Source organism: Lingula anatina, chromosome 9 (genome assembly GCF_051362555.1).
Source record: "Lingula anatina isolate TDL-2025a chromosome 9, LinAna3.0, whole genome shotgun sequence".
NCBI classification, from domain to species: domain Eukaryota; kingdom Metazoa; phylum Brachiopoda; class Lingulata; order Lingulida; family Lingulidae; genus Lingula; species Lingula anatina.
The window spans coordinates 10,451,431-10,705,225 of NC_141775.1; the positions used below are offsets into that span (position 1 = coordinate 10,451,431).

A 253,795-nucleotide genomic window follows, 5' to 3' on the forward strand; every position below is an offset into this window, starting at 1 on the left:
TGTTAATAAAACAAATTAAGAAAACGATTTCCAACAGTTTCACAGAAATTTTACTGCAAACCGATGTTTATCATCCCTAAATAGCAACGAAAGAGGGTTACTGACATAAAAAAGAGTTTTCATGAAACTCGGATACATGGCAACCCAGCATTTACCCATTATCGCATTATGGTAAATTATAAACCCGTTGAAGCCCAGGTGTGCCTTGGTAATTAACGAAAAATGTGAAAATTTCGAAAATTGAAGTTTTGCTGTACAAATGGGAATTGTATGGATTGAATGGTTTCTTGGTGCGGTTTGCTACATCAATACTGATTTTTCAATTATAATTTTGATACCGATCCCTTTAATGCAAATGTCAAGTTCATCTCTTCAATTGATCCAAATTTGAAAGGTAATAATGTATCAAAATGCATTTTCAGGTTAACTTGTTTCATTCCGTTTACCGTTTAATTCCATTTACCAAACATTGTGCATTTTCATCTCATTTAAAGATTTCGAAATTTTATAATTTTACAAAGTGTATAGTGCTAGTATTCCCGTTGGCAGTGGTAGTTAACGAATTATTTATCAAGACTTGTTTAGCAACGCTAGGCTAGTTAGCGCATGGGATGTACCAGTAGCAGCTAAACGCGAAAACACCTGTTCATGGCAAAGTCGTTAATTGGAGCTTAACATTAATGCTTACCAAATTTTATGTGACAATCTCTTCACTTTCAATGAGGACGGTCAGAAAACGCTAGACCACCTGTCAAGTTACGTTTTTATCAAATCCCCATATTCTAGTATTTCTTGAAAGGGTATACCGGATTGTGATTGGTCTGCTTTTAACATTAGACCAAAATGTTAAAATCTGAACTCTTTGATACTTGCTAAAATGCATAAAGCTGTATTTTATTTCCACTTCACAAACATCTATCAACACGCTCTTACTCCTTTTTTTCAAGTATTTCACTTTTTTGCCAAGTTTAATCTAACAAAAATGCGTGCAAAAATTACAAACAAAATATCAAGCAATGCAATAGTATGCCTTAACGCTGAAAATTTTAGTGCGTCCATTTACCACTCCTATATACTTTTGTTTGTTTGTTTTCTGACGAAAAACCGTAAAGAGACACAACCATAATTCAAATTCTAAAAGCTGATAAAGAAATAAACAAATCTTAGAAATTCCATGGAAAATTGTAAACAAAAAAAAAAAAAAAAAAAAAAAAAAAAAAAAAAAAAGAAAGAAAGAAAGAAAGAAAAAATATTCATCTGGGGTCGGTATGATGTACTAAAATTAACCTTATAACGTTGAAACCATAACTTGAACGGCAAGTTCAGATATTTTTCATGACTAAACAATGTCAAGGTCTAATATCAAATGAATTTGTACCACCGCACTTTTCTTAAGTTAAAATTTCAGATAAAAAGAGGTTAGAAATGCGTGTTTATTTTCTTAAACGGTTGTTGAAGCGGTTTTTGGCTTATGAGATCGGCAGGAACCCCTTAAGCAGGAGACCCTTAAGCATCGCAGAACTGCTCCAGGATGGACAAGTTACAGTTGGACTTTATGCAGCATTCCTCAACCAACCCATAGCGACGCAGCCGGCCTAGGTCCTCGGTGGATATTACGTGGTCTTTGTGAACGGCGTGTCGCTTCACTGCCAGAAGGGGCGTAGCCGTTTTCTTTAGCTGGAACAGTTTGGCTAGAAAAGAGAGAGATTAATTAATGTGAGTGCGCTTGAAGGTTTAGGCTGGTCATCGCAAAGGCAAAAAAAAAAAAAAATTAAAGAAATCGTTTAGAAAATCTAAATTGATTTATCGAGTCAACTGAATACTTATTGTCATCATCTCATCTTATTGTTGATATTGTAAGTCATATGTTCAAGTACATTTAAAATGGAAATTAATAAGTGAACTCGTAGAAAAGAAAAAAAAAAGGTTTGGAAAAAGAAAATAAAACAAATCTTTAGCTATGAGGATCATTATTTCAGCTGGCCGGGGTGTTTTGAATTTTTCACAATGTCACTTTTCGTGCATCGCATCTGCTTGATCTCATTCTTCAAAATATCCTAGTGAAAAGGCTATCACTCTTTTTTTATTCATCTGGACATGCTCTGTAAACGACAAGTTTATGGGCAACTCACTCCTTTCCTTTCGAATTTCTTTCTTTCGAAAAGTATTTCAATCAAGCTACTAGATGACATAAAGTCAGGGAGGTATCACATAAAATGAGCGAAAAAGCACCTCAACATCCTCAAAATAATTCTAATATCATTTGTCCTAAAAGAATTCACCATCTACAAGCATAAATATGGCAAAAAGAGCTAATGTTGCAATTCCAACGTATATTAACCTGACCAAGTGCAAACACAAAGCTATTGTCGAAGAATATTTGTACGAGAAACAGCCGAAATCAGGTTGGCGTAAAGGCTAACATTTCTGAAATTACCTACTATATTAAAATGAAGTTTATGAAGTCAACAAGATGACGAGAACGGTATTACAACTCCATCTGCACTTAAATCTCATACTGACGAAACATCAAAGACTCAATTGATCTACGTGGATCCACCCAAGTCTGCAGGGACTCTCGCTAAGTGCAATCAGCTTAACTGAAAGACACACTCCTGTTGTTTCCGAAATACTCGTATAATCACCAGCTTTTCTGTATTGTATGCTTAACGCCAGGGGGATATATAGAAAGAGATCTACTAATAAACGCCGAAGGATGGCGGATGACTTTTCAAGGAATAGTCAATTCTAGGAAGTTTTATTAATTTTCAGGACATTTAGTGACACTTTATGAAAGTTCATTTTGCATATATCCGAAGAAAATACATTGATGTGGCATTGGCAGGGATGGGGAGAAAATGCAAAATTCAAGAATCGGTTGGTATGGGAGGGGTTTCTTTAAACTTTGTCTTTGTTTATCTTTCTATTCGTACTACCATATCTGAACCCAGAAAACATCAAGGTTATCTGTCATTAAAGTTACATAAGAAGTAAATTTAATGCTCAATACTGTTGTGAGTGCAGTGACATAGTCTTTCAAATGAGATTTAGAAGACACGATCGAGGGTTATGGCACAGCAAGAAAGCAGAAAATATCTGTTTAAATGTCATCTTTCGGGAAATTCGAAACTATATGGGAGCATTTGGTCGAGTTTGGTGACAATGATTTGACGTGTCAATTTGCTTCAAATGCATCTTTGAATAAAATGTACAGAAGCGCGTACACGTAACATCTAGAAGTTCAGTTATTTTGCCGTGACTTTCATCTCATTTGCATAGGCCTACGTGATGAAGTCGCAAGAGAAGGTACTTAAAACATGCAGTCACCAAGCAAAGTTGCTAAAGAATCTACACAAAATTAACTTTGCTTCATTATTGTTACGTAAGAAACAATTAAGCCAATTGGACTTCTTAGAAAAATCAACGACGATAACAAGCGTTAATAACCACTATTCGCCTACAGGATGCAACGGTCTTGGAACTTCTGTTTCCCTTGTCCAAATATATTCTATCCAAGCCCGTTTTCCGGATTTCTGTCGTTCTGCTGATTTGCTCGCTTGTGTGAGACGCAGGGAAAACAGAATTTTACTTGGAATCAACGCGGTAATAATTAGAATATTGCTAAACGTAAGCTTGGTTGCGCAATTTCCTTAATTTTGCTGATTTGTATTTGGAATTAACGCATGATATATAGGTTAAGGGAATAAAGCTCTCTCAGACTGATTCAGAAAATGTCTGAATTTTTTTGACTTGGCTTACCCGGCTTAACCGAAAAGCCGAATAAGTAAAATCGATTTGGCGATACTGGTATTAGAGTACATATGACAGGTTGGTCAACGGAAAAATGTAGCTGAAATATCAGCTTAGATTGGCAAAAAGTAATATATGATTTGCACTTGCAACTCGGCTAAAAGACCGACAATAAAAACGAGATGGGCTGTGCCTTCAATTCCTTGCGTAACAAAATTACTTCGGCTAAGTTTTCTTTCTCATCGAGAGGTATACTTCAGCGATACGGCTTGTACCGGTATACTTGGAGAGACGAAAAACGCAATAGTCTAGGTATACGATAAAGAGAGCCTTTGCGCTCGTTTTAATCAACTAAAATGAAGAAAGGGCAGCCGTGGAGAACTTGAAAGTGGGAGTGAAATAGTTTCAAGCGGAATAACATGTTAAGACCTTTAAAAACATACCGGTGAAGGCTACGCCGCTATAGTAGGCCTATACCGTTAATTGTGGAAAGGGACTTAGCCGACATAATTGTGGCCTGGAACACATAACAGTCATCGCTAAGATCGATTTTTTTAAATCAAACTGATCCGGACACTGTTGGAGTGTTTCAAATGTCTCATGACCAGACCATCGTATTCGTATTTTTTTACGTACGCTTATGAAAAAAATATATATATAGTGCTTTGATGGGAAATGCTCTTTTTAAATTAAGCAAATATTGTTCGGATTTTTTTTAACGAGAATTGATGATATTAGCACAGAAAAAAGGTTTGGGGTTTGGTTTTGTGTGAGAAAAAAAAAGACTGTCGAAGCACAACCGTGCGGAAACTGCCATGACATAAATGTCTTATTAAAATTAAATTTCAGCATTGCTTTAATCGACTTTGAGTTAAATATTATAATACTCACACTTTCGTTTGAATAAAAATGAAGGACCTCACGGGCAGGTAGAGGCCGTCTTCTGGGTCTTCCGGAAAACAGTCATGATCAGATTTTCAAGTTTACATTGACGGGTATCTAATTTTTCTGTGGGAAGACGGTCAAAATGGAAGAAAAAGATCAACAAAGATGATTTGGAAGACTGTCAGAAATTATCTCTGGATCCGCCCCTGGATATACAAAACAACGTACTCACCCATGGGTCTAGTGGGACGGTCAAAATTCACTCCTCGGCCATGACAAACCAGGTCCAAAGTATCAGCCAAAAGCTTGCCACAGAGTTTCTCGGTTTTGGCTCCTCTTGGAACTAAAGCCAAACATGCCGCGAGCAGAGATGCTATAGCGAATCTGATGGCCATTCTAGAAAAAATACAAGCATAAATATATTCGAAAATTCGAATAACAGAATCTTCAAAATAGCTTCTTCGAGAAGAATGTATTGAAATTCCGAGTGTCCACGAATTTATCATTTTTGTTGACACAGAGAGAGAGAGAGAGAGAGAGAGAGAGAGAGAGAGAGAGAAAGTTAACAACATAATCACCTGCAGTGTCAAAGAAGTTGCAACTACTGAGCTGATACTGTGTACTTGAGGTGTTTCGATTTCGTTCTTAGATCCACGTACGGCTGTGAAGTGAAGCTATTGTACTGTTGTTCCTTTTATATCGTTCGGGAACGCCTACGAAGACTGATTGCACGTTGAGTAGGCAAGTCCAAGTCTAAATTCGCTTTGAGGAGGTAGGTGAGTTCTGGAATTTCTTGTCTTTTTTTTGAAAGACTAGCGCTTCATCCACATAGCTACGTGCTTCTAATTAAATAAGTACACAGGTTGGCTTTGCCACTGTATCTGTTGCACTCATAAAAATATTATGCAGGTGATGAGCTACTCAATAGCACGATTTTATTGAACATCAAATCTAATATCTGAAGGTCTCCCAATAGAAGCTATGTTGACTATCGTGTATATATAGGCTCATATGTTTTAAATGGTTAATTCATATGCTCGTGTCATCCCCTAAACATTTGCCAAACGCATTGCTATGGAATTTTTTGTAAAATATTTAAGACCAGACAAAATGAGAAAATTGACAAGCGGGTATTTTCAGTAGTTAATAAACAGTGTGACAATGTGAATTAAAGCAGGGTCGATAGACTGCTTTGGTTTCTCGATACATGATGTCTAATCAGCACAACAGCTAAATTCTAGGGTCGTTTGTAAATTCTTCTACTCTCCAAACCAATAACCAATGCATTTTTTCGATTTAGAAAAAAAAATACAGCGAAGGAGCTCTGATTTCCTCAAAATAAGGGTCGGTCGCATTCGGTAACCATTTTATCAGTTTTGTCTGGCCTAAAAGAAAAAAAATACTAATTTTCTCTTTGCGTTTACGTAGAGCAGATGTGAAGTAAGATGAAAGCATGTGAGATCTTAATAGGCCTTAATTATAAAAGCACATGTACCATACATGTGCATTAGCAAATTGCATAATCTGATTCATTCAATTGTTATACTAACAAATGACAATTGAGCGGGGTAATTTGTCATTGTAAGACCCCCCCCCCCTCCCCCCCCAAGACATAATTTGATTCATTCAATAAAGATTGAGCGGGGTAATTTGTCATCATGAGCTCTCCCCCCCCCTCTTTTCCCCCTCTTCCTTCAACAAAAATCTGGATCCGTAAAAGCTGGCGTGATGTAAGCGAAAGCGAACAACTCTCTATCGTCATAAGTTCGTATGTACGTAAGAAAATCTTTATGTTCAGAAGTAAGCATACCATTTCTGGGGTTTCCAAGGTGCAGTATTAGGGCGCATTCCCATAGATTTTAGATCGATCTATCCCCGTGGGGAGTCGCACTAGATTACTGTTAAATAACCCGGCTTAAATGTCCGTCCCGCCTACTACAAGCTGTAAAGGGGTAATTAACTTTCGTGCTCGCTCGGTTGACAGCTATATAGCGTGAACCCCCAGGGAGTTAGGTCGATCTAGTTGGATCGATCTAATCTCTGGGAATGGGGTCTTAGTTTATACTAGCGCACATACACTGTAGAGCGAATCATTTATTCCAAGCGTTTTAAACAGAATTGACACAGGTTAAATCCTATTCATCATTCAAATCATTGTAACAGATTTAAATCTCTCTTTCTCTTTCTCTCTCACTGTCTCTCTTTCTCCCTCTTGCTATCCGGATACTTACAGATTACCTGTTCCTGGTTCTCTCTCTCTCTCTCTCCTCTCTCTCTCTCTCTCTCTCTCTCTCTCTCACTCTCTCTCTCTCTCTCTCAGTCGTCCCTCTCTCTTTCTCCCTCTCTGAAAATATTAGATTCCCTATTTATAATGACCAATAAAGGTCACAGAAATATTTCTTTAAGTATAGAACAAAAAATAACTGCATATTTTACCTCAAGACGACATTTAAAAGTGTAAAAACATCAGCAATCATTGTGGTGTGACAGGAAACGAATGGCCTAGGTACAGTTCAAGAGTCCATTATGTCCCATATGATTAGTAAAGGTCACTAGTGGTGTTAGTCGGAAGTATCGGGACTAGTATATATTTGACGAATGTAAGATCGCATTCACAACGAGTTGAGCCAGGCTTTACAAATCCTGGGGACTAAATATGGCGGTCGTACATGAAAGAAAAACCGCCTTATCTTTTAATAGTCTCTCCACCTCTCACACGCCTCCCCACACCTCGTCCCTGCGGGGGGGGGGGGGGGGGGGGGTAGTCATTAAATCTCGGCTCCATTGGGACGACACATGGGGAGGCGTGTGAGAGGCGGAGAGGCTATTAAAAGATTAGGCGGTTTTTCTTTCATGTACGTCCGCCATATTTAGTCCCCAGGATTTGTAAAGCCTGGCTCAACTCGTTGTGAATGCGATCTAAGACTGTGTGACCATACCTAGATCGATCTTACAGTATCGATCCATCTCCAAGGGGTTTCTCGATAAACTGCTTTCAGCTTAAGCGGCTAATTAATTTTCCCCTAGCCTATTTCTGTAGGCATGACAGACATCTAAGCCGCTTAAGATGATTGCAATTTAGCGGGAATCCCCTTGGAGGTAGATCGATCCACAGTTAGTACGATAGGGCCTGGGAATGGTCCCTAAAGTGAGATAAATGGATATGGATATGGATAGATGGGAAAAACGGACTACCGGTATGGTTCTTTGTGGATTACCTTTCTGTTTCACTTCTACATGCATTGCACATTTGGAATTAAGGGTGCTTTCCCAGAGATTTAGATCGATCTAAAGATTAATTTTTAGATCGACCTAACTCCCTGGGGGTTCACGCTAAATTGCAGTCAGCCGAGCGGGCACCATAGTTAATTACCCCCTTACAGCTTTTAGTAGGCGGGACAGACGCTTAAGCCGGCCAAGCTGACAGTAATCTAGTGGGACTCCCCACAGGGATAGATCGATCTAAAAATCTATGGAAATGGGGTGTAAGGCTTCATTCACATGCAATGTCTATTTTCTAAATTCTATTTTCTATTCGCGGTATGTCTTATGATCACGGTCTGTGCCCTGAATATCCCGCGGCGTAATTACTGGCAGCGCGAGCCAGTTACTATAAGTTACTATAAGTAACTGGCTCGCGCTGCCAGTAGTTACGCGGCGGGATATTCAGGGCACAGACCGTGATCATAAGATAGCGCGCATAGAAAATAGATTTTTAGAAAATAAACATTCCATGTGAACGAAGCCTAACAGTCTGTATCTTTATTTTATGTTATTAACGCTTATGCATATATTCTTATCACAATCGTGTTTAATTTCAACCTATGGGTTGAAATAAAAAATGTATTTACTTCGTTATAAGCATTTGCAAAGTAGTAAAAGAGCAACACGTCAATTTAGAGATACAGATTTTCTTCTCTGAAATCAAAGATTTTCACGTTGTAATGAGAACAGTAAAGTTAGGATAGAGAGTAATGGGCGTCATAAATGTTAATTAAAAAGTTTCGTGGAAATGTCAACACCCTTTTTCTGAATCACCATTACAAAACACTCCCTTCGACTTGCGTCATCCGGTAAAAAGACCCAATCACGCATTTTCTTTTTCGCCCAGTAGGTGTACAGTGTACCCTGTGCAAAACCGTTGAAATTTTAAACCCGTTTCCGAGTTCTCCGTTTCCTAATTCAGGATTGCCAATACCTGAGGTTTCGTAATAGATGCCAAAATGACCCCATATGACATATAGCTATGTGGCCATAGATTGTTCAGATTATAAAAGAATAATACGGTAATTTGATTTGATATTTTATTTTATTTATTTATTCATTTATTTATTTATTTATTTTCTTATTTTTTTGTAATCTAGAATATATACTTGATTTCAATTTTAATAAATTACTTGAAAGCTAATTGTGAAATTCATAACAACGTTTTTATTATTATTATTATTATTTTTATTATTATTATTATTATTATTATTATTATTATTATGTAAGAAGCGCGAGGAAATTTCCATTTCTGGCAACTGGCAATACTGACAGGTATGACTTAATTAATTGTATTACGATTGATTTAACTTGGGTCAAGTAAACCAAAATTTTGGCGAAAGCACACAGACGAACTTTAAGGGGAAAAATATTTTGAGAAGTAGGTCCATGAAATTTTGCTGTCTGTTTCTGACTGCCAAAATCGGATTACCCTCAGTGCATTGCCTACTTTGTTCCATAAATGTGGTTCACGTAGACCTTATTTCTACATGGGCTTTAGTCGGTTTACATTCCACTGAAAATAAACTGACAGTCTTTATTTATGTGCAGGCTGGGATAACACACCCAGAATTTCAGTAAAAATGAGAGTCACTATGGAGGGGGTTTAATCTTGCATTACTTTATAATATGTCATACTTAGCAAATAAGCCTAGCTTGTACGTGTTTCTTCAGTGACTCGATCCATTTTTTTTTTTTTTTTTTTTTTTTTTTTTTGCGCAGTATATGTGTTTCAGTGTTCTCTGCAGATTGAATGACGCAGCCAGCACCACTGCTTTACGTGTAATTAATTAACACTCTTTACTTTAATTTTATATTATTAACGTTTATCCTTATATATATTTACAACACTGTGTGGCTTTATAACAATGATTTATAACTTTGGTGGTCATTAGTGTTTTTCTTATTATAACTATTGTTATCATCAATATTCACGTTGTTGTTGCTGTTGTTGTTGTAAAAGCAAAACAAATTGATTTAGAAGCCCGTGCTTTTTCTCTCAATATAATACTTTTAGATAAGAAAAACCAAAATGGGCTTCTCACGCAAAGTTTGAGTTACGCTATATCGGTGTTTATTCCTGTCCTTTTCCGTCTCTAACTTTGCAGCTGGTAGGGGTCATTAAAGGTCATGACCTCTATTGTTCAGCGCCATTGTCCGAGACTGTCTCTTGACACTAAAACTCGAACATTTACGAGAAAAAAATCAATGTTTATTGACTGTGACATTTCTTCAGTCCCTTGTGCTTCAACATTCACGTTCGTATTCACACCAAGCTGTTACCTCTGAGTAACCCTATATCTTAGTCCTAGAGCATGTGTGAAAAACGTATACACAACGTGAGTTCGGCGCGCCGCATTATCTAACACTGTTACTGTTGTGCAACGCAGACCTTATCTCAACACAATACAGCAATAGGTAGTCGGACTGCTTGCACCATTTGCTGAGGGAGAGGACAAAGATTTTTTTTTTTTTTTTTTTTGCTTACTTAGAACTTTGTTTTACTTTTGCCAGGCATTATTAATAGGATAGGCCTAGTATAAAAGCATAATTTATAGGCCTATTTAGTTCGGTCATCATGATGCACAGCTTAAATTCAATATAATTTGAGAATCAATATTAAGGCCTACAACAACAAAATGCAAGATCTGACTGTGTCTAACTACAAAAAGCAATATATTAGACTTCGCTAGTGCATTAAGGCTACTAAACATAAACAGAAAAAAAAACACATGAATAATCTTAAAGTGCATCTATAAAACTGTGTTTAAAACCACTAAAGAGCTATAAACAATATTATTGGAATAACATTGTTTTCTATATCAAACTGTAACTCTTGGAATAGCTCATCGTCCATAATATATTTTGGTTACTCACAAGTGTAGCCTACGTTATAATATTGCACCGTTTGTATTGCCTGTACCGTGTTGTAATGACATCTTTTTATATTTAGGTATTATAACTTTTATATAGGGATCAAAACGCAATCCGCGATTCCATTGTTCGCGTCAGCTTTAAGTAAAGTCGCTCAAAGAAAACCCCAAGGACACATAATGACCAGTTTAATGGTTTATTTGTTGACGCTCTCTAGCTAGCTGGTTCATCATCTACGTGAAGTCTCCAACTTCTAAACCATCTCCCATGGCTCTGTCGAGTGGCCTCCTTCAAGTCCCTCTCAATCTGAACCTCCGGTATTAATTCTGAATGTCTGATATACGTAATTCTTATCAGTGTCGCAATATTTGGGGGTACATAGGGCCTACTGATTTTCATCATTCAAATTGCACACCTCCACTTACGTTAAATAATTACAGGTAAGACCATAAAACGAGTCGAGTGCACGAGCAAGCGACTCCAGTCAAATTAATTAACATGTCTGGGAACTATATTTGTGAACTCTACAGTGTATTAGCTTAAAAGTCAGTTTTTTCACATTTTTTTTTCTAAATTTACTTATTATCGTGAATTTGATAGTGTCCATCTAATACCCATAATACGAGTGAAATAAATCGACAAGCCACCAATTCAAACAGCATTCAAATTAAGCGCACGTATATCATTACGTACTACAAAAATCTGTAAATATCCATTCTCCTCCGTCTCTCCCCTAAAACAGACTGATCACTCGGTCCACTAAGGGGTCAGCTTGGTCCAGTCCATGTTTCCGCTGACAAAACAAAGCTAACGTTCATATTTCACCAAATGCTACTGTCATACCATTCGCATGATGCACATAAGCATATGTATTTTTCTTTTTTTTTCTTGTTCTGTTTATCTCGTCTTAACAAGGACTGACATATTAAAATAACTCGAGCATAACCGGTAATATATTTTCGCGCCATATACGTAGCACCCCTATTTGTTTTCAGCTCAGTCCAAGTGGACTCCGCCGATTTAATAGCCATTTTGTCCCAGTTCCATCAAGGCATCAACTCCCGGTTACACCGCAACCAACATAAGTGCTTTGTCAAGCCGTCATAGGGAACCGGTGCACACATTCCGCTTTTTATCTATTATTTTAAACCTTCAAAGCACAAGGTAAGTTGATTTTGCTAATGGCGACTTAAGACTGGTGACGCTTCGTTCATAACGACCCGACCTGGGAAAACGAGATTATATTTTACTTGTTTGCACCAAGTCAGCTGTGTGATCTAGCTGCTGCGTTACAAGCGTCTGTGCCACGTGGAAACAGTTTGCAAAGGGAACGCATCCTTTAATTTCATCTAACTTAAAACTAAACATATGATTTTTTCTGAAAAGTTTTCTTTTAAGGCGACACGTTGCTGCCGTGACTGAAATTCATCAAGTATTTGGGTCATTTGTCGGTCTCGTGCAAGTGACCAGTAAGATCCAACATGGCGTCCTTCTGTACCTTGCTAATCCGACAAACAAATATTCAGTAACAGCTGTGGCTATTTTATTATTGAACCATATACTGTTGCACATTTGTTAATGGTGCTTGTTTTTACACTATGCACAGGAAGAGCTATTTTTATTAAAGCTTTACCGCGGGTGGCTTCACCCTTGGTCAGCGCGGCCATATTGGATTACTCAATAGTTGACCTAATTTTCCACAGACGCAGCAGGCAGATCAGCTGTTTCCCAGTCTTTTCGCATGGCTGGTCTTTCTCTAAAGCGCAGACTAAATCTTTCGATTTTACATTATTAGTGATAAAGTGCCACTACAGTGAGGTAATCTATATCTCGTTATAAGCTATGAGCGTCACAGAGTTTAGTAACGTGTAGCTTTCAGCTGCCTCTAATAACGGAGAGGGCAACTGTTTCTTACAGGATGGAAGGCCAATTTCTTGTTTGCGGTCTTCACAACTAAATTAAGGGTTCATTCCGATTGAAACTATCGGTGTACTAAAATCGATCCAACTCCGCACTGGAACAAGAGGAGGCTTCTTAGTGTGTTAAACTGATTACTTTCAGCGAGTTTCCTCGGAGTTTTATCGGGGATGAGCCCAAAATATAAAAGTCTGAGAGGTGACAGGTCACCTTGCATTCATTTCTGAACGGGGTGAATTAATTAATTATTGTTATGATATCATCCCTTGTCATTAATTTGAAGCTTTCAAAAATGCCTCTGAGGTCTAATTAAATTCTCCTTTGACATAGTTTCATGTCAAATCATTGTCTTATGGGGCATGTTGCTTCTTTAAAGGTTAATTGTAAATTTTAAATTTTGAAATTACATAGCTCAGACTTGGCCAGCCACCTACGAAAGCAAGAATTGTCTCAATGCTCCAAAACATATATCTAGTGAATTATAGAAGTGGTGAGAGGATAAGCTTTCTTTATTGCTGAATGCATTACATGTGGCTTCTCTGCGTGTTGTTATGAAACCGTCTTGTGAACGATAATGGACAAGTGAATTTCTGTAAGTCTCCATTTGATTTTGTTTTGTCTGTTATTTTGATGTTCAGTGATACTTGGAACCCCCCAATTAGGCTGAATCCGCGGATCTGCAGCACTCCCACTTTCCTGCTGTTTATGAGAATTGTTAATTGAAAAAATAAATGGTCGTTGACAGTGTTTTACCCCTTTGAATGACATTTCTCTGAAATGCAGCAGTCCCACTTTCCTGCTGTTTATGAGAATTTGTAATTGAAAAATGAACGATCATTGACAGTGTTTTACCCCTTTGTATAACTTTTCTCGGAAATGTCGGTCTTCGTCAACCATCGACGTCATTTTGACCCAAATCATGTCGTGTTTAGCACCGTTTTCATGCCTAATTCTCCAGCTGTGGGCGAAATAAGTGAGATTTCAGACACCAGGTGTGAGACGGGTTGTTTTTCCCCAAAATACTACACGGAAATAATGTGTGTCTGTAGACAAAAGTTGACCCTTTCACGTAACGAGAGTGCGAGGGGCCATTGGACGGGTGAGCGTAGCTGTCTGGATGACGTAACTCGTTATCATCTCCGATTCTCTGTACGGAACCGTTAGCGGGGTCAAAAGGTCAAAGCCTATCTAAGGTCAAGGTTATAGCGTAAGCATGGAGCCTTGTTTTCACTGCTTGTGTGGTGCAAGATGATCGTTCGAATAGAACCATGGTTGAAAGTTTTCAGAATTATGACTGAGATCAGAATTTACAGTCTATTTTTGATCGTTGTTTATGGTCTAAGTGCGATAAGAAATTGTTTATTACGTTTTGGGGATTTTCAGTTAAAACAACTTGCACCCAGGTTGAGTTGTAATACAAACAAAAAATAAAAACGTCGATCGAACTGTGGGCAATATTGAACCTGGATAATTGAAGAAGAACTTAAAAATATGAACGAAAAAAAGTTAGCCACTATAAACGGGAGGATATGAGTGATAAATTAATGTCTTCCAAGCTTCTTATTTTCATTTATGTCAAACAAGAGATAAAAAAGAGCATCAATCTTCAGCATACAATTTTAGCGTTTATTTTTGATTGATCCCCAGAAATAACACGGCATTAAATAATTTAATTGTGTTTTCCCTTTAATTGGCCGTAACCTCACTGGGTCATCACAGATAAAACTTGTTTCTACTCCTCTGAATAACTCACAACCGAACCTTTTGTTTTACCTTATTCATGTCGGGAACATTTAAAAGTTAAATTTATATTATTTTCATTTCTGTGACGGCGGGATATTTGCGACACGAGGTGCTAACTGTAGCTATGTGCGAGAGACCATACCCAAGCATATAAAATATTATAAAGTGCCAGAGCCGGGGTATATTCGAACCATTGTTATGTGTATTCAATGTAGATTTGATTTCTTTTTGTTTAGTTCGGGGTTGAACTAGCCATGCGCTGAAAGCATGGAGGTTGATCCGACCTGACTGAACTTAGCGACCTACTTTCGAATCAGGTCAGGTGAACTTCACACAATTATAATACTAGCGCTTTTAAAGTCAGCAAGATGGGAAGAGTGTCACAGTTTGAAATAAAGTCACATTCAAGTATTCTTCTGTATCACACTTCCTATAGCATTATGTATAAGATGCTTGTAGATTTGGTTTATAATTATGACGACAGGGAAGATTTATCTCAAATATTGATAAATTTGATTGTAAATAAACGGCGTTGTTCAAGAAAAATATTTTTAGTTTAAGGCAATAGGTTCTATTCCCAGTCCAAGTGTTGTAGTATAAATTACTGTTTCTCAAGTTATAACTTATAACCTAAATCTAAATCTTTTTTAAAAAATAAATTTGTTAAGTATGGTGACATGTAGGCTCTTGAATGAGGTCGGGTGGTTTATGTTCTCATACATATTTATATTCACATGTCACGTTAAAAATAAAAAATAACGAGTCTATCAAAATATGTTGACTTTTGAATAAAAATTTAAGTCTATAGTTATGCGTTTACTCTGCAGTGTAGGCCTATGTAAGAAAACGAAAGACAGTCCCCGATAACATACATCTTGAATACAAAGTGTATGTGGTGATGGTTGTCTTCAGGGTTTTCCTCACCAAACAAAAAATGAATTATAAGATGTAACATGCTCTGTACTGTAGAGGCGAAATGTGTGATGAATTTATTCCGTGCCAAAATTGTCGTAGGACAGTAGAGAATTGTGTCAAGAAATAGCCAGAATGAGATACATATCTGTGAATATCTTGTGAATAAAATTATCAGTCTGTGATTCTGGTAAATCCGCAGGCGGCATATTATATAAGCCCCACTTTTAATAATTATGTGCTAAGTCATTGTAGCTAAATTTATTTATTTTCATCTATCGGTTCCCAACCTACGTTCATTAGGGTGACTCCCGTTTTCGCCCACACCCACACATAATTATAAAACCTAGCAAATAATTTTCTTCCAAAAGTTTTGGCCATAAAGCGGGAACACCTCAGACCCGCGCTAGAGATACTGAAATGCCAGGCCTATTATTTGAAGCATTACTTGTAACACTGTGTAAGAACGTCACGCATACTGGGATTATAATGCCCTTTAAAATATGAACGTTTGTGGTGATGGAATCATTTGGGTTTCTGTTTTTCTCTTTCGATAAAGATGGGCAGTTCGTTGACATCCATCTATCTCTAAATGGCCTTGTGTACCGCATTTCTGTCTATTTTGTATGTCGCTTATTGTTCTCAAAAGACGTGCGTGACAAGATGAGTAGTGAAAATTATGAATTTTATCACGAAATCATTTAATGAATTCTGTTTTATATAATATGGCGCACTCCTTGGGATAGACCGGTGTAACAGGAATGGAAGTCCTAGGAATAGAAGTCCGGGCTCCCATGTGATTAGTACAGGTTAGGGTTAGTTGGAGTATTGGGGTTAGTATATGGGATGAATGTCACCTGTACAAAGTAATAGGAAGCGGACTACGGTTCCAAGTGGACTTCCATTCCTGTTACATCGGAACATTCTTTAATTCCACCTTACTACTCCCTTTTTATGCAGTCCCTTATAAATGTGAGCCAAATGACCTCACACATTTTTCTTTACGTACCTGAGACCCTAGAAATTATTTTACTTAACATAGTAATAGACTGCCATGTCGTTTATACATGTCTTCTGAGCCAGTATAAAAGTGCATATTATTATGGGTGGTTTATTACCGTCCTTGGTTTATATCTCTTGGGAACTGAAACTATGAATATTCAGAACGAAGGTTTCTACGTGTGTTAGAACAAACTATAAAGTTAGGACCCTTTACCAGGGCCACAGATTGATTTTTTGACGAGATATTCACAGACGTCTCAGGCATGTTCATGGCACATTTCTTCGGGGAAAATTGCACCTGAAGAATCTGCGACCCTAGTAAACGGTATTAACTTTGTCTGCTGCCGGCTGTGCACGCTGACGTTAAGCTATTACGGGTCACCTAGTAGGCCTCAAATGCCCATGGAAACTTGTTTATGTAGGTCAAGTTTGTCGGCTTTGCACTACATTACTCACGGTGAATGGGCTTTCTGACCACGGCCAGTGAACAGAGGCACAGTATCACCGATGGATCCATATTTTTTCTAAGGGTGGTTGGGTGTGCAAGGATAGAAATAAGTCTTGCTAAGATCGGTAAAATGCACGAGAGTATATGAGAAATATAACTGTAATATATAGAAATAGGGGTGGGGAAAGAGCTTGTCTTTGTATCATTTCGTACGTGAACACTTTTTTGGGGGGTGAGGGCGAGAAAGGATCCGATGCTGAACGGCTGTCTGCTGTTCACCCCCCCTCCCGAAATTCTGCTTTTTAATATGACAGTTGCTTTTTGCATATTTCGTGGCCATTTATATTCATACTATAAGCTCAGACCAAAGTAAACCGACGACAATAACACACCAGTCGGTAATGTGACACAGTTCCCAAGTTTTAACAAGATTTAACAAGCAGCAGGTGTTAAAGGACAATGTTCATGTAAAAATCCATTTCTCGAATTTTGAAGATACAGCACTCAATCTATACACTACAGGTATGTTTTAATCGATCCCCGCCCTTTAAAAATTATAAAAACAATCTGTTAGTAGAAAAAAAAGCGTTTTAGTAAACCTCACCTCAATATGCAAAAATGAAGCAACAGATCTGGGTCACGTGGTACTGTGACGACAATCACGATAAAGGTCTATGAGACTCAACTGAGCTGCATGGTGCATAAAGACGGAGAAGTTAAGGAAAGTTGTGTTGAACGGAGTTGAGGAATTTTCGTTATGCCTCGGTGTGTTGCCTTGGGATTCACCAAAATTGCGGCTCTCGTTGACAATCTTTCTTTGTCTGTGACGGTCTTCCGTGACTTACTTACTAACTTCGGTGACAATAGTTGCGATGCTCTAGATCATGGTCACCTCAGGTGGTTTAGATCATATCAAGAGCTGGTAGTCTTTCAGATTAACTGTCATCAGTTGGCAAACTTACTGATTGCTGATGCATTTTAAATGCATTGTAGTTGACCAAAAGCTCGTTTACAACAAACCTGTTTATTATGCACCGCTGCAATTCCCAAGCCAGGTAATAACAGGTGTGAAACTCGTCTTGGTGGGCTTTCATATTTTTCAATATATCTCATTTATTTCATGGGGTTATTTTATTGGTATTTGTAAATGACGTTAAATATCAATACTTAAACAATTAAGTTCAAACACGGTCGCGAACATTAATAAAAGAAATTGCTCTCAGGGTATCTTGAAGCTTCCGTGGAAGAAAACGTGTTGAGGAAAAACAGGAAAAAGAGCGTTATATTAAAGAAAAAATGGGAACTGCTATAATAAAATGGTTCGTTATCCTAATTCGTTTATGCTTTGAGGATTTGTTTCTGAAGATAATTTCATCTGAAATATTAAATAATTTAAAAGATTGATTATTTTATAACTTGAAACGCAAATTCTGCGTCAGTACGCAATTTTTTTTTTTGCAAATTTGTAAGCTTATACCACCGTGCTATAAAGATCTACTCAAGAAAAAAATTTGCTTGGGTAAAATTGAGTACGGAATGAACTGGAGACACTTGGCTTGTCATCAAGTTTACACGAAAATATGTCAGGTAACTTTATACTGTCTTTGAAAGAGTAAAGATTGAAAGATAATTTTAGACAAACTTTGACGGGGGAAATACCTACAAAGAGTAATGGGCTATTTCGCCAACATCTTGTTGAAAATTTAACACTGCAATTCTATTCAAATAAGCTAAGGAACAAATTGCCAAATTAATACTCTCATCACATAACAGGGGGGTAACCAGACCTGCAAAAATTGTACGCACATATTTAAAAAGATTACAAGCACATACAGCAAAATGTAGACTTACGCAAACATGAAGGACAGCGTAATCACAGCAAATGTACCTCATATAGTAGCTTAATTTCCATTAATAATAAAATCATCATTTAAGTCAAAAATATTCTTGCGATTTAATAACTATTTTAATTTACCCAGAACGGTATATTTATTTTAAAGGCGGTTAACTGAAATATAGTTTTATGATTTGTTTGTGAAAATTGCCCATGTCACCCTGTTAGTTTGGAGGTCTAAGCTGGATCAAGTCCGTGTTAAAATTCCTATGAAGTTGTGCAGGAAAAATTCTTCCTTTCTTTCTCTAGCTCCTCGATAAACCTGGTGTTCAGATTTTATCTAGTACCCCTAGGTCTACGGGAGCTGCGCTTTGTAACTAACGCACAGGTAGATTTTTACCTGAGATAACTGGAGTAAAGCTTAGATAGAGAGTGCGTTCGGTACAAGCAAGACAAATTGAATGCCATTTAACCCTCTAATTAAGAGGTAAAGGAAGTTCCAGTTAGATGGATGATTAAGATAGGACTTGTAAAGGTAACGGGCATTGTTTACCTCAGTTTAATAAAAGTATGCAAGATGGAGTGTCAGCGGTTTAATAAAATAAATTGAATTTCACAAATAACATGGACCTCATATGCAATAATCAACATTTCCCTTAACTCATTCAAATGCAGTGTTTTATACAACTTGGGATAACCATAATGAAATGCTTGTTAAAGAAATGACTAGACGGGAAATGGTTTTACACAGCTTCACGAGGATTTAGACGCCTCGGGTAAGAGATTTGAATGAGTATAAACTTTTATCAGAAGCCAGAGAAGTCATCTTACAGGTAGACAATGCAGCTCAGTTTGACAGCTAAGCACGCTCTGTTCTCCAGTGGCTCGATTGTCGTCATTGGACCACGTGACCACGTAGCTCATTAACTCCCAGGCCGAGCAAATAGGACGTTTTTTAAAGCCAGAAATTTACAAAATGAGCTTTTAATTTGTGTATTTGGATAAAGATATCGTTAGTTGGGCATGTTTTCTGAAGAATATGTTCCGTTCAGGCCATTCTGACGGCATGAAGCAAACCCTTTAAGAATGCCTTCACTTTGCACTCGCTAAGATCAGACGCTATAGATATATATACGCCAGACGCCCCACGTCCGACATTTCACATTTTACAAAATATCATTTGATTTGTGAATGAATAATTTATGGAATTAAAACCAGATGTGTAGGAAATGTTGATATATATTTTTGAATAGATTTTAAAAAATATGTTTCATCTGTCATTTTCCAGAATTAAAGATGTTGAGGGCGGTGTCTCGGGTTGTCCCACAGATGGTGAGGTCTGCGGCTGCAAACGCACCCAACATGGGTGAGTTAAAGGACTTCATAGAAAGACTTCATAGAAAGGCAGCGAGTTTTTCCAGTTCGGAAAAAATGTGTAAACAATATATTTTATCAATATGTGGCTATAAGTCGTAGGACTGGATCGTAATGAGACAATGTCACTGAAATAAGGATATTTTGATAAAAACTCCTCTAATTTTTCATATTGTTAATTTCAGTGGTCCGCCCTGCTGCTATTTCGCTTGTACGCACAATGATGGAGGGAGTCGCCAAGGGCAAAAAATTAAACCAGTTTCAAAAGTCGAAATTGAAACGAAAGTTTGATTTGTATGGTGAGTTGCGATTTATTTGTTTATTTATTTCATGGAGGCAAATTACGGCTGTAGATAGGTTGAGTTAATGATATTGATGAACTAAACGGGAACTTAAAGGGAGCTTTGGATCAAAAAGTAAAATTCGGTAATTCTCTTGGATTTTGAACAATTATTTATTAAGCTCTTCAAATCGTTCAAATCTTTTGAATACTAACTGAAAAATTGATATTTTGTGATTTCCCGAGACACATTTTCATTTGCCTATTGAGATCCGGTAAATGTTTGCCTGCATTTTCACCATTATGAAAAAAATGCAAATATCGGAGTGGTATGTTTTATATAATCCTCCTCCAGATAAGACTGTAGATAAGGTGCAGTCTTTATATATTACATCATTATAGCATGCGCAAAGATGTCACTTGCCGTTGGGCAGCTATGTGCGTGTTATTTTCTAAGAAAAGATGTGATTATTAAACAAACGACCACGTAACTTTGCAGTCACGAAAACATCGTGTCTGACCGTTGGAAAGTAATGAGCCACGTAGTGTGACGTTCGTATGAGCTGCTGTTACTGGAAGAGTATAGTTATTAATATAGAGAAAGTTAAAATACCTATGTGCTGTCGGCATTGTTGGCTTCGTGCTGGTACAAATGCACCGTGTGTCAGAAGTACGTGACGGCTGCTACATTGATGTGATATATGGGAATGCGTTTGCGAAAATGAGCTGCACCGCTACCGCATTGCTGCTTCTAACGAAATCTATGTACACTGTCACCTGTTGATTTGTTGTCTGTTGTTTATTTATTTTGAACAGCACCAGTGGGAACAGCATTCTTAAAAGAAGCAGTTAATTTTTCAAAACTTTTGATTCAAAATTGCTTCGTATTACTAAAAGAAAATTTCAGAGGAATTTATCTTTGTTGTTCGAATATATTGAGTAATTATCTATTGTTTCAGATATTGATGATGATGGATTCGTGGAACGTGAAGATTATGACAATTATATTGCAGTAAGTTTTTTTATTACTTCATCACTTTTAATTGATCATTAAGAAAAATAGGCGTACAATTAAAAAATGGTTAATTTCGTGGTATCAGTAAGAAATTACATATAAATGAAAATGGGCATTTCTTTGTTGTTGTTCAGAACGAAACAAGTTCCCGCTTAAACGGCATATAACGGAGACTATTTTTAGATTACCGTCACAACATGGGTGACATGTTTCAGGATATTGCCTGGTTTCAAATTTTTTTTCTTGGTTTTGATCGTTTTTCTTTTTCATATGGTCTAAATGCGATGGAAAATTGCACGCTTTTCAGGATTTTTAGTTTCTGCAACTTTTGCCTATGATTCCAAATTCTGTTGATTCTGTTGATGGCCTTGTGGTTAGAGTGTCCGCCTCCGGAGCGGGAGGTCGTGGGTTCAAAACCCGTCCGGGGACATACCAGTCCTTTATAAACGGTACCTGCTGTCTCCCTGCTTGGCACTCAGCACTAAGGGGTTGAAGCAGGGGCCTGGTCAGGCAGTGCAGAAATGATATATTAGCTATGAGCGCCTAATATGGCAGCCGAGCTGTATGCTCCCCAGGGAGGTGAGACCGTCTACGGAGTGCACCAGTGTAAAAATGACCAGGCTTCCTTGACTTGAATATTCATATATAATTGTATAACTTCAACCTCCGTGTTGCGATTCTCCAATAAAGATTATTATTATTATTATTATTATTATTATTTATATGCACAAGATATGATGAAGTTGGTTAACGAGATTTATTTTTATTTTTGGCTTTTAAATTTATGATGATGTGTATATGTGTGTGTGTGTGTTTTGAACTAGATTATGACTAATTTGCAAGCTTACAAGTTTTCTCCTTTTCACACCAATTTTTTTGTTCATTTGGAAAATTGATTTCTTGGAAATTAGGGTCGATCTCGCTCGTTAACCAGCTTATCACCTTTATTTAACCTCTCCGATAGGTTTGTTGTGTAACTGATAATCACGCGCATAGTAACGCGTGCGTCACATCTTTTGGATTTAAGGTCCTGTTCAGAACCAATATGATCCGCGGACTTACTTATTTCCTGATCAAATATGGCAGGCCCACTTGAAAGTTTTCCGCGTAACCCCGGCATGGATTTCCCGCGTGGATTACGGGACTAGCTTTCAAGTGGGTCGGTCATATTTGATCCGCGGATCAGTTAGTCCACACATTAATTTGATTCTGAATATACCTTTACATCGCTTCCAAAAGAGTAAAGATACATGAAGCATTTATTTCTTTGTGGAATTTAAGGATGAGGTTATTGGCATAAGGCTTTTGTTAAGTAAAAAAAGGTTACCGGTGACCTTTGCATTCTAACACGTTACATTGTGTTAAGGAGGAAATGAACAAAATATGAGTCTCATTAAATAGGGAATAATTGATATGGAAGCACCGAACAGATATCTTAGAAAATGTCGCGTGGGTTTTTTCCATTGCATGATGCATGACATTTCTGAAAGGGACCAGGAGATATCTGGCTATCAGGGTATACTATTGATTAAGATACTGTGCTATAAATATAGTGTCATTTTATGTTTCATCAGATATGGTAAGTCGTGTTATGGATAACTATTGGACGACTTATATGATTAAAATATTCAAAGCCACAATTTTTCAAAACGAATGGCACTTTTATTGAGTAAGTGGAGACCACCAACATTTCAATGGTAATTTGAAAAAAATTTATATGTTGATAAAAATAAATGCATGGGGTGAATTTTCCGTCGCGTGTCGAAAAAATAAAATGTGAATATATAAATAACCGATTAACTATAATATGTCTACGTGCCAGACAATTTCACTTAGAAAAATAAACTTTCTTTTTGTTCAGAAAATCAAGGAAGCATACGACTTGAAAGACGGGGACCCCCTATTGCGTGCCTTCGAGATGGAATTCGATGCACACTGGCAAAAAATGCTGAAGTTTATGGACGAAAACAAAGACGGACAACTTTCCATAGATGAATGGCTTGACTATTATCCAAGGTAAGAGAGAGCATTGGTGTGGTCAGATGCTTAACTAATTGGAATTTTTTAAAAATATGAATTATTAAACTGTTGTTCTTATTAAATTATTATTATTATGTGTGTGTGTGCGAGAGAGAGAGAGAGGGTAATGCTCTTTTAGTTCGAATTTGGCTTAAGTATCGTGGTGATTTTACATCGTTTTGCCAGGTTCCAAACCTGTCACTGCTTTAGTTCACAATGTGGATTTGTCTACAATTATCCAGTACCGCAGTAGTAATACAGAAACATCGCCTGTCTTTCTGTTCATGTTATGTTGTAAACAAAATTCGCTTTGTATGTTTAGATCAGGGTTTGTTTTTTCTGGTTCTTTTACACGACAGTATTGGAATTTTTTATCAAGATTTTACTGTGACAGATAAAACGTTCAACGTATGCCGACTAAGTCTTTAAATGTAGCATCATTTGATGCTTATTTTTTACCAGAAGCTTTTGATAGGGAAAATAAAGTTTTTTCCCCATGCATATTACTATATTTCGTTACAAGAATGCTTATCGTGATCACGAAACTGAGACTTGTCTGTGTGTGCACTGTCAGTGATATTTGTAGATCTCAAACTTATTGGTATAAAATAGACAAAAACATGTTGATAGAATTGTCAAATGAACTTGTCCAACATTCAGCGTTACTTATTATTCCAATTTCAGCATCACGTCAACTTCGAAGGCCAAGACCCCTGAAAATCTGCCCACTTTCCTCCTTACGTTAGCAGACGCTTTTTTCGCGCTGATGGACACTAAAAGTAAGCCCAGACGCATGGATGGAGGGATCTTCACTTTCGTTTTTCACTTTCATTTTGTTTGATTTCAGTTCAGACCTTTGGTTACGCATGCGCAGTATGATGATAGTTATCTTGTCCTTTACAGGGTTTTTCTGGTTGCTCATTTATGTTTTGTTCTAAAATTTGGTGTGGGTGCTTTTTGCCAAAGCGTGGTGGATGCTTCGTGAACTTTGGTGACGCATATTGCATACACTATGTATCATTCTTCTATGAAAAAGGCACTCAAAAGAGACGCAATTTCTTTGTAGAAGAGCAAAAACCTTTCATGTAATGTAACATTGACAGGAAACGGAAATTACCATTACCATTACTATCAGGGAGAGGAATTGTTCCGAGGATCCGAGTGCCAAACCGGAAACTTGCATTCATCACACACCGCTGTAACAATCAATTTCGCACTTCGCTCTGCTAAAAGCGCCCTACACAACTTAAAAATTACCTTTGGTTACTGGTACTAACCTTGCCATGTTGCACTAATACATTTTCTTTTAGTTTGCACCTAGCCTTGTTATAAGAGCGTGCAGGCGATGCAATTCACCAGGTTGCTTCGTTATAAGCCGCTTTTTGTTTCCACTTAACACCTTCGTCTTCTGTACTTTCTCTCTAGCATAACTAGTACAACGAAAGGAAAGTCTTTCGACAATCTTCCGACATTCTTACAAAGTCTTGCGGATGCCAAGTTTATACTTATGGACAAGAACAGTAAGCAGTTTGCGCTATTATAATTCTGCACGGGGTTTTACGCTATGTTGAGATTAAGACCCCGTTCCCATACTTAGATCGATCTAGCAAACCCATATCCGAGGGGTTTCTCGCTAAATTGCGGAGGTGGGTCGATCCTGCTAGATCGATCTAAATAAGGGAATAGGGTCTAAGATAATTCTAGACTGGGCATCGGTCTCAGGTGTTATGAATACCTGTCAATAACCGACGTTGCATGAGGTGTCAAAACCTGGTGGAATGTAGTGACAACTATGACCGATTTTCAGTTCGAATTGTTAAATCTGGCGTTGCTTCTTGGGTGCGTTAACATCGTCTGTTGTGGCAGGGTTGTGATAGGGTTTTCAAACAAAGATTTCTCAGAGCGCATTCGGAACAACGGACTAAAAGATCCGCAGATCAAATATAGCGACCCCATACAAAGCTTTAGAGATTCGACACTGAACAGATTACCCGCGGGAATTATGTAACAAGCACTCGAGTGGGTCGGGCAAATATGATCCGTGGATCTGTTAGACCGCTGTTCTGAAAGCGCTCTTAATGACTGAACAGCATCAATTTGTAATGTGTACTAGGTGTGCCATCACTTTTTGTACGAGATGATTTAAAATATTCTTGTAGAAACTGTATATGTCACTGATACATGAAATTTTAGTCTGTTTTGGTCTATCCTCACCAACTTCTGCCGTAGAAAGGTGGTATTAATGCTAACACCCGGTTACTTCATTTCTCTAGCTGTCTTATTTTCATTGGAAAGAAGATTAACGTCTTTCCCCAGTTACAACAAATTGTATTAATTCCCGTTTTTAACAAATTTGCTAATATTTGACGGGAGAAGAGCCGATTTAAACAACCATTTAACGCTTTTTGAAACTTGTATACTATCATTAACTTACAAGTAGTATTATCATATGAATAATATTTAGTAGTTTCTGGTGTGACCAAATACAGATGTATGTATGTGCTTTTCAAAAATTGTACATCATTCGACAACTTCTTCAATGTTATTTCAGAGGACGGGTTCATTGATGCCGAAGAGTACAGTGAATTTTGGACCAAATTTGACAAACGCGCTCCTGTAGATCTCGCCACAGCAAAAGAGCACTTGGCACATTTAACCAAGGTAATGAAGGTCTTTTATTGTGCGATCATGATGAGGAAAATGTCGTCCCATTCTTAACGTTATACTAAACATGTTTGTGCGACAACCACTGTTACTTATACAAGGAATCGCGGATGAATAATCTTGAAAATTACGTATTGAAAAATCGTTGCATTGCAGATGCTGTGTCGAGATGAAAGCTGCTACGGTATTTAAAGATACGTGTTTAGTTTAAAATGTTGAATTTTGAACGTTAAAACATCAATAGGCCTATTAGTTGTAAATTGAATCGTTGGTGTTTTTTCCAGAATGGAAAGTATGGTATGGACCTTGCTCACTTCCGGGAAGTTTACGCCGACTACACGTGGTCAAAGGATCCCGATTCTTTCGGTCGTTATGCATATGGACCTTTAGACATTGCAGATAATAGTGGAAGCGACAGCGATAGCGATTAACCTTTTGAGACACATCAAAAGGAAATAAACTTGTTGGAGAGGAAACACGTACATGTACTACAAAATTGGTGGATTATTCAACGGAAATTGAAACATTACATAACTACGCCTTCCAAAGGACTTTTGTGATTTTACTTCGATTGCAACTTTTTCATTTAAAGATAGGGATCAGAGAATGTCTCGTTTTATCTCGCCCTTTCGAGAACATGATGCAAAACCATATATTTAAAGTAGATGCACGTTGCGCATGTCAACGCAACCTAATTTTCCTACCTCCGCTCGAGCCGCACACAAAGAACTTGTATTAAAGCACATGTCGCCTATGGTACAGGGACATATCACGAATCATTGATTTTTCTTGCGGATGTGATTAAAAAAGAAACTGTAAATAGTTTGCGTGCAAGAAAAAAAACTTGTTTTTAAAGGTTTTTATTCTGACATTGAATATGGTACGTAGGTACCTTTCGCCGTTTTCATCGGGTAGACTGATTCAGCAAGATGTACCTCATCTAATGGATGTTTATATTTCGCTGGTAACGTTTCAGAACTTGGAATACCGGTGTTAAACCAATACAGTATACCTCAATTTTACTGTTACACGTACACATAAAATAAATTCTGTTCTGAACTTTAGGAAACGAAAAATGGGAGGCGGTTACCAAGGACGTGTCTTTGAGTGAAAATCCCCCCAAACATACTAAGTAATATTTACCGTTTGTCTGAATGTCTATGCACATGGTGGAATAAAATTTCATTTACTTTTTAACTTGCGTTGCTTTTTTGCCTCCAAAGAGTAGGTGGAATCTAAAATTCAATCTTTGTTATAATATGATGGATGTGGCGGTCGATGGCAGACTGGTAACCGAAGGTCGCACAGATCATATATGTTGCAAACTTAGACGGTAAAAGCGTGTTTTAATTCTTAACATATTGTAACGTGGCAGAGAGTCCCCCCTGGTAGAGAGTCCGCTTCCCATTAATTTGCACAGGTAAGCCTCGCTCTAGATCCCGACCCACTTTAGGTCAGGCTAACCCTAACCATGGTAACTAAGTGGAGTACGATCTTCCTGTTACAGGGACCTTCGGTTTCGTTACACCTGTCTTCGGTGCATCAACGACAACCCCCAGGCTACCGAAAAACCTATGTGGTATCCACCCGGTTGCCAATAGGTCCCTTATTGATATGCAAATAATTGTGCGGTTTTCCCTTTGTCCCTTAGCATCAGGCGTTTACCACTTACAAAACAACGTAATTAAATCGTGACAGGTCGTGCGCATACTTTTAACAATATCATCCTTGTGGTGAGGATACCAAGCACTGGAAGGATGTTAAATTGTATTTCCTGAAACTACTTTTTATTAATGGTTCTTGGACCTTTTTGTACCTATTATTTGTAAGTAATTTTAATGGCTGAAATATGAGAGTAAATTATATAATACATTTCCGATTAAATTATTTTTTTACTTACCGTTTACTATGCATCCTTCTTTTCATTAAATTGTTTACTCAGAAAACATGGCTTTGCAAAATTTAAATGAGTGACAGTGATGTAACATTATGGGTTTCGACATTTTTACCAATGATTTAAACATAGCGTCAAAAATTAGCACATTGGTACTTAAGCCCCAAATGGAAACAAATTCAGTCTCGTAAACCTAAAATAAGTGCAAACCTTTTCAATTAGTGTTAAATCTTGGCATAAAATACAAATTGTTCTTGGAAAATATTATAATTTTACGTGATATTTTTAAGGCATTAAACAAAACATGAAAAAAAAGTCAACGCCCATACATGCCACCATCCTACGCCTATCTTATAATCTTCCAGCGACATGATTGCGATCGGTAAAATACTTGTTAGCGACCAACCGACTAAAAGCTGTCTATCGACAATGCAGATACATCAACAACCTTTTAGCGTTATGGTTCTTACTCCTTGCGACCGGTAAGAAACTTGTAAGCGTCCAAGTCATTTAAGTCCGTCAATGGCTCATGCAGTTACAAGTGATATGCGACCGGTTTTAGTCTGGTTATAGCGACCCACTGGCAACAAAGAAGAGACCGATAGGCAACCTTTGGGATACCGATATTTTTCACCTTTAGTCGCACTGGTTGTTGGTGCACTAAAAAATGGTTTTTATCTGTCAAAGATGGTAACCTGTTAGCAACCTTATGCAACCACTTCAAAACCTATGACAACCTCCTTGCGTCTGAGGTTCCTAAAAGGTTGACAAAAGGTTGCAAGCGCAGTGTGACCCAGGGTTTCCATTCACTCAACACTGAGTTTGGGAATTAACAGCTCAATAAAAGACGGTGTATAATTGTCTCGATAAAACCAGTTCTTAACCGTGCATTTCTTCCCGTTTCTTTCCGTCTCTACCAATGTTATCGATCCAAATATTTCGCTCTGAGGGGTCCGTATGGACCTTGTAATTGCCCAAGTGTCTGTCTCGCTCACTGTTTCTGAATCGAAGCCGTGAGCCGCACAACAAGTAAGACAAGACATGGCTCTCAAAACCTCTACACTTTGTGCTGACAATATTTCGGAGATGGACTTCTTCTCCTGCCATGCTAAACCTTAACGGCCCATCTGAAAGGTCTTTGTTGATAAAGAACGGGTGGGGGTGGTCTTCGGATGAGATCATTACACTGCAAAGAAAGAATTTTAGCCAATTTTTTTTTTACCAATTTACTTATTTTCTTCAACGCTGAGATACATCCTATTGGAAAGCTCCAAAAATGTAGCGATGTTTAAAGGGATAATAACTCTTCGTTTCGGCCAAAAAATGAATTTTCCTAGAGCAAACAACAATTTTCCCATACTTACCAATGGTTAATGAATCCATTTTTACATTCAAAGTTACTCCCTGTTTTTTTTTTCTAAAAAGTTTGGTTTTTGTTAAAATCTCTTAAGAGATTTTAACAGAGTATAGGCATCAGTGGAGGTCACGTGGTCTAAAGACAAGCTCAGATATCAGAATAATAGCTTTAACTGCCGTTTTTGTGGTAAAAAAGAAAATATTATATTTCTATGAGCTATTCACAATGTTTTAATTGTGAAATATAAATCTCATACGAAGAGTTATTATCCCTTTAAACCTGTATTTTAGCTTAATTTTTATCTTTTCTCAAATTTCATTTGTAGTTTTTTAATTTATTCATTTATTTACTGTCGTTACAGCAATTCGTCAGTTTCAATTTACAGTTTATGGGTGCCTTGTCTCTGAAACGTCGAAGTTGAAGCTAAAGAAAAGACTGTATTTTTAAAGATATACCTTGGAAATAAAGAAAAAAAAGTGTTGAAATGTCTAGTAAAGTAGAAATTTTATTCTTTATTAGGTAGACACTTAGAAACAATCTAGAGAAAGCCAACGAATGGTCTGTTTTCTAAGTCAGTCATGCAATAGTTAAAATAGTGCTGAAAGTAACTTTTTGTGCTAAGATAAATCAAACGCCCGATAAGTAATGCGGATATGAGGAAGACGTCGTCTTGCGTTCTATGGAGAGCGATGGGTGGTCGGCTTTGTGTGGGACAGAGATAATACGTTTCTGCTCCTTATGTGACTTTGATTCAAACCTTCAATATGTGTTTTTTTTTCTAAGGCTCATGAAACCTGTTATCAGAACATCTCTCCGTGTAGCTGTGGTTTTGTGATCTTTACCTTTCTGGGGTTTGTCTCAGACGTACTTGCTCGAAAACAACTGATTTCTACTTGACAAAATAGAGCAAAAAATGGAAAACGGAGAAGCTTTTTGTTTCTACTTGTTTCCACTGCTAAGAAAACAATTACTATCCCCAGTAGAATATCTTTGGTTTTTAGTAAGATATTTAATAAAATTTCTGACTATATACAGCACTTTTTTTGTTTGTGAACAGAAAGAATGGTACATAGTACTAATCAGAAGTGTGACGAGGGCGGAGAGAGGCCAAAATAAATATTGCCATTAATATTAAAGGTACATACAAACTGAGCAACGGTGGAGCGTGGATTCCCAGTAACACATGTAAACCACTTCTTCTAGTTTCCTATACGACTCAAATAAATTTGACATGCCAAGGGATAAACTGAATAGATAACTCTATCAGCCATAAAAGAGCTGAAGACTGCTCCTTTCTTAAAATTTTTGGTCGGAAATTAATCCTTCTTTTCTGCCCCATTGACATACAGCAGAGAATGCTAGCAGAAAAATCTGTTCAAACATCATTTTCGGGTAAATTTAAACAACGCCTTTTGGTAATTCTCTTAGTTATACTACTTGAAACTATATGCTGGCATTTGGTCGATTTTTGTGGCAAAAAATTGACTTTGTATGCATCTTTAAGGTGAACGGTTTGACCAGCTGATTAGAACGTACGTACATGTACGCATTTGAACAAAATAGACTATAAAAAGGAAAACGAAGTACCAAATTATGTTAGATAAAATATTCAGGGACCAGAATATTAATAAACAAGCCAAGCGTCCATCCCTTTTTTTTATTAAATTTTATTTATAAATTCATATTAAAGACCTAAACGTATTAATACAGATTAATAATAACTGTAACGTTATATATGGTTTCTATAACTTAGAATGTATCTCAGTTGCTCAACTGAGGTTTTTGATCTAGACCTATCCAAAATAAATCCCTTCTTGCGAATATATGTTGCCAAAATGTATACTGTGCTCCCATATGCTTGATGATTAAACGCTTGTAACGAGGCAGAGAGGCGGGCTGCGAGGTAGGCGCCTGTGCGTCGGTAAAATAGGTGGCGCTGGGTTTGAAAATATCAGGCCCGCACTAGCTTCCGGTCTCCTGCCTCTCAGTTGCGAAAAACGTCTGTCTGAACGGGTAGCAACGGTAGCGTAGGCGAACCTTTCCGACCGACCTCTCCATCTAAAATAGCCATATCTCTGCTCGTGGAGCAACACCCTGCGGCGGCGTCTGCGGCGCTTGCAAACGAACACGGTCGTAGCAAACGCGTGCCGAAAATTGGACGAAAGCATATTGTAAAGTACCGGATTTACTGCACTGTTCAGGTAAAAAGCCATCCGGACGAAAGACAGCAAATTGAGCTGGGAGTCGATTGATAACCACTGCTTCGAATCGGATGTGCCAAATATAAGCCAAAGCGTAAAAATACGAACGGGAAGCACACACACAAAGAACATCACTATAATTCCAACAAGAAGTCCCACGAGCTGTCTCCGCTGTTTTGTCCTTCTACCATTCGCCTTGGTCAGTGTTACCCCCTCGGCAACCAGAACTGTTCCTATCCGTATATATATTACCATTAAAACAAGTATTGGTATACAGAAATACAGCAAGAACAGCAGAACAATATAAACTTGTTTCCAGTTAGTGTCTATGGCGGTGGAACAGATCTTGACTGCCTCTTGATTGACAACGTACGTGGCATCGATCACTTTGGCAATGGCCAAAAATGGCGACGAGGACACGAGGGCGATGACCCACGTGACCAAGATCATCTTCACGGTCCGAGGAGTGGTGCACATTGTCTGAGCGTGAAATGGCCGACAGATGGCGCAGTATCTCTCGAGACTGATCAAAGTAATGGAGAGCACTGACGCATGCGCCGTGGTGTTTTCAAGAAAAGGTTGGAGTTTACCTGAAATGTAGTTCATTGCAGTGAATAAATAAAAATAATCAACTTGGGTTTAAAGTACACGAGTAAGAAAAATGAAAACCCGAGCCAAACATTAAGTGAAACAAATTTATCTCCTCAACCAATGGTCTGTACATTCGTTTGCCTGTTTGTCTATAAGGCAAGATCTTGTTTGTAAGTACGACAGTCTGACCAATATTTAAAGAAACGGTGCAAATGTTTAATCATATATTTGGCATAGTAAAATAGAAAAGGATATATTCTTACGATTTTAAGAAAAACTGTGGCGTAAAGGTCCCCAAGGTGAAACCTGTGAACTAATTTGGCTGAAGACGAACCCAGTGAACCATTTCATTTGGAAAATTTATAGATGGGCGACGTGGAGGAAATCGGAGATGTTCTAGTCTAGCCAATTGCACTGAAATGTCTTCTCGATATGAATAAAGTAATATATATTTCTGGGAGGAGAAATTGGAAAAGCGGCTTCTTTGCAAGAATTTTCGATTTCATCTCCGGGAGACATTATATTGCGCAAACCTAATAGGGTGATGAATATATTAAGATTAATGAAAAGATAATTTTTTGATGAAGCTTGAGAGTTCTTCATGTCGTTGAACTTATCAAAGCGACAAAGCTTGTTAAGTGAAGTGCCTAGACGTTTTCCGCAATTAATATATGGTGCAATTTCCTAGACTATTATGTCGTTATCATCACCTTACCTTCTGTCTGGAAAACCCAAAAACCTTTTAATTTCTTCATTTTAGGCATGTATTACGTGGGATTTTCTATTATCAAACAAAATCTAATAACTTATTTTACGCTGCAGAAAAGCTGTCAAAACGAAAGAGATCTGACTTGAAGAATCCTTGCCTATAGCCCATTGTCTTTAAGGGGAAACCCACTTTCTAGAGTCTAGAATGAATATAACTATAGTTTCTTATCGTTTGTTGTCGATTTTGATCACGTCCAGGAAGAGGGAGTGGTCAACAGGGTATATTTCGCGGATAGTACAATTCAAGGGGGAATATGTACGGGTATTGATTTAGACCATTTTCATGTTTCACTACCAAAAAAAAAAAAAAAAAAAAAAAAAAAAAAAAAAAAAAAAAAAAAACGAGACGCGTTAATACGGAAGCTGGGTTGTTCCGTATGATCATCTTTAGTGGAGTGCGAAAAACTGCGAAAAGATGCAGAAAAAAAAAAGATAAATTTATCGTTCAAGTTGTGTGGAAAATTGTTAGCCATATGGAAAATCGGTGATGTTCATAATCGAGATAAAATTATAAACTAACAAAAATATAATAACAGGTACAGCTTGACCCACGGACAGTTTCTAAGTGATATTTGAAAACAAATGTGATTACGTGCTAAAACAATTTTAATTTAATTAAATGTCTTATTGGTCATGGCTTGGCCGCCAAGGAACAGTTTTCATGAAGAAAAAAGTCGGGTGTTTCGTTTTGTTTTGAAAGTGCTGGGGAGTGAGAGTTGGGTGCTCAGGACGCGTATTTAAAACCGAACAACGCACAACACTTTTGAAAAATGAAAACGCCCCCTTTTGGCAGTTGGTCGTTCAGGACCATGAGGCGATGGCATGGGCGTACTAGTAAACGGTATTCAAGCCTTTATTAGGATTCAAAATCTGGAAGACCAACCTGAAGCTGTCAGAAACTTAAGAATGTCAACGTTAAGTACAAGTAAGGAAAAATTGTTGCAAATGCTGAACATCGTAAGTGTCAAGCAAGAGGAAACCACTTTAGAACAGCATTAACCATTGACTAATTCAAAGCCAAATTACCGATCACTTATAGTTTAGATGTACCGATCACTTATAGTTATGACAGCTCTTTTTCTATTACAGGAAATCTTGAAAAACACGTTTTTCTGAAGATTTCGCATCACGGTGTAACTTGTCTGTCTGTTTTAAAACACTTATCCTGTTTTCGTCTATAACCAAACGACATTCCCGCTATTGTATTAACATTCGCTTGCAATGCATCATAAACATCAAATACAGGGTTAATAAGCTTGGGGTGTAGAACGTAATTCAAGACCTCTCTCTCTCTTTTATCTTCTCTCTCTCTCTCTCTCTCTTTCCTGTCCTGGTTCAGTTCGCAACGGGCATTTCTGTATAAAGCACGCTACAGGCGGCAGCAGCTTTCAACACAGAAGTCGGTACTTGTTACCCAATGCCATTATCTGACTATATTCGATCTATTTACACACGTCATATACATGTATAATAGTAAGAATTAGTAAGAATCAAATAGCAAATTTTGTCCCTAGAGTAGTTAAATTTGCACATGCTTCTCACTCATTTAGAAATGACAATTAATCACCAATGAGATATTCACCGAGTCTGTAACTGATCTCCGCATATTTTGAAAGCACGGGAAGAACGAAGGCGATGGGAAGAGAAAGATAAAAAAATAGGTATCAATTTGTGAAATATATAAGCGTGTTTCCAAACGCCAAATTAATATCGTCCTCGGTAAGGTCGTTCCGTGACATTACACTGAGGAAATGAAATTCCTACAGGCATATCAAATGACTTTAACGCTACTGGTTGTTGTATCACGAGGTTACAACAGTAGCTTCTTCATCCAACAGTTAATTTCAGGGTTATCACTATAAATAATAATAATTATTATATTAAAAAATATTTTTAGTCTAAAATCCAAATTTGTAAAGTAGACTTTACAATTCAACGTAAATAATTAATAAAAAGGCCAGAAAAAGAAAAGAAAATGATTAAAATTGGAAAAATTGATTAAAACAAATAACGTAGAAATTAAAAATGCTACTTCATCACTCACTTCACTCCATTCCAATACTTCGTAGTCATACAAGGCTAGAGGTTAAAAAATACACGTGTTACATGTACCTTACTTGCAGTGTTAGAGGTGTCGTGTAAGGGACCATTCCCATAACCCTGTCGTACTTGCAGGATCGATCTATCTCCGAGTGGATTCTCGCTAAATTGCATTCAGTTTAAGCGTGCACGAAAGTTAATTACCCCCCCCCCCCCCCCAGCAGCTTCAGTGGGCGTGACGGACATTAAAACCGCTTGAACTGGATGCAGGTTAGCGAAAATCCTCTCGGAGTTAGATCGATCCTGCTAGTGCGAAAGGGTTATGGGATACAAGTACAAGTAGATACAAGTACTGCAACTGTGGAGTTGAAATTAAAACCTGAGTTAAGCTGTTAATTACAGAATGTAATATTGTAACTTTCAGTGTATAACACAGCTGAATGGCGTATTTGCTAGTTCCACAGAGAAAAGACTGCCACCGTACGTGGAAGGCAGATAATTGATAAGTTTGTTAAGGGACATATGATATTTCAAGAGCATAAAAGCTTAATTCCTTTTTTCTTCCGAAGAAATGTCAGATCTAGACAGACTTGGTGGTTTCAGACCATGAATAAATAACATTTAGATTCTTTTCTAGCGTCAATAGCAAATTTCCCCACGGACCAAACCAGTATATTAATTTCTTTTCATTTGAAAAAAAAATAGGTGCAATATCATTCTAATACCTCAAAATAAGGGTCGGTCGTGTCCGTTATTTAAGCCATCAGATTTGTTTGGCCTAGCGTTCAATCAATCATCCACGGATCAGGTTTTAGATGTCATATGGCAAGTGCCATTGAACCAGTTTAATGTTCCGTGCAAATAAGTAAGTCCAACATCAATCCGGAAAAAGACCCGACGTTTTGCCAATTATACATGTACTATATTTAATACTGACCTAAAGCTTCGGTTTATAAATCACCTGTGCTCTACCAGCACACTATAATAAATAGAGAAAAATAAATAAATAAATAAATAAATAAATAAATAAATAAATAAATAAAGAGAAAAACATGGTATTTTAATTCAGGCACTTGAGGGGTGGGGGTGGGGGTGGGGGTCATTGATGGAGCCAGGATTTTGCTAGGGGGAGTTCAAAGATGCAGAATTGTTAAATAGTAGAAGAGAAATATTACTATTAATTTCTAGGGCACAGAAATCCACTTCGGTCCAGTTTTGCTCCTTTTTTATTATTGATAAAGTAAGAGAGAGAGAGAGAGAGAGAGAGAGAGAGAGAGAGAGAGAGAGAGAGACGAGGGGGCTCTCAGATACTAAAGGACAGCAGGTACTGCCCCACCCCCCTAGGGATCCACCTTTGTAATAAGACGATGGCATTCACCGACAAAAAACCCTCGTTAGAAATGGGAAAACGGATAGACAGACTTCATTCGACTCCCTGCGCTATATATCGGGTTACGTTTCAATATTTTCTGCCAGGGATCATTAATTATGAAAGGACATGAAAAAGAAACGCTCCGGCTTCCCTAAGCTAGTAAATAAATACGTGTTTGATATAAAACTACCCAAGTTGCCTGTATAGTACATGCATGTATAGTACGTATCAAGTATATAATGTTTTTGTATGTGATATTATTTAATATGAGAACGTGTGTGTGTGTGTGTGTATGTGTGTGTGCGTGTGTGTGTGTGTGTGTGTGTGTGTGTGTGTGTGTGTGTGTGTGAGAGAGAGAGAGAGAGAGAGAGAGAGAGAGAGAGAGAGAGAGAAATTTGAAACACGGAAGTAAAAAAAAGTTTCAGAACAATTTATAACTCTTGCATTTTAGATCGGTACAGACTTTGCTCGATAAAATAAACATTCACCAGTACAGTAAGGGGTATCATTTGGATAAACTACTGAATATGCGAGCGTTCCCATAAACCCATCGTACTAGCTGGATCGATTACACTGACAGCATTTAGCTACAAGCCCCGCAGAGTTTGATCGATCCATCTTGTACGATGGGTTTATGGGAACGCAGTCTATATCTCTCTGTCTGAACTCAAGGCCGATATCCAATGGCCTTATTCTACCGCAGAATTTTCGATTTATTGACAGAGATGACTTTTTTAATTTCCTTTATGTCATTTTGACTAGCGGAGAGAGAGAAAGAGAGAGAGATTGCCTTTGAGTGCAGACATAAATACTCGTCTCGACTTGATATTTCCTTGACGACAATGCTAAATTTGGGGAGTTGTAATTTTTATTGCACATTTGGGCACTAGTAGCAGTTTCACAAAAAAAAATTTGCCGAACTTGCAATTGAAAATACCTTTACTGTTCAGCCACCCGATCGCTTATTGGATTTATAGCTAACCTCGATTATCATTTACATCACTTTGTTTATTTTATTTCTGAAATTTTCAACAATTGCACAAGGAAACAACATCGTTTGCGATCACCTCAGTCCCTTCCAGAGTCAGTCCTGTGACCAAGGTACGCAGATGAAGAACTGACATGAAATATGAGGAAATCGGAAATCGATGATGAGGTTCATAAGTCCTTGCGGAGATGAAATAGCGAAATAAGCATTGTGCATTGTTTTAAAAAAAATGGGTCCACTCCTTTATCAGCTGTCTGGTTCTTACACTGAAAACCTTTTTTCTCCTCGAGAATTCTATCTGCACCAGTTTGGTTTAAGAGATTTTTGTATGTAATAACGTTAAAAGTGACTAAGAGGGCATTCAGAACTTGTTGATCCGCGGACTAGCAGATCCAAGGACAAAATATGGCGGACTCACTTAAAAGCAGCGCCGACCAATCCCCTGATGGCCTCCGCGCTTCCACACGCACTGTCGCTGCAGGGGTCTTGGGAGCCGAGATTTAATCCGTTTAATGTCTCATGTGGAGGCAGCGAGACCATTAAGGGGTTAAACGGCGCTGCTGCATTTAAGTGGGATCGGCCATATTTATCCGGTGGATCAGTTAGTTCACGGATCATATGTTCTGAATGCGCTCTAACTCCCTTTCATGAGTTCTCTATATGTTGGTTTTCTGCTGTTTAGTTAATAGGAAGTTGATAAATTAGCTTATCGTGCGTGGGGACGGGGTTCAGATGGCTCTATTACTTAAAGACTGGGTTTTTCATTTGTCAATTTCTCTAAAGCTACCAGTGCTTATACTTCGCTAAGATGTAGAAAAGCCTTAAGTTGCTTCCTTGAAGATGAAGCGAGAACAGCACACACGCACACACACACACGCACACACACACACACACACACGAGAAAATCACTCATGTCTCAAATATGAGGGTTCTACTTATATTTCAGGACAACTCAAATCAAATCACATCACATCACGACTACAAGACATGCCACTGATTAACACAAAAAAAAAAAACATATATAGCACACGGATAACTTCACTTACACATAACTTCACCCAAATGCCACGCCTCGTTGGCGTAAAACTCGGCCATGGCGGTGGACATACAGATGACCAGAAGCAGGAGGTCAGCCAAACTGAGATTGGCCAGAAACACGTCCGTTGACCGCCGCATCTGCTTGGTCCGCCAGATGACCACCAAGACCATCGTGTTGCCCACGACCCCCAGGATGAAAATCGCCACGTGGCACACGGAGACCCAGATGAGAATATAAGGAGGTGTGGACACCCCGGCCGTGATGACGTCACTGATGTTGTATCCCCTGTTGTTTACACTGCTATTGCTGCTGATGCTGTTGTTGAAAATGACACTGTCATTCCAGGTATCAAATTCACCGGTAATGCTGGTACTGTTAATGTATTCGCTGTTATTATTGCTAAGCGTTTCCATCGCTTTTATACAAGTAACATCCGAGTTCCCTGCAAAGACGAATGGCCCCGGCGTCGCTCTTGTGGTAGATGTAAGCGTCTACGGCATCGTACTTTATGTGGTAGACGCCAGTCGCAATGCACTCTGTGTCTTCCCGTCTTGACAAAGTATCTCAGTCGGTAACGTTGCTTCAGCTGTCAAGCATCCAGGTCTTATTTCTAGTGTGGGTTTCTACGTCTCCGGTTTGTTCTCAAATCACCAATGACATAGTGCCGTTAGTCATATCCTCGAATCCATCAAATCAATTTGCCTAACATTATTCAATATTACCGCTATACATAGTTATATAAGCACCGTTTTTTTAACACAGAGATATATAACTGGCTATTAAGATATTACTCTTATTGCGTTCCAACGTATCATGACGTGAATTCAAATAGGGTATGCATACGACGCACGGTCGCGGAAAAGTTCGGTAAGGTGAGAAGGTCTTGTAACAAATTTGTCTCAGAAAAACAAAGGCTGTCTTTGAGTGGGGATTTTGGGCCTGGAGTCTTGCGATGTTTCTTGAATTTGTTCTATAGACATTTTAAGTTATGTCTAGAAGACAATGAAAACCATACGCGTTGACCTAGAACTCAGTGACGCCATATATGGACTAGAAAGGGTTTCCGCAACATGCAGGGTGACAATTTCAGCGATAAAAGAAAAACACTATATCGTGTATTGAGAATCTCGTCTCGTATTAGGGTGCATTCAGATAACCCGTCGGACTAACTGGATCGATCCAACTCCGTGGGAGATTCTTCCTAAGTGCAATCACTGTAATCGGCTTATATGTCTAACACCACTCCTCAATTAATTAACTAGCAACTCAAGGGGCCGGGCGGGCAAATCAGCTAATTACACTAAATGCACTTTAGCGAGAATACCCTGCAGAGTTGGATCGATCCAGCTGGAATTGATATTTGAATCTGAACGCAGCAATACAAAAGTGACACGCAAAATGTGACGGATTCGTTCTGTTGCGCAATCCACTACACGTTTAATTCGACAGAACGTAAGAGAAAAACAATCAGGAAAATATTAGTGTATAAACTACGTCTGCTTTTTTCGCAGCAGAACGGCACCCTCTAGTCAGTTATTATTTCTGACTTTACTTCCCTCGCTTGATTTTACACTAGGTCATCATGCCCTGGGCTGTCTCGGGTAATTATTTTTCGAAATATTTCTGTGGAAGGTCAACAGCAATGGAACTAAGGTCACGAGCGATGAAAGTCAAAAGACTGAGGAGGTCAACTGAAAACACGCAGAGTATCGTGTCTTGTCTCCATGTTTTTATTTAGTGACTCCGTCATCTAGGGCTCGCAGTGAGGGTTATATATTTATGAATAGCAACACTGTTTTTATTATTATTAATATTTCATTTTAAGTGGGGGGGGGGGGGGGTCTCTGAATTACCAGCAGGGTAGAGCATATCTTAAACCCTAAACAGAATTTTAATCCATAATCCAGCATTTGCGTTTCATGTTTCTTGTTTTTTAGTCACTCTCGTAATTTGAAAAGAGATTTGTGAATTTCAGTCATAACCTTTTTAAAAAAGAACCATGAAATGAGATTATTGCTATACAGATCGTTAGGTCTATAATATTTCCTCTATTCCAAATGTTGCTTAGTCCTGATCCAATATTTTAATACAAAATGCATCAAAACTGATGTGGTAGATTGAGCAAAGGAGGCCTGGTAGGTCCCAATACTCTTTACATTAAATGAAGTAAAAAATGATACGTAACATATTAAGCAAGTCATTAAAATGCTTATCTATAACAGATCGTCTTGTATCTTGATACAGAAATTGCCCTTATGTCTTAAAGTCAATGTTTTTTTAATGTTTTTATTGCTATTCAGGCTACTTTCATAGAGGATATTGTTGGGCTATTCAGTAATAGTCCATATTTTAATGTCTTTAAAAAGACACGTATGGATTCGTTACAGAAAAATAAGAGAATGAATGTATATTGAGTTCACTCTGAGACGAAAAATAATCTCATAGTCAAGAAACACCACTGACTAAAATGCATCAAGACAGATTGCATTTTCCGACTTTCACATCAAAATTTGACGTAAATCACAGGCCCGAGAACCAAACTAATCATTGCGTTTTTCAATCTCACCTGTAGCATTCTTCACGTATATGCTATCTTTTCTTCTCCCCCAGAAAAATATATATGCATTCAGTATCGATTTCATTCACTGCACTGAGATATCCGCGTTATAACAATCCCAGGTTCACAATCTTATCTCTGACTTGGATCTCCTCCGGAGAACCTCTCTTCTGGTTCGTTACGACCTGTATGGGAGGGTGTATTCCTCTATTTTGATAGGTTACGTCACTCACGCTGAGACTCAGCGGGGCTGGACCAATGAAGGAGGTCCACCCATTCACTGCATCAGAACCCGACTCTAGCAGCGGTCAGGTAAGGGGTATTTGAGTCATAGGTCACGCTACTGAGAGTCCAGTGGTCATAAGGAAGGGAGTGACCGCTAGATCACGGGGGAGTGACCATTACGGTGATTTGCAAGAGGTGACAGAGTTTGAGAGGAGTGACTTTTGTACAGTGGAGTAAGAATACCATTTGGTAAGATTGACAAGGAAATACTTCACCCATAATTAGCCGGACAGCAACAAATCACGTACATAATCTCGCTCAGCAGGTGAGTAAAACACTTTCGCCGAATTCACTAAAGAAATCTAACGCAATTTATCAGAATAAGAAGTAAAAGGCAGGCTAAGTTGTGTGAGCTTCTAGAGTAGTTCAATATTTAGACTCGGCCCCTGCAACTACGCATGCAGCAGTGCAAATAACATGTATTCGAGGTTAAGTGAATAGTGTTCGAGCTACCTGATGTCGAATAACGTGTTGTTTGAGGGTGTTTGTACAATAGTTTCTGCGTTGAAAGGACCGTGCGCTATAACGAATGGTTTGATAAAAGAACGGTTGATCGCTTAATACATACGGAATAGAACTTACATATATAACGGCTACTAGGACCGTGTTCCATAATATAGCATAATTCGAACACTGACATTGACTTTAAGACTGGACATTTTGGTTCAATCCAATCCTAGATAAATATGTAGAAGTATATCAGAATGGTTCGAAACAGTAGCTACATGTGCACCCGTTACTTTTTGCGGTGCAGGCTGAATGTCACAATTAACATGGAAGAATACTGATTTGTGCTGGTCAAAATACACTGACATCTGTGATCTTAAAGTTAACACAGGCTCTCGATAAAACTCCTTACGTAAAACTCGACTCTGGCCGCGTGCTGTTCCATCGCCATATCCTATACAAGTTAAAGACACTGCACGAATGCTCTACGTGTTCCTGATATCACTGCAGGTCGTAGATCGATAGATCATAGAACTCGTAAATGATCTTGGTCCTTGGCAATTGTACGAGACATCCACATACCCTGAGTTAGAGATGTCATACAGCATTTTTCCTGTTGGAATGCCTGTGCCTTGATAGGGGAAATGGTGCATTGTTTGATACGGCCAAACACTTTGTTCACCGTCCCACCCCACCATACTTCAACCCACCCAACCTTACTTCAACCCACCCTACCCCTACTTAAACCCACCCCTCCTTTTACGTTTTATGAAATAAGATAACGTTGGTAAAACGTAAGTATAAGCTCTCTTTGCTCTGATTATAAAGTTTTTTTGTCGGCTATTGACAGGTATAACCCATAAAGGTTTCAATTACATTATTTCATAAAGATGTGCTATCGACTCTGTCACGAAAGCGGCGTTTTGCGTTGGTCACTGTCAGAACTCAACCGTGTTTTATAAAACAAACAAACGGTATTCAGGCATTTAATCGTGTTCACTGAATTACAAACAGAACAGTCCGGTTGACCAGTTACCGAAAGGCACATTTTGTCGAGGTTTTGACTCGGAGAAAATCCACCCAAAAGGCCGTGTTTATTATGCCTAGTGTTGTAGTCACGAGTTCCCCGACGAGTAAATAAAGAAAGTATAGAGAGGTGAAATTGGATATAGAATATGAAGTATTACAGCTGAAAGTGGTCATCCGGCTATGACATTAAGTTGCAAGTTGTAAGCTGATAAAAAAGGGATCAGGGGAATTGTGAGAATGAATTGTACAAAGCCCAAATAATTACAAATGAGATATACAACCGATCCCCCTGCAGCGAGAGAAAATTGAATTCCAGAATAAACGTCTCGGATTGTCTTCCTTGTCCGAGAGATGGAATTGTTTCTGACGTTATCATCTTTCTGCGGTAAACAGCATTTTCACGTGTTTGTTGATTGTATCAGTATTATGACTGTGAATACGTCCTTTAACACAGACTACAGTAGATCTAGGGCCTGACAAAGAACACAGAGTGGAGTGAAAATCGTGCGTTGGCATACAGTAGTATAATATCTTATATGCGAAATCACAGAATTGCAAACAGGTAAGAATTTGTTGTCAAAATATCGCCGATAAACCACTGTTTAACCCACGAGTTGGAAAGAGAGAGGGGAGGGGTATATTTCCAGTGGGGGGGGGGGGGGGGGGGAGCATCATTAAATGCAAAAATGCCTCACCTTTCGTCGCTAAAATAACCTATTAATAGAAAAGAATTGAAATCTGAAAGTAGTCGGGCTATTTTGAATGTAAACTCACCAGCACGCTTTAAATAATATAACATATCAAAATATTGCGATCGATAACGTTACGCTTAAGAGGTCGCTAAATATATCATTGACTTATTTTACCAATCCCTGTAAGCTAAAGGCAGATTTCAGACAAACGGGCTACGACGTCGACTTAAACCTACCGGGTGGCTAGCACGTGTCAATTGATACATCGGTATAACGTGAAGACGTTGTGAGAGCACACTGGGGATAGGTTTTACTGGGGGGTACGTATTACATCTGTCTATACAATTTATCGACATCGACTCTTCTTAGTTTCAACAATGTCAAATAGTCTGTTACTGTCCAGCGATGTTTGGTGTAAGAGTTTTTGTTATTCACGCTTAGTTTTTTTTATCTGCCTGTGGGGCAGAGCGAAAAGACGCATGTAGACTGAAAGAGGATGTTATACGAATAGTCTTGAATTATATCATAGTGCATGGTGATGTATCTCAGAGCTAAGTCTAACTCATTTTTTTTCTCTCTGCTAAAGAGAAAAATTAACACACAATGCTTTTAAAGTATTACAGTCCAAGAGTTCACTGAATAGGAACTATTTTTTCCTTGCGTAGGTAGTCGCATATGACTGGGTACGGCTGTAATTAAATCATTTTTCATAAAAAAAATTGAGCTGTTCGGTGTTGACTTGGAGTTACGACAAAGAAAAAGGTAACGTCTTACATTGCTAATAGTACTGGCTCTTGTCCAAATAACGAAACTGGATCTTACATGTAGGCCTACGTAGCAATACTGATAGAGCGCTTCATTTTGTTGAAATCCATAGGGTCTAATTTGGTATCAGATCGGTAGAGAAGCTGCACAAAACAGTTCTTAGCTAGACAAAAATATATGCTCTTGATTAATACAGAAGGAAGCTTTTCCAGTATTGCCTTGTGCATTTGTCTGTACAGTTAGGCATATTTTGACAAACTCTAATATGTGAAATATATATAGATCTTTTTCATAAATGCTTGACATGGTTCAAATGATATTCCTATATTCTTGCCAATTTTCCACTCGTGACACTTAATATCTGACCCTCTTGAATTCCACACATAAGTTATATGTTATTGACAAGTGTTCGTCTTGTCAATATATTCTATTCTGTACGAAGCGTGGCTTTCAAAACGGAGCGCAGAATATGAAAATTGACCTCGCCATTGCATTGTAAGTAGGACGCCTATTATATGAGAGAACGGTACTCATGGAACTTTGACATTTGATATAAGTGTGTATGCGTGTGTGTATGTATGTGAGCGTGCAAGGTTGCACCTGTGGAAAAGGGCGTCTACAACAAACGCAGAAACTCTACCCCTTCAAAACATCTAACGCAAATCTAGCTATGGCATGGCATCAGATACCCACTCCTTTTCAGACGGCGCCAAGGTAAGTGTCCCAGCCTTACCGTAGAGACGCAAATAGTAGCGCGCTCACATGTGCGTGCGTGAATTTGTGCGTAGATTCAAATTCGTCGTTTAAAAAAGAGAATCTGCAAATCTGAAAACTGAGACTTTCTATAGGGCGTAACAACTAGGAATCTCGTCTGTACATCTTTGTGTATAATTTGTCGGTTCGTGTACATGTGGTTGTACAGTACACACAAGCACATATGCATAGTGCTTAAATAGTTCTTAAATCTCGACTCGAAGTGAACACCTTTCCCAGGTGTGGTGATAACGAGAATTGTAACTAATTCAACACATAATATCCCAACTCTTTGTTTAGATATATCGTGTGTCAGGAACCAAGTGCCTTTCATACATCTCTCTTTCTCAGTACCCTTAATATAATACCCTTAATATAATGCCTTTAAGAATTACTGTTAATGAAAAAAGCCAATGATATTCTATCCGGTAAAGAATTTCATCAAATTTTGTTAAACAAGGGGGGGGGGGTAGTGGATGCTCACTCAGGTAGGCGCTGTATCAACAAATGGAGCTTCGTTCCCTTAAGAAGACATCTCGACAGAATCCGAAATATCGGAAAACAATGACTTTGATTTTAGCTTATGATTGAGGAATCTATCCTAGCAGCAAGATACAAACACGTTTTAAGGCGGCGTATTTATGTGGGTTATCATTAATTCACTGTGACACACATGTGTCATGACAAAGTTACAGTGAGTAGAAAAATACACATTTTTTATTTGTACATCCAGAAAAGAAGGTGACCGTTAGAAAGATTGAGTAATTGTGAATAAAATTATGCAAATTTTGAGAAGGTGTGAGGTTGATCGCGTCGCCTCCGTCTTGAACTGAAAACACAGGTAGCCTTGTTTAGATTATAATAACGATGATGATGATGATTTTATTTACGTCACGTTTAAAAATAAAACCGAACCCACACTTCTAAGGGTTATGAGAGACTTAAACCTGTGATATTTAAGTTAAAATTCGTAAAAGTTATTTTAAATAAATAACCTTTCAATTTAAAACATTAAAAAATATTATATATAAAACTATTTAATCCCTCTCATCTATATTAGATTTGCTTCTTCTCCACATCATTGCTTACACAGGCAATTCATGGATTAACTAAATCTCCAAGCGCAATTAGCGTTAGCGTTCCATTTGTACAGGCGTGCCTGGTTGCACCTTTCTAGTCAATATTTTACAATGTTAGCCTGTGTGTTTATCTCTTACTTGTAGGAGTTCGAGATGCGTTCAAACACAAGTGATTAAGACAAAATATCATTAAAACGCATCAAATGGCGTCATCATATGAATTAATAAATAAATAAATAACAAATTCGTGAAATCCACTGTGCAGCAGTAGTCTAAAGCTAGCATATTCTGTATGGGCGTTTGATGACTAAAACTGGCGCGTTTAGGTCTTTAATCCAGTCTTAATTTGATCCATGTTTGAACAGAACTGTGTTTTTCGTTCCTGTTTAAACGTAACCTTATACCGTGCATACTGTACTCTTACATCGCGCAGGTAAGTAAATGGGACATTTATATAGTAGCTGTGATTAGCACGTAGGATTCGATAAATTCTCGTTAAATGCTTACTGCGAGTATTGATTCATACGCGGTTAATATGTGTTCCTTGTACTTTTAATGGTGAAGATGGTGGTCAGGAAATTTAGAAACAGAAGCGACGATAGTGAAAGTCTAATGATTATACAGGATAGACATTTCTGTAATAAAATGTAATAAAATGTATACACATGGCGAAATTAAATGGTAGGGAAAATTTAAAGAAGACTTTGGTCAAATATGAATACGTAGTGCGCATTATCATCCATTTGGAAGGTCTGTAGATGACAAGCATGTTTTAAAAGAGTTAAAAGAGAATTTTAAACATGAAAAGTAAACAGTGCGCTATGCACATCCCAGACAACGAAAATTGAAAATAAAATTCATCTATAAGAAGAGTAAAACAAATGGAAGTTTGGGAAAAAGCATAAATGCTTTCAGCTAGCAATATTGAAATTTTCATTATCTTTGAATATAAGGCCTAGCATAGGTGCCCCCTTTTGTTAAAATTGTACTAATAATACGACTTGTAAAAAGTGCTGGGATTGCTGTTGTGATAAAAAAAATCACGTAATACAGAGGAGAATAGCAGAGGTAATTAAATTATTTATCTTGTGTTATGGTAGGCTTTAACTTCGATAGGGGACTGTTTCACTAAGCCATTATTAGGTTACGGGTTTTGTTGTCGTTATTTTTCTTTATAATATCCAAATGAAGATTTGATTAAGCAAAAAAAAAAAGAAAAATAATAATAATAATAATAATAAAATAGCGTCAAAATTGTAAGTAAATTTTATAAATGCAACACTTGGAAGAGGGAGACGGGTCAATTTGCGCATGCGCAAAGCTGGGCTACCGTGTCCAAGCACGCACATGGTGTAATAACAAATACCTCACAGGGATATAAGGAAAAACATTGATAAGATCGTGACTTAGCCACAACTGACACTCTAGGTGACTAAGATTGACATAGAAGTCCTATTTCTGGACACCCGCAAGAATTTGGAAGCCAAAGGATAATAATCTGGTTTGAAATATCAGTACACACCTGGATTTACTTTGTGTAAACTGGGTATTTTATAACGTGAGGACAGTGTAAATGTTTGTGGTATTTGTATTTGGCGTAATTGCGTGTGGGTGTGTGCAGTGTAGTGCCTGAGCGAATGCGTGCTAGTATATAAAAATCGCTTCAACTTTCTTGTGATAAATTCATCTATTATTGATAAGTTTGACATATTTTATATAAGTTTTACCTACCTATTGTTTTGAAGAGAACTTAACTACTAGTATTAAATTTAAAATAATTTAAAAACTTCAACATTTGTACTGTATCGTGCACTGGGGGGGGGGGTATTATACTCTAAAAAGTATTATTTGGTACTCATTCAAGATTCATAGAAACATGCTAATTTAAATCAGGTTAAAATATCTCATGCAGAATAACACATTAATAGCCTACAAGATGATACTAGTGGTATCGCATTTGTTATCTTCTTGTTATTCTGTGACTCATTGTTTTGGGATGCTACGAGTAGATTTCTAAACTTAAAACAATCGGTTACCTTAAGCGACACTCAGATAGTGTCAAAACCAGAACGGTAATGACATAATACTTGGCAAAATACTCTATCAAAAAAAAAAAAAAAAAAAAAAAAAAACAGCATTAATATGGCGTCTCTCCGGGACGTGAAAAACAGTGGCTTCTAGGCGATTTGCATGCTAACATCTTAATCAAGCAAATGACAGCTCGTCACTATGTTTTATATTTTTTTTCATCAACGCAATTTGTGCGAAACCCGTCTTAAAAGATATCAAGATAAGAAAATGTAGACATTTTAGAATAATGCTTATGTCATACACAAGGGGGTTCGTATGTAGATGCTAGATTGCGAGATTGCGGGGGCTTCAACAAGATAACATTTCGGGTGGAAAAGTCTATGCTTTTTTAATGCCCATAATGGTTGAACATGGAATGTTTTCAGCAATGTCTAAGCAATGCAGGTTAATGCCGACATCAAATAGAATGCCGAAACAAACGACGGTGTTGAGTAACCCCCCCTCCCCCCCCTTTCTTTTAAACAAAGATTTTTCATGCTATCTCTACCAGCGGAAGCGATCTGTTAAGTGAAGGCGCTACAGACAAGGCCATATTATTATCTTATCTATTTTCCCACTACTGAAAACGTGTAATGAAAATTACATACGTTTTCATTACTTCAACCTAAATCACTGCGCAACAAAAACGAGAAAGATACTCATCTTTGAATTACTGCCATTAGAATCTAATGGGAGGTGGGAAAAACACATTATCATCCAGATGTGGGGCCTAGTGGGAAACAATAGAAACCCGGTCAGTGTATCGTGGCGTCATTCAGGTATCAAGGTGAGAAATATCACTATTCAGATCTCTGTCATAAGCGTCAAGTACACAGTTGCCCTGCACATGTATAAGTAAGCGAAACATACCAATGTGAGTGCTGCCGCCTGAGAAATATGAAATATGCATTATCAAAATACACTTCGGGGCCCCCCGTTAACGAACGTTGGCAAATACAGGGCCTATTTGCATGGGTAAATATCATTTGATTGATGGTGTGGTCACTGAGGTCCTGGTAAAGGTGTGTTGAAGACATATAGCTAATAAGACACAGTGCGTTAACAGTATAAACAGTACCATTAGTTGGGACTCTGTAGAAGACATCACTGAGGACACCCCGGATATCGAAAAAAATATCCTAGATAGATCCTTCATTGCGATTAAGGAACTTTGGATAATAGGGTGAGTGACACGTCTAGGTTATTAATACTGTGATTAATTCTCGCATTTACCCTAGTTTTCTGAGTTTTTGGCCTATAGTTGTCATCTGACTATTGATTTCATTTTAAAACACACTAGTTTGTACTTGACTCTAATTCTCAGCGTACAGAGTCACTGTGGAATGTCATCCGGGTTTGATTGAATGTCATAATGTTAACATACAGTATATTTGAGACATATTCACTGATAATAGAGTTACTATGCGGCAACCCTGGGCGCCAGACTTAAGATTTTTTTACCAAGGGACACATTGATCATATAGACCTTAGATTTATATCAGTACGATTCCTGGAGAACAATGTAGTTATAACCCGAAACCTACTCCATAACTATAAGCTTCCATATTGGGTTACCCAAACACTGATTTTGAAGAAAGAGCATCGATGTCAGAGTTACTATGGATTTGTATTAGGTGCGTGCCTCTTTCCTAAGAGAGTAATTAACGATCACTGTGGTCATTGAATTAAGTGGTCAAATCGTGCAATTTATCTGTGAGGTACATGCACAATGGAATATACAGTTTGGGCTTATTTCACAAAATCATTTACTAGGCCTTAACTTAGGGACTAACATTTTATTCATCTTTGAGCCAAGATTAATAGTAGGCTATGAAAAGTAATTACTATTGATTTAAGACGTACGTTAGCCAGATCTTTCTTTTCTTAAGAAAGATACAATAGTCCAATACCGCGTACTACTAAAACTCGCCCATGCCCGCCCCTGAATGTTCTGTGGCTCTTTACGTCACCTTCACTGGACTCTAACGACCGTGGACATAGCCCACATTATTGCTGACTGACCAGAAAGTGGACACCACTGACCATCGCGGTGGATATCACGGGAGTTATTCATACCGTATTATTACCTGCTTTCATCCGCTGATGGACGTTCACGTGTTACATAATCGTGATTATCATCTGAACTGATGTGAGACGGAAATCGCCTTGTCCTATCTGATATGTCTATATTTTTGAACACTCTGTACCTTGTAATATTTGAAAAAAAAAAAAGATTCATATTGCTTTATTTAGCCTTTTTAAAGTGCGTGATTTAATGAAAATAACCACCATTTCGTTGCTACATCAAATCTATAGTGGCACTGATCTGGAGAGTTTCTTGATTTTATATTGAAATGTCTATAACAAAAGGCGCCATTTAGTACGTGACTCGTCAATCTTACTGAAGGCCAAACCAGGGAATTATATCCCGATATAACTTCCTGGCCAAACCAAGCATGAGTAAATAACCAGACTTAGGTAGCGTTATTGAACTGATGTGCTTATGATAGTTGATAATGTAAAAATCACAACACAAAAATCTTTATATTTATTTAATTAAGCCATTATGTAACGGCATGTGATATTTATAGGTTGATTGCGACATGTATTCACAGCAACTCTGCACGCAGGGTGGGGCAGGTACACATTGTTGACGTAAAGAAACACGAGGTACGAGTAGTTTTGTAAAAGTAGGGCCTGCTGCCACAAAACGGGATTGGTCCTAAAATCGGTCTAAACTTTAGCACTCAAAATATAGCCGACTTCAGTTCAACATAAATCCATGTTCGTCTTTAGTATTTGTCTTAAGCCAGTGTTTCTCCTGTCGTAAGCTAGTGTTTCTCCTGTTTCATTTGATTGAACTACTACCTATCTTTCAGGTGTCAAAGAGGACAAAAATTGTCTTAAAGTTCAGACACGTTTTCGGTTTTTAGATTTTTTCGTGGAAACAGGCCCCAGTACTAATACAGTCAACAGTGTTTAAAAACGTATCACGATTTTTGGGTAGATAGGTAATGCGTATACTGTCACCTTTTAAGTGTCTTGTCTTTACATTTGGCAGTTGGGAACGCCCTACTTATATTTGTCTTTTAAAGACATTAACCTAGTAGTTAAGATCCAATGCTATGCACAAGGGCATGCGTCCTCTTACGCCTGGAGGCTGAAACTTCTGACATGTTTACATATATGACTTATTCTTTAAACAAAAAGCTGACTGGGCATACTCCAGTTTTTTTTTTTTTTTTTTTTTTTTGACACAGGGCTCATTGGCCTCATTCAGAACAGTGGACTAACTAGTCCGTGGATCAAATATGGCGACCCACTTAAAAGCTCGCCGTCTAATCCGCTTATAAACACTGAATAGATTCCCCGTGGGAAAGTATTCAAGTGGGTCGGCCATATTTGACCCACGGACCAGTTAGCCCACTGTTCTGAATGCGGTCTTGTTTTTTTTAACAGAAAGGTGACTGGACGTACTCCAGAAAAGAGGGCGAGTTTGTCTCACACATAGAATATCTGCTTTATTGTTTAAAGCTGTATTCCCAGAGCTGTTAGATCGATCTATCCCCGCGGGGAGTCTCACTAGATTACTGTCAGATAATCCGGCTTAAATGTCCCTCCCGCCTACTACAAGCTGTAAGGGGGTAATTAACTTTCGTGTCCGCTCGGCTGACAGCTATTTAGCTTGAACCCCCATGGAGTTAGGTCGATCTAAAGTAGATCGATCTAATCTCTGGAAATGGGGTCTAAGTTTATGATGGATGTATAGTATAAGTAAGCACAATCAGAATAGTAATTTATATACTTGTTACTATACAGAGCGCTAACAGGTACTACAAGCTAGAATAGAAGATAACGGTACAAGAAATTGTTGGGAAAGTGGCGTCGGTTTGCAATATGTTATCTAGAAGATTAAGATTAAAAAAGAAAGATTTTAATCTCACATCTATTTTATCATATTAAATTCTGCCACCTACAGGCCTTGAACGCAACGAAGGTAAAAATGATCTACGCTCTGAGAGTAAGCTCACAGAGTAGAATCCAACTCGGCTACTATTTTAATAGTACAAACATGGCTAACACCCTGTATCAAACACAGAACTTGACTACGTGATGTAATGCAACCATTATTGCCCTTTGAAATCCCAATCTCCCCAGGCACCCGATTTCGAGATTGTTTTCTGCTGTTTTTTATGCATTTGACCCTCTAATTAACATAGAAATCATGACTTATGCGTACAAATGAAAAAAGATATCAGCAGACACTGAGGATTGCTATGATGTAGGCCTAAATAACAGAATGGGAATGCCTAGTCTTGTCCCAATGCTATATTCGAACCTGTCTTTGTACGAAATAGAATCGATCTCACAGAATTAAGTCCTTGTTGGCTTATAGCAGATCAGTTTCCATTCTCTTTTCCGTCTACACGTCTCCTTGCTCTGAGAGACCGGTGCTGGTGCGGTTCAATGCAAAAACTTTCATATGACGAAGGGAGTCGTTTTTGCATACCAGATAGCAGAAACATTATACATCAGACCCCTTCATGCAATTTATATAACAGAGTGAATGCCGACCAAAATAAAACATGTTTCAATATAATTTTTGAGCCGTATTATCTAAATGTCTGTTCTGTCTTGGTTCCATGGCCCATCTGCTTCAGGTAAAGCAATCAATCGGCAACTACACTGTATCATTGCTCAAACTATATGCAAACCAAACCTGCATTTTTATGCAATATTTTTGAAGCGCGTTTCCAAAAATGAAGTTGGTCCGAATCTTAACACGTGTAAACAGGTCTCTTCAGCTCTAAGAATATGGATATGCAAAACAGTTTCCTACTCAAATGGGAAAATGCTGTACGATATAAAATTGCCTTTGGGACGTAAGAGAGTTTACACGTGAGCATATACCCAACAATATTCTCCATCCTTGGGCTAACGATTTTCCCCGTGGCATACCTTCTGAGGGGTTATACTATTCCAAAAGTTATTTCCTGAACTAGCGCAGCGGTTTCCGTTTATGGTAATTTTTCGATTTAGTATATAATTACTCTTTTGAGTTTTGAAAAATTTATCGTGAGTCAGGTAATGGTGTTAAGGTTCAGTTGTCTGGAATGGGTGAAAGAGAAAATTAATCACGAAAGAATTATATCTCATGCGATTCGGTGACAGAAGTTGTTATTTTGCAATGTTAATAGTTTCTTTTTGCTCAAATGGAAATGACCATTTGATTTATATTTACCATTAGGAATTACTCCGTGATCACTGAAAAAGAAACTGAGTTAATAAAAATTGAAAGATACTATGGACGACTCTCTTATTGTTTGTGTTCATTGATTTTCCAACGAAACGCCAATAAAACCAACGCCATCGAATGGTCGCATACTAAATCAACACATTTATTGAAATCGGTGCCTCATAAAGATCAAGGCAATAACACGTATAACTGTCTTTTATGGATAAAAAAATACTGCAAAACGTAAGAAAAATGGCATACAAAATAACTTTGCACAGTTCAGTTTCGTGATGAGGATGCTCTGGGCAACATATCTCATAAGGTATAATCGTTATTCATTATATCGCAATGCCATATTATTATAGTGTGGCCGTGTCCCATCACGTGAATCTACACTACACCTGGTGCAATGCGTCGCTTTCTTGTGTTAGGCTACTTTTAAATCATGATCACTTTAGGAAAAAGAATGATTCCTTTTACCGACACAGGGATGCCATGAGTGACCAAAATAATTAAAATATGATATTGTAATAATGATGTGTATAGTGTAGCTAGGTAAAATGTGAACCGCAAAAATTGATATCAGTTTAATTGACTTTGACGTAAGAAAGCTTAACTCTACTGTCTCCTTCAAAGCTTTGGTATGTGGTGTTATGGCATCATTTTCTCTCGTATAGTGCATATTTGTAATTAGATACGTTATGCTGTACGTTATATTTCCAATGTTACACCATGATAGGACATTGGAATCTATTGCTGTAACATTGCATGGTTCTGGTATTTAGATTGTTGTCATTGATATGCCCGCTAATGTTGCGTTGTCGTGTTATATTACTGTATCATATATAAATAATTACCAACACACAGAGATCAATGCTATGTCTTCCCGAGATATCTATTTCTATCATTTGATGGCATCTGGGAGCTGCTTTGTATCAAACTTTTTCTGTCAGTGGTTATAAAATATCCTTCTCTGTTGGGTGACTTGTGTTCTTCAGGGGCGGATCCAGAGATGTTTTCTGACAGGCTTCCAAATTATCTTTATTGATCCGTCCTCTATTTTTGAGGGTCTTCCGACAGAAAAAATTAGATACCCGTCAATGTAAACATGAAAATCTGACCGTCTACCGGAGGACCCTGAAGACAGCCTAAATCCGACCCTGTTTCTCTCTGTAGATGCTCTGCCCTTATTTCAAAATGCGAATCTCTGTGATCTAACCCAGTGATTAAACCAATTATTAGTCCATTAAATGACGTACGTCATTGGTCATCGATTATCACATTTGATGATAAGATAAGAGAAGGCGATTCCAAAGTGTTACATTGTCCGAAGATTTTAATCAAAACTGGACCTTTTAATGTTCACATTGAAAATGAGACAATATAAGGTTTATTAATGGTGTGCTTCTTATGCGCGGCACATTAGCAGCGGTCAGTGTTTCAATTAATTATGGGTCATTTTCGGACAGGGTCATTTTTAGATATTGTAATTTGTATAATTAGGTCTGTAGATTGGTAATGCAGTGTTCAATTTACGTGTTGGAGAACGGCGGGTATTTTCTTTAGTTTGAAATATGCAACCTTCAGACAATTAAAGGACATACGAAAGATATCAAATAAGTGTTTCGTATTCATGGAATTTTATTCCGTTCTAAGGGATGAGGGGGTGTTTTAACAACATTTGCAACAAACGAAATAGATCTTGCCTATGACAGACTACAGAAATATGTTGGCAAATGATGAAGATCATTCCCAATATCCTAAGAGTTACAAATATACCTAACATTGTTTCCGGTTTCTAAAACCGAAGGTTAACAAATTCGGTCTTCCGATGACGTGTTTAAGAACCGAACCGGTATCGAAAAGGAACGGGTTCAAAAAAGGCTTTACGGTCAAAACAGAATTATTAAAAGACCCTGCGCCTGAGCGTACTTCCCCGTATTTAATATCCCACTGATTGAAGAGAATGACACATCTTAATACGTTTAGTCTTTATGATTTAATAAGTCACGAAAAGTACAATTAAGCAATCTTGATCTCGTATCTGTCCTAATGGCGTAGCGCTACAACATAAAAGTGTTTCACTTGTATCTTATCACGAAGTATTGTTAAACTTTTCGTTGGATTTTATCTCACGCGTGATATTCCCCCCTAATGCAAGCCGCTGCAGAGTGGGCGAACGTCATTTTTTTCTTGTAAAGTATAGTGGTGGCTTGTTTGGCTTAATGTTTCCATAGCTAACATTCAACTTAAATGAGGTAAATCTCGTTGGTGGTACAATACCTGGCGGCGTTATTGTCACGGTGATCCTTCAGTTGCCTCATATCAGTACTGTATTGAAATTAATACCTCATAGCATACATTTGTCCGACCTCTCCCCTCCCTCCCCCCCCCCCCCCCCCCCCCCCCCCCCCCCACACACACACACACACACACACACGTGTAACGTCTTACTTATCACAGATAAACATACAATTACTGTTGTGGGCAGATAGGAAGTCAAACGCCAACTTTCATTTTAGTATCTACAAGAACACACCTGGATCCGTTTTGTTTTTCCGTCTGTTTTTTTTTTCTTTTGCTTTCGTTATCAGTAATTGTTTTGAAAGTGTTCACGCTTCAACAAGATTTTTCATTCTACTTTCAGTTGAACGGAATTTGGAGGAGCGACTGAAAACTGCTGTTTGATATATTGGAATACAGAGGTGAAATTGGTTACCAGAGGAAAATAAAAGCAAAAGGTGAGCAAAAAATATAAATGGAATCATTAAATCATCTCATATTTTGAAGGGTCATGTTTTGCAGCAATTACAATCGCTAAATATGTTGAAATTTTTCGCTTACAGTCACTCCACTCGTTAAAAGTCATCATAAAACGAAATTTTATTTTACCAATTTGTTGCTCGACCGTAGATAAGCATAAATGGGTTTTTGAAGAACATATCACGTTTGTCCTTATAATTTTGAAACCCGGCTTCGTAATTGTCCTCAATATTTATATCGGTCTATTTCGACGCGTGCCAGGGAGGATTGTTTCATTGCTACTACATAAAGTCTACTACAGGTACAGACAGTTGTGGTAAAAATTAGTATGCAGAATACCGTGCCATTAGCCTACTTTAACAGACTGCTAACTGAACTAGAGTGGGCCGCAGTCTGGCTTTTCAAAATATCACAAGAGGTTATAACAAATGGGCATGTAGAAGGCCGGATCTAGAGGAGACATCTTAGCTTTTGAGGTGCCCCTTTTCCACTCGTCTAACTCCAAAGAAAAAAATTGTAACGGTAGTGATTCGATCTTCTCAATGGGGAAAAATTATCAATCTTTCAGATACGTTATTTGGTTCGTCAAAATGATATTTCTCCATATAGCATTTGTGGTGCTTTTATTGTATTAATCAGAACTATTGTGTAGCCTGCTTTTTAATTTTGCTGCTATCACAATGTTCTTATTTTGAGAATTTGTGACTTAAAAGTACACTATCTGTAAAATTCACAATTTTTCCCATTGAAAAGAACGACTCATTTCCGTATAACTAGAGAAATTAAACAAGAGTTGTCATTGTGCCATCAATGTGCCTTACGTATGGTAGTAAAAGAGGCCATTTTATGTTTGAGGAGAAAAGCATTTAGCAAAATATTGTATTTATCAACCGCCCCCACCTCCAACACACACGCACATTTTTTTTATCAAACTCGTCATTGGCTCGGTGATATATGGTTTAATACACGATCATGCTAGGGATTGTTGTAATTTACCAGGCTAACCCTCCTTCACTTTATGTTCTGATCGAGAATCGTATCACTTTCCTATTTCCTTTATGAACCCCTAAAAGTCTATAATGAAAAACCTAATGTGGCCTCTCGATCCAAGAGTCTGCGCCTCCCGCTTTTCAGCCTCACTTTCACGCCATCACTCTAAACCTCATTTTACCCTCTTCATTAAGTCATCCTAGCTTTCCCCATAGCTCTACTATGAAACTAAGATCATTTTCGTGATGTCCTTGAACTTCACCCTTAGTGGCCTCTTACAGGTTTAAAAGCCCTCTGCGCCCACCTATCAGAAGATCTAACGCGCCCCCTCTCGCGGCCTCTTTATCAGTCCATCAAGTTGCACGCCCGGCCACTTTCCCCATAGTGACAAAGTACCAATTTAAATGCAACTTATGTATGCGACATGATTAGCCGCCTCGACAAGGAAAAGGAAACATTATTTGGGTAACGTAAATCTGGTGAGAGTAGGAGTAGCGAAGATCTGAAAGGACTTGGCGTTTCAGAGGTTCTTGCTGCTTCGTTGGGGGTCGCGCGTGCGGAAGGAATATGCCTGGATACGGTTATGGCTGGAGGTATGACTTAAGAGAATAGTGTTTACTGTTTAGAGTATTTATTTGTAGATTTTCCATTCTGAACACGGTGTATCTATGTTAATCATATTTCCCTTTTCCTTTGTTTGAAAGAATGTGTACGTTCAAATTTGTTATGAGGGTTAGGTAACTTTCTTTCATATGTTTTAATACATATGTGCGCTTTCATTACAAAAATATATGGACTGAATTATGCTGTAGACTATTTTTAGTGGGGACTGAGATTCAAATGTCTTCTTTGTTTTGAACTGTCACACACACACACAGGAAGACTTCAGTTGATAGATTTGGCGCATACACACCGCATTTATTATACTCAAACTGCATCGCACCTGTTCCGCCTTTCGTGTTTTGGTGTCAGGTAAAGTGAAATAGCAAAATAGGTTTGTTCACGAAAGGTCCTAATTATAATGTATAGCTACACATTTTTCGACCCAATCTGTGCGTTCTATTTTGGAACACTAATAACTCAGCAGTTACTGCTTACTTTGACATCGGTGATCAGCAATATTGGCTTTATTTCAAGCTAGGAATTGTAATATTCAAAAAAGTAAGCAGATCTTTGTAACCAGTGTTTTACTACAGTGCCCTGTACGACGCTACATGCCTAGACAACTAATGGTGATACGGGGGGGGGGGGGGGGGGGGGGGGGGGGGGTTAGGGGAGTGAATGTTAACATTCACACTAGTCAGTATTTACAGGCTATTCGGACAAGAACAAACTCGTTTAACGTCCAAGGCCATCTCGTCAAGACCTTATTACTAATAATTTCTTTCTGATTATTGTTTATGAACGAAGTAAGTCCGATAGTAGTAGGTCGTGAGGAAGGTGGGTTAAAATAGCTGTCCCACTGCGCTGAAACTTGATGTAACGTCGGCACTGGCCTTGAAAAGGTCTAAACAGATTGGATGCTGAAATACAACCTTTATATACGGTTTCGTTCTTAGCACTGTCAAAGATGCACTTTTGGCAATTGCAATTGGCTTTGAACCAAGTGAAATAAGTCGGACAAAATGCATTACGTTTATGTTACTCCTTGGCCTCCAACAAAGCGAAAACTTAGCGTTTCAGAGTCGAGTTAGACTACATGCTTTGAACCCAGCATAAAAGCAAAATAAGCAATTAGCACAATGCTGACCATGGGAAATGTTTTAGCCCGACACTAAACTTGCAAAGAACCAATCTTGGTTGCAAATAAATATGGCTAGCGTGAACGTGGCCTTGCCTTGGTCATCGTGGGCGAAAAGAGTCGTGTTCTCTGGCCATTTATAACCCCCTATTTGTCTTGTTATTTCATTCATGGCTGTTTATCGGTGTTCATCACAGTCTTCAAAACTGCCTATTAGAGTTTATCAACCAATTTTCTTTTCTCGGTTGTCATGTTTCGGTCGGTCTGTATTTTTTTAGTTACGATTTTTATCACGTTCACGAAGCCTTCATCTTTTCAAGCGAATATGTTGTGTATACTTTATCTGTTAAAAAACTGTACATTTTTAATGTAACAGCTTTCGATTAAGTATAACGTTTTTCACACCTGCGAGCGATTTTAGGACCTATCACTAGTCTTATTTGCCGTTGCGTTTGTGATTTTATTCCTCTCTTTCTTAAATCATATGTATACATATGAAACTAGAAAAATAAAATTGTAACAATTTCAAAGTAATTATGATTGAGGACATAGGCTTAGAGTTAGTGATATGATAGTCACTTTGTATATAGACATTGATATATCGGGTCTTGTCGGGATACATCGGGTTACGTAGATTTCTCGCCGAAGCTCTGGACCAAAAAATAATGGACTAGTCACAACATTTTTTTCCACTGTAAAGATTGTACCAGGGAGGTGTGTGTGTTTTATTGGATTATTGACTAGATATCAAAAGGTATAAAAACATTGTCAGTAAAAAAAGAAAATAAATTTCTGCTCGTTTCACTGCAGCTGAAAGGTAAAAAGAGCACTTTGGCCGAGTTGCAAATGAACAATATACGGTATCTTGCATGTTTCGAAACACAATGTCAGGTTTATTGAAAGGGAGTTCTGAGCAATAGATTGAGGTTTTAAAGATTATTTATATTCAGACTATTACCCTTTTGAGCTAGTACAAACTAGGGCATATGTGAAAGGTACAAAGTGGACAAAGTGGACAAAATTAAGAAAATCAGTATACACGTCGAAGGCTTGTTAATTGAGGAGTTTGTATCAAGGTATTATAAAATACATTTAATGTACAACCTGTAATTCTAATTTGATGGATGAAAATCCCCAACTTCTTTCATTTCGACTGCCAACTTGTGGCACATTAAATTTTGTGACACTATCACCTTCATATGTCAATGACAGTGTTTTTTCTGATCTCAAAGACAGGACAATAGCTTGACATGTTCTACCACCGATGACCTTGTCAACTCTAAGGTTCTTTACAAGAGTTAATGTTTTTTTCTCACCGTCTCTATTAGCATGACTAGACGACTTATCGTGATTTAGTTTGCATAAAGGTCTTGTCTGTGCGATGACCAACATACATTTTTGCTTATAAAGAAGATTTATGAAGGTAAGACGACGCGTATTGTGTTTGAATTGTTGTTATTTTTTATATTACTTTCACTTTCAATTGAATGTGATAGACGGTAGTAGAACGCAAATATAGGATTCACGTATCAGCATGCTTGCGTTTGCTTAATATATTTGAGATATAGCATTTATATAAAAAAGGCACAGCTAGGAAGGAATTAGTTAAACATTTAAAAAATGCTGCAAGTTACTTTCTTTACAAATTGGCTATCTAGATACAAGACGATGACTAACGATGTAATTGGTTATGAATATGATGTTTTAAAATCACACCTTTTTTTGTCGGCCTAGAAACAATGTCCATATACATTTGAGTTCCGCAGTCTCTGATGACTTATATTTTGGGTTCTACACAACTTTCCTTCGTCATTCAAAACTTCTGTGAAATTCGACGGAACTCTGACCAACGTGTCATTTGAGGTGACGCCATATGTGTCATATCCCGGTACAAGGAATAACCAAGACCTATCTTACTGTTTATCCACCACCAAATCCCCATTAGGACATGATAGCGTGCTCAAGGCTTCCTTTGGGCAACCGCCTGGCTGATATTAAGTAACCAAGTCCGCGTTTGTCGCGGCTCAACCCTGTTACGTAGTGTAACATATTACGATTTAAGTGACATTTTTATTTTCTATGTTTTTAGTTTGAAGTTATTGGAATTAGCCCTTTATAATTATAAGTTTTATATGTTGGTGACTCAAACTGGTATTGTGCATCCCTTTACATTAGGCAGTTTTGGGGGCAATAGTTGTTTTGTCATTATATCTGTATTGTTTAGAATGTGGACAACATCTGTCTTCCCCCCCCCCCCCCCCGTCTCTCTCTCTCTCTCTCTCTCTCTCTCTCTCTCTCTCTCTCTCTCTCTCTCTCTCTCTCTCTCTCTCTGCTACCCGAGAAAACTTCGTTCGAATGTCATAATTTTTATTCTCAGCTTTGTGTACTAGTAACTTGGACCAGTGTTGGCAAGGGAATTAAAGATGGCCAATAGCAGGTGTTGTCGGTTATCATTAAAAATGTATATAGTGCTGCAAATAGCCTTGTTAATTGTGGTAGTTCTTACTTGGGCACATTTAACAATTAAACACCCATCCTATATCTTGGCCAGAAAATATGATGTACATCTGATAAAATTGGACGAATTTGCATATCATCTATGAGGCACCATTGCGTTTTGGATGTGAACTTTGGACGTTATAACATATATAAGGCTGGCACAAAATCGCACGGATCTTATCTTGTTCCGTCCCATGTTACTTGGGATTCAGTAACGACATTGTGATCGAGCAAATTTAATCACAGGTTTTGAAATACAATTTGCATAATTTAAAGTCTCGTTTCTATCTGAGAGATGACCACAAACGAGCAACAAGGACAAATTAGAGCGAACTATAGTAATTGACTGTGTTCTTAATGAGGCGATTACAATTAAGGAGAATATAATTAGATATATTTGGTCTGATAAAAATCGAAATTTAAATAGCCGTAACGATGCTATTAATAAACGTTTTTGAAATTATATCATTTTGTCTCACGGAGAATTGAATTAATGCTTGTTTTGATATATATTTTTTTCATCACTCATCTTGGGGCTAAATCTGAATATTTCTCGTATAAATGTGAATTTTTCATTGCTGTGTAGGTCCATTATAATAGTTCACTCTATAGCGCGTTCCACCAAAGTTTTATGTTCCATAAAATAGAGTTGGGAGACGTAAAATACGTTCACAACGGGATAATTATAAACAGAAATGATGTCCTACTTTCGCTAACAGCAGTGCACGTAAGCATCCTGGGCGTCTGACGATGCATTTTAGAAAGCATTTGGTCTAGGGTATTCTTTTTCTTGTGAGTGTTTGAACGCAACTCTCGCGTGACCGAGAGCAAGGCTTTCATCCTTACCTCACGCAGAAAAATCATTAAAATTGCACTTACCACAACATTTTTACGCCCCGGTTAGGATCCGAGAAAAATGGAAAGTACACTCAGTCTTTGCACTACGGTGCACATATACTCTATAACTTCTTTAAAATTATTTTTGGAAAAGTGTCCTCTTTTCCAAAGAAATCGATCTGATAAATAAATTATAAATAATTAAGTGAATAAGTAACTATGGACAGCCTTCAAATGACTGGAATTCGCCCTCGAGTCTCGGACAGTTGTAAACAGGACATGTATATTACCTCATTAAAAAGGTGTGTTAGTGTCTCTTAATGACTAAGGATGAACTTGGGCCTGGAATTGCAACGAGATAACATCAGCATCGCTGTATCTGAAAATGAACATGTACGATTCATTGCAGCAGCAACGGGTGATCTGTTAGGGAATAAAATTGGCGCCTATCTGAGAATGCTGCCATTGATATGGAGGGTTGGTGACTTGTAGCACTGACGTTTACTTTGACGCTTCGTGGGTCTTCTTCTTCCTCTCTCTCTCTCTTTCTTTCTCTCGTTTTTTTTTTTAAGTTAATTTCGATTCTACTTTACCCTTTGTCGCTTTCACTAAAGATGTGCCTACGCAAAAAATCAAATTCAGCATTTTGAAATGACAAAAAGAAATATATCGCCACGAAAATTTCAGTATCGAATGTCTGCCATTCCGTTAAATTGCCAGATGTGTCGCTAAGAACTCTTAATAGAACAACTAATTTCTTCACTGGTTTCCAACTTGAGATACATATAAATGGGCTCTGTTTTACATTTAACTGTAAGACACCTAACAGTCTGTTTTCTAGAGCAATGAATAGCCCATCGCGCCACAGGCTTTTAATAACTTAACAGTCGCATCTCGTAGCGTTCGTGAATCTCAATGTCGAACCCAAAATACCTTAAACACTTAACGTCCTGTCGAAACACGTTCCTTTTGTCAAAATGTGCACCTAAATGGCGTTTAACACAAATAAAACACCATGGCGAGACATAGATTTGTATGAAAAACACATTTCTCTTAATATTCATGTTAACACCTGCTAATGCTCGGCGTCACGCGTTTAGACGGCTAATTTTTTAGATGTTTGTATTTTGACTGGTATTGGACGCCGTAGGGTTGCGTGTTTGGCACGTTTTTGATAGGCTTCGGTCCACGGTTAGAGGTGTATAGCGTAGTCTGATTAATAAGGTGACAGAATAGGGAAACAGGTGAGTAATTTTAGGCATATTGGCTGTAGTATTGGACAAGAATTGTAGGTACAATAACGGTGTCATGTCCAGTTTGAAAATTCAGCACCATGTTGTAGAGTGAGAACAAATTTATAATAATACGGCAGACTGAATACTTTAATTGTTTGACTTTTCTTTTTTCGAATGAGACTTTGTTCCAGATCGTCTTTAACTTGTATGTGGATTACCTGGTGTATATGCGCATTGCTTGCGGTTGAAATGTTAACAATACGAAATGTTGCTAATACGAATTTATATAGAACTTAAAACTTGTATCCGAGTCGCCATAGAAATATCAATTGGAACGCCTTTAATGAAATAGGGACAAAAATGGCACAGTGGTTTATTTCAAAGTGGACAGAACCTTGATCGCCTGACATTCCTTCATGCTTAGACGACCATGATCTCTTTGAACCTAAGTCCATAATCAGATGTTACACTCGGATCAAAATACAGGCCACCCAAATTCTGATCGTCCGATAGCGCACGTTATATATAATACCGATGGTAATACAATGTCTATACGAAACTTGTGGTATATGTATCGATTTGCATAGTCATCGGTGGAGTTTTATCGCGAAAATCGTTCGAAAACCATTAGTGCTTTCACGGATTTTAAAAGCAAGAAGATTCAAAGCGATCAAGATAATGACTTGGGTTAGACGTGTTACTGGAAAGTAGAAATTGATGGAAACCCATATGGTGCCTTTATATATTATGTAAGAGGCTGATTTTGGAAAGAATTTAAAGTGAGGAGGCCCCATAAAGCTGTACCCCGGATAGCTGCAGTCGTAACGTTGCTGTGAACTAGAGTACGACATTACGGATATACAGCTGGGCGCTTTCTTTTCCGCGTCTCTGCGTTTTCTGTACATTTTTTACTACGAATTAACTCTCCTTCTCAAAAATATCATCCATTCATTGCACCAGGGCAAGCAGTAGATCTAGAAATTTTGTGCGTCTGTTCTGTTAGTCAACCTTATCGAGTCAAATAAATGTGTGTCCATGGCAATAAAGCACATTTTTTTGTCGCGGAAGATCTGCAGCTAGTGTAGTGATGCCCCCCCCTTCCCCCTCAGATTGCGTCTGATAAAAATCACCAAATCAGAACAAATAAAATCAATGAATTAGGTAAAATAAACCAGTGTATTATGAAAAAATATCACCACCGTGCATTGTTTGGTATATCTCCCGCTCATTTCATAACAAAAGTACAAACTCTCCCAGGACGAAGATCAGGGAGATGAGCAAACTAATGAGGGTACTAAACCAGTGGTTTCAAACAAAACGGGGCGATGAAGTATCAGGGGAGTTTGAGTCGATAAGAGCGTTTTTCTGTTACTCCAAGATAACGAGTTTCCACTATAGATTTATTTCCATAGCTCGTTTTAAATGTAGCTAAATGCACGCCGCTATTTTGACATGATATCATTACATTTAACTTCATAAAATGACCAGGATAGTGTGATTATTATTAATTATTAATACGTTACTCAACTGGTTTAGCTCAAATATTTATCTCAGGTTAATTTCCGTTTTATGATTCTGCGAAATTCCCACTTTTTGCCATGGTTATCCTGAATATTGTGTTAGCGAAGACCGTGGACACGTGGTTCACCAGACGCAATTCAACACCAAGACCTTGTTTGTCACCACCAGAAGTTATGTGGATGGCATATTTTAACTAATTATAATGCAAAACGCATTGGATGAGCTTCAGTTAAAACTTAAGACGTCAAACTAATGCATTTCATATCCCATATCTCTCTGTAGACCATTGTCAGTGTCAATATGCACGGGACTGTGACCTCGAACGCACGAAAATAATCAAACGTGCATTTAGCATGTAAACTAACTAGAAATAAAACTCCCGAAAGAAAGCGGCCATATGATGAAATTGTATTGACGGTATACAGTGGAATTATTGAAAAAGCGATCATGTATGAATATCAGAGTAAGAAACCACGTGCTCTTACATACACGCAGGTACGCACAAGCTCCGCTTCTCTCTTTCTCTCTCTCTCTCTCTCTCTCTCTCTCTCTCTCTCTCTCTCTCTCTCACACACACACACACTTCAAACACATGAAGCACGTGTGCGTGCATGCGCTCGTGTGAACAAGCGTACACAAGCATCCGTGTACAAAGCACTTCCCATTACAAGCATACCATGTAGTTAGTAACACCTTTGAGACACATTACACCAATATAAACACACCTCGCGGTCATGTAGCGCATTCCATACTAGCGAGGACAACGTGGCCGTCGTAACTAAAGAATCGTTAAAACAATGCACTCTCTTTCAAGGGCTCAAGGTTTTTCATGTTGTTTTTTTTTTTCAAGTATTTTTTATTTTATTTTCCAATATTATTTTGTAATTGTGATTAATTCACGAATACTTTATATTATTTTAAACAATTTTACTTGTGCTTGATAATAGTAAATGTATGACACCAGTTACACATGGTAGACATATTTATGTGCACCAGTATATTACGTACATCGAATATTATTTATTTAGAAATATTCTTAAGCGCAGCACTCGACACAGGAAACACGAACGCTGTCATCTGTCGCATGTCAACACTCAAGCACAGCTTCTCTTACTTGATACGACCATCATTCTTATAGCTAAACAGACGGCATTTTATGTGTCTGATTAGGTATTATGTCGACCTCTGCTTGTGAAAGAGAATACTAAGCGAGTTTATATTCGAGTTTCGATCATAAATGATACAGCAGAATGGAGGTATGAGTTCCGAGGGTCGATCAGCTGTTTGATGTAGCCTGAAGTTATGTGAGTAAAATATATGAGCAATGTTGAGCAATATAATAATTATAATAAACATAATTTTAGATAGGGTGTAACGTATTTAGTAAACTTTGTAACACGTGAAATTCTGAGGGTTTAAATAATGAATATTTGAAGAACTAGACTTTGTTTAAAGAAATGGTGGGATAAGCAAGTAATATGAAGCAATATAGTTTGGTATAATGTACATATTTTACTTGGATTTCACGGTTTATGTGGTGTAGCGTCAGCTAGCGTAACATACCGAATTACATTTGCTCTTTTAATCCTTCCTTCCTTCCTTCCTACACCCTTCCTACATTTCATCCTTCCTTGCCTCCATACTTTATTCTTTCCCTTTCTTCGTTCCTAGCCTCCGTACTTTATACCTTCCTCCCTCCCTCCCTTCCTTCCTTCCCTCCTTCCTTCCTTCCTTCCCCCAATCTTTCTTTCGTTCGTTCATCCCTTCATCATGAACATTATGCGTACATGCCATAAGCATGCACCATTTATAACAGATCTAAGCGGTATAACATTACTACAAGTAAGAAAAGAAATGATCAGTTGAATACTTCAAAGCTCAGGGTGAAAAACTATTGACGATGTAGAGACGATATCCCACTGCACAGTTAAGCCCCCTTTACACTGGACGGCGTCCTTTCTGCGTCCCGTAGTACACCCCCTGTTTGACAGTAAAAAACAGTGATACTTGACGTGCCGACAAATGGCCGATCACTGAGCATTCATTCTGCAACCAAAGCGATACTTGTGCCTCCTTTCTATGACCACAGCAATGCCAGTTTCATGGTTGCACAAAGGAAGCAGAAAGGACGCCGTCCAGTGTGAAGGTTTTTTTTTAGCAAACTAGGTATCGTACTGCAACATATTTTCTAGATTAAAATTGATATGTGACCCGATTGTCATTTCATAGATGCTATCCGTTTTGGGTGAAAAGATACGTTGTAAGTATGACAAAGTAGTTGATACAACGGCAGATTTCGCGATGAGGATACTTAAGTTCTATTTCAAATGATAGAAACACAGATAAGACAAAAGTTCTATTTTAAAATGATAGAAACACAGATAACACAAAGGAGAGTCAGTGTGTGAGAGCGAACGCATGATCATTTTCGCATGTATGTTGCACGGCATTTATTATGTGGAAAGAAAGAAAGTTTCTTGAGCGACTGTAAATTACCGTTTAAAACGTATAAAGGTTTCCGAAATGCAACTTACGGTCTTTATAATGGAGTAATTTTCCATTGGAGGTTGCCTTTGCTTTACATTCAGCGTTAGATAGGAGAGTTGAAAGATGACACACACATAGGAGTTTGTTTCTTCGGAGAATGTGACCGTGATTGACCCTTCTGTGTGTAGGTGAATTGTAAACTGTAGCACGTGTGCTTCGTGTCATGAATTAATTACGACCCCAAATCTAAGCACTTCTCTAGATGTTTTGTTAGGCTAAAAATAGAAGAGAAAAACATCTAGTGAAAATACGCTCTCTCTGATTCTCAAATTTAAATTAGAAAGTGCATCTGCATCGTGGAATTCTTTGATTTCGTTTGATGTCACAATACATTGTAACCGACATTGCAGCATAAGGGCATATTTTATTTTGACACTGTATGGCTGATTTATACCTGTGCAGGACAATTCCAAAACTTGATAACAGTAAGCACTAGGGGCATAGTGACTTTTGATGGCCCCTTTATGCGTTATTTATTCTTATAAACTAAGGTTTGACATATGCGAAAGTGAAATCTTTAGCGAAAAAAATGCTCCGCCCAAATAATACTCCGCTGGAATGTCTTGAGGGCAAAAAGCGCGAAGAATGGCCTTGTAAGATAAGAAAGGGCTTTATGTTTACTTGTTGTATCTCTCTCTGTCTCATTTGCCTATCTTTGTAAAAGCACGGTGACTTTAAGTCTAGGTCATGCACTATCTGATGTAGAAATATAGTTATTATTTTGTTTGGGTCATGTTTAAGATTGTTGATTTGAAACAGTTATTTTTTTCTAGAAAAAAACAGAAATCTGATGACAGATAGAATAAAGGTTTTGATATTTTTTTTATTTCTCTCACCTTAATAATACCAAAATTTACCTGTCACTTTTTAAATGATAGTTTGCTTTGCCTAGTTGTTTAAGAAACAATTCGGGTAAGTTGAATGACTTTAAACCTTCCAACGGGCTTACATCCGAGTCCTAATGCGTTATTAAAGGCGTATCACGATGATTTTAAAGCACAGATTGCTTTTTCAATTGTAATCGTTAACGCACCTGGCGGTATCTGACTCTACTGACAATAGCATTTACTCCTGCACCGATCTACACAATACTAGATACAGAGTCCGTCAAACCACTTTCTGGCTGTGAATGCAACGTTATCACCGCAGTTAAAGACAAAAATGCATCATATTTTTTACCCGCACTGTAGGTCATCGTAAAGGTGTCATTTGGAAGGCAATGTCTTCTGACTTGCCTGAGGATAGGTGGTACCTTAACACACCCCTCAACTCTATGCATTTCTAATCTCAATGACAAAGACGAGTGGATTTTCCTTAGGTACCCATAGCGTTTTTTAACCGTGGGTATATCATTACCCGAATTCTTCCTTAAACTAAAGAGGGCGGTACTTCAATATAACCCAGATGAGCCAATTTGGCTAGGACACACGTATTTGAAGGCTGATGGTACTTTAATGCTGTGACACCGCGTACAGAAGGAAAGTGAGAGGGAAAATAGACATCATTAAGCCAAACAATGCAAGGCCATCACAGGTACAGCTCTATAAATATCTAAGGTTAAAGTCATTGTTTTGGTCTTATTTGAAAACCGTGGGAAGTTAAGAGCACCCGGCAAAGCTGCGGGGATTTCAGCGGGTGAATTTTAAGTTGTAGGGTCATGTTCCTCCCGGAAAATGTTGAAGTGTACCAGATCGGATCGCAAACGTAGGTAGAAAACGCTTGGATTTATTGCGGAATCGTACTTTTTTGGGTTTAGTCTCTATCGAAGCTATTTTTCTGCAGGGTAGGTACCGAGTGAAAGCTTTGCAGGTAAATTTTAAACGACCAAGGCATTTGGCATAAATAAATGAGATGGGGCATTTTGCTAGGTCAGAAAAATATTCCAAACGCGCACGGGCTTGTACGTTGACTTTAGATTACCCCTTAACGTTAAATTGATTGCCGTTGTAAAACCATTAGATATAAGGTGCGCCGAAAGATGTGAACAAGACATCATACGGACCGGACAAGCAATTTTTTATTGTATACATTATCGTATAAATGCTGAATTTATTTTATCCGAACTTTCTGGTATTCGGCATCTTTTTAATGGCAGCTATATTTCGGGTCAATATTCGCATTTGCCCGGATTGCTTCCAACGCGGTTCCAAACGATCTCCGTAGTCTAAAACCTAGCTATAACCTAAGGTAAAGCATGTCGAAGCTGCAAAAACCGATGTGCTTGCAATTCTGAATTTTAGTCAGATGTCGATCTGTCCAAAGCTGCTCGAGGTATCTGCTAGATGCACGATTGAAACTTGCGATGTCTAATCTGGCCTTTGGTGTATAAAGTATTTAAGTATTTTCGACTGCAATGAGTTTCAGCATTTCAACCATAGATGGTAAAACCAAACAATCGAAGTCATTTTCAGATTTTTTTTTTTTTTTTTTTTTTGAAAAACCGCTGAAATCTGAGAGTCAAAATGGCCGGCAAGTTCAGTGTTATGTATTACCAGACTGCATGGAATTTTGGCATGTCAGCCGTGACAGACAATTATTTCTGACCTCTCTATTTATCGTTCACATTGAGGTAAGCGCCATTAGCTCCGGGGTAATTGAGTCATTTACACAGGTGAAGGAAAGGCTAACATGGGGTCTTGGGTTTTCAACTAGTAGAATGTATGCATTAATTGTTTTGCAACTTCCTATATAATTTAAGTTGATAATCTGTTAGTTTGAGTTCTCTTTCTCCATTCTGCGACACGTAAGGAACAGAAGTGACAGTTATATAACTATATATGCGAGGATATATGTAATTTGCTTTCAGACATATATTATAGTGACATGTGCTACAGTATATAATAGTAGTCGCAGAGAATAAATCCATTAGGACGTTAGCTACATTATTTTTACGCCCTTATTACAAATGTATATTTGTATTTTTCTTGTAAAACCGATGCCAAGATGACATGATAATAAATCAAATCAAACCAAATCAAATCAAAATCGCAAGCATATGGATTTATTGGCGTTATGAGGCTGTCAGTAGACTTTGGCATGTTGGAACAAATTTATCATTGCGATCACTTTTTAGTAGCGGTGAGACCACACATATACAACTCTGGACCACTTCTGGGATAAAGACGTGATATGGCATAGGGACCGTTCCCATAGGCCTATCATACTAGCTGAATCGATCTAACTCCTCAGGGATTCTCGATAAATTGCATTCAGTTTTAGCAGCTTAAATATCTGGCACGCCCCCTCGTAACTTACAGTACTTGGGTAAAGTCGGGAATACTTTGTGATCCATGATTTTGACCCACTTAGGTCAGGCTAACCCTAACTATCATAACTGAATGGAAGGCGGACTTTCTGTTACACGAACCCTCAATTTCGTTACACCGGATCTATAAAAAAAATTATGGTGGAATATTGGTCTAAACTTTTTTCGCTCATTTGCCTGACCCAGTGGGCTTACAAGTAATATTTTTAACGTGTACCTTTAAACGCAGACATAACGAGCCTATTTTTAATTTTCATCAAGGTAGCTCAAATAGTAATTTAAAATCATGTTATTCTCTCTTTAAAGATTTCCCCTTCATTGGAGCTACATCTTCCTGTATTCTGATATAGTTCCTCCTATTAAATAGAACTAAAACTTATTGTTGCCCATTTCCTAAATTAAGTGAATAGTTATCAGAATGGGTAGCGTCCACAGCTCTCGGACAGGCCGTAGCATTGTTTACCCCTAGTAACGGCTGACTCAGTAGCTATATAGCGTGTTGGGTGCAGAACGGAGAACCGAGCTGTGACAGTGATTAAGTATAAGAGTCCCCCATGCGTAGCCAGCCAGGGTTTACTTAATGTTAATGATATAAATAATTTATGGGGTTGTGCTCTAGGGGTTGAATCACTGACCAGTGGCCGTTGCGTCCCCTCACTGGTTGAACACTCCCTAAATAGTCAGTCAGCGTCTTTTGGTCAGTCACTGGGTGAGACACAGTTTGCTGGTGCCTCACACTTTGACGTGGGAGCACAGACGAGGCGGACGGGAATAGGAGAGAGAGGCGTGGCGCTTTTAGGCGTGAGAATACGTACTCTTGAAGGGGTCCAGTATAGAAAATACGCAAAGTGTGTACGGACTACGTAAAACGACAGATCACTCGCTCAGATGACAATATAACTAAGCTCATGGTAAAACTCTTAAAGAAATAGAGGATTCAACAGAGAAGCGACAAGGAACGAAGAAAACAATATATAGAAAAATCTATACTGCCTTCATAAGGAAATACGAACGAAACAAAAACCAGAAGTTTATCCATTTTTGTACTCGTGCTAGAAAATCTGGTTTAAATACAGGCAATATCCAAAAATCTTGAAAACGAGCACCAAAAGGGAACTACATTGCGAAGAAGAAAAAACTTGGAAAGAAAAAAATCGACCCAGTAACCCTCCCTTGGCACGAACGATATCAATTTCAACTCGATGATTACATCTGACGAGCGTCGAGATATATTTTCTATATACTTTGATTCCATTGATTCTAGGATGTCGTACCCTGCCTATGGATATGAGTGGAGGTCGGGCAGCCGAGGGGGTGGCTACGATTCCTGGGATAAAAAACACTACGGCACAGACCCCAGGGATATACACATGAATACGTTAGGAAAGGGTTCAGATTCGCATTTAGTGCAGGTGAGTTGATTTGGAGCTTTTTGAGTTTATTTATTTATTTATTTATTTATTTATTTATTTATTTATTTATTATTATTGTTATTATTTATTTATTTTGAGAACTTTGGCTGTTCTGTAGGCCTATTCAATAGTTTCCATCACCATTAGTCTGCCCACTTCTATATCTTTATTCCACCTAAGATCTAATAAACGGAAAGATTGGACACTCGGCGATTCTTCAAAGGGTAATCCGATTAACTGTGGAAAGACGTTCGTACGGCGGAAGTAGTCAGTCGCGTTGTGATCGTGCGCAGGTAGAGCTCTGTTGCATGTGGGCGATTTCAAGGTAGGTAAATTACCTCTTTTAGTCTTGTAGTTTCTCTGAGAATGTATGTGCAGAAGGGAAAACTAACAGGGTTCACTTGTGTGTAAAATATGCAATATTTTGGAGAGGATATTATCGTGAAAATTTGCCTTCAATCCGTTGTTGCATTCAAATTAGCAATATGGCGACAGACAAGCGAGTTTGAATGCTTTGTTACCTAAGGTCTAACACGGGGAGTTTAACTTTATGTACGTTGGTTTTTATATTACTGATGACTGAATAACACTGTCGTTTTATTGGTTGATAATTTAATTTATAGTAGCTTCGTTTTCTATGAAAATTTAAACAATACTTCGGGCAATAAAGCAAAATGGCGGTGCTGATCATAATCGCCGGGGTTAAAATGCACAGCCGAACACGAAAGTGGATCTATACAATGCGTTGGCAGTTTAATTGTGTCCATCTAAAAAAGTAGTGGAAGGTCGTAGGGTCAAACTTAGCTAAAATTTAGCTTTTTTTCTTAGGAATATTTAACGGTAAAAATGACAATAACACAAGATGGCGGCGACTTTTGTTATCGCTGGGCTTCAAATGCACAGCCGAACACGAAATTAGATCTGTACTATGCATTGGCAGTTAAACTGTGTTCATCTAAAAAAGTAGTAGAAGGTCGTAGGATCAAACTTAGCTAAACTTAAGCTTTTTTTCTTAGGAATATTTAACGGTAAAGATGACAATAAAACAAGATGGCGGCGACTTTTGTTATTGATGGGCTTCAAATGCACAGCCGAACACGAAATTAGATCTGTACTATGCATTGGCAGTTAACCTGTGTTCATCTAAAAAAGTAGAAGAAGGTCGTAGGGTCAAACTTAGCTAAAATTTAGCTTTTTTTCTTAGGAATATTTAACGGTAAAGATGACAATAAAACAAGATGGCGGCGACTTTTGTTATCGATGGGCTTCAAATGCACAGCCGAACACGAAATTAGATCTGTACTATGCATTGGCAGTTAACCTGTGTTCATCTAAAAAAGTAGTGGAAGGTCGTAGGGTCAAACTTAGCTCAAATTTAGTTTTTTTTCTTAGAAATATTTATCGGTAAAGATGACAATAAAACAAGATGACGGGGACTACAACTGGTGATATTTTTATCCAGGATTTATACCTAAGTAATGAGAAGATTGCGTGAAAATGTGCCTCACATCCTTATTATTTTTTTTGTTTTGTTTTGTTTTCAGATGCCATTAAAATGGGTCAAGGCCCGCAGGAGAAAAAAATAAAGAGTAAAATCTGGAAGCAAAATCAAAAGGTAAGCTTTCTGGTCTATAACTAGAACTTTTTAGTTTATGGAGTTGAAAGTAAAATGTCTTACATACATGGGCACTATCAATCTGTCCCTTGTGTGTCATGCTCAGTAAGATATTTCCACTGTACCGACAACATTATAACAAGTATTGGATTTCCAATGTACCAACAACATTATTACCAGTATGGGATACAAAAAGGCAGGTGCAATCACCACAGTGGATTGAGTGGAATTATACAAATGACAAATAATAAGAGACTAGCACATGTCAGAACCTTTTTAACAGTAAAATATTATTTTATTATTTCGGGTGAACGTCATAATGCAAGTGTTGCAGATGATTTAGATGCACCATTGTCAAGTTTGCAAAGTGATTGTAAACAATCAAAAAGACACACAGATGTATTAAATAAGCAAAATGGTAAGCTGCCCGAAATTAAATATTTAATTTTTGCTTGATAGTTTTACAAGTGCACGAAAAGCTAGGTCAGTGTTGTCCGTACAGTGGACTTTAACATAACATGAGCAATTAACACGTCAGCATCTTTTTAACTGTGTGATAATATTTTTTTCAGATATATGTTGCAATGGAAGTGATTCTGATGACGACGTACCCCTGTCAAGTTAACTCGGTGCTACTCAAGAACCTGACAGGCACATTGATATTTCAGCAAATGGACCACCTTGAAACTAGCCATATGTTGTTCTTCATGAAAAACAAATATATCACTATAAATTGTCTCCCTTCTGTAAACTCTGAAGTTTAGTTTGCTGTCAAGTCTAGGTTGGAATTAGTCAGTAGTGCTCTTAACAATAGATAAATATTATCATCACGTGCATAATTTTTATTGAATGAGATATTAATGTTGAAACAAGTCAAAATAGGGGGAAAATGCTATAATTCTTTGTCATGTGAAACTAGTACTCCTAAATAAATTACCTATCTGTTGTGATTGTGTAACAGTCAGTGGTATCTAAAGGTGTTAACATTTTTATTTGCATTCCAATATCTGTGCCTTATTAAATCTATAATAAAATGCTTATGAACAGAATATGACTTGTATTATGTTACTATATCAGCCAGAAATGACTGATCAGTTTTAAATGCTAAATCTGATGAAATATTGATAATTTTTAGCAATCATCTTTTATTTAGTCACTTTTAGTGAGATGGCAAACAAACTTGTTACACATATTATTCTTCCAATACATTCTGTGGAAGATGTTCAAAGACATATGTTTCAAAACAGATTTTGCAGAGTTTAAAAATATGTGCATTATTATGAAGTCGCAAGGAAACTATAGGCCCTATTGCATGTGTTCTTTATAAATATGAAAAAACGAGTTTACTTTTATTTGATTGTCAGTATAAAGATATGTCTTACCTTTCACTATCATTATGAAGTAGGTACCCATATTAGTGTTTGTGAAAGTGAAATTAAAAACTACTTTTTCTTAAAGGATTTTTTTCAGTCCTTTTTGTTTCACTGATTTGCTACGAATATTCTGGTGAATTTGAATTGATTATGCTCTAAAAGAATGACCGCTAATAGTGACAAAGTTTTACAAACATGCATAATAGATCAAGTTTCTGTTTTGGTGTAGCTTCACCATTCAGTTTCTCCCAGTGATTAGCATGACCTTATTGTCCAAAACGGCATCGAATATCACTATCTGTTACGTTGATGATCTCGTCACGTTTCCGGCTATATCTCCACGTCGAGTCAATTTCTATAAAATGGCAGCTGTTGTTACAGGTAGTGCGCTATTGGGTATTGCCTCCTCTGAATATAAAGTATTAAGACAACTACGAAATGTAAACAAACTGTACATCTTTAGAACTTTTTAATAAAAAACTCCACGTGTGCCATTGCTTATCCAATATGGCGGATCTACTTGACGACGATGTGGCGTCCGCGAGAATGCACGAGAAATCACGCTATTAGCTTAACACGGGTTAGGTACAATGGGGATTAAAATTAAGCCCGGCTATCAAAACAACTTAAGGGGAACAATAGAGCAATGTTTACCCGTACGAACGTCTGGTCAAAGGGAAAATGCCGCTGTCCAATCTTTCTGTTTATTAGATCTTAGATTCCACCCACCCCTCTCTCTCTCTCTCTCTCTCTCTCTCTCTTTGATTTTTTTCTTTCAGAATCTTAGTAGGGGACCTATACACAGCACATCTTAATTAGGGCCTGAAGTGAATTTGAAAACAATTTTGGCGTTAAAGACCGAATTTTCCTTAGAATGGCTTTCATAAATTATTGAAAATAATTTGTTCTTACTTTCGTTTAGTCACTTGTTTTAACGTAAGCGACAGGCAATTTCAACCCACTTTTACAGTGTGCAAATGAGTACCGTGTACTAACACTTAATTCGGCTACATACGCAAATGCGCAGATGCCTGATATTCACGGTTGCGGTTTATCGTCTGCTGCATGGTCATTACTGTGACCTAAAATAGATGGCACTGACACCAAGATGTGCCGATAAGCATGATACTAGATTGAATCAGGCTTACTTATCAAGTTTGGAATTTGATAATTTGTTGACAAAGTCTATATTCGTTGTTTGTGTATATTTAAATGTAACCCCCCCCCCCTTAACATAGTGATTAGTTTCACCAAAATTAACAAATGTCAAAATAAACCCTCTCGCAAAGAGATTATTCCAATGGCCGCATTCAGAACAGTGAACTAACAAGTCCGAGGTCAAAAATGGCCGACCCACTTGAACACTTCCCCACGGGATATGTATTCAGTGTCTGTTAGCGGATTAGACGACAAGCTTTGTAGTGGGTCGCCATATTTGACCCACGGACTAGTTAGTCCTCTATTCTGAATGGGGCCAAAGACAGCCGGCCGTCCACTTGGACCTGTAGTTATTTCCAAAATTATCAAAATTAAATGAAGTTCAGAAGCCGTCTCTTCATAATTCTCCTGGTGTGAATGAGGCAGAGGAACAGGATATTTTCAGTCAGTCAACTGATAAAGCTCTTGTACTGATGGGCTGTTTTGTCTATTTAAGACATTGTAGATTGTGTGATTATGTAACGATTTGTGAATCCAGATAGTACAACTTCGCTTCTTATCCACAGTGTAGTTAGACTTTTTAATCCACTGATTCCCTTTAAATTTATTCACATTTTACTTTTTAATGTAGAGCTTTGACTTTAAGGGGATCAAGGAGCCTTTTATCTACCTGCTTTTTATCTTTTTTAACTACTGAAATGATAATTATATAATTTTTTAAATCACGTTATGTGAAAAAAAAACAAAATTTCTTTCAATTCTACTCTTGAGACAGGGAGTTTACTTGTTATTATTATTATTATTATTATTATTATTATTATCAGATGCAGCCCAGTGAAATCTTTACTGAGGTGCGGCCATCTTGGAGCTGGTGTTCCATGGGCTGGGCCGTATTCGTCACCCTCTGCTGTTGGCCTTTCAACCTCCTCGGCGCCTGCGGCGTCCTCTGCTCCATGCTCAGTTATACCGACCACAAGAGCCAAGACTACGAGCGCTCTCGGTACAAGAGGCGCTGCGCGTGGGGCTGCACCATAGCGGGGCTTATCTTGGGATTTATCGTCATCACCCTAGCGGTCGTCCTAGTCTTTGTTGTATATCCAACCCTCATACCTGGATTGAAGGACTCAGAAGCCTACAAAAACTGGGACATCAGGCCTTAGTTTTATATACTAGTGATTATATATTATATTTTATATAACCATCGGTCATGGACTTTCAAGTTTGTCTATTTCGCTTCAGTTGGTAAAGTTATTGCAAAACACGAGGATACCTAGATGCAGAAAAAACACTGAATAGAAGCTGAAGTTTATGATCAGAGTGCGGAGGAGACACCTACCATAGAATTCATTGTCTTCGTGGGGATCTCATCTCACTAATCCAAAAATTATTCAAGATCACATCATGGAGTGACTAACAGAGCGCAAAGTGTGTAATGTGTCTATAAACTTTTGGACTGTGTGCCTTTCCGCAAAAAAATCTTATATAGACGGACGACAGGAGGAGCTCATATACGTCAAAAGGAATATCTAGATAATTGTTTCCTATTATAGTCATACCTCGTGTTCGTGGAGGGGAATGTAATGGTCAGGTCTTTAATCGATATGGACTTTCGTTTTACTTCGGATTACTTGGGATCCACTTTCGTTTTCATTAAAGACAAGGCAATTACAACTGTATTGAAGCTTATGTAAAGTACAAGCTCAAGGAACTCTTCGAAACATTCCTATGCTTAAGTTGACTGACAAGTTTTTTTAGAAACATTATTCGCGACAAAAGTGTAAGTCGCAGAAACTGGTTTAGACCTGACACCGGAGTTTTTGTAGCTACTGAATGATCATTTACCAGATTTTTATTTACTCTATCTTCCTGAACAAACATTGAAAAATGCAAATATTCCCATGCGCAGATTTTGCTACTGTCACACCCAATTTCTTAGAGCACTTTTACAATCGACAAACACAACTAGTCAGAAACGTTGTACTGGCTGAACAGATTTGTATGAAAAAGAAGAACCACCCTGGGATGCGTTACCCGTTTTAATGCGTGGGGCTTTCTTAAAATTGCACTGAAGTCGCACAGGCATATGTATATTCATAGAATTTATCTTTGTGACGTCAGTGTCTGTGACGTCAATGCCAGTTCATTGTGACGTCACAAAATGATGGCTTCCATTGTCCATTGTTATATTAATGTAGATCTTTATGACTAATATGTTGTACATATTTCAACAAAATAAAACTTTAACTGCCTTATCGACAATGGTTCCTTTTCGGGAGACATCGTTTTGTAGAATGTGAAAACTCGACAATTTGAACCCTGATGTAGTATCTTTAGCTGTTATAATCTCTCTAGCTCATATTTTACTATGAAAGTCTGACTGACATTGAGTCGGGCGTCTCACACAGTTAGCCAAAGTAGAAAGTTTGCTAAGTGCTTTTAATATTAATGCATACAATTGATATTTTTTAATAAAATCAAATATACGGGAATAATAAAATACACTTGCGTTTTATTCTGATTTTAATGTTCTGGAAAAACCGTCGTATAAGGACAGGATCAAGTCTGTCGATGAAATCAGTATTTTACATGAGTAGTAATGATTTAACAATGAATCAAAGCTGACAGCATCATTGATATTATTACTAGTATTACTATTTTTAAACTTCGTTTTTATCTTAAAAAATCTCAGCGTTGTCAACAGCAAGCTATGGTTAAAAACAAGGGCGTACGGCGTACTTGGAGGTTCTCTCTCAACAAAGAAAAAGAGACGTTACAAGATGACCATTACCGTACCAAAAGGTCTCCATATGGAACAGACCTTGACTTAAAGCGTTACAAAAGATGCATATCTTTTTTTTTCTTTTTTGCATATCTTAATGGCATCTTTTTAGGGTCATGAGACTGAAAGTCTAGTTACCGCTACAAGCATATATTGATAGTCGCATACATACATTCTGAAGGGGTCAGTTTGCAGAATAATCGTTTGACAAGGAGCATTTGAGCGCATTTAAAACCGCGGACTAACAGCTCGGCGGAGCAAATATGGCGACCACTATAAAGCTTGCCTCTTATTCCCCAATAGACACCGAATGGATCCCCCGCAGGTTTTACGCAACAAGCATTCAAGTGGGTCGGCCATATTTGACCCGTGGACCTGTTAGTCCTCTGTTATGAATGCGCTCTTTGCTGCCCGATGTCATTTGAGGCATATTTATGATGATAGGTAACTTAATGATGTCACTGACCCAGATGACCGATAAGTGGGCAAAAAGACGTTCACATTAAGACCAGCAGAACATTGAGGTCACGTTCACACTCTGGTCTGTCAGATAGAGATTGCTTCGATCCATATTGCGTACAAAGAAATTGTTTAGGTGAAAAACTGAAAAAAAAACATCATACCTTTCAAAGTTGAAAAATGCCTGAACGCAATAACCGTAATTTGAAGTACTTATGAGTCAAGGTATTTTATGAACGGGGACTAGTACCCCGTTAGTACGTCATATAAGCTGAAACGATTTGGATCAATCTACAGAGATGTGAACACGGCCTAAGAGTACCGATACTGGACAAGGAAATCTGCTAAAAGAAAATTTACTGATTGTTTGGGACATAAATCTCGTGACAGTATACCATATTACATTAAGAACTCGCCCACATAGTTTATCATGTCAGTATTTTATCTGTGTCCCGGTCAAAAGCTTTTTTTTTTAAATTTTATGTGAACGACCTCCTTCAACGGGTAACTGGAAAAGCAGCATTCGGGACACTTCGGTTAATTCCGTAAACTTGAGACACGAGTTCAGCCGAGGTGCTTCAAATGGCAAAGACAAGCACACTCCTAGACTTTTGAACATTTGTCTAAACCACCGTCTTGACTGTATTATTCAGATAACAAGATTCACATTCATTCTCTAAAAATTGAAATGAAAATTGCTTTTTTAATAGGAAAAAGACAGAAATAAAACTAATGCAATTTACGTGCATCGAAACAATAATACGGTTTAACGTAGATCTGATTTATTTTAATGAATAGAAAAAACCTGGCGTTTTTTACGATCCTTATTATTTCAACACATTCTTCTGGCACATGTAACAATAACTATGCGATAAAAAGTAAATCCTGACACTTCCATTGATTAAACAATTTTTAAGGAAGTAAAAGTACGATGTGTACTATGTGCCATTCAAGTCATCATATCTAACGTATTCAAATAACATGAATAAATAATAAATATTATTAAAAAATAAACAAAAAGAAATCTGCATTAAGGCTACACATACTAGACGATATTGAATTGCATTCTTGCCTGAAAGAATTGTAATTAATATGAAAACGTACAGATACAGCCATAAATGAGCTAATACTAGTAACGGTATATAGACAATCTAGGATATCTACTAACTGATAGCGATAAGGCAAGCAAAACCTTTTCTCATGAAGGGTTTCGCTTAAATATTCAACATCTTTATCTTTAAACTGTTCCCTGCTTAGTGTATATTATCATATAATATCAATAACATATATTTATAATCATTTCCGTCGTAAAATAATGGAAAAGAATTACATTCATATATTATGCCAATGTTATATTGTTCCAGTATGCGATCTACCATAACTGAATTCTATAAATAACTTCTTATGAGAAAAATAAATATAACTTAGTTGAGAAAACAGTAACAATAATACAGTTGTAAAATTGAAAGCATCGGGGCTTATCCTAACCAAGGACGTATCCAAAAACGTCTGTATTGGGGTTAAAGATTGCCACAGCCTTCTCCTGTCTTTGCGTGATTGTACATAATAAATTATTCTTATACGTCATCGGGAGGTATCTTTCAGGAGACGAATGAAATAGGCCTACCATACCAAACCTCCATTTTTTAATACGAGATGTTATAAAATATGGAAAAAATGTATGCATAAATACTCATTTTAGTAACCTGGATATTCGAAAATCATGTCTAAACAGGACCCGTTACCTCGACTATCTAAAATAAACTATATATACCAGTCTTAAATCATATATAGATAGGTACATCCCTGCTAGAACAACACGTGCTTTACGCTTTCTTTCCCTCGCCAATCGTATTTAGTGATCTCACGGTTTCATTTTCCGGAAAACGCTTTTATAAAATTACTTGAGAACGAAAACCAGTTGAAGCTTTTAGACTCCAGATAAGCTTTATTGTATAAAATATAAGTACTGTTCAGTATCATTAGCCATGCGTTGCTTGTTTTGAAACAGGTGCAGACTTTTTGTTTTATACTTAGATCAAAGTAGGCTTAAAATTTGACTAAAGATTTAGACCATTTCCGATTTGGAGTTTTAATGCCCCCCAAAAAGTATCCTAAGAGTCAGGAAAACTATTCATTTTGAGGTGGTTGTATTCCGAAAACTGCGAATCCATGTTGGAAGATTTGCATCCACAGGAAGTCCATAAACCACTCCAAAAAACACAGCAACAAAAATGATAACGAGAAGCGCAGAAATGAGGTTGATGGCCAGTGCCCATCGATTTTTCCGCTTTAGCCCTGCATAGTCCTTCGTCTTGTGATCCACGTACGCATGGATCGAACAAAGTAGTGCTAGGAATCCACATGGCGGAAGAATACACATGGTGGTGACGACAGACCAAACTGTTGCTAGCCAGCTCCAACTGCGGTCTTCTTCTTTGCGTTCTATGTTCCGGGAATAAGTGTACTGGAAAGGTGTAGGAAAAATTTTGTTATTTTAGTGCTTTATAATTTTGACCAGAAACAAAACACATTTTCTACCTACAGCTAGCTGTTTTGAATTCACAGTTAAACGTCTTTGGTAATTATCATCATGTAAATTGTTTTTTTAAAAATCCTTACGTCGTTTTTAACGGTTCGGATATCAAATGAAATTTCCCGGGGAAAAAACATTGCGTTTTATATAAAAAGTTAAAAAGTCTACCTATATCAAAACTGCAGGGATGTTAATTACACTCGACAGATTATTTACAAGTCTAAAAAAAGTACATAAATTGAAGATAAATACCCTTTAATCAATTTAATCAAAAAGCAGATAAAAAAAAAAAAAAAAAAAAAAAAAAAAAAAAAAAAAAAACAGCGTTTCTTCATACCTGTCCCGCAGTGGACGCACCCACAGATTCCTGAGCATCAAAGCGGTCAAAGGTCATGTCATTGGTCCTTGCCCTATAGTCGTCCCTATCATCGTAGTCTCTGGTGGGGACGGCGGACTCCGCGGGATTGGCCCCGTACATCCTCTGAGGCCACTGGTAGGCCGGGTTAGGGGCACGGTGGCCTGCGTTGTAATACGGGTCGCGGGAGTAGTGGTTCATTTTCTTAGTTGGCGTCTGTGCTTGTATTCAGTCTGTTCCTCTGTGGCTGAAATAGCTAGCTGTAATGTTTAAAAAAATATAGTTCTTATTTATCCTTCTTTTATTTATTTCATGTTCACTGTTTTTTCTTTCTTTCTTTTCATCTCTATTTCGTCTTTTGTCTTCTCTTAGTTTGTTCCTTTCTAGATCTCGTGTTAACATTTTACCGTCTCTCTAAATTATAGTTACAAGCATTGTATTGTTAAAAAATGGTTTTTATTTATCCATCGTTTATTGATTCTTTGTCAATCGTTTTTCTTTCTTTCTTTTATCTTTCTTTCATTTTTTTGTCTACTCTTGATTTGTTTTTCCTTTCTTTAATTCTCCAAATAATTATAATTACGAACATCAAATGCGCTCTATCAATTCATTTGATTTCCTCCATACACCATTACTTTTATTCTTTCTTTCTTTCTTTTGTAATCGACTCCGACCATCAACTTTCGATAATCACAGGACCATTATCTTTTGATATGAACCTTTATACGATCTACAATTTATATAAGATCATCTACAATCTACCGAGAATATAAACCTGCATAGTCTTGGACTTCATCGGCTAAAGCACGCCAGGTATGCGGAATACAAACGCAAACAACGCGTTAGACCATTTCATTTTAAGCTCGTGTTTCATGATACGATTTCTATTCACGGTCTCTTCAGTATATGGATATACAGACCTTTGTTAGGTCTCTGTACTTTTGTATACGGCTGCGGTACCAGGTCATATCCCTGTGTAACCTAGGTTGTGCTCAATACTATTTTATACAAGGTAGAAAACATTCTTGAATTGAGAGATATGATAATTGGGCTTGTTGGTGGAAAAACAACGTAAACAGAAAAAAAAAACATCCACCCCCTTCACATGTACACTGTACTCACATAAATGCATGGTCATGCAAATTAACAACAAAAATAGTATCGATCCAGAGAGGTTTATTTTAATTGCGTCTCAGACTGAATTGCATTTTTCAGTTAAATTTAGTCGTTTTCATATTGCCAGTCGCTTCATTAGGCGGGGTCCAATAAGGTGGTGGTTGGGGCTTTGAGGGGGGGGGGGGGGGTAGGGGAGTAGGGGGGATCTAGTATTTATAGAACTGTTGACCTCCTAACGCCGTCATTTCATTATAACAATCATCATGTAGAAGTTACACCCTCTTTCAACCGGCGGTGACTAACCGGAGTCGCATTCACGAGCTACACAAAAATAATATCCTCAAACATAGTCTTGTGTTACATAAATAACGCGCTCAGCTTTGCACACCTGAAGACCTCTAGCTTGATTATACACAGTCAGTGGTCGTTACGTTCTAAAAATTTATCTAATCTATTTCTACACCCCGCCATTCAAGTTAATTTATAAGACTATCTTCCCCAAATTCCATCCTTACAACGCACTGGGAAGGGGGGGGGGGTTATATCGATCCCAATGAAATCGATCTGCAATGATTCGGTTTCAGGTAACGTCTTTTCCATATGTAGAATATTATGCCTTCAGCTTGCTATAGATGTTCACAGCGCTGCCCAACCTCATGGGGACATTATCTGAGCCACTGACTCCATTATTTGGGAGCACCCATACCTTATATCAAAGGCGCCCTACTTTGCCTTATAAGATGCTTAGTGCACTGGGCGTATCTTCGCTGTGATAATATAACATAACATGAGAGTTTTCAATGTTAGTGATTATCTTTGGTGTTTCACGTGAATATGTATGAAACTTACCCTGAGAAGAACGCTAAGCGCGGACTTCGCCTTCCTAGATCCCAGCCATACTGTTAAAAAGGAAGTTTTTAGGCTCAGGTGTATATAACAATTTAACTTCCCCCTCTGTCTGTAAACCCACACCTGTTTATCCGTATACCTGTATTGATCTGGAATTACACACGAGGTCAAAGGTCAAGGTCACGCCTATTATCCGATGTCGTCGGTGTAAACGAGCTGGCGATCCCCGTAACAGATTCAGCCCTTCACTGGATTCACACAGGTTACGGTTATCGTGACGTCAGTTGGTCAAAATCTAGAGTGGGGTTTGTCTATCGCATCATTGAGGACTGGACCCAGCATCATAGACGTCTTTACAGACCCGTAACCCGGGGAGGGGGTTTGTCGGGAAAAGTCCCCCCCCCCCCCCCCCCCCTTGGTAAAATTTTATCTAGGTACACTACGGTTTCATGGTAAAAGGTTCACCTTTTCAGAAAAAGCCCCCCCCCCCCCTCCCCTTTAAAATTGCTGGCTACGACCCTACTTTACCATGAGAAAATAGTGCCTGGACTTGGTGTATGTCTGAAACAATGCTTTCTTTTTCCTTCCATTACTTTGACCTCCTTCCTTTGGTTATAGATTTCTTTCAAATACATATGCGGTATCCAGAAATGAACTTTAGGTGCCCCATAATAACGTCAAGATGTAAAAATAATGGAACTACAACTTCATTCGTGTTGACTTTATTTCATATTGAAAGAAACTTGTTTCTTAAAAGACTTTAAAAGATCAAGCTTTCCATCTTTATCTCATTAAAATAAAATATTGGACCTTTTTTTCAAAGGAACTGAGACAGACGTTTCCATAAATTCATAATTTGATTTTTGAACTAATTACTGGTTTTATAGTTTGATAGATTCCTAGAAAATCTTTTTCAGATCAAAAAATAAATACATCTAAAGTTGCCACAATATTTACCCTTGTCATGAAAAAATACATGAATATTTACCCTTGTCATGAAAAAATACATGCTTGTTCAGTCAAAATACGTTTTGCATTTTACCCACAGCTGCCAAATAAAATATAGTCTTAGTCACAAATAATATTATTACTATTATCAAAACTGACACAAATTTAATTACTTGAGGTTCAAAACAGACATTTGAAAGCTTTGATGTCTAACAAAGTATAATTCTGAATAACTTATTTTTACCTGTGGAACCGGCTTTTAGCACGACCGCGTATTTCTCGTAACATTAAAATAATTCTCAAGCCAAACCCTCGTTTTTTACCCCGTTCCGGTCAATCATGAATTCATTTATACATTTAACTATATAATGAAAAGCAGTAAACTTTTATGAATTCTCACATATTTTACTGCTTTTCATTCTTGTAAATCGCCAGATCTGACATCACATGACACACGCATCACAAACTTAATCACAATCATTAAAATGAGCTTCTAAAAATCATTAGGCATCTTGTTAAGACGTCATATACCTGATTATTTCAATAAGAGATACACATCCTTGCTCGAGACTAATAGTGTCCGTTAATATATGATCAATATGACGACGCTTCCCCTCTCAAAGAGGATTTTCACTAGTCAAGAGATCATACGTAGTCTGCATTACTATTATATGTATGGCACTGGTCTGAATAATTAATTTGCTTTTGTTCCTGTCACTCATCCTTTTCATTACCCTTAGTTATCCTTTAGACTTCATTCAGATTCAATCATCATGCCAGTTGGATCGATCCAACTCTGAGGAGATTCTCGCTAAAGTGGATTCAGTGTAATCAGTTAAATTGTCTGACATACCTCTCTGAATAGCTAATTAATAAGTTTATTATCCTTAACAACTCTAGGGGTGCATTCCCATAGATTTAGATCGACCTAACTCCCTGGGGGCTCACGTTAAATTGCAGTCAGCCGAGCGCGCACCATAGTTAATTACCCCCTTACAGCTTTTAGTAGGCGGGACAGACGCTTAAGCCGGCTAAGCTGACAGTAATCTAGTGAGACTCCCCACAGGGATAGATCGATCTAAAATCTATGGGAATGGGGTCTAGGAGGCGTGTCAGACATTTATATCAATTACAGTGATTGCACTTAGGGAGAATCAACCGCATAGTTGGATCGACCTAGCTAATACGATGGGTTTATCTGAATGCTTTTAAGTGAGATTAGTTATCCTTTTTAGTGAGATAAGTAGAGGTATATCTGAAGAGAGTGGGCTACGTGCCCTGCCCTCTACCAGGGCGGCAGATATTATAAGCACATTTTCCCCCAGCCACAGTTAGAAGATTGACCACATTTAGCCAGAGACACAAACTGTGCATATCTAGTGAAAAATCAATCTGTGGCCCTGGTAGAAAGTAACATGCCCCGCCGCTCCCACCCAAGATCGGCTATGGTTGATGTAAGCCCAGTCACAGAACACCACTATTGCCCAATATCAGACTCTAAAGCCTGAACCGCCTGTTTCAGGTCCACTATTGCTCTGTCTATGTCGTCCTTGGTCGTGTGTCGGCCAACACTCAAACGTAACGCGTTGGCGGCTGCGGTGGGATCCACTCCTGACGCTAGCAAAATGTGAGAGGGCCTGGAATGGGAAATTTGCATTATAATAACAATGTAATATTAAACAGATAGAAAGAAACAATAAAAACCCGTGCGTAAAACAATGTAGGCAAAAAAAAAGAAGGTTAAAAGTTTTAAGGTAAAAATTAATCTCAATATTAACCGTTTACCTTGGGGTTCTAATGCTTTGATTATTATTAAAGCTACTGTTTGTAACAGTTATTTATGAACTTCATGTCAATCTTTAATGGTAATACTAAAATAAATTATTATCGTTATTGGCATAATAACTTACACATTTATGTACCTATCTTTTGTTACTTATCTTGATCGATATATAAAAAAAGGATTTCAAGATGTTTAAATATCAATATCACTTAAAGCCTTTTTCTACCAAAGGTAACAAATGTAATGTGAGTACTACGGTACCTATTCTGTGCATGGCAGGCTGCCCCTACACTGGTCTGTACATATTTCAACTTGGACAGTACCTGGAACCCTGCAATATGTGCAGAGATAGCAAAGGTACCAACATGATTATGAACAAGCAATGCGCTCAGAGAGAGCAGACCTCCGCCAAGGCAGCTCAATTAATTCGCATTTTTCATCGGCCAATCAATCAATCAATCAATCAATCGATCAATCAACCAACCAATCAATTGATCAATCAATCATTCAAGCACGCAAGCAAGCAAACAATCAATCAATCAAGCAACCAATCAATTTTAATTGATTAAAATTAATTAACCTATAGACTAAATAGAAACTCCCTCAAATATGCAAAGCCACAAAATAAATAAATAAAAACTCTAAACAAATCAAGTAAATATTTTACCATGTAATTTGGCCCCTAGAATGGACACATTGCATGTGTTTGGAAGTCTTGGCACCTTGGGATATCTCCCATTGAATTTGACTCTGTCAGGAAAGGTTGTCTGAAGTAAAATAGTGCATTAACTATTAAATATGGTGGGTCTAAAATTATTTGTGTATGTGTATGTGTGTGTGGGGGGGGGCACAGGGTCACGGGTGTGTGTGTGTGTGTGTGCGTGTGTGTGAAAAGAAAGGTTCTTTGTGTTATATGGACAACCACATCAAAACACTTGTTGCATATAATATAATCACTTATTTTTCCAGAAAACTAAAAAAAAATTCAGAAATGAAATATTACACACCACTCATAGGAAACAGTAAAAAGCAATATCAAAAAGTGCTTAAATAATATTGATATTTTACTTGGACATCAATAACATTACCTCTAACTGTGTCTCTAAGTAGTTTCGTATCTTTTCCATGTGGCCTCCATAAACCTGGACATTTCTTGACACTAGTTCTGCTGCCTGTAAAGAAAATTACAGTTTTTTTTTATTCAAGATTTAACTTGTATATGATGTTATATTGTTTTCACATTGATTTTATTATTATTTTTTTACAATCTACAACAAAACAGTGATGCAGAAAATTTTATGAATGAGAAAGAAATGAGTGTCAAATAAACTTATCTACAAAACTAAATATATAAAACTATATACAGTAAACTCTGTGAAGTTAGTTCTGTCCACTTACTGTAACATATAACTCAAATCTATATTTATAATGCTTCATCTCAAACAAAACCTATGGAGTTTATATATATATATATATATATATATATATATATATATATATATATATATATATTATACACTGCCTAATAAGTAAACTCGAATATTTGCATAACCCGTAAAAACTTTCCAGTCCCAAAGTGTCACTGCATATAAAACATCTTACCTTTCCCAACCCAGCAATCATAGGGGTATTTTCTGTCCTGAAATAAATAAACCTGGCATCATTTACTGACATGTCCGAATTCATATAAAACTATTAAAACATCCTACACGGGCTCATTTTTATTTGCAGAAACTTGTAGTGACACCACCAACTAATGTTCTCCCCCAAATGTTTGGACAAATCATAATTTACAAAATAACTGGTTATATTCAGTTGTCAAACTCTTCAAATATTGTGACAGTGATAGAGATATGTATACCACACAATATGAACAGTGAGCTTTATTGCTGACTGACATGATCAATAATTTGATGCCACAGAAAATTACTTACCCAGGTCTGTAGTTTCTTTCCTGTCCCCCTCCATAGAACATAGGATACAGAGGAGCTGTCCCCGCCCTGCCAGGGAAATACAGAGCTCCAATACGGGGGCCATAGAACTGTGTGAAAACCAAATCAAATATATTGATATAAGATTACCATTCAACATAAAAATATGTTTGTCAAATTTTTCATCCATTAAATTTAAGTTAGTAATACATTAACAGTGCTCTCATGAACAATTTTCAAATTAGTATTGTTACAATATACCAATTTTATGACTACTGATACAAAATGACAATTTTTTTCAATCCCATGGCACACACAAACACCTACAAATTTTCTCTAAATCAACTGACAGATACTTATCACAGATTTAAATGATTCACTGCTAAAAAAAATCTTTTCTTAAAATGATTTCATGTTCTTTAAAATATAATACAATAAATCTTAGCAAAGAACAAATATCAAGATGACCACAGGGTAGACATTACCATATGGCCCACAATGGTGAAGTAGTCCACTCTCAAGTCCTGGACACTGACCGGTATTTTGCCCAAGGCCTGGGCGGCGTCAGTATGGAGGAAGATACGAGAAGTCTCGCCATCGCCTCTTTTTATTGTCCTCAATCTTTCTGCTATCTCAGCGATTGGCTGCAAGGAAATCAGTATACATAAAGTGCCTATGGCCGCATTCAGAACAGTGGACTAACTAGTCTGCGGGTCAAATATGGCCGACCCACTTGAATACTTTCTCAAGGGAAATCTTTTCAGTGTCTATTAGCAGATTAGACAGCAAGCTTTTTAGTGAGTCGCCATATTTGAACCGCGGACTAGTCAGTCCACTGTTCTGAATGCAGTCTATGAGGTGTCTGAAATGTAATGGGACTGTATCATAAACAATTAACCTAAATTCCAAATCACTAGCTGCAAGTTTTTCCCCCTAAAAACTAAAACCAATCTCATTATTGAGTCTTCTGCTTTTTCCTACCCTTCCAGCAGCATGTAGGGGCATGAAAGAGGTCTTTAATAACAGCCATAAATTAAATGTTATCAAAAACAACATTCATTTTTTTTAGTTGGTGCTCATGCATAAAAATCCTTTCATTTATTTATTTCATAAATAAGTGATTCATTAACTTATACACCAAGTTATTCATTTATTTATTTATGGTCAATTGGTCTCATTTACCAATTCACACATTGATTATGTACTCTATTTATTTATTTATTTATTTATTTATTTATTAATCCTGAAGATCACCCACCTGTATTATCCCTGTCTCATTATTAGCTAACATCACAGAGACAAGTACTGTGTATGGCTTGATGGCAGCTATCACATCTTCTGGCACAATCTGTCCTGTGTCTTTACTTACTGGTACAAATGTCACCTCTGAAAATGATAAAAGTTTTTATAGACACCCGAGCAATCCTTTTTGTAGATTGTTAAGCTCTTCAAAGAAAGCACAAGTAATCATTGAATCGAACATAATAATAATAATAATAATAATAATAATAATAATAATAATAATAAAAGTAACTTGGTAGTGCGCATATCATCAGAAAGACGCTATCCATCTCATGAACACTAAAATCGCCTCAGAGTCATGGTATGACTCCGGCATCTTAGTAATTACCAAAGGTCACAAGAATCATCACATAATGATAATAATAATAATAATAACTAACCTGCTTTCCTCAATGTCTGATACTCCTGTAAAACTATTTTAATGGAATCATGTTCTATATTGGAAGTGATAAAGTGAGGTAACTTTTTGTCTGGTGGAACTGAGATGCCGTGCCCCTCTGTTTGTCTCTCTAAAGCAGTTTTATTGTATTTGAATTCAAAATGGCTGAGCATGGTATGAAAGACCATGTTGTTGGATTCGGTCCCTCCTGATGTGAACACAATGTCTGAAATAAGAAATTATGACAATTATATAAGGATTATAATTATTGTTACAGTATTGAACTTTAAATTTGAATGAGAAATCAGTTTGAATTTTTGACAAAAATTCTTTATCAAGATTCAACGAAAAAACTAAAGCCAAGGTAAGAAATGAACAAAAATAAAAGTGATTTTCATGCAATTAAAATATCTGGTTCAAAAACTAATCATTGAACATATTTAATTATTATACTTGTACCTTGAACGTTTCCACCTATCATATCAGCAATATTTTGACGAGCTTCATCAATGATCTGCTTCACACTTTTGCCTGGAAAGAAACGAAATAAGGTAGTTTACTCCTAAATTACCTACATCTCACGGAAAATGATTTCAAAACAACACTATAGAATAATTTTTAAAAGAATGAATAAAGAGAAACATTAACCTCTAAAATTAAAACAAACAGATAAACAACCAAATAAATAAATAAACTAGAAAAGCACTCTGAGAGTGCAGACCTCCACCGAGGCAGCAAAGTCTCTATCCACTGCCATTTCACCCCTAAATTTTTGATATTTTTGATTATTGATTATTGACTGATTATTGATCCGGAACACCACCAAAAACTAATCATCTGTTCCTTGGCCCACTTCTGACAGTTCCTGAAAATTTCATCAAAATCGGTCCATAACTTTTTGAGTCATGTTGATGACAGCCAGACAGGCAAACAAACAAACAGGGGTGAAAACATAACCTCCTTGGCAGAGGTAATAACCCATTCCCTGGTCAATCATAATGAACCCATTGGGTGGTTTACCTGAGGTGTCAGTGGCATAAGAACTGCTTGGATTCTGCCAGGCCTCTCGTAGGGTTCTGCTTATTGTTTCCACCACCTCTTCCTCCAGTGGTGTGGTGGCATTGTAGTCCAGGTAGATCCTGAAACCAGTGAGCTTTATAGTGTCATCTCTAAGGAGACACTCAGAATAGAAAATCCGAGTATCAACTGATCCAAGGATCAAATATGGCGGACTCTACATGAAAGGAAGGGCGCTTCCTCCAGTAATGGTCTCTCCGACTCTCACACGCCTTCCCACGCGTTGTCCCTGCAGGGGCAGAGTAATTAAATCTGGGCTCCATTCGACCATATGTGTGTGGAGGCTTGAGAGACCATTACAGGATAAAGCAGTCTTCCTTTCATGTACAGTCAAGACTGCATTCAAAACAGCAGACTAACTAGTCTGTGGATCAAATATGGCTGTCCCACTTGAGTACTTGTTGTGTAATCCCCACTGGGTACCTCTTCAGTGCTTGTTAGGGGAATTCAGACAGCAGACTTTTAAGTGGGTTGCCATATTTGATTAGCAGGTTAGTAAGCCTGCTGTTCTGAATAATATCTTCTTTTCTCGATGAGCATGTTAACATTACCAAATATTTAATTACATTAAAATTAAGTAGCAAATTAATAAGAGTGATGGTGCCTAATTATTCAGACTATAAAATATAACCACTACATGAGTTCTAGCGAGTAGTACATGCATGCGTGCCCGCTATATCACTTATAATGATATCATGGAATATGTTCAGTTTATCAAGAAGTCTGACTAGAAAACGGTTTCGTTTTGGAAAATTCACTCACATATCCTCGACGTCATTCTGCAGCTCAGGGCCACTGATGTTGTGTTCCATTTGTTTAGACAGCCTATCCTGCCAACAGAAAGGTGAAACGTATATATAGGCTACACAGGTAACCAGTTCAACGTGGAAGAATGGTCGACGCGAGTTGGAAGGTCCACCGCGCACTTGCATTGTGCATGTGACCTCAGTCAATAACAAAAGCATGCTGTTGCATCGATGTCTTCTCGGTTGAACATAAACTACAAAATAGAACTTTAGTTTTGTAGTTTTTTCAAGATTTATTGTTAATATAGACCTCTAAATTGTATCGTGTTATAGAAAATACCAAGTTAAGGAGAAAGCTAAAACTGACAAAAGGTATTGACTGGTCTATTAGATTATGCCACTGCCTTTATGGTGGTTACTGGCATGGTTTTTTTAATTTTTGTTTTTTCTTTTATTTTTGAAATGACGATTTAAGTGAAAGTTTTATAGTTAAATCTCCTCTTAATGTTTATCTAATTTGAATAAAAGAACCTATGTTTTGTCTTTAGTCAGTTTAGTTTTTGAACTCTATTTTTACTTGTCTCATGAAAGCAACCAGTGCTGCTGGTACGTACTGTAGTAGTAGTATACTGTAGTGTTACATGTGCCCAATTCAATAGTGATGGTGTTTCAAATGTCCGTCTAATTATGCATTTTGATGAATTACAGAAGTACAAATACACACAATCTCACACAAACAGTACATGCATATTTACTATAGCACTTGAAAAGAATAAAAGAAAATGTTAGAGGTGGATTAATTATTTATTTTCTCTCTTTAAAAACCACATTCATTTTAAAAGTATTATATTATCATATTGAGCCACAACAAGCTGGCCCAGAAATAATGTGTTTCAGCTAAATTAATACAAAATTTAAAAAATATATTAGATTCTTATGATGTCCCATGTTATTATTATTACTATTATTATTATTATTATTATAATTATTATTATGAACTGAGTGAAAGAAGAGTTACATTCTTGTGATAACTATAGGTGTCCTTTAAGATGGACAAACCTCTACAATCAGGCCCGTAGCCAGGGGGGGTTCGGGGGGTTAGAAAGAACCGCCCCTTTTGCTGGGAAAAGGTCCACTCTGGGTAAAATTTGACCTAGGTACATAAAGTTTTTATGGAAAAAGGTCCACTTATTCAGAAAAAGAACCCCCCTTTTGAAATTGCTGGCTACGGGCCTGACAATATTATAGTATGCTAACCTGTCCTGTGGTGGGATGGTTGCTATGCCCTGTGGTGGGATGGTTGCTATGCCCTGTGGTGGGATGGTTGCTATGCCCTGTGGTGGGATGGTTGCTATGCCCTGTGGTGGGATGGTTGCTATGCCCTGTGGTGGGATGGTTGCTATGCCCTGATGGGAATTGCATGTGGTACTCAACTACACTCTCAATATCAGAAGCACCACTGAGACTATCCCTCAGGCGTTTTGAGGCCTCTGCTCTTTTCCAGGTGGTATTTTCCGTTATCTAAGAATGCAATAATATCAAATGTTATTATAAATATGTGTAGGCTGTTAGCCTTATACAATATATATATATATATATATATATATATATATATATATATATATATATATATATATATATATATATATATATATATATTATTCAAAAGGGTATTTCATGATTGCTGCAAAAATCTCATCCTAATGATGACTTTACTTTTGTTTTGTGATTGGGTACACTAAGATTGAGGATTTTTAAGAGGGAAGTTTGCCTCAAGCCAGTGACAAATACTTTGACAACATAAGATAAACATTTGGAGATGACAGATATGTTTTTCACATTTTAAATTGCAATGAACAGCTTCACTGCTGAAGAAAATTCTATATACTAGTACAATCACTAGATGAAAAATGTTACTCTTACCTTAAATCCAGGAAAACGCACAACCTGGGAAACATATATCTGTGCTCTACAATTTTGTTTTTTGGTCTGAAACATTTTTCTTCTTTTAATGATTACATGATCTTCTTTCTGAAAAATATAAAGGATTTACCCTGTGTGTTATCAAAGGCCTTAAACTGGCATTTAATAACAGTGTATCAAATACATTTTAGACAATTAAGTCACCAATACATTGCTTTGTTCATTTAATTTTACATTTCATTTCATTTTTTAAGTAATGAAAAACATTCACCATTTTCTTCTCTGTCTTCTTTTTATAGTCCTCTTTCTTCTTTTTCCCATAGTCTTTCCCAAGGTGACATACCAAAACGAGCCTCCCCAAGTGAACATAAGGGGTCCCGTCATATGGGATTTCTGGTGCAGTTAAACCCTTCTGTGCTTGCCAGTAAATCACTGGTGGCTTCTTTTTAATTGTGTTCTTCCAATCTAAACAAAGAAGTGACATTTCTCATTTAACAGTTCTTTATATACTGACAGTCAATGAAAATGCATCATTAATTTATCAAATTATATTTTAAGTTCCTTTGGAACATTAAGAAAATAACAGTTTTCCTGTGAAATATGACCCATTATTCAGTCAAGAAAGGCGACTCTCAAACATGTGCATTTGAACTCGTTTATATGGTTGGAATCGATTCTCTGTAAAAAAGTACAAAAAGTTCACTGATACGTTTTCATTGACTGTCACTATATATGTCAGTGAACATTTGGGTGCATATTTACAAACCCTTTGTGGACACGTCCCCCTTCTGCTCTAAACACAATTGTTTACACATCTTACGCACTTTATTCATGCGAAAAACAAATAAAAATTAAGATAAAACGTACATACCTTTTCCAAATGATTTGCTCTTTTGTAGAATCACAAATTTTGAAGATGTCTCTCTTTCAAAGGCCAAAATTGACGCATTGACTGAAGGTAGACTGTTCATCGCCATTGATAAAAATTCGCGAGGATTATAGCGTCATTCACTCATTGATCATGTTGACAATGAAGAGGCTCTAAACAGATTGACCAAAAAGGCAACTCCTCAACACTGTCAGAGATAAACAACAGAAGTTCTTGAGACATTCCAACAAAAAAAGAGGGATTGGAGAATCTTAGCCTTAGTGGTAGACTACTTGGCAAAAGTGCCTGAGACAGACAACGAAAAACCTTCCTTGACCATTTTGAATTACCAACAAGACACCTTTGGTCATAGGCGAGAAACATAACCCATTGGCAAAATATCAACGTTCGTCAAACACCGCATCGGTGATGGCACATGAAGAAGAAGAAGAAGAAGCGATGATATATATAATATACGATCTTCACATTAAACATCACAAGTGCAATGCATGTGCGCGGTGGACATTAGACTCGCGGTTTGGAAATTAATACCGTCGACCATTCTAGTTTTAGTTGTGGCTTTTTCCGGTCTCTTTTACAGAAGAGCTTTTACAGATTGCGTTAGGTGAGACGGGTCTCAACCTAGTTCACCTGCCGCATTATTTCTACCAGGGTCCTAGCTTTTTTGTCGCGTTCACTTCTTGGTTTCATCTCCTCAACACACAGTTACCTTTTAAGTTTCAATAGCTGCTGAAATATACTACTTAACAAGCCAAGTCAGCTAAAGACAATATGCTGAATTCATATCCTTTAATATAGGCCTACCCGCAAAGAGAATATCACAGCAAATCTTAGCTTAGGTTTAGTTGTAGGCTAAATCTAGAAGTATGGCTGATTCCTTTAGGTTACAGTCTCAATTAATATGGCTTAAGAAATTAAAGGTTAACATTAGATTTTTATCAAAGGTCTACAATTATAAATTCAAGGGTTAAATAATTATAATTTATCCAATTAAAATTACATTAATTTAAAGGGATAGCAGAATTAAAACAAATTTTACTGTATCAATTATAGACCTTATGTAAACTAATTTAAAAGGGAAGTCTTTGAAAGTTCTTAAAAGTTTTCATGTCATTTGAAGTGCTTATATCAATAGGTAAATCATTCTACATGTATAACTTTGGTGCACATATTGGTGCACATATTGCTCGTTCATTATAATATATGTTAACTTTTTTTCTCTAAAACAGAATGTTCTGAAAGTATAAACTTATAAAGCGTAACTTAACTTTACGTATAAACTATAATAGCATAGACTAAAACCCCATCCCCATACCTTTGTCGATCGAGCAGGATCCTATCTCCGAGGGGATTCTCGATGAATTAAATTGCATTCAACTTAAGCGGTTAAGATGTCTAGCACGCCTACTGTAGCTGCGAAACGATTGTTTATTACCCCTAACAGCTTCAGTAGGCGTGTCATACGTCAGAGCCGCTTAAGCTAAGTGAATTTAGCGAGAAACCCTTTGGAGATTGGTCGATCCTGCTAGATCGAGCTAGGAATGGGAATGGGGTCTTAAAGTGGAATATCCCTAATAACGCTGGTGTGTTTTCACGAAAGAACTTAAGAGCAAAATTTGGTCAAAACTTTTAGAATAAAAGGTTTAATTAAATTTTAACCTTAAACAAACCAGTATAGCAGGTCGAGACCAAACAGGTTGAATATTTCAAGTGTTTATAGAAATAAATGGCAATATCAGAGGACTGCTACAGATTTATCCTAAATAATACAAAACCAAAATTTTTGTTCTTTAAATTTGACCAACCTTTTCTGTCTCAGTTTTTCTTATGTAACCGGACCCAGTTCTTAAACTCATGCCACTGAGTCACTGGACAGATTGGATGGTTGGTGAGGGGCGTGGGGAGGGGGGGGGGTTACACGACAATACTTCTCGGCTGTAGCTTGAGCACTTAATCCTGGATTATGTACAAAATAAACTTATTATCATTAACCTCGCTATCCGGAATAAATATTGATGTCAGTGAGTAACCGATGAAATACTCAAAGGTAAATGTTTGTTCAGCGAGCAAATCGCGGCCGTTTTCAAATAACGGGCGCACGCGTCTTAGGTAAAGAAAACAGCGTTGCAGACACGGCGTCGGGAGGGGTGTTAGCCTTCTTTTCATACCTATAGCCTTTTACACTTAATTAGTCAGCAATTAACCCGATTCTTTCTTCCCGTCGCACGTTTGGTCTTGGACTTGGAAGTGACTAATGACAAATCAACCCTTGGGCAGTTCCTGGCGTGGCCGAAATGTCGGTAAGTAATGGGTGCTATCCCGTGATAACTCGTGGTCAGTTCCTTAATTTGGTCACTCTCCGGCTCAGTCCGCGCGTGCTGATGGTAATCTTGACCTTAAGGGGAACGGCCATAGAAGTGTTAAAAACACGGCAACCTTTAAAGAGCCATGACCTTTTGGCACGTGACTCCCTAAAAAAAAAAGGGATAAAAATCGAACCATATGAGACGGAGTTTAAAAAGAGAAAAAATAAAAGAGAGAGAGAAAAAAAAAACACTGTATTGTGGGTAAAAGTTCTGATGTAATATGGTCAATTCTAGTTCAGTTTGTATATTAATTTCACGGCCCACTTCAAGCTCTTTAATGACTTTCCGCTTGACAAGTAGCTAAGGAACGGCGAGATTATATGTTATTACGTATTGTTAAGAGGTGTTTACCGCCGAAGGGGCGTATTAGAAACTACATTACAACGCTACAGAAAATGCAACAGAAGCTTACTATAGGTGGTGAGAACCTAAAATGGAACATTGTTTGGGATACTTCTATGTACTTGCGGAGGACTGCACAGGCATATTAGAAAATATTACATTAACATTTCCACTAAAATATAATGATAAATAATGATATGAATATGACATCGTTTCTCTATCATGTGTCATGTGTCAGTAGGAAATGTCGTGGGCTTATAGTCTGAAATTTAGCCATAAAATAATTTTCAAGCAAGAAAAGTTGTTTTTTTTAAATAGTTTTCATCCATATGCTGTTTCTCATTTTTAAGAGCATAAAAATAGAATTTAAGCAACCATGCTGTTATCTCGAAACTTCATACATTTTATCAGAATGTCCAATTGTCCCAATAATTATGTGAATTTTTAATTTGTATATTAATGGCTGTATTAATCCTTGTTTTATCTTAGATATTTGTCTTTTGTTTGTTTGTTTGTTTGCTTGGTAGTTGGTTGAATATCTGTCTTTTTGTTATTAACTGTATGAAAAAAGACAATGAAATGCACAAAGAAAAAAAAAAGATTATTTATATTTAAACTCTGAATCAACCGAAAATACCAGAATGCAAAGAGTTTGATACTGTAGTAGTGGCGACATGATTTTACAGGATCCGAAAAAGTCATAACAGCAGATAGATGCTCAGTTATATAATTAAAACAAACTAATGGTAGTTATTCCTCACAAATTAAGAAGGATATTTTATGACAGTTAATTGACTTTATTTTGGTGATAAGGTGACAAGGCCGACGTCACACGGGCAATGCCACACAAAGGCAAGGTGACACAGTGACAAGGTGACAATGAGGTGGTGATTGTCACCACACCTGTCCTGACATTTCATGCCACCGCACGGTCACCTGACTCCTTAGGCTGTCACCGTAGAAATATGCCGATACGCATGCTGTTTGAAAATCCAATAGTTTTACATGGTTTAGATCCTTCGGTTTTATTATTTTTTAGTAGTAGTAGTAGTAGTAAAAGCAGTAAAAGTAGTAGTAGAAATAGTAGTAGTGGAAGTAATAGAAGTATTTATTTGGTGGTTGGTTGTATACCAGTCCTGTATGTACTATGACAGACGATTTGAGAATTTTATGCTCCTTACGTAACACTGAGTGAAACATTTAAGGGAAATTGGTTGCGATCATAGGTATTAATAAGTCAACAGAGCAGTAAAGTGTGGAAAACTCAGGGACTACAGATTAGGGAAAATGTCTGTGATTTGAGGTATCAAAATACTTGATCAGTTAGGTGTGAAAAATAAAGTAAAACAGGTTGTGGTCCTAAGAATCAACAACATAGCTGTCGCGATATTTCAGACGTGGAAAACTCACAGACAAGTAAAACATATAGTTTAGAAAAAATACCTGGGATCTCCGGTAATTTTTAATTAATTTATTTATTTAATTGCCACCTTAAGGTGAATTAAATAAAGGGTAATGAGTCTGACATAGAATGTAACACACGCAAAAAAAATTGAAATCACACTAAATATGGTAAAGTAGAAAAATTTAACAAAGACTAGAAAAATATTAAAAACATTCAAAAGACAATTGATCAAGCTATCACATAAACAAATCATATCACGAGCTTTTTTAAACTGTTGTACACAATTTATCATGTAAAAAGAATAGAATTTTTAGATTTTAGGTGATATATCTATCGGGCTATCTGTTCTCCATCACCAATTAATTCTATTATAATTGTGCCAACTAAGGATTGTGTTCCAGAATGTGAAATGAAAATGATCTAAGATATTTGTCATAGTATTTATAGGACTGATGTGCAGCCTATAAAAAATGTTTGAGGCAATACAATAAAAATAAATATCTTGATATCCCCTATGTGCCAGAGAGTTACGAGAAACTTCTTTGTAAACTTAACAGTTTTCGGTAAATTGAAAATAATAATGATAATAGTTATAATAGATAAAAGAACAAATAAAATGAATCGACCCATGATGACTGAGCGCTGTTTTTAACAGGCGCTTGAAAATATTCCCAAGCCTAATCTTCCCAACGTAGCCGTCATTTGTCGCACTTTCAGACCTTCTTTACACATGTCGTAACTCTACAGAGATTATTGGTACTACAATAAACGTCCATCGCAATCTGATTTGGTCCGATTGACCACCTCCAAAAAGTGGCCGCAGGGGACGAGCACCCTTTGCGTTGTTCAGATCCTTAAAAGGACTTAGCGAGTTAAGTGTGAATATTTGGGCCCTCGACGTCTATTATAACGCCAGGACGAGACGCCGCGTCGCCGCTGGAGTTGTGATACGCTGATTAAGCGTTCAGAGAACACTAATAATAACACACAATACCGGCGTGTTCTGAAGGACGCGAGTGTTTTGGTTGTTAATTGCGAATCACAATATCCAGCTTTGAAACCGGACTTGGAGCACCAACTTTCCACCAAAGACACAGGAAGGATTTTTCACTAGATAGTAACTTCATTTCTGTGGTTATTCACTCACTAGTTATGCATATTTCTATCCTATTTTTCGCATTTTCAACAACTACACCATCGTCCACGTGGTAAATTGAAATTTAGACTACCCTCTCCAGGATCACAAATCGATTTTTTTCACTGAATGTTTACAGATATGTACCCTTTTCTCTACTGTGCACATAATTTATCCGACACCCTGGTGAAGGGTAACTTTAGACCATGGACCACCCAGATTTGCCTCCTTTGCGTTTTTTTTCTTTACTTAGTGTGCAGCATAGTGCGTATTATCTTGATTTCTCACAACTGAAATTAGATAAACTATTTTAAATTTTGAATAAGCCATATTTTTCGTATCGTTGATTTTACTTGTTGAACCACTAGCTTCATGTCCATAAATATTCTATGCCATTTTTAACAAAAACACATTCCAAATTCTTTGAAGAATTTTTATTAAAATGATCCATTTTATAAATGGACAAAGTCATTTTCGTCCTGAGTCAAAGAACATTAATCCATGCCGACAATGTGTAAATAGGTAACTACTCTTAACTGCAAGGATGGGTGCAGTGGAAATAAAGAATGATCAAGATAATAGAAATAAAATAACAGTCAAAGATGGATAGAAAAAACAAACTGACATTATCCCTATTTGATTTTACTCAAAATATATCATGACACGTGACAACTATGCCTGAGAAAAGATAACCATATTTTTTAATCAGCAGATATCCTGAGTCAGTTCCGCGTGACACTTGCCACATAATGATTGTTTACCATGTCATCATTATTACCCAATGAAATACACCGTGGCAAGCTGGGAAAGAAACGGAGCACCTGATTGGTCAGAAGCGCGGGAATTCACCTGAGGTCGACCTGCTGTCCGCATTCGCACGCGTGATATAAGGCGCTCACCTGGAAGTCCCAAGTCAAACGCTGTGACTGAAATCCGTCGTACATCTTAATTCAGCATCTAGAGAAAACTACTAGGTATAACTTAAACGTTCTAAATTACTATATTTACCAGAGCAAGATTACCACTGCTTTTTGACATGGAGGCGGATAAAGTTTTAAACAGAAAGGTGAGTTCTATGATTTTTAAAAGTTGTATACTTTGTTTTGCATTGTGGTAAATGAAAAAGCTTTGACTCTCTCTTCCATTCAGAACCCAAACGGTGTTTTTAGCCTTTTATTTCGTTGACTTAAGTCGACATCTTTACATGTCAGTACTGTAATTCATAGATACATCTATTCCATAAAGTTTGAACAGCTTGAATCCAGTGAAATTACGCGGATCTAAACAGGAATGCAACGTTTTATTGATGGTTGATTAGTAAAAGAAAAGCAATCAAGAAAGACTGAAATGCTTACAGGCAATTTACCTTTAATATTTGAACAATCAAGCCAAGGCGACTTTATCAAAATTTTAGATCCGACACTCATCTGCTATGAGTATTCTTTCGATTTGGGGCAAACTGCACCGTGACCTTACTAATATTCAATAATACCAAAGCAAAAACAATATCATAATAATAATTTATAAATTATGGGGCGACTTGTAAAGTGATATTCCGTTTCCATCATATAATTAATACTGTGTAAACTTAACGACCAATTAGACCAGCGTTTAAAATAGATAAACAGGTGAAAAAGTAAGTTTTATCTGCTGGGGCACCTTGTAGTTGGTACGTTACCTCAGTGCACTTTAATTATTTTTTGACGGAATATTGTGTACGACTCGGGTGAATAAATCATGGTTTTACTACTACTTATTTGTCAGTTTGTTTGTCCTGGTAGAGAGAGATAGAGATATGACGGGCTGATACGGTCTTCCTCCTTATTAGGGCGTCGACACCTGTCAAAACCCGTGACAATCAGCGTTCTACTCCTCAACAAGGTGATTTCAGGTTTCGGGTCTTAACAAGTTAGATCTTTATCGGTTAATTATATACCAGTCGCAAGCTTATAGAAATGCCATCGTTTCTTTCAGTATTTTACTACTTTTATAATGTGGATAACACTGTATTTCATACTGACCGCAGACAAAATTTAATATACTCCTCGTCATGTTACCCTTAAAACAATCAAATACATAGCTGATGATAGCAGTCCTAACCTATCAGCGAAAGCGCTTAAATCGAGACAAACTTGAAGAAAACTAATTATGTGTAAGAGAACGCGTGATTAAAGGTTTTAAGCCCCAATTAGACCCTGGCAGGTAGCTTGTTTTTAGTTTTGATATAGAGATAGGAGTGCCCTTCTTGTTTTAGGGGAGGAGGGTGCTTGGGGGTTAATATACATGTAGGTGCATATGAGTTGACGTAAACAATTACTTTTCATATGTTATAACACAGTTATTCCTGTATTAGCATATTTTCTAAGTCGGAGTATATACATGTATGTCATGTCACTTAAGAAGTGCACTTTGCTATAGGCCTAATGTGTAAATATATTAATTGACAGATTATAAATCAATATTTTTAGGAGAAGATTATTTAAGAAAAACTTCATCTTAATTTTCTCTTAATCAAATCTTTTCTGTTTTATTTTAGAGTCTCAAACCACTGTTAGAGAAGCGTCGTCGCGCGCGCATCAACAGTTGTCTCGAAGAGCTGAAGACCATCATCCTCGACGTCATGGAGTCAGACGACGGCTGTAAGAGCTCGAAACTCGAGAAAGCTGACATCCTAGAGCTGACCGTCAGCTACTTGAAGAAATTAAGGAAAAACCAGCAAAACAGTACGTTTCATTACATAATGTATTTCGTTGTTTTTTAGAGTAGGCCTACGTTTTACGTTTGGGAGGTAGGCCTATTAGAATGTAAAAATAATTATCAAAACATAAGTTGAGTTCCGAATTGAAAGAAAAAATAGACCACTGGAAATATTGTAATTTTAAACATTTTGGTTTGTCGTTGACTTATATAATTTGTTTTAACTTAAAAATAATCAATTATTTATTTTTAACTCAGATTTGCCCATGGTATCAAGACAAGCCAGGCCCGCGACCTCTTCACCAACCTACGCGGACGGATACAATCACTGCGCCAATGAAATCAATTATTTCGTCAGCAAACAGACTATGAAACCAGAACTCAGACTCCAGATGCTCGATCATCTCGCTAACAGATTGCAGGCGTCAACCTCTCCTGAACGTTCGTCGTCTCCTGATTCCACAAGCGAGTCCACAAGAGGTCGCATCGCCTCGCCTGCCAACTCCCCCGTGGATTTGTCTCTCGGCGCGACACCAAAAAACCATCTGCGCATCCGAAATGTAGAACTGAAAGGAGATCGCACGCTGAATATTGCAAATAAGTCAGTAAGAGATGAGCAAAAACAAACTGCGCCTCACAGTTATTTGTCAGCATCGTCCAATCAGATGAGAAGGCGCCATTTCGTTCGTGGTCATGGACGTCATTTTTCCAATTACCATGCCAACCATGGTTGTCAAGAAGAAAGTCAGATGATATGGCGACCCTGGTGATGACGTTGACTTAGTTAAACCAAATATCTGACAAAAACAAACAATTTTATTGTGGTGTATACAATAATGGGAAGTTATTGGTAAATTATCTAATTCAATGCCAACATGAAATCAATTTGACAGTGAAATTCTGCAATGACGATCTACAGTGATGTAAATGAACAAGTAAAATATTATCTTTATAGGCCTATTTATTTATTTATTTTTTATTTGTATTGAAACAGAGAAACGCTCACTTTGAACTTTTCATGTTTTGTTAAAATAAATTACAACGCCACATATAACTAACTATCCTCCTGCTGTCAAAGATTAATTTTGAAATCGACAAAAATAAATATTGAAAAAAATCACATGATACGATTTGATTAGTGTCAATTGATTGTTATACTATCTTCGGGACTATTTGCCTGTGTTAAAATGGTATTTGTCTGCGTATGTTTACGTATGCACGCGCGTCTGTCTGTGAATGTGTGCGCGTTTTTAAAAATGTCAAGCGTAAGGAAGACCTGGGCTAGTTGGACCCCGGGGAAAGTTTGTCCCTCGTCAATTCATGAAGAAGTACCTACGAGATTAAAAGAAAAAAATGATCCATTAATTTTGTAAAGTGACTACAGTGGTTAAAAAGAGTCGGTCTTTAAAAAACTTTACTTGAGCAGTGAGTCCCAGTGAAAGTTTTCTGCATCTTCTCACTTGTAATGGTAATAAAGGCTGGTGAATTTCCCTCTTGCGGGTAAAGAAATAAAATTTACGCGAAAACGAGGTAAAATATCACAAAATTATCCACGGTTTCGGTTTATCTTGGTAACGAAAGATAATGGCTGAAATTTCCTAAAAATAATTTATTTTTATAGTTTTTTCTACTAAAAACCATTATTGGCCTTCAATGACGATTGGGAACCGTACTCCATAATTAAATATTATGCACTTTTCTTCAGCACGAGTAGAGATTTGTGTCATGAATAAGCCAGAGACATATCTGTGAAAATCTAGGGAAAAATGAATCTGTAATCTCTCTGGTAGAGGGAAATGATTGAATGCCCGTGATGCTAGGGTGGGAACATGTTGGTTTAATATGGGGCTAATGTGAGGCAGGTCTTTGAAAGTTTCCGTATATCTCCTGTCCCAAGGACAGAAAGAGTAAATCACACTGTCCCCGATGTCCAGCTAGTGAGCAAAGCATCAAAAGATCCTCCGCGAGTAATACCAATGTAGATAAAATAACCTGTCATATTGTACATGTAGACACACCCCTGTGACGTAACAACAGCGCGTGACGTTGCCAAGGGTGTGAACTGGATAATAATTAAGTCACCTCTTACTCGCAGTCACGAGGAGAACAAAGATTCCGACAGCTCCCGTTTTCGGTTGGATCTTTTTATCTTTTCATCAAAAACCCCGCAAGTGACGGAAGCCAATTACTGACGATGAATATTTGATGTTATATTTTCCTCTCCTCAAGGTAATAAAAAGTCACTACAGGTGATTGTTCAGGTAAATTATTATCTATCCCGATTCTTCCTTCCTGTCCCGAGAAAGACTATTATCTTGTGACATATGAATTGTTTGATTGTCGTTTTCATACACTCGTTCAAAAAGGCTATATCTTTTAGGACTTTTTATTTATTCATCTATTTAGTTCTTATTACTAATTGATTCATAACAATTCATTTTATTTATTATTATTATTATTATTATTATTATTATTATTATAATTATTATTATTATTATTATTATTATTATTATTATTATTATTAGTATTAATTAATGCATAATAATTCATTTTTTTAATTTGTAAATTGCGACAAGGGGGGGGGCGTTTAAAAGAGAACGATTAAAAAAAGCACTTTGGGAATGAACTATAAAGAAAATGGAATTCGCTGTTTGCATGTTTCAAAAATCACTGAAAAATTGCCTTTCAAATATTTGTTGTAACAGACATTTAAGCAACAATTCTGTCAGCGACATATGGAAGTATATACAGCGTAACACTGGTGGGATATGAATATCAAGAAGGGAAAGAAGCACAAACATAATCGCCCTCTTCCAAACCTCCCTCTCCCCCCCCCCCCCCCCCTTCCTGGCTCTGATATCCGCCTTTTGATAAACCTTGATGTCAGCTCACGAGTTCACGTAACTACCGTGCAATAAATTGGTTATTTCCACCTCGTGATAAAATCATGGACTCTCGTGTGAGGCCCTCGAGGGGGAATGGACCTCGAGGGTTTTAGCCCAGCCCTAGTTTTGTGACTCAGTCTTTCCTCGAACCTTTACAATGGTCATGAGTTCTTTAGCTTGACTTTTACCGGTCACCGCGTGAGACTGAATCATACATATTTATTTCGCAACGCTTGCACAAGGTGAAACGAGTATATATCACACAAATGTACACTCTTGCCCAAAATGGTTGGTACACGGAAATTTTGGGATGCATATCGCCCTGTTTCTTTCATTATTATTTGATAGTACCAAATTAAAACTGTTTATATTGTTAAATATGTGAAGCTGGGGGATTGGTTAAGTCATGGAGAAACAACCAATGCAAATGTGAAAAAAGCGTTAATTTATTTAGGTTTTTTTTCTCATGCCCCAAAAAAGAGTACCTTTTTTTACATAACAGTACCAAGTGAAAAATTAAATATAAATTTATACTGTGAGTGACAATTAATATGAAATTAGGGGAAATTGTCAAGAAACATCTTCAGAGTTCATTATTAATCTCAATAGCGGGTATGTCCACCCCGAGCTTGGTTAATGGCCGCCAAACGGCGTGGCATACTGTGAACTAGAGTTACAGCTCTTTGGAGAGAAATTCTGGTCCATTCATCTTGAAGGGCATCTCGCAATTCATATAGATTTGCACGGGGAGGGTTTCTCCTCTGAATAGCACGACCAAGTTCGTCCCACATGTGCTCAATTGGGTTTGCATCTGGGCTTATTGCTGGCTGTGGCATCAGCTGAATGTTGTTTTGTCGGATAAAGTCTGCAATTAAGCGGGCTGTGTGTTGAGTTGCATTGTCATGTTGCAATCTAAAATTGTCTCTGTATATCCCTCTTGCGAACGGTTCCAGGTTCTGCTGGAGAATGTCTCTGTATCTGGCAGCGTTAAGGTTTTCATCCAGAGGAACCAATGGGCAAATGCCGTTGCTGCAAATGGCACTCCAAAACTTGTACAGAACCACCTCCTCCAGCTATGAGAGTGCGTAGGCTCTCTGGGGGGAGGCTGTTTACTGAAAATATCCAGGAAACAATAGCTGGAGGAGGTGGTTCTGTACATGTTTGGGGTGCCATTTGCAGCAATGGCATTTGCCCATTGGTTCCTCTGGATGAAAACCTTAACGCTGCCAGATACAGAGACATTCTCCAGCAGAACCTGGAACCGTTCGCAAGAGGGATATACAGAGACAATTTTAGATTGCAACATGACAATGCAACTCAACACACAGCCCGCTTAATTGCAGACTTTATCCGACAAAACAACATTCAGCTGATGCCACAGCCAGCAATAAGCCCAGATGCAAACCCAATTGAGCACATGTGGGACGAACTTGGTCGTGCTATTCAGAGGAGAAACCCTCCCCGTGCAAATCTATATGAATTGCGAGATGCCCTTCAAGATGAATGGACCAGAATTTCTCTCCAAAGAGCTGTAACTCTAGTTCACAGTATGCCACGCCGTTTGGCGGCCATTATCCAAGCTCGGGGTGGACATACCCGCTATTGAGATTAATAATGAACTCTGAAGATGTTTCTTGGCAATTTTCCCTAATTTCATATTAATTGTCACTCACAGTAAAAATTTATGTTTAATTTTTCACTTGGTACTGTTATGTAAAATAAAGTACTTTTTTGGGGCCATGTGAAAAAAAACCTAAATAAATTAACGCTTTTTTCACACTTCCATTGGTTGTTTCTCCTTGACTTTACCAATCCTCCAGCTTCACATATTTAACAATATAAACAGTATTAATTTGGTAATATCAATAATAATGAAAGAAACAGGGCGATATGCATCCCAAAATTCCGTGTACCAACCATTTTGGGCAAGAGTGTATATTAGTGGAAGATCAGCAAGTGTAAAGCATTGACTAAAATACGAAGACATTAGGTAGACGGTTAAGTGAAAGCGGGCTAAGTTTTTTTTTTATGTGGATATGGTAAATTTTTAAATAGATAAACTTTAAAAATAATTTGAATAAAAAAATATAGCCAAAAATTGAGTGGTGTCTTTTAAAATTTCTTAAAATTGTACCCACACAGTAGGGAATATATACATTGGAATTGAATTGGAGGGATAAACATATATTAACATATATCACTAGCAAATTTGTTTGCCGAAAAAAAGATGTTACTGATCTGAATTCTGAATTCCAAGTTAGTGAATTTCTCTCTTAAGCCGGCTGTGAACGGGCAGTCACACAGAACATGTTGCATAGTTCGCGCACGTACAATTTTCATACTGTTCAGCGACATTTTATATGTTTGCATGCAGCTATGTGCAATAGCGAATGGCAAAATACCTGTAAACATTAGCTCTAAGTGACACATGCAACCTATAAATGAGAGGGAGGTAGAGTTTGATGAGTAAAAAGGTTGTAAATACAGTTACACGGAGATCATAATAAGTAACAAGACATTTTCATTGACTGAACTCATGTTTGGTAATACATCTATAACAGACAATGTATGGATGACAAATGTATACCAGACATTATGATATGTATCTTGTAGCAAATGAAAATTAGAGGATTTAATTGCAAATAAGTATTTTCATTTTAAGAGCACAATCAGCATATCAGATAATCTTCTTCACCTTTTATACCGGTGGTGAACCACGAGCTTTTAAAAAGAAAGAAAGAAAATATGTGTGAGAAGAACGTGAAATACTTACTCTCTGGGTTAAATTTGATGTTTTAAAGTAAAGGTCATTAACAACTGATCGACCATTCAACTTTCGTAAGTCAAGCAAAGAATGAAATAAGCCCAACGTGTAAAATTCCTCTTCATATTGCACGTGCACAAGCATTCACTACGTACAGCAATGTCAGGGATTAATTTCTCAGCGTGAGGAAGGTGCAACAACGTTTTTATTTATGAAATTGATCTTTGGGATTACAAAAACTCGTGCCTTTGCCCGGCGGCGATTTTAATGCCAATGCCCCGACCTTCTGTGAACGCTCTGTACAAATCTCTTTCAGAACTTAATCAGAGCGTGCACTGCTATGTGCCCCGGCTTTAACTGAGAAAACAGCCCGAGGCGAAATGCGTGTGCCTTTTGAAGACGCAACCTTTGATTAATACTAGAAATCACGACGTCTCCTGAATAAAGGATTATTCGATTTAAGAAGGAATCTAACGTCAAAGCAGTAAAATACCTAAGATTAATATAGATTTTATATGATGTTTCCCCTGATTCTTTTTCTTCGGAATTTTAACAGAAAATGTATAGATGTGGATTTGCGAGAATCACCAACCAAGGTTAACGTGCTCTTAATAAAAATAATTAAATAACATGGCAGGTTCTCTCTCTCTCTCTCTCTCTCTCTCTCTCACACACACACACAAACACACACAAACACAAACACACACACACACACACACACGCAAACACAAACATAAACCAAGATACAATGTACAAGAACGCACATTCTCACACGCGCAAACGCAGGAAGGAGAGAAGTACTAAGTATAGACGTACATATGATACCCAAAGAATGAACGTGCAACCCGAGCCGAAATATAACGTTTATCGTCTCAGCACCGCCACCAGCGGCCTGAGGACAATATAGGGTATTGCTCGTCTTCCAGATCCCTTCATCGATGTAGCGTTTCGCTGTCATTGTCAAGTGGCAGAGAGACAAGAAAACAATACACGATAACACACACTGTGGCACTGTAAGCGTCTCTCAATGTCCTAACGCCCTCGACACAGCTTTTTGTGTCTACTTTTGATGGACAGGATGACACGACGCACCGTCAAAAATCTATTCTCTTTTAAAAGAAATTTATTGTGCCTTCTTTGTCTTTTGCCATTTTTTTTCAGGTGATTTATCAAAATGACTGGGGCAACCTTACAATCTGATGGCTGAATCACATTATTAGGTAACACAAAAGTGAAGGGCTTTTTAAGGTGAACACGTGAAATTGAAAAATAAATCAATTATTTAAAAGCAATAAGACCTATATATATCATACGAGAATTTTTTTTTTACTTGTGAAGGTATTATACAATCAAAATGCTGATTCAAATTGAATGCAGTTGATAATGTTAAACACAACGTAACAAAGGTGACACTTTTTTCTTTGGACCAAACTATCCCTTTCCCTACAGGCAAGTTACTGATTAATTCTACATATTATATTTAACCCCAAGAATAGTGAGTGAAAACTTTGAATTGATGGACCAACATTTTTCATATAATGAGTGAGTCAGACCCGAAGATACAGGTAGGGGGTAAGAAAAAAAAATAGATAAAATTGACAAAAATTTATTTAAGAGAACGCTCCGCATCCTTTGAAATTGTCCGCAACTGCTGGGTACAGGTCAAGAGACTACATCAAAATGAATTATATTCTAACTTTTGAACTCTGGTCAACAATACATATAACTTTCTCCATGCGTAAAAATGTGGCAAAGGAATGAGTTTTGTTTGGTCATTTTGCCTCAGGTTCGATTGCATTCGCGTTTTGTATCTGAGCACTGACATTGTTAAAGTGACGTTGACCGAAACTGTGCTGATTTGATTCTGCTGATGTTATATAAACAGAAAGACAAATCTTTTATCAGTGGATAATAAAGAATGTGTGTGTATGTGTTTAAAAGAGAGAGATATAGTGAGAATGCTCGTGTGTGTCCTACCGGTAGATCTTGGACGAACAGCCTACACCTATACTTAGACCCCATTTCCAGAGATTAGATCGATCTATTTTAGATCGACCTAACTCCCTGGGGGTTCACGCTAAATAGCTGTCAGCCGAGCGGGCACGAAAGTTAATTACCCCCTTACAGCTTGTAGTAGGCGGGACAGACATTTAAGTCGGATTATCTGACAGTAATCTAGTGAGACTCCCCGCCGCGATAGATCGATCTAAAAGCTCTGGGAATACAGCCCTAGATACAGATCTGCTAAAGATGCTGATATTGGTGTAAAAAGTTCATTGCCTTCAAAGAAAAAAAATATAATTCATGATACAGATCTACCAAAAATGTTGATCTTAGAGTAAAAAGTTCATTGCCTTCAAATAAAAATATAGATCATGATAAAGATCTGCAAAAGATACTGATCTTGGAGTAAAAAGTTCACTGCCTTCAAATAAAGATATAATTGATGGTACAGATCTGCAAAAAATGCTGATCTTGGTGTACAAAGTTCATTGCCTTCACATAAAAATTATGTAATGAAGTTTTGCCATTTTTAGGCTTACAAGTTTAACAGATGCTCAGTGGAAACAAATAATATGCATAATATTTTTGGTGGATATAATAAAATTGAAATGATATATATAAAGTGAAAATTACAAAATTACATCAACTCAGACGGCGGGGGGGGGGGGGGGGCACTCTGGGTAAATATGATCTTGGTAAACTAAGGTTTCACGGCAAAAGGTCCATATTTTCAGAAAAAGACCCCCCTCCCCCACCTTTTGCAATTGCTGGCTACGGGTGTGGTCAATCAACTTACAACAAACGCAAATACATATCAGATCTAGGGAAGGACAGCGTGAGTACGCGTATGTCGAGGTGTGATCTGAAAATAGGGGGGAGGGTTTACATCCGTCTGTACCCGAGTGTCAGAACACAGGTAAGCCTATCATCAAGTAATTTCATACCATTAAGTCCAAGTTTATAGCCCCTTTTGTTTACCGGCTTGGGGGATCTTATGGCAAAATTAAAGCTCCCGAGTATCCGGTATTCCTGTCACGTCCGTCACATGAACGGGGCACGCGCGGAGAAAGCGCCTTCCGTCCCTGGTCGAGCGTGAAATTAATATCAATTTAAATTTAACAACGATTGCCAACACTAGTATTCTTTTCCTTTAATTATGTAATTATCTTAAGAGGACGTGGGTGTCATGTTTGTTTTCTTTGCTAAGTTTGCTTAATTTGATCCCTTTTTTTTTCGGGTTTTCAAACTGCACGTGCGCTCGGAGGTGAGGCTTTTGCTATAGGTTTTTCAATTGCTGAATGCGGTTTCGTTGATACGGCCACCCATATCGACGTGCTCAGCCGCGCGTGTCAGTAGCAAACTATTTTGACATTGACAATAGGAATCTATTATCTATTGTCTTATTTTATTGCATTAAATAAGGTAACAATAATATAAGACATGCTGATTGGTATTAACGTGCCATGTTATGATATTCATTATCATACTTATTATTTACAGGTACATATACTACTTATCGTAGATTAGTGAGCCAGCAAATGTCAAGCCATGTGCACATTTAGTGCTCATCAAGCATTCTTCATATCCATAATATTATTATGTTATCTCTTTTATTTTTAGGCATCAAAATAAAAAAAAAAACTCATGGAACTATATTTGTGTGTGTGTGTGTGTGTGTGTGTGTGAGAGAGAGAGAGATTTCTACAAGGATTAGTGTCGAGAGTAAGTACGGTAACTGTTGACATGTTTGTTTTTCGCACCGTTTACAAGTGACAGCGCAAGAATTAACTGATGAGAATTAAAAGAGATGACAAGTCTAAAATCCTGAACATATTTATCTATCTACCTATCTATTCATCCAGCTATTCTCTAACAAGTACATCAAAATTTGACGCAGTTCGCAACCCGAAGTTTCTTTCTCTCTCTCTCTCTCTCTCTCTCTCTCTCTCTCTCTCTCGTGGTGATTTGGTTTATTACATTTCATAACTTCATATATACATGTGCCTCAATTATTTTCAGTAAAGGATTGATATTAAAGGAGCTATTCTTTAAAATTTTGGGCTATCGCCTTCCATCTCAAGGAGAACATCTTTAAATCTTTTCTACTTTGATTTGGGCATAGTTAAAATATTATTTTCATAGCCTTGAAAGTCAATTTTAACAGTGAGACACAGACAAGTTTCTATTTTTCCTGCTGTCCCATGTGAATTTTTGTAAGGAAATCTACGCCGTGTGTCTGTTTGCTTGTGCATCCGGGCGGACGACGGTCAACTTTGAGCGCATTATAATCATCATAGCCAGTACATCAAAGTAATATTTCTCGCTCGTGGTTCAAGCACAAACGTTACACCATTGTCAACAATTGCGTTTTAGTTTGCATAAGGTATTGAGAAACCCAAACTTCGTGATATGACGCTTAACCTTCTGTACAAGAAGCAGGGCATTTTCTCAACATTCTCATGCAAGTTATACATTACAATGTGACAACAATTTAGCAATTAATCCAATAGATATGGACCCCACCTTGGTCCGGTGGGCAAACCACGTCCACTACCGGTCACCTGAGCAAAGAACGCTTGACCATTATGCAATAAGCGTTAGTCCGTGAAAAGTAGAAATTAAAGAATAACAAGCCTTATCTTGGATGGAGCGTTAAGTAACTTTGCCTTGCGTCCAGCGCGTGCCAGCCTATTGTGATACTGAATGGTCACAAAATTGATCTGCTGTGTATTTATTTCGTCGGGGTCAGTCAACCCATGGAATACAGGCTGCGTGTCTTATAATTATTCGTTTTATTTGTTGTATAATGCTCACGGCGATAGACGAATTTCTTACTAGATAAATTCTTACAGTTTGCTACTGCTGTGTTTTAAGTGAACAATTCTAACACAGTAGAGAGTGTGTGTGCGAGCGCGTGTGTGTTAGAGAGAGAGATAGAGAGAGGTACTAACTTTTCGAAATAAGAGAAGTCAGTTGCTTTTAGATTTACCCAGATTTTTTCTTTATGCTTCGAAAAAGACAGTACGATTAGAAAGTACGGTTAATGAACATAGTGGCCTAGTAATAATAGCGTTGCAACATTACTTACAAAACAACCGGCTCCTTGATATTGGCTGAAAAGATACATATATAGGTTCCACCGAGACTTGAACTCGGATCGCTGGATTCAGAGTCCAGAGTGCTAACCATTACACCATGGAACCTCCGGTGGTAAACGGGGTGAGGTCCAAGTCCTTTTTTCACACTTTGGAATCAGAGAACGACCAGAAAACATAAAAGAAACGAATTAACTAGCTTATGTAGCAATAGATATATGTCTATCGTTTGTATTATTTATTTGAATGAAGAGTGACGATTATACGACGTTCGTTAGAATAGACCAATATTAGTTTGCATGTATTGTGGAGAGGGAATTAGAAAAATAAAAAAAGTCGACCCGGACTAAAAAATCAATCAAGGTTCCACCGAGACTTGAACTCGGATCGCTGGATTCAGAGTCCAGAGTGCTAACCATTACACCATGGAACCGCTGATGCACCGATGGGAGAACCATTTTACAAGGATAATTGTTTATACACTATTTTAAGATAAATTAGGAGAATTATTATTCTATTTTATTTTATTTATTTATTATTTTTATTTTATTTTTTTTTTGCTCAACATTTTTACCTCTACACATCTCTTTAAATATCGTTTCTCATTAAAAAGAGAAATGAGATTAAAAGAAAACCCCTGATCTTTTCTGTATTGAAATGAATGGAAGTGGACAAAAGCATGTTAAATAGGTTGGAACAATAAAAAAATTACGGGCTCTCGTACCTTTCATTATATATAACAATAGCAATAACATCTTGCAGGTTGCTTTTCAATATTTATTTCAATAAATAATGTTTGTAAGACACTGATTGTTATTTTGAATATTTACGGCAAGAATGTTTTCTTTATTCGTTGTGTTTTCGCTCACATTCACAAGGAAATAAAATATCTATTTGCCAAATGGAAAATAATATGTTATATTTTATCTGAATTTTAATCATGGCAATGTAGTTATGTCCTTTGTTTATTGACGAAAACTGTATCATCACCTGGTGAAATAGAATTGTTATTGTCTTTTGTGCAAAGTAAGTGAAACAGTGAATAAAGTCAGCTGTGAGATCAATGCGATGAAATGTCAATGCATCGTCATAGTTTGTAAAAAATCACCAGGGTCTCCACATCTCTTGGCTCACCTGTTGATTTGAGTTGTTACGTTGACCGAAAAAATGGCCTCTAACATCGTAATGGCGCCCTGGCGTTTGTGACGGCGATGAAGACGCGGAAGACGCAGAAGAAGAAGATGGAGAAGAAGGCGTCGGAGATAGACATTGAATGTCGTCGCAGATTATTGGCGAGGTCGTAATTTTTAGTTGGCGTTGTTTGGTTTGCGCATTATTTGGCGTGATATTGAACACGTTGCTGTAGCCCACTCGGAGCGATAAATCTAACCCTTGGCCAACGGGAGAGTGAGAGGACGCAGAGATGTTCACTCTTGAGAAATGACCAGTCGAGTCAGGGGACGCCGAGCGGTCAGGCGGGGTCGGTGGCTGCATGCTGTTGGCGAGGTGGTCAAGCATCTGAAGTCTGTGTTCTGGTTTAATTCCCTGGTGGTGAAGGTAGGCGTTAATTTCTCTGGCGCAATGTTCGTACCCGTCCGCGTAAGTAGGGGGAGATTGTGGCGTCCTTGGGGTTCTGGGAATCAAGGAAAAATCTGAAACAAGTATAAAAATCTCGGTGAGACCATTAAACACATCATTCAAACAAAAAAGCACATTTAGAATTTTCTACATCATTTCAGTCTTGTATATAAGATATTTTGCGTCTCCTAAAAATAATAGTCTTTATGAACACAAGGAGCCATTTGCTGGGTGTTTGTTAATGGAATTTTGATTAAAACTTACCTCCTTGCTTGTTTTTCCGTAGTCTCTTTAGATAACTGACAGTCAGCTCTAGGATGTCAGCTTTCTCGAGTTTCGAACTCTTACAGCCGTCGTCCGACTCCATGACGTCGAGGATGATGGTCTTCAGCTCTTCGAGACAACTGTTGATGCGCGCGCGACGACGCTTCTCTAACAGTGGTTTCAGACTCTAAAATAAAGCAGAGAAATTAATAAGTAATACAGTCAGATTTCGTTTATCAGTATTTTTTTTTTCAAAAAAAATGTGTCTGACTCAGTAGATAATTGGTAAACAGCAATCCCGAATAAGATGTGCAAAGATATCAAATAAATAATAAACTAAGATCATCTTTAAAAGTTAATGAAGCATTAAAATGCGTTTAGTTCACGTTAAACCGATCTATCAGACAAAATTTCGTTATATAAGAGCTATATATAAGTATAAGAGCTGATCATGCTGTAGAAATGAGCGAAATTAACGTTGGCATGTTACTCTAAGTCCATTTTTATTGCTGAGCTAAAAAAAGGGTTGACCCAAAAATATTGCTAACTGTGCCACTGATTTATATACACACTAAAGCATTTGAAAAATGTGATGAAAGGAACCGGCGAGAAAGAGAAACCCTGATAACGGGGTACAAGCTAGGCTTCTCCGCCCCAACCGTCCTCCTTCTCTTATCTCTACTACAAAACAAAAAGTGGCTGCCAAATTACTACCTGTGCAACCATATTGATTTATACACTTACGCGTTTGTTAAAAAAGGAATTCTTTTAGTTTGGAATCTGTCACAATAAGTGTACTGTCACAGACAAGTGCATGCCTTCGAGGAGGTCTAAATAAGACGTGGACCGTCATATTAGGCGATAAATTTAGCAAAAGTTTACATGTTTTATTCACACGCCATTTTCGCAAAATTCAGTGAGGTTTGCAATGTGTGTGTGTGTGTGTGTGTGTGTGTGTGTGTTGGTTAGAGGGATATAGTAATTGGAAAGTTATAATTGTCACCATGCACATGAACATGTCAAATAACAACCCATCGAGTGTGATATACCGCCAACAACACATTTCGAAACGTCTTAATTTAACCACTTTTACCACAAATTTAAAGTGCGCGGTGGCTAGGGGCTAGGGGCTTCGCTTATTGCACAGTATAACAAAATTGAGTAAAATTAAAACAGCTGTGGAGATCATGCATAGCACAAATAAACACAGAATAAACTGGATTCCTGACTCGTCAAGATGATGTGTATAATAAACAAAAATTCGATTTCCACTGGGGATTTTAAAGAATAATCGATATGATGATGTCAAATGATTTTTCCAAATTTTTCTATGTGGAATTGCGAAGGTTTCCATTGTACTATAATGGGACCATTAAAAAATATATAAAAAACAGTCGTTTGTAAAAAGGCACGAGCCCCACGCCAATGCACCTGTTGCGTTCAAAGATAGAATTTTTCCCTGTCTACACAAATGTCACAAATTGTCACCATAAACACGTACCTTTCTCGTCGGTGTTTTCTCTGACTGCATTTTCGGTGTAATCAGAAATATAATCCCTTCCTGAAATTCGGTGTTGGGTTCATCAGACGAAGTGTGCTAACAAACTAACTCGTTTCTCTAGTGGTTGACCTTTTATACTGCGAGGTTAAGACGTCTTTATCGCACGTGACAAAAGGTGGTGCGTGTCGCTTTCAGGTGAATTCCGTAGCTGTTGGCCAATCAAATTAGACGAAATGATTCTCAGGTTCTTTGGACGCTTGTGATTGGCCAAGGAGAGCTGTCTGGGAATGTTACTTACCTGATAGATTTGCGTGCTAGTCTTAAATTGATCAGCCAGCTATCCTATTTACTTATATAACTTATCTTGTGACCTAAGGGTATGTGTACATTTTCACTTCTAAATAGATGGTTGTGAATTGCAAAATCGAATCTGCTAATGGCGATTTATGCAAATTAATGTTTGGCAAAAAAGATAAGTGGGCGCAAATGAAACAAAAGAACAACATTGTTTTAGCAAGCCATGCTTTTACCTATTTACTATCTATTCTATTTGAATAATCCTTTGATTCAAAATCAGAGGGCATGAACATTGTTATATATTTGTTTCTTTATTTTTTTTTCTTAATTTAATGTATTTTCTGGGGCTATAAACTAAGACGACCTTCAAGGTTTAAGGAAGGTTCGTATACAATTATTTGGTTTAAGCCTGCCTCAAAGTCAAATAGAAACGCCTTGCCGTAATCTTTCGCTCACGAGTTTATCAAATGTAGTCTTTTATGTAATCCGTCTCCTGTCAGTTCTTCTTTCACTGTTTAAGGCTTCTCGCTTATAAAGCAACACTATCTGACAAGCCATCTAAATTGAGATGTCGATATTTATCTGACGAAAATGACTTTTAACAGTGCAATTACAAATCTAGGGCGCTTTCCATTCGAAGTTTACAACGTTTAATTCGGACGACCATTTACGCCGATTTAATTGCTGTGATATGAAATAACTCGCTTAAAACACCCGTGTCCCTTAAAGAACGCAGGTAATGTGTGTTCTTATTAGTGTTCTCTGAACGCTTAATCAGCGTATCACAACTCCAGCGGCGACGCCGCGTCTCGTCCTGGCGTTATAATAGACGTCGAGAGCCCAAATATTCACACTTAACTCGTTAAGTCCTCTTAAGGATCTGAACAACGCAAAGGGTGCGCGTCCCCTGCGGCCACTTTTTGGAGGTGGTCAATCGGACCAAATCATATTGCGATGGACGTTTATTGTAGTGCCAATAATCCCTGTAGTGATATGAAATGTTTAAATAAATATTGAAAGTGCCACAAATGAATATTGCTGTCATTCGCGATGTCGAGCACTAAAACATTTGTTTCCCAACGTAAAAGGTGCCCGCCCCCTGCGGTCATGGTCAGTCACATGAAACAGCACAGTCATGGCCATTCTCCGAGGCTAGAAAATCAACTTTACTGGGTCGTAGTCCGAATTTAGCATGTGTTTGCACCTATGCTACATAGACTATGGAGTCCACTAACCACCAGGAATTGATAAATTTAAGGAATTATGAGAAATCGTGGAATTTTGCACTCTTCTGGTAAAAAAATCTTGACCCTGTGGGATTCAGTTACGAATTTGTAAAGATAGACTTGAGAATATTCATGGGATTCTGTTTGAACAGCATGAATGTTGTCAAGAAGCTGTTACGATTTGCAAAAATGACTGAGGAATACTTCACGAATATTAGGATTCAGACTAAAACAAGCTAAGTATACGCCGAATGCACGTATGATTCTGACAAGATTATAAATGTAACCCTGACTATTCTTGAAAAAAAGGAATATTCAAAATAAAAAAATAAAAAAAAACACTCCTGTTTTACAGAATCTTAGTCATATCTTGGTTAGACGAACGCTTCACAATTCCCAGATTATGATAAGAATATAAAGGAATGGCAAAAAATGTACAAGAAATCAGTTACAATATCTAAGAATGTTTTTTTTTTCTTGCATTCGGGAATTCGGGACTGAAACATTGAACAGCTCAAAACTTTTATCCTGATTTTAGGATCTCTCAAGAATTGCAAGAGAATTGCAAGAAATTAAAATAAATAATTAATTAAGTTTAAAGAATTTATCACAATTATAGTAAGAGTCTTGCGATTTGTCAATTCCTGGCGGTTTGTGGAAGTCAGTGTGGAATAGGTTTTAAAGGGATAACAACTGTTTATTTTGGCAAAAAAAAGGATTTTCTTGGGGTAAACAACAATTTTCCCAAAATTACCAATGGTTAATGAATGCGTTCCGACATTCATAGTTAGTCCCTTATTTTTTTTTTAATTTTTTTGTCATAGCCTTTTGTATTTTTGGTAATAAAAGCAAAGCAATCTATAATATCTTATCTATGATATCCAGGTACTTGTTCCCTATATTTTACTTTTTTATCGACATAATAGCGCCATAGTTTGTATAACTCCCATGCCAACTTACGGATTGTATAAGTTCTGAAAATTCATTTTCACATCTATAAATAACAGTAAAGAAATCTAGAAACGTGTGATCGTGTATGTTATTTTCTTACAGTTTGAAAAAAAAAAAGAAAAGACGAATTAAGCCCGCGCTTTAAAGTGATTCTGCTTCTATCAAAGTGCAGACGCCCAGCTTAGTAAAATGCAATATAACGATGTTTAAATACCTATAATTATTTATGATACACACAAATTACGCAATACAGTTATTAACCTGTTTGTAGTTTTTAGTCGTATTAAGTTGCCCACCCCCCCAAAAAAAAAAAAAAAAAAAAAAAATATATATATATATATATATATATATATATGATACTCAGAGCAATGAAATATATCATGCGATTGACAAAGAAAGTTTTAGAAATTAAAAAAAAAATAGATCAATACACTGGGTAGGCTAGGTTGACACCAGTGTCGTTAATTAAAAACGTGTTTGTCAACTTAAAACAACAATTATATCCGCGACATCAGGTGACGCGACACAGGTGCAGTGACAGTCATGTGACTGTTATGGCCCTGTTTGTGTTTACGGCAGCCACAGGCTAGTGACAGTGCCAGAGGCAGCGCTCAGGGAGACAACAACGTTTACAACAACAGTCGACTTGTTAGCAGTTGCAGTCACGGGGTGCAGCGGACGAAAAAAAAAATGAGGGGGGAGTGGAAAAGGGGGGGGGGAGGGGCTAGTTTCCCTTATTAGAGCCGCAGATTAATTTTTGATTAAAATAGCACTTTTCTCCAACGCGACTAACATACAAATTGCTGGATGATGTAGCTTGGGTTTTAAAGGTATGCATTTGGTTAGAGGGTGATCTGATGGTTTTTTTCTATTTTATTGCGATTTTTTTCGCGTTTGGATCACATTGGATCGGGTATTGTTTAAGAAGCTCATTCCGCGTATATATGGCGATTTTAGTAATTCGAAAAATGCTTACCCGTTGTTGTTCGTTTTTCTTTCCTCTTGCATGACAGTAGACTAGTGTGGTATTCTAAGGTTATTTTCTGTGGTTTTTAATCTCAGTGACCAATCAAGATAACAGCCTAGATCGAGTACAGCAAATTACACAATTTTCATTAAAATGTTAGTGCAATTATCTGCCTTGATTGTAGTCAGAGGGATTTGGCAGGGACTCGAAAACTGGCAGTGCCTAACAGTATACAAACAATTACCAAACCTGTAATTATCCTGGAGATTTCAGAACAAGGTCAAGGTCAATTGACTGAAGAGTTTATGTAATATTTTTTATCGTGTAATTTATTCACTTGGCGGTCGCCTTTTTTGGAGCTTTTATTGACGTGCCACAAATAAATAATATTGCAATTATTATCTGAATGAAAAAAAAGAGACGACATCAATTACACACGTAATCAATTATGACTTGGACTTTGTATGGACATGTTTTACAGAAGAGACAATTTATCAACTTATTTTGTTTAATTCCAAGACTGCAAAAGGCCATTTATCTAAAGAAAGGAAGACAAATTCAATATCAATAAACATTTTATTGCACACAAACAAAAATCCTAAATTAACTTTTTAGCATACCGACGAAATTGACTTTTTTAAGTTCAAATATCCTAATTACGTAAACTACTACGCTTTGTATAAAATCATTTCAATAAATGTTCATGTGCCTTTCAATATTATTTTGCATTTAACACTACACATGTTAAATCTCAACCTTTTGGTTGTAACTTTTGGATAACTCCATAACCGTCAGTTATAATGACAGGATCGGAAAAAAAATGTTAACATTTTTCACAGGCGCATGTTTCTTAGTTGATATGATAAAAATAGGTCCTTGATTTTGCTATTCAGCGGGCGTGGCGTTCATGTGACCTTATTATCACACGACTTGTTGGAACAGCCTTGAAAACATGATGCTGTCATGCAACGCTTGTTTTAACACGACTGTCGAGTTTATTTGAGTCCATACTTACTAGTAATACGGTGCTTTAATTTCACAACGGAGTAAAAACAGATATGATCTCAGCTTTTTTTTTTTTTGCATAAGCTTCTTTTACAAACCACGAAGTCTGTTTATGTTTAATTGGTAATCAAAATTCCTAAGCCAAAAATTATGAGTACAAATGCATTTATAGTACTGTTATCAATCGTTCGAATCCGATACGTCACGTTCAGATGACTATGTTAAATACGCTGTCAATTAATGATCTCAAATTCGAATGAAAAATCATTCGGTGCGGCATATTTATTAGTACTAGGATGCAAAAATATTAGTTGTGGATCCTAGATAAGTATAATTAAATCCTTTTACCTCCATTTACCTCTTTTATGGAAAATAAGTGCATTTTCCTGACGAGAGACAGATATAACTCAACCATTAACTGTGATAAAATATCCAGAAGTGACTAAAAGTGACCACAATATAATAAAGCCTTTTTGGGAAGGGCCAGGAAAGAGCAGGTTGGCTTATTTATATGTAATTACCTTACGTTTATGTCTGAAGGTGTGAAAAAGGCAAATGAAGTTAGTAATCATTTACTAATTATACGTAAAAGGCTCTAGGTATGAAAGGAAGGCTAACACCCCTCCCGACGCTGTGTCTGCAACGCTGTTTTCTTTACCTGAGACGCGCGCGCGTAATATTGATGGAGCATAACGAGTGTTATTTACATAAACAATTACCTTTGAGTATACTGCCATTTACTGATAGACAGTGACGTTAATTTCTCCTCGCAAAGGAAACAACAATATTTCTATTTTGCACCTAATTCCGGATTTAATGCCTCAGCTGCAGGCGTTGCAGGGTATTGTATAGCAGCAAACATATGAAGGTAAAAACATTTATAACTTAAATTTTTATCACTACTTTTAGGATAAAAAATAACAGCTATGATGACACATTTCTTCGTCAACTTCACCTCCATCGAGCTCCAATGTAAAAAATTGAAACACGTTTGGGGGCATTCCGAGATCGCAGACCCTCGCCAAGACAAAGGAAAATAATACATGTAATAAAACTAATATTTGGAAATCTTAAAAAATTATCTGGAAACCGGATTTAAAAGACCCCTCACTGTAACTCCGCCAGGTACCATATGACCAGAGACAAGAGAAAAAATTGCTATGGGGAGAGACACGCGCCATTCGACATTCACTTCATTTAAATTATATCCTTAATTGAGTCAAATCTTTCCCGGGTGCTTTTAAAAGCCGATCAATTTGATAATAACGTTTTGACAAACATTTATTTTCATTTAAACTGCCTTGGAACACAAATGAAAAATAACGTCATGTGACACTGCTCAAAGGAGATATCTTGTAATAAGAAAAATGCACAAATGGCGTGTCTTTTGAGGCCTTATGTCTCGAGGTGTGTCACAAGGTCTTTCTTACGACACCAGTTGTGGTTCAGATGTCTGGGTCAAACACCGGTGAGCGAACGCAGCGTAACTCCTTAAGGCCCCGTTATCATCTATTAAGTCCCATGTAACACAAAGAAAAAAAATTCACAGGTAACCAGGAAGGAACTGCTGGTAACACTGGATGATTAGGGTGTAACTTTCTCACGTGGCTTGGCCCTATCCCGCTGTTTGCACTGTACAAAGAACGCCCGCAAGAGATCGCTGCAGTCGCTATAGGCAATCAGCCGAACATAAGTAATTTGGTTAGGTAAAATGATTCTTAAATTAAAGATTCTAAAATTTAAGATTAAAATTTTTGCCTTCTTTAACTCAAGATTAATCCAATAGAAGTAGTTCAATTAGACAAAAATTGGACCTGTTTTATAACTAAAAAGAAAGTAAGTAAAAAAGAAAGAATCAAAGTTTCATATCAAAACGTGCATCATTTAAGTGGAGTACACTGAATTTCACTTGATCTGAGCAGATTTTTGGTTTAAAAGTTATTTTTTTAAATCCGTTCCAGGGCATTGCGTATTTCTAATGGCCTCCCGTTCCTTCAATAACTGATACAATTGGCACTTGAATTCCCCACAAAGCGTTCCCTAAGCCAATTTGCTTCATTTTCTAAATCGGGCCGAGGAAACCGAAGTGTGCGTGACAATCGCCCACAGCGATGCCGCAGTTGGACATCATTTCGAAATAGAGACGCCAAGTACCTCTTCAAAGTTTTTAACTTTCGGAGACAGAATGGAAGTTGCCCAACCAAGTAGTCAACAAATCCCTGACAGCGGTCCTTCAGCAATGACTTTTCCAATTCTATTTACCAGTTGTTTGCTGACAACGAGCTTTGTTATTCAGTATATACTTTCAGAGAGCGCCCAATACCATGAATTCCACAAATGTATATATGCTTTATTCATACTTTCTGCACCAGACTGAGCTGGTGAAAATGTACAGAGATAAAGTAATAGTAACAATAAAAATAATGATATTAATAATAATAATAAAATACATAGATGAATAGCACCAAAATTACATATATAGAAATGTACCATTATTATACATATGTATTCAGTATTTCATAATCATAAGCTAGGTGCGGTCTCAATGCCGAGTCAACTGCCCACAGCACTATCATACGCTGGCATCACACTACAAGTATTGTATACATGACTAAGATATAGACACGTGTACCGATTGCAATGATTCCAATGAAATATGAACTATATCATTATGTATTTTCCTTTAATACTTTGGGTTATGAATGTAGCTCAATTATGGTTTCATCATGTTTCCTTTTTTGTAGAAAAAGTGTGTATCACCTCCAACAAATTAATACATAGATACATAAAAGAAAAAACACATTATTATTATTATTATTATTTTTAATATAATTATTATTCTGCTTTTCAAAAATCAGTGAAGGTTCCGAAACACGGCAGCATTCAGGACAAAGAATCACTCTGTTGGCAAACAGATGGTTATGTATTAACAAAAGTTACAACTGAATAAGGACAGGAAAGTTCTTAAAGCCATTTACAGTCAACAACTTTTATTATGTCTGTAAAAGTTAAAAGGGTTGAAGAGGACTTAAGCGTCCTTCTTGCGAGAAAGCATCCCACGGCGGGGACACTGCGCGCATATGTCACTCGCGCTGTCGTTTCCTCGGTCCTTTTCAAATCTTGAGCGAAAATTGGATTAGTAAACGGTGGGCAGAAATTTCAAGTGCCACTTGGGCAGCTTTGCAAAGAAAAGCTGCGATTCGGAGGCTCGAAATCTCTGGGCGGGCCACTAACGACCGTATCGCGTCTTATTTCACTAATGGCTAGCACAGCGGGATCGTGCCGCGACACGTGGGAAAGAGACCGAAGGTTTCTCGAGTTTCCGAAAGTCTTGCCACTTTCCTGATTACCTGTGAATTGTTTTCTTTTGTGTCACAAGTGGCTTAAGTGTTGTCAACAGGGGTCTTGGGGTGTCAACAGCGTTCCTTCGCCAGTTAAACGAAGAGAGCTTTGGGAAGAAAAACGTGAAAAACAACAAAGCAAGTGAACCAAATTTGAAATAGGAACCTGATTTAATCAAATTACTTTTATTTTCTAATACACTGATATAATAATAATAATAATAATAATAATAATAATAATAATTTACCTCGCATTTTCAAAACCTTTCTTAAGATATCAAGGCAAACCATATTCAAATCCTTTGACATTCCGTTAAGTATTTACTGAAGATGACTACTAGGGTTTATCTTGAAGAGACATAATTTTTCACCTCTCTTTCTATGCAGCCAGTACAATGGGTGTGTTTCGCGGAAGATATTCAGCCGGAAGTAGGACTGAACATTGAGAACATAATTTTTTCCCACTTTCACAAATGAAAAAAAAAAAAAAATCAATAGAATCAACCTAAATTATGATAAATGTCGCGACCGTTTTACAACGAGAAAGGCGCTGTCTATCTATAAAAATCAATACTGTCGTGATTTAATTAAACTTTTTATTTATTTATTTATTTATTTTTTTTTTTTTGGGGGGGGGGGCAGAATTTGTCTAGAACATCGGGCTATAGTTCTTTTTGAAAAGGGCACAGGGCTCAGCGATTGCGACAGGTGAGAAGTCACAACCACAATCACCACACACCTTCGAGTTCAGTTAGTGCAAGCAAGTATAAGCTTTTAACTTAAAGAGGTAGCAAAGGGTTTAAAAAAGGTTTTCTCCAATAGTTAAATCTCTTTTTAATATAAAACAATAATTTTACCTCTTTCTTTTAGCTTTTTTTTATTTTTGCCTGTGCCATTTTGTTAACTTGACCTTTCTTTTACCCAAGACGGTAAAACAATTCAGCGTTTTATGTGTTTAAAATGGTTGAATAAACTTTATAATTATCATTATCAATCTCAATTTGCAATAATCTCAAAAAACAAACTACAGATAACAATAAAATATAGTTTGTTATTCTGTATATGAAATACAGTGAGATTTCACCTCCTGATTAATAAAAATATCTCACAAAACAGCTGCAACAAAACTGCCTTTATGCATATCTCATAGTCTTTCTGCACTGCAAGAAACTGTAATAAATTACCAGCTAAAATCCTCGCTTGAGATAACAATTAAAGATACATAAATAAACTTGTGCAATAAAATGAGATAAAGTTTTGAACAAACCAACAGTCTTCAAGTATACTTGATGGTCCCTAAAACCCATTATAACCAATTAGTTTAATGCATATAGCTGCCATTAATTTAAAAGTCAAGTTTCTTGAAATAACATACCAAGGCAGAGAATAGTTCCTCTGGAATTCTCAATACACTGGCTTACTGTCTTATTTTCTAAACCAGGAATCTTAAGTGACAAATATTTGCAATTTCCATGATTCCATGATTCTGACTGTTTCCATTAGCTTTCCATGAGGTGTTCATAAAAAAAAAAAAAAAAAAAAAAAAAAAAAAACGTGTGATTGTAAGAATCCTGATGTGAGCAATCTTAAACCCAGACAAATCAACACCCAATTCCTATTCCAGTAAACATTCATGCTTCTCCTTTCTTCAGTTTTCCAATCACTTCTGAGAGCATCTGGTTACACATAGCTGCATATGGGTTCATGATAACCAGCTGATGTTTGGCAAACTGACTTCCCAGGTCTGCAGCAGCCTTGAAGTCGGCCAGGGCACCCTCGTCATCTCCTGAGAGACATGGGAATAAACAAATAAATAAATAAATAAATAGAAAATAACATAAAACTTACATAGTAACTAACAACCAAAGTGGGCTACAATGGAGGAGAAAGAGAGAGTAGTCTAAGACAGAGAGAGAGAATAAGTACTGTATAGTTCAAACTTGATTAAATATGCTGCTGTTCATATGTTGTGGAGAGACAGATAGAGAATAGGGGAGATGCGGAGAGGAAGTGGATAAGATGGAGAGAGGGACTGAAGAACGTGAGCAAGAGAGGGAAGCAGAACATGCACACATACCTTCCAACCGTCTTATGAGCCCTCTCTGTGTATAAGCTTGACAAGCAGCCTTGCCAGTCCCACTGCTGAGTTCAAGGGCTTTGTCTAAATCCTGCAGAGCACCTAATAAACCATTACATATATTAATAGTCATGCAGGAATTAATTTCAATCTTCTAAGCATATTTCACTCATGTGAATGACAAATAATCTAAATGGAAGATTTAGTGCTGCTCAGATTAAAATTGTTCAACCTTTTCTAGGTTCTTCTTATTTGTCTTTTTTAATCATTACCATTTTTCTTTCAACATTACTACACTCATCCTTAGGGCCTTCCTTCAGTATTACAACAACTGAATTGCAATTATTATTATTATTATTATTATTATTATACCACTCACCCTCAGTGTCCCCCTTCAGTCTCAGGACCTGTGCCCTGTTGTTGTAGCCAGAGGCCCAGTTAGGGGCTGTGAGCACTGCCTCATTAAACAGCTCCAAGGCCCTGGTAATATCCCCCCTCTCTGCTGCCTCTACTCCTCTGATCTCTAACTCCCTGGCTTGGTGGACTGCATCAGTGTTACTGATCACTGGAATAACATAGGGCAAGTTATATTCAGCACAAGTTTTTGTCACACATTGAATTTTTAAAATTGTGGTGGTGGTGGTGGTGTGTGTGTGTGTGTGTGTGTGTGTGTGTGTGTGTGTGTGAGAGAGAGAGAGAGAGAGAGAGAGAGAGAGAGAGAGAGAGAGAGAGAGAGAGAGAGAGGGTGGACTTCATCTGACGCTCAAAATTGGTGATAGTTATATATTTATTTGCAATATTAGATCATTAAACACAGAATATAAAAAGACAAAATCAGAAGTTTGCTGAAAGTCTAAGCAATTTTGGCTAAGAGCCAAACATGAATAACATAATTCTTTTCAAGAGCCATGAGAAATATTGTATTTTAGTATTAATTAGTATCAACTGTGATACGTCAGCCACTTAAACCTTTGCAAGAAGAATATTAACAATGCATTACATTAACCGTATGCAGACTTAATAAACTGTTCTCGCACCATTTGTGGTTGTTGTTAAACAAGTGTCAACAATCAAGTTGAAATTATGATGACACATTGACAGGCATATGCCGATCATGTAAATAGAAACTCTAGACATTATAAGACGCTACCAACAAACATAACTACCTTCTTCTTGTGTAGATTGTTCTGTATCTTCAACAACATCTCCGAAAGGCAAACTGGGGTTGAAAACTGCGTTTAAAACACTGGCGTCGTGAGGTGATATGTCTTTGCAAGCCATTTCTACATTTTGCGTCGATAGATGGCACAAAAAACAAGACATCACGAGCGTATTTACTTCCCAATTCACTTTCAGATTTTTTATTTTACCTATGCATTTTCATCTAACACATTGAGATTGTATTTGTTTGTTAAAAGATTAAGTAGTGAGATCTTTCAAAAGTAAGTTTTTGACACTCAATAAAAACTGTTTGGCTTGTCATGGTTTGCGCCATCTTTCTTTGGGTGAAATAGTTTCGTGCAATGGCAGAGGAAGAAGATGTTCTTGATAGTTGGGAAGATCTAGGAGATAATGAGGTAAAGTGACTTAATATTTCTTGAGATTAATAAGCGTCGGTAGGAGAGAGTATCTAGTCGATCTTTTCTAAGATTGAAAATAATTCTCATAGACTTCTTGTCAAGCGAATAGAGGGTTTATCTTACGCAAGTTTCGGATTGTCATTGTGGATTTGCCTTTTCACCATCACTCATCAGATTGAACGAAGAGGATCTTGCTATTCTGCTATCCTACAAACAACCACTTATCCTCCTATATCAGCTTACCAGCTGTGTTACTGATGAGTTTATCTGAAAATTTACAAGTAGACAGAAGTTTAAATCAATTTCCTGGCACTGGGAGCTATTGAAATTTACATACAATTTTTACATATCGTTGTTCAACGCTTATCTCTGTGACCAGAAACCATCCATTTTGTGCTACCATATTTACAATTCATAAGTTGGCTCTGATGACCGTTTGTGGCTACAAAGTAGGGCAAAGGGTGGCTTCTAGCACTCTCCATTTTTGCTTACTATGTATTTCTTGTTTTTTGTTGTTTTTTTTTTTTGGTAATTTTCTCTTATTTAGTCAGTGTAATGGAGTTAATTTTTTCATGTTATTGGTTTTTAGGAGGCTATAGATAAAAAGATAGAGAAGATGAAAACAAAAATAAAGGCTGATGAAAGTATACGAAATCGGTAAGTTTTGAGAAAATTGTGTGGTTGTCTTAAATTCAGGATATATTGCAAGTATTGGTAATATAATTCTATCATAGTTTACTCAGTTTGATGAGAAAATTTAATAAGAATGTAGTATAAAGCAGTTTTGTTGAACCAGTGACTAAGGTGATTTTGTAAATCCATACTTAAAGTATTATTTTAAATAAATAGATAAAAAAAAAATTTACATGATGCTCAAATTTAACAATGAAATTTAAAATTATTGTATTTCATCTTGTGATACAGAAAACTAAAAAAATCCCCAGGGCCAGATGAAATATCTGATGATCAGGACACTATGTCGAATAACATTAAGAGCATGGAAACCTGGTCATTGGTATTACATTGGTTTATCTGATACATAATGATATATATCTTTCTGTTGTAGTGATGCTGATGATTTTACTATACCCAAGCTAGAAGAAGACACTGTTAGAACGCAATATCAGCCAGCAGTTAGAATATTAAAACGGAACCCTAACCCAGCAGAGACTCAGGCAAATGGAAGTGCAAATAGGTACTGTAGTTTAAAGCCCCATTCACACCTACATGGTTAATCGAGATTAAGGGAATCGCGATTCTAACGCGCTTAGCTAAATTCACTTTTTTGCGTTCACACATGTAAAAACGAAATCGCGATTTACCTTGCTAGATCTGGTAATTGCAACTGCGCTCGCTAGGGGAGTCGCAGTATATCCTGTTGATCATGCGCAGTAGCTAACTTCAAGACCATGCTTTCGGTGTGTACGGTGTTATTTTCTGTTTAATACTCTCATCGGCCCAAATATTTAGTTATGCTGCCACTGAGTTTTCAGACCAGTACATCCTTTTGGCCATTTTGCTGACTGCGAAGAAACTTGAAATTGCGTGGACAGTTTGTTTTCTTTCACTTTCCAGTCGGCGAATAGCTGTATTTAGCTAATGTTTCGTTTCAATTTATACCCGACATGAAATAAAATTTATTGTATTGTATTGTATTGTACTTTCGATAGAAACTGTGCACGCGCCTTAAGACCTCAACTTCCGGTGTTAACATCGATCCCGTTCTCACTAGGAAATTTTATATCGCGATTTAAGTTTACATCGATAGAATCCACCTCTCGAGTAGGATTAATTTGAATCGTGATTTGGTGTCTCTACTGCGGTCACACTAGAAGCTTTACATCGATAGAATCGCGATTTGGCACTAATCGCGATTGAAAGTGTCTCGTGTGGATGGGGTAAAAAATGATTTAAATTCAAAAAGCGCATTCAGAACAGATGATCAACAGACTAACTGATCTGGGGACTAAATATGTCTGACCCTACATAAAAGAAGAGCAGACTAATCCGATAAATGTATTAAATCTCAGGTTTAACTGCTAGGCCCCTGCAGGGACGGTGTGTGGAGAGGCGGGGAGAACATCAGCTGATTAGTCCGCTCTGCGTCATTGTTAATTGGCCATATTTGATCTGTGGATATGTTAGTCTGCAGATCAACTTGTTCTAAATGCCTTCATAGTTCCTGGTAGTCCACGATTTTAAAGTGTCTTTGTATTTTTTTTTTATAAACCTGAAAGGTGTAAAGTACTAAAGGTAGAAACACCTATTGGTGTATTTATTCAGAGGGCAGGTTCACCTGTAATTTGTCAACATGGATGAGACTACAGTTACCGAAGAAAGTTAAGGATTCATTACTTTTGATAAGACATTTAGTTGATGAACTATTACTGATAAACCATAAATCACCCTTCTAAAATAATTTTTGTAGTGTTGCTTAAAACTGAGGTAGTCACTTAAAATTTTTTTTTCATTGTGTAGAGATGCCAAACCAATGAAGACTTTAGAGCAACGAGAAGCAGAATACGCAGAGGTCAGAGCCAGGATATTTGGGACTGACGGTGGATCAGGAGATGGGGACACGAGCACTGTGGAATTGGAGCGGTAAGGTTTTAACATAAATACCAATATATTTACAGTATGTTGTATCATTTTTATGGGTGCTCCATATTCCCTGGGTGGAGTGGGGTCTTTGTCTTATTTTTCTCTTTAATATCATATTTGATGTGGCATGTGCCAGTAAACTTGCTGTCACTACAGTTTTATACTAAAAAGACTAATATATTTAAAAAAGAATTTGGGGTATAAAAAAATCAGGAGCGTGAGGATAAAAGATGAGGCTGAAACAAGAAGTCTTCTGATTGCAGTCATTCAGAAATTCCCTCTAGATACAATACAAGGTTGAGGATAAGAATGATGTGAATTTTTCTTCAGTCAACAGCTAATATTGAGATAGGTTTTACCTCCAATATAGCTGTTGACTGAAGAAAAATTCACATCATTCTTATAATTTAACACAGCTGATGAAATTCTTCTCTAAGGTTGAGGATAGTTTCTTATAAGGACTTTTAAAAAAATAATTGAAGTTTGATAAATGATCTACATCAAGCTGGTATAAAGTCATGATATAGCTCTTTGATTCTTTAATTATCTAGATGTCAAAACTATATGTTAAAAAACATAAAATACAATTTATTTATGATGCACTGATGCAGTTGTTAAAACAAATACACAATATTAAAAGTATTGAGTAAATATTTGATCTATAAATCTATAAAACCAAAAACGCCATATTTCTTCAGAGCCCCAAGACTTTTGGAGCACCAGATGAACAACGTCCGTCTCTCCGACAATGTGGTACTCAGGCAGCCAAAGGGTCCAGATGGGACGAAAGGATTTGGATCAAAGACATAGTATACTGTGCTAAAATTTGATGGACTTTTATCAAAATGTTTCAAGATGATTTTGCAAGGATGTGAAGATCATGGGAAAAATGGTGGAGCAGCTTGAGAGAATAACTGACTCAGAGGCAGCTTTGATGATTTGAAAAATTAAGTCAATGTGGAAGATTTGTGAACTGTGAAAGATTGTTAGGGGCAGTTTTAAGGAATATTCTATCAAATATTGGATAGAATGTTCACATTTGTGTTAGTCAAAAAGGTTCCATTTAGTATTTAACTATATTTTACCTTATGACTGACAAACAAAACTTGCCCATTGGAACTGTCATTCCAATTGACCTTAAATGACCTAGAAGGTCAATGATCTGAATTGACACCCCCATAGGTCGTTAACCTCTGCCATCACCACCAAGAGACAAACATTCTTGCCCGTTGTTTTGCTGATAATATTTTAAGGAGTGCGCAGTGACGAAAGTCTTGGATCCCATTGGAGCTTTTTCTTCTTTTTTTTTTGAAATGTGGTGTGACAGGAATGAATCCTTGTGTCCACCATGCTTATGAGCCCCTGTGCTTGTAAATGCTCCCTCCCAGTCCCCCCCCCCCCCCCCCCCCCCCAACTTCTTCAGCACTCCCTGTACCCTTATTGGCCATGGAAAACATGCTTACTTGCAAGTTGATGCAACACAGCAACAAGATCAGTTAATTAAAATGATTTCGGACCCAAAGATAATATGTGCTTTGACACTTGCATGTTATAAGCATTATCACTGTTAGTATCAAAGTGCGAAATGTTTGCAGTTGATGCAACACAGCAACAAAATAAATTACTGAATAATTTTGGACCCAAAGATATGTGTTTTGACACTTGCATGTATGTGTTTTGACACTTGCATGTTAAGAGCATTGTCAGAGTGCAAAATGTATGTAGTCGAATTGGAAGCATTGTCAGTGGACAAAACTTTTAGAGCAGTTGTTGTGAAAAGATTGCAAAATATCAAAATTAGATGGAAAAAGAATTGAAGTCTACTCCAGCTGGTTATTGCCCTGGTATCTTATGACATGTTTACATCAGAATTGTTTTAACCCTTCACCTGTCGTGAGCTATTAGGATTAAACCTGGAGCCAAGTTGAATAGGCTTTGTTTGTTTAAAATTAATCCGGTGTGAAGATTTTTTTTTGTGATGGTGAAGTTTTTTTAATCAAAAAAGGCATAATTTTATGCATCAGTAATTAACTTATTATTATTATTATTATTATTATTAAAATTCAACCCTCTAAAAATACTACTACAAATTTCTTTTCAAAAGAAAAAATGGAAGGTGAATATGTGTGGGATGATTTTAAGTATATGTTAAACACACAGCATGTTAAAAGAGAGAGTAAAACATCAGGATTTTAACCATTTCATTTGTAGACGAAGATTTGTGTTACTTCCTTTCAGTGATAGAATATTAAGAATTCTATACTTCCCTTTGAAATATATGACAGAATCAAAATTGGTGAAGATTGCAGATTATTTTGATACTTTGTGGCACTTTCTGTAAAATTTATAATAGGGAATGGGAAAAGCAGTGGTAGCATGGAGTAATACCAGCTTAAAACATTCTACAGGTGGGGTATGTTTGAAAGAAATTCATATTTTCAGAATATTTGATATATATAGGGGCAAATATGACACTAACCTTTGTTACTGGCTTTGAGTTTTTGATTTTACAGTTTGACCAATTTAAATCTGTATAATTTGGCCAATTTAAATTTGTATGATTTCACCATTTGGATTTTGTATAAATAACCCTATGGTATTCATATATTTAGCACCATCTTCTTGTTCCTTGAATTGTTCAGTAGGTGAAAAGTGTGTTTTTTAATGTGAAAAATGGACGAGTTTATGCAGTTATTGCATCATTGTTTCTTAGTAATGAAAATGTGTAGCAGTTGTCGTTGTCAAAGTAAATCAAGATAATGGTTGTAATGCTTTTGTCAGTCAAGCTGAAAATTATGTCATTATCTTAACACAAAATCCTAAACTAAGCTTGCAATTACCTCACTGGTCATTTCTAAAAGGTGGTGCAGTGAAGAAGAAAACAAACAGTTGATGAAATGTGTCGCCATCTATTGATAAAAATTAAAACTAAGGTCAGCAGCCAACTGTGCAGACTATTTTGTAAGGCGGTGCCATAAAACCTGTAAGTGGAATGCTTTAAAAAGTTATTTTAGTTTAGTGTGAGCTGCTTTTGTGCAATAGCCGTCCATGTATGTTAGACCTACAGTTGTAGTGAATATGATAATTATATGGTACATATTTACATAGAGTTCAACATCATTGAGATGAGAAAATATCCTTTTGGCCAAAATTTAGCAGGGATGGAAAATTTGTGTGCATTTGGTTAATTTCTTAATTTATTCATTGATTTTTTTTTTTTTTTTTTTTTTGCAAGAGGTCAGAAAATTGTTGGATTTCATATACATTTTTTTCCCAAATTTGATACATTTTCCATCCCTAGCTGTGAATATTTTATAGTAGTAAACAGTGCCTTATTTATGAAAACGAATCATTTCAGCATGATCCTTATACAATAGTGCAAAGAAAGAAGTGTTAATTATTCTTTCTGGAAATATCTTTCCTCTATACTGAAATTTGATTTAAACATTTTATTGGCATGTGTCCAAAGTATCCTTCTATTACACTTTTTAAGTAATATCCTAAAATCAGTGAATTATTTTTTCTTTGTTAAGAAATTTATGAAGTCGACCATTTTATTTGATTCACTTTCATTACCAAGTCAACATAGAATTTCTTTAAATTATGTTGTACCTCTATCTTTTCTCACATTTTTATTCAAAATAAGTCATTGAAATAAAAAATAAATGCTTGTATTAAAAGTATGATTTCTACAAATGAAGACTTTGTAGATACAATTATTAGCAATACAAGATTTATTCCATCCAAGACACTTATTGTTCCAAATTCCATAAAGTTGCCAGATTAGAAACAAAACTGAAATTGTATCAAATTTGGATAATATTTGACAAAAAATGTTATAAATCATAAAACTTAATATTAAAATTAATGTAATGGTGAAAAATTAAATGAAACAAATTAACATTAAATTTTAAAATATTTTACTTGCCCCATCACCTAAGCATTTCATAATCAGCAATTTATTGAATTTTAAGAGTACAGTTAACCAAGGGTGCAGACACTTAATTAAAGGTATAAATTCCAATTAATTTGTAAAACATTTTAATTTTAATTAAAATGTTTAATACTTTTAATTAAAATTTATGTTAAAACATAAACATTGGTCCTTTGAAGTAAATTCTTTAAAACATTTGGTAACTTAATCATTTGTCTAAAAAGCACACTCCCCCTCCCCCCCCCCAAAAAAAAAATAAATAAAAATTATATATATATATATATATATATATATATATATATATATATATATATATATATAATGTTGATGAGTATAAAATATTCCACTTGTAATAATTTCTCAAATTAATTAAATTTACTGGAATTCTTATTAAATCTTTTTTGTACAGTAATTTCCAGTAACGTAGACATTTTGCTCAACTTCTGGATCAAAAATGAGCAGGACGCAAGTTTTAACAAAATCAAAGATTTTTAGAATGTAGCTACCAGTATCCTAAGTTTTGGAAATGACACAAAAAAGCGCCATCTCTTAAAATGATTCACAAATTCCTCCATATTGTAAGGGCAAACCAGTTCACTGCCATCAAGCCTGCATTCCATACATTCTACGCTTGTCTCCATTCTGTGAAATAGAGTTCCTAGGGAGGGCTCTTCTACATCCATGGATGAAATACTTAATTTCAAACAGTTTGTGATTTTATCTGGAATGTTATACTTTATAATGCCATACCCTAACTTTCCATAGGCTCTCTCTCATTTTAAGAATTAACTTATAACCCAAGAAAGTTACATAATTAAATCTCAACATCTAAAAAAGCAGTGTAGCACAAAACAGCATGTATAATAAATAAACAACAAGGCATTACAGACGTCGACATCATGGTATTTGGTCTGACTAATTTCAGCTTCGGTCATTGCTCCACTCATCAAAATGTGATGCTTTTAAAACAAATCAGCCACAAAAGCCTAACTTGGATATAGTGTTAAAAATAAATAAAGACCAGATCTAAGAGTTCAACTTAACATAAAACACTGCATCTTAGGGTGCTTTCCCAGAGATTTAGATCGATCTAAAGATTAAGTTTTAGATCGACCTAACTCCCTGGGGGTTCACGGTAAATTGCAGTCAGCCGAGCGGGCACCATAGTTAATTACCCTCTTACAGCTTTTAGTATACGGGACAGACGCTTAAGCCGGCCAAGCTGACAGTAATCTAGTGAGACTCCCCACAGGGATAGATCGATCTAAAAATCTATGGAAATGGGGTGTTAGAGCGTGTTCAGAACAGCAAACTAACAGATCTGTGGATCAAAAACGGCAACCCACTCAAAAGCTAGCTTCTTAATTCCCGATTAGACACTGAATAGATTCCCGCTGGAAAAATGCTTCATGTATTCAGATGGGTCAGCCATATTTGATCTGCAGATCTCTTAGTTTGCTATTCTGAATGTGCTCTTAAATCATGTTTCAAACATAAACTGGAAAGAAAAACCCTCAAAGATGTCAGACCTCCTCCAATAATTAACTAATAATTAACCATTGATTAAATTAAAAGATCTTCACCAAAATCTTACCACTTTTCAGATTGCCCATTTGTGACTTATCCTGAAAAATTCCATCAAAATCCATCATTTTTTGAGTTAGGATAGTGATTAACAGAAAAGGAATCAAAGGTGACGACATAATGGCTTCCTTGGTAGAGGTAATAAATATGTACATGCACCACAGAAAATCAATTTTTACAACTGTATGACTGTGTAAATTAATTATCTATGACAACATTATTTCTGTGACAATTTAGTAATCTCAAGTTAGACAAAAAGATAATTCTGATATAATGTTTCAATTTTAGTGTGCCCTTTTACAGTATTTTTGCAAAAAATGTTACATGTTCACACTTAAAGGGATAATAACTCTTCGTATAAGATCTATATTTCACAATAAAAACATTGTGAATAACTCATAGAAATATAATATATTCTGTTTTACCACAAAAACGGCAGTTACAGCTAATTTTCTGATTTCTGAGCTGTCTTTAGACCACTTGACCTCGATTGATGGCAATACTCTGTTAAATAACAAAAAAACCAAACTTTTTAGAAAAAAAAACAGACACTAACTTTGAATGTAAAAATGGATTCATTAACCATTGGTAAGTATCGGAAAATTGTTGTTTACTCCAGGAAAACTCATTTTTTGGCCGAAACGAAGAGTTATTATCCCTTTAACTATCTGTGACATGTCACATTTCACGTGTGCGCAGTGACAGCATTTTTGTATAATTTGACCCGTTACAGGTAAATAAGTCTGAACCTAAAAGGCAGTGAAACTGAACCCTATTTCTTAATGGCTGCTGTTAGCCATGCCAAAGATGTGATTAGTCATTTTTCAATAATACCCTATCATAGTGAGAAATGTTTTAATATTATTATGTTTCCATGAAGGGGCTGGTGCTTTCCCAACCATCTGAACAGTTAATATATTAGGTAATATCAAGCAGCATTCTGTAATCCATCCTATGTCAGAGTGAAGTTTTTCAAGGCAACAAGTTAATCTTCCCAGGATACTGGATCTGCTGCTGTAACTTAGATTCAGGTTTAATTTAATATATTTTTTTCCTTTTAATGAATATATCTATCCTTATAACATATTTCACAAAATATTTAATAAACAATTATCAATCAAGTACTGCATTTCCAGTCTTTTTCTGATAATCCTTGTAGTCTCTTCGTTTTTCTGGCTTGCCACCAAAGCCATGCGAAACCAATAAAGAAACAAACCAGTGACTCTACGTAATAGCCGTCCAATGATGTGATGCATTTTCCTCCTGAATCCGTGCACAGCTGGAAATAAATAAATAAAATGTTGACAACATTTCAATGTGTTGAAATTGGTATTACTGTCATAAGATAAATGTATGTATCAGGTGAAAATATGAAATAAAAACTGTAAATAAAAAATAAATTACTAGACTAAGTACAAAATCACATGTAATAGTCAAATCAAATGACAAATATTTCTATCAAGACAAAAAAAGCAACACAAAGATAAAAAATAATCAGTCAAGGTATTTATGATTTTTTTATTCTTCAAGTCCAAAAACTATCTGCTATAGTTTCTGTTTTCATTCTAAACGTAAATATGAGCAATTTTTGTTTTCAAATTAGCAGATGACAGTCATTCAGACTTATCCAGAATTCCTGACAGTCCGATGTTTTTTTGTTTATATCTTTACTGGACACATCCCCCATATATAACTGTTTGCCTTTGGTGCTTGAATTTTCTGAATTTTGCTCAAAATACCACTTTCATCTCTAAAAAATCACCTTTTCTTCTGCGGCATTGTTGCACTGTCCTATTGAACCAGAACATGTTTTCCATGTGAGTGAATCCACAAACCATAACATAACTGTGGTAGGCCAGTTTCCGCCTGAAGAGAAAAGTAGAAAAGTTGCGATGTCTAACTCAGTGCTTGTAAAACTATGTATAAATAAGGCAAAATGTAAATATATTCAATCAACAAATCACGATAAAATTAATTAAATTAAAATGTTACAAGACCCAAATTCAGACAGAATAATATTGTAATCACCCCTTTCCCCATAACATATATCCTAAAAATAAATCACAATCTGTGAAGAATTTTTTGTCAGGAATCTTGACCATCGACAAAAAGACAAACTGAGGCTGATGAGAAGATAAAAATGGAGAACTGGGAAGATAACAGAAAGAGAGAGAGAGAGAGAGAGAGAGAGAGAGAGAGAGAGAGAATAGCTGACTTACCTAGATTAGATAAAGTGTTGAGTAGTGTCATATAGGTGCCTCCGATAGCTGGATCACTGATCTTAGCATGGAAACCCATTGTGGACACAAACATACTATAAACTGCCACCTGAAAATGTAGAAAATCAATAATATATATGATGACTTTCAAATCAAACAGAACTTTGGTATAAACGAGAAACATTTCAATCCTAAGAGTAACATTTCAATCCTAAGAGAAAACTACAGCAGTAAATCTTTAAAAAATAAGATAGCAAAATAATTGATATATTTAAAAATTTGATCTAATTAATAAATTATCCCCAATGCCTTCAGTTCCTTTCCATAAAGCTTCTTCAAAAGCTAAAAGATGTATGTATAAAAGAAAAAAGAAAGACAGAAAGGATAAAGTCTTACCTGGTGTAAAGCAAAGAAAAACAATATCACTCCATAAAAATAAAGTGGGAATTCCCCAGACGCCATCTGTGTTGATGGGGCCCACCACACCAATACCGCATATATCAATCCTATGACTAATCTGAAGATACAGAATTAAAAAAAGAATAATTCATCAAACTTAAATGTTCATTTTCTGTTAATATAGGAAATCAAGATATTTTCTTAATGTCTGATGCATATTATTTTGAAAAAATATATCTTGTCTTTCAATGTTTGCATCTGTAAAATATCCAGGCACAGACATTTTGAAAGATAAAATTTAACTTTCTTTTGAGTTATTTAGTCTTTTAAGATTGAAATATTTATAAAAAAGGGATTTGAGGACTTGGAAGTCAAAAAAATCACTGTGAGAGATAAACATCCTATAACATTTACATATTTGATACATGTATATCAAGTAGTTCTTGGCTTAACATTCAGCAAACAAAGTTTTACATTTACTGAAAATGTGTAAGCTTGTGTCTGAAATTGCTGGCAAGCATGTTTATGAAGCATATTGTTGCATGTACATATTTGCACGACATTTTCATTCCTGTGCCTGATGCCACATTCACAACAGAGTTGATCAATGCACTAACAGACCCACGGACCAAATATGGCCGACCCACTTGAAAGCTTACCCCATAATCCCTTAACAGACACTGAATAGGTTCCCCTTAAGGGATAACATGGCTAGCTTTTGAGTGGGTCAGCCATATTTAATCTAGGGATCTAAGAAAGCGTACAACGCCCAACTCACCTCCAAGGCATGGCCTTAATAAATACATCCATGGGTCTCGGACCTGCTGTGTAGCGACTTAGTAACAGAGGGAGTATTATCTCTATGGGGACCATAGGAACTGCAAGGAGAGCCAGGCGTTCCTTTGGCACGCCAGCTTCAATCAGCTTCAGGCCAGTGATTCCATCTGCAGCTGCGAAGCCGATCTGGAATTATTAAGTTGAATTGAGATGATCAGACGAATTTGGAAATGATGTGCGGTCTCACATGACACACACTAATATTTTTAATATTTTGTAATATCAGCAATATATGTTTTAATGCCCAAACAGTCAAGACCTCAAGTAAAAGCAACATAGATGAGATAAGATTATACAAGACTTCGTTCTATAATTGATACAGAAGTTGGGTTCTGGTGCAGAAAAAATGGTAAAATAAATAAATCTTTAACCTAGATAAATGTACTACATTGTTGTTAAATTGTATTAAAATTAAATATAAAATTGTTTTACAAGTTATTTCATTGTATAAAATAAATAATTTAACAGTTCTGCTACGTTCACCTACCTTGGCTGTTAATAAAATCACAATATATGTCTTAACAGCAGGTAATTTGATAATCTTAACCAGCTGTTTATAAGTGTCCGCAATAGTTTGGTCCTGGTCAGCATCTTCATTTGGTTTTTCTGTCTTGAAGAGACTGACCAAAGTTGTTGTGATAAAAAACACAATGCCCCAGAAATACATGAAGCCTGAAATAAAAATATTTTGTCAATGTCATAATATGTTTGATTCTGTCAAAAATGTTTATTTCAGCACCCCCCTGAATACAGTAGTTGCTTTGTGCTAAATAAAATTTTCTGTCTCAAAAACAAAAAAAAAAAAAAAAAAAAAATCAAAAATCAACATGTACTAGTACTGTAACTATTATAATACTTGCTATAAAGATGTAATTAATGATTCAAAATCAGTGATAACAAGACACAGATGTTAAACACTTACTTCCAAGAGTGACCAGGCCTTCCTTCTGAGGAATATTTCTGAGATATTTGTTGCAGAAGTCAGGAGATTCCAGGGCCAGGAATACTACATTTCCTAGAAAATAGCCCGCCGTCTGTCCCACTGTGTTACAAGTGGAAGCCCAGCCCACATTTTTTCTGAAAAGTATTTAAAATTGTTCTGAGGCAGTGTCAAAAGTATTAAAAATTGTACTACATGCCGTGAACAAATTAACTATCAAAACATAAAAATAATGCCCTAAAAAAAAAACAAAAAAGCAATTCATTGCACATGAGATCTAGTTAGACACTTGGGCCCCATATCTCGAAAGCATCGCGCATTGCGGCCGTGTGCAAGCATCTCGATTCCATAACTCGCCCATACTCGCCCCATATAATACGTTGTAGCCTCTATGTGATATCGCTATTTGCAGTACGCGATGCTTTCGAGATACGGGGCCCCCGCTTGGGATGTGTGCAATATAGCAGTCTGTGAAGTAAACCACTGACCCAGCTGCAAATGCCAGTAAAAATTTGACTGGGCCAGTGAAATATGTGAAACACAGTCATTTACTGGACCAACCAGGCCTGTGATTTTTTTTTTCAGCAGTAACATCTTTTTCTAAATGTTCAGGCTAAAAGTTGAAGTCTTTTTAAAGAACTTGTTTTAAAAATCCCACTTTTTTTTAAAAATTTGTAAATACGAAACCTGTTTAATCTAAATGTGCTCATTAAAGTATTCTGTTTTAAAGTTGGAATTCAGGCTAGTGAATTTTGGTTCAGGCTAGTAGATTCTTAGACCAGGGTTGGCTTGAAAGTTCAAAAGTATTTGGCAAAAACTGATAAAACAGTGCATAATGTGTGACAGTACACGTATGACAGGCTTTAATATTACAATGTGGATAATTGGCATGACAGTGTATTACATAACAGACTTACCTAGACAACATAGTTAGAGCCCACCCATCAACTGCTATATCCTGAGTAGCTGCCAAGAAGTTCATGGCAAAAAACACCGCTGTCAAAAACCCTACGTTCACATTGCTGTTCTCATCCTCATTCTCTCCTAAAACTTCTGATATGTGCAGTGACAGTATAATCATAAAAAGTCCAATCAGATACTGTGTCGGAACCAGCCACGTTTTACGACGGCCAAATTTTGAGGAATAAGCAGCGTCCACAATGGGTGCCCAGAGGAGTTTCACACTGAAGGGCCAAAATGCGAAACTGAATTTCGCTTGATCTTTGTAACTGACATGGCGACTAGAGAGAATCATGGGAATGCTGCCGCTAAGTCCGAGTGGAATTCCTTGAAGTACGTAAAGAAATGTGAGTAAGAGTATACTGCCTCTGTCACCGTCAAGGCTATGATTTTGCGATTCATTTTCTTCCTCTTGTTCACCGCCCCTCTCCTCTCTCTCTTTGCTTGGCAGATGCATGTGGAGCGGTGCGTGCTGAAATATCATTTCCGACTCCGCGTCGTCATTGGACATCAGATGATGTACTTTACGATTCATTTGACTATTTTCTGAACTGACTCTTTTTCTGGACATTGTGAAGTAAAAGGGTGGCCCCTGTTTATCTTGTGACCTATGTTTCTATTGCACTTGTTTTTGTGATTAGGAGTGTGAGATGACATTTAAACTTGTCAAGTCACAATAACTGATCGTCTTTTGAATCTTTTCAATGGGTTATGAAAATATCAAATCAACTGTCTTCTTTAAGATGTATGGTATGGGATCCTGTGCAATTCCTCACTCCTGAAATGTATGAATAAAATATCATTTCTCTCAATCCATAAGCTAAATTCAGTTGCACTAAACTGACAAACTGTTTTAAATTTAAGTTATCAATTTTCTATAAGACATATAAAACCCATCCAATAAAAAATATACTTATTCCTGAGAAGAAAGTGGGAAAGTACTAGTAATTTACTTAACTCTTATAATTATACTTAATTAAGTGTCAAATGTGTAGTAGTGTACATGTCAAATGTCCATGTAGCATATTTACTTTTGCTTGTCCAGTTATTCCACACAAGCCCATGCACTACATTCATTAACAGAGACATTTCATAAACTTCAATCGGTTAACTTTTAGGACGTCTTTAATTTCTCTCGTTCTCAGACATATGCATGCTGCGATTAGTGTCAAAGTAATTTTGAGAGCCCAAAATGAACGCCCCCCTCTCCTCAAATAAATAATAGTGATTAATAATAAAATTTTGATAAATTTAATGATTTTGATAATCATAATTATGAAATATTCCAGACCGCTTACCCTCCCATCCTTCTGTTTAGTGAGAGAGGCATAGATCTATAACAGAGAGAGAGAGAGAGAGAGAGAGAGAGAGAGAGAGAGAGAGAGAGAGAGAGAGAGAGAGAGAGAGAGAGAGAGAGAGAGAGAGAGAGAGAGAGACTTTTGTAACTACCTTGAATGGCTCTTCTAATTTTCCATTTTTATGCTGTGAAGCCCTAAAGACGTCCACTTCTTAATTTGACATACAACGGATGGTTTTGTTTAAGTTTTACGTGGCATTATACGACCGGTCTCTTCCATATGGCCGCGTGTAAAGCGCATCGTTGTTGTTGACTTTCGTTTCGACACGTTTCATTTGCCGTCTTCTCTACCACAATCATGTGTGCCGCACTCGATCAGCCTTCTTTTGTACAGTGTATTATTATTAATTTAAACGATTTCAAATTTATTACATAGAATCTTATAATAACTGATTTTATTTGAAAAAAAAGAATACAAGCTCAAAAATATGAAAAAAATTCATATCTCACTTAGTATTTATTTTTATTTTTTGTTTATTTTCAATTTTGTCCGGTCCAAATAACCTGACTTCCTGAGAACTTCAATAATTTTAATCAACAAGCTATGTCGAGAAAATTTATTATAACCCATGAAAAATCTGCGAGGAAATAAACTTATTAAAATATCTTTCTTGCTTTCTTTTTTTTTCTTCCTCCTTTTTTTAAATATATTTTCATTTTATTTATTCTGTTTTATTTTAAGTTATATTTATTTTTTTATTTTATACAAGTGAAATCCACCAGTCTCAATCTCCATTACGAGAGTGATTAGTACTAAAAAAAAAAAGAAAAATAGAATAAATATTTATAGATATTGATCATAAATTTGTCACAGCTTTGGGATATGGTCTACTGTTAATTGTCCGGGAAAAGTAATTAATATTGCCACTTAATACAGTGGTGAAAAGGGGTCCAGGTCCCATTCTAAGCCGTTAATCGTTCGTATCTTGGCATAGATCATATAATCCATGTTTTAATTTTTAGTTCAGTAATGTTGATTCGATTTTATTTTCTCTTTTGTGGATATCTGTAACAAAAGGATTTTATATTTATATTTGATTTTTCGTTTGCCCAATATTTTAACCTGGCTTTATCTTAGATCTAATTATTTTTATAGAATGATTTTCTCTAGTAATTTTATTATTATTATTTTGTGTGTGTGTGTGTGTGTGTGCGATGCTATGTATGTACTTTTTTACGTCTTTCGTCGAAGAGGGATAGACATCTCTTTTAATTTTTTTTACTTTGAAGACTTTTTTTGGTGATAATTAAATATTTATTTGTCAAATGTCGCTTTCGGTTTTTTTCATTCAAATGCATTTATTTAAAAACACAAATTTTCATTATTCAACGTATTAACTTTTTTATGTCTTTCATCCTTGAGGTGGTAGACATATTTTATTTTCCTTGTTGTTATTAAATTTTGGAGAATAATTTGATGATAGTAAATATCTACTTATCAAATATCGCTCTTTGTTTTCATTTTAAAACATTTTCAAACACATTTTAAAACACAAAATTTTCATGTGTAATTTATTACGTCTTTCATCCCTATGGGGTAGACATATTTTGAATACTATTTTGGTGATAATTAAATGTTTATTTGTCAAATGTCGCTTTCGGTTTTTTCATTAAAATGTAATCATTTTAAAACACAATTTTTTCATGATTCTATGTGTGTACTTTTTTACGTGTTTCATCCTTGGGTGGTGGTCATATTTTTTAATTTTTCAATTATTTTGAAGACTTGATGATAAGTAAATATTTATTTGTCAAATGTCGCTTTTGGGTTTTTCATTAAAATATTTTCATTTAAAAACAAGTTTTGCATGTTATGCTTTTTATATTTTACAGTATTCTCTTCTATATTATTTTCATGATTTTATCTAAGACATTCAAACTTTATTGCGCTAGCCATTCTTCAGATATTTCTAGAGTCAAATCTTCATTTCCATCCATTCAAAAATATTTGAACAAACATATTCTTTGCATTCATTTATAGTAATATTATTGTATCATAATATTATGTTTTCATTTGATCTCTCGACAGTGAAAGCTTTTACCACGTGGTTTCGTAGTTTAAAGGTGTAGTGAAAAAAAATGTTGAATGTCCCCGTCACTGAAACCAAATGTCTCTGAATGCTAAGCAGATTTTGCACGTCGTTGTTTCTTATGAGCCCATGCCGGACGATACAAATATATCGAAGTCTGAGATCCGAGGCCTTGGCAGTACAGAGATGAGGCTGAGCCCCCTACACATGTAATTGCATGCTTCAACCATGCCCCCCCCCCCAAAAAAAAAAAAAAATAAATAAATAAAAATAAATAAATAAATGAATAAAAAAATGAATAGATAGATAAATAAAATAAAATAAAAAATAAAAAAAGTTCCCTGGCTTAGTTGACTAGGATGTCTCTGATATTTTAATTTGTTTTATTTTCTTTTATTCTATTATTTTGGTAAACCGGGACCAATCCAGTCACAAGTGCAGGAAGCAGGAAAATCAAGAGCCTAATTAAACCAGATAAATAGCTACATTAAAACAAATTAATTTACACAATGAAATGTAATAAGTTAATTACAAGTGATTAGCTATTCCCCTTAAAACGTTCTTCCTGTGAAGCAGAAAATTAACCGATTATTTTTCGATTTCTATAACGTTTATAAACCTTTGTAATATTATTTTTGTTTTATTCTGCCACCGTTACAATAATTTAAAATAGCTTTAGACTGTAGACATAGACTACAAAACAAAATGCTATATATAACATCGATAAGAGAAACCTTTATCGCGAGAAATCTAACATAAACTTGATAAAAATAAGCATTTAATGACCTTTACAAAAAAGGCCTACATGAAACAATACGTCTATCGTCTTCACATCGTAATACACATGTTGAAAATAAAAATATAGAAATAATAAAACATTCAATAATTAAAATATACAATTTGATTGCAGATCTATAAAAATCTCATTCCACTTCACATATATTTTAAAAAATGTATAACTCCGACAATAAGACAAAAATAACAAAATAAAATAATTTTGTGCCATTGAACATCAAGCCAAGCTTCAGGTTCGCGGGTAATACAACTGCATTTAACAATGATCTCCCCCCCCCCAGTAAAAAAAGAAAAAACCGTTTATTATTATTATTATTATTATTATTATTATTATTAAGTGCAAATTCATTAATTCATTAGAGTTTTTGGGGCACATATGCCCTAGATGTATCTTACATGCAAAGTCTAAATCTGTAACGTGTGAGTAATACAGACGTCGCATGTAGGTCCAGGAATGTTGTAATCCCATCTGTGAGTCTTTGTGTGTTCTTGAAATCATGTATTACATGTATAAGTGTTTATCAACTGTATGCTTTCGTGCATATCACTTTTACTTTTCAAACTTGTCTTTTGGCATTGTATTGCTGACCACATATTGAGCTAGCAACAGTACACCGAAGGGGATTCTCTCTCTCTCTCTCTCTCTCTCTCTCTCTCTCTCCTATATTTCCGTGCACTCCACAGACAGCCGAGGACTGGCAATTCCAAACTCCGTTACCGCTGCCAGGTAAGGGGAAACTTGGCGAAGTGCTCGAAGAAAATCTTCAAACGCGGCGCGTCGCAGTCTCTCCGGCTGAGTGCCCAAGTAGGACAAGACGCACGACAGAATAACAGACATTTTGCGCATAGGGTCCCTGATGAAAATGATCCTATAACGTTGTTTCTCGGTCAAGATGAAATCCATTTGAAGTAGATTAGCGAGTGTCTGGATTTTGTTCAAGTCAGTGAGACCCGTTATTAGAGTTATGGACATTTGACGAATCCGCTGGTGTTTGCTGGAATTGGTATCTAGGATCAGTAGTTTAGCCATTTTCAGCTACTTAAGGGTAGACCTGAACTGGATATTTACTGCAAAAAAGATAGTATGTGTAATAAAAAAAAAAATAATAATTATTATTATTTTTATTATTTTTATTGAAAAAATAATGAATAAATAAATAAATTAATTAATAAAATTAGACACCCTTAAAATTAAATAAATAAAGGATTCAAGTCAGTCGCTTAGAGTTAGAAAAGAATTCGTGAAGCTACAGGTCTATTTAAAAATGGCCCAAGTTTAAGCAAAGAGTTATATTTATTATAAGTGTTAAGGAAAGACAGATCTTTAACCTTGATTCACCAAAAATTGTCCATGCCATCAGTGTGCAAGGCAAGTGAGCCAAAGGGAAATTCCCTAATGCTACGTTTCTATTTTTAGCTAGCTCCAATAGAAACATGAAAGTAGGAATGCACGGTGCTGGCAATCAGTGACAAATATCACAGAAATGTACACAGAATTAGCTACCAGTGATCATAAATGTATGCAACCCCAGTACCTACATGTACATGTGCACTCCACTGAATAGACTGAAAGTGTCAACGCCGATAATCAAAAAGTAGGCCATTTAGGCATAGCAAGGAGTTATAACATTCTGTTATAACTTCTTGGGCATAGTGACCTACGTAGGCCTACATGTAGAGCATGAATTTGAAATGCTTAATGTTCATATTGTACTCAGTATTCACATGCAATAACTGCACATGTACCCAAATCTTTGTCAAAGCATTGCTGCGCCTGCCTAAACATCCATAAAAATTGCATGAAACGTTTAAAATCTGCCCCAAAATTACGTCTTCGACATACAAAGTTGTAGGATGTGACAAGGATTCAGCTGGGATGCTCGCAAGGATGTTAATATATTTCGTGCAAGCTAGTTTTTCAGAAATTTGCAAATTGGCAGCTATTTAAGATGGTATGTTAAAATCTGACCTACCTAATTCAGTTCTGGCTCGCATATGTCAGTTCAAAAGTTAGTCGAATGCAGTACTCATTATTTCCGACATGAAATATTATACGCAGCGACGAAAAACCCACGTGGTTGGAACCTACGTCATGCGTTTTTTTTTGGTCTAAATCGATGTTTGACGTCATTTCCAGCCCCACCGATGTTGACCAATCACAGTACAGCAAATTTACTCCATTCATACTTTCACTCAACACTCAAGAAGTTCGCCAGGTAGCTTATTGACTATCTTTCTTATCGAGGACAATGTGCGCTATTCACAAAATTATTCCCCTCCGTTAATCAACAAAATCGTTTTCCGTGATGTTGTTCAGTAGGTGTGGATAGTCTTTTGACGTTTTCGTTGGGGAGGTGGAAAGGCGAAGTGAGGATGGGGGAGCTGTGTCCGGATGACACGTCTGAGCATAAGTCTCTGTTGAATCGGCAGATCTACCCAAAGAGTGGTCGTTGCTCTAACACTTAGATAACAGAATGCATGCCCACTGCCCCGCCGCACGGTCGACTACCTCCGTAATGCAGATCGTCCCAACTTACAGTTGGCTAAAAGGGTAATTGTCACAGATATCACGTCTCTGGATAATTCAGGACACAATTCTCTGAGAAAAATACACATAATTTTTCTGCGGCCTCAGTAGAGAGTATAGGTCTATGAAGTGACTTAAGTCACAATGGACCAACACAAATTCGGGGTACGCGTTCACCACAGTTTCTCTTTCTCGTTACAGTGCACTCGTATATATCCGGAATGTACATGTAGTCTAGTCATGAAATATACACTGAGCATTCCTTTGAGATTTTTGCAACAATTAGAGTATGCTATATAGATACGGTTTACCGGTATATGTTAATCGTGTTGCAGCTCCATCAAACTCCATTATTTGATGTGGCCATCCTTACTCCTTATAGATTCTTGTTGGCCCTGCAGGGGCGGATTTAGGCCGTCTTCTGGGTCTTCCGGAAGACAGCCAGGTTTTCAAGTTCACATTGACGGATATCTAATTTTTTCTGTCGGAAGATGGTCAAAAATGAAGCATGGACCAACAAAGATAATTTGGAAGACTGTCAGAAAATATCTCTGAATCTGCCCCTGGCCCTGGTATACTAGTTATTGATAGACGTTTAATGTTTTAAAAAACACTAAAATCTAGGCAACTTTCACACCATATTGGAAAGCTGCTCTTCTCCTTAGAAAATGAACGTTTCTCCACGGAAAGTGTTTCTAATGACAATTTGTGAGGCAACTGCAGGGGACCTGGATACACGCTTTATCAGAATGTTTACATCTCCGTACACTCCAGAGAGAGCCGAGGACTGACGATTCCAAATTCCGTCACCACTGCCAGGTACGATGACACTTGGCAAAGTGCTCGCAGAAAATCCTCAAACGCGGCGCGTCGCAGTCTCTCCGGCTGAGTGTCCAAGTAGGACAAGACGCACGACAGAATAACAGACATTTTGCGCATAGGGTCAGTGATGAAAATGATCCTATAATATTGTTTCTCGGTCAAGTTGAAATCCATTTGAAGTAGATTAGCGAGTGTTTGGATTTTGTTCCAGTCAGTGAGACCCGTTATTAGAGTTATGAACATTAGACAAATCAGCTGTTGTTCTCTGGAGTTGGTGCCCCTAATCAGTGGTTTAGACATTTTCAGCTAATGAAGGGCAGACTTGAACTGGATATTTACTGCAAAAATGTAAATATGTGTAGTAATAATAATATAATAATAATAATAATAATAATAATTATTATTATTATTATTATTATTATTATTATTATTATTATTATTATTATAATGAGTTTTTTAATGTGTTAATAAAAGTAGACACCATTAAAATAAAATGAATTAAGGATACAAGCTAGTCGGTTAGTGTTAAAAGAAGAATGCGTAGGTCTATTAAAAGTCCAAGCTACGTACAAGCAGTTAATCCAAGGTAAAGAAGGGAAATCCCCTTATGCGATTGACTTGGTGGTTGTTTTTAGCTAGAGTAAACATTAGTGAAATTACTGGCAATCAGTGCTTATATCTCACAGAACAGAAATGTCGACAGAATTAGTTATCAATAATCATAAACACCCCAGTACATACATGTACATGTACACTTCACTGAATAGACTGAAAGCAACGTTAACGACAGACTTAAAGCTTGGAAAGCAACGCCGAAAGCAATAATTATGTCATTAAGTGACCTATATGTTGAACATATCAATTTCAAATGCTTAATATTCATATTGTATTTAATATGCACATGCAATTACTGCACATGTGGCTAAAACGTTGCCAATGCTTTATCTCACCTGCCTTAACATTAATGAAAATTGCGCATCGTTCGAAATCTTGCAAATTTTCTTCGCCATGTACATAGGGCCTATAGTTAAGGCATACCAGGATGCTTTGCCGATTTGTGTGCATACATAAAGTGCGAGCTAGTTTCAAAATTTCAAATTGGCAACTATTTAAAATGGTATGTTAAATCTGACTTACCTAATTCAAATCTTGCTCACAGTTCAAAAGTTAATCAAATGCAGTGTTGTAATAACGTACATGTATGAGAAGTAAAGTTACGTACATGGCTGCATGTGTATTATATAGGGGGCCTATCTAGGTCCTGTATATTCATTCTTGTTCAGGATTGGTTAAAGGACACTATTGAATATGGTAATGCCTTGACGTCACGTTCTTCAGGCAGTCATAACTCAGGCGCAGCCTTGCAGCTGTTAATGTTCGTAACGTCATCGCAAAACGAAAGTCCAAGAAAGACAAGAAAACTGTAGTGGTGTATTTACACCAATCTTAACCTAATCATAAATTTACGCTTACAATATATGTATGTTCTGTATGTCGGTAGTACATGTATATGGCTACAAAGAGAGTGTGATAACAATTACTGCACGTAATGTGGGAAATTTGTGTAGTTATTTATTTGTTTCTTCCACAAAACTTCCGTCTGTATAACTGAGCGCAGTGGCTTGGTATATACACCAACAAGCTGTGCAGTGTCTACACACACACACACACACACACACACACACACACACATTTATATTACTAATATTATTATTTTTATTACTATTATTTATGCTGAACTGGATGCGTGGTTTACAATCTTGGATGCTCTAATGATGCCCTGCCCTTCAACGCCATGTATTCTTCTTAAGAGTTCGGCCTCCGTGTATTTGTAACATATACTAATTGATTATATCCGACATGAAAAATTATTATTCAGAAAATCAAACCTGCCTTGGTTACAAGTATAAGACCTATCAAGGGGGTGGAATTTTAAACTTTGTCTGTGTTAAAAAAAGGGACATACAGGTACATGTAGTTTGCCAAAGAAATGGTTTGATTCGGTTTTATTTCTCGGCTCCAAAGCGAAGCGAATGTCCTCCTTTTGCTCAATTATATGCCATTTTTCCTTCGGGAAATTTATAGCGGGTATGGCATGGGATGGCAGTAGGATAGCTTTCCGAATTCCACAGATCGATCAGCTGAAAATTTTAAATACCAAAAATGTTTTCTTTCTCGTCAGACATAATAAAATTAATTTGACGCATTTACTTAAATTTCGCCTGTACTGTATGCACTGAGAATAAACCATACCTCAGTTGTTGCCAAGAGACATTGTTATGAGGGTCAAAACAAAGATAATGAGTAATATTGTGATTGGTAAAAGAATCTTAGATAAATGACATTCCCGCCAGTTGTATTAAAATTTAAATACAGGTGTATGAGGAGGCTTAATAAAATTTGCGACCCCTGCCCGGCACACCAGTATTTCATTTGCATTTCCAGGCCATTTCACAAAAATTCACCATAACCAAATTTATACAGTAAGTAAAACCTAGGTCACATTTGCCACTGGTGCCGCACGATGAAATTTTATACGAATTTCCGTACGATATTTTTTTTCACAGCTAGAAATAGTGAATGCATTTACAAGACATTTTACTCTACATGTAACCTTTTGTCATCAAGAGAATAGCGACTTTGCTGGCGTTATATACCTAGACAAATTTAAAATCTCTCACACTCTCAAAAATTACTCTCAAAAGTAAGCCGATAAATAATAACTACACGCAGTGACCTAAGAAACTCGCCCAAGAAAGACTGCTTGTTGTCGCAGAATGTGCCTACTGCAATCACAGTAGCAGATTACTTTGCTTACCCGTCCCCATAATCGAAGCGAGAAATGTGATCGCTGTGTAATCTTATTGATAATTGACGTTCCTTTTACTCCATAATGCACCGGTACTTTTATTCATCAACTAGTTTGCCAGGTAGTTTATTGACCTGTTTTGTAACCTAGGACATTCTTTCCCACCGTTAGTCAATAAAAACACGTGCGTGATATTGACAATGTCAATAGGGCATGGGTATCAGATTTTTCCCGTTTTTACCTGTACAACCGTGCTCTGCGACACCTTTCTCAACTGTGAATGTAAGATAATAAAAGAATTACCTAGCTGAGAAAACGATATTGAGCAAGGTGTCAATTCATAATTGTAATTTTTTTATCTGATAAAATGTACCATTTATTTCAAAGGATATCATAATTATACCCTAGTAGTAAAACGGATATTTTGAACAAATACAATACTCTATAAAACTATTAAAATGTCTCAATACTCGCTCTAACTGCATTTGACAACGACGATGTTCCTCATTTACACTAACTCTTAAGATGTGATTCATTTTTAGTTTTATTAAGGGAATTGGTTGACTATTAATTGATGAATTAAATATTAATTACTTCTAAGTGATTTATTGATAAATGAATTGCCTTATATATTCTAAAAATGTATTGTGCTCCTTTGTTTTTTTTAAATTTCACTTCAATTTTTTCATTTATATTTTATTTCATTTCATTATGTTTTATTTTATTCATATATTATTTTGATCCATTAATTAATTTATTGATTGATTTATTTAATGTCATTTATAGTTTTACTTAATTTTGTTTTATTTTATTTCATTTTAAATTGTTTATTCATTCATTCATGTTTGTATTTATTTGTTATTTATTTTTACCGTAACTAGTGAAATTCACCAGTCTCTATCTCCATTACTACAGTGTTTCAAAAATCAGCAATTTAACATTTGGATTTATAAGTCGAAATTGTGTTCCCGGTTTCGTGTATGTTCTACTGTAAATTTCAAAGATTTTGATTAAACTTCCTACTAAGTACAGTGTATACAAACAATTCGATCTAACTTATATTTTAGTCATTTTGCCTTTTGTATTTCGTACCTTGACACATGACCAATGCACTATTATGACACGTATGATACGTGGCTTTAAGATCAGAAATATTGATCCATTTTTTTCTCTCTGAACGGGATATCTAAGCAAAAGAAGAAGTTTTTAAAGCTTATATTTTTTTCCAGACATTTGCCATTCATTGGGCATTTACTTTGTACTCTACAGTTGCAGGTTTTTATTTCTGATACATTATCAACAGCCCTCCAGTTATTTATCAAACTGTTGTTCTTAGCTTTAATGATTTTCGATATATTGTCCTTACAGCTATAGCTGACGTTAATGTCATTTTTGTTAAAAATCTTATGTAACAGAGAACCTGCTGGGAAATGGAATTTAATAAGCTTTAAAAAAACTCTGCCGAAGTTAGTCTGTTGCGAGCTTTTATAGATTTTGTAGCAATGTTTGTATAATGGAGTTTGGGGTTGAAACCGACTGACTCGAGTGCTTCTGGTTCTCTTTAATGATTGAGACATGTTGTCGTCACTAGAAATAGTGGATAGCCTTGTGTTAATTAAGGTTGATATGACGTTGATGACACTTTCCGGGTGGTTAGGTTTGCGGTGTACATATACAGTAGTGCTGTGTTAGGTTTTTTGTAAGGTCAGAGGGATCCGTCGTTTAGGTTGAAGGTAACGTCTAAGAAGGTAACGTTATTGTGCGAGATGCTGGTTGTGATCTTTAATACAAGTTGCTTCATGATGGAGGTTAAATCCTTGGCTATCTTGTTGACGTTGAGTTATTTCTCAGGATAGCGAGGCCGTCGTCTCTACAGAGGCCAATTTCACCGCGAAATAATTCCTTGATTTTATCGAGTGAAAATAGACTGACAAGTTCACATGACTCAGCGCCGTCTGTTTGACCCATTCACGTTTTTTTTTCTTTTTATGTTTTTTTTCCTTTCTTTTTTTTTTTTTTTTTTTTTTTTTTTTTTTTTTTTTTTTTGTACGATGCTTTGTATGTACTTTTTTACGTATTTCGTCGAAGAGGGATAGACATTTCTTTTAATTTTTTTACTTTGAAGACTCTTTTGGTGATAATTAAATATTTATTTGTCAAATGTCGCTTTCGGTTATTTCATTTAAATGCATTTATTTAAAAACATAAAATTTCATAATTGAACGTATGTACTTCTTTATGTCTTTTATATTTGAGGTGGTAGACATATTTATTTCCCTTGTTGTTATTTTGAAGACTTATTTGATGATAATAAATATTTATTTATCAAATATCGCTCTTTGTTTTCCATTAAAATGTATTCATTTTAAAACACAAATTTTTCATGATTCTATGTGTGTACTTACTACGTTTTTCATCCTTAAAGGGTAGACATGTAGGCCCATATTTTGCAATTCTTTTGGTGATAATTAAATATTGATTTGTCAAATATCGCTTTTTGTTTTCCGTTAACATGTATTCATTTTAATACACAATTTTTCATGATTCTATGTGCGTATTTAATTACGTCTTTCATCCTTAAGGGGTAGACATGTATTTTGAATACTATTTTGGTGATAATTAAATATTTATTTGTCAACATGTCGCTTTCGGTTTTTTCATTAAAATGTAATCATTTTAAAACACAATTTTTTCATGATTCTATGTGTGTACTTTTTTACGTGTTTCATCCTTGGGTGGAGGTCATATTTTTTAATTTTTCAATTATTTTGAAGACTTGATGATAAGTAAATATTTATTTGTCAAATGTCGCTTTTGGGTTTTTTATTAAAATATTTTCATTTAAAAACGTTTTTATGTTTTACAGTATTCTCTTCTAAATTATTTTTATGATTTTATCTAAGATATTTAAACTTAATTGCGCTAGCTATTCTTCAGTTTTTTTCTAGAGTTAAATCTTCATTCCCATCCATTCAAAATCATTTAAACAAACATATTCTCTGTATTATTCATAGTAATATTATTACATTATAATATTATGTTTTCGTTTGATCTCTAGTCACTGAAAGCCTTTACCACGTGATTTCGTAGTTTAAAAGTGTGTCGAAAAAAACAAAACAAAACGCTGAATGTCCCTGTCACTGAAACCAAAAGTCTCTGAGTACTAAGCAGATTTTGCACGTTGTTGTTTCATATGAGCCCATGTCGGACGATACAGATATATCGAAATCTGAGATCCCAGCCTTGGCAGTACAGAGATGAGGCTGAGCCCCCTACACATGTAATTGCATGCTTCAACCATGCACCCCCCCCCCCCCAAACAAAAATAGTAATAAATAAATAAATGAATAAAAAAATAAATAGATAGATTAATAAAATAAATAAAAAATAAAAAAGTTCCCTGGCTTAGTTGACTAGGATTTCTCTGATATTTTAATTTGTTTTATTTTCTTTTATTCTATTATTTTGGTAAACCGGGACCAATCCAGTCACAAGTGCAGGAAGCAGGAAAATTAAGAGCCCAATTAAACCAGATAAATAGCTACATTAAAACAAATTAATTTACACAATGAAATGTAATAAGTTAATTACAAGTGATTAGCTATTCCCCTTAAAACGTTCTTCCTATGAAGCAGAAAATTAACCGATAATTTTTCGATTTCTATAACGTTTATAAACCTTTGTAATATTATTTTTGTTTTATTCTGCCACCGTTACAATAATTTAAAATAGCTTTAGACTGTAGACATAGACTACAAAACAAAATGCTATATATAACATCGATAAGAGGATCCTTTATTGCGAGAAATCTAACATAAACTTGATAAAAATAAGCATTTAATGACCTTTACAAGGTAGGCCTACATGAAACAATACGTCTATGGTCTTCACATCGTAATACACATGTTGAAAATAAAAATATAGAAATAATAAAACATTCAATAATTAAAATATACAATTTGATTGCAGATCTATAAAAATCTCATTCCACTTCACATATATTTTAAAAAATGTATAACTCCGACAATAAGACAAAAATAACAAAATAAAATAATTTGGTGCCATTGAACATCAAGCCAAGCTTCAGGTTCGCGGGTACTACAACTGCATTTAACAATGATCTCCCCCCCCCCCCCAGTAAAAAAAGAAAAAAACCGTTTATTATTATTATTATTATTATTATTATTATTATTATTATTATCAAGTGCAAATTCATTAATTCATTAGAGTTTTTGGGGCACATATGCCCTACATGTATCTTACATGCAAAGTCTAAATCTGTAACGTGTGAGTAATACAGACGTCGCATGTAGGCCCAGGAATGTTGTAATCCCATCTGTGAGTCTTTGTGTATTCTTGAAATCATGTATTACATGTACAAGTGTTTATCAACTGTATGCATTCGCGCATATCACTTTTACTTTTCAAACTTGTCTTTTGGCATTGTATTGCTGACCACATATTGAGCTAACAACAGTACACCGAAGGGGATTCTCTCTCTCTCTCTCTCTCTCTCTCTCTCTCTCTCTCGTATATTTCCGTGCACTCCACAGACAGCCGAGGACTGGCAATTCCAAACTCCGTCACCACTGCCAGGTAGGGGGAAACTTGGCGAAGTCCTCGAAGAAAATCTTCAAACACTGCGCGACGCAGTCTCTCCGGCTGAGTGTCCAAGTACACACACTGGACAAAAGAAGTGTCACCCCTACTGAGCCAATACTATGGGGGAGATAAATGACTGTGGAATGATATGCTCCTGGTATCATTTTATTTACATCAAATTTCATAAAAAATCACAAAATGAGAACAAAATATACATTCTACCAAAATATGCAGTTTCAAGTCCAAAATTAGTACTTAGTGACATAGCCACGTGACCTAATAATAGGTGCCAGTCTACGAAGCAAGGTTTCATATAATTGTCTGATGCGTTCAGGGCTTATGCTGGCCCAAGCATGAAACACTGAATATAACAGAGTTTCTCTGCTGGTTAGACGGGCATTTGTCAAAAGTTTTGACATATCATTCCACACATTTTCTATTATGTTTGCATCCGGAATCTGGGCAGGCCACATCACCCTGCGAATGTCCTGTTGGTCAAACCAATCATCAACTGCTCTGGGCCTGTGACAAGGAGCATTGTCATCCTGGTGAACATATGGATAATTCCTGTCACCAAACATGTTAGTAATAGATGGTAGCAAGCCTGACTCCAAAACATCGATATATTTCTAGTGATTCATGTTTCCATTAACCACTATCAATTCGCCCAAGCCATGGATGCTGATGCAGTCCCACACCATGATGAATATGCTGCTCCGGGTTCGAAAATTCAGTGCATGTGGTTCAAATGCTTTACCAGCAGTTTGCCAGCATAGTACCCGTCTGTCATCAGAGGTCAGACCAAAGCGACACTCATCAGAAAAATATATAGGACCAATTGTCATGAACTGTCCAGTTCCAGATCCTGTTGACCCTAGTTTGCTCTACGTTGCCTGTTTTGTAACGATATAAGAGGTTTCAGTCTTGCTACCCTGCTGTACACTCTCTGAGCATGTAACCGACGCCTAGCAATTTTCACAGACACATTCTTATGTGTGAAATTGTTCCACTGTGTTGTCAACTGACAAGCAGTGTCGAACTTTGACAACCTGGACATCAAAATCAATCGTCGGTCTTCACGGCCAGTATTTTTTCTTGGACGACCCATCAGAGGCAATTTGTCTCTTGATCCAGTGTTTCTGTACCGAGACCAGACCCTCTGCACCGTTCTGACTGAACAATTCAATTGTATCGATATTCTGACGTTGCTTATATTCCGCCTCTTCAGGTTAATAACTTGCACCTATAACCGTTAGATAATTGCCTGTATCTTGCCATATTGGAGGAAGACAGGAATAACATTTGCTGTACATGTACAAGACCAACAATACAATTCAATGGTATAGCGGTTTTATACTCATTAGTCACATTATAAGTAGACCAGGCATTATAAATACCCATGATCTGCCTACTTTTATTACTCTGAGTTAGGGGGTGACACTTCTTTTGTCCAGTGTGTGTAGGACAAGACGTACGACAGAATTACAGACATTTTGCGCATAGGGTTGGTGATGAAAATGATCCTATAACGTTGTTTCTCAGTCAAGATGAAATCCATTTGAAGTAGATTAGCGAGTGTCTGGATCTTGTTCAAGTCAGTGAGACCCGTTATTAGAGTTATGAACATTTGACGAATCCGCTGGCGTTTTCTGGAGTTGGTGTACCTAATCAGTGGTTTAGCCATTTTCAGCTAATTAAGGGCAGACTGGAACTGAAGATTTACTGAAAAAAAAAATAGCATGTGTGATAATAAAAAAAAAAAAATAATAAAAAAATAATAATAATAATAATAATAATAATAATAATAATAATAATTATTATTATTATTATTATTATTATTGAAAAAAATAATGTATAAATAAATTGATTAATAAAGTTAGACACCATTAAAATGAAATGAATAAAGGATTCAAGTCAGTCGATTAGAGTTTAAAAAGAATGCGCAGGTCTATTTAAAAATGGCCCAAGTTCAAGCAAAGAGTTATATTTATTATTAGTAAGGAAAAACAAGTCTTTAACTTTGACTCACCAAAAACTGCCCATGCCATCAATATGTCAAATCAAGTAAGCTACATCAGACCACGGAATTATATCGGATATAATTCCCTGATCAGACTGCATGTAGTTGAACCGAAGTCAAAAAGGGAAATCCCCCTACCACCTGACTAACTTACATTGTACGTCATCTCAAAGGTCAACATCAAAATGATGTGTAGTCTAATTAATGCCCGAATTAAGTGACTTAGTAATCAGTGCTTAAATCTCTCAGAACAGCAATGTGGCACAGAATTAGTGATCATGAATTATAGTACATACATGTACATGCACTCTCCACTGAATAGACTGAAAGCAACGTTAACGACAGACTGAAAGTTTGACAAGCTACCGCATAGTGACCTACATGTTGAACATGTAAATTTGAAATGCTTTATGTTCATATTGAACTCAGAATCCACATGCAATAACTGCACATGTACCCAAATCTTTGTCAAAGCATTGCCGCACCTGCCTTAACATTAATAAAATTGCACGAAATGTTCAAAATATGTCGCAAAACTATAGGCCTATCTTCGTCACATACATGTGTAGGATGTATTAAAGATTCAGCTAGGATGCCCGCAAGGATGTTTATATATGTCGTGCAGGCTAGTTTTTCAGAAATTTTGCAAATTGTTAACTATTTTAAATGGTATGTTAACTCTGACCTACCTAATTCAGTTCTGGCTCGCATATGTCAATTAAAAAGTAAGTCGAATGCAGTAGGCCTAATAACCCAGTCGCTCTATTGAACATGATAGTATAGTGCGTGCCATCTAGGTCAGGTCACGAACAATCGTCGGGATTGGTCGAGGACAACGTTTGCGCTAGTCACGTGCAATTGTGTCTCACATCAATTCATGAATGAAATTCACGGTTAGATTAAGCACTGTAGGCACCACGTACGTAATTGTTCGTTTGCTGATCCAAGCACATGAGCTTTGATTTCAAGGTAAAAAAAGACTCAATTACAGTGTACATTCACATACATTCCCATATTCCATTTGTCAATAAAAGAGAAAAATGAGTTTTTGTCTAAATTGATGTTTGACGTCCTTTCCAGCCTCACCGATGTCGACCAATCACAGTACAGCAAATTTACTCCATTCATACTTTCACTCAACACTCAACAAGTTCAGTCTTTTATGCTAAGGGGCCCCAAAAATTTTTGTTGATTGGAGGGGAAACAGTACCCATTGGTACGGTTTAAAACGATTAATTGTAATTTCAAGAGGGGAATATATAGTGGTGATATTTTTTCGGAAACCGAAGGGGGAGTCAGGATCCCCCTGACCCACCCTCTAAATAATAATAATAATAATAATAATTAAAATACGGTTCAAGTTCAAGCAATTATTAATTATTATTCTTTGCACTTAAAAAAACCCTAATTCATCAAAACATTCCGTGCCGTCAGCGTGTATAGCTATAAGTCGTACATTCCATTCGCTCTAGTTAAGAAGGGGAATCCCCTCTTGTTGACAAACGAACTGATTATCATTCTAGCATGAATTTCAGAAAAAAATAGATACCCGTCAATGTAAACTTGAAAATCTGACCGTCTTCCGGAAGACCCAGAAGACGGCCTAAATCCGCCCCTGAATATGATATTATTTAAGGTTGTCCCACATCCACGTTGTATTAAGTATGCACAATAACTGCATATGTAGCCAAGACGTCTTCGAAAGCCACATTTGCTTTAACATTGTTGCGAATTTATCGGCCAGTTTTGCAAACTTTCTTCTACAAAAGAATGCTCCCAGTAAACAGTAGGGCCCTATTTCCAAAATACGGTACCAGTATTTCCAAATATTCACAGTTAAATACTAGTTTGCAGATAACAATAAAAAGATATGAAAACCTGACCTACCTTATTTAATTATATGTCTCCCAGATCAAAAGTGCAGCGATTACCACTATTTAATAACATGAAATCCGCTGGGGTGAATAGGCTGGTATGAATAGCATGCGACAAACGTACCTCTTATCGACCTCGGGCATGCCCATTGGATGAAATATTTGTTACTGACGACACAAGCTGCTGGCTTGGTGCCAGCATTAAAAAACTCCTGGGTGATTGAAATCATACAACATATACCATATGGGGCGGATTGAGGCCGTCTTCAGGGTCTTCTGGAAGACGTTCAGATTTTCACGTTTACACTGACGGATAGCTCTTTTTTTTGTGTCGAAAGACGGTCAAAAATGGAGGATGGATCAACAAAAATAATTTAGAAGACTGTCAGAAAAATCTCTGGATCCGCTCTGTATAGTGTTTATTCCCAATTTTCACGGACACCATCAGAGGATCACAACTAGAGGAAGGCATGCTTATTCTGGATTACATTGATTCAAGTTACTGTGAGTTTTTCTGGACTTTGTTCATCACTTTATTTAGGCCCTATTATTAATTACGACCTCATTATGTCAGATAGATCATGGAGATGACTGAAACGTCTCAGATCACTGGATAACATTCAGACTATCTCGGGAGAATTCCAAGATAACGGGTGTATTGGACAAAAAAAAAAAAAAAAAAAAAAAAACGGTCAATGTAACAGTGGCTACTTTCTTTTCAGTTGTGATGACTCTGGGTGTATCATGGGGTGGAATAACACAGCAAAATTTGGGCTTCAGTATTTTTGTTCATGTCTACAGAAACAAAACCTAAAATGATAGGTTAAAATACACTCTAAATGTTTGCACAACTAGGCCTAATCAGCTAATTATTTTCAAGGTCTTCTGATATTATACCCATATATGTCAGTGAAATGCTATAAACATACGTGTAAAGTAATGTATTACTCAGAGAATTTGCAGTGTATAAATGAACATTGTTAGATGTCTGATCATGGGTACAATCCCAGTGACATTTCATAATCATTGTGCATGTCGTATTTAGACTACTTTAGTCAGTATATATAAAGTGTATATATGTAAAAGGCAGTAAAGTTTGTGTTTATGCAAAATCTTTTTTGTTGTTATAAAGAAAATATGTTGGTCGAGGCAAGTGATTGTGCTCTGTTATAATAGGTTTTGTGATACACTTAGAAAGAAGTTCCTTGTAGAAAAAGTGTGAAGGAATTCGTTTCTATTCTAAAATTCTCAGTCCTTTATTCAAAATGCATCATACATATACATACCAGTAGCAAGGATGTGGTGAAATGCAAAAGTTACTGATTTAACCAGAAATAACATTAGAGTCCGGTGTCACAAGCATATACGGTAAAAATAATAATATTTAGTTTGCCATGTTCACGTTCTATTCAGTAGGTACAATAAATGCGCTGACGCATATTAAAAAACAGGAGAAAGATTAAAGAAAAGTTTTTTAATCTGTGCACTAAATATTAAAAGAGCATGCCTGTGATCTCATTTGCACCTCATTGGGTTTGGGTGACAACAAGAGATGTATTTGAGAGTCTAGCTGCTGCGGGTGCCTGATTGTACTGCAGTTAAGTTGTAAATTTTCATCGATATGGGTGACATTACACTGTAAAAACACAGTTTAGCATTTAAATACATACAACACACGTTAGGCACCTACACGCATTTAGAAATATGTGTAAAAGCTAAACACGTATAGCTTTTCAAGCGTTTCACAGAAGAAAGAGCTAGACACGTTGGCAGTGTTACACGTTTAGCTATGTTTTTAGCTTCACCGGCATATGATTCTATAACATGTCTATCACAAGCTAAGCACATTGGCTAAGCACTTCCCATGCTAAGCGCGTGAGGCTGCTAAACATATGGAGCTGCTATAGGTGTGGGACTTCTAAACGCGTGGAGCTGCTGAACAACATGTTTAGCTTTTCAAGCTTGTCACAGGAAAAAAAACTACACAATCCCATGTATTGTATACGATCCCATAACAAGTTTATTACAAGACTCAACAATTTGTCTTAACACTTCCCCTTGTAGACATATGGAGCTGTTGGAGGCGTGGAGCAGCCTGCTCGAACGCGTTGTGTCCTTCCTTGCAGTAACGTGTGATTATTTAAAATTGGCCTATTAAGTAATAATCCAAGTAAGAAATTCACGACGTTATCAGCTGGTTACATGATGGTGATGGTATAGAATAACGTTATGGTAACGTTATGGGTGTTTTTAACTCCATGCAAAATGATGCCCCTGCGGTTTTATAAGCTTTTTATAACATTCTGGATAAACATTATTTAATGTTTTGAAAACCTTTTTTAAAAATAACCAAAACACGTCTTATACTGTACTAAGATCTAATATATCCGTTTATTAGATCTTAGTGCTGTATGGACTACAGTTAGCGGCTAATTCCAAATTGAGCGTGGGGTTAGTAGGCGACTAGAGCGGTGCGGTTTGTTAAATATTAGGACTATCGTTACCAAAATAACCAGCATGCGATGAAAGCTTAAATAAACCAATATAGTGAATACCCCACCACCATCCTGACGTTCTATTGTTCATTAGTTCCGGAAAAATAAATAGACACCATGGAATACCGTAACGCATTTTATCAAAATATGAAAACAACGTTTTTAAGTAAAAATGATAGCTGTTTTGTGTCTTTAGTGAATTTGTGAATTTTCCTAACTTGATTTTCAGAAATATATTCCAATAAACTTCCTCGCAAGGTCAGCTAACACAAGGATGAATAAGTCCCGCTGTAACCATTCTGGTTTGAAGTCAACGATGTTGACAGTTCACGGTACCCTGTTATAGATAGAGATAGCTATAGCAGTTAAAGGCGACTTCGTGTGTGTGTGTGTGTGTGTGTGTGTGTGCGTGCGCTTGTGTGACTAAAACAGTTGAAACCCTTACAACCTAAAAGTTAAGCAAATACACCCTACATTTAATAGGCGTCAAACACGTCAAAAATAGCCCTAATTGTTTTCTGCAATCACTAAACACTTAATCTTTAATAATTAGAAAGTATGAATATGACGGCACATTTTGCTGAATGCATTGTAACGCCAAAGAAAAGAGAAAAGAAGAGAAAAGTGATATATCGGAAAATTTTTAGTCCGACCCGGGAGATTGAGATATGTACATATACGATAGGCAGTGTTGACAGGTCTATATTAACTCACTTAAATCAGTTAAGTTTGGTCCTAAACGGTTATCTCTGACTCAACAAGCTTAGTTTCTGTGTTTCGAAGAGCTCAGCTGAAGCAGATAAATTTAAATTATTATTTTAGATGGTGTGTTCACTTTTCACTTTCGGCGTAATGTTCATGTAGGACCATAGGGCAGAACACACCAATAGCATATCCCTGAAAAAGTGTATGAAAAAAATGATGCGGTGAAGCATTTTCTATCCCTATGGACACCAGACACACTGAATCAAAGACTGTAAATGTAAAAAAAAAATACATTTACTTACCGTCATCATTCCAACCCGTGTGCACCTCTCGATCAGTTTAGTGAGGGGCCCACTGTGGGGATACTGATCACAGTTCACATGAGAAAATCAATTCACAAATCCCAGTGAATAAAACTTCATTTATATCTCACTGATAATGCAAGTCGAAAACTTTGAAAATCACGAACCCCTGGGTATGATGACTTTCTTTCACGAAGGGCGAAGAATAGAAAAGCTGCACGGAAATGCCCCCCCCCCCTCTTCGATTTCTGGTCCCCTCTTGAAATTAGAATTTTGACCAGCTGAATCATAGTTCTAATATCCCCTTTACACTGGACGGCGTCCTTTCTGCGTCCTTTCTGCGACCATGAAATTTGGCATCGCTGTGGTCTTAAGAAGGAGACACGAGCATTGATTTTGTGTCAGAATGAATGCCCAATGAACGGCCAGTTGTCGGCACGTAAAATATAATGATTTTTTAACTCTCAAATGGGTCCGTAATGCTGGACGCAGAAAGGACGCCGTCCAGTGTAAAGGGGCCCTAAACCGTACCAAATGGCACCGTTTGCCCTCTTAAATACCAAAAATTTTCGGGACCTATTAGCGGGCTCCAAATCCCACGCCAAGTGGGGGGGGGGGGGGGGGGGGGGGGGGGGGGGGGGGGAAGGGTCCTCGGATACCCCTTCAAATACTACTAATATTATTATTAAGGGACGTAAAGAAGTGCAAAAGTAAGCCGATAAATAATAATTCCACGCAGTGACTTAAAAAACTCGCACAAGAAAGACTGCTTGTTGTCGAGGAATGTGCTCACTGCAATCACAGCAGCAGAACACTGTGCTTACCCGTCCCCCGAGAAATGTGATCGCTGTGTAATCTTATTGACGTTCTTTTTATTCCATAATGCGCCGGTACTTTCATTCATCAACCAGTTTGCCAGGTAGTTTATTGACCTGGTTTGTAACCGAGGACATCCCCCCCTCGTTAGTCAATAAAAGCACGTGTGTGATATTGACGATAGAGAACTTTCACATCTGTATGTTTAGGCGTACGACTACGTTTAGGTCATCATATTTTGCTGTCTAGTGTCGTGTAGGCCTATATATAGAGAGAACGTTTTCCGCAGCTAGAACCTTTCCGCAGTCAGAACTTTTCTGCATACAGAACTGACCTTCCGCATGTGTGACTCAGGGCCGTAGCCTCCGGGGGGCAGGGGGGGGGGGGGCAGCTGCCCTCCCTGGAATTTGGAATTTTACACACCACACCCACCCCCCTCGGTAGCTTCGCCCCCTCGTGTCCGCTTACTGCCCCCCCCCCCCTGGCATTTTGCTCAGGCTACGACCCTGTGACTGATTGTATAATAAGACTGTTAGGTGGTCATCATCTTGTGAGCAGTTGTTGCGAGTACACATGCTGTAAAGCCCCCTTTACACTGGACGGCGTCCTTTCTGCGTCCCTTTCTGCGTACGGTCCTGTATGAGGGTCGAAAACAATAATACCTTTGCGTGCCGAAAACTGGCCTATCATTGAGCATTCACTTGCACCCAAAGCGGTGGATGTGCCTTCTTTTTTACGACCACAGAGATACCAGGTTCCCGGTCGCACAAAGGACGCAGAAAGGACGCCGTCCAATGTAAAGGGGGTTTTAGTGGTCTATAGACTAGCCGTCTGCACTTGACACATAGCAAGCAGGATATCCGCAAGGTAAGTGCCGTTTAGTAAGGTACTGCTAGAAGCTCGATTTTCTCCATTAGTTGATAGGAGACAAGTCTCCTAGACTTTTAATGCAAATGTTATGAAGCCTTGTTTCGAAAGTCACATGGCGTCCTGTATTGTGAATTTGAACGAATGTGTGCTCTGAAATTTTGGGATGAGAAATAGGCCTGCGGGCATCAGCTGCATGGCCGCCTGCATTTATTAAAATCTAAAAGATTTGTATCTGTAGCTCGTTTAGAATGCCGATCGAACCTACATCTACAAGCAAATTACCCACATGTTCCAACCAAAAAACAGTGCCTATTCTTCCCTGCTCTTGAAGTTCTTCTTCTACGTGAAGTAGTAGCAGCGCAACCCTCGTCAAAAGCCACTTGGGACATTTGTGCATACAAATGTCAAAAAAGCATTGAAGAACGCGAAACCTGATAGCTTCGTCACTCTCCGAGTTTGTAAGGATTACACTCTAAATATGTGTGTTTTTAGATACAACACTTTTTAAAACACTTCTTTGTAACAGATTTTTCTGCTTACCGACCCTCATGACATACTTCGGGCGATGGGAAAATAAATTTGTGTTAAAAACATTTAGGGTGCAACCAGAGGTTGCACGTTAGCACAGAGAGGTTTCGGATACAAATATTTCTTCCTTGATATTGGACTTTAAACAGTCTGTATGCACAAGCGATGTTTTAATGTTCCAAAAATTATCAGTTTTTTAATGAAAAGGCAATATTCAAAAAGAGATGATTTTGCCGTTCAAAAAATTAAACGTTTAAATTGTTATCAATTCTAAAGTCTATTAAAATATTCAAATTTCCACTTTTCAGTTCGTTTTTTTAATCAATAAAAATAAGTATATTATAATCAAGTATATAAAATTTTATTTCAATCGTCTAAATCTCATGTTCTATTAATATTAATAGCTTTTTTTTACTATAATTGTAAAAGTTCGACATTTTATTGCAGTTCCCAATATATTATTGTTATCATCTTTGTATATATCTACATGTATAACGTTTTCTTCATATACGTAGGGCCTTCATATTTTCTTTCGTATCGTCGGAGTCGCGAACGTTGCGGGAATCGAAGACAATAAGTGATTAATAAAATGAATAATATATTTAACGTAACAAAAATAACAACACAAAGATCGATTAAAACAATTTTAAACCACAGAGGGCTAATAACGAGGACTGCCGATCGTCGAAGGCCGCTGAGAAGAAGACTTTTCCTGATGAAACTGCTGTCGTAGAAAAGCAGTGGGAAGACCGCTGTCGTCGAGGGTCGCTTAGAAAACCGGTGATCATCGAGGGTCGCTGAGAAGACCGCTGTCGTCGACGGGCGCTGAAAGAAAGAGAGAACTACTGCTGATACGACCGCTGCCGCCATTGCCCGCTGAAAGAAGACTTTTGCTGATGAAACTGTTGTCGTCGAAGGCCAGTTGGAAGACCGCTAACGTCGAGGGTTGCTGAGCTGTCCGCTGCTGACGAAGGCCGGTGAGTGCAGGTTGTTGCTGCTGGTGCTGAGAGGGAGAGAGAGAGCGCAGGTGCTGTAACTGTCGCCGTTGTCGGAGAGCGAGACAATGCAGGTAGATTGAAAGAAAAAGACCAGCTTATATACAACCTGGGATAAAGGGAAAACTGCCGAACTTTGGAAGGGATTCTTCCCAAAATATTATAGTGCACAGCAATCTCCCCACGGGTTGATCGACTTCACGTTTTTCATTAAATTAATAAATCCTAATATTTGTTATATAAACAAGGCATAAATATAAGAAACATTGGCCCCATTTTCTTGATTAAGAAAATATAAACTCAGTTGTCAAACAAGTATATAGGAATGTTAAGGGCCAAATATATCCACTGTAACAAGTTTTCTAGCTCTTATCACTCATAATATACACTGCTTCAGTGTTATAAATTAACAATAGCACAGTTTTTCAAAATCTTTTACATCTCGATGCATTCCACAGAAGCCGAGGATCGACAATTCCAAACTCGGAACAGTGCAAGTAGATTGAGAGAAAGAGATCAGCGTATATACAGTACAACCTGGGACAAAGGGAAAACTGCTGGACTTTGTAATAGGTTCTTCGCAAAATATAATAGTTCACAGCAATATCCCCACGGGTTGATCGACTTCACGTTTTTCATTAAGTTAATTACAGCTTGAAATTCTAATCTTTGTTATATAGACAAGGCATAAATATAAAAAAAAACATTGGTCCCATGTTCATAGGAGTGTTAACGGTCAAATACATCACCTGTAACAATTTTAACCTTTAATCACTGACAAATTACACTGCGTCAGTGTAATAAATTAACAATAACACATTTTTTCAAAATCCTTTACTTCTCGGTACATTCCACGGACATCCGAGGATCGACGATTCCAAACTCTGTCACCACAGCCAGGAACGGCGATACTTTGCGCAGGGCTCGGAGGAAGTCTTTATACGCAATGCGACTCAGTCCCATCGGCTGAGTATCCAAGAAAGCAAGGACGTACAGCAGTATAACAGTCATTTTAAGTTTGGGGTCAGTGATGAAAATTATCCTACAACGTTGTTCCTCGGTCAATATGAAATATCCACGAAGATGATTAGCGAATGTTTGGATCTTGTTCAAGTCAGTGAGACTGGTTATTAATGTTAAGAACATTTTCAGGATCCTCCGTTGTTCTCTGGAGATGGTGCCCCTGATATTTGGCATAGCCATTCTCAGCTATTGGATTGACTGTATGTGGATCTTAACTGCAATAAATTTAATAATAATAATAATAATAATAATAATAATAATAATAATAATAGATCCTGCTAAATAAAATTGAAATAATACATATGCCTGCAAAATGGTTTGTTGTAGCATTATCTACCCCCATGGACAGCAGACAAACATACCGTGACCAATCACATTCTCTCTCTGTCATCAAATCAACATGTGCACCCCTCGATCAAGTTAGTAAACAAGCCGGACACCGCTTACCTTCAGTAGCCCCCTGCGCCAGAGGTCGCACACTGCACCTTGATTGGTCGCATCAAATTGAAATCTCAGAAAAAAATCATTTTTTTCTCAGCACTATATTTCCGCTGCCAGTGACGCTATACGCTATATGTCACTTTTATTTAACCCCTGAAGAGCTCAGTTTACGTCACACGTGGAGTGAGTTCCTGAAATAGATGTCCAAAAAGAAAGTGGGTTTAGCATTTTGACTTCTCTGATAGAGGTACATGTTAATATACACAAATTTGGTCGTCTGTATTGAGTATATCTGTAAACTAATACCAATTACAATTGTTTGATGCTCATTTAGGTATTTAGCTCAAAGATAAGGCCGTCATAGGGCTTTTCTAGCGTCAGTAGCGACTTGATGTAAGTGTAAGTTGTGTAAGTTTTAAAACGCCACATTTGCCGTCTTCTCTAGCACAATATATATGCGACGCTCAATTAAATTACAGAGTATCTGATATATCATATGACGTTTTTTAATTTTACCCGAAAAGATATGAATATTATTTACTGCATATCTCGCTCAGTAATATTATTATTTTAATTTATTTTCAATTAGAGTCTTTCCAAATAATTCGATTTCCTGAAAAATTCAAATATTTTAATCAAACAGTCAATGTTACTTATTGTGTCAACTGTGAAAAAGCTATTATAAAATTATGCCTTTGGATGATGATTTTTATATCTTATTTAAGCGTATTGGTTGACTCTTAATCAATTAATTACTAATTACTTACAAATTGAATTATTACTATTGAATTTAATTAACATATTTTAAAATGCGTTATTTTATTTTAGTTCGTTTCATTTTATCATTTTCTTAAACTAATTTATATTTATTTTGTATAATATTGCATTTCATTCATTTATGTATGTACTTATTTGAAGGTGGGGGTCCACGGATGCAAAGCCGACACTTGGCGAGGGGTCTGGGTCCGATGAAGGGCCCAGATGTATATTTAAGAGGGAGACAGTGCCGTTTAAAACGATCTAGAACTATGCTCCAGCTGGTCAAAATTCTAATTCCTCGGGAACCATTGGTGTCATTTATCTATTTGGTATATCTTTCGATTTTTCTATCTTACGCTTCTGATATTTATTCTGGTCTAATCTATGCTTTCTAATTTTTTATTGATCTATGACATTTTAATCAAACTGTGTGTAATTTTTTTTCGCATCTGTCCATTTTTAAATATTTGTGTTATCATCTCTTGGCACTAAAAGCCTTCATTCATTCTCTCGTAGTTCAAGCATAAAGAGCTCAGGAAATAACGGTCTATGTGTTTATTTGTCAGCGACGGTCAACTTTAACGATTTTCAAGAAAAAATGTCTTCACTAAGATGATCATATTTAACAAATCCCTCACATTAAAGGAAGCACATATGGGCATATTTATTCACACACATCTGATATTCTAAGCCACTGACAGTGACTTTTTTACATTTATTTACTTTTTCTCCTTAACTAACTTCGCAACACAAACAACTAATCTGTTGTATGGTATAAAGCAATGTGTTTTGTTTTTATTCTTTCGTTTTGATTTCTTCCTGTCTCAATCTGCGGAAAAATTAACGCATAGAGAATATTCTTCATGCAATTCTGTTCCCTCCATTGTTCGCCCAAGCACTCCCTAAACTTAAATTTGCCTTTTCACTTGTGCTAAATTAAGTTTGATTGAATATTTCTGTCACATCCTCTGACAAATTATTAGCCAACGCAACGCATATGCTTTAGATCTTCCATCTTACTTTGGTGACGATATCATCTCTCATCATCGATCTCAATGATTTTTTAACGAGAGGTTGCAGATAAATTTCCTTTGCTTCCTAATTTTCCCTTATTCAGGTTGTTGCAATCGTTATCACTGCGAGGTGATCTCAAGTCTAATCTTTTTAAACGTCGCCATATTATTGATTTCATTTATCTTCATTACACATATTACTTATTAAGTATAAATATCTTTCGATGAAATGCAAGCACGGGCTTGAAGCCCACGCTGAAAGGAGAGAGGATTATTTATCAAATAAATCTCCAACACCCAAGGCAGAGCAAACCTACCCTCCACCAGGGCTACAGAGTGATTTTTCACAGATATTCACAGATATGTCTTTTTTCCGTTTTTCCCTCCATAATCTGCCATCCTGGTAGAGGGTAGAGCAAACCCAGGTTTTCTAGAAATAGAAAAGCAAATGTCTTTCAGAAATAACAAAAAAGTAATTTATCCTTGTTGAAGACTAAACGTTTCAAATCGTTATCCACCCCATACTATTAAAAATAATCGTGAATTTTTAGATTTTCAGTTTCAGTTGTTATAAATTATTATTTCAATCATTTAGATCGCATATATTTTAATATTAAATATTTTAGCACTATAAATGTTAACATGTGCACATCAAACAGTTGTCATTGGCATTTGATACCCTCTACCAGTGCGGCAGATTTCACGAGGCATTCACAAATATGTATAATACTGAGAAAAAGTGTTTTTATTTTCTGACATCTTAATTTGTTGCGGTTAAGTACGGTGCAGTGTGCCACCTCTGGCGCAGGGAGCTACTGAAGGTGAGCGGTGCTACGTTTGTTTACGAAGTTGATCGAGGGGTGCACATGGTGGATTAATCACTTTTTGTCCGATACAATGTATTTTAAAATGAAGGCAGTCTCTTCACTTTTGAGCTGTGAGGCAAAACTTAATGAGGTAGGCCAGTACTACATACAGTAAATGTTTAATGTTGTCTGCAGAATAGTGGTCACTATGAGAATATACGGAAATGTGCTCACAAGGTACACATATAATGTATACTGGTAGTGTACGTATTTGGTGTACGAAAGTTTGCGAAATTGCCCGAAAGATAACATTTTCAACGATGGTCAGGCAAGTACCACTGGGCGCTGACAGCGTATCAGAGCAGTTATTATGCATAGTGAATAGAACGTAAATATGTGACATTTAATAATATTAAATACTTTTTGTACCGTGTATGGTTGTGACACCGGGTTCTATTTTTAGTTCGGGCAAGGGGCAGAGGGAATTAAGTTAGGGGTTCCCCTTTTTCTGTTCAGCAAACAAAAGGCAGGGATACTTATTTGTAGCTGCATGTATCAGGTTCTTAGCCAGCATTTCAAAAGGGGGGTTCGTTTTCTGAAAAAGTGGACCTTTTCTCATAAAAAACTTCACGTACCTAAATCAAATTTTACCCAGAGAGGACCTTTTTCCCAGCAAAAGGGGTGGTTCTTTCGAAACCCCGAACACCCTGGCTACGGGCCTGCTGTATGCTATTTTACGTGCCCCGTGACATCAACGGCACATAGCAATTTTGATAAATATAGGTATTTTTTTTCCTGATTACATAAAATTATAATAGTTTCACTTTACTTCAACTTAGATAGTATTTCAAAAAAAAAAAAAAAAAAAAAAAAAAAAAAAATCCTTCTCTTTTTAAATAAAAATAATCCACCTTGTTTATTTGTTTATTTATTTTTTAATAATCCGATAGATCGTAATATGGGATGATGGTTCATTGAACTTCAGATTGATAATCCTAGCTAATATTACTTAGAACTTTGATGTCATTTCGATTTCCTTTGATCCTTCAGTTTTATAAATATAGGTGCTAATACAATTAGTATTGGTATTTGTTCACATAATCTTAGGACTCCGTAAAACTTTTTTTTATCGACAGTCAATCGAGCAAACAGGCAAGCCATGCCTTCATTATCACTATTCCAATCACAGCGACCTTACACTGCCCCTAACTCGCCCAAGAAAGACTGCTGTAGTTGCGGCATGTGCTTACTGCAATCACAGCAGCAGAATACTTTGCACACCCGTCCCCCGAGAAATGTGATCGCTGTGTAATCTTATTGGTGATTGACGTTAATTTTTACTCCACAATGCACCGGTACTTTCATTCATCAACAAGTTTGCCAGGTAGTTTATTGACCTTGTTTGTAACCGAGGACATTCTTTCCCCACGTTAGTCAATAGAAACACGTGCGTGATATTGACAATGCCAAAAGGGCGTGGTTATCAGATTTCAATCGCGGTACCTGTATAATCGCGCTTTGCGACACCTTTCTCAACTGTGAATGTAAGATTATAAAATTAAGCGATCAGGACATATCTACTTTCGAATATATTAATTCGAGGGGTTTTAAGTCATAAAATACACATTTCTATTCTACAACTGCAACAATTCTTTGGTTTCAAGAATTACATAGCTTAGAGAACAATATTAAGCAAGGTGTCAATTCATAATTGTCATTATTTATCTGATAAAATGTATCATTTATTTCAAAGGGTATCATAATTATACCCTAGCAATAAAACAGATATTTTGAACAAATGCAATATTCTATAAACTATTAAATTGTCTCAATACTCGCTTTAACTGCATGTGATAACTAACGATGTTCTTCATTTACACTAAGTTGCTAACTCTTAAGATGTGTTTCTTTTTTAGTTTTATGAAAGGGAGTTGGTTGACTATTAATTGATTAATTAATTACTTATTACTTCTAAATAATTTATTGATAAATTAATTTCCTAATATGTTTTAAAATGTATTATGCTCCTTTGTTTTATTTAATTTCACTTTTATTTCATTTTTTCCCATTTTTATTATTTTATTATTTTTTTATTTTTATTTTGATCCATTGATTAATTCATTGACTGATTTATTTAATTTCATTTATAGTTTTACTTAATTTTGTTTTATGTCATTTTATTTTAAATTATTTATTAATTTATTCATGTTTGAATTTATTTGTTATTTATTTTTACCATAATCAGTGATATCCACCAGTGTCTGTCTCCATTACTAGAGCTTTTCAAAAATCAGCAATTCAACATTTGGATTTATAAGTCGAAATTGTGTTCACGGTTTCGTGTATGTTCTACTGTAAATTTCAAAGATTTTGATTAAACTGCCTACTAAGTACAGTGTATACAAACAATTCGATCTAACTTATATTTTAGTCTTTTCACCGTTTGTATTTCGTACCTTGACATATGACCAATGTACTATTATGACACGTGGCTTTAAGTTCAGAAACATTGATCCATTTTTCTTCTCTCTGAAGGGAATATTTTAGTAAAAGAAGCTTTTAAAGCTTTTATTTTTTTCTAGACATTTGCCTTTCATTGGGCATTTACTTTGTACTCTACAGTTGCAGGTTTTTACTTCTGATACATTATCAACAGCCCTCCAGTTATTCATCAAACTGTTGCTCTTAGCTTTAATGATTTCCGCGATATTGTCCCTACAGCTAAAGCTGACTTTAATGTTATTTTTGTTAAAAATTTTATGTAACAGAGAACCTGCTGGGAAATGGAATTTAATAAGCTTTATAAAAACTCTGCCGAAGTAAGTCTGTAAATTTCTACTAAATGGTGGAATGAACCATAAGATATTTCTTTTGCGAGTTTTTATAGATTTTGTAGCAATGATTGTATAATGGAGTTTGGGGTTGAAACCAACTGACTCGAGTGCTTCCTGGTACTCTTTAATGATTGAAACATGTTTTCATCGCTAGAAATAGTGGGTAGCCTTGTGTTAATTAAGGTTGATATGACGTTGATGACACTTTCCGGGTGGTTAAATTTGCGGTGTACATATACAGTAGTGCTGCGTTAGGTTTTTTGTATGGTCCGAAGGATCCGTCGTTTAGGTTGAAGGTAACGTCTAAGGAGTTAACGTTATTGTGCGAGATGCTGGTTGTGATCTTTAATCCAAGTTGCTTCATGATGGAGGTTAAATCCTTGGCTATCTTGTTGGCGTGTGACGTTGAGTTATTTCTCAGGATAGCGAGGCCGTCGTCCCTATAGAGGCCAATTTCACCGCGAAATAATTTCTTGTTTTTATCAAGTAAAAATAGACTAGTTCACATGACTAGTGTCACTATTTGTTTTTCTTCCTCGGAGCTACTTCTAACTGACACGAAAACCAATGCGTCTGTGAAAAGCTTTTGCGTTATAGAATGGTAGAAGTCGACAATATCAAATGTCAAAAAGGTGCAGTTCTCTTATCAAATAGACTTGTAAACCAGTTAATAGCCGAAACGGTGTTTTTCCACTGGTTAACTCTCGTTTTCATCAGCAGTTCTTTGTTACTTCTATCTAGTATTTTCTTACTTATTATCCCGATATTGCCTTTGGACGGGTTTATCAGTCTGCAATTTACGTTGCTTGGAAAATTGCCTTTGTGGTCTTGATAAAAGCTTCATCCCCACCTTGGATCTCAATTCGGTCGTCCAAGTTTGCTTGCGATGAATTTATCTTCGTTGTTGATCTTTTTTTAGTTTCATCGGGCGCTCTGCCGTATTTAGCGTCAGTGTTATCTCGAAGTAGTTTTTCATAGTCATTTGCCACATTTTTCCTAATTCAAACAATCAGATGAAAATGCCACACATATCTAATTCATAACTGCAACAATATTTTTGCTCACTTTTTTGAAAACTTAACACATAGCTGAAAGATCAATAATAAATCATATGCTTCATTATACTAATTATAAATATGTAATCAATGAGCATTAAGTTACCTTCGTATCAATACGTCATCAGACATCACATCGACATAAAATTTAAATAATGAAAATTGAAGCATGATACAGATGTAAGAGACATAAAACATTTTAAATGTCTCAATCTATGGCTTTAACGCGCAAAACAAAAAAGGAATATTGAAAATGAAGGCATGATACAGATATTAGAGACATACAGGGGTAAAACATTTTAAATGTCTCAATACATGGCTGAAAAACACAATAAAAAACACTCATTACTTAGCTTAAAATAAAACGTTTTTTTTTTTTGTTTTATGTATAAAATTATTGCCCCCTATTCTTGATTAAAAAACATTGAGTTGTCATACATGTATATTGGAATGATTTCGGTCAAATGCAAAAATCTTTTTTTTTTTCTTCTAATCACATAAAAATGTCCTTGCAAGAGAAAAGCACCTGCCGCATCATTCAAATATGAAATATATAGTAAGAGCCTACAGGTAAGTATCAAAACACATTGGGGGGCATCGTAAAAAATCTAATTCAGCAGTAACTCTAACAACCACAGAAAAATATGCAGTTTTCAAATGCTCATGAATGAACACTTTTTTTAAAATTACTACCAGTTGTATGGTGATGTCCCTGCCCTTTCTCCAGATGAAATGACAATGTTTGAACAAGCGCCTTGAAAACAAGAGCCTTGAAACGGCTAATATTGGCATCAAATGATAGGGTGTATATACCCTGAGAATTACCCTGACTCCAACAAGACTCATAAAATACAAACAGACGCATACATTTTAGGGTGTATTTGCACCATTTCAGCAAAGGCCTTAGGGATCGTACGGCTGCCTTGTTTTGAAAGTACTTCTTTGGTTAACGTTCCTAATTTGTTCACCCACTAATAACATCCAGTGGTGTGAGTATCTTATACGACATACTTGTTGTAAGGCCAGACCTCCAGCTATAACCATATATACATGTATATTTCTTTCAGATCTAAATATGACCTAAAAGATCACTGTTCACAAGATTCTCATTGTATCAAATGCATTTCTCCCTCTGTTTTTTACCGGACATCACGTGTCACCGGTAAAACGATAGCTACTGTAAATCTTTCAATATGTCGACGAGTAAAGAAAACGATGCTCGCAACTCTCGAAATCATTTCGTCTCAGATTTAGCCTCTATAGACCTATATATGTTCTACAAATCGGGTTATGCGCGGTTTTCAACTGCCACGTTTTTATAAGTGTTTGTCATTCGTTTGGGCTACTTGCATGATAAAAAAATAAACCACATTTTTGTACACCAGCTGTTATGTTGACAATTGAATGCCAAGTAAGTGTTCTCTCTTTCTCTCTCTTATACAAACACATCTCCAATAGTCTACAAGGTGTCCCTCGATATACAGGTACTGTAGTTTCAAACCATTCCACAATCTCGAGTGTACTTTCTGTTAAAAAAAATTGTGAAAAAATAAGTAAAATTGTTAACGGATCCAAAATTAATTACTTTGGGACATCTGGAGTTCATAACACTCCCAACATTTTACATTCGCAAAAATGGAACGGCATATATTCATTTCTAGACGTATTTTCCGGTTTGACCTTATGGACTACAAGGAACCATAGTTTTTCACATCTCCGTACACTCCATGGACAGCTGAGGACTGAAAATTCCATACTCCGTCACCACAGCCAGGTACGGTGATACTTGGAGAAGTGCTGCCAGAAAGTTTTGAAATGTGATGCGACTCAGACCATCTGGCTGAGTGTCCAAGTAGGACAAGACGTACTGCAGAAGCACAATCATTTTATGCATAGGATCGGTGATGAAGATTATCTCATAACGCTGTGCCTCGGTCAAAATATAACGTTTACGAAGATGGTTAGCAAAAGTCTGGATCTTGTTCAAGTCAGTCAGACTACTTATTAATGTTGCGAACATTAGAAGGATTCGCTGTTGTTCTCTGGAGATGTTGTCCCTGATGTTTGGCATAGCCATTGTCAGCTTTTGGGTCGACTTAGGCTGGCTATTCACTGCAAATAATAATAATAATAATAGAAATAAAATAATATTAATAATCATGATTGATCCTGCCAAAATAAAATGGAAAAAATTCAAACCAGTCGACTATTAAACTTAAATAAGATATATAATATTTTTAAATACGGTCCACGTTTAAGTAAACGGTTATTTTTCTGTTTCTTCTTCTTCTTCTCCTTCTCTTTTAATTACGTATATATTGAAGAAAATATTTTGCCTTAATTCATCTAAAATTTTCCGTGTCGTTAGTGTCCCGGGACACGAAAGAAAGCATAGCTTCTAACCAGTATGGGTGCATTTGATTTGTGCGAAATGAATTTAATAAAGGATTAGGTCTATTTTTGAAGAATTGGCCCAAGTTATTAGTTTTTAGGAAAATGCTCTTGAACATTGATTCGCCAAACATTTCCATACCATCAGTGTGTCAGGGCATGTCACTGGTAGAGCTCGTAACACATATATTATATATACATTGTATACTATTGGCCAACATATAAATATTATCGGGGATGTGACTGGGAGTGGGAATTCCCCTACTGCGGTAACATGATGTCACGTGACCACCTGGAAAGTTGCTATTTTTAGTACTGGTCTACAATCTTCCAAAAGTCCAGAGTGATGACTGCAAATCAGTGCAAAAATTCTCACAGATCAGGAATGTGCACAAAACAGTCATGCCTAACCATTACAGTACAATTGTCCCCAGTATGCATGTATGCATGTATGTCACGTAGGACATGTACGTCTGTGTAATGATGCACTCCCGGAAAATGGTAAATTTTGGGTTGTTGTCAAGGACAAGGAATACAGAAAAGGTACCGATAAGTTGGTGAAGTAACAGAGACCAGAATGGAAGCCTCACAAGGGAGTTGTAGAGTGGCATTTTGAGTAGGGTCGCATTTTGCAACTGAACGCATTTTGCAGCCTTGACAAACAAAGCGAATAAGGGAAAAACCCCTGGAGATGTATCGATCCTGTTAGATCTATCTAGGTATGGGAACCCAGTCTTATTTGCCCTTGGCGCTTTTTAGGGGCTTGGCTTTATTGTATGCCAGTACTCATGCACTGGCGCTCTTCTAGCTTCCCTGTGATAGTTTCGGCCAAGGTCACGGGAATGTAGTGACTGCTATTAGCTTGGGAATCACACTGATAGGAAAGAGTTTCAGGCTAAACATGTTCAAATCATGTCATATTGGCAAGGAATATGAAGTTAACGGAGTCAAAAGTAATTACTTTGGGACATTTGGAGTTCAAACACTTATGATATTTTACAAACACAACATGTAATAGCATGCTCATTTCTAAACGTATTTTCCGGTCACACACTATGGACTTATTTTTCTGAATATGTTCCTACACGCAGCCATGCAGTTGCTATATGACCATATGTTTGATTTCGTTCTTAGGCTGCATTTTCCATCAGTTTTTTCTTCTTTTTTAGTGTGTATTTGTGTGCGTGTGTGTGTGTAAACGACAGCATGCAATAGTTTGATATTCTATGTATAACATAGGTTCACCGCCATTGATTCGCATTCAGATCTTCACGCACATCTAATATAAAAACCATGGTGTGCATTAATACAGTGACTACACAGCAAAGTTCAAGCTGACTGTAATTTGTTCGGACGCATCAAACGAATGCAGTTAACACAGACGTCCGATCAGTAACTAATGTACATGTACTTTCGGTTCAGTCATGTACTCGCAGGCTTTCTTATGATAGTAATTGCGTTATTTTGCATTCAATTTGATCTGCACATAGGGACTATATATCTTAAACATAACGCGGAACGTTTAAGTTTGTGGTGCGCCAGTTCTTATTAACCTTTTTCATCTTTTCCGGAAATGGAAATTGCATTGTGGGTAGGGGAGCCCTGCTATGTCGAAACACTTACAGCGGTGCTAAAAACCATGGCTGAGTTTACGTGCTTTTTGTCCCGCTGCTACAATAACAGTAAGCGAGATTGACACATGAGGTATAATAAGTTCCCAACAAACCCGTTAGAATGAAAAATATGGTAGAAAGAAAGAAAAATATAGCAGGTTTGGATCAAAAGCAGGGCACCGCGTTTGCGCTGAACATTTCGAAGGCGAGAAGGCGGGAAGAAAAACTATAATATTAGGAGATCAACGGTGCTTTAATAAAAACAGAAATGCTTAGTTAATCAACGGATATAACGAACTAGAACTCGGGGGTAAACAATGCGATAAAAACAAAGTTCTGAGGAAAAAACTGAAGAATAGGGGCATAAAAAGAAAGAAAAGACTTTAAGTATGAGATTATGGAAAAAGAAAGTAAAAGCTGTGAGGTTTTACACGGGGATTCTACTTACAAAAATTCAAGAACTTTCACGACTTTTTGTGTAACAACAAAGAGAAGGTTTGAAAAGTTTTGTATGTTATATCCTTTTTGTGTGTGTTTTATTGATAAGTGATCATTTTAAATGTAGAAGGCCTAACACAGGTTTTAGTCTCTCATAACCCTCAGTAGGGTGGGTTCTATTTTTTTTAACGTGAGACGTTAATAAAATTTTTATTATTATGTATCCAGTCCCGTACACCCTGTACGTATTACTGATTTGTACAAATGGGGCTCATATTATCAAGATCAACAGAGACATACGAAGAATAATGTACATCGGCCCTTGTTGAACGCGTTACCGGCAAAATAAAAAGTTATTTATTTCTGAACTCAATGACAAGAGAATTGGAAAATTCAATGGGCATATATTGTTAATGCAGAGAAGCCTTTCTGTAAGCTACACGTGCATAATACATGTATGGTAAAGACAAAATGGATAATAAAAATAATAAAACAATTAACGTACAGTATTTTTAAAGTAATGCAAATATGCTTAGTATAAAATTAGGCCTACGTATATTTAACTCTGTCTTAGATAGTTAAAAAGTATGAAATGTGTGGAAAACACTTTATTTGAATGATTTTATTGTCTTTGATTGAAAACGATGAAAATACGCATGAAAACATTTACAAATTAAATAATTTGGTCTATTTCTATAATTTTGTTTTTGCCTGACGGTTTTGTTTCAGTTTGGGAAAATTTTCATATTTGTCGGTCTGAATAGGGGCATAAAAAGAAAGAAAAGACTTTAAGTATGAGATTATGGAAAAAGAAAGTAAAAGCTGTGAGGTTTTACACGGGGATTCTACTTACAAAAATTCAAGAACTTTCACGACTTTTTGTGTAACAACAAAGAGAAGGTTTGAAAAGTTTTGTATGTTATATCCTTTTTGTGTGTGTTTTATTGATAAGTGATCATTTTAAATGTAGAAGGCCTAACACAGGTTTTAGTCTCTCATAACCCTCAGTAGGGTGGGTTCTATTTTTTTTAACGTGAGACGTTAATAAAATTTTTATTATTATGTATCCAGTCCCGTACACCCTGTACGTATTACTGATTTGTACAAATGGGGCTCATATTATCAAGATCAACAGAGACATACGAAGAATAATGTACATCGGCCCTTGTTGAACGCGTTACCGGCAAAATAAAAAGTTATTTATTTCTGAACTCAATGACAAGAGAATTGGAAAATTCAATGGGCATATATTGTTAATGCAGAGAAGCCTTTCTGTAAGCTACACGTGCATAATACATGTATGGTAAAGACAAAATGGATAATAAAAATAATAAAACAATTAACGTACAGTAGGGGCCTATTTTTAAAGTAATGCAAATATGCTTAGTATAAAATTAGGCCTACGTATATTTAACTCTGTCTTAGATAGTTAAAAAGTATGAAATGTGTGGAAAACACTTTATTTGAATGATTTTATTGTCTTTGATTGAAAACGATGAAAATACGCATGAAAACATTTACAAATTAAATAATTTGGTCTATTTCTATAATTTTGTTTTTGCCTGACGGTTTTGTTTCAGTTTGAGAAAATTTTCATATTTGTCAGACCGAAAGTCTGACATTTTTTACCTGTCGTAAATTTTGTACATATACTAGAGTAAGACACGGTAAACTTTAATTATCGTCTGGGAAAGATTCGGGAATTCCTGTCTCACCTGTTTAACACTTATAAATTAGAAGGTTTTAATTACAGAGGAAAGGTCGTAGTTGTGGCCGCCCCCCCAAACTGAACAATTGAATAAGTAACACCTGATATGCCTTATCAGGTACCAAACGATTTAATCAGTTCACCGACGAACAATCTGCGTGTCACTTTTAGGTACGAGTCAAACAATGCAGGGAATCTTTTCATTTTATCATTTCAAAAATCTCTTAAGACACCCTTCAAACAAGACATAAAAATCGCAATGAATTGATACTGCCGGTAAATGAGGTGATATCGCCACAGCTTGCATATATACATGTAATATTGTGAAGACGTAGGCCTACGCACCTGTCCACACTTTTGAAAGCTGTGTACGAGTCTACTGGCTGTTTTGATTTGATATATATATAAAAATAACGAGTCTCTTTCGCATATCTTTATTATCGGAGGCATTTAAAAGAACTCTGAAGCTTTAGTTCGTCATCACTATTGAAAGTGCAGCCAAGGCTCGGACGCTTAGGTGAAGTCTAGTTGTACAGCGCATCGTATTTAAACTGAGAAAAAAACATTTAATTGATTGATTCTCCGTCCAAATAGCTGTTTTCTTGCCTACAGTTTACGCATTTCTGTGCTTCAGCCACCTTTTTAGTTTGACAGAAAGCAGTGCAAGCTGCAAACGACCTTTTTATATGCACACCTTGTACATCATCTACACCTAGCATTGCCATGCTGGAAACAGCAGAGGACCATCATGACCCCTGTGGCGCGCGGTTCCTGTCGTGCGCACTTCGTATTTCCGGAAAAGATGAAAAAGGTCTTTTATATAACCTTTTTCATCTTTTCCGGAAATGGAAATTGCATTGTGGGTAGGGGAGCCCTGCTATGTCGAAACACTTACAGCGGTGCTAAAAACCATGGCTGAGTTTACGTGCTTTTTGTCCCGCTGCTACAATAACAGTAAGCGAGATTGACACATGAAGTATAATAAGTTCCCAATAAACCCGTTAGAATGAAAAATATGGTAGAAAGAAAGAAAAATATAGCAGGTTTGGATCAAAAGCAGGGCACCGCGTTTGCGCTGAACATTTCGAAGGCGAGAAGGCGGGAAGAAAAACTATAATATTAGGAGATCAACGGTGCTTTAATAAAAACAGAAATGCTTAGTTAATCAACGGATATAACGAACTAGAACTCGGGGGTAAACAATGCGATAAAAACAAAGTTCTGAGGAAAAAACTGAAGAATAGGGGCATAAAAAGAAAGAAAAGACTTTAAGTATGAGATTATGGAAAAAGAAAGTAAAAGCTGTGAGGTTTTACACGGGGATTCTACTTACAAAAATTCAAGAACTTTCACGACTTTTTGTGTAACAACAAAGAGAAGGTTTGAAAAGTTTTGTATGTTATATCCTTTTTGTGTGTGTTTTATTGATGAGTGATCATTTTAAATGTAGAAGGCCTAACACAGGTTTTAGTCTCTCATAACCCTCAGTAGGGTGGGTTCTATTTTTTTAACGTGAGACGTTAATAAAATTTTTATTATTATGTATCCAGTCCCGTACACCCTGTACGTATTACTGATTTGTACAAATGGGGCTCATATTATCAAGATCAACAGAGACATACGAAGAATAATGTACATCGGCCCTTGTTGAACGCGTTACCGGCAAAATAAAAAGTTATTTATTTCTGAACTCAATGACAAGAGAATTGGAAAATTCAATGGGCATATATTGTTAATGCAGAGAAGCCTTTCTGTAAGCTACACGTGCATAATACATGTATGGTAAAGACAAAATGGATAATAAAAATAATAAAACAATTAACGTACAGTATTTTTAAAGTAATGCAAATATGCTTAGTATAAAATTAGGCCTACGTATATTTAACTCTGTCTTAGATAGTTAAAAAGTATGAAATGTGTGGAAAACACTTTATTTGAATGATTTTATTGTCTTTGATTGAAAACGATGAAAATACGCATGAAAACATTTACAAATTAAATAATTTGGTCTATTTCTATAATTTTGTTTTTGCCTGACGGTTTTGTTTCAGTTTGAGAAAATTTTCATATTTGTCAGACCGAAAGTCTGACATTTTTTACCTGTCGTAAATTTTGTACATATACTAGAGTAAGACACGGTAAACTTTAATTATCGTCTGGGAAAGATTCGGGAATTCCTGTCTCACCTGTTTAACACTTATAAATTAGAAGGTTTTAATTACAGAGGAAAGGTCGTAGTTGTGGCCGCCCCCCCAAACTGAACAATTGAATAAGTAACACCTGATATGCCTTATCAGGTACCAAACGATTTAATCAGTTCACCGACGAACAATCTGCGTGTCACTTTTAGGTACGAGTCAAACAATGCAGGGAATCTTTTCATTTTATCATTCCAAAAATCTCTTAAGACACCCTTCAAACAAGACATAAAAATCGCAATGAATTGATACTGCCGGTAAATGAGGTGATATCGCCACAGCTTGCATATATACATGTAATATTGTGAAGACGTAGGCCTACGCACCTGTCCACACTCTTGAAAGCTGTGTACGAGTCTACTGGCTGTTTTGATTTGATATATATATAAAAATAACGAGTCTCTTTCGCACATCTTTATTATCGGAGGCATTTAAAAGAACTCTGAAGCTTTAGTTCGTCATCACTATTGAAAGTGCAGCCAAGGCTCGGACGCTTAGGTGAAGTCTAGTTGTACAGCGCATCGTATTTAAACTGAGAAAAAAACATTTAATTGATTGATTCTCCGTCCAAATAGCTGTTTTCTTGCCTACAGTTTACGCATTTCTGTGCTTCAGCCACCTTTTTAGTTTGACAGAAAGCAGTGCAAGCTGCAAACGACCTTTTTATATGCACACCTTGTACATCATCTACACCTAGCATTGCCATGCTGGAAACAGCAGAGGACCATCATGACCCCTGTGGCGCGCGGTTCCTGTCGTGCGCACTTCGTATTTCCGGAAAAGATGAAAAAGGTCTATACCGGAGTCGATACTGGGCACGCCATGCGGGGTTTTTTTGAAAAAGAAACCGTTGACTTATCATCATATAAGCTGCTACGGTGACCATCATCTACGTGATCATCTAATTGTGGTCGAAATGTATCCAACAGACAGAGATTACCGAGATGAAAAATCCACGTTGAGGATACATTTAAAACAAATATGGACCCTTACTAAGCAATTTTAAGCCTGTGAGGATTATATACGGTTTTATTGTAAGCATCGGCAAAAAGTATATGCGGGTTATCGGTTCGTCTTTGTGGGGAACTACGACTACCATATGATGGTGAAGAGCAGGGAGATCCAATGTGAGAGGTAAGATAAAAATGTTTGCCTTCAATACAAAAGATGGTTGAAAAGAACCTGGCCCAAAACATGAAGAGACTGCATTTTTTGTCCCAAGATTTTCACGCTCGTGATATGAATTAATTATATCCAACATGCATAATATAAGAAGTCGCTGAAGTTAACCGATATCCAGGTATTTTATAACAAAACATTCTTATACCACCATTGTTTCGTAACATATGAACATACAAGTACAACATCATCATGAACGTTAAACAACGTCCCCCCAAAAAAAGCAACGCACCACTACAAGCATTAACAAGTGACTAACTTAGATAACAAAGTTGAGCTGTCTGTCAATATTGGCAGACATTGTGTTGCTACGCTGTTAAAAGTAGTGCGTACGCGCAAGTAAATTCATTACCATTACAAACTTGTTTTCACAATATACTGCCTTATATTTTTTTACTTTGACGACTTTTGATTTTTAGATTGTTCTTGCTCGCAGTTTTAACTAGCTTTGGTTTCGAATTCTATAAAAAGTCAAACTAGATGCTATCAAAAGCGGTGACGTCGGGTAGGCCCTACTCATTCTTCACCTTAGTTATATAGTGACATTCGATCGATAAAGCTGAAGTAAATAGTTCTATGGGTTGTGTGCAAAGTGCATGTATTTTGCTCAAACGCACCAAAGGCATGCAACTTATCGGGGCGTCCGCTCAGTAACTAACGTACTTTCTGTTCTGTTATATCTAAGACTATAAAATAGGCCTGTGCAGTAGAACTTGGAGTAGAAGAATGGGGGAATCAACAGTGTTTTGAACTATGAGGACATTTGATGAACCTCTTAGGATCGGGTTAACGTTATTTTATGATCCTTTGACCTGCACATAGGAACTACAGTATATAAATGGCGTCCTACTTTTCTACCCAAGCTGACAGGTTGTATGCCATGCATGATTTAAAGAAGAAATCGTTTTAAAATAACTCATCAATTTACAGGCATGTACAGCTGCTGTGAACGTCATCTAGATTTACTTGTACTTTTAATATCTTAACCAGACAGAGTGCATGAATAAGGTATTCACGTTGAGGAGACATTCAAAACAAATACTACCGGATCTCCTACTACGTGGTTTGAAGTCTGTTGGGATTATATACAGTTGCATTGTATACAACGGTTCAAGTATATGCGGAATATCAACACGTCTATGTTTTATAAGTTAATTATGACTACGTTGTGATAGTAGAGAGCAGGGAGATCCAAAGTGAGAGGTTAGTTGAAAACTGTGTGTCTTTAGTATGAATGATGATTGAAAGGATTTCGAACTTAACGTAGTAATTAGTGAAGAGAATGCAGGGTTATCTGTGTGGTCCCGAGACCTCCATGACCAAATGTACACACCACTCTTTTTATCTAACATTTAATTTGTAGATCACAATTTTGCCAAGGGCGTTTGATATTGCGTACCATTAATTTTATTGAAAAAAAAATTACATGTAATATCTCGAATGTGAACAACGTATAAGGGTTCAATTTCAATTGTATGTCGTAAATCGTTTGTATCTTGCCATAGGTATATATATAATATGTACTATTATAGTTACAGTCCAGAAATATTGATGCAGTTTTATTTCATTTCTGCGACCTTAAATTATTTAAATCATGTCATTCACGGTGCAAGAAGAAATAAATTAGGAGCCCCGATCACTTCCAAGCGTATACTATGAAATATAAACTTTTAAATTAATGATTAGCCCATCTACCTTTTAGAATTTGCTTCTTATGCATCAGGAAAATAGCTTTTAATTTTACTAATTTATACAATGTTTATAAACCAGGTATTCTATTTTATTCTGTCCCCACTACAATGTTTCAAATAGTTTAAACTACAGACATAGTTTAGAGAACAAATCACTATATACAATACACTTATCATCAAAATCGAATATGAACTTCGTAAAAGTAAGCATTCATTGACCTTTACAATGTACATTAATCAATACGTATGCTATACCGCCTTCACATCGTAATACACATGTTGAAAATTAACATATAGGAACAATAAAACATTTATTAATTAAAGATACATTATTATATTCAATAGAAATTCATTCCACCTCACACACCTCCAAATATTTGTTTTCAACAAGTAAAAAAGCATTTTTACTATTGAGGCAAAATATACCAATTCATTAGGGTTTTGGAGAATACATGTGCATGTACATGTATATGCCATACATGTATCTCAAATGCAAAGTCTAAAACTGTCTAGAGAAATCAGTGTTCTTGGACCATGGTACAAAATTCTGTAACTTTTTTGTCACGTATGAGTAGTACAGACGTCACACGTTAGTCATTTATATATGAGTTTATCAACAGTATATATGCATTCGCAAATATTGTATTGCTGACCACATATTTAGCTCCAATTGCTACGTGTACGCTGGCAGCAGTATACCAAGAAACTCTCTCTCTGTCGTCCCCGTACACTTCACAATCAGCAGTTTTTAACGAAGCTAACATTCTTTCCCTCCACGACAGTCAATTAAACGCATGTGCGAAATTGACACTGACTATGGGGCATGGTAATCAGGTCATAATCGTTACTATAATAGTGTTTAACGACACCTTTTTTGCGTGTGAATGTATGACAACAAAGTTGCACGAGTCCATGCCCAACGATCAGGACATATCTATATTAAAAAATAAATCCAGGATTTAATTAAGTCATGTCCTAGACCCCTTTTTATCAAATGTCTGCTATTCTTTACACCTGATTAAAATCATATATAGGTGCTTCTTTAGAACCAGCTTACTTAAACGTTGAACATTGGATGTGGTCAGAGTTAGATCTTACAATAGAATCTTACAATCTACATGGTTATACGTTACACTAAGCCCACTTTAATTTTCATTTATCCATTTAGTAAAGTGTTATGTGCAAAAATCTCCTTGCCCTTCGGGCTAACAAGAAACTTGTTGAGTTTTTTTTTCTCTATCAATTTTAAAAGCTAAACTAAAATTTTGCTAACTGTCCATTATTTTCCCCATTAGATATTCTAAAAAACATACCATTTAATTCATTCGTTTTGATACCCAACTTATCATAAAATCCACAACTTTCTCCTACATAGCTTTTCCATTTAAAAACCATATATACACTGTATACATGTATATATATAATACCGTTCATGTTCAAGTAATTATTATTATTATTATTATTATTATTATTTAATTTAAGAACAGTATTTCCTCATGTATAGTATTCGTGTGCTCCAGCTGAACAGGATAAGGGGAATAACCCAGAGTCGATACAGTGTATTATATTGTCGTATTCCTGCGCTTAGCTGTGACCTGTGATTCTTTAGACTACCTCACTTAATTATATGTCTCACAGCTCAAAGGTAAAACAATTGCTACCATTTAATTACACGAAATCAGCTGCAGCGTCAGGTACGTAAAGTAGTACATTCACAGGTAAGTTTGCCTTTTTACCTGCAGGTCAAGGTCGCTATCGCTTACCTTCTAATTGACCTATAAAGCAACTTTGGGAGACTGCATGCGTGAACGTTATCTAATATTACCCGGTACCCTTGGCCAAAAAAGTTTGGCAACAATAAATAGACATCTTAAATCGCCCCTTGGGCGGACGATTATATATAATGTGTGTCAATTTATTATTCCCTGGACAATCAGCGTTAGAACCATGAGACGTTGTGGTCTATAGGCCACTTAACATGGAGGTTCACGCTAAATTGTTATCAGCTGAAGAGGCTTCAATTAACTTGTCAGTTTTCCCCGTAAATTTAGCAACAGATGTCGATGTTATAATTCAGGGCTCGACATACTTGTACCTGCGGGCATTGCATGCTAGCAAACACAAGAGATTTTCGTCTGGGTCAGTTGAGTAGCGCATCCGTGTAATATTCGAAATAAATATATTCATACAACCCCACCATTAAATTGATTAAGGGATAAGAACTCTTCGTATGAAATATATATTTCACAATAAAAACATTGTGAACAACTCATAGAAACATAATATATTCTGTAAGAATCGGATAAACGATTTCTTGTTTATTTTGATTAATGTAGACTTAAGCGGCCCATTTGCGTGATCTTTTATGTGAGGAGATATGATTGCGAGGAGAATTGATTGACACTTCAACAGCGTGGCTGTTTTGTAGTTAGCATTCTGTAGAAATAGACATTTTTGCGACACTCCTTTTATGACAGTTCAGACACCTCATAGTATAATGACGTCAAGTTACATGTAGATGTTCAGTGATTTTGTTAGAGGAAATTCAGCTTTCCAGGATAAAAAGGAATAATTGACATCCACGAAAGCCAGCAATGTGAGTTTTTATGATTGTTCTGTTGTATAGGTTAAACTTTCTTAATGCAGTTAAAATTGTTTGTAAGACTTTGTTTTAAGAAGACTTATTTATGTTCCTTCTTGTTTGTGTTCGTTTTAGTCAGAACCATTGGACTACAAGTACTGATGCGTATCTGATGCTGGTTATACTAAAATAAACATACAGAATATTTAACCAAGACTTTATTGTTTTAACTTAAGATCCGCGGGAACTTACATATTCTGTTTTGCCACAAAAGCGTTATAGCTATTATTCTGATATCTGAGCTTGTTTTTAGGGATTATAACAAAAAATCAAACTTTTTTTAGAACAAAAAACAGGAACTAACTTTGAATGTAAAATGTATTCATTAACTATTGGTAAGTAAAATTGATGTTTTCTCTAGGAAAATTCATTTTTTGGCCCAAACGAAGAGCTAAATTATCCTTTTAAGGATCGAGATAAATCAACTAGCATCTTATTTTCATTCCGTTCGGGCTGCATTTTTTCTTTCCGCTTTTGTCAGCTGTGTGTATGTGTAAGTGTGTGTTTCAACAATAGCAAACATTATGCCCCCATATAATACACATATTGATCGGGGTTGATTTTTGCATTTATATCACTAAAAGGTCATGCACCTCTGTCTTTCTTTCTTTTTTTTTTCTTTCCGCTTTTGTCAGCTGTGTGTATGCGTAAGTGTGTGTTTCAACAATAGCAAACATTATGCCACATATAACACACATATTGATCGCGGTTGATTTTTGCATTCATATCACTAAAAGGTCATGCACCTCTGCCACAGGAACTATGGGGTGTATAAATAAAGTGTTTACACAGCGTAGCGCATATCTTTTGCTCAGGCGCAACAGACGCCTGCAGGTTATAAAATGTCTGCTCAGTAACTAACGTACTTTAGGTTTTGTTATTCCTAAGTTTATTAAATAGGCCTGTGCAGTGAAACTGGGAGTTGCAAAATGGTGAAATCCACAGTGTTTTGGACTTTGAGGACATTATATGGATTTTTTAGGACTGGGATTAATGTTATCTTGTGATTATTTGACCTGCGCAGGATTGCAAATGACGTCCCAGTTTTTACCAAGCCGATAGGGTGTGTGCCATGCAGAATTATATGAAACGTCATCTAGATTTAATTTTGACTAAAATGACTTAACCAGACAGACAAGACATCATGATGAAGGTATTCACGTTGAGGGGGCATTTCAAAACAAATACGGATTCCCTTCTACGAAAGTTGAAGTCTGTTGGGATTATATACAGTGTTACTGTATACAGCGGTTCAAGTATAGTATATGCGGAATTCCGACTACGTTGTGATGGTAGAGAGCAGGGGGATCCAATGTGAGAGGTTAGTTGAAAACTGTGTGCCTTTAGGAGATTGGAAAGATTTCGAACTTAACGTAGTGAATGAAAAGAATGCAGGGTTTTCTGTTTGGTCCCAAGACCTCCATGCCCAAATGTACACATCATTCGATCTGCGTGGTATTTTTATCCAGCATTCCTTATGTGACTACCCATTAAATATAGACAATTCCCACAATTCCCACATAAAGACAATTAATTCAATTGGGTACACTCTTGTACTGGTTAGCATGGGAGGGAGTATAAATAAATAGAAGTTTGCAAATAGGTCGATTAAGGGTAAAATTATACTGATATATAGCGCTGCAACTTTTTTACTTCTGCTGAGCCGTATGACCCAGCTCCTCAAGCACAATAAAGGTAAACTAAACCTTATATGATGTCTGGCCCAAGTCAAAGGAAAGTGGTCTTAAATTATTGTTTCTTTTTTTTAAATGAAAACGGATCTTTTACGATGATTCTTGAACATGCTCTGCTCTGTATGTCAGGGAACGTAAGCAAGTTTAGGTATTTAGTAAGTAAAAGAGGGACAAATGGGAATCAGTTCGACCATGGACCTAACTAGAGAAGGACAAGAAACGCGGCATCTTCCTTTGAAGCTATGTGCGTTCGGGTAAACATTCGCCTATTGTCTCACATAATCTGTTTTGATAGCTCCACGGGCGTCTGAACAGCTTATTATCAAGGTAGCGCGCGCTGTGCTTCAGTGCATTTCTATTGTTTCTCTGCATTGATAACGCAATTTCTCGCAGTCCCTCGTGGTTGCTATGATACAGCATTGCCGCCATCTTGCAGTTGCGAGCACACAGGTTTCCGTCAACAGGTGGAAATTTATTGAGGGGTTTTCGGCATTTTTCCCCGTTACCTCATAAAAACGGGGTGTGAAGTTTGTCTTCAATACCTGCTGCCTTTCCCTGTCCGTGAGGTAGTCTCTGACAGGACAGGAATACGCACCCAACGACCGGAAATCTCATTCCTACATGTACCAGTAGCTGTGACACCCCGGAAGATCAATCAAATTTACACAAGAACTGACTGCTGGTGAATCAGACAAATTAAAAATGGACCTTTTTAGCATGTTTGTGAAATTATATATTACCATTAGGGGCCACTCATTTCGCAGACAGCTTAAAGAAAAGTACCAAGAATCTGTGTCTGCATCTACGAAAGAAAAAGGATTGAGAAAGTCTCTCAAAAGGAAGAGTAGAATTACAGCTTGAATTATTACCTAGATTTTCAACGAACAGACAGTATAATCTTGTGCATTTATAACATTTGGGTTTTTTCACTTAGCAATTAAGATCTTAATTAGAAATTTCATCTAGGTTTACATTAATTTTAATTAGTTATTTAAAAGTCAGATTTGTCGTATTTGTTTGGTAGAAAATAATACACCAGGTACCAAAATATGGCTTTCTGTTTTCAGTAACTGAAAAGCAGTCATAATTCAAGAACTTATTATAAGTATAATATTTGGTTTTTCAGTCAGCAACTATCTTTCATTTATATTTCGTTTTATTTTTCATTAAAAGTTACCCGTTTACAATATGAGATTAATTTCACCAATACTGATCTTATGGTAATAAAAAATGCATATATTTGACATAAAAAATCTTCTTTTTATTTCTTTTCACTTCCTTTTTTTTACACAACTTAATATATCATAATAATAAAAGATTTGACAAATAAGACGCATTTCACTGCAAGAGGGTCAAAGTCAAATGTGAGTATGAATTTTATCAGGATCAGATTTTTTAAACCTGTAGTTAGTGTATTCTGAGGTAATTGAATATGCAATTTCAATCAAGCAAGAAAAAACTGTCTAAACATATAATCCATGTTTTTTACATTTCATTTTTTTTTCATTATAAGATAGCAAATATAAAACAACTTGAGTACATTCCAATATTTATTATTAAAAAAGTAAACATTAAAAATGCTTGTTACAAAGCTAGTGATGATGAATATACAATACATGTGAAGTTTTCTTGTCTTGTCTTTTTTTTGTGAAAGTCATGTTGGAGTTCTTAAAACTTATTCATAAAAGGTATAAACTAATTTCTTATTGACCTATGTGAATTATTGTCCAAATGTTTAATTAGTGCGTCTCCTCTTGGGCAATGGTGCATTGTCTTATTTTAACTTTCCGGCATCTTGTGAAGAGAATCTGGAAGAGAATAAGAATGTTTTTATCACAAACTACTATAAATGAAAATTGCCTTTTTTACTTCTACTTGGACATTTGAGCCACAGGTTAGCCTTATCAAATGCATCTCAAGATTCTACCTATCAGGTAGATTTTCCCTATAGTTAAATTTACTTCCCTTGTTAGGCATGGACTTTCTAGATCATTATCAGCCAGGTAACTAAACCGTCTGGCCCTTTGTTGATTTGATAAAGCCAGCTAGGTGCTATCTAAAGGCATGTCTCAGGATTATTTCAAAGATTTCAAGCACCTGATAACAAGATAATGCAATGTAGCAAGGCAATTACAGAGGTGAGACTCTTATCACAAATGTGATCAAGATCTACTTTTATGACCATTACCTAAATAAATATAATCATGAACTTTGCATGTGTACATGTCCACATATACACTTTCACTATAAGACCAATGAGGGTGTTTGTCAATCGTCTTTATTCTGTTTAGGGAATCCAATTTAAAAATGAAAAACTATTAATTATCATTCTCAAACTGGAGCAGACTTTAGCCGGTCATGTGAATATACATATATATATGAATATAGTGTTAATGTCAACTTTGATAAAAGGATATTTAAAGAATCACAGGTGCGTTTTTGTGTGTCAGAATTGCATGGGTGGTGCCATATTGCAATGATAGCCCATATTGAGAGTTAAAAAAATAATAATTATCATTCTCAGACCGGAGATGACTGTAGCCGGTAATGTGTAAATATATATATACTTCAGAGCAGTGTTAATGTCAACTTTGATAAAAGGATATTAAAAGAATCACAGGTGCGTTTTTGTGTGTCAGAATTGCATGTGTGGTGCCATATTGCAATGATAGCCCATATTGAGAGTTAAAAAATAATAATTATCATTCTCAGACCGGAGATGACTGTAGCCGGTAATGTGTAAATATATATATACTTCAGAGCAGTGTTAATGTCAACTTTGATAAAAGGATATTAAAAGGATCACAGGTGCGTTTTTGTGTGTCACAATTGCATGTGTGGTGCCATGTTGCAACGAGAGCCCATATTAAGAGTTAAAAATATTAATTATCATTCCATAATTCGGGCTCACTTCAGCAAGTAACATAAACCTATACATATAGTACACAGCGGTGTTGATGCCACCTTTATCTAAACCGTACGTAAAAAATACCAGACCTAAAACGATGTCGGCGAGTCGAATAAATCGCAGAGGAATTGCGTCATTTTAATTCAAAACACGATTTGAGGTTAAATTATTGCCGCATCTAAGGCTAATTCTTTACAAAGAGGTAAAATTTCGAGACTAGAAATATTTTTCTATCGGATCATAGCTAAAGACAAGTATTCGACACTGCAGTTGTACAATTTTAAACACTCATTTTACAGCAACAAACACGATTGCCTTCACCATATTGGGCATTTTGAATTCCTCCATGAACAAACATATCCTTATTCTCATCTAGCATCCAAAATAGCAAAAGAAATTGTACTTACATTTTATCTCTATAAGTGTCTTGACTCATCCACCCGAACGTTTTCCTCGCGTTATCACCAGCTACCTGTTCAAATGACACAAAAAGTCATCAACAGCCGCGATATGCTCGCTACCTGTACGGGAGGTCACGTGATCCGAACGCACATCGTTTCGCGAAGGTCTCGCGCTAAAACGATTATCCTTTGATCTTTCTCCGCGTTACTTGTCCTTCTCTAGTTAGGTCCATGGTTCGACCAACAGTTAAACAATGTCAATATGACAGGCACAGACTGGTGGCGTAAAAATAACATTAGATAATTTCATATCCATATTAGTTTGAGTATGCAAAGTAACTGCACTTGGGAGTCGAGACGTTGTTAATGCATGCTTATAGTCCCACCTACCACAGATAAAGCCTGCATGTGTAAACATATAGTGTAAATAATTCCGAATGTTCACAGATGCATGCGCAAATGCAGTGTTTACTAGTTATAGTTTGCGAATAAACAATTTGATATATGTTAAACCTACCTCATTCACTTCTGTGTGTAGCTCTTTTTATTAACCTTTTTCATCTTTTGCGGAAATACGAAGTGCGCATGAGGGGACGCGCGCCACAGGGGTCATGGTAGCTCCTCTGCTGTTTTTAGCATGACAATGCTAGGTGTAGATGATGTACAAGGTGCGCATATAAAAAGGTCGTTCGAAGCGTGCACTGCTTTCTGTCAAACTAAAAAGGTGGCTGAAGCACAGAAATGCGTAAACTGTAGGCAAGACAACAGCTATTTGGAAGGAGAATCAAGCAATTAAATATTTTCTTTCTCAGTTTAAATACGATGCGCTGTACAACTAGACTTCACCTAAGCGTCCGAGCCTTGGCTGCACTTTCAATAGTGATGATGAACTAAAGCTTCAGAGTTCTTTTAAATGCTTCCGATAATAAAGATATGCGCACGAGACTCGTTATTTTTTTATATATAAATTATTATTATTATTATTATTATTGTTGTTATCATTTATTTATTTATTTTTATTGTGATAATAGGTCTAGATTGTACTTAATCATGGACCTAACTAGAGAAGGACAAGAAACGCGGCATCTTCCTTTGAAGCTATGTGCGTTCGGGTAAACATTCGCCTATTGTCTCACATAATCTGTTTTGATAGCTCCACGGGCGTCTGAACAGCTTATTATCAAGGTAGCGCGCGCTGTGCTTCAGTGCATTTCTATTGTTTCTCTGCATTGATAACGCAATTTCTCGCAGTCCCTCGTGGTTGCTATGATACAGCATTGCCGCCATCTTGCAGTTGCGAGCACACAGGTTTCCGTCAACAGGTGGAAATTTATTGAGGGGTTTTCGGCATTTTTCCCCGTTACCTCATAAAAACGGGGTGTGAAGTTTGTCTTCAATACCTGCTGCCTTTCCCTGTCCGTGAGGTAGTCTCTGACAGGACAGGAATACGCACCCAACGACCGGAAATCTCATTCCTACATGTACCAGTAGCTGTGACACCCCGGAAGATCAATCAAATTTACACAAGAACTGACTGCTGGTGAATCAGACAAATTAAAAATGGACCTTTTTAGCATGTTTGTGAAATTATATATTACCATTAGGGGCCACTCATTTCGCAGACAGCTTAAAGAAAAGTACCAAGAATCTGTGTCTGCATCTACGAAAGAAAAAGGATTGAGAAAGTCTCTCAAAAGGAAGAGTAGAATTACAGCTTGAATTATTACCTAGATTTTCAACGAACAGACAGTATAATCTTGTGCATTTATAACATTTGGGTTTTTTCACTTAGCAATTAAGATCTTAATTAGAAATTTCATCTAGGTTTACATTAATTTTAATTAGTTATTTAAAAGTCAGATTTGTCGTATTTGTTTGGTAGAAAATAATACACCAGGTACCAAAATATGGCTTTCTGTTTTCAGTAACTGAAAAGCAGTCATAATTCAAGAACTTATTATAAGTATAATATTTGGTTTTTCAGTCAGCAACTATCTTTCATTTATATTTCGTTTTATTTTTCATTAAAAGTTACCCGTTTACAATATGAGATTAATTTCACCAATACTGATCTTATGGTAATAAAAAATGCATATATTTGACATAAAAAATCTTCTTTTTATTTCTTTTCACTTCCTTTTTTTTACACAACTTAATATATCATAATAATAAAAGATTTGACAAATAAGACGCATTTCACTGCAAGAGGGTCAAAGTCAAATGTGAGTATGAATTTTATCAGGATCAGATTTTTTAAACCTGTAGTTAGTGTATTCTGAGGTAATTGAATATGCAATTTCAATCAAGCAAGAAAAAACTGTCTAAACATATAATCCATGTTTTTTACATTTCATTTTTTTTTCATTATAAGATAGCAAATATAAAACAACTTGAGTACATTCCAATATTTATTATTAAAAAAGTAAACATTAAAAATGCTTGTTACAAAGCTAGTGATGATGAATATACAATACATGTGCAGTTTTCTTGTCTTGTCTTTTTTTTGTGAAAGTCATGTTGGAGTTCTTAAAACTTATTCATAAAAGGTATAAACTAATTTCTTATTGACCTATGTGAATTATTGTCCAAATGTTTAATTAGTGCGTCTCCTCTTGGGCAATGGTGCATTGTCTTATTTTAACTTTCCGGCATCTTGTGAAGAGAATCTGGAAGAGAATAAGAATGTTTTTATCACAAACTACTATAAATGAAAATTGCCTTTTTTACTTCTACTTGGACATTTGAGCCACAGGTTAGCCTTATCAAATGCATCTCAAGATTCTACCTATCAGGTAGATTTTCCCTATAGTTAAATTTACTTCCCTTGTTAGGCATGGACTTTCTAGATCATTATCAGCCAGGTAACTAAACCGTCTGGCCCTTTGTTGATTTGATAAAGCCAGCTAGGTGCTATCTAAAGGCATGTCTCAGGATTATTTCAAAGATTTCAAGCACCTGATAACAAGATAATGCAATGTAGCAAGGCAATTACAGAGGTGAGACTCTTATCACAAATGTGATCAAGATCTACTTTTATGACCATTACCTAAATAAATATAATCATGAACTTTGCATGTGTACATGTCCACATATACACTTTCACTATAAGACCAATGAGGGTGTTTGTCAATCGTCTTTATTCTGTTTAGGGAATCCAATTTAAAAATGAAAAACTATTAATTATCATTCTCAAACTGGAGCAGACTTTAGCCGGTCATGTGAATATACATATATATATGAATATAGTGTTAATGTCAACTTTGATAAAAGGATATTTAAAGAATCACAGGTGCGTTTTTGTGTGTCAGAATTGCATGGGTGGTGCCATATTGCAATGATAGCCCATATTGAGAGTTAAAAAAATAATAATTATCATTCTCAGACCGGAGATGACTGTAGCCGGTAATGTGTAAATATATATATACTTCAGAGCAGTGTTAATGTCAACTTTGATAAAAGGATATTAAAAGAATCACAGGTGCGTTTTTGTGTGTCAGAATTGCATGTGTGGTGCCATATTGCAATGATAGCCCATATTGAGAGTAAAAAAAATAATAATTATCATTCTCAGACCGGAGATGACTGTAGCCGGTAATGTGTAAATATATATATACTTCAGAGCAGTGTTAATGTCAACTTTGATAAAAGGATATTAAAAGGATCACAGGTGCGTTTTTGTGTGTCACAATTGCATGTGTGGTGCCATGTTGCAACGAGAGCCCATATTAAGAGTTAAAAATATTAATTATCATTCCATAATTCGGGCTCACTTCAGCAAGTAACATAAACCTATACATATAGTACACAGCGGTGTTGATGCCACCTTTATCTAAACCGTACGTAAAAAATACCAGACCTAAAACGATGTCGGCGAGTCGAATAAATCGCAGAGGAATTGCGTCATTTTAATTCAAAACACGATTTGAGGTTAAATTATTGCCGCATCTAAGGCTAATTCTTTACAAAGAGGTAAAATTTCGAGACTAGAAATATTTTTCTATCGGATCATAGCTAAAGACAAGTATTCGACACTGCAGTTGTACAATTTTAAACACTCATTTTACAGCAACAAACACGATTGCCTTCACCATATTGGGCATTTTGAATTCCTCCATGAACAAACATATCCTTATTCTCATCTAGCATCCAAAATAGCAAAAGAAATTGTACTTACATTTTATCTCTATAAGTGTCTTGACTCATCCACCCGAACGTTTTCCTCGCGTTATCACCAGCTACCTGTTCAAATGACACAAAAAGTCATCAACAGCCGCGATATGCTCGCTACCTGTACGGGAGGTCACGTGATCCGAACGCACATCGTTTCGCGAAGGTCTCGCGCTAAAACGATTATCCTTTGATCTTTCTCCGCGTTACTTGTCCTTCTCTAGTTAGGTCCATGACTTAATGTATATATATATATATATATATATATATATATATATATATATATATATATATATATATATATATATACAAGTAGTTTAGAGGGCCTGCAAAATGTACTGAAACATTTTAGTGCTCAATAAAATTATTATTATTATTATTATTAAAATCAAATAGCCAGTAGACTCGTACACAGCTTTCAAGAGTGTGGACAGGTGCGTAGGCCTATGTCTTCACAATATTACATGTATATATGCAAGCTGTGGCGATATCACCTCATTTACCGGCAGTATCAATTCATAACGATTTTTATGTCTTGTTTGAAGGATGTCTTAAGAGATTTTTGAAATGATAAAATGAAAAGATTCCCTGCATTGTTTGACTAGTGCCTACTGTGTATACAGGTAAAACTGACACGCAGATTGTTCGTCGGTGAACTGATTAAATCGTTTGGTACCTGATAAGGCATCAGGTGTTACTTGTTCAATTGTTCGGTAAGGGGGGCGGCCACAACTACGACCTTTCCTCTGTAATTAAAACCTTCTAATTTTAAGTGTTAAATAGGCGAGACAGGAATTCTCGACTCTTTCCCAGACGATAATTAAAGTTTACCGTGTCTTACTCTAGTATATGTACAAAATTTACGACAGGTAAAAAATGTCAGACTTTCGGTCTGACAAGTATGAAAATTTTGTGAATGAAAACTGAAACAAAACCGTCAGGCAATGGAAACTGAGACAAAACCGTCAGGCAAAACAAATTATAGCAAGAGGCCAAATTATTTGATTTTTGAATGTTTTCATGCGTATTTTCATCGTTTTCAATCAAAGACAATAAATCATTCAAATAAAGTGTTTTCCACACATTTCATACTTTCAACTATCTAAGACAGTTAAATATACGTAGGCCTTCTTTAATACTAAGCATATACTGTATGCATTAGTTTACAAATACATTGTTAGATTATTTTTATTATCAATTTTGTCTTTACCATACATGTAGCACGTGTAGCTTACAGAAAGGCTTTTCTGCATTTTTTTGTAAATAACAATATATGCCCATTGAATTTTCTTATTCTTTTGTCATTGAGTTCAGAAATAAATAACTTTTTTATTTTGCCGATAACGCGTTCAACAAGAGCCGATGTACTTTCTTCTTCGTATGTCTCTGTTGATCTTGATAATATGAATCCCGTTTGCACATGTACAAATCAGTAATACGTATACGGGATTGGACACATAATAATAAAAATTTTATTAACGTCTCACGTTTAAAAAAATAGAACCCACCCTACTAAGGGTTATGTGAGACTAAAACCTGTGATAGGCCTACTACATTTAAAATGATCACTTATTAATAAAACACACACAAAAAGGATATTACATACAAAACTTTTCAAACCTTCTCTTTGTTGTTACACAAATAGTCGTGAAAGTTCTTGAATTTTTTGTAAGTAGAATCCCCGTGTAAAACTTCACAGCTTTTACTTTAATTCTTTTTTCATAATCTCATGCTTAAAGTCTTTTCTTTCTTTTTAGGCCCCTATTCTTCAATTTTTTCTTCAGATCTTTATAATGTTTTTTTCTCACATTGTTTACCCCCGAGTTCTATTTGCCGATAGTTCATTATATCCGTTGATTAACTAAGCATTTCTGTTTTTTATTAAAGCACCGTTGACCTCCTAATATTATAGTTTTTCTTCCCGCCTTCGAAATGTTCAGCGCAAACGCGGTGCCCTGCTTTTATATTTTCCTTTCTTTCTACTATATTTTTCATTCTAACGGGTTTGTTGGGAACTTATTAAACCTCATGTGTCGATCTCGCTTACTGTTATTGTAGCAGCGGGACAAAAAGCACGTAAACCCAGCCATGGTTTTTAGCACCGCTGTAAGTGTTTCGACATAGCAGGGCTCCCCTACCCACAAAGCAATTTTCATTTCCGGAAAAGATGAAAAAGGTTAATTTGGCGTATTCTGTCTGGCAGCTCAAAAATAAGACGGTGTCTTCTATTTTCAACTGAAATGCTGATCAGAAATAATTGCAAGGGTAAATTGCCACGCCACGGGCCAAGTTGGCCCCAGGATCGGGACAAGTTGGCCCCCTATAGGAAAATGCAATAAGTATCCCATGTAAACGCCTTGAAATACATTTTTTTATCAAATTGATTTTTGAGAGTCTTTGATGAATAAGTGGCTCAAATGAGGCAGATATATTGAGGGTTCTGTACGTTACGTTGTATGCGTTGCAAGAAGCAAAATATCTATTAGTGAAACTTTTGTTTTAATTAAGAATAAACTAATAATGGTATAAAGTAGGTTTTAAGTGAATGAGACACGAATAACATTTCTTTTTTTTTTTTTTTTTTAAATCTCACAAATTCAATCTTAAACTGTTAAATATTTAAGAAACTATTGACTTTGCTTTAACAATGAACTGTAGCTCTGTTGCGCGAAAAGGATTGTGGTCTACATAAGGGTCCAGCTTGCCCAGAGTCAAGGGAACCAACTAGCCCCGGGTGCACATTTTTTATTTAAAAAATTGCAGCCATTATTGGTGCTAAACTGAACAACGATGAAACATTTCTGTGAAACTTGAAACAATGAGCTTTAGTTTGGTGCCCTATACATAAACCATATTAAATCAAAAGCCCATGAAAATATAAATTTTAAATATATATATATATATATATATATATATATATATATATATATATATATATATATATATATATATATATATTAAAATCTCTTTAATAAAAGTACTATAAGATGCATCATTCTTTCATTTGGACTCACTGCTTAAGTAAAATTCGGTATTATTGGGTACAGTCGATACAGTCGATTTACAAAATGATGTGATCAATTTTTTTTATTCCAGTTTATTTTTTCATAAATTGATGGGGGGGGGGGGGGACTTTCCCCGGTCTCCCGTAATTAAGTATCGATCATTCAACATCAAGCTAAGCCTAAGGTTGACCGGTTCTATTTCCCAATGCGCTTTTTTACCCCGAAATATATCTATTATTGTCTTTCTTACTATTATAGTAAAATTCCTTATGATGTAATAAAGATAAAAGCCCACCTTAAAGAAGCAATTTCGATGTTCTTTTTTTATAGCCATCTTGTTGTGGTGGTCACGTGACACTGGTTTGAATAATTCTTGGTCACTGACCTGAGACGGGGCACAGAAAAGGAGTCCAGACAGTCTGCCAGCAAGCTTTTTTTTGTATTATAAAAGCATATTTGGGTCAATACATCTAAACTGGCAGGGGCAGATCCAAGATTATTTGAAGGGGGGGGGGGGGGGGGGTTCGCGGATGCGAAGCCGTTTCTCACCCGTGGGGTTCGTAGCCCGCAAACAGGCACTAATTTTTTTTTTGATTTTTTAGAGGGCGAACGGTGCCATTTGGCAATATTTAGAACTATGATCCTGCTAGAGAAATTTCTTATTTCTTTATTTCAGCAGGGGGTTAAGGACCCCCCGACGCCCCTCTAAATCCGCCACTGTACATGTATATCAACATAAGTAGTAAGTAAAATTATATCACGGATGAGGGGTCCACATTTTTATATTAATTAAGAAAAAATTAATCCACTTAGAGAGAAATTTTACTTGCCCCCTCTGCTGGCTGCCCTTAAGACTGACGTGGTGGAAAACTATATATAGACTTGTGTAAGTGCACTGTTAATGGATTGGCCATTGCTTTAGTGGTCAGAAGAGCAAACTACACGTAGGCCTACATTTCTGAGGTTTTTACGTAGACTACATATTGTTCGTAAATCTTGAAAAATTAAAAAGTGAGAGAAATCGAAGTAATTGAACCTGATCTCTTTTTAAATCCGCCACTGATATTTAATATCGTTTTTTAATAGGCCAGCCAACTTAAGATAAATGACCTTCAAATCATTGTTTAAAAATTCAGACATAATCTTAGTCAAAAAGGGACCTACAAAAATGGACTTTGTGATAACATAAGCGTAACGCCACTCTTAAACGTTTTCTTTATTATTTTATTGAGACAAAAAAGGATGAATTCAGTCCAAAATATATCAGTATAATCGCGTCATTAAAATTTCAGAAAGGTGTTTTTCTTTAAATTTCAGAAACTTTTTTTTGCCACAACGTTCAAGATGGCAATCAAAAACAGACTCGGTGTTAATTTTTTTTACCAATCAAATCGCGCTTGACTTAGAAAATCAACTAATCAAAGGCGAACCGTTCCTGATTCCTCGACAGGGGTAACTAACCTTTGTCCAAGATGAGCTTGACGTACAGGAAATAAGAAACTTCTCTCCATTAACGGTGACCCACTACAAAGCCCCTAAACCATTATAATTGTTACTCCACCGGCTAAAGCTGCACCCACAACAAGGGTTGGTCAGTGTCTTGCACTAGCAGGATGGGCCCGCTGATGTCACTGGCGGTTGGGTGACAGGGGCACCTGCCTTAATTTGTAACATTAATGTAAAACTTTTGCTTTCTTCGCTTTTCCCTATACCAGGTGCTTTGCATGCGTATTTAATGCACGTATTTCGGATAATTTGCAAATTGGCATTTTTTTGCGCTTAAAACAAAACAGAGATCTGTTAAACTTGATTTACCTTATTTAGTTCTGCCTCTCAGCTCAAAAATTAAGCAAATGCCGTAGCATTGTGTTAAGCATTGACAGAAGTAGTGTAAGCCAAGTAAATATTTTCTCGGTATCTGATTGGATGAATTACATTATCCACATTATCTCATTCGTTCACGGGAGCACGTGGTGAGGCGAGGTCAACAATGAGAGTGATTGAATTACTCCTGATATTACTTCTAGGTGAGAAGCCACGTCGGCTGTACAACTTACACCTGTTCAGTCACACCTTAGTCTATAAAAAAGTCTGTTTAGTAGAATCGGGAGTAGCAGAATGCGGGAATCCACAGTGTTTGGACTTGGATGACATTTGATGAACTTCTTAGGTTCAGGTTAACGTTATTCTGTGATTATCTGACCTGCGCAGAAGACCTTTAAATGGCGTCTTAATTTTTTTACCCAATAATTATTATAAATAGTTAGAAGAAATAATAAAAACAGATTATGTGAAACATAAAATGAATTTTATCAATCATGAAGCTTATTGTCGGACATATCCACAGATATTACTGCAATATAACCCTGCTGGTATACAGATCTGAAGATCTCAAATGCGGTACCGAGTACCTTTCAGACACCGACTGTTAAGATGTTGATAGTAATATGTATAAAGTACCGGTAATAAAAACATCACTAAACTTGTGTGTCAGCAACGGTTTACCCTACCCCCCTCCCGTTTTTGAACTCTTCCGAAGCAGAACGATTTTTACCTGCAGCACATATATGAGCTGGGCAGTTTTACTATCATTTAAAAAACACGTCGACAATATAGTGAAAAGAGCCAGGAAAAGAACTGGGCTCCGTATCTCGAAAGGTTCGCTATGTTGCGCACATGCGCAAGCGTCTCGATTCCATAACCGATTCTATTTCGAGATACGGGGCCATGGAATCGAGACGCTTGCACACGTAAAATTTTGGTATAGGAGGTATAGGAGGCAAACGGTGCCATTTGGTACGATTTAGAACTATGATTCTGCTAGTCAAAATTCTAATTTCAAGAAGGGCCAATTAATGTGAATTTTTCAGAAATCAAAAGGAGTCAGGACCCCCTGACACTCCTTAAGTCCGCCACTGATTTGCCAATGATATATGTTACATTCAGAGTTATTCTATTCTGTTCTGTCTACCCTTTTATTGGTTTTTAGGAATTTTAATTAAATTGTGTTGCATTTTTGTCGATTATATTTCACCTCCAGTTGTACCCAGTACATAGAAATTAACATTTTCATCCATACATGGTATTTCAGACAAATGAATTATTAACTATATGTATGGATTTATTCATTTATTCCTATTCCAATTTTTTTCATATTTCTAATAAGAATAAACTAGTATCTCTCTCTTTAGAAGAAAAACTGCAGAACAGCAATATTCACCCAAACATAACAGTCTAAGCCTACAGCACCCTTTCCACTAATTAACTTTTGCTCCTCGTGATACTTTCTTTCCTTCAAACAACTCGACTGTCAACTGAGATATACCAACTAGCTATTTATTTGATTCGTTCTTAGATTGCACTTTTCGCTGCATTATCTTTCAGCTGCAATAGCATACCCCCTGTAGGTAAATGCTCCACACAAAACATCTATTGACCGATATTCTTTATTGCATTCATGCCACTTACGGGTAATGTAGTAACTATTGCATGTACAAATATAGTGTTTACACAGAGTTTGACGACATTAAATGGATTTATGAGGATAGGTATTCACGCTATTTTCTGATTATTTGATCTGCACAGAGGGACTATAAATGGCGTCCCAGTTCTTTTACCCGAGCCGATAGAATTTAATTTATGAAGTATCTAATTTTTTTTTTTTACAAATGGACTCATCAACAGGCGTGTACAGCTGCTGTAAACGTCATCTAGATTTACTGTTGCTTCAAATACTTTAACCAGAGAGACAAAACTGCATGATGAAGGTATTCACGTTGAGGAGACATTTCAAAACAAATATGGATCCTCACGTAGCTACCGGTACATGTACTGGCAGGCCCGTAGCCAGGGGGGGTTCGGGGGGTTAGAAAGAACCGCCCCTTTTGGTGGGAAGAGGTCCCCTCTGAGTGAACTTTGATCTAGGTACATGAAGTTTTTTTGGGAAAAGGTCCACTTATTCAGAAAAAGAACTCCCCTTTTGAAATTACTGGCTACGGGCCTGTACTGGTGTTAAAAAGTTTAAAAGCATAACAGTTTAACCCTGGTATTATAGTATATATATAGCGGTTTAAGTATATACTGAATATTGGTGCTATATACTTGTAGGGAACTACGACTGTGGTAGGGTGGTAGAAAGCAGAGAGATCCAGTGTGAGAGGTTAGTTGAAAATGTTTGCCTTTTGTACGAGAGATAATTGAAAAGATTTCGAACTTAACCCCAGTAATCAGTAAGTGAGGAGAATATGATGGTTTTCTCTCTGACCCAAGATCTTCATGCCCAAATGTTCACATCCCTCTTCGATTTCGTGGCATTTTTACCTTACGTTCATTGTGTGACTACCCATTACATATGACCTTTATTATGTCATTCTATATCAAACTCATTCTTATACCTCATTTAATAACTTAATTCTTATCATGAACCTACAACATCATCATCTACTTCATCCAACGTGCCACAAAGAAACAGCTTGTTGAAACCAGCGTTAATGATTGAGTGACACATTTCAACAACAAAGTTTTGAACTGACAAATAACTGGTATTGCTACGTTGCAATCTGTCATGTAGGAGATGAGGGAGGCAATTCATGATTGACTGACTATGCTTCAAAAGGCTTCAAAGTTGTTCATTTTTTTAAATCAACACGCTTTCAAGAGCATAGCTATTCGTAACCATTTTCCTAAATATTTCAATTGCTGTGTAATTTAATATCTGTCTAGTTTTTAAATGGATCCAGTTTTAAATTTGAGCCCCCAGAGCATTTTTTAAATTCAGTTTATAGGGGTTGAAGGCTTTATTGCAAAAGGCGAAATCTTCTGCACCTTTTACAATATTTTTGGAAAGTGAATTGTGGCTAATTGTGTGACCCGTGAGCTATTTTGAAATGAGACCAGTGCAATTTTGGATTTATCGTGCATTGGAGTTTTCCATTTTCAACATTACAGCTGACTTTTTAATACCAGTGATTTCAAAATGCTGTAGAAAGGTCTATTTCCTGGCGTTTGTTATAGAATCCAATTTAATCGAGTTAATTATGGAAAGTTAAATTCTATTATGTATCAATCGAGTAAGTAATATCAAGTATGCTATTTGTTTTTATAGTTTCTAATAATAAAAAAACTATCACCTATTTGTTTTTTTCATTAGTATTAATTGTTTAATTTTAGATAGTCGAGTGTTGACCTAAAGCATTTGTAAATAAATGTTTATTTCCCCATATAGATTTCGCAGCGCTCCGTATGAATTCTAGTCCTTTACTTTGTTTTAAAAATCCACATTTAGGAAACCATCTGGCGTGTTCTCTCGAAGGTTCATCTCCCACTTCCCAACTCTTCAACCCGCCGTTGCAGAAAAAAACACACTTCACGTTGTCGTTAAAACCCGCGTAGAAAAAGCCTGCCTCTGCGAGCGACGCCGGCGTCTTATCTTTTTCGGGAGGCCACTATTCGAAGGTTGATATTCTGGCGTGAATTCACATTGTCATTAAAACCCGCGTTAAAAATAAAAATAAATAAATAAATAAATAAATAAATAAATGTAACAGACGGACTCTCTGGTTGTGTAAAATTTTATTGCTACAACTAAAATTTTCACCCTGTAATAAAGGTGAGATATAATTAAATAAAATGACATACAACAAATAACTTATAATTCTAAAGTTTACCTCTATGATAAGGAAATAATAAATTTGATATAGATAATTACGGTTTATAAAAGCTATAACGGCTTACCCTGATCTTATTCAAGGGCGTTTATAAAGAGTGCTGGATATACGTCTTGGTCTGAAAACTAAAGATTAGAAAACGATGTAATACAGTATAGTATAGTGAAGTTGGATACGCAAAAGACAAGATAAAATATAACTAGAATTAAGTAGACGACATCCAACTTACCACATAGAAACAGACAGATGAACAGCAACTTCAGCACTATTAGAAAATACCGCGTCAATGCCTTTTATAATGTGAAGTCACGTGGCAAAGACGCGGGAAGACAGAACAAAGGGACATAGACAAAAGAACAGACAAAGGAACAATTAGAGGGCGTCAGTGCTACATCAAGTCACAAGACAAGACGAGTGACGAGTTCATATTTACACATAGTTACACTCTCCCCCCTCCAGTGAAATGTCGTCCCGACATACACCAATACATACAAAAAAAAAAACACAAATATAAATACACAAATATTTACATTCAAAATGTTCCTTTATTAAATAATATATTTATGTAAGATTATACAAATGAGATATATATCAATTACTCATCAACCGTAAAATATCTTCGCAAATCCCCGCAACCTGAGACATAACTAAATAATCAGGCGGTTTGCGATGTCGCGTACTCCTTCTGGGGATTGGAATGGGTGTGCGAGGCACAGGTACTGGAACCTTTCTCACATCTCGGGAAATTTGATCTTCAGTACCATCGGACACCAATGATTCACTGGCAACTGACTCCTGTTCAGCTGTCTCAACTGTGTCCGGTGCTGCAACTTCTTCCACTGTATGCTCCGTCTCACTATCATTTCTACCAGCATTCTCTTTAAGTTCTCTGTCCACACTATCACCTACAAACACATATTCATCTTCCTCATCTACACTACTGCTACTACTACTACTGTCTTTCCTCACTCGCACTCTCTTTTCTCTCATTTGATTACGAAGTCTCAATGACTTTCTCTCCCTCGGCTTTGGTCTCTCTATGGTAGTTTTCTCTGAAATAGGAAGTTGCGATATTGGTAATAACAGGTTCCTGTGAAGCACACGTTTTTCTCCCAACTTGTTTTCTTTTTCTACAACATAAACTGGTATATCATGATTAGGCTGGGCACGAACAATATATGCATCTTGTTCCCAGCGATCAGCTATTTTGTGCTTGCCCTGAAATGCTACAACCTTAACCAATACCCGATCTCCCACTTCTAAGACAGAACCTCTCGCTCGTTTATCATATTGCTTCTTTTGTTGTGTCTGGCTAATTTCTGTTTTGCTCTGTGCTAACCTGTAAGCCTGCAAAAGACGTTCTCTCAGATTATCAACATATTCACAATAATCAGAAAAACTCTGGTTATCCGGTGTTAAGCCAAATACTACATCTATAGCCAACCTCGGCTTTCGCCCAAACATAAGCTCGTATGGAGTAAAACCTGTAGTTTCATGTACCGTACTGTTGTAAGCATGAATAAGAGGCGCAACGTATTTTTTCCAGTCGATCTTCTGATCTGGTTCTAGTGTCCCTAACATGTCTAAAAGTGTACGGTTAAGTCTTTCGGTAATGCCATTACCCATAGGATGATAACTAGTCGTACGTGATTTCTCCATCCCACTTAATTGACATATTTCCTTGATCATTTTCGATTCAAAATTTGTACCTTGATCACTATGAATCCGTTTTGGAAAGCCGAAATAGTAAACAAAATTTTGTAAAAAGGTATTAGCTGTTGTTTTTGCTGTTTGGTTTTTTGTAGGAATAGCTACTGCAAATTTTGTAAAATGGTCAGTTATGACTAAAATGTTTTGATACCCACCTTTTGATGATTCCAAAGTCAAAAAATCCATACAAACGAGTTCTAAAGGCTGTGTACTTTGTATATTCACTAAAGGAGCTTTTGAATTTGATGGGGACTTACGTTTCAAGCATCGTTCGCATGTTCTAATCCAGTTTTCTAAATCAACTGCCATACGTGGCCAATAAAATCTTTGCCTCAAGTTTAACATTCCCCTTTCTTTACCTAAATGGCCAACGTCGTTGTGTACTCCTTTCATTGCTGTCGCTCTGTGACTTTTCGGTAGGACTAACTGGAATCTTGTTTCTCCAGCTATTTCTGCCTTCCTGTACAAAATACCGTTTCTCACCTCTAATCGTGGAAATTCTTTACAAAATGCTTTCATCTCTCCCTCTTGCAATTCTGAAACAACTGGTTTCTGCTTATTCTCAACTCCTTTTAGAAAAAAACTTACCACTTCGTCCTTCATTTGTTCTGATCTCCAATCCACTGGAGTGAAGTCACTAGAGTCTAATACTTGCTCATCTACAATCTGTGCTGACATACAGATGCTTTCTAAATAACCAGTGTCGGTTTTCTGGCAAATAGATCTTATGACATCTTTAGAAATTTCGTCATACTCACCTTCACTGTTTTGAGGTTTTCTTGAAAGTCCGTCGGCATCGGCATTAGCCTTTCCAGCACGATACCGAATAGTGAAGTCATAATTACTCAAGGCAGCAATCCAGCGGTGTCCTGTAGCATCCAGTTTTGCAGTTGTAAGAACATATGTTAATGGGTTGTTGTCTGTGTAGACTACAAATGTGTTACCATAAAGATAATCATGAAACTTTTTAGTAACAGCCCATTTCAATGCTAAAAACTCTAATTTGTGAACAGGGTAGTTTCTTTCACCTTTCGTGAGGCCTCTAGAAGCAAAACTAATGACTCGTTCCTTACCTTCATTTTCCTGGTATAACACAGCTCCTAGACCAGTCTGACATGCATCGGTGTGTAAAAAAAATGGCTTGCTAAAATCTGGGTAAGCTAACACAGGTGGTGATGACAAAATGCCTTTCAACGTATCAAAAGCTAGCTGCTCATCATCTTTCCACTGCCAACATGCATTCTGCTTAGGTGACTTTTTACCTTTTCTTTTCTTTACAGTTTTGGCATCTACCGGGTCAGTAAGTAAGTTGTACAATGGTCTAGCAATTTTTGAATAGTCCTTTACAAACTTACGGTAGTAGCCCGTGAAACCCAAGAATATTCTCAATTCATCTGCAGTTTTCGGGACAGGCCAGTTCTTTACCTTTTCAATCTTTGCTGGGTCAGCTTCAATGCCTCTTGAAGATACAATGTAACCAATAAAACATACCTTTTCCTGGAAAAGTTTGCATTTCTTTGGAGATAGCTTAAGACCTGCTTGTCTAAAGCGCTCAAAGACCAAGCTGAGATGATCCAAATGTTCTGAGAAAGATTTTGACGCTACAATCACATCATCCAAATAAATGTGACAAAACCTCTCACCTGAGTCATGAATACCATCCAGCGTCTCCTCCATCATACGCTGATATGTTGCTGGAGCATTGCATAGCCCAAAAGGAAGTTTGTTATATTCATACAAACCCAATGGTCCAACAGTAAATGCAGTGTACTGTTTATGTGCTTCTTCAATGGGGACTTGATGGTAACCACTCTTCATATCTAAAACGCTATAAAACAGCTTACCTCCAATATCATCAAGGAGTTCTTCAGTCCGTGGTAATGCAAAGGCATCCTTCACAGTACGTTGATTCAGCTGTCTATAGTCAACACACAATCTCAGACTACCATCTTTCTTCTTTACAAGTACAATATTTGAAGCCCAAGGACTTTGGCTTTTTCTTATTACACCGGAGTTAAGAAGTTGTCTGATGTGATTTCTTACCTCTTGGTACATAGAGGGTGGAATCCTCCTATGTCTCTGCTTAAAAGGCTCATGATTTGACAAGACTATCCTGTGTTTAACCAAACTGGTGAAACCTACATCCTCATCACTTTGAGAAAATATATCTGAATAACCTTGGATAAAATCACTCACTTTCCTGAATTTCTCATCAGATAAATCTTTGTTCAGATCTATCTGAGACAAATATTCCATGTTGTCATTGTTTGAACCACCATGATCCTCTTCTTCACCGTCCAACTCCTGGCATGCCTGTATCTGACAAATTACACTTTTAGGTGCTATGACAACTGGATATGTGTTAAGGTTACTCACCTGAACAGGTAAAACTTCTTGTTCTTTGGTATCAACCAAAGCTGGAGTAATGGTTACCCCTCTTGGTAAAACTGACTTCTCCCATGGCTGCAAGATACCTACCTTTGGTAAAACGTCCAATTTCCTATCAATACAGCCCTTGATTAAAACTGAAGTATTGCTTGGAATAACTACTTTGTCAGAGATAGCAGATTTTACAATACCTATCTGTCCGTTGTTTCTTTTCAGTCTATCATGCATCGACTTCAGGCACCTCATGGAGAGTAACAGAGAGCTTGGAATGTGTTTAGCTTGCTGAAACCTTACACCATACTTGCTCTCTACATTTTTCATGATGAGTTCTAAAACATTAGTTCCTAGAACAATAGGCACATCCTTACCATACTTTGTATCGGCCACAACCAACATGACACAGCTTATTGGGTCAGATACACCTGGAATACTAATGTCTACCTCAACATAACCAGAGTAAGGTAATGTCTGACCTCCAGCTACCTCAATTTCCAACTGACAAAGATCTAATTGTTTCAGAGGATAAACCTGCTCTATTCTCTTGTATGCATTTTCACAAATTGTTGATACATTGGCACCAGTGTCTAATAAGGCTGAAAAAGAACATTTGTCAATAGCAATTATACATTCATTAGAATCGCCCACTAAATTTGGAGTATTTTTAACAACCTTTGGAGATTTTGAGTCTGTTGCACTGGCTAAACAGACTCTTTGGAGTTTAAATGAGCACTAATGTCTGCTCTACACCCAACAGCAACATGACCAGGTTGTCCACATCTGAAACAAATAATTTCTTTTGATGCATTGTTTATCTGGCTATTCCTGTTGGTTACTGAAAAAGAACGTTGACCTGAAAAGGAAGAATAAGTACGACCTCTTCCTCTTCTATAGCCACGGCCTTGGCCTCTACCAATACCTCTGGTACGTGGAATTCTATCTGAAACGTGAACTGATTCTTGACCAGAAGACATTGCAGCATTATTTTCCAATGCATTAAAGCGTTTCTCTATTCTATCAAATCTACTATTGATCTGATTAATCATGCCTCTTAGTTCACAATCATTGGACTTAGTCTCTGCAGTAGTCTGCTTCACATGAACAGATTTTATGTTTTTATTCTCCGATGGTAAAAGTCCTAACTCACTTTCTATTTTCCGGGACTCGACTCTCAATTGATCAAAAGTCAGCTCTGCATCCAGTTTATGTCTCAACGCCTCTTTAAGTGGCTTATGCAGTCCACTCCAGAAATTTATACGTAGCATGTCATTCCTGGAGTCTGTAGACATAATGTGATCATCTAGCGCACGGTATAAAATATCTTCAAGTCTGCAACCCCATTCAGCCACGCTCTCACCTTCCTTTTGATTCGCGCTGTAAAACTTCGAAAGAAGATTTTCTCGATCTTCTACTGCACCGTATATGCCCTTGAATTTAGCAAGAATTTCATCTAAAGTGCAATTTATTCCCAATCTTTGCACGATCTTTGCAGCCTCTCCTCTTAAAGATTTTTTAACCGCGGTGGAGACCACATGCTCGGGAAAAACACGTCCACTACGAAGAGAATTGACCTCAAAGCACCAAGCTTCATATGTGGCATCTTTATTAAAATCACCAGAGAAAATTGCGAGTTTGGGCGCGGTATAATATGGAGGAGGCATGTATTCTCGCGGCTGCGAATATGTACTACGTTCACCACGTTCTTCGCGTTCATGACCTCTTACGTACTCTTCCATCCACTGCTCAAGGTGGTCAGAATCTGGATTCGCATCAAGTGCTTCAAACGCGGCAACAAGTTTATCTTTCTCTTTATCAGACATTCGCGTACCCCCAGTAGCCATGTCTTACAGAATTGTAAATACCAGATAGCCAAGCAAAAGTATAAATTCAAATTGAAATTTCAGCAGTCTTAAGAGTAAAACCACTCTGGGCAAAGCTAATACGGATGAACCGAAATGGGTTTGAAACATAAAATAATAAAAAGTATGAATGCAAAGAAATGAAGTAAACCAATGAAATGATGTGAAATCAATGAAAGGAAATCAAAGAACTCAAAATGAATGTAATAATAAAAGTTGAATAGAACTCAACTGGAAAATCATATACTAAAATAAGCAGATTTTTTTTTTTTCAAACTAAAGAAATCAATAGCTTGGGAAGAAATTGTAAAGAAAATTGGAACCAAATTTTGAGGAAATAAGAGAAAATGTTTAGAGAAAAGCAAATCAAGATATTCTACAAGGAATAAAAATTAGGGTTAGCCGTTTAGTATATTGTAATGAAAAATAAATTTGAACCTAAACTGATAAATTAAACCAAAGAGGTATACTCATAATAAACTAATTGAAATAATAAACAAATTGAAAATAATTTGGTGTAATGGAACTAAATACTAATGGAACTAAATTAACTGAATAACCACAAAATAATCAACTAAATAAAAAAACAACATCTCAACTAAAGAATAATCCAATTAAATAATGATAAATAAAAGCAATGGGGTAATTAGTAAGCAACTAAAATGTTTTAAATGTAAATTACCCTAGACAGTTTTTCTTTTAATTTAATGTATATAATCTTATTTGAACAGAAACAACTTTCCTTTAATCAAATTGCAGCACAGACATTAAAAAACACAAGTAATCTGGCCGATTAATCTATCAACAAATAGACTTAAATTTTAGAAATTTAAATGGAGGAATAAACACACCTGACAATAGCTGAATAAATGATGGTTATCTTCGAGCCAAAAAAAATCTTTTAAACAAATCTGAGGTTTATTTGAATCAATGCCTGTGTATAGTACGAAAAAAATATATATCAAACTATCAATGAAAATAAATGCGTTTAATGAAATGAATGTCTAAAACATGTAGAGTCACACTCAGTTACGTCAAAATAACTTACAGTCTTCACAATAATGTGACGATCCTGAGATATTCGTGACGAACGAAATTCGTAGTCTCCAAGCTACCAAACCATGTATAAATGTCACAGAAAATGTTCCTAGTAGAGTGGCTCACAACACAGTCTAAAAAGAATCGTCCTGAATGATCATCTAAGGTAAGTAACTCGGCATTCACAACCGAGGGGAAGTATGCAGGCACAGTCCTCCGTGAACGATGTCCTGAGACAATCCAGATAGGCCAGTGACAGTTTATATGCACAGTCCAGGTATAGGTCATACAAACACAACGGTGTCGGTCAATATGGTCCGAAGACGGTTTACACGATCCACCACTTAGTGTTCACAATTACACACATAGAGATGTCCGATGTCCACTACTCACACCGAGTCAGTGACGTTGATAATGAGACCCCGATTCATCGGCCAAACCGCCTAGCCTTGTTATAACAGGTAGACGTACAGTGGACTAATCGTAGTCGTTTGCAGTCGATTGACATGTAGGGGTCCCGGCTCGCGGCACCATTTGTAACAGACGGACTCTCTGGTTGTGTAAAATTTTATTGCTACAACTAAAATTTTCACCCTGTAATAAAGGTGAGATATAATTAAATAAAATGACATACAACAAATAACTTATAATTCTAAAGTTTACCTCTATGATAAGGAAATAATAAATTTGATATAGATAATTACGGTTTATAAAAGCTATAACGGCTTACCCTGATCTTATTCAAGGGCGTTTATAAAGAGTGCTGGATATACGTCTTGGTCTGAAAACTAAAGATTAGAAAACGATGTAATACAGTATAGTATAGTGAAGTTGGATACGCAAAAGACAAGATAAAATATAACTAGAATTAAGTAGACGACATCCAACTTACCACATAGAAACAGACAGATGAACAGCAACTTCAGCACTATTAGAAAATACCGCGTCAATGCCTTTTATAATGTGAAGTCACGTGGCAAAGACGCGGGAAGACAGAACAAAGGGACATAGACAAAAGAACAGACAAAGGAACAATTAGAGGGCGTCAGTGCTACATCAAGTCACAAGACAAGACGAGTGACGAGTTCATATTTACACATAGTTACATAAATAAACGCCTCTGTGATCAACGCTGCCTTTTTTTGGGGTTGGGGGGGGGGATTTTCATAGGTCGATAGTCTGGCGTGAATGGTAGCAAAAGCCGGGTGACGTGCCCTTCCGTACACCACGGGGTTTTCATCGAGATTTTGAAGGTCTCCTAGGCGGTGTGGTGACTGACGCATTCGTGAAAAAAATGCTGCTAATGACTTTGGGACCCCCCCCCTCCCCCCCCAGCAGCTTGCATATTCATGATAGTTGGTCTTCGTATTTGTACATGTAGGTTACCATCTCTCGTATATTCTTTCCAAAGTTTATCTCGAACTTCCCAATTTTTAACCCCCCGTTGCAGAAGAAACATAAATATATAAATAAATAAACGTTTCTCTGAGCGACGCCGGCGTTTGATCTTTATTGGGAGGCTACGATATGTAGGTCGATAGTCTGGCGTAAATGGTGGCAAACCCCGGGTGACGTGCCTTTCATACACCACAGGGTTTTCGTCGAGATTGTGTAGGTCTCCTAGGCGATGTTGTGGCTAATGCATTCGTGGTTTATATGGCGGGACTCCCTTATCATGAGGGAATATGGTGCCATTTCTGTGCATGTATATCTAAAGCCTAGATACATTTGCACGTTCGCCGTGCGATTAAATTGTCCGTACGATTTTTTTGAAAGCGTAAGTGGCTTGATTATTTTTCTTTTCAGGTCGCAACCGTACTAGTCGGCATTATCTAAGTGGGCCAAGGCTTACCAGAGCAAGAATATAATTTGAGTCGAGTTTTAAACCCAAGTTGTTGTGAATGTAGGCCTACAAGTAAATTGCGATTTATAAGATGCATCCCACGTTTAAATCGTTAGAGAAGTAGCAACTGAACTGAAGGCCACGGAGGGACGTATAACAGGTACAGAGAGAGAGAGAGAGAGAGAGAGAGAGAGAGAGAGAGAGAGAGAGAGAGATAAACACACTAAACGCTTCAACGCTTAGTGCCTAACGAGGAGATAACAGGTATCATTTCTATAATGGTGTTTATGATATTTGATATGCTCCAGTCTGGGATTAAACCCACGACCTAGCACTCTTCCATTTGAGTAATCCGGTCCAGTAGAAATGGAGAAAGGGATGGAGACAGGGATGGAGAAATGGATGACGAGAGGGAGATTAAGCAATGTTTTAGCAATGTTTAAGCAAGTTTTCATAAAGAGATAAAGAGAGCAATCCGTTTTATATTAGTCAGTTTTCATATGCATCAAACACTGTGTCATAGATATTGACTTTATCCTAAAGTACCACTGCTTATGCTGTTGTTATCGGCCAGACGTGCAGTTTGCATTTTGATAACTACAGCGTAATCGGACCAGTGTCCTCACGATAATGATGATGATGGGAGACCGAGGGACCCTTTTTTTCGTTTTTATTCGATCAAAAAGAGTACTGGGTGAATTTATGAGTAGATCCAAGTTTCAGTATTAAAATAGACCAGCTGATACCCGTGACATCAATTATTGAACCATGATAAGAGATTAGTATACTCGATTTATAGCCCTGAGTCAAACAATTTGTGAATCTAACAATAAAAATGAAAAACAATCTCCCTACCCAGCCTTCATATGCAACAATCATTTTATATTAATATATTATAAATTAACAATATAATGATGATTAAGCAATAAAAGAAGAAAACAGGAGTGTATAGGCATCGAACTCACACACCCCTTTTGGAATTAATGAATTAATACCAACGACGTCATTCACTGCGCCACTTGCTTAACTATTTTCTTTTGTGTTATGGACAATATATGATACCGTCACACATGCCGAAACTTTACGGAAATTGCCGAAGAAATATCTTCAAAGATAGAAAATGCCTTTAAATACACTGCTGGCAAAATTTTACCGGGCTGTGATTGAGAGTGTGCTAACACAATCTTTCACCGTCTGGTACAGTAGTGCTACAGTAGAGGACAAGAATCGCCTCAATCGCGTAGTAAAAACTGCCAGGCGCATTTTAGGTAGGGACCTGCCGTCTATTGAATGTTTGTATACGAGACGAGTGCTCAAGAAAGTGAAGTCAATCACGGGTGACCCTGGTCACCCAGCGAATAGCCTACTTATGCACATGTCAACAAGCCGACTGCGGTCATTAAAAGCAACCTCCACGCGCACTAAGAATAGTTTTTATCCATCAGCAGTACGTATTTTTAATGAACAAAATGTATTTTAATAATCCCACTGTATCACATTTTATCGACAGATCATACCAATTTTCATTTTATACTTGTATAAATATGACAATAAATTATTATTATTATTATTAAGAGTTATAACCAAATTCAAACTACGGCCACTATCACCAAACTGTACGCCTAAGTTTTTGCTAACCCCTATCAGTTGTCAACAGATCGTATTTTGGGAGAAAAACGTGGAGCGGAGATTTCGGGTGATCTGCTATTATGATATAGCTGACATACGGCCTGATCAGTTTGTCAAATTTAAGTGCTTTTTAAGTGTGTACGTTTACTTACAGGCACAATCACATCATGGTTGCAAGGCAGTTTTTACCGAAACGGCCAAGGAAAATACGTCGTGGCGGGACACAAAATATAACCATCTGTTCGACGGGCTGGCTCTTCTACACAAGTACTTCATTCGTGACGGGAATGTTACCTACCAGAACAAGTTTCTGAAGAGCGACACCTACAAAAGGAACATGGAGGCCAATAGGATTGTCGTGGCGGGATTAGGCACGGTTGCCCATCCAGACCCGTGCAAGACGTTGTTTCAGAGGTTAACTTGTGTGCAGTGCAAAATATTTATGTTCACGCTCGTTTGTGACCTTTTCATAAATTTTTGTGATATTATGCGTTGTTAATGTGTTCTGTAAGTGCTCCAAGTTACATATTTGTTGATAAACACCCATGTAGGCTATTAACTTGTAACTATTCCCTAGTCAGGCTTAAAACCCCTCAAAGAAAATTACCCTTTAATGAAATTTCCTTTTGAATATAAATTTGTATTTTATATATTATATCTTCTTTTCATCTTTTCTTTCAGGTTTTTGTCATATTTCACATTCAACGATGACGTGGTAAACGACAATTGCAACGTTAACATTTACCCGGTGGGGGACCAGCTGTTTGCCTGTACGGAAACTCATTGGTTGCGGAGAATCGACCCGGAGACGCTGGAGACACCGGAGAGGGTAAGGGTATCAGTGTGGTCTTAATTGAATAATAATAATAATAATAATAATAATAATAATAATAATAACTTTATTTCATCATAGAAAAGACGTTAAGTGCACACTTATCTTTCACATAACCCTCGCATAAATACCCCTGTACTACTGAGATATATAGATATATCTCAGTACACTGTAAAAACAGTGTTTAGCTCCTAAACACATTTCTAAGCGCCTGTTTTGTCTCACTTTTTCCACACGTTTAGCTCCTAACATGTTTAGCTTCTTAACATGTTACACGCTTGTGTTCAGCAGTGTGACGAGTTTGACGGCTTATAAATGTAGGGTGTATTTGTTTAACTTTTAGGTGCTAAGGGTTTTAACTGTTTTAGTCGCAATCAAGCGCGCGAGTAAACGCACTCACACACACACACACACACACACACACACACAAAGACGAACTCACGGTCACCTTTAACTGTTACAGTTATCTCTTTCTATAACAGTGTACCGTGAACTGTCAACATCTTTGACTTCCCACTTTCATCTTTACACCTGTACTTATTCATCCTTGTGTTAGCTGACCTTGCGAGGAAGTTTTTTGGGATGTATTTCTGAAAAGCAGTTAGGAAAATTCACTAGTTCACCAAAGGCACGTAACAACTATCATTTTTACTTTAAAACACCTTTCTCCATATTTTGATAAAATGCGTTACGGTATTGATGTCTATTATTTTTTTCCGGAAGTAATGAACAACAGAACATCAAGACGATGGTGGGGTATTCATTATAATACTTTACTTAAGCTTTCATCACATGCTGGTTATTTCGGTACCAATAGTCCGAATATTTGCACCGCTCTAGTTGACGACAAACCCCAAGCCCATTTTGGAATTAACCGCTAACTGTAGTTCAAACAGCATAAGACGTGTTTTGGTTATTTAGATAAAAATGTTTTCAAAACATTATATAATGTTTTTCCAGAATGTTATAAACAGGCTGATAAAACTCCACAAAATGACGTTACATATATCATAAAATTTTGTAGAAACGGTCTTCGAATCTTTTTACAAATTATAACGTTACTGTACATCATTTCGATTGGATTTAAAACACCCATAACGTTACTATAATGTTCTTCTATACCATTACTAGCATGTAACCATCTGATAACGTCGTGAAAACGTTATTTGTTATTTGGATTATTACTTAAAGGTACATACTAGTATGAATCGAGCATCGGTGGAGCGTGGGTTACCAGTAACACATATAAACCACCTCTACTAGATTCTTATACGACTCAAATAAAGTCGACATGCCAAGGGACAAACTGAATATCACTCGATCAGCCATAAAAGAGCTTTAGACTGCTCTTTAAATTTTTGGTCAGAAATTTAACCTACTTAGGTGACCTACTTTTCTGTCCCATGTATATACAGGATAGTAAGCTAACAGAAAAATCCATTCAAATGTCATTTTTCGGGTAATATTAATCAATGCCTTCTATACTTTTTGAAACTATATACTGGTATTTGGTTGGTTTTTGAGCAAAAATGACTTTGTATGCATCTTTCGGAGGCCTATTTTAAATAAGCACGTGTTACCGCAAGGAAGTACACCAAGCGTTCGAGCAGACTGCTCCACGCCTTCAACAGCTCCACTTGTTTACAAGGGGAAGTGTTAAGCCAAATTGTTGAGCCTTGTAATAAACTTATGGGACTGTTGAAACTAATTACATAGCTAAAAGTGCGACACTTCTAAGAATGTTAAACATTTTCATTTCTTCTGAAAGAAGCTTGAAAAGCTAAACTTGTTGTTCAGCTACCCTCTACCAGGGCGACAGATTGATTTTTCACAGATATGTCTCTAGATAAATGGATAGTCAATTTGGTCTGATGTCGCTTCAGCAAAAATGTCCCCAAGAACTGCGGCCTTGATAGAGGGTATTGTTCAGCAGCTCCACGCGTTTAGGAATTCCACACCTATAGCAGCTCCATATGTTTAGCAGCCTCACGCGCTTAGCAGGGGAAGTGCTTAGCCAATGTGCTTAGCTTGTGATAGACTTATTATAGATCCATATACCGGTGAAGCTAAGCACATAACTAAACGTGTAACACTACCAACGTGTCTAGCATTTTCTTCTGTGAAACGCTTAAAAAGCTATACGTGCTTAGCTTTTACACATATTTCTAAATGCGTATAGGTGCTTAACGTATGTTGTATGTATTTAAATGCTAAGCACTGTTTTTACAGTGTAGTATTAGGAAAAAGGGCATCAAGTACTGCTTTGAACTATGTTCTTCTCCAACAACTATCCAAAGATGTAATCTCCACCAGGGGCCTTTCGGAAGGACCTGAAACTAGACAAATGAATATGCGAGTCATACTGCTACAAATATATGATCACGTACATCTTACTGCAAGGTAGTGATGTGAGTCGTAAGGCAAGGAGATCATGTGCGGCATACAACTAAGAATTACTACCAGTGCCTTGTCCCATATGTGTAAAAAGTTAAACTCGACGCACCCAACCTCATTTATTAATTTATTTATTGGTAGAGTTAGGGCAGTTGCTTCCCATATTTATTGTTTTGTTTTATTGCATTTCAGTAATTTGTTAAGTGACACAACTCAGGAGAAAATCTGAAACCCCTTTTTCGGGGGTAGGGGGTTATTAGTAGCGATTTAAGTCATATTATAGGGATTGGTGTCGTATATCCATGCCACGATGGCTTGCGCTAGTCATTTATTGGACATTGAGTAAGATATTATTTAGTTAAATATTCTTTGGGACATGTCATTTGCCACTGAGACGGGCATTAAAAGCCACAAGGTCGCTTACGAAGACGCACGTGTCTTGAGTAAATTAAGTGACAGAAATTGGCAGTCGCCTTCACATTGACCTGAAAACCTGCATCAGAATTGTTGGAGTATTTATTGGTGACACCGTAAATCTGAACAAATATGCAGTGCAATCCCATGTCAGCCTTTTTTAAAAAAGACCAAATTTGCAAAATCCACACTTTCAGAGCTACAGGACCAAGAGTTACCGGTTTAATAAATTGGAATTCAAATGCTTATGATGTACTTGCACAGGTAGCCACATGTATCCTACAGGTATGCTGATACACAACAAATATTGCTGTTTGCAAACTAAGTAGATAATGTCGAGAGGGAGTTATCGGAAAGTTATGTACCAGATTGGATGTTATCTGGGGGTTATTCACCTATTACACATTCATTGATAGATATCTGATCATAGAATGCCTTTTGCAGGTAAATATTTCCCAAAGCGTGGCCACCAACAACGCCACTGCCCACCCGCACTACGACAGAGACGGCAGTGTGTACAATATCGGAACCTGCTTCAGGGGAAGACCAAAGATAACGGTGGTGCGATGGAAGCCAGACCCTCAAGTTTTGTACACTGTCAAAGTTTTGCTTTAAAGATGGCTTTCAAGTGAGTACTTACATGTCTGATTTTTGTCCACAAACCCGAACAAATGCCATCATGGTACAGATTTCAGAATAATTGTGAATATATACCGCCATTCGGTGCTATTAATTTATGGAAATCTTGTAATTCTCCGTACTGTTGATAATGTTTTATTGTAGATCTTTGAATCTCATATTTTGAATTTCTCTATTGGATACATGTATTGTGGAAGATCACAAGAAGTGTTATTATCACTTTTAGCACCATGTGAACTTTTCTACATTATCTCACTTTTGCATGCAGGGAAGACGCATCAGATCCAAAATGCTGAGTTGGTGGCAACCATAGAGAACCCTACTACGTGTCCTATACTTATTGCCACAGCTTCGGCCTCACGGAGAATTACATTGTGGTCATAGAGCAACTGTTGTTCATTAACATTCTCTCCATACTGACCTCTAAGATACGGGGAGTGCCCTTCTCTGATTGTTTTTATTCAGACAAGAATTGCAAGGTAAAAAGATAATAATAAATACTGTATAGTATAATATGTACACGTGCCAGGCTGCTACATATGGCATCGGTCTAAGTGACGGGCTAATTTTTCTCCCTGGCTGCGTAAAATGCCAACCAAAAGCCGAATTGTTGTCATCAGTGACGCCATCTTATATATATGTGTGTGTGTGTTTGTGTGTGTGTGTGTGTGTGTGTGTGTGTGTGTGTGTTTTCCAATCGGCAAACGGTTCATCAATTAGTATAGTGCTAAATTGTATTTCTTTAAACTTTATGTTTGAATTGAAATTATTTTGGTGGTTATTTCGATTCCTTTCCCAAGACATGAATCTTTTAATGGGTGGGTTGTTAAATTGTTGCCCAGACTAGGAACCTTCTGCATGGGGCTCTGGTGTAACAGGAATGGCAGACTTACATTATTACCTGCACGCACACACACACGCACACATACACACACACACACTGTGATCATTTAAGACCTTAAAAATTGTTTTTTCACTTGTACACTACCCAATATATTACCCCATCTTATTTGCCTTGTTTTACTTTCAAGTTGGTAAAGACGGATGTTCAAGCAAAGACCACCCAGGAGTGGACAGAGGAAGGTTGCTGCTTTACAGAACCCTGGTTTGTGCCTTCACCAAATAGTGACGGAGAAGATGATGGTAAGACGAACTCACTGGGGACTAATACACCAAATACTGCTGTAGTGTAAATTTCAAACTGCCACACGTTATCACAATCACACAATATTACAATTGCGCCAGGACTTACCACCTATCATACATATTACAGTTTCAAAACCCGCCTGGACGGGATATTGATTCACGGGTCTTTAATTGTGCCATTGAAATATTATGAAACATTTAACTCTTGGGTTGATTTGCGAGTTTCTGTGCCATTGAGATATTATTTAACATTTAACCCAAGGGCATCTGTATTATAAATATCATGCAACACACATTTGCAGTGACATTAGGCATGGTAACAGTATGCGAATGTACTAAGTAAAGAATGGGAAATCAACTAACGTCAGTAACGTACAGGTGGTATGAGTAAACAATGATGATGTGGATTTCTAAAGAGACATTTAATATTCGGAGTAATTTTTGGGTATTAGAATAAATCATACTATAGTTGGTGTAGCTCGACTTCAATGCATTCTTGCTTGCCTTTGTAGGTGTTATATTATCGGCCGTCCATAATACCCGGATGAAAACATACCTGCTTGTCTTGGACGCCAAAACCTTCACTGAGCTGGGACGAGCAGAGTTTGATGTGGCGCCACCTACGGGTTTTCATGGACGTTTTCTTAACAGCGACTTGATTCATGGTTTGGAAAAAGAGTAATATAAACAATAATGGCAATTCAAGCAATTTTGTTTAAGTAATGTGGATTTGATGAAAGGCTTCGGAAAGGACAAATTAAAAAAAAAAAAGAACTGAGCTGATTTAAGGATTCAAAGAGAACTTTTTGGGGAAAAGAGATAGGAGAACAGATTTCAAAAAAGGACACAGTTGGAACCTTCCTGGAATGCTTATCTACGAAACCATTTTTTTATATAAAATAAGTACATTTTGCAAAGTGCTTTATAGATATTTATTATCATTTAACATAACTATAAAATATTAAATGTCAAACTTTTAAAAGCAGATTAGCCCCAGGCCAATATGAATGCTGGTACATGTGCATGTGCATGTATCCATTTTACTTGAAGCATGTATGTATACAATCAAACAAAATATTATGCTATAAACTATATTATGTTTTAGATTGTTCATGAGCTCACACACAAAAAAAAGAGAATACATTCCAATGTGAGCTGAAAGTGCAAAGTATTCTTACAAAGCCCAGAATACCCTTAAGATATATACAATGAGAGTAAAAAATTTGGTCGAGTCAAGATGGCCTTAATACGTGATAATAAAACGATAACACAATGTTAGCATTAGGGAAATAAACAGTTCACAGCATATAGCAAACGGCACACGTCACGCGTGGGTCTGCGTCTCCAATGATATTCTTCCAAACTAAATTCTATCGCATGATACCCATTGCATATAAACAGGTTGCCATAGGACAAAAACAAAACTTGTTCCGCTGTTTGGATTTCACTGGCACCGCAGATGAATGTCCGATTCTCCAAAGGGACGCAGGAACAGCGGCAACCAATGACAACCAATGACAACCTGTGCCTACGTTGTAGTTGCAATAATTCTTTCCAACTCCTTGAAGTCCATATCAGTATAAATGTTTGAGACGGTTAGATCTTGATTCATCTCTCTGTACAATACAGCCTTACAGTTGTGAGACACATCCTTTTCCTAAGATCATTAAGCTAATTCCCTATAATTATTGCGTTGCAAAATGTATCTTGGGTTTTTTTTAATGCGTTTCAATTGGCAAGCATTAAATATAATTATATAACTTATAAATGCACTACGTTTAGTGACCTGTAGAGCCATAAGGCTTGCTTATTAAGTCATTTATAAACCTATAAATCATTTATAAAAATATATAAACACATGCCACGTTAAAAATAAATACTACTATAAACGTAAACTGTTCCATTATACCTCTTGTAGAATTGTAGGCCTCTGATAGGCCAGATGCTGCACTATTTCAAATATTACTCTTGAGTTTTGCACAATCGTATGTATACATTAAATTTATAAAAGTAGAAATTTAGATAATTTAAAACGTATCAATACGTCTACAGACTTTATAGAAATGAAATTGATATTCTGAACATTTAACGTGATACATATAAGATCACATATAACAATAAATAAATGCTATGTAAAATGTATAAATATATTTACACTGAACTCAGTAAGATTTCATTACACAATATACTAAATCATTTTTTCTTTTACATTATAAATTACGATCGAAACTTTTAAGTTTTGTTTAAAAGCTTTGCTTTATGGGGAAAACAGTATTGCTCCCATCCTCTTGATTAGAATACAATCAGTTGTTGCACAAGTAGCAGTATATTGGAATGTATTCAGTGGAATGTATTGCCTATGTTGTATTCCTCTTACTGCATACAAATTACATTATGTTAGTGTTATAAATAACTGCCACACCATCACATGTACAATTATAAATATTTACTAAAAGCATACAAGCTAGTGACGGAATGTATGGCAGATTGGTCACTGAATAACGTTTACATCAGCAGCAACTTTGATAACCAAAGATCCATATGCATAGTGCTCAAATACCCATATATGTAACTTCTTAAATACCTTCTTAGAAAAAAGTCTAGTATATAAAATAGTTAACGGATTCAAAATGATTACTTTGGGGCATTTGGAGTTCATTTTATTTTACACTCGCAAAAATGGAATGTCATGTCCATTCTAAACGTATTATCCGGTCAGAATAACGTTTACATCAGCAGCAACTTTGATAACCAAAGATCCATATGCATAGTGTCAAAATACCCATATATGTACCTTCTGTAGTACCCTCTTACATCAATGTCTAGCATTTGGAGTTCATAATACACCCAATATCTTACACTCGCCAAAATTAAATGGCATGGACTACAGGTACACATAGTGTTTCAGTGTTTTACATCTCTGTACACTCCACAGACTCCCGAGGACTGGCAATTCCGAACTCCGTCACCACTGCCAGGTAAGGGGAAACTTGGCGAAGTGCTCGCAGAAATTCTGCAAACGCGGCGCGACGCAGTCCCTCCGGCTGAGTGTCCAAGTAGGACAAGACGCACTGCAGTATGACAGACATCTTGCGCATAGGGTTCGTGATGAAAATGATCCTATAACGTTCTTTTTCGGACAGGATGAACTCCCTTTGAAGTAGATTAGCTAAAGTCTGGCCTTTGTTCCGGTCAGTGAGACCCGTCTTTAGAGTTTTATACATTTGACGAATCCGCTGGTGTTCTCTAGATTTAGTATCCAGGATCAGTGCTTTAGCCATTTTTAGCTAATTAAGGGCAGACTGGAACTGGATATTTACTGCAATAAAAGATGAATAGCTATCAAATAAAAAATAATGAATAAAGAATATAAATAAAATACCAGTGTTATAATTAGATTAATATATGATTAAGGCAGTTAGGGTTAAGAACAGAGGAATAGGTCCAAATTTTTGAGAAACTGACCCAAGATATAAGTTTTAAAGAAAAAGATCCTGAAAGTGATAATAGGTCTTCGTTTTGGCCAAAATTTTTTTTTTTTCTGGAGTAAATAACGTTTTCCCCATACTTACCAATGGTTAATGGATCCATTTTTATATTCAATTGTAGTCCCTTTTTTAAATTTTTTTTCTAAAGAGATTATAACAGCTAGAGTATAGCCATCAATGGGGGTCACATGGTCTACAGACAAGCTCAGATGTATCAGAAATATGGCTATTACTGACATTTTGTGGTAAAACAGAATATATAATATTTCTATGAATTGCTAACATTGCTTTTATTGCGAAATATAGATCTTCTACGAATAGCTATTATCCCTTTAACTTTGTTTCACCAAACATTTCCCATACAATCAGTGTGTTAAGGCAAGTTTCTTGCAGAGAACATAGTGTATATAGCCTACACATAAAGATTATGATGTGAAAGGGGAATCCCCTATTAGCATATTCTGCACGACGTCACGGCACTTGTCACCATGTGAGATTGCAAGGTTTGCAAGTCGGCGCAAAAACTCTCACAGATCAGGACTGTGCACAGTATTAGCTGCAACAACTATGCTTAGCCATAACAGGATAAATACCCCCAAATATTTGTGCATGCCACTGAAGATAATATATATTTACATGTACATAAACCGTAACGTACATACGGTACCTTATGATCGACAACATCAATAAAACAGCGCCGATACATGCACGCTGTTATACTCAATTTTTACTTCAAACAACTGCACGTTGTGGCAAAAACGTTGACCACGCTTTCCCTTAATGGTACTGAAAATTGCACTGCTTTCGAAAACATTCACAAACTTTCTTCGACATACCACACACCAGCTGCCCTGCATGTGATATCCAGAGGCCCAGAAGTGATCTATAAATAGTAACACTGGGAGACTTCGTTAACGTTATCAATTATTACCTGGTACACTTGGCCAAAAACAGTTTGGCAACTATAGATAGGCATCTTAAACAGGCCCTTGGGCGGACGATTATGTATAATGTGTTTCAATTTGTTATTCTCTGGACAAACAGCGTTAGAACCACGAGACGCTGTGGCCTATGGGCCAGTCAACTGAAGCCTCCCCCCATGGTTTCCTCGGTTTCCTGTAGTAGTTTCGTCACGTGATTATAAGCTGCGTCATAAACGCACGTAATCATCAGGTCTTAGACACTCAATAAAATAAGAGTAGAGAAGGCTGAACTGCATGGAGTTGGACACTTTCCGTTGCCCTGGGATGCATTAAACAAAAGGGTCTAATGTTCATGAATATGTTTGCATTTCCAAAGGACCCAGGTTTGGACAGTTAAATTGAAAAAAAAAAAAAACAATTACTCGAGCCTGCGTTCTGATCACTGAACGATCAGCGTACCTGTAACAGTGGTATACCCTGAGCTTTTGTTACGCCTGGGTATAAAAAATGCGTTAAAGACTGCGTTCCCATACTTAGATCAATCCATATGGATCGACCTAACTCCCTGGGGGCTCACGCTAAAATGTTATCAGCTGAAGAGGCTTGAATTAACTTGTCAGTTTTCCCCGTAAATTTAGCAACAGGTGTCGATGTTATAATTCAGGGCTCGACATACTTGTACCTGCTGGCATTGCATGCTAGCTAACACAAGTGATTTTCCTCTGGGTCAGTTGAGTAGCCCCTCCGTGTAATATTCGAAAAAAAAATATTCATACAACCCCACCATTAAATTAATTAAGGGATAAGAACTCTTTGTATGAAATCTATATTTCACAATAAAAACATTGTGAATAACTCATAGAAATATTATACATTCTGTTTTACCACAAAATCGTTACAGCTATTATTCTGATATCTGAGCTTGTAGTTAGGGATTATAACAAAAAATCAAACTTTTTTTAGAAAAAAAGGGACTAACTTTGAATGTAAAATAGATTCATTAAGCATTGGTAAGTAAAAACAATAAAACAATAAAAAATCTCACAAATTCAATCTTAAACTGTTAAATAATTAAGAAACTATTGACTTTGCTTTAACAATGAACTGTAGCTCTGTTGCGCGAAAAGGATTGTGGTCTACATAAGGGTCCAGCTTGCCCAGAGTCAAGGGAACCAACTAGCCGCGGGTGCACATTTTTTATTTAAAAAATTGCAGCCATTATTGGTGCTAAACTGAACAACCATGAAACATTTCTGTGAAACTTGAAACAATGAGCTTCAGTTTGGTGCCCTAAACATATACCATATTAAATCAAAAGCCCATGAAAAAAAAAAAAAATATATATATATATATATATATATATTTAATAAAAGTACTATAAGATGCATCATTCTTTCATTTGGACTCACTGCTTAAGTAAAATCGGTATTATTGGGTACAGTCGATACAGTCGATTTACAAAATGATGTGATCAATTTTTTTTATTCCAGTTTATTTTTTCATAAATTGATGGGGGAGGGGGACTTTCCCCGGTCTCCCGTAATTAAGTATCGATCATTCAACATCAAGCTAAGCCTAAGGTTGACCGGTTCTATTTCCCAATGCTCAAACTTTTTTACCCCGAAATATATCTATTTTTGTCTTTCTTACTATTATAGTAAAATTCCTAATGATGTAATAAAGATAAAAGCCCACCTTAAAGAAGCAATTTCGATGTTCTTTTTTTATAGCCATCTTGTTGTGGTGGTCACGTGACACTGGTTTAGAAATTAGGAACCGAGCCAAGAAGTGCTCTCTCTTGGTCACTGACCTGAGACAGGGCGCAGAAAAGGAGTCCAGAAACCTTTTTTTTTTTATTATAAAAGCATATTTGGGTCGATACATCTAAACTGATACTAGCAGGGGCAGACCCAAGATTATTTGAAGGGTGGGGGGGGGGGGGGGGTTCGCGGATGCGAAGCCGTGTCTCACCCGTGGGGTTCGTAGCCCGCAAACAGGCACCAATTTTTTTTTGATATTTTAGAGGGCGAACGGTGCCATTTGGCAATATTTAGAACTATGATCCAGCTAGAGAAATTTCTTATTTCTTTATTTCAGCAGGGGTTTAAGGACCCCCCGACGCCCCTCTAAATCCGCCACTGTACATGTATATTAACATAAGTAGTAAGTAAAATTATATCACGGATGAGGGGTCCACATTTTTATATTAATTAAGAAAAAATTAATCCACTTGGAGAGAAATTTCACTTGCCCCCTCTGCTGGCTGCCTTTAAGACTGACGTGGTGGAAAACTATATATATAGACTTGTGCACTGTTAATGGATTGGCCATTGCTTTAGTGGTCAGTAGAGCAAACTACACGTAGGCTACATTTCTGAGGATTTTACGTAGACTACATATTGTTCGTAAATCTTGAAAAATTAAAAAGTGAGAGAAATCGAACCTGGTCTCTTTTTAAATCCGCCACTGATATTTAATATCGTTTTTTAATAGGCCAGCGAACTTTAGATAAATGACCTTCAAATCATTGTTTAAAAATTCAGACATAATCTTAGTCAAAAGGGAACCTACAAAAATGGACTTTGTGATAACATAAGCGTAACGCCACTCTTAAACGTTTTCTTTATTATTTTATTGAGACAAAAAGGATGAATTCAGTCCAAAATATATCAGTATAATCGCGTCATTAAAATTTCAGAAAGGTGTTTTTGTTTAAATTTCAGAAACGTTTTTTTTTTGCCACAACGTTCAAGATGGCAATCAAAAACAGACTCGGTGTTAATTTTTTTTTACCAATCAAATCGCGCTTGATTTAGAGAATCAACTAATCAAAGGCGAACTGTTTCTGATTCCTCGACGGGGGTAACTGACCATTGTCCAAGATGAGCTTGTCGTACAGGAAATAAGAAACTTCTCTCCATTAACGGTGACCCACTACGAAGCCCCTAAACCATTATTATTGTTACTCCACCGGCTAAAGCCGCGCCCGCACTTGTTGCCATGCACTGTGTGCATTTTCTTCTTCATCTGCCAGTCAATCGACATATCGGAACTCACGATGTTCTGCAGCCATTAGATTTCGTATATGTCGCTGCCCTGCTAGAGCTGCGCTTTGAGATTCGATCCCCAATAAGGGTTGGTCAGTGTCTTGCACTAGCAGGATGGGCCCGCTGATGTCACTGGCGGTTGGGTGAAAGGGGGCGGAGTGGGCTTTATGGTGGGTATAATAGTAAAATTAATAGTATATTTTACCAATACATCAAAGTTTTGGAGCACATTTTTTTAAATACCCTTTATGTATCTCAAATGCAGAGTTTAAATCTGTGCTAACCAAGTCAGTGTTCTTGTACTGTACAATACGACGTACTCTTGTCACGCGTATTACAGACGTCATATGTTGGTTCAGGAATAATTTCTGCATTCGTGCATACCGCGTTTTATCTTGTAATTTGGACTTTGTATAGCTGACAGCATATTGAGCTAGCAACAGTATACCAATGGTTTCGGTTTCTCTCTCTCTCGCGAGTCCACGCAGTCCATCATGCTGATTGTCCAAGTAGGACAAGACGCACCTCAATATAACAGACATGTAAGATTGCACTCAGTATGCACATGTAATAATTGCACACGAACATGTAGCCAAACGTTGACATTTTTTGCCGCACCTGCCTTAATTTGTAACATTAATGTAAAACTTTTGCTTTCTTCGCTATTCCCTATACCAGGTGCTCTGCATGCGTATTTCATGCACGTATTTCGGATAATTTGCAAATTGGCATTTTTTGCGCTTGAAACAAAACAGAGATCTGTTAAATTTGACTTACCTTATTTAGTTCTTCCTCTCAGCTCAAAAATTAAGCAAATGCCGTAGCATTGTGTTAAGCATCGATCATAGTGTAAGCCAAAGGTAAATATACACGAAGTCAGTTTTCTATTTACTGTCAGACACCGACTGATAAGATGTTGATAGTAATATGTATAAAGTACCGGTAATAAAAACATCACTAAACTTGTGTCAGCGACGGTTTACCCAACCCCTCCTCTCCCGTTTTTGGTACGATTTGGAACTATTCAGCTAGTCAAAATTCTAATTTCAAGAAGGACCAATTAATGTGATATTTTCAGAAATCAAAAAGGGGCCAGGACCCCCCTGACACTCCCTAAGTCTGCCACTGATTTGCCAATGATATATGTTATATTCAGGGTTATTCTCTTCTGTTCTGTCTACCCTTTTATTGGTTTTTAGGAATTTTGATTAAATTGTGTTGCGTTTTTGTCGATTAAATTTCACCTCCAGTTGTACCCAGTACTTTGAAATGAACATTTTTCATCCATACATGGTATTTCAGACAAATGAATAATTTACTACATTTATAGATTTATTCATTTAATTATTTATTCCTATTCCTGAATGTACAAATACAGTGCTTACACAGTCTAGTTTTCACATTCCTAATAATAATAATAATAATAATAATAATAATAAACCAGTCTCTCTCTCTTTAGGTGCAAAACTGCAGAACAGCAATATTCACCCAAACATAACAGTTTAAGCAGACCCGTTGCCGGGGGGGGGGGGGGGGGGGGGGGTCGGGGGGGGGGGGTCGGGGGTTCGAAAGAACTGCCCCTTTTGCTGGGAAAAGGTCCACTCTGGGTAAAATTTGATCTAGGTACATTAAGTTTTTTATGGAAAAAGGTCCACTTTTTCAGAAATAGAACCACCCTTTTGGAAATGCTGGCTACGGGCCTGCAAAGCCTACAGTACCCGTTCAACTAATTAACTTTTGCACCTCGTGATACTTTCTTTCCTTCAAACAACCCGAGCGACAACTGAGATATACAGTTGTACCAACTAGCTATTTATATGATTCGTTCTTAGATTGCACTTTTCGCTCCATTTTCTTTTAGTTGCGTGTGTGTGTATATTTGTGTGTCAATAATAGCTTAGGGAAATGCTCCACACAAAACATCTATTGACCGATATTCATTATCGCATTCATGCCACTTACGGGTAATGAAGTAACTATTGAATGTACAAATATAGTGTTTACAAAACCTAGTACATGTATTTTATTCAGAGGCATTAAACGCCGGCAGTTTATTACAGAAATGTCGGCTCAGTAACTAACGTACCGGGTACTTTCGGCTCTACCATACCTAAGACTATACGTTAGACCTGTGCAGTAGAACTTGGAGTAGCGGAATGATGAAATCCACAGTGTTATAGAGTTTGACGACATTAAATGGATTTATTAGGATAGGAATTCACGCTATTTTCTGATTATTTGATCTGCACAGAGGGACTATAAATGGCGTCCCAGGTCTTTTACCCGAGCCGATAGAGTGTAGTCATGAAGGATTTAAAAAAGAAATTGTTTACAAATGGACTCATCAACAGGCGTGTACAGCTGCTTTAAACGTCATCTAGATTTACTGTTGCTTCAAATATTTAACCAGAGAGACAAAACTGCATGATGAAGGTATTCACGTTGAGGAGACATTTCAAAACAAACATGGATCCCCACGTAGCTACCGGTACATGTACTGGCAGGCCCGTAGCCAGGGAGGGGTTGGGGGGGGAAGGTTCGAAAGAACCGCCCCTTTTGGTGGGAAGAGGTCCCCTCCGAGTGAACTTTGATCTAGGTACATGAAGTTTTTTTGGGAAAAGGTCCACTTATTCAGAAAAAGAACTCCCCTTTTGAAATTACTGGCTACGGGCCTGTACTGGTGTTAAAAAGTTTAAAAGCGTAACAGTTTAACCCTGGTATTATAGTATATATATAGCGGGTTAAGTATATACTGAATATCGGTGCTATGTACTTGTAGGGAACTACGACTGCGATAGGGTGGTAGAAAGCAGGGAGATCCAGTGTGAGAGGTTAGTTGAAAATGTTTGCCTTTTGTACGAGAGATAATTGAAAAGATTTCGAACTTAACCCCAGTAATCAGTAAGTGAGGAGAATATGATGGTTTTCTGTCTGGTCTCAAGATCTTCATGCCCAAATGTTCACATCCCTTTTCGTGGCATTTTTACCTTACATTTATTGCGTGACTATCCATTACATATGCCCTTTATTATGTCATTCTATATCTAACTTATTCTTATACCTCAATTAAAAACTTAATTCTTATCATGAGCCTACAACATCATAATCAACTTCATCCAACATGATCGAGTGACACATTTAAACAACAAGGTACTGTATAATAAATAAATAAATAGATAAATAAATAAATAAATAAATAAATAAATAAATAAATTAATTAATTAATAAGTAAACGCCTCTGAGATCGACGCCGGCGTTTGATCCTTTTCAGGAGGGCGTGATTCATATAGGTCGATAGTCTGGCGTGAATGGTGGCAAAAACCGGGTGACGTGCCCTTTCGTATACCACGGGGTTTTCGTCAAAAGTTGCATGGTAGGTCTCTTTGGAGGTGTGGTGGCTGATGCATTCGCGGTTAATATGGCGGGACTCCCCTATCATGAGGGAATTTGGTGCCTTTTTTTTTTTCTTTTGCATGTCTATCTAAAGCCTAGCTATATTTGCACGGGCGCCGTGCGATTAAATTGTACGTACGATTTTTTTTTTTTTTTTTTTTTTGAAAGAGTAAGGAGCTACGGGCTACGTGACCATGGCACTTTCAGAATGTGGCTTGATTATTTTTGTTGTGAGATCGCAAGCGTACTAGTCGGAATTATCTTAGTGGGTCAAGGCTAATCAGAGCAACAATATAATTTAAATGGAGTTTTAAAGCCAAGTTGTTGTTAATGTAAATTGCGATTCAAGATGCATCCTACGTTTAAATCGTTGGAGAAGGAGCAGCTGAAGGCCATGGAGGGACGTATAACAGGTACATGGAGAGAGAGAGAGAGAGATCGAGACTTTATTAAAAGTGGGGTAAACATGCTAAGCACTTTAGGTTAACGCTTAGTGCCCAGCGAGGAGACGGCAGGTATCATTTCTATAATGGTATGGAGGGATGGAGAAATGGATGGCGAGAGGGAGATTAAGCACTGTCGTGCATGGTTTTCATAAAGAGAGCTATCCGTTTTATATCAGTCAATTTTCATAAGCATCAAACACTGTGTCATAGATGTTGACCTTATCCCAAATACCAGTGCTTATGCTGTAGTTATCAAAATGTACACGAGGCTAGACGTGTAATGTATAATCGGGTCAGTGTCCTCATGATAATGATGATGATGGGAGACCTAGGGACCCCTTTTTTCTTTTTTTTATTCGATCAGGTAGAGCACTGGACGAGTAGATCCAAGTTACAGTATTAAAATAGAACAGCTAATACCCGTCACATCAATCATTGAACCATGATAAGTTATTAGTATACTTGATTTATAGCCCTGAGTCAAACAATTTGTGAATTAAACAATAAAAAATAAAAACCAATCTCCCTGTCCTGTCTTCATATGCAACAATCATTTTATATTGATATTTTTTATACATTAATAATATAATAATAATTAAAGAATAAAGGAAGAAAACAGGAGTGTGTAGGAAAGGAACTCATACCCCCTTCTTATAATTAATTAGTACCAACGACGTCATCCACTGTGCCACCAGCTATACAATTGTCTTTTGTGTTATTGGGAATATATGATACCGTCACACATGCCGAAACTTTACGGAAATTGCCGAAGAAATGCCTTCAAAGATAGAAAAATCCCTTTTAAGAGTTATAATCAAATTCAAACTATGGCCACTATCACCAAACTGTACGCCTAAGGCTTTGCTAACCCCTGTCCGTTGTCAACAGATCGCATACAGCTTGATCAGTTTGTCAAATATAAGTGTTTTTCCTTTGCTGTACATTTACTTCCAGGCACAATCCCATCATGGCTGCAAGGCAGTTTTTACCGAAACGGCCCAGGAAAATACGAAGTCGGTGACACAAAATATAACCACCTGTTCGATGGGCTGGCTCTCCTGCACAAGTACTCCATTCGTGACGGGAATGTCACCTACCAGAATAAGTTTCTGAAGAGCGATACCTACAAAAGGAACATGGAGGCCAATAGAATTGTCGTGGCGGGGTTAGGCACGGTTGCCCATCCAGACCCGTGCAAGACGTTGTTTCAGAGGTAAACCTGTGAGGAGTGAAAAATGTTTCGGTTCACGCTCGTTTTAGCCCTTTTCATAAATTGTTGTGATATAATTCGTTGTTAAATTGTTCGGTAAGTGCCCCAAGTTATATTTTTGTTGATAAACACCCATGTAAGCTATTTACTTGTAACTTTTCCCTAGTCAGGCTTAAGACCCCTCAAACAAAATTACCCTATGAGTCTATGACTATATTTCCTTTTGTATATTGTATCTTCTTTTCATCTTTTTTTAAAGGTTTTTGTCATATTTCACATTCAACGATGACGTGGTAAACGACAATTGCAACGTTAACATTTACCCGGTGGGGGACCAGCTGTTTGCCTGTACGGAAACTCATTGGTTGAGGAGAATCGACCCGGAGACGCTGGAGACTCCTGGGAGGGTAACCAACAAATTCTTAATTAAATAATAATACAGAGAAAACATGTAAAGTGCATATTTATCTTTCACGTGACCCTCCAATAAATATACTCAGGCGCTCAGTAGAATTAGGAAAAGGGAACCAAATACTGCATTGAACTATTTTTATTTCCTGCGACAACTGTCCAAAGATGCAATTTCAGTGTGAGGTCTTTGAAAAGGCTCTGACACTGGACAGCTGACCATGAGAGTCATACTGATCACGTGCATCTGACTGCAAGGCATTTAAAGCCACATGATCGCCTACGAAGACGCACGTGATTCGAGTGAGGTGACACTGTAAATCTGAACGAATCTGTACTTCAACGCCAACCTAGCCCTTTTCATCATTCTAACGCCAGAAGAGATCGTGTTTCACTTCACATTGCTAGAAAATGACTGACCAAATTTGCAAAATCCACACTTTCAGAACTACAGGACCAAGAGTATATACCGCTTTAATAAAATGAAATTCAATCAGTTTTGAAATGCATATGATGTACTTGCACAGGTAGCTACATGTTCCAGGGCCGTAGCCTGAGCAAAATGCCAGGGGGGGCAGTAAGCGGATACGAGGGGGTGAAGCCCCTGAGGGGGGGGGGAGGGGTTGCCCCCCCTCCCACGGTGTGGAAAAAATTTAAAAACTGTATGTATAATACTGCATTCTGGTGCATTTTAATTGTTATTTATTGCTCAATCAGAAGTCAGAAATTGTGGGTTCATTTTGCATTTGCGATTATTTCTTTTGCACCTCAAATCCCAGGGGGGGCAGCTGGCCCCCCTGCCCCCCCCCCGGAGGCTACGGCCCTGTGTTCCCTACAAATTGATACACAACAAACATTGCTGTTTACAAACTATGTAGATAATTTAAAATGTGAGCTATCGGAAAGTTATGCACCAGATTGGATGTTATCTGGGGGTAATTCACCTATTACACATTCATTGATAGATATCTGATCATAGAATGCATATTGCAGGTCAATATTTCCCAAATCGTGGCCACCAACAACGCCACTGCCCACCCCCACTACGACAGAGACGGCAGTGTTTACAATATCGGAACCTGCTTCAGGGGAAGACCAAAGTTAACGGTGGTACGATGGAAACCAGACCCTCAAGGTTTGAACACTCTAAAAATGTTGCTCTAAATATGGATAATAAGCGAGAGCTTTTATGTCATACTTTGGTCCACAAGCCCGACCAGATTTCACCATAGCACAGATTTCAGAATAATTATGTTATGTTTACCGCCGTTCTGTGGTATTATGAAAATCTTATATTTCTCCGTGCTGTTTACAATGTTTTATTGCAGATCCTTGAATCTCATATTTTGAATTTCTCTAATGCACTCATGTATTGTAGAATATCACATGAAGAGGTGTTATCGCTTTTAGCACCATTTGAAATTTACTGCATAATCTCATGTTTACATGCAGGGAAGACCCATCAGATCCAGAATGCTGAGTTGGTGGCAATCATAGAAAACCCGTACTACGTGTCCTATACTTATTGCCACAGCTTCGGTCTCACGGAGAAGTACATAGTGGTCATAGAGCAACCGTTGTTCATCAACATTCTCTCCATACTGACCTCTAAGATACGGGGAGTTCCCTTCTCTGATTGTTTTTATTGGGACAAGAATTGCAAGGTAAAAAGAAAATATTACATACTATAATATGTACATGTGCCATGCTGTCCAATATGCCATCGGTCTGAGTGATGGGTGTGATTCTTCTCTCCGGCTGCGTAAAATGCCAAACAAATGCCAATTCGCTGCCATCAGTGACTTCATTTTATGTATGTGTTTTCCAAGCGGCAAAAAGTCCATGTATAAGTATAGAAGTACATGTACATTATTCGTTTTTTTTTACTTAACGTTTGAATGAAGACCATTTTGGCAGTTGTTTGGATTCCTTTCCCACCATGATCTTTTGATGGTGGGACTGTGAAATTTTTGCTCAGACCATGAACCTACTTGGTTTTCTTTAAAAGGAAAATGCATTAATATAATAGATATAAGTATTGCGGGAAGCACTTACCAGTTTAGGACCTGCATTATTAAACATTACAACCACTTTTTTCAGACTGTGTTCCACATCATCGACAAGAAGACAGGAGAGACAATTAACCCTGGTTACAACTATGTTGGGGACCCACTCCTAGTCTTCCATCACATCAACGCTTATGAGGACAACGGTGCGTGAGTGTTCTTCCTCGCGTATGCGTGGATTAAATGTTACCCATGAAGCGAGCATGGATTCCGTATGACGCAGATAAACTACTTTTAGTAGTTTCTTTTATGACTCAAATAAAGTTGACATCCAAGGCATAAACCAAGCTTTTAGCTCGGTGAACCAAAATAAGCTTTAAAAACGGTAGCAATTTCAAATATCTGGTCGTTATTTTACCCATATTGTCCGCCCTACAGTTTGTAAAAGCCAGCCGAACGACGTGGTAGTGTGTGGGACAATACTGCTGCGTGTGCAGTAGCATGAATATTCAAATAAGGCGAGGGAAACAACCTGGAGCTATAAATCAGAAAATATCTGTTCAAATGCCGTGTTTCAGGAAGTGCAGTGGCATTTCTCTAAATTTCGGTTGGGTTACGTTCGAGGGTTTTTCAACATATGTAACTTTAAGGGGAGCTTTATTTGGTTAATTGTTAAACATAAACACGGGTGAATTTCGATCGTGAATACACAAATAGGAAAAGTGGGCCTTGATATTGGGTTGAAGCTAGTAGATCATTGCTCAGCTGACTGAATTATTATTTTCAGGTCACGTGGTTCTTGACATATGCTCGGGGGAAGATGGTTCAGTTTTTCGAACCATAACACGAGATAATATCGACAAACAGAGATTTGGCGGGACTTCGGCAGTTCGACCAAGGCGCTTTGTGCTTCCTCTGAATATATGTCAAGATGTAGGTTTTTTTACCGGTTGTTTTGCCAATTATTTATGAATAAATTTTAGAGAAAAAAGAAAGCGAAATGGGCAGCAAAGAGTGACAGAATTACAGAGTTATCTTCGCTTTATACGAGAAAAATGACTTTGTCCTTTTCACAATATTTTTGGTAAAAACCAACTACAGATAAATTTGTATGACGTTCCTTGCATATGTGTTAATTTAAACTAAAAGGGATATTGAAATTGATACTGATGCCATAGTGATTGAAAGACAGCAGTGTTATTATAACAATTCCCTTTTTTAACAGGTGGTTGGCGGTAACCTAGTTACGCTTTCTGGTACAACATCCACAGCCACCTTGTTGTCTAGCAACGAGATATATTGCAAGGAAGAATTTCTTGGAGACTTGTGTAAGTAAAATGCAATCATGTCTTGTGTAAGACATGACAGACTAAAATTCTATCCAGACAGGAGTTTGAGAAAATTTAAATTATGTCCCACTGACACAGCGCTGCGACGTTTCCAGTACTAAAATAACCAGATTTTATTAACTTGACCTCGCAATATTTGTTCTTTCTCTGCTTTTGCCGCCCGTTGAAACCATCTTAAACAACTGGGCTAGCGACCGCTTTGAGAATAATTTTAAAGCTACTATTGCCGTTGATAGCAGTGAGTCGCCCTGTTGTTGTAATGTGGTGTCCAAGTGAACTGTATTTTATCCAATCTACATTTATCATGAATTATGTTTCAGGCTCAGAATTCCCCACAGTGAACTATGACCAAAGGAATGGTGTAAAATACCGGTACATGTACAGTGTAACTTTCAGCGACACTGGGGAGTTTGGTCATGGGGTAGGTCACTATTGAAGCGGTTAAAACCCTAAGGCATTATGACACAGGCTTATACCTGTCACAGTATGACATGGAGCACACCTAACGCACTGTGAAACAAAACCACACAAAACACATTGTGACACGAATAACATAGCAAACTTTGTGGCACACCGTCAAGCCTTAGAGATCATTCCCATGACATTATCATACCATCAGTATCGGTCTATTTCCAAGGGGATTCTCGCTAAATTCCATTCAGTTTAAGCGTGCTCGACAGTTAATTACCCCTAGCAGCTTTAGTCGGTATGACAGAATTTAAGCAGCTTAAACTGAATGCAATTTATAGCGAGAATCTCCTCGGAGTTAGGTCGATCATACTGGTACAATAGGTTTTATGGGGACCCAGTCTTACAAAAGACACTACTGACTCTCAATTACAGCGCTTCCTTAACATCTGAACGTACTTCAAAATGTGCTATGTATTACACCATTCATTTTTGTAATTTCATTATATATTATCCTCTATATAATTCCATTTAAAATTGTTTTAAAACTTGTACATAGCCCAACACATCACCACATTGTATTTTTCTTGATTCACTTTTCAGTTGGTAAAGACAGATGTTCAAACAAAGACCACCCAGGAGTGGACAGAGGAAGGTTGCTGCTTTACAGAACCCTGGTTTGTGCCTTCACCAAATAGTGACGGAGAAGATGATGGTAAGACAGGGCGAACTCAGCGGGCAGCTGTCACACCAAATATTGCTGTAGTGTAAACTTCAAACTGCCACACGTTATCACAATCACACATTATCACAATTGTTCCAGTACTTAAAACCTATCATACATATTACAGTTTCAAAACCCGCCTGGACGGGATATTGATTCACGGGTCTTTAATTGTGCCATTGAAATATTATGAAACATTTAACTCATGGGTTGATTTGCGAGTTTCTGTGCCATTGAGATATTATTTAACATTTAACCAAAGGGCATCTGTATTATAATTATCGTGCAACACACATTTCCAGCGACATTAGGCATGGTAACAGCATGCGAATATATTAAGTAAAGAATGGGAAATCAACAAACGTCAGTAACGTACAGGTGGTATGAGTATAACAATAATGATGTGGGTTTCTAAAGAGACATTTAATATTCTGAGTAATTTTTGGGTATTAGAATAAATCATAGCAGAATAAAATATTTTAAAAAGTCGCTGTTACTATAGTTGGTGTAGCTCGACTTCAATGCATTCTTGCTTGCTTTTGTAGGTGTTATATTATCGGCCGTCCATAATGCCCAGATGAAAACATACCTGCTTGTCTTGGACGCCAAGACCTTCACTGAGCTGGGACGAGCAGAGTTTGATGTGGCGCCACCTACGGGTTTTCATGGACGTTTTCTTAACAGCGACTTGATTCATGGTTTGGAAAAAGAGTAATATAAACAATAATGGCAATTCAAGCAATTTTGTTAAAGTAATGTGGATTTGATGAAAGGCTTCGGAAAGGACAAATTAAAAAAAAAAAAGAACTGAGCTGATTTAAGGATTCAAAGAGAACTTTTTGGGGAAAAGAGATAGGAGAACAGATTTCAAAAAAGGACACAGTTGGAACCTTCCTGGAAAGCTTATCTACGAAACCATTTTTTTATATAAAATAAGTACATTTTGCAAAGTGCTTTATAGATATTTATTATCATTTAACATAACTATAAAATATTAAATGTCAAACTTTTAAAAGCAGATTAGCCCCAGGCCAATATGAATGCTGGTACATGTGCATGTGCATGTATATGTATCCAGTTTACTTGAAGCATGTATGTATACAATCAAACAAAATATTATGCTATAAACTATATTATGTTTTAGATTGTTCATGAGCTCACACATAAAAAAGAGAATACATTCCAATGTGAGCTGAAAGTGCAAAGTATTCTTACAAAGCCCAGAATACCCTTAAGATATATACAATGAGAGTAAAAAATTTGGTCGAGTCAAGATGGCCTTAATACGTGATAATAAAACGATAACACAATGTTAGCATTAGGGAAATAAACAGTTCACAGCATATAGCAAACGGCACACGTCACGCGTGGGTCTGCGTCTCCAATGATATTCTTCCAAACTAAATTCTATCGCATGATACCCATTGTATATAAACAGGTTGCCATAGGACAAAAACAAAACTTGTTCCGCTGTTTGGATTTCACTGGCACCGCAGATGAATGCCTGATTCTCTAAAGGGACGCAGGACCAGCGGCCCTTCTCCACAGTCAGGTCATGTGGTGACAACCTATACCTAGGTGTAATGATTCTTTCCAACTCCTTGAAGTCCATATCAGTATAAATGTTTGAGACGGTTAGATCTTGATTCATCTCTCTGTACAATACAGCCTTTTAATTGTGAGACACATCCTTTTCCTAAGATCATTAAGCTAATTCCCTATAATTATTGCGTTGCAAAATGTCTCTTGGGTTTTTTAATGCCGTTCAATTGGCAATCATTAAATACAATTATATAACTTATAAATGCACTATGTTTAGTGACCTGTAGAGCCATAAGGATTGCTTATTAAGTCATTTATAAACCTATAAATCATTTATAAAAATATATAAACACATGCCACGTTAAAAATAAATACTACTATAAACGTAAACTGCTCTATTATACCTCTTGTAGAATTGTAGGCCTCTTATATGCCAGATGCTGCACTATTTCAAATATTACTCTTGAATTTTGCACAATCGCATGTATACATTAAATTTATAAAAGTAGAAATTTAGATAATTTAAAACGTAGCAATACGTCTACAGACTTTATAGTAATGAAATTGATATTCTGAACATTTAACATGATACATATAAGATCACATATAACAATAAATAAATGCTATGTAAAATGTATAAATATAAATATACTTAACTCAGTAAGCTTTAATTACACAATATACTAAATCATTTTTCTTTTACATTGTAAATTACGATCGAAACTTTTAAGTTTTGTTTAAAAGCTTTGCCTTAGGGAAAAACAGTATTGCTCCCATCTTCTTGATTAAAATACAATCAGTTGTTGCACAAGTAGCAGTATATTGCAATGTATTTAGTGGAATGTTTTGCCTCTATTGTATTCCTCTTACTGCAGACAAATTATACACCATATCATGTTATAAATAACTGTCACAATTATAAATATTTACCAAAAGCATAGAAGTTATAGTGACGGAATATATTGCAAGTGGATCATAGCGTATACTACATCAACATCAACTTTGATAAGCAAAGAGCCATATGCATAGTGTTCAAATACCCATATATGTACCTTCTGTATTACCCTCTTACATCAATGTCTAGTATGAGGCAGGAGGTATGCCCCTTCCCTTACTCCAGAGCACATAACAATGCTTGAATAAGATGATTTACATTTTTTCTCTCACAATACTTTCAAAATACAACAAACAAATAAATAAGAGGGCATATATGCACCCTTTCATCAAAGTACTTTAGCATCGAAGAGCTCACTTGTTTTGAACGCAATTCTCCGGACATTGAACATATTATACGTTCCTATAGTTGTTTGCCCATTAATAACATCAAGTGGTGCGAGTTCAACAAGTATATCGTATATTCTTATACGACATACTTGTTGTAAGACCAGACCTTCAAGTATAAAATATTTTTCAAATCTTAATGTGACTTAAAGATCAAGAGGTCATAGTTCTCAAGATATATGGTATCTTCTGATTTTTCACGGGTCATCACTTGTCACCGGTAAGGCGATAGCTACTGTGAAATACCCTGTAACTCTTTTGAATCTGGCGACTAAAAGAATCTCTTTCTTGCACACTCACATCTCCAAATGTCTATAATATGCCCCACGATGGCATTTTTAACTATTTCCAAAATAGCGAGTGTAATTTCTGTATAAAAATTTTGTGAAAAATAATTATAATTGTTAACGGATCCAAAAGTTATTACTTTAGGACATTTGGAGTTCATAACACTCCCAACATTTTACATTCGCAAAAATGGAACAGTTAATTTCTATACGGTTTTCCGGTCAGACCTTATGGACTACAAGGTACCATAGTTTCACATCTCCGTACATTCCACGGACAGCCGAGGCCTGGAGATTCCATACTCCGTCACCACAGTCAGGTACGGTGATACTTGACGAAGTGCTGCCAGAAAGTCTTGAAATGTGATGCGACTAAGACCCTCCGGCAGAGTGTCGAAGTAGGCCAAGACGTACTGCAGAAGCACAATCATTTTATGCATAGGATCGGTGATGAAGATTATCTCATAACGCTGTGCCTCGGTCAAAATATAACGTTTACGAAGATGGTTAGCAAATGTCTGGATCTTGTTCAAGTCAAAGAGACTTGTTATTAATGTTGCGAACATTAGAAGGATTTGCTGCTGTTCTCCTGAGATGTTGTCCCTGATGTTTGGCATAGCCATTGTCAGCTTTTGGGTCGACTTAGGCTGGCTATTCACTGCAAATAATAATAATAATAATAATAGAAATAAAATAATATTAATAATCATGATTGATCCTGCCAAAATAAAATGTAAAAAAAATTCAAACCAGTCGACTATTAAACTTAAATAAGATATATAATATTTTTAAATACGGTCCATGTTTAAGTAAAATGTTACTTTCCTGTTTCTTCTTCTTCTCCTTCTTTTCAATTACGTATATATTGAAGAAAATATTTTTGCCTTAATTCATCTAAAATTTTCGGTGTCGTTAGTGTCACGGTATGCGAAAGGTAGCATAGCTTCTAACCAGTATGGGTGCATTTGATTTGTACGAAATGGATTTAATAAAGGATTATAGGTCTATTTTTTGAAGAATTGGCCCAAGGTATTAGTTTTAAGAAAAAAGCTCTTTAACATTGATTCGCCAAACATTTTCCATACCATCAGTGTGTCAAGACAGTTCACTAATACAGCGCATAACACATATAGGGCCTATTGTATATATTCTAGGCCTACATATGAATATTATCGGGGATGTGAATGGGAGTGGGAATTCCCCTACTGCGGTAACATGATGTCACGTGACCACCTGGAAAGTTGCTATTTTTAGTACTGGTCTACAATCTTCCAAAAGTCCAGAGTGATGACTGCAAATCAGTGAGAAAATTCTCACAGATCAGGAATGTGCACAAAATAAGCCCCAACAGTCATGCCTAACCATTACAGTACAATTGTCTCCAGTATGTATGTACCTGTATGCATGTATGTCACGTAGGATATGTAGGCCCCCTACCCGGTACGTCTGTGTAATGATGCACTCCCGGAAAATGGTAAAATTTAGGTTGTTGTCAAGGACTAGGAATACAGAAAAGGTACCGATAAGTTGGTGAAGTAACAGAGACCAGAATGGAAGCCTCACAAGGAAGTTGTAGAGTCGCATTTTGAGTAGGGTCGCATTTTGCAACTGAATGCGTTTTGCAACCTTGACACGCTGAAAGCAATTTAGGGAGAAACCCCTTGGAGATGGATCGATCCTGTTAGATCTGTCTAGGTATGGGGACCCAGTCTTATTTAATCTTGGCGTTTTTTAGGTGCTTGGCTTTGTTGTGTGCCAGTACTCACTGGCGCTCTTCTAGCTTTCTTGTGATAGTTACGGTCAAGGTCACGAGAACGTACAGTAGTGTCAATATTTGACTGCTATATTAAAATGTTCAAATCATGTCATATTGGCAAGGAATATGAAGTTAACGGAATCAAAAGTAATTACTTTGGGACATTTGGCGTTCAAACACTTATGATATTTTAGCACATTTATTTACAAGCACAAAATGTAATAGCTTGCTCATTTCTTAACGTATTTTCCGGTCACACCATATGTCTAATCTTTTTGGAATACCCGGCATGTTCCTACGCGCAGCCAGTTGCCATATGACTATATGTAATATTTATTTATTTTCTATAAGTTTGTTTTGTGTGTGCGTATGTGTGTGTGTAAACAATATCATACAATAGTTAAATGTAACCGAGGCACGACAAAAAATGTATTGTCCTTTTAGAAAAATCTTTATTCGTGCTATCTACACAGCCGATCACTGGTGTATCTCACTTTGAATTACGCGCCAACCGCTTTTATAGTCCAGGGTCACATGACCCACGTGACATAAAAAGGGCGCTAACACCAGTATGCATATTCATATCACATATTTATATACAAGAGCTATTTATAATAAGGCACTTATATCAATGTACGCTACAATATACTATTACATATATATATATATTTATACCTGTGAATACATGAAATACATGTACCCTATTACATGTGCCCCCCAAAAATTAAATGGCGTCCCGCCATTGATTATACTGTAAAATAACTGTGGATGAGAAAATTACAAAAAAAAAAAAAAATAATATTACAATTATAGTAAATTGACACATTACCCCCATCGTATGTGAGCACTCCAAGTTCACACAGTACAAACACACAAGCAAACGCAACCTTTCTCACAAGGTAACGCAATACTATTACTTGGGTTTATGGAGGAAAATGATTTAAATTACTCCCATCTTATGTGAGTACGCCGAGTTCACACAGTACAAACACACAAGTAAACGCAACCTTTCTCACAATAATATTACTTGGGTTTAGGGAGGAAAATAATTAAAAACAGTGCAATTGCTGTAGCATTTTTATTATCATCAATTAACATAAATCATAAAATACAAGTTATAATTTGAATTTCAACTTTCCTTCAATAATCCCACCATCTGTTTGAACATATTTTCACTAGATTGAATGAATGTACGGTAAATGTCAAGTAACCTAGACGCAGATGTGGACCGTCTTTCTGGTACAATCTGTGAAAACACATAATTCCCCTCTTCCATCCACTGCGGACGCCGTCTAGTGCGTGTGGACCGCCTAGGCTGGACTGGTGTATCATTTTCCTGCACATCTTCACTTTCGCTTTCCACTTGCGATTCTTGCTCACTGTCGTCCTCTCGATCCTCCTCCTCTACGCTAACCCTTTCATTACTACCGTCTTCATCAGGGATCATTTGTTCAGACCCATATCGTACAACATAATGTACACCAGAAGAATCATCAGAGTCCTCTGTTATCTCTGAAAATTCATTCTCGTGTCTGGGTCTACAGGTACTTACCTTAGTGATTTTCTCTTCCCGCAAATCCATGGGCAAAATCAAAGGTAAAAGCAAATTTCTATGAACATTTTTTATGTTCCCTTTTCCATTTTCTTGTCTGATCATATACACTGGTATATTAGAGTCATTCTGACCAACAATCACATATACCTCTTTTCTCCATTTGTTAGCCAATTTGTGTTTCCGTTTTAAGCCTACATTTTTTAACAAAACTCGATCCCCTACCTCAGGTACTACCCCTCTACACCGATTGTCATACCTTTGCTTGTTTTTAGACCTTTTCCCTTTTGCTCTCTCATTAGCAATGCTGTATGCTGTTTCCAATCTCTCTTTCAACATACTTATATACCTTTCATAGTCCTTGTGCTCATCCTTCGTGTACAGACCAAAAATTACGTCTACTGCAAGCCGGGGGGCCCTCCCGAACATTAAGTAGAACGGACTAAAGCCTGTGGACTCGTGCACCGTGCAGTTGTAAGAGTGAACTAATGAAGGTACATACCTTTTCCAGTCAAGTTTTTGGTCATCATGGAGTGTACGCATCATACCTATTAAAGTTCTGTTAAAACGTTCCGTAACTCCGTTTCCCATGGGGTGATAGGGGGTCGTTCTGGATTTTTCTATTCCCAGTAATTTACACAACTCTTTGATTACCTTTGATTCGAAGTTGCGCCCCTGATCGCTGTGCAATCTTAAAGGAAATCCATAGGGAATCATGAAATTGTCAAATAAGACTCTAGCAGTTGTTACGGCTGACTGATTTTTTGTAGGTATAGCCCATGCATATTTTGTGAAAACATCTGTGAGCACAAGTATGTTACTTACCCTACCTTTGGACTCTTCCGAACTAAGGAAATCCATACACACAATTTCCATGGGTTGAGATGCAACTAAATGCCCCATTGTTGCGCTCTCGGGTAAGTGTGGACTTTTTCCCAATTTACATGGTCTACACATTTTTAATTTCTCGCTAACAAAGTGATTCATTCCTGGCCAGAAGAACCGTTGTTTTACAATTGACAGTGTACGATCCCTACCTTGATGTCCCATTTCATCATGAGTTAAAGTAAAAACTTTCTCTCTCCATGCACTAGGCACCACTAACCTCTTTCTGTCCGCATGATCGACATGATACAATACACCATCCACCACTTTCAGCTTCTTCCATGATCTCTTAAAAGGTTTCATATTGTCGGTTCGTGGTAGGTTTCTGAAATTATCTGAATTTAATTTAACTTCTCTCACCTTTTGAATCACTGGATCCTGACTTTGCTCTTCCTGCCAATCAACTTTCAAATCTTCCCACTCTGCTACTTGGGGGAAACACTTAGGATGAAAAGGAAGATTTTCAGAATAACCAACATCCAAACCTACACTGTGATCATTACTACACATGTCTTTCACAATCTGTGAAGAACAATGACACTTTCTAGTAGGTAATCGTGACAGGGCATCCGCGTCAATATTGGACTTACCTGACAGATAGCTTAACTCAAAATCATACGCGGCTAAACTTGCCAACCACCGATGACCTGCAGCGTCTAACTTAGCTGTAGTAAGAATGTATGTTAGTGGATTATTGTCTGTAATAACCACAAATTTATGCCCATACAAATAATCGTGAAATTTTTGAGTTACCGCCCACTTCAGCGCAAGAAATTCCAATTTGTTTGAGCAATAATTTTGCTCATTGCGATTTAATGCCCGACTAGCGTAAGCTACCACACGTGTGTTACCATCTTGCTTTTGGCATAACACTGCCCCTAACCCACTAGAACTCGCATCAATGTGCAATTCAAAAGGGAGTGTATAATCAGGATAGCATAAAATGGGAGGATTAGTAAGTTTTTCTACAAGCGTTTCGAATGCTTTCTGGTGCTCCTCCTTCCATACCCAATGGGCGGCTCCCTTCTTTCGTTGTTCTTCTTTGGTCAGCTCGTAGAGAGGTTTTGCTATTTTCGCGAAGTCTTTCACAAATCTGCGGTAAAACCCAGCAAAACCTAAAAACCTTTGTGTCTCTTTAATGTTAGTAGGAGTTTTCCAGTGTCTCAAACAATTTATGTTTTCTGAATCACATTCAATGCCTGCACTTGAAACAACGTGCCCTAAATACTTTATTTACTGTTGTAAAAATTGACACTTTGAAGGTTTAAGCTTCAACCCTGCTTTTTTTAATCGACACAATACTTCTCTGACTCGAGCAACGTGTTCGCTAATGGATTCTCCTGAAAAAAAATGATAATATCATCAAGATAAATCATACAGGTTTTTAAATTCAAATCACCAATCACACTTTCCATCAAATGCTGAAACGTTGCAGGACTATTGGTCAATCCCATCGCCATCCTGTTACACTCATAAAATCCAAGCGGTCCTACTGTGAATGCCGTCTTTGCTTTGTCTTCTTCTTTCAACTCGACTTGCCAATAGCCACTACACAAATCTAACGATGAAAACCAAACCGCCCCTTTCAGAGCATCTAGCGTCTCTTCAATCCGCGGTAATGGGTGAGCGTTTCGTACCGTGCGGTTGTTTAATTTTCTATAATCGATACAGAACCTTAAAGAACCGTCTTTCTTCCTGACCAGAACTACGTTCGATGCCCATGGACTAGCAGATTCTCGTATCACACCAGCAGTCTTCATCTCATCCAAGTACTCTCTCACTTCTTCATACAGTGCAGGAGGAATACGTCTCGACCGGTCTTTAAACGGAACGCTATCTGTTAATTCAATTCCATGTTTAACAACCGACGTTTTCCCTATATCCAATTTGTGTTGAGCAAACACCGATTTCTGCTCCAAAAGCAAATCTTTGATCAGGGAAATTCCTTCCCCGGATGCCGGTAAATTAATACACCTTATAAAACTTTCATCATCGAGTTCACTTGACGGATTCATCATGGTAACCTGAGAAATCCGGGCTACTGTGGTCCCAGGCTGCAATACCACCGATTTTGACTGATGATTAGAAATCTCAATTTCAAAATTCCCATTACTTAAATCAATCACCCCTGGAGTCACGCGCAACCCGTCTTCGTGATGCACACCACACTCTGCCACTCCACAATCTTGAACCATTGCAATTGTTCGTGGAATTGGGATAACTATCTGTGACACACAACAAACAAATTTCGATTGGTTTGGACCAACTTCGATTTTCTCTTTATTTCTCAATAATCCATACACCCCTTGGGATTTTTCCAAATGTCTTTTTCTCAATTTCACAGTTTGTAACGCTAAACTGACTGATTTACAAATTTTATCATTTGGTATTCTACCCTGATATTTATTTTCCAGTTGTTTGTACAACCTATCGAGAACATTTGTTCCTATCGACATGGGAATTTGTTGGTTATATTCGGTATCAGGGGCCACCAGCACAGGGAATACACCTACCACGTGTGCTGTCCCATCCACTGGAATAGCTATCTCCAATTCTACATAACACGAGTAGGGCAGGTTTTCATCTTGGGGTCCCTTCACTAAAAGAAGTTGATCAACAGAATACCTAGGTAAATCAGGAAACTGCTGCTGAATAAAAGAATCACTTACACAAGTAACCATTGATCCAGAATCAACCAAAGCATATGTACAAATATTATTTACAATTGAAACGGACTCATTTGAGCTTCCCACTAAATTTTGTAATAACTTTTGAAATGAATCATCTGTTTGAATTGTATTCTTGGGATCCTCTTTCTTACTGGTCTCCAGTGATCACTCCCTGGACAACTTTACCTGTTTAAAGTCTTCTGAAGGAGTTTCTTCTGAACTAACTCTGCATTCGCTGTTTTCTCACATCCATTTGCTACATGGCCATCCTCCCCACATTTAAAACAAAAAATACTCTTTTTACCACGCCGCTCCTTTCTCTCTACCTTAGTCTTTACCTCAGGCCGCGACGCTGTGGAAGGTGCACACACTTGACCTTTAGCCTCTAACTTGGCCACTCTGGCTTGTAACTCCTCCATCATCTTGACATTAGCTGCCTCAGATTCCTTTGAAACCGTCATGGAGTGGACTCTGGCTTCTTTCTTCTTTTCCAAACGTAACCTCTTCTCCGTTCGTCTGGCTTCTTCTCTTCTCACTAATAAAAGTAACTCGGCAAAACTAGGAGGATCTGTTAATTTTTCTAAATCAAGTTTATTTATTAACTCCTCATCAAAACTCCCACGAATAAATTGTCGTAAAAGATGCTCTGGGACTTCTCTAACTTCAATTCCACCCCTTTCTACAACCTGCATCACCTGTAAGTACAACCTCTGTAAATATTGTGATGGTGTTTCTTTTTCCTTTTGGTAATTAATAAAAAACTGCACTAAGAGTTCTTTACCATCGATTACTATCCCGTATACATTCTTTAAAATATCAACAACCTGTGTTGCAGTGGTAGCTTCTCTGACAGTGTCCAAAGCCAGCCTTAAAAGACTTTGCTTAAGTATTCTACAATTTTTAGTATCTGACCCTTCGTCCAATATAGATTCTAATTGCATTATCCACGTTTCAAAATCAACTTCTCCATGTGGAGTTGGACTTCTTCCCGAAAATAGCCGTAATTTACGCGAATACCCACCCACATGTGGAGCAGCGCGAGGTGGTTGAGAAACACTGTCGCGCTCATGGGAAGCATTAGATCTACTGCTTTCGGACTCGGGACTGAGTAACTGCAACACCGCAGCTTTGTCTTCTGGGCTTAGAGCCTGTAATTGCTCTCTTAAATGGGTATCCATGTTGAGATATCCCCAATCAATGCAATCACACCACTCGCATTCACAAGTGCTCACCAAAAATCATGGGAAAATGCTCACAAAAAAAATAATAAAATAATAATAATAATTGATAAATAATTAAAAAAATTAATACTCAATTAATTGAATAATTGACCTTGATTGATTAATTCAATAATCTACATCCAATCAATTACTTCTAAAATCTAATTCACTACTGATTGAACTGCAATTAATATAGCCTTAAAGTAAGCTCAATTAATGAACAAAAATCTAACTTATTCAATTTAAAATTAATTATGCTTATCAAGAAACTATTTAATCAATCAATAATGATAACCCAATTTGAAGGAAGTTCCACAAAGGTAATGATTTAGTAACACTAGGTAAAACACAAGGAGGCTGGGGTCAAAAATGGGGTCAATGAAAAATTAAATGATCAAAATTTAAATAATAAGCAATTAGCACAAATGATCAAATTAAACCGATAATTAATGGAAAACAAACTTAAACTACTCAAATAGGGAATGCCCAAACGAACGTGAAAAGCTGTATTACCTCTATTAAAAAATAAAGGACTACTTCTCAAACCAAACCCTAATCAGGTTGGTATCAAATTAATTAAATAGAAGAAAGAGAAATATTATGATGGTAGTGGCTTATTGAACCAAAATATCGGGTATCAACTAAAACAAATCAAAAATTAACTTATTAATCCAAACTATGAGTGATTAACCAAAATGAAAATAACTAAAAATTCTACCTCTATTAAGATAACAAAACAAAAAAAATGTAACCAATGTAATAAAAATGTCAAATGAAATCAATGAAAATGAAAATAAAATGCAACCGAACCAGTACTAAATGATAGATGCAGTTTAAACACAAAATAATTCACATCATTATAAGTAGGATGGTTGCTGTTAGGCTTGATTTAGTAATGCAAGTAATTGCAATCACTACATTTAAGTGTTATTCGGCCACTAATGCATTGTTATCACAATGACGTGCCACTGAAACACTACAACAAACAATGGACACCACTTCAAAGGGATACTAACTGCACAATCACAATTATACACGTAGAGCGGAAGCTTTGCACAAATTATACCCAATAATATGCTAGTGGTTAAACACACAAACAATCAATTATTGGGTGAGCAACTGTTACACACAGAAGCACAAATAAGGGCCAAGTCAATATAACATGAGACGGCACACACAAACACAATCACTAGACAGGAGGTAATACAATGAGCGAAACATATAAAGCAACACAATACATGGGGATAAAAAATGTGTATACTTATCACTTTCTGCTCGACCTCCTTTAATTCCGCCGTCCACTGCAATTAACTAATGCCTGTACACATCCAGAAATGAAAGAATTAAATGCGTAGAGTCCGATTTCAAAATAATATAGTGAACACAGTTACAATTGTCACTGTCCGTTTAGATCATGAAAGTCCTTGCATTCTGATTGACCACTGTCTCCGAATGAATACAAGGCCTCCGCTGTGGTGGATCTCATCACACGCAATAATGGACCTGTGAATTACGAAGATGTACTCGCACATCAGTAACACCAGGGGATCGCATCGGTAACACAAGGGGATCGCATCGGGAATCACCAGGGGATCGCATCGGAGAATCACATCTGGAATCACCAGGGAGTCGCAACGGAGAATCGCATCTCGGAATCATCAGGGGATAACACCGGGAAGTTGCACCTTGGAATCATCAGAGAATACTTCAGGATATTTATACCTCTGAATCATCATGGATTACCTCACCAGGAAGTAATACCGGGAAATCGTATCTGAATCACCAATCTGTCGGAGATCAGTCTGTAAGTCAGTTTTCATTGTAGCTCCACACTATGGAGAATCGGAGAAGGATATTCGTTAAACCTCCTCTCAGAGCCATCTTTACTCTGTTATAAGTCCGCAAAGTGAATACTTTGGAGCTCAATTTCCGATACACCAAGATATCACATATTAGGTCGGCGAATAGTTAATTTAATGCTCAGAATATAATCGTATTTCTGTCTTTG

At 36.9% G+C, this 253,795-nt stretch overlaps 15 protein-coding genes, 1 long non-coding RNA gene, 2 other non-coding genes and 1 pseudogene across 26 annotated transcripts; 7 read left to right on the plus strand and 12 right to left on the minus strand.

The window, feature by feature from the left end:
* Positions 1-416: 416 nt before the first annotated feature.
* On the minus strand, positions 417-5,617 carry LOC147759888 (insulin-like growth factor 2). Its single transcript, XM_086994846.1, has 3 exons — positions 5,214-5,617; positions 4,868-5,031; positions 417-1,691 (listed from the first exon to the last, which is right to left on the minus strand). Exons 2-3 carry the CDS (start codon positions 5,028-5,030, stop codon positions 1,507-1,509), a joined length of 348 nt encoding a protein of 115 aa, XP_086850972.1. The 5' UTR covers position 5,031; positions 5,214-5,617; the 3' UTR covers positions 417-1,506.
* Positions 5,618-11,751: 6,134 nt separating this feature from the next.
* On the plus strand, positions 11,752-27,178 carry LOC106153842 (sarcoplasmic calcium-binding proteins I, III, and IV). 2 transcript variants are annotated; one of them, XM_086995495.1, is made up of 8 exons: positions 11,752-11,937; positions 19,918-19,995; positions 20,189-20,302; positions 21,243-21,295; positions 23,160-23,314; positions 24,743-24,837; positions 25,869-25,978; positions 26,266-27,178. In XM_086995495.1, exons 2-8 carry the CDS (start codon positions 19,926-19,928, stop codon positions 26,410-26,412), a joined length of 744 nt encoding a protein of 247 aa, XP_086851621.1. In that variant the 5' UTR covers positions 11,752-11,937; positions 19,918-19,925; the 3' UTR covers positions 26,413-27,178. The 2 variants fall into 2 exon arrangements, with proteins under 2 accessions (XP_086851621.1, XP_013383406.2); XM_013527952.3 differs by lacking the exon at positions 24,743-24,837 and adding an exon at positions 24,002-24,096 and having other exon boundaries at positions 11,753-11,937.
* Positions 27,179-30,887: 3,709 nt separating this feature from the next.
* On the minus strand, positions 30,888-40,966 carry LOC106153840 (neuromedin U receptor homolog nmur-2). Its single transcript, XM_013527947.2, has 2 exons — positions 40,798-40,966; positions 30,888-32,023 (listed from the first exon to the last, which is right to left on the minus strand). Exons 1-2 carry the CDS (start codon positions 40,871-40,873, stop codon positions 31,098-31,100), a joined length of 1,002 nt encoding a protein of 333 aa, XP_013383401.1. The 5' UTR covers positions 40,874-40,966; the 3' UTR covers positions 30,888-31,097.
* LOC147759889 (orexin/Hypocretin receptor type 1-like) lies at positions 37,760-39,030 on the minus strand. Its single transcript, XM_086994975.1, has one exon. It carries the CDS (start codon positions 38,642-38,644, stop codon positions 38,231-38,233), a length of 414 nt encoding a protein of 137 aa, XP_086851101.1. The 5' UTR covers positions 38,645-39,030; the 3' UTR covers positions 37,760-38,230.
* Positions 40,967-41,090: 124 nt separating the features above from the next.
* Positions 41,091-78,599, plus strand: LOC106153841 (uncharacterized). 3 transcript variants are annotated; one of them, XM_086994974.1, is made up of 4 exons: positions 41,091-41,337; positions 55,794-55,885; positions 71,807-71,954; positions 76,925-78,599. In XM_086994974.1, the coding sequence occupies exons 3-4, from the start codon at positions 71,808-71,810 to the stop codon at positions 77,258-77,260; spliced, it is 483 nt and encodes a 160-aa protein (XP_086851100.1). In that variant the 5' UTR covers positions 41,091-41,337; positions 55,794-55,885; position 71,807; the 3' UTR covers positions 77,261-78,599. The 3 variants fall into 3 exon arrangements, with proteins under 3 accessions (XP_086851100.1, XP_086851099.1, XP_013383402.1); XM_086994973.1 differs by lacking the exon at positions 41,091-41,337 and adding an exon at positions 48,968-49,091 and having other exon boundaries at positions 55,792-55,885; XM_013527948.3 differs by lacking the exons at positions 41,091-41,337; positions 55,794-55,885 and adding an exon at positions 57,301-57,490.
* On the plus strand, positions 72,126-74,618 carry LOC147759890 (uncharacterized). Its single transcript, XR_015330996.1, has 3 exons — positions 72,126-72,279; positions 73,499-73,569; positions 74,142-74,618. It is a non-coding gene; the product is annotated as an uncharacterized LOC147759890 (long non-coding RNA).
* Positions 78,600-80,098: 1,499 nt separating the features above from the next.
* LOC106153829 (uncharacterized) lies at positions 80,099-84,355 on the minus strand. Its single transcript, XM_013527933.3, has 3 exons — positions 84,195-84,355; positions 82,212-82,489; positions 80,099-81,805 (listed from the first exon to the last, which is right to left on the minus strand). The coding sequence occupies exons 2-3, from the start codon at positions 82,428-82,430 to the stop codon at positions 81,473-81,475; spliced, it is 552 nt and encodes a 183-aa protein (XP_013383387.2). The 5' UTR covers positions 82,431-82,489; positions 84,195-84,355; the 3' UTR covers positions 80,099-81,472.
* A 545-nt stretch (positions 84,356-84,900) lies between these two features.
* Positions 84,901-95,748, minus strand: LOC106153828 (selenocysteine lyase). Of its 2 annotated transcripts, none has more exons than XM_013527932.2 (13): positions 95,704-95,748; positions 92,377-92,444; positions 91,558-91,676; positions 90,997-91,068; positions 90,539-90,763; positions 90,115-90,242; positions 89,342-89,500; positions 88,860-88,966; positions 88,528-88,564; positions 88,014-88,097; positions 87,593-87,692; positions 87,187-87,256; positions 84,901-86,779 (listed from the first exon to the last, which is right to left on the minus strand). In XM_013527932.2, the coding sequence occupies exons 2-13, from the start codon at positions 92,424-92,426 to the stop codon at positions 86,620-86,622; spliced, it is 1,311 nt and encodes a 436-aa protein (XP_013383386.2). In that variant the 5' UTR covers positions 92,427-92,444; positions 95,704-95,748; the 3' UTR covers positions 84,901-86,619. The 2 variants fall into 2 exon arrangements, with proteins under 2 accessions (XP_013383386.2, XP_086852043.1); XM_086995917.1 differs by lacking the exon at positions 95,704-95,748 and adding an exon at positions 93,618-93,636.
* A 5,574-nt stretch (positions 95,749-101,322) lies between these two features.
* Positions 101,323-104,239, plus strand: LOC106152519 (enhancer of split mbeta protein-like). Of its 2 annotated transcripts, none has more exons than XM_013526128.3 (3): positions 101,323-101,486; positions 102,957-103,143; positions 103,376-104,239. In XM_013526128.3, the coding sequence occupies exons 1-3, from the start codon at positions 101,457-101,459 to the stop codon at positions 103,885-103,887; spliced, it is 729 nt and encodes a 242-aa protein (XP_013381582.2). In that variant the 5' UTR covers positions 101,323-101,456; the 3' UTR covers positions 103,888-104,239. The 2 variants fall into 2 exon arrangements, with proteins under 2 accessions (XP_013381582.2, XP_086852142.1); XM_086996016.1 differs by lacking the exon at positions 101,323-101,486 and adding an exon at positions 102,185-102,301.
* Positions 104,240-113,901: 9,662 nt separating this feature from the next.
* On the minus strand, positions 113,902-113,973 carry Trnaq-cug (transfer RNA glutamine (anticodon CUG)). The gene has a single exon. It is a non-coding gene; the product is annotated as a tRNA-Gln (tRNA).
* A 253-nt stretch (positions 113,974-114,226) lies between these two features.
* Positions 114,227-114,298, minus strand: Trnaq-cug (transfer RNA glutamine (anticodon CUG)). Its single transcript has one exon. It is a non-coding gene; the product is annotated as a tRNA-Gln (tRNA).
* A 330-nt stretch (positions 114,299-114,628) lies between these two features.
* Positions 114,629-117,296, minus strand: LOC106152522 (uncharacterized). Its single transcript, XM_013526133.2, has 3 exons — positions 117,209-117,296; positions 115,708-115,894; positions 114,629-115,517 (listed from the first exon to the last, which is right to left on the minus strand). Exons 1-3 carry the CDS (start codon positions 117,236-117,238, stop codon positions 114,970-114,972), a joined length of 765 nt encoding a protein of 254 aa, XP_013381587.2. The 5' UTR covers positions 117,239-117,296; the 3' UTR covers positions 114,629-114,969.
* An 8,730-nt stretch (positions 117,297-126,026) lies between these two features.
* Positions 126,027-128,396, minus strand: LOC106157983 (tetratricopeptide repeat protein 36). The gene is made up of 4 exons (XM_013533809.2): positions 128,239-128,396; positions 127,452-127,637; positions 127,073-127,174; positions 126,027-126,781 (listed from the first exon to the last, which is right to left on the minus strand). The coding sequence occupies exons 1-4, from the start codon at positions 128,393-128,395 to the stop codon at positions 126,627-126,629; spliced, it is 600 nt and encodes a 199-aa protein (XP_013389263.2). The 5' UTR covers position 128,396; the 3' UTR covers positions 126,027-126,626.
* An 81-nt stretch (positions 128,397-128,477) lies between these two features.
* Positions 128,478-134,936, plus strand: LOC106157984 (SUZ RNA-binding domain-containing-like). The gene is made up of 5 exons (XM_013533810.2): positions 128,478-128,649; positions 129,242-129,309; positions 129,719-129,847; positions 131,131-131,253; positions 131,952-134,936. Exons 1-5 carry the CDS (start codon positions 128,596-128,598, stop codon positions 132,061-132,063), a joined length of 486 nt encoding a protein of 161 aa, XP_013389264.2. The 5' UTR covers positions 128,478-128,595; the 3' UTR covers positions 132,064-134,936.
* A 604-nt stretch (positions 134,937-135,540) lies between these two features.
* On the minus strand, positions 135,541-143,741 carry LOC106152524 (acetyl-coenzyme A transporter 1-like). The gene is made up of 9 exons (XM_013526134.3): positions 143,576-143,741; positions 142,084-142,904; positions 141,149-141,303; positions 140,714-140,898; positions 140,168-140,352; positions 139,387-139,507; positions 138,991-139,099; positions 138,534-138,637; positions 135,541-138,050 (listed from the first exon to the last, which is right to left on the minus strand). The coding sequence occupies exons 2-9, from the start codon at positions 142,695-142,697 to the stop codon at positions 137,889-137,891; spliced, it is 1,635 nt and encodes a 544-aa protein (XP_013381588.2). The 5' UTR covers positions 142,698-142,904; positions 143,576-143,741; the 3' UTR covers positions 135,541-137,888.
* Positions 143,742-184,818: 41,077 nt separating this feature from the next.
* On the plus strand, positions 184,819-241,706 carry LOC106152518 (beta,beta-carotene 15,15'-dioxygenase). Of its 3 annotated transcripts, none has more exons than XM_086995814.1 (11): positions 184,819-185,086; positions 235,445-235,703; positions 235,960-236,107; positions 237,102-237,243; positions 237,561-237,772; positions 238,209-238,320; positions 238,902-239,047; positions 239,340-239,442; positions 239,784-239,884; positions 240,475-240,586; positions 241,141-241,706. In XM_086995814.1, the coding sequence occupies exons 2-11, from the start codon at positions 235,627-235,629 to the stop codon at positions 241,308-241,310; spliced, it is 1,323 nt and encodes a 440-aa protein (XP_086851940.1). In that variant the 5' UTR covers positions 184,819-185,086; positions 235,445-235,626; the 3' UTR covers positions 241,311-241,706. The 3 variants fall into 3 exon arrangements, with proteins under 3 accessions (XP_086851940.1, XP_086851941.1, XP_086851939.1); XM_086995815.1 differs by lacking the exon at positions 184,819-185,086 and adding an exon at positions 190,305-190,784; XM_086995813.1 differs by lacking the exon at positions 184,819-185,086 and adding an exon at positions 234,325-234,457.
* On the minus strand, positions 212,100-213,377 carry LOC147759891 (uncharacterized). The gene has a single exon (XM_086995872.1). It carries the CDS (start codon positions 213,238-213,240, stop codon positions 212,101-212,103), a length of 1,140 nt encoding a protein of 379 aa, XP_086851998.1. The 5' UTR covers positions 213,241-213,377; the 3' UTR covers position 212,100.
* Positions 215,848-224,657, plus strand: LOC147759892 (beta,beta-carotene 15,15'-dioxygenase-like; annotated as a pseudogene). Its single transcript, XR_015331064.1, has 8 exons — positions 215,848-215,864; positions 216,256-216,299; positions 217,923-218,182; positions 218,450-218,597; positions 221,853-222,017; positions 222,344-222,526; positions 223,079-223,190; positions 223,706-224,657. The product of XR_015331064.1 is annotated as a beta,beta-carotene 15,15'-dioxygenase-like (transcript).
* An 8,653-nt stretch (positions 241,707-250,359) lies between the features above and the next one.
* LOC106151556 (uncharacterized) lies at positions 250,360-251,438 on the minus strand. Its single transcript, XM_086996444.1, has 2 exons — positions 250,754-251,438; positions 250,360-250,497 (listed from the first exon to the last, which is right to left on the minus strand). The coding sequence occupies exons 1-2, from the start codon at positions 251,257-251,259 to the stop codon at positions 250,479-250,481; spliced, it is 525 nt and encodes a 174-aa protein (XP_086852570.1). The 5' UTR covers positions 251,260-251,438; the 3' UTR covers positions 250,360-250,478.
* Between the last annotated feature and the right edge of the window lie 2,357 nt (positions 251,439-253,795).

Bases quoted from the DNA above. Each gene is read 5' to 3' on its own strand.
- LOC106152522 (XM_013526133.2), bottom strand. From the start codon at position 117,238: ATGCAGTCAGAGAAAACACCGACGAGAAAG. The intron at 115,895-117,208 runs GTACGTGTTTAT...GCTTTATTTTAG, and splicing joins AGAAAACACCGACGAGAAAG to AGTCTGAAACCACTGTTAGA. The intron at 115,518-115,707 runs GTAAGTTTTAAT...TACTTGTTTCAG, and splicing joins ACGGAAAAACAAGCAAGGAG to ATTTTTCCTTGATTCCCAGA.
- LOC106152519 (XM_013526128.3), top strand. From the start codon at position 101,457: ATGGAGGCGGATAAAGTTTTAAACAGAAAG. The intron at 101,487-102,956 runs GTGAGTTCTATG...GTTTTATTTTAG, and splicing joins ATAAAGTTTTAAACAGAAAG to AGTCTCAAACCACTGTTAGA. The intron at 103,144-103,375 runs GTACGTTTCATT...TTTTTAACTCAG, and splicing joins AAGGAAAAACCAGCAAAACA to ATTTGCCCATGGTATCAAGA.
- LOC106152518 (XM_086995813.1), top strand. From the start codon at position 234,394: ATGCATCCTACGTTTAAATCGTTGGAGAAGGAGCAGCTGAAGGCCATG. The intron at 237,773-238,208 runs GTAAAAAGAAAA...CACTTTTTTCAG, and splicing joins ATTGGGACAAGAATTGCAAG to ACTGTGTTCCACATCATCGA. The intron at 239,443-239,783 runs GTAAGTAAAATG...ATTATGTTTCAG, and splicing joins AGAATTTCTTGGAGACTTGT to GCTCAGAATTCCCCACAGTG.
- LOC147759889 (XM_086994975.1), bottom strand. From the start codon at position 38,644: ATGGAAACGCTTAGCAATAATAACAGCGAATACATTAACAGTACCAGC.
- LOC106153840 (XM_013527947.2), bottom strand. From the start codon at position 40,873: ATGAAATCGATACTGAATGCATATATATTTTTCTGGGGGAGAAGAAAA. The intron at 32,024-40,797 runs GTGAGATTGAAA...ACTACATTTCAG, and splicing joins ATACGTGAAGAATGCTACAG to GTAAACTCCAACCTTTTCTT.
- LOC147759891 (XM_086995872.1), bottom strand. From the start codon at position 213,240: ATGGCTACTGGGGGTACGCGAATGTCTGATAAAGAGAAAGATAAACTT.
- LOC106157984 (XM_013533810.2), top strand. From the start codon at position 128,596: ATGGCAGAGGAAGAAGATGTTCTTGATAGTTGGGAAGATCTAGGAGAT. The intron at 128,650-129,241 runs GTAAAGTGACTT...ATTGGTTTTTAG, and splicing joins AAGATCTAGGAGATAATGAG to GAGGCTATAGATAAAAAGAT. The intron at 129,848-131,130 runs GTACTGTAGTTT...TTCATTGTGTAG, and splicing joins GCAAATGGAAGTGCAAATAG to AGATGCCAAACCAATGAAGA.
- LOC147759888 (XM_086994846.1), bottom strand. From the start codon at position 5,030: ATGGCCATCAGATTCGCTATAGCATCTCTGCTCGCGGCATGTTTGGCT. The intron at 1,692-4,867 runs GTGAGTACGTTG...TCTCTTTTCTAG, and splicing joins CCGTCCCACTAGACCCATGG to CCAAACTGTTCCAGCTAAAG.
- LOC106153829 (XM_013527933.3), bottom strand. From the start codon at position 82,430: ATGAACCACTACTCCCGCGACCCGTATTACAACGCAGGCCACCGTGCC. The intron at 81,806-82,211 runs GTATGAAGAAAC...ACACCTTTCCAG, and splicing joins GTGCGTCCACTGCGGGACAG to TACACTTATTCCCGGAACAT.
- LOC106152524 (XM_013526134.3), bottom strand. From the start codon at position 142,697: ATGTCCAGAAAAAGAGTCAGTTCAGAAAATAGTCAAATGAATCGTAAA. The intron at 141,304-142,083 runs GTAAGTCTGTTA...AATACTTTTCAG, and splicing joins GCTCTAACTATGTTGTCTAG to AAAAAATGTGGGCTGGGCTT. The intron at 139,508-140,167 runs GTGAGTTGGGCG...CTGTATCTTCAG, and splicing joins ATTAAGGCCATGCCTTGGAG to ATTAGTCATAGGATTGATAT.
- LOC106157983 (XM_013533809.2), bottom strand. From the start codon at position 128,395: ATGTCTTGTTTTTTGTGCCATCTATCGACGCAAAATGTAGAAATGGCT. The intron at 127,638-128,238 runs GTAGTTATGTTT...ATGTTATTCCAG, and splicing joins ACAATCTACACAAGAAGAAG to TGATCAGTAACACTGATGCA. The intron at 127,175-127,451 runs GTGAGTGGTATA...ATGGTTTATTAG, and splicing joins ACTGAAGGGGGACACTGAGG to GTGCTCTGCAGGATTTAGAC.
- LOC106151556 (XM_086996444.1), bottom strand. From the start codon at position 251,259: ATGCAGGTTGTAGAAAGGGGTGGAATTGAAGTTAGAGAAGTCCCAGAG.
- LOC106153842 (XM_086995495.1), top strand. From the start codon at position 19,926: ATGTTGAGGGCGGTGTCTCGGGTTGTCCCACAGATGGTGAGGTCTGCG. The intron at 20,303-21,242 runs GTGAGTTGCGAT...CTATTGTTTCAG, and splicing joins ACGAAAGTTTGATTTGTATG to ATATTGATGATGATGGATTC. The intron at 24,838-25,868 runs GTAAGCAGTTTG...ATGTTATTTCAG, and splicing joins TATACTTATGGACAAGAACA to AGGACGGGTTCATTGATGCC.
- LOC106153841 (XM_013527948.3), top strand. From the start codon at position 57,465: ATGCCTGGATACGGTTATGGCTGGAG. The intron at 57,491-71,806 runs GTATGACTTAAG...CATTGATTCTAG, and splicing joins GGATACGGTTATGGCTGGAG to GATGTCGTACCCTGCCTATG. The intron at 71,955-76,924 runs GTGAGTTGATTT...TATTATTATCAG, and splicing joins CAGATTCGCATTTAGTGCAG to ATGCAGCCCAGTGAAATCTT.
- LOC106153828 (XM_013527932.2), bottom strand. From the start codon at position 92,426: ATGGAACACAACATCAGTGGCCCTGAGCTGCAGAATGACGTCGAGGAT. The intron at 89,501-90,114 runs GTGGGTGATCTT...ATTTCCTTGCAG, and splicing joins ATGAGACAGGGATAATACAG to CCAATCGCTGAGATAGCAGA. The intron at 88,098-88,527 runs GTAAGATGTTTT...TTTTCTTTACAG, and splicing joins TGATTGCTGGGTTGGGAAAG to GCAGCAGAACTAGTGTCAAG.